Genomic DNA, 288,358 nt, shown 5'->3' on the forward strand with positions numbered 1-288,358 from the left:
TGCGGCCTGCTTTACTGCAACAATGCCTTCAGAGGTCAGAAAGCATTTCTTTTCTTCTGATCTAGTGAAAACCCAAGATGTAGAAAAATACTGAGGTAACCCTTTACTTTGCCACAAACTGCCACAAGCATGTTTGATGAAAAAGACAAAATACTGAACTTACTTATTACACCAAATATAATTTAATAGACTTAGACTTTGAGAGAGGCAGCGCTGTGTAAAAAGACACCAAAATCTTTTGTGTTTAATGATGTTTTTTAAGGTAATGAGATGCCGAAATAGACACAGTCATCAATCTTTTGAGACATGTCATCAGGTCATCAAGTTTAAAACCATTTTTTAGGGAATGGAACAGTGTTGAAACAGTGTTGAGTATGTTTTATGAGCTAGGAAAGAGTGAGGTTATGCTAATTACTGATGATCTGAAAGCACAATAAGTGTTGTTTAATTGTTAATTTATTACCATTGATAAATAGATTAGTATGCAATAGAAATACTTACTTTGTGTGCAGCTGGTGAGAGATGGAGAACAGACGAAAATCAGAACCCTACTGAAGATGCAGCTCAGCTGACCTTTGCAACGACACTGCAACAGAGACAACTGTGCTGTGACGTCGATGGTTCAGTCTTCAACACCGCAGAGGTAAGTGGAACAATTTGGTGCTCCTTTATCAATCACAAAAAAACAGATTTCAGCTGATGTGCTTGATGGCAAAAATGTAACTGTTGTTTCCCGTCAACGCCACTAGATGGAGCCAAAAGATCTTCATATTTTATCTTTTTATGCCTTGTGTTACAGAGGAAAAGTGGGTATTTACAGCTTATTTGAAACAGACTACTGTCTGGAACAGGGGTGTCAAACTCGTTTTACTTCATGGGCTACATACGGCCCAGTTTGATCTTAAGCCAGGCAGACCAGTAAAACCACTGCATAATAACCTAAAAATAACATCTCTGAATGTTTCCCTTTCTTTTAGTGTAAAGAAGTCCTTCTGAAAATGTTCATCCATTTACAAGGCAGATGATAAAAGCCTGAGTCATGACATGTGCGTTTTCCCATACATTTCCACCCCTGTGTAGTGATGCTGCCATCACCACATCAAACTAAAGTGAAAGCTACTGAGGAAGCAGATTAGGTTATACACTGCCTTACAAACCATTTACAAATCTGATGTCTTAACAATAGGGTTTCACCAATATTGTTTTAAGGTAGAAGTCTGATGCAGATTCTTTTGTTCTGAACTGCTGCTGACAATATTTTGCACCATGTTAAATATTAGTGGAAAAGCCTCTGTAGCAGCATTTTACAAGAAGTAGGCTACCGCTGTTTAACTTGCTCCTTAAAACTGGTACCTCTTAGTCTTCACAAGTGCATCAATATTGGATGTGTAGAGTCATCCAGTGGGCCGAATTGGAGCCTTTGGTGGGCTGGTTCCCTTTGACACCCCTGGTCTCATACATTCTCCTGAGAATATGTTTCAGCATTCATGACATTGTCAACAAAGTAAAAATTTTGTCTTATTTATGAAGCAGGCATCTAGACATCGAACACTTCCTCAATAATGTTCAATATTCATTAGCGCCATTGTTTCACATTCACATCCTGTTTCTCCCTCACCCGAAAGCTAACTACGCTTCAAAGGCAGCCAAACGCTGCTCTGTGATGCAATATTTTGAGATGTGCCGCAATCGTAGATGTGCAGCGTGTGTTCAGAGGTTCTTTTAACTAGAAGTGCTGGTTAATATCACATAGAAAGACAGTCCATGAGGACCAACCCCCCGCCCTCCCTCCCTCCTCCTCTTCCTCCTCCTTCTAAGTCGCTTTGCTTCCTCACATCACATGGCTGAGGTGTCTCAGCATACCATACCATATTGGGCAAACTGAGACGCTCTCTGCGTAGTCTTAGCCATGGATTCAGAGGGATTTACTTTCTTTTCCCTTTCACCCTCTAAACTGTTACTGTGCTCCCTCCACCTGTGTGCTGCATGTGAAATACTCAACCACATCACTAATCCTTCCTTCTGGCTGCAACCTGGCGATTCACTTGAGTTTCAGTGAGGATATTCTATTAATCTGTGTTTCTAAAAGGAAGATAGATAGCAGCGTGTACAGGAACAGAGCTGATAAGGATATAGATTATAGATGATATAGTTTCCCTGTGAGCTGACTCCAGGTCAGCGGTTCAGCTGTCCCCCATGGTGGAATCTGAAACAGAGATCTGTTGGTAACATGAGAGTCTCATAGCGTTACGGAGAAGACTATATCTGTCTGTGATAATCATACCGAGCAGCGAGGTTTCATCGGGAGCATGACAGGCTGCCCATCACCAGAGCCGACCTCTGCATGACTCCATGATGATCTGAGCAGATTTTCCACAGTGACTTTCAGCAACAGAGGGAAAGACAGGTGTAGAGCAAATCAGCTCAGAGATTCTGATTCTGCTGCTTTTAAGTCGGTGATGGTAGCGATTATAATGCGGGGAATTAACGAGAGATAGAGCGAGCATGACTATCTCTGCGGACAGTCTTTCGCCTACAACACCACTTATGGGACTCAGTAATTAGATCCTGGCTGGTAGAGCTTCCTGCTCTTCCACACTGACTCCAAAAATCAAGTAAACTCTTGTAGCAGATTCTGTGGCTCATTTTCTGTGTCCATGAAATAGACAAGAATAATATCCCATATGGAAAGTCCTGAAACTGAGGGTGAGGATCAGACTGGGGGAACTCCAGCTGGGATCCACTCTTAATAAAACTCTCCAACAACAGTGCCAGTGTAGTTCACTGCCACCAAGTCAAATTCTCTACAGATGGTCTGTCATGGAAGAACATGCATTACAAGTATACTGTATATACAAGCTGGTTACTGTTGCTAATTTAAGTCTTTGGGTCGTATCTCAAAGCATCTGGCACAAAAGCCCACACAGTGTACCCGCACTGATACAATACAGAATAAATTAAGAACCAAAGCTAAAAACAAACTTTTAAGAAGAGTTTAAAAGTCATGTAAAAGTACTTGGAGGTACATTAGCACCTCTGTGTTTATGTGCACATCACATCAACATCAGTCTGTTAAAAAAATCAAAACTTCTCACTTTCTTTCTCTTCTATATTCTCTACATTGTTCTATTTTCCTCCTCTTGTGTATTTGTGTCTTTATCTTTGCTTTTATCTATTCGCCCTGAGCAAGTATGAGGGAGTTTAGGAACAGAGAGGTGCTGCGAACTTCTCTATAAAAGGAAGACAGCAAGAGCCCACTTGTGCAAAAGACAATGGGAAGAAAGTAGGGGGGGTGGGAGGGGGTGGGGGTTGCAGGGTTGTTTAAAGGAACAGTTCAGTACCTGTTTGAGAAGATTGGGACCACTCTCTCATGTCTGTATGGTGAATATGAAATTACAGCCAGCTGTTGGTTAGGTTAGCTTAGCTTAGCTTAGCACAAAGACTTGGAAACAGGGAGAAACAGCCAGCCTGGCTTTGTCTAGGGCTGCACTGTATGAGGAAACTATGTGAATATCACAATAATAGTTACTGTATTAGAATAGATATTACAGCGTACTCCGTTTTTGACTCAGACTTGCACAGTGGCTGTGCTTGTGCCAGGTCATCTCTCTCCAAAATATTGCCAGGCGGCATTCACATTTTCACCTGCACTAATCAGAGCTACAGTGGTTAAACATTTAATCAATTAGCTGTCGACTATTAAATTAATTGTCAACTTATTTCATAATTGATTCATCGGTTTGAGTAATATTTTACAAATACAGAAATGTCAAAATTCTCTGATTGCAACTTCTTAAATGCGAATATTTTCAGGTTTCTTTACTCCTCTACGACAATATACAAAATATCTTTGTGCTGTGGATAAAATGAGACATTTGAGGATGTTATTTTGGGGTTTGAGAAACACTGATTGCCATTTTTCCCAAATTTTTGACATTTTATAAACCATAGCACTGATCGCTTTATCAAGAAATAACTGACAGATTAATCAGCAATGAAAATAATCATTAGCTGCAGCACTGAGCACTCAGCTTGTCACACTCTCCTTCAACCATGCAGAGCAGCGCGGCAGCGCTAGTCTAATTAACCTCACTTGCATGTGTTCAGATTCTGACCAGTCAGACAATGGCTAATGGCGAAGGGTCTGTCTGCCTGACCAGAGAGTTAACAGCATGGCACATATACCCATACATTTAATACTACAATAGTCAAAGTGCAACATTGCAGTCTTTCGTGATGAGTTTATCAAGCAGGTTCATGATGACAAATTAAAAAAAACAACTCTAAAGGTAACAAAATCTGCCTACCAGCACCTATAAGGCCAGAGAGAGACTTGCTTTTAACTACGTATTTGCATGCCCATGATGGCAGCCTCACACCAGGTTCACACTGGATGTGGAAGTGCCCAAAGCATGCTCAGTTTCTGTGGAGTGCTGCCTGCTTGCTTTGGTGCCCATGTTAAGCAATTGGGCTATACACACTGGACACAGTGTGCTGCTGAGCGGCACGTTTGGCGCACAACCTGCAGCAATAGTGTTGGTGCCTGGTTTATGTGTTATGTGAGCCGCAAGGGAATCTGGAAAGAAAACACTGAAAATGTATCATATACAATATAAAGTGTATATTACATATGATATAAATGATCTATGATAAATGATAGAACATATTTGTCAGTTGTGTCTGAACACACAAACACACACACCTCTACATGTGATTTAAACAGAGCATAGAAGCAGAATCATTTGCTGACTGGCGCAGAGAAGTGTGTCTCTGGTGTGAACAGCCAGGCGAAATCAGGCCATTTCTGCTTCTAGTGTGATCCCAGCATTGCGTATCCTGCATCTGACTGGACCATTGTTTGTGCATGTCCTCAGAAATTAATGCTACATGTCCGCAAGATGCAATAGGCACATGGGGCAGGGGCAGTGTGAGAAACTTACTCACCATTGTCACAAAGTGTTTTATTTAGGGGCCATGTTTATTGTGTACGTCACATTCTACACGGGTGAGGTCTCCGATGTGCCCTCTAGTGGAATCCTCCAGTAACACGTGTAGTACACAAGCAAGAATGTGAACAACTCTGTTCACGCTGCAGCCAGTTGTCTTCGTGTAAGTGTTTAAAAAGCTTATCTCCTTTTATCTCCGGCCTAAAGCTCACTAATTAACATGTTATATCTTGTCTGTTTAATTCAAAACTGTACAAGAAAAATCTCCCTTGATATTTGTACAAACCTCAAAAGGCCACAGGATGAAAATAATCATCAGGGCTGTGGGACAAAATTACCAATGCCTCGTTAATATGACAGGACTGAAATGTTAAATAGATTAGGCACATTTTGGTGCAAGGAAACGCAGCACAACTGCTCTGTGTTGACACTGTGTAACACACTCACACTAACAGCATCTCCTCTCCATCACACTGCGGGGTGCACCGAGTTACTTGACACTGTTGACACGGTTGTTGATGGCTCCTCAGGTAATACTGTGTGTTGACCTTCCAGGACACAAACTGCTGCTGCACCCCTCCAACTCTGGCTTTGTGCTCCACCTCTCCCTTATCCCCCATCCACATCAGTGGACAATTTTAGCCCTGAGTGCCGAGTCCGGCCATAGCAGAGCCTCTGGCAGACTGCCAAAGCTGGAGAGAGTGGGGAGGAGGAGGGGGCTGGGGGTAAGTGGGGGAGGGGGACTGGGAGGGCGACCAAGCAGTGAAAGGAGAAGAAGAGAGAGAAAGCAAAGGAGGGAGGGAGATGGAGAGAGTGTGTGTGTATAACTTTGGGAAACATAGGAAGAGGCAGCAAAGGGAACAAACTTTTCTCTCTTGGCTGCTTCCATTTGGACTTTTTCACATTTCATCAAAGACGTCAGTGTTGACAGAGCGGACACAAGGGAGGATCATTTGTTTGCTTTACTAGTTAAAGAGTTACTTTTCTGTTTTTATGACCAGCAGAAGTTATTTAGTTTTGTTGTTCTTTGCATTTTTATCTGATTATTGCTTCACTGTCTGAGCTTTGAAGAAGGCGTGACCACACATCTGAAATCCCTCCAAACTTAGCTGCAGCTCTCTCCAGCTCATGGGAGTGTGAAACTGGACTGAGACACACACACACACACACACACACACACTCATACACACATATACACACACACACACACACACACACACACACACACACACACCTGTTGTTGCTGAGGATTCCCCAAGAGCGCAGTCATGGGCATCTGCGTCACTATTGCTTGAGGGAATCTGTGCGTCCGTGCAGCTGTTATCTGGTGGTAGCCTCGGCGAATGTTACAGTAGAAGTTGACCTGCCAGTCCACAGAAGAGGGGGGAGATGTCATCCTACTACCCACGCACCAAGGACCTGACTCGCACCAGGAAGTCACTGACAGAGTCACCGCCGTCCTCTCCGTCCCCTACAGACAAAAACTACAGAGTAAGACCAGAAACTTTTCTAATAGATGTCACCAGTTTAGCAGCATAGATGTGTCTAATTTCCTATCTCTATATGTGGTATTTACTTTCAGGAAGCTGTGAAAAGTATTAATATTGGACATCTTAGTTTATTTACCCTCTATCCAGTGACTTGAAGACACTTGAACAAAGAACCTTATAACTTGTTTTCCTCACTGATTGATCCATAAACCATTTTTAACTACTAAAAAAACTACTACAAATTGTCAAGACACATGACAGCACAAACCCTGTGTAAAGTAGAGCCAAAACAATTAGGTGATTAATAAATGGAAAGAAAATGAACTGGCAGCAATTTTCAATGATTTATTAATCATTTTATTCATCTTTTTTAAAGCAAAAGTACCAAATAATCTGTGATTTCAGCCTCTGTAATTTGAGCAGTTGCTACTTTTCTTCATCATTTGATAGTTAAATGAATATATTTTAGTTTTTGACAGTTTGGGAGATAAGTCTGAGAAGATACGGCACACTGCTCTTGCTCATCATCACAATTTATTGGTTATACTAACATTTCAGTCCCTCTGGACTCCTGTTTGCTCTTCACAAAGGTCCAGAGGGACAGAAACATTAGTGCAACCAATAAACTGTGATGCTGAGAAAGAGCAGTGTGCGGGATCTTATCTGCTCAAGACTCAAGCGCTACTTTTCATCTGAGAAAGACGACAGATAAAACTAAAGACATCCTCTTGATCTTTGAAATTATACTGGGCATTTCTGACAATTTTCTGAAAGTTTTTTTTTTTTTTGGCAAAGCGATCACTACTAAACTAGCTGATTAACTGTTAATTGAAGTAATTATTAGTTACAGCCCTTGTAAAGTATTTATAGGTTTGGACATGTGCCGCTGTGAGCGTGTTCAGTTTAACAAATATTTCATTATTTAACTGACAGGGCTCCCGTGCTATCTAAAAACATACATTCAATGACTTTTCAAGGACATTCCAGGCCCAATTTCATAAAGTTCAAGGACCCAAGGCAGCAAAGTTTGAGACAAGGATCAAGGTTCATAAAATAGCTGAAGCTCTGTGTGTGAGGATGCTGCATATGTTATGTAGAGCAACCCTGTTTGATTTTTGGTGCTGTTGTAGTTGTCAGCATTGTTATAGTTATCTATTTATTTATCTAAAGATATGGTGCATGATAAATTTCCAAAAGGAGTAATATCCATCTAGCTATCTATCCATGGTTAGTTACTAGTACAAAACTGTATAATGAGAACTGGCAGGCTTTACTGAAGCTCACAGACAACAATTAAAAATTGCCCTCTTTATGACCCGTGTTCATTTTAAAAAACATTCAAAGCCTTGATATTTTCTCCTTGAATTCACATTCTTTCAAAGGATTTTAAGGACCCCTTTCAACCCTGTATTTCCTATTGTCTTTATGACTTTGTGCATTTGCATGAATAATCTGTCACTCCTGATTCAGTTTATTACAATAGAGAAATAAGTAGTGAACCACTCATCATCTCAGCTTATGAGATGGCCCATGAAAGAGAGGCGAGTATTTGCTCTCAAGAGTCTGACCACACATTTCTGGAAAAGACTTTTGGATTGAAACGTTCCTTCTGTAATTTCCTGTTATGTTTTTTTCAGTGTAAGTGGCTTATTCTCATGGGCGTTGATTGACTGTTGTGTTTATGTCAGTGCTCAGACTCTGTGACAGGCACATTTAAAGGGACAGGAAGAAATGCAAAAAAAAAAAAAAAGAAGCAACGTGATTCTGTCTGTTTAGAGATGCACACATTTGTCCATCTAATGTCACGCAACACTGCTACTCATTACGGCACAGTTGCTCACGGTGAATGCTGTGGATGCTGTCGTGTTCCTGCCTTCTTTTCAGAAACTGTCAGTCTGCCTGTGCTGTACCCATGGTGGGACTCAGGCAATCATTTTCCATGATGTCAGCCCAATCTGAATCGGGCTGAGTTTTCATGGGAGAGAAAATGCTATGCAGAGAGGGGGCTGGGATCAGGTTGATGCAGTATTTTTAGCACTTGCCACAATGTTTGGATGGAAATGTGGTCCTCTTTAGTAAAATACAATGTGTGTTACAGCTGGGAGCAACAGGAAGTGGGATAAACAGGAACACATTTGCATTATTGGATGACACTCATCATTTGGCAGATGTTCACAGCCGTGGGAGGTAACTAAGTATATTTACCAGAGTACTGTGATTTAGTACAACTACTCCTCCTTTTCATTTACTACACTTCATTTACACATTTTACGATTCTGCTTATTGATCCTGAATCTATTTGATTCTCAAATCCAATTCTTTGAGGACTTTTATTTTTCAAAACTTTTACACAATTCATATATTCATATTCACAGCTCACTTTATACAGTTCATGGGACCTGTTAAGTGTTTAATTTGGTTGCTATTATTAAATAATATGAGTAAGATATTAATCTGTTCTTTTTCTGTAACTGTAACACTGAAACCTGCTGAAATGACAACATAGTAACAGTCCAACAACCAATTAATTTACAGTTTAAGGAGCTGCAGCCATGTGGGTGTTGGTGACGAGAGAGAAGTAGGAACATCTGAGTGTGGTGCTTGGTGTACTTGCATAATTGCAACTGAACCAAATAATAAATATACAAAACTTTGGTCGGGACTAACAGTGTAAAAACTCTCTAAATCAGAAACAGCTCTTGTTGAGAAAAATAAGCCTATCTGACTTCTCAGGCAGTATCCCCGAGTGGAAGACTAGGAAAAGAGGAGGCCTGATGATTAAAAACAAACAAACAAAAACCAAATAAAGAAAGCTTGTCATTAAAAAAACATTCATTAAAAGCATAGATCGTGGTTAAGCCGAGGAACCTATTAAATATAATTTCATCTTGTACTTACATGCTTGTCTTCCTCACCCCTTCCTTATTCTCTTGGCTTGCCTCAGACTGCAGTATGACTCCACCATCTCCTCCATGATCATGCTCTGTTGACTATGAGAAACATAACTGCATTTAGACATTTTAATGACTGAGGAGGAGACAGTATATATTTGTACATGAATAACAATTTTCACCTGTTCAGAGTCAGTCAGTTTTCAAGCCAGTAACTCAGTCCAGTCCTGTGTCATCTATCTTTGTTTAAAGTGTGGGTCTAATGCAGTGGCCTCTTCAAGAAAGTTCCTGTTGTAATCCCTCTGTAAAACATATTGTTTAAACATAAGATTTAGTCACAGGAATAGAATTATTGGTAACACTTTACTTGAAGGTATCTACATAACTATTACGTGGCATGGTCATGAACCTGTCATGAACATTATGTACATGTCATAAATGTTTATGACTGCTGTCATTAAGTGTCATTTGGTTTTTGTAATGACAAGGTGACAGTGTTTGGGTTGTCTTGATTATGACAACTTGACATTAACCAGGATGACATTACCAGAAGATGTCTTTGTCATAACAACTTGACGTTAAGAGGAAATGCACCTCTTTATGTGTTTATGACAAGGTGACATAATGATTGATACAAAGATATCTTTTGGTAATGTCATCCTGGTTAATGTCAAGTTGTCATAATAAGGACATCCCAAACAAATTTATTGTCAACTTGTCATGACAAAGACAACTTCTGGTAATGTCACTTTGATTAATGTCAACTTGTCATGACAAAGACAACTTCTGGTAATGTCACTTTGATTAATGTCAAGTTGTCATCATCAAGACAACCCAAACAATGTCAACTTGTCATTACAAAAACCAAATGATACTTAATGACTGCAGTCATAAACATTTATGACATGTACATAATGTTTATGATGAGTTCATGACAGTGTCATGTCACCCATATGTAGATACCTTCAGGTAAAGTGTTACCGAATTATTTCATGTTTTCTTTATTCATTTCTTTCTTACTTCAATTACCTGGTATTACGTGGACAGGTTTGCCCAAACTACCTTCTTAAGGTTGGATACAAATACTCTGTCTCCCTCTTTAACAGCAAAATGCGTCTCAAGCTTTTGGTGAATCAGCAGCATCTCACCACATGCAGAGTTCATTTCAGTGGAAACCTAGAGCGTGGACGTGTATAAAACTCTCATCAGGTTCATGAAGCCGGACAAGTCTGTGTGAGAGGAATACATTTTCTAAGTTCAAAATATGGATCGTCTCTGCCAGTTCACAAATGAGCTGGTACTTTAAATTCATTACATAGTACAGCAAACTAATCTGAAAACTGATCCTTCTTATCAATCCCTCTACATGTGTTTTCTCTCTGGGGCTTATAGATTATATCTCTGCAAACACATAAACAAACTCAACATATACTGTTACTGTAGGTGAGGGGTGAGTGAGGAGCATGCTTCTGTAGGGCCGTAACCATGCATTTTTTGACGTCTCTCTGCTCCAGCACAAATGATTTAAATTTTAAATATGACCAGCTGCTTGGTAACTAGGTGATCATTTGAATCAGGTGTGTTGAAGCAGAGAGATATCTAAAGCATGCAGGGCTACAGCTCTCCAGGACCAGGGTTCAACACAGCACCACCCCTGCGGTAAATATCTCAAATATTTGAACATTTTCCCATCTTTACGCACATATTTTGCCTTAAAACACCCAAGTAGCAAAATGCAATGGTTGTGGAAAACTGTTTGGGTTTTTTTCTTTTTGTAAGAGGAAACAAATAAATGAATTAATAAATACAGAAAAATGTGTGAACCCTGTGACAGTCTGGAAACCTGTCCAGGGTGTACCCCGCCTCTTGTCCAATGTCAGCTGGGATAGGTTCCAGTCCCCCAACGACTGTTAGTTGCAATGCTGAGGGTTATGATATGTACCTTCAGCTGAAAATAGATTGAGTTATGCGTTTATAAGGTAGGGATTTTCACTTATTGCAGGCACTGTACACTAGCTCAGCCAGCTAACTCTGTTCTAATCAACTTCTTTCCCTTTGCTGCAAAAGTGAAGGCAGTGTCTTGCTTGTTAGTTAGAGCAGTAGACCTAAAAATATATAACAGTATTTGCACAAAATTCCCAGTCTTGCTGTTAAGAACAAGAATATCTAATTTTCACTTACCCGATAATGACGACGTGCTGGCTGTTGGCAGAGGGCTGACTGAGGAGGATGAGGCATGGTACAATACGTCTTACAGGGTACACTCATTACTGCTCATGCTGGAGAAGGTGCTTTGTCATATAAGTAGTGCATCCTCACTTGCAGGAAATAAGTATGGTACAGGTGGTGGTTACTGTGGTCCCTAATGAGCAGACGATGCAGGAAGGCAACTGGAAAGAAGAAGTTAACAGTAGTGAGTGTATAGGGTGTTTTTATCATTACAGCAACAGACAGATAGGGCACTGTCAAACACGAGTCCTCAGAGGAATCAAGGTTAAATACTGCCACCTACTGACATAAAAGAGCATAACAAGACAATACCAAAAAATACACGACGCCTGCCACGATGTAAGGCTAGTATGATTTACATACAATTAATGCACGTTATTTAATTACTGTTTTGTTAATATACTATTTATTATAGGCTATTTATTATTATTTCAACATTAACTGAGTACAAAATATTAAACTGAGGGTGCAAAGAATTCTTTTACTTTATGTTTCACATTAAAATTTTACATGACAGAAAACATTTGCTGAGCTTAAGAAATTTAAAACATTATAAAAGATTAAACAAATGGTACAAAGGGTACCTTTTTGGCTTGAGGCTTTATAAAAAGAGACAGCCTCTTTGAGTTCAGATGTCCATGAGTTGTTAACAGTCCCACCAAATAAATATTTCCCCTTTAAAACTTGTTAAATGGTTTAAATCAATTTACTGTTTGAGGCTCAATTTGATGAAATTAGCCAATATTTCCAAAGAAAGGCAAGAATTAGACAATAGTCAAAACGTGACTATACATTTGTGGAACAGAAATTGGGATTTTCTCCTTCTGTTGTACCTGTTAATCATTTCACAGCCCATAGTAACCTTTTGGAGAGGGGCCTGACTGACCCCTAGGTTAGGAACTAATTGACTAAACTAACTGCATATAAAGTAGTTAAAATGAGCTCCACCTCGAACACCTCAGGAAAATACTACTTAAACACTGATGCAGCAGAATAAATAATCTAGTAATGAACTATATTTATCAATAATTGGCATGTCTTCAGGAGAATGAGTAGGCCTACTTTTTTTATTCTAAATACTGTACAGGACTTTTTGTGTGTACCTGAGTATTTTTACATTGAGGTAGTAATAGTTTTACATACGTAAAGGATCTGAGTATGCTACTCTGTATGAGGCATTTTGAGTCAGTTCTCTGCAAAAACAAAAGGAGGAAGATGCTTTCAGTGGCCAGACAGACTCAGCTACTGTAAAGAGTTAATAGATGAGGAGGAGTGAAATGAGAAAAGGTGAGTGAATGTGGAAGAAACGTCTTTTATGGTTATGTGTGCAGTGTCAGTTCCAGTAGTGGGGGTAAAGGAGTGTGTGTGTGTGTGTGTGTGTGTGTGTGTGTGTGTGTAGCTCAGATTTTCCTACTGCAAAATCCAGTGAGCTCTGAAGGACTGATGCTGTGACAGAGCGAGGGGAAATGGTTAGAGGGAGGGTGAAGAGTCTCCTAATGATGATTTCATTGGCTCTTGCAAACATTATCGTTTATATACTGTAGCAGGGAGCGCATGGAGGCAGCCTACATCTGTGTACCCCCGACTCCCCCCCGGCGTGCATGATGTTGGTCCTGGCAAACCATAAAACTGGAGGCAGTTGTGTTTACAGAGCGCCCGCGGTTCATGCATGCACCCGTTTCCATCAGTCTGACACCCTGTTGTTTTTCTCCCCCCACAGTTGATTGTCTCCTCCTGCATCTGCTCTGCTGAGCCACATGTGCCACTTCTGACTCCCTCTGTTTTTCCTAACAAGGGAATCACATTGCTGCAGCTGCTATCAGACGCAGAATTTCAACTATTACTCAGTTTCTGGCTTTGGCTTTATTTTGTCAATGCGTTTTGTGATGCAGACACATATGTAAGAGCATGTTCTGCTCTAGGGATTTCCTCTTTTATTAAGAATCAGGTGCTGTGAACCCCACTGGGCTCACTTAAGATTTCACTGGAATTAAGTTTTAAAAAACTCATTTCACCAATTTGCTAATCCTTTAGTGTGAAATAGGTTTGCGTACAGGAACTCATAATCTTAAAAGAGTTTGGTGAAGGGCTGTGTAACAGTTCATATCCCCGAAAGCAGACTTCACGATGATTTATTCATAAAACCAGGGGGCCAATCATCCCGGTTGATTAACGATTGTACACCAGATCTGATCGAGGATCTCCTCAGCGCTGCATGAAGAGATGGGAGTGAGTGAGAGCTCTTCATGGCTCCATCCTTGGCCCTTTTTCATCAGAGGTCATGGAGGTCTGTTTTTTCCTGGATAGCTCTGCTTGAGCACATGACCACATAAGGACAGGCAGCGCTGGCTCAGTTATGTAAACACTTGCTGAGGAATAGCTCCTTTGACGCTGCATGAAATATCCCCCGACTCTGCAAATGTGTGCGCAGGAGTAACTGTGCACTCTGTTCCCTTTGACATGAATTGTCCTCCTATAAATTGTATGCTTTTTACTGCAGTCTACATCTGCTTCTTGTCTCAAACAGCTTGGACCACCACACAAGACGTTTATTGTTGTTTATTTCTAAACAGAGGTGTTTAAGGCCCTCTTTGCCTGGCAAGACAGCAGCTCCAAATCTTTGAATTTAAGAGTAAAGTTTACGAGATATTGTAAAGACATTGGGGATGAGTCTGGACTTATGTAAGGCCTCACTTTTCCAGTCTCTCTTTTCCAGTCTCGGACTGATAGTAAACATCTCCAGTCATCATCCTTTCATGTGCCACGTTTATCAGCTGATGGCAGTGAGTGAGTTATGTATTTGCTCAGTCTGGTTTGGAGCAGAAACAGGTCTGGCTGAGGTCTGATAGATATGAATTTTGATATTGGAGACCCCTCTGCACACAGCAAATATCATGGACATCAGCACAGGGAGGCAGTAGACAAATAAACTACACCCACCAGCTAATTAGATATGGGCACATCTTTGAGGTAATATGATTTCTGAAAACAGACCTGTGTGAATTCTAACTGGAGAAAAAAAAAGATATAAACAACTGTGAATGTAGCACAATACCCAGACTCCTTGGTGAAGTGGAAACAAATTCAGTATGTGATCACCACAGGCAACTTGGCAGCCATGTAGACTGGACTAGTCATAGCAAAACCCTGCCAGGACAGCCTGCTATCAGTCTGTTGTCTGAGGTCAGACGTCGACCCGTCACACAGTAGATACTTTGCTTCTGATGTCATGATGTCATCTTTATGCTGCAGGCATTTGCGTGGCAGCCGCCTGTTCTAAAAGATTAACCGGGGCTCACCGGGGAGGTTTGACCTGCATGAACCCTGTCAGTGCAGTGTTTGGGTGAATTATATCTCACCTCTGCATGCATTTCTTCCCTCTGGGACTTCAGGTCTCTGAACACGCTGTGATAATTCACTTGGAAGTTTTGTTTTTCTTCTCTGTTGTTTCAGAATGGAAATGGAAATGGGAAAAAAATATTTCACTGCCAAGCCTCTGTTTGGTCTTATCAAACAAATAAATCTGGATCTAACCCCGACAGAACATTTTTTACACTGTGTTGTTCCCATGCTGAACTGTTGAATGATCAAACTAACATGGCTTGTTCTTTGTCTTTCAGCATGACAGACTGTCAAGGTAAGGATTTAGCTTTTTTTTTTTTTTTAAATCTCCTGTAATATGGAACTGTAGTTCCTGAGAAAAATCAAAAATAAATGCCCTAAATAAAGTGGCATTGTGGACTGAATGTGTTACTTTTAGATATGACTCCAGTGGGGAGAGTGCGACAGACAAACCACTGGGCCGCACCAGCTCTTACACTCGGAGAGAGACAAGGCTGGCTGCTCTGAACAGACAGGAGCAAGACTCCACTACCAAAGACTATAAGAAGGTAGTAACTTTTCAATTTCAATAAGCACAATCCCTCCTGAATGATTCATGTGGTGCAGAAAGCTGTAAGATCACCAGGCAGATTTATCTATTTTAATAACAATACCATGAGGGCAGACAGATGGAGATTTAATTGGACTTTAAGATAATTAACAATGTCAGAATCTCTGGAATCTTTAAACAAAAATTTACACAGTATTTGTCTAAAATAGTGTCTATGTAATATGAGGCTTCTGCAACCCTATACACTTTGACCTTAAAGACAGATTAACATTATACTAGTTTTTTTTTTTTTCACATTATAGGTTTAATTTTTTTATTAAACTGATGAAGAGACACCTTGTCATATAGCCATACTGTACAGTAACATCAGTCTATCAATATTATGAATTTTGCTTATGATACATTTCATATGACATATGTCATATTAAATTATTGTTGATGTTGAAAGTCATACAAATAACCTCAGAAAGGGAAAATAGAATTTTTTTGGATAATATTCAAGATTATGATATTGCAGTTATTTCTTCATCATTTTATTTATTTGACACCCAAAATGTTCAAATTTCAATAAATAAATTGGAAGCTAAGTAAAAATGAAACCAGTGTACACTGAGTAAAATATGTCACTAAACCAATTCACTTTAACAAGGCTGCAGCTAGCCGGCTAACTGACGTTAGCTGGCTAACGGCAGTGCTAACGGCAGAAGCTAGCAAGTTTTGGTTGTTAACGTTAACTTACCTCTGTAGCGTTTTAATTCTGAAGGAAGTCCTCAGAGTAGGACACACGGCTCTGAGAAGAGCAGGCAGACCCTCAGTCTTCCTTGGACGCTATTGCCACTAACATTGGCTGAGCTAGCCGCTAGCTAATACTAACACTATCTAACAAGACCTCATCGCAGGTTGGCAGGCTAGCTAGTTAGCGCGCTAGCTGTCAAGCGGCTGTTGCTGTGTGTGCGCAGGCGCAGTCCCATTGGTTGACCTTTTTTTTAATATATAAATACAAAGAAATGTAAATTTCTCTTGGTCTGACCTAGATAGATATCAGTGTTTGTGGAAGTGTTTTACAGATGTCAGTTCCTAAAGTTAAGATCAGCTTGGGCAAAAAATAAAATCAAACTAGCTTAGCCTCTGCGTCAAGCTAGCTACCTAGCAGCTGGCTAACTGTCAAAATCTGAATGCATTGCCAGCAAGCACACATTGTTGGAAATATATATACATAAATAAATAAATAAAAAGATAAGTAAATTAATGTATGTATGTATGTATGTATGTATGTATATACTGATCAGTCATAACATTTAAACCACTGACAGGTAAGGTGAGTAAGATTATATTGTTACACTGTTCTGTTGGGAAACTTTGGGTCCTCGCATACATGTGGGTGCCACTTTACATGCACTACCCAGCCAAACACATTGCAGACCAAGTACCCCCCTCCCCATGGTAGCAGCACTGCCCAATGACAGTGGCCCCCAAGCAGGACAATGCACCATGCAACGCCACAGGTGTGCTCAGGAATAGCCAGAGGACAATGACAAAGGGCTCTTGGCATCAGTCTGGCCTCCAAATTCCCTGGATCCCAGTCCAATCGAGCATCCATAAGACATGGCGGTACCACACCTTGCAGCCTACAGGACTCAAAGAATCCACCTCCAACTCCTTGGTGATGCTACAGGACACACCCAGAGGTCCTATGTCCATGCCTCGACAGGCCAGAGCCAAGTCAGATCCATGTTGGGGCTTCAGACCTGTCGAGGCAAAGACACAGGATCTCTAGGATCCAGCCACCCACAGATGCTCCTTGTTACGTTCCTTGGACCATTCCTGTGCAGTTTCTGCAGTGTGGCATGGTGCAGTGTCTGCTGTGGTGTCCAGTGCCATTGGGGAGTGCTGTTGCCATGAGGGGATGTACTTGGTCTGCAATGGTGTTTGGGTGGATGATGCGTCTCAAGTGGCATCCACATAAATACCAAGGCACAAATATATAGCCTATGAATATATAAATCAATATATAATTTTCTTATATGTCCTTTTTGTTTATTTAATACAGAATACTTTGTAGTTCTATATGTTTACTTGCTATAAAAAAAGGATTTGATGCATTGAAAGTCCAGAATCTCATGAATAAAGCTTGTTCTTCATTTTGTCCACTTTCAGATGTATGCAGAAGCTTTGCATGAGAACGAGAAGCTAAAGTCCAGGTTGCAGGACAGCAAACATGAACTGGCCAAGATTCGGTCCCAGCTAGAGAAAGTCACCCAGGTACAAAAAACAGAAAGCTGAAAACAGACAGTTAAGTTGTCTTCTTGCTGTTGCACCATCATCCGTTTCCCACGGGTGTGCAGATGGAAGATCATGCCCGATTACTTTATGAAATCATGTTCAAAAATAAATATAATTCTCCAGAAAAAACTCACAATAACAGAGGCATCCTGTCTTTTAGAGGCACGACAGAATATCAGAGAGATCTTCAGTACTTGAGTCAGAGAAAAGGGTAAGTGTCTTGGCAACACTTTGGCATTTTATTTGTCATGCTCTTTTGCACTATCAAGATGAATGTCCATCTCTTTTCTTCACCATTTTCCTGTAATTTATCTGTCTGCTTTAATACTAGTCGAATGGCTTTTCTCTCAATTTAAATATATTTCAGTCGTTTCTTCTCCTTCTTTATTTGCAGGAAAAACAAGCTCTTGAGAAAAGAGTGTCAAACATGGAGGATGAGTTAAAGGTCAGTCCTTGCAAAAATAAATTTTGCACACTCACCCTGGGTTTAAATAGCATATTTTTTTCTCTTATACAAGTCATGCGTCATTTACCTCAGTGATTTTTTCCCCCCTCCAACATTATAATAACACTAACGGTACTTGAAGGTACACACCTCCAGCAGAGCCCCTCTCACCCATGCTAAATCAATCACGCCTACAAGCAAAGCAAAACACACACATATAGCACACTCCAGGGTTGCGGTTAGTCAGGTGGGTTTCAAGTCAAGGAGAGGGAAGGTTAATGCTTCAGGCTCATTACCCACAGTGTTCTGTTGGGCCACTTCCTGCCAGGCTAAGGAGGAGCCTGTGCTGCTGCTCCCCTGCTCCACTTATCCCACTGTTGGGGTGAACATGGTGACCTAGTTCCAGCTGAATACCAAACCCCGTCCAAGAGCAAAAGACCTGCTTTTGTGAGACATTCCTGCACTGCACTGTGTGTATTCTGCTTCACAAAGAGAGACGCGGCCGAGCAGCAGAGCGATTTCAGGCCTGAGTAGACATGGTCTGCGCTGTACGTGTGTGCAAGCAGTCACAAATGACACAGTAAGATTATAATTTGATTGTTATGGTAATGTTATATTCCTCAAGAGGCATAAAATCACAGCTCCGGTCTGAGAAAGTGTAATACGCAGACAGTGACGAGGACTTTATAAATAGGACAGTGTTGTATGTCAGCGGCAGATGTTTGACCCCCGTGTTGTCGTGGTTCCCTCAGCAGGACGCCCCACTGCGGTTCCGCTGTGGGTACCAGCCCTGAGAGCAGGTTGTCTCAGGGGAGGGGGGATGGTGAGTGGTCACTATGACGCAGAGTGATTGACACCTGCCTGTCACCTCACATAATTCTCTTCTGTCAGAGACTCGGGCATGTTTACACGTGTGAACACACATGTATGTCACATGATAAGCTGAAATAGTTAAAAACTTTAGGCAAAGTGAAATGATACAGCGGCACAGGCATGCGTTTCTATCTTCTTTAGATGCAGAGCACGCCAGTAAGCTGGCCATTCACTCACTCACTCACAAAGTCACTTGTTCACATTTAGCAAGCTACAGATTGCTGTTCAGTTGTAATCAGATTAGTGCCACCCACTGGAAAGGAAAGATAGCAGCAACACTCAACTATTGATGTAAGATTTTCCTAAAACATATGAACTCATATAGAAGTTATCCCTCTCAATCATCACGTATGACTTAATAGAAGTGTGTGGCGGTGTATCTATCAGCAGAGATTCTGTCCTCTGCCTGTTTTTCTCATTTTCTTCTTATGTTTCTATGTTTGGGACATCCCTGGGCACACTGTGCAGGTGAGGCTAAAAATGTAGCAACCAGGTGCCAGACTACAAGCAGCACACATCCAAGAGGAGCCTGCAAATATTTAGGACACATTACAGAAAAAAAACGCAAATATCATGAATCAAGGGCTGGCTTTCATTTTAACCGATGATACTGTTTACAGTATCACAATTCCAATTCCTACATAGTAAACCTTTAAGACGTGCAGATGCAGAAATGTCAGTGTTGTCTTCTCATAACAGCTGGTGTTATTTTAACACGTACACTACTGTGTGTGTGTGAGTGTTACAACTGCTGCTGCTGCTGTTTTATGTGTAGCTATTTTAAAAACTGCAGTTGTGGCACTCTGCAGGTGACAGAAGCTATGAAACTCCTTGCCTAGATGGTGCACATAAGCACATCTACAGTAGAGGGGCACAGGTGCTGAGATCTGAACAAGCGACAACCTTCCTGACTGATTAATGAACCCAATGCAGAAGTGCCAAAAACTGCAGCTCCTCTAACGGCCACTTGAGGCCAGCTCTAAAAGCAAGTCAGTCTTCACAGACTTACATTTTAATGTGCCCAAGTTTATGGCAGGAATAAACATGTGTACAGTCTAGTCCAAGAAACAGTTTTGATCTCTTGAGCTCATTTCCTCGTCATGACATTCATGGCATGGTGGTTAGGTTAAACCTAACCATGTGCTTTTGTTGTTGAAGGAAAATTCATGGTGTTGTACCAACATAGTGCAACGTAGTGAAAACAAAAGTGTATTTTGAAAGAAGACAATGCATGTAACAGGCAGAATATGACACAGTGTCCCAGAACATCAGCAACCAATTTACCCAGGGCACAGTGCATGTCATATGTCGACATGGAAAGTCCATGACCAAACACCAGTATGTGACAAGGTTGGAGTGAGAAAGTGTTACCACAGTGGCTATGTTCTTTTTTTTAAATATAGTCTATGTTTCAGACCTGCTGGCACTATGACTCTGTTAGTGACGAGTCCTGGTTTCAGGTGCTTCACATCAGACGCACTGTGTGTCCTTGTTTTCCCTTTTATGAAACAGTATCCATGTCTTCGTGCCTTATTCCTTTGTAGGGTCTTACATTTCATACAGAGCGGCTGAATTATTCTCGACAGCCTCCGAAACTTAATTAATAGCAACTATGTTGAATTATCTGCAGGACTTGAGAGTTTGGTCAGATCTAATTTAATATCAAAGAGCTCAGTATTAAGAGAGTGTAATAAAGGATACAGGTCATTATGCATTCTCGCCTCACTCTGTTCTTCTCTTCTCTCTTGCCAAGGGCACCTCTCCAGAAACTGCACCGTTTTATTCTAATACCGAGGGAACATTATATGCATGAACTGTTAGGTCCCAAACACAGGCTAGCTTCAAATTGCTTTAATAAATGTGTTTTGGAGTTGTAAGGAGCAGCTGGATGCCCTCCTTAAACCTCATTCTTGGCCATATTCACGTCTACACACTTGTGTTTGGGTCGCCTGAAACTCTACAAGTGCTCTGAGTGTGTGTGTCTGTGTGTGAGTGTGTGTGTGTTATGTGGTTTGCCCTCAGGAATCGCGTCAAACCACAGATGTTTCTGTCGAACCACATTGAGGTTCACCTCAAAAAGTCAGGCCAAGAAGGGAGGGAAGTGAATCGTTTCTTTTCCTCTGACGCATAACTGACGACTAGGCTCTTGCATAAAAGTGTGAAATGGTAGAATATTAGGTTATGTGAATTCTTATGAATATATTTTGCAAAGCTATGAATATAATAAAACTTTAGCATCTCACCACTCTCCACATACCGATAAGCACAACCCCCCAAGGAGAGCTGGCTTCATAATTTCCTTTGCTTATTGCAGCTTTTTCTATTTCTTCTCAGAATCTCCCTGTTGTGTAAATATTCTTTTATATAAGTTGCTGATGAGTCCCTCTGATCTGTTGTTCTTCTCCCCTGTCTGTGTAGGTGTGTGGGCGCATGCCTGTATGAGTGGATATGTATTCAGTCTCTGTATGAGTCTTTCTCTTTGCACACGGCCTGCCTCCCTGCATGCTTTCTCTGTCGGCCCCTCTCTGTATCTCTCTCCTCCTCTGTGCAGGCTTTCCCTGCTCTGGCTCAGGTCCAGAGCTTGCGGAGGGTGAACGAGTGTCTCCTGGCTGAGAATAGAGCCATGCTGCGCGTCCTCGCCCGCCTCTCTGAGACGGCCTCCATGCCGGAGACAGAGGACCTCTGATCCTCTGACATCATCTGTCCTCCTTTACCCCTCCTCCTCCTCCTCCTCCTCCTCCTCTCCCCTTCTCAGCCACATAACTTCTACGCTCCCCTGTCCTTCTGGTGCCTCCACAGCCCCCTCGTCCTCTGCTGTGTTCCTCTCAGGCAGGTCCTGCACCTTCCCGATGCTCACTCCCCCCCACACTGCAATGCATCCTCTGCACTCTTTTAACCTGATCTCTTTTATGGCCATCAGAGGGCAACCCTGCTGACCCCTCCCCCCCCGCAAACATTTCTCATAAGCCTCCTTTGAAGTGTATTTTTAGCTGCATTCATGTTGCATGGGGCTTCACATGACATGAACTCTGCACTGGGAGTATTTATTTATTAAACATTCAGCAGCAGTCTACACCATAAATGCATTATTGTGGTTATTGATTTTGCGACAGAAATATATGCGGGTCCTGTGTAATGTGCTGTGTAATCAATGCAAAGTTGTTTGCCAAGGAAATAGCCATTCTAGTCAATCTTCCAAAAAGGAAATGACACGTGAGATCATTAGACTTCAATATGAGCAAGTAGGTGAAACACTGGGTGTGTTTTGGTTCGTGTTCCCCCAAAATGTTTAACTATTCCTTTAATTGCATTAGAGCAGAGCATTACCATGATCATGGAATTTAAATATGTTATTTAATATGAAGAAATTAAAGTAGACAAGGGGCTCCAGACATATGATTCCCCACATGCCAGGGGCGTTTGCTCACTCACCAGTTTTCAGTAATATGTCACAGCTAGAGAGCAGCGGGTTATTGTTTGTCTCTTGTAGAGGGGAAATACTTTGGCAAAGAGGGTGGTTATTTTTAGTCATCGCTCCTCATGAGAGACATGACCTAGTTTTGGGAAATTGACCCTCTCTCCGTTTCTCTCTCTTTGACTTTATTCTCTTTCACTTTTCACATGCAGAAAATATTGTCAAAGTCACTCCTCACTTGCATGATTAAGTACTGCAGAGCATGTCTTCATGGTTTGGCCTCAAACTTTAAGTCCACTTGTTATATCATTGAAGATGTTGTCCCATTATAGTCGTGGTGAATTGTGTAGCTTTAAATGATTTAACATATATTTTTAAGTGATGATGTCATTTTCTAATATCATATTTTCCTTCTGCTGTCCCAGATCCTAACAGAGCTCAAGTCAGACAACCAGAGGCTCAAGGATGAGAACGGGGCTCTCATCCGAGTCATCAGCAAACTGTCCAAATGAAAAAGATGTCTGAAGCTCCTGTTCTGTGTCTGTGGACGCTCCAACCCTGATATGGCAGTTTAATTATCCATGATGTCCCAAGTTGTGACTCCTCTCTGAGTTATGGTGATGGCTGCTTTGCAGAAATAAATTCCAGTTGGGGACGTGTGAGGATCCAAAGAGAAGAGTCAAATTTCACTGTGTGCTATGATGGAAGTTACAACAAGTGTTGCTACATGATTAGTTATTGCTATTTTGTAATACCAGTATTTCACTTTAATCAAATAGGGACCAGTCGTACTGTTTTGAGCGACCTTTTTAAGGCCCACTTCAAACTGATCCAGGGGTTTGCATGAAGGTACTGTTCATAATATTATACCCACACATCACAATAAGTTTGTTGCTACATAATGCACTGCAGAAAAGTATTTTAATGTTTAATTCACTTTAGAATGGAGATATATTATGTTTTATGATTTCAATCAGAATTTATCACCACACAGGTTAAATGACGCCCAGCCAAGCGACAAACAGGCGGTCTGGTTCCAGAGGTAAACACTAGATATTGATATCAAGTAGGGCTGGGTAAGGGTATCAGCCGAAATAAGTCAGAACTACATAGTATTGTAAAGTTTCCAGTCAACCGATACATGCATTTGATCCTTTTCGTGCCAATGGTCTTATCCCGAACCAGTCTTGACTCCCTGCTGGATCAGCAAACTTTCTGTTGCTGCCATCTCCAGAGCCGCTCTCCTGCTAGCGAACAGTCAGTTGAATGTCTGCCAGGTTAGAATAAGCTAACACAGCAGCAGCGGCTTACAACCAATACCGAGCTGTTAAATGCCCCCACCAAACTCACTCCGAGACCGAAATGGCTTGACTCTATCATTAAACCCACTGATAACCGTGAGGTAACAATGCTAACAGTTAGCCCCATCACTGGTCCCCAGCAGCTACAACCCATACATCTGTGGTCTGGTGAAGTCGAGCACAGTGTATTTCATGGCGTTGGCAGTTCAGCGGGTCAAGATGACACGAAAATGTTTGAAAGTATGGCTATGCTGCTCAGAACTCTGTTGGTATCATTTTATGGTTTCTGGTATCATAATGTTTCAAACAATACCTACCCAGCCCTAATACGAATCCACCAAGGCACCTCAGTAGCAACAACCATCGAAGCCAGCACAGAAGTGCTGAAAGACGCACTTTTCTGACGGCAAATAGACTAAGAATGTATTGACATTAAAGAGAAACTTCTCTCATACATTTTTATATGAGCTGTGATGTAAAACGTATCATTTTGAACATTTTTACTCTATGATAAAGATATTAAGGCTCAATAAGACGCATGTTTTGGTTTGTGTTTGCCTCTCCCGGGTCACTTAACTGTGCCTGCTTACCTCCCTCAGTGCCTCTTAAATTTGATCAGTTCAAGTCCTGTTAACTTCCCTTTAGCAAACCTGCAACCCATTTCAAACTGCTAGAATACATTTTTTATGACATTTTGATAATTAGATTTTATGATAAACCCCACAGCATTTAGTATTTGAATGCGACCGTATTCTTGCCCTGACAGGCAAAGTACGGAGTATATGCACTTTGTATAGAGTGGATAGTGCTGATCTTTCATCACTAGCAGCACTTTATTATCTTCAGACTGGTTTCAGTTATTATGATAATGTAATTTAGTGTTTGCCAGATTATGTTCATTAGTTCTTTGTGTGGTTTCAGTAGCCATTTTTAATTGGTTTTTTTCCCTTTTATAGAGGATTTTTTATCCAGTGGCATCAAAACAGCAGATCGGCTACACAAAGACAGTCCAAGTGTGTGTGATAGAAAGTGTCCTATGTTCTGTAATAGAGATATATTTATTTATTTATGCATTTCTTAGTTCTAATCTTTATACGTTTGTTTACTATATGTTCTTTCAAAGGAATACACTGATTATTTTTGGTTGACCTCTGGGTCATCTTACTGTTTGGTGATGAAGATAAACACCAAAATAATCCTCTGGTAGATGTACTGTAAATCATTTCTGACATTCTAGCCTCCACAGTGTTGTATGACTTTAAAGGGACAGTTAACCACAACATGAAAAATACATGTTTTTAATTTTACCTTTAGTGCCATTCAGTCTAGACTGTTGGTATGAGTTGCTGAATGCTGGACATATCTCCTGAAGAGATGTCTGCCTCCTCTCGAATGGAACTAGATGGCACTCAGCTTGTGGTCCCCAAAACACCAAAAAATTTTGAGATACATTTGAGAAACTTGACAGCAATGTCTCTTTCCAGAAATTATGACCCGGAGAACTATTTTCTTGCTCCCGAACTACACTCGCCACCTGTATCAAAGTGCAGAAGGAAGAGTGCATCTACTGATAGCTCACCTAGCACCACTGAGCTAGCTAATGTTATAGCTCAGCTACAGAGGATGCCATTAATGTTTACATCTCGTTATGTCATGAGCACAAATGTCCGGGAGTCCGTCCTTCTGCACGGTGATACAGTTGGCAGGTGTAGCTCAGTAGAAAGGAAACGGTTTATTATGTACACCTGGCTACAGCTTACACAGTCCAATTCTACAGCCCTGTAAAAATCCTAACTTTATGAAGCTTTTGTTCTGGTAATTTTGGCCATATTTACTGGTGCTACTTCTGTTGCATGTTATTAACATTTTCTTTAATATTTGGGGTCTATAAAATGATTGATAAATATAGTGCTGCAGGTATGACATTTTTTTGGAGGCTGATGCAGAAGTTAGCGTTGCCCTGGTTCTCTCGTCAGAAAGCCTATCAGATTTTTCCATTGGATTTTTAGAATTGCACAAAATAAACCCTGTGGCAAACACATATTTATGCTACTTAAATATTTTGTTCAGCTAGATTATCTTCACAAATGAGCAAAGCGTTGGAGTGCTAACAGTGGATCTGTCTGTAGTCGCAGTACAGACCTGTGCACATTACGTCCAGAACTGAGCAAGGCACTATTTGATGGTGTAATCAATGTCTGTTCGGCGAAATATACCATAGCCCCGTGTTATTGCAATGGATAGTATTAAAGCATTAAAGTGTTTATTGAATCGTTGATGTCTTTAATCTCCATTAAAGCAGCAGCACATTTGATGAAGTGAAGGGTTTATAACTTCCTGTGGAATGCTGTTTATTTCTAAATAGAGTGAGACGCATTCACAGTAGCTACATGCATATCAAAGAGGGAATCGAACTAAAGGATGCAGGATACCATGACGACGCTCTGTAGTCTCATATAGCCACAACCACCTAATTTGCAACACATAAAAGCATCACAATTTACTGACATATTTTATGTCATAGAACAAAATGTTAAAGTCTCTTAAGCTTGTGTTAACCACAGACCTTATTTCAAGCATCTAAGCAAAGACCCATTGACTTTAAGACGAGGAAAGCGGGGGTGCTAAAATGCTAACTCATTTCCAGGGCTTAGGACTCATTCCTGCAGAAAGTCTACTACTTTACATGAGAAATATGAATAAAACCACCACAGAGGCTGCTGCCTTGTAGTGGTTCTTCTGAGACTACATGGTGTGCATCACCTTCACTATACTCCAAAGGAATACAGAGAAAAGGCAGATAAAGTCATCCCTGCTGCAAAACAGTGTGCTATTTATGTATCTTATCATATCTAATACAGACTCAGCCTCACATTTTCATTAATATTCCTCTACCTGTAGCGCGATGAATGATGCGTCTGAGACATGAATGATTTCGGTGTCTGTCTTCTCTTCACTTTAACAGATGAGTTGACCAAAGTCCCCAGTGTTTGATGTATTCCTTTAAAAACATGATGGTTTTGGCGTCCAACCAGGGCAGCGTGCTGTAACACCAGTGTTATCTTTGGTCACTTTTACTTTAAACTACAAATAAGATACAGCTGTTTCCATACTGGCTGTAGGTATATTGAACTATGCAGTGTATTGTATTGATGATGTTTGTAATGTGTTGATGATAGCTTAATATACGCACATTGGTTTACTCACTTTGCTTAATAAACTGTAAAGGAATGGAAATGTTTCCTGGTGTGACGTTAATATATTATGCATCACAGGCAGAGAGATTATTAGGAGCCAGCTGAGCTGAACGCTCTGCATATTAAACACAAACAAGTCATGGTAATTAAAAGGCCTTTATTTCCTATTTGACTTTTTTTTACAGAACTGGTAACACATATGATAAATTTGTAATAAGTTATTTGGTTCCCTTGATAACTTTATAAGGATCCCCAACGTTTGTCCACATAAGGGTCAAGAGGAGTTTGTGAGCAACGTTTGTGTCCAGTCAAGGGCTAAAGCATGCGATCCACAGTAGGCACAAGTACTGACATGAACACGCGCACCACGACACTAGACACGAAGAAACACAGCTAGAGGACACAACCTGACTGTCCTCCGACGCTTTAAAAGATGATGAAGAAGAGAAAGAGGTGGAAAAAAAGAAGAGTCTTGAGAGTACAGTTGCATCAGGGATGAGAGGTGGAGGACTAAGCGCTCAAGAGGTGGGGGGGGGGGGTTGGTACGGTCCTGCATGTTTGGCAGTATACGGTATGTCCATGTTGTAAACATGAAGGCCGGCATTCTTTACGCTCAGCAAAAGCAGATTCAGTGGAGGAAATCAACGAGCCTGCTTCCTATTCAGCATAATGACACTGATGGTACATAGCTGGTTACACGTAAACAGGACAAAGACACAAACAGAAAGCAAACGTGACTCTGGCATTGATTCAAACACAGTCCTACATTCTACATTAGAAGTACACATCACGAAAAACAAATAAAGACAGAAGGAGTGATTACACATGTGCACAAGAATACAAAGAAGAAATACAGCGAGTAATAGAGGAGACAAGACAGCATGTTTCAAAGTGGTGTCTTTACCCGCTGAGAGGCTTCTCAACACATTTTTGACAGGGTGGTAAATGATCTACTGAACTTTGGATGGTTTCCCTTTTTAAATCCCGGCGTTTGTTCACAGAAACAAACAAAAATAAAAACCCAACTGGTTGTGTGAACAAACGGTGCTCTAAAACTGTCTCTGCAGAGCTGAAAGCGCTCACAGTTTCAGACGCAGTTGTGCATAAGGTACATCTACACAGCTATCAACAGAACGGAATACTTAAAACTAGGATTGTTTGAGTATTACGGTCATATACACAGAAATGTACATTTAGGAATGAGTAATGTGTCCCATGCATGCAGACCTGTACTGTATATTGTATTTATATATTCTAGTGCTGTGGTTTTGCACCATGTCTGCTAAAGGGCCTACACTCCACCTGTTTATCCCACATACACAAGCACACACACAGCTCCCAGTCTCTGTCCCCCATAGAACTTAGATGTCGTGTGACCGTAGTGCGGCAGTAAAAAGGAAATAAATCTCCTAAATGTGCTATAAATTGACCCGTAATCACATTTGCCTCATCGTCTGATGTGTTCTGTTGGCCTCTGCGTGAATAGTTTTGGCTTTGTAGATTCAAACAGTGTTGACAAATGCAGGCAACTGTGATCAGGTCCTGGCAGTATTCTGTGATTTTTGTGTGTTTGAATTGTGCTCAGTGCATCATTTGGTCACAGTCAGTAGCATTAATGGGACAGCGGATAAATATAATATTGCATTAGACGATGTGCGGCGTCGCACAACACGTTGACGATTGTTGTCAGGATAGATAGATAGATAGATAGATAGATAAATAGATGGCAGTTTAGCGTTTACCTCAGAGAAAACTCAGCAACTGAGGTCAACTTAAGGGAATAGTTCAACATTTTTGTGAAATAAGCAAATTCACTTTCTTGGCAAGAGTTAGCTGAGATACCAGCCTTATGTGTCCTTTAAGCATGGAGCTGGAGCCAGGAGACGGTTAGCTTAGCTTAACACAAATACAGACAGAGCCAGGCTTGCTATTTCCCCACAGGACTCCCTAAAAATACAGACTGTGCATTCCAATACCCATTCGACCATATTATATAGGATGCCAGAGAAAGATTTAGAATGTCCCAATACATAGTCTGTCAAATGCAGTGTGCCAAAAATACCAGGATGTTCTGCTAAATCTGGTCGCATTTTGCAGTATGCAAGCCAGCATGCTTTTCTGGCTGTTCTGAAGCACAGTCCTCTGCACAGCAAAAGATGCATCATAGATGAGTGTGTGACAGCTCGCTGACAGCTGACTGACAGCTGTAAGAAGCTGCAACGACGGGTGACCGCGCATTCAAGTGACTGATGACCAGTCAAAGGGTAATACTAGGAATATTAATTCTTAACTTACCAACAACAAAAGGACATAACTATTAAGATAAAGAATAAGAAATGCATAATCTGACTATATGTGAGAATCTACAATGTATGCAGCTCTAATTTAGAGATTAAAACTACATACATTGCAAGGTCACAACAGCAGAGCTCTTGGGGTTACCTCTGTCCCTGACGAGCTTGATGAATGGGATGGTTTTTTTTATCACCATGGTAACGGATAAACGAGAAAGAGGGTCAAAGTTCAGGGCGTAATGTAAACCTATGAGAAAGTAGTATGTCCCAATTGTGTGCATACTGCATGCAACAGTTCCGAGTTTTTAAGGGCAGTGACTCAGAACGCACCTAGGGTTTCACCTGGGGGCGGTGTCTTATGTCCTGCATTAGACAGACATTTGTATGCCTGATGCGTACTCTCATCGGCTCGCATTGGGTTGTCTCGTCACTTGTTGGATAAACTAGCAAAACCATAACCAAAAAGATGTTTGTAACCTAATCTTTTTCCCAAGATTAAACCTACAGGAGACCTCGCACTTGTACAGCTGTAATTTGAAACTTAAGCATGGCTACAACTGCAACTAGATGACATCCCCACAGATTTTCAAATGACTTTTAGCTAACCACTGATAATTTCTCAAGTTGACCATCGTGAGGTTATACTGGGAAATATGTACAACTAAATAATGATGAAATATATTTCCGCATAGATGGACTAAATTATGTCCAACAACAAAAATGTACTCAGATGGGGGTCTTTATTTCTTTATCAATGTAGTATCTGGTCACAATGAGACCAAATATACCAAATATATGCATCTGTATGCCTTCCTACCTGATGTACATCAAATTATAGGTGCACACAGGCTGTCATATAAAGTATGAACATGTACTCAGAGCCAGTGCTGAGCAAGTCACGGAGCTTTCCGAGGTATGCACGGCTACATCCTGCAAAACCACGCCCATCTGAGCGGGTGTTATTAGTAAGTCTTTATGCTAAGCTAAGCTAACTGTCTTCAGGCTCCAGCTTCATATTTAGCACACACATAGAGTGGTATCCATCCTCTCATCTCTCTGCAAGGAACCAAATAAACGACTCCCCAAAAAGTTAGAACTACTCCTATAATGACATTATATATATTTCTATATTTTCATACACTTTTTTCTCCATGTGTTTGTGGAAATCATAACTTTATGCATAGTTCTATGGGAGGGATTCAGGCCTAAAACTTGGGTTCCACTGTTTTTAAGTTTCTCTTTTTGCTTTGATATTTTTGGATCATCTGTTGTTGTTGTTGTTTTGTCGCTGAGCGATACACTAAACGAGCCAACACAAACCAGTATTAGCAGTGTGTTATTGATTGTACGAGTACATTCTGCTGCAAAACCGGAGGAAGAGAAACTTGAAGAGTGACCCAGTTTGGTTCATAAATTGCACTCAGCCCAAGAAGAGAACACACTCTCATATATATCTATATATATATAGTATATATATAATTTTAGCAGTATTATTGAGAACCTATTGTGATATTGTTCCTATTATTTATACTATCAAAACAAGGCATATACGTTACTAATCACAATACTGTAAAATCAGCTACCTCTATGAAACAAGGACATCGACAGCTCTGAAAGTAGAAAAAGACACACTCACTCTACTAAACTCACAACTGTTCTCAAAGCTCACATATACAGAAAAGTGGATTTTGCCCTCTTGATGAACAAAGACCTCTGAACGGAATGTAAAAGAGAGAAACACTGGCCAAGGAAAATGAAGACATGTCAGATATTTTTTTTTCTTCATCATAAATAAACTCTAGCTACTCAGCTGAGCTCTAAAAGAGTTAGTGCTTGAGTTTTATGGCTTTAGTTTTATCTTATTCATTTATCTTGTATACACGTACACGTATTGTATAATAAACACAGTAAAAGAGACACAGCCGTGAAGGGTTTCAGGTCATTTAAATACTGTAGAAGTGAAAAATAAAAACTTCCAAGTAAAGAAAGAAAGGAGAAGAAGGGATTCCAAGTCGTTTTGTGTTCACTGGAATGGGAATTATTCATCTTTTGGCCCTTGGAAATGCGTTTCATACAAAGATATGATCCAACAGACTTCACTACTGGCACAAATAACAACTCCTACAATCCACCTACAGATTGCAGAATTATTCAGTCTTTTTCGAGTTATTTCAGAATAAAACTGTGCCAAATCTGTTATTAGAAAATAGTCATCTTACAGACTTGGAGACCCCGACATCCCAAACATTAAAAATTTAAAACATGTTTTTCTTTTGTTTAAAAAAAAAAAAAAAAAAAAAAGCAATAGCAACAAAATAAAGAAAGTCACACATTGGCCTTCAGATAAGTGCTTAAAAAACAAAACACATGGAAGATAAATGGTGTCAAATAAAAAAACTCTGATCACAAGGAATTATATAGCAAGCATGCGGCTACATTTTCATCCTACATGAACTCACACACAGTACTGGACGACACACTTGCTTAAGAATTTCAGGCGTGGAAAGGTTCTTATTAGTAATAGTACTCTAATATTTGTATGACATTCTCTCCAATGACCCTCATGGAAAATAAATACACATTTGTTTCATTTAGAAAATATACAGTGCATCTTTTTTTCCCCTTTCGTTTGTGTTATTAAAATGACAAATGACACCCATTTACGTACACGAGATATTTTTGCTTCGTCTCTAAAACATGCTCCTATGTACAGTATTTTGTATAAACATGCAGTATCAACGTGTATGAACTATGTATATAGGCAAAACTACACACCGATGGGTTGCTTGATTGCTTCCATGTTGCCTTTTCTTTAGTGCTGCTTCGTCAACGGAGGAAAAAAGATAATGTGGGATGATAAACGGAAATCTGAACATGGTATGTCGGTTATAAAAAAATAAAGACTTAAAAGTTTCCAACAGAGAAAGATACAAGAGCCAACATTCATTAAATTCCAAAAAAGGTGGTCTACATTTGATTTACATTGACTTTGCATGTTCTTGCACACGGTCAACGGGTAGTTTTTGCTTTTTTAATTCATAACTAGACCCAAACACAGGCGTACCTGGACCCAAGCACCCCGACGCATCTCAGGAATTTAATTAATAATCTGGCATTCTCCAATTTAATCAGGGCTAATGAGTTTTGGTCAATTTGGATTTTGTCACAATTTCTCTTCAACAGAATGTTAATTTGGAAAAATGTGCTGAACCAATTAGTTTCCGTGAAGGAGCCAGGGAGCAGCATTAGATTGTAATGTGTCTCTTTGCTTTATCAGAGGAGTCCGTTTCTTTTTTTTTCTTTTTCAGTTTTTTCTTTAAATATGAGGAGACCTGTCTGGCGTGCCACAGAAAAATTCAATCTCACAACATTTTATCATTAAAAAAAAAACTACACAGATCAAAGAACAGTGTCAAATTACCACAGAACAGAATAATACCCAGTAGTGCAATTAAATTCAACAGTTTGGTAAGCTGTGTATAAAATACACATGGATCAGTGCCTTCTTCCAGACCATATCCTTGCGATCAAGTGAGAAATGTAATATTCAAACAATCAAAGAAACACATACAGAAAAAAGCTGAGCCGAAACAAAGCAACAATAACAACTTAAAAAAAGTCCCTTGCTCTTTTTTTTCTTCTTAAAACCAGCAGTTATCATGAACATAAAAAATTAAAGCTCTGGTTTCTGAGGGTACTTGAACGCAACATTTGGATTTAAGGTGCTTGAGGAATAAAAGTGAAGTTAAATAAAATAAAACAAAGGAAACAAGAGATAGAAAAAATAAGGAAATGAAGAGAACAACACCGCTAACTGGAAGGCGTCCCTGGTAGTTGAAAATTGCTTATTTTGTTACTTTGAAGGCTTGTCTCCTTTATGACTGTAAGACGGTTATAGGGATTCCTTTGAAGTAAAACCCTTGTGTCAAGTCCATGACTAATGGCAGTAGCACTGAACAAGTGAGATACAGAATCAGAGGCGTTGGGAGGGGAGGTGGTAGACTGCAGGCAGTAATCGACACCTTGTAAATATCATGTCATTGGTGGTTGGAATCAGTCTCTGTTGTACCCACTCTGATTTTTCCTTGCTTTTTTTCTTATTTAAATGACAAACGCAGCCTTTTTGCACAGTTAAAAACAAAAAAATACACAAATACCCCTATTAACTGAAAAATCCACCACTCCCTCTTCCCTAACGTACCATTTCACGGACAAGCTAACACTAGTCGTGAGCCTTACGTCGCCGGGAAAATGAACAAGCGCTTGAATCCGACGTTTTATTCTCATCAAGTGGAGGAATAATAACAACCCGTTTAGAAAAAAAGGCATGGAGATTCAGTTTCCTCTCAGTTTTCCTGAGACGATGGGTGGAAGGTTAACTAATCAAAAAAGGCAGTGTGTTTGTGGGTAACCGGATATATGCCTATCCCTACGCGCTACCCAACTCTAGGAATGTACTTCAAACGAACAGAATCATCTAGTATGATAACTGGCAGGTGTGGAACATGGTGCACAATACACCTAAGGAATGGACCTGCTTGTGTTATTTCTCTATCATATGGCAGTATAAAGCATTTTATTATTAAGCACTATTCTAAGCAAACTGTGTCACTAAAGGGAAGGGGTGAGAAGTACAATATGAGTGAATGTATGTTTTATCCCCTCTATCACCAGATTCCCATATAGCACTCGTACTGTTCTTCGTAGTCTACTCTGTATTCTTATTAATGGAACCACAACCCCAATACAAAAATAGATCTAAAGGAAATCAACGGAGTATCTGTCCATCCTGTAACTTGTCTTCTTTTTTCAATGACATGATTTCATATAACATGATGCTTTTTTTTAAACTATATTTCCCATCATGTTGAATGGTATCTATGGATCTTTTGACAGGTGGCGGCAGAGGAAGAGGAGGAGGAGGAAGGGGAGGACGTGGGGTTTGGAGGGAGCAGATGTACAGTTGGGGTGTTCTTCTGGAATATACACAGATATGTGGGGCCTGGGGGGAAATGGTTGGGGGAAATGCACGGGTAAGGTAAGGTGGAGGTGGGGACGATGTGTTCAGGGGGGAGTTTACTTCTTGGCATTCAGGGCTGCGATGGCAGCATCCACCTCCTCCTCTGGCTGCAGTGGATGCCACTGGGCGATGGGGCGGCGGGGGTTGGCCAGCATGTCGGACCAGTGTTTCAGCCCGGCCCCCGTGCACTTGCTTCCCACCAAGATCTTCCCAATGGCATCGTTCTTGCCAATCTTGTCATAATCCAGCACTGTGATCACAGCTATGATTTTCTGGGAGAGAAAGCATTACAACAAGGTTCAGAATGCCACGAGTATTACACTGATGTGAGGGGTGCAGAGTTTTACTCAAATACTTTTAAAGAGGCTAGTGGTGCAGCTGATTGAGCATAATGCCCTGTTTTTGGCTGCCTACTGGTCCTATTGCGATGGCTCGTGTCAGCACAGGGGTTTCTCTGGTTGGGTGGAGGGGAATGGGACTTACCACCATTTATGTGGAATCCCAAAATGTTCAGCATCTAAACTGAAGCTGCTAGTTGACAATATTTTGCACAATGTTCAATATCTTTAAATATGACCACAGTACGTATTTATTGTTTTTTCAGACAACTATATTATGATCAGGGTGGAAAAGACACTAAAGCAGCATTTTACATGAAGTGGGCTCATTTAACTTTTGAAAGCTGCACCTCTTAGCCTTCACAACTGCTTCAGTATTAGGTGCGCAAAGTCATCTAGTGGGCCAGATCGGACCCTTTGGTAGGCCGCTTTTGGCCCTCAGGCCATATGTCTGACACCCCTTGTTTAAAGGAATATTTTGACATTTTGGGAAATACGCTTATTTGATTTCTTGCCGAGAGTTGATGAGAAGTTTGATACCACTCTCATGTCTGTACAGTCAGGTTCTACTGTACAGCAGTCAGTTAGTCAGGCCTTTAAAGCTCACTAAAAACATTATGTCTGGTTTGTTTGATGTAAACAAGTTTTGGTGAACAGGAGAACATGTGCCTGAATTTTTCTCTGCCAGGAGCAGTAACTTCCTACAGTCTCCGCTGGTTGCCTGGCAACCTCACAGTGATGGCAAGATGTCAAGACTTAAAGCTAAGCTAGCTGGCTGTAGCATTATATTTACCAGACATGAGAGTGGTAGCAATCTTCTGATCTAACTCTCTGCAGGACAGTGAATAACCATATTTCCCAATACGTCAAACTATTCCTTTAAAAGCTAAATATGGTGACAATAGTCCGCAAACTGTACACAGCACTTTCTGTCTTCCATTCCCTGACATTTACCACCATAAACTACTGATCATACAAGACAAAATACAGCTGTAGCCACAGACTGAATAAAAGAAGTGAATGTAACCACTGTGACGTCCTCCCACTGTTTTGATGCCTCCAGTTTGGCATTTTAGCTGTCACCATCTTGGTTGTTTGGAGCCAGAGGTGACCATAATTGGATGAGAGAGTGGAGCTTTGAGGAGTGAGGGGTGTTTATTACTGAGAACCTGAGGAAACTATGCACGAATACATATCCCAGCGACCTGGCTACAACTGGTTACGCCATGCAAAGTTGCATCATGAAAATTAACTGTAATGCTTTTGTTGCAAAAAAAGTCTTGTTTAGTGTTGCATGGGCTAAAGGACCCTCTTTTTTTTTTTAGGAATATAATATTAAATATAGTGTAGATTTTTCAATATGGTTTTAAGCATGTTTTTCGCTAGCAAAAATTAGCATTAGCATTAGTATTATCACAGTTAACCATGGCTGTAAATACAATGTGCTAACTAAGCAGCTAGCGTTAGCACTGTCTCCATCCTCTCATCCACTTCTGGTTACTTGTCAAGTTGGCAATGGCCAAAATGTCAAGCTCAAGGCTTCAAAATGGGAGTTAACAAACTAACGTGTGATGTCACAGCAACAACATCCATTATTTTACACAGCCTACACTTGAAGCTAGCAATTGAGACCATAAACTGGTTGGCTATATATTTATGGAGATAATCAATCAAGTGAGAATTAGGGTGATTTTCTCATTGACTTCTTTACAACCAGATGTCTGATTTGCAACCGGTGCGGTCGCCTCCTGCTGGCCATTAGGAAGACTGCAGATTTGGGGCGATTTACAGACCCTGAGGCTACAACCACCTCTTTTATACAACCCATGGCTGAAGCACTAAAACACAAGAGTGTATTTAACTGAGCCTTTTACTGCTAATGAATTCTCACATGCACTTTACCAGTTATTTAATTAGAAGATGATGAAATGACAATTCAACAGACAGTGTTCAAATATACAGGTGTGTTCCCATCTTCAGCATTATCTGAAAGACACCATCTGTGGCCTAAGTGTTATCAGACATGTTCACATAAAACAATATAGCAGACAGCAGGTACAGGTAATATCTGTGTCCATATAAATGCTTCCCAACAATAGATGTATTTTTCTCTGTCTGATGACAGATTGCTTGGTAGGGCTCATTGATACCAATCTAAGTAAACATTTATCTTTCTACTAGTTCTTCTAGTAACTATGTTTAATTGTATGCAGTGTTTTTTCACACCAGTACGTCCTTCAGAAAAGCACTTTTATCCCTGTCAGATTCTGTGGTCCTATCTCCACTCCTGATAGATCCTAAATGATTTTAATAAGAGAGTCTAAATCCTTACCTGCATTTGCTCAAGAGGAATCTCAAAGCTGAAGGACTCATTGTAGTACGGATTCAAAGTGTTCTTCTTCACCGTCGTCTTCTTCTTCTTCAGCCTCTTTCCGTTCTGCAGCAGGTTAATTTTCACGTAGGGATCTGAGAACAGGAAGAGGGCAAAATCGTGATTAAAAGAAAAAAAATGCCTTGCACATGCATGTTTGGGTTGCAGTGCTGTGATGCACCAACAGATGGGGCCAATGCTGAAGCCAGAGGGGGAGCGAGAGCTGGTGCATGGTAAGCACTGCAGCGTCAGCACGTGAGCAGAGCAGAACCGACCTAATGGCTGTGCTCACAGGCACGTTCCTGTATACGCTGCAGTCCCACTGCAAGCATCCATGTTTCACATTAAGATGATGTATTTTTAGTCAAATGTGTGATAATGTGATAATAAAACGCAACATCTGATGCTCAGTTCTGCTGATATACCTGACAGTCCACCCACGTCCATTTTCTTCAGGTTCTTGGCCTCCAGGATACAGATGGTAAGTTTGCCAGCAGTGGGGACGTAACGCAGAGAGATGCAAATGTCACCCAGCTTCTCTGGCTGTGAGGGGGAGGGAGGGGGAGAGAAAGTTAAAGCAGGGCTGACGCAGAATTTATGCCTTCTCCCTGATGCACGATACAACACACAAACACACAAACTCTCCCTTTGGAGTCACATTTTAAATTTACACTGTCAGTGCAAATAATTCCTGCTGCCATCGCTTCTGTTTTAGCAGCAGGAATTACTGTTTTTCTTAAGTACATCTCATTGGCCTTTTCAAAGTTAATAAAATATCTGAGACCGCAAGCAACTGCAGAGTGATTATTCCTTCTTAAGGTGGCTCTGGGGAGGGTTCACTGATTGATTTTCATATTCTGGTGCAGCTTAATGGTAAAAACACCACATTACTGGCTGCATGGCTACAGAGGATGCAGTGCTGTCGCTTTGGAAAACAAAAGTGTGTCCTTCAGCGTTCTGAATTGCACCAGACGAAGTTGCCACCTTGTGCCTGTGGTTATTTTTGTATTATGTCATCAGTTGAGTAAGCTGTTCAGGTTGCTCTGTATGAAATAAAGTGTTTTTGCTGAGAGTCTGAGAAAATGTATTTCAGTGTGTTTAAAACCTCTTTTACAAGTTGCATCATGATTACAGTTTGCAAAGAGACTTCTACTGGATAATATCGGCTGATATTCGCTTGTTATTTACACAGCTACACATCAACATTATCATTATTTTGGAGTCGTGTTTCCATCCACCCGGTCAATTTAAGTCCACCCTCTTCAAGCACTGTTGTGTGGTCTTGTCGTTTTCTCGTCTCATCAGCTCCTGGGGGAATCTTTAGCTGCAAAATGCTCCACTGTGTTCACCCGCTAGTCTGTGTCTGCCTGCTATTTGGTGCTCAGCAAGTAGTGCACATTACTTTTAAGAGCTACCTGCTGTTATGCAACACTATAAGAACAGTGAAAGTGAACCAGAACAGTAAACTTGTGGGCTGGGCAGCTCAATCATGAGCTGAAACTCACAATAGCGCAGATTCAGGTGATAATTCCCTGCTGGTTCATCACTCAAGTGACCTCTTTGACATTGAAAAATATGAATTATTGCCTCCTTTGAGTTACAATCTCCATGATCAGTCTCAGAGATCTCAGTCATATTCTTTTTGGCAGCACTGAAAGAAAAAATGGTAACCGCAGTTGCGTTTTTTGGATCTGCCTTCACAGTGATCCAAACAGTGTCACCTGTGTGACATCAGCTAGCTGGCAGTTGACACCTGGGCCACGCCACCGTCTTTGAGGTCACTAGTGCATATGAAAGCAAAAGGGGAATAACTGTTATATGTTACAGATGTCATGTAGTTATGTTTATTGGTCTTAGTGTTTGTTGTATTATGTCCTGTGTTTTATGTGTGCTAAATGTATGCACCCTTGTAGAGAAGAAATATTTTTGCAAGTTAGGCAGTGTGCGTGTGAGTCTTTTCTCCAAGTTTTGTTCTTCTCGTCTGATGTGCAAAGTATTACTTTGTTTTGAAATGTATGCATCCCCCTGCCGACAACCAATAACTCAACTGGGGACAAATAAAGTTAATGATTGTCTTCTGAGATTCTCTTCTTTGTTTGTTTGGCCATACTAAGTGTCTACTTGCAATGCTAGCGGAGGCCGGAAAAAAACAGTATGCAGCTTCACACAGTTGAAGAGCGAGTCTGTTGCGTTAGCGCCACCTTCCCTCTCTGATGGACTAACCCCTACTGCGTGATGAAAACAGTTGTGCAGTATGTAACAATGCAAAGGCAAGGGCTCGTATCAGTGGGCCATAAATTCAATCATCATTACGTTATCTCATTCAGCAACAGACAGTGAATTAACAGACATTTATTTAAAGGTCCAGTGAGTAGGATTTAAGGGGATGTAAAGGCAGGAATAGTATATAATATTCACAACTATGTTTTTGTCAACAACACTTAAAATCACCTGAAACTAAGGGCTGTTATTTTGTCCGTCACCTTAAAATGGTTTATATGCGAACTGTGTATATCTTCATACGGAGCAGGTCCTCGTTCACGGAGTCTGCCATGTTGTTCCAGTAGCCCAGAACAGACAAACCAAACACTAGCTATAGATAGATTGGCATTTTTGTGCTGTTCAGCGTAGTTCTCAGTTGGTTGCAATCTGTAACCTCACCACTAGATGCCACCGTATCCTCCATACTAGACCTTTAAGTGAAAATCTTAGTGATTACAAAATTCTTATTAGAATCGATATTGCCTTTAGAACATGCGTCTCTACGTCATACATCATTGGAAGTAATGGACATAAACAGCAGTGTAGTAAAACTAATACAACACTCTGCTACTTCATGACTCTTACCTCTTCTTGATCTGCGCTGTCCAGGTCTCTCCACTCCTCAATTGGCTTCGCCAGGTCAAGGGTGTTCATGGGTATTTTAATCTCTCCGATGACATCATGCTTAGAGAAGCGATCAAAGTCATACACTGACATTACCAGAGTCTTTCCTCCCATCTCTTGGAATGGAATCTAGAAGACAGAAGGTAATCCCATTCAATTTTAAAGGGTTTTTGGACACATCTCAGACTTACAGTGTGAGTCAGATCAGAACTACAGAGCATTACGGGTTGTGACTTTGGCCTGGAGCTCAAAATGGCCTGACTTAAAAACATGCAGCCTCAGCAGAACCCGTCTGACTTTGACAAGGAAAAGGTTTTGGAATTGTTTTCATAGAGCTGTGTCAGCAGCAGGTGAGGTGCACCAGAGGTGGCCCTCTCCTTTAATTTGATTCTGTGCCACATTCTCCTTGTCAGACACCTTCAATATGTCTGCTGCTTTTTTATCACTGCTGGCCAGAGGTGTATGAGAAAAAGAAATCAGATTCTAAGCAGCTGCTAAGCGGTCACCGACGCAGAGAAAGACAGGAGGAGAATTCCACCTTTACCAGGACCTGTCCACGAATCAAACAGCTTGGGGTTCATGTTGTTTTAATAAGTAATAAGTAAAGGGTGACCACGAGCTGTTTCAGCTTACCTTGAAGGTAAAGGTCTCATTGAAGACAGGATTGAGTGTTTTCTTGTGAACCTTTGTGTCAAACTTCTTCTTCTTATCAGGGAGGACGAAGACCTTGACGTAGGGGTCGGAGGTGCCACCGCTGTCCATGGAGAGGAGATCAGCCGCTTGCAGGATTCCCACAGTCAGCTGGGGAGGCAGGAGAGAGGAAGTATGTGATTAGAAGTCAGCGAGCATTTCCTCAGCTCACCTTGTCCTTGATGCTGTTTTTCTTTTTTGATAATCAACCGTGAAAAAACAGGCCAAAGGCTCCTCATTTGGACAAGAAAATGAAAAACAAACAACCGCTCGCCTTGTTCTCCTGGAAGTCATAATCAATGGAGTACTGCAGCTTCCCGAGCTTTTCTTTCTCCTTTACTTCCTCCTCTTTCTCGTCTCCAGTCAGTCCGGGTTCGACATCATCTTCTTCATCATCATCATCCTGTTGTTTCTGCACAGACAGAGAGGAAGGGGGGGCAGGCAGCAGAGGAAAGGAAGAGTGAGAGGGCGTTTCCGAGGTGGCGGCTGTGCTGAACACTAAACCTCGGGCATCAGCAGTCGGGTTAGCCACAGCACCTACCTGCCACTTACCCCCGCTCACCCCGGTGTTACTAGTGCAATCTGTTCATCGATGGCCACGGTTGCAACCTGACTTGATTTCACTATTTCTTGGGTGACACCATTTGCTGTTTTTTTTTTCTTTCAGGGGCATTACAGGTGTGTGAAAAACTGCTAAAATCAGATGTAGGGAGTTTCTCTCCGACTATAAAATGTTGTAGAAATGCCATTTCAATAGAGCTCTGTGTTATTGTGAAAAGAGTGGAGAGAGACAGAGAGAGAAACAGCAGGATAAAAACAGTCAATATACAGGGGGTGGACAGAAAAACAGGAACACCTTACAGTATGCCACAATCTAACACATCAGCCATGCAGAAACCTCTGGAAGTTCTCCCTTTTTCACTCTTAAAAACATGATTGTTAAGCCTTTCCAAATCAATATAAGTGACTTGTATAGCTGCCTGTAAATGTGATATTACAGGGGGTGGACAAAATAACTGGAACTCTGAGGCCCTCTGAAGGGAATGCCTCGCGGCTACACAGGCAGCTACACAAATTCTGAATATGACTCATACCTAATGAGTCACGTTAACTTGTTAAAAAAGTTAAAGAAATCGTGACTGTATATCCCACACAGCAGAAAGCTGTATCAGCAAAAATGAGACAAAGTCACAAGTAAGCAGACTGAAGGACATTATGGGATGTTTTCTTAAAAACACCACAAGGTTCACACTTTAAAAAAAAAAAAAAGCACAAATGATTCATTTAAGGTTATTTATGGGGGCCTATGAGTATAAAATGAGACTAGTTACTTTCTATAACTGTACTTTTTGTCCTATTATTGCTCCAGGGACATTTCTACACATGTTTTGGGACTAGCCTCTTGCAGCTACTATTTGGAAATGTGTTAATGATTCTTTATCAGATTTGAGCTAAGGTCCAAATCCATCTCTCTATCTTCTTGATGACAATTCATCCTTTATGCTTCACCAACATAGGCCACTGTTTGCAGACTTTCCCCTCAGCCTCTCTTCGTGGTCATATTGGATTCTGGCCTTCAATAAAATAGCTAACTTAATAGAACGTGCCTGAAACAATGTGGGCATGGATGGATTGGAGGTATTGGCTGGTATTCAACTCGTGGACTGCCACCGGTCTATCAGTAATAAGATAAAGTTTACAGATGACAGTGGCCGATGTTTTTCTGTTGTGTCGCGTTAATTTTCAGCGGGCTAAAAAGCAGAGTTCAAGACTAACCGTGTCCCATTCTGGGGACAATAAAAGACGTGTTTGGGATGAACCGAGATCTTCCTGAGACTTCTTCGGAACGAAAGGACACAGTAAACTCACTATCGACGCCTCAAAAAACGCACTCTATGGTTTCCCTCATCCGACATTGTACACAACAAATCTGTGTTGAAATCAGCAGGAGGAGAGCCAGTTACAGTTAGCTGTTTGCAGCCGATGGCCAGAACTACCAGCAGGTCATCCACTAATCTGAAGATCAGTGGTTCGATCCCTGGCTCCTCCAGTCCGCATGTCCAAGTATCCTTGAGCAAGATACTGAACCCAATATGGCTCCCGATGGCTGTTCCATCAGTGTGAGTGTGTTAAAGCTCTACAGCAGGTCGCACCTTGTACGGTAGTCTCGGCCACCATTATTTGAAGGTGTGTGTGAATGGGTGAATGTGGCTCTTTGTGTAAAAAGCGCTTTGAGTGGTCGGAAGACTAGAAAGGAGAGATACAAGTGCAAGTCCATTTACCATTTACAATTTACAAAGTTGCAATGAGTTACATTATGCTACGTTCAATTATATCAGTGTTAGGTGAAAAATATATCATGATGTGTTCAAATCTTGTAAAATTTGTTTTTTGGTGGGGAAACTTGAATAGATACAGCTGATTGAAGGAGAAATCCCTTGATGTTTTCTCAGTATTTTAAAATAGATATTAGAGGGAGAATTTTAAGTTTAAGTATAAGTTTTTCATGGTTAAGAAGGTTATATTAAAGGTTGTGTAATAAATTTGTATGATTAAAATTGTGCTCTTTTAAAGGTAGTGTTGTGAAGCACTGAATGACTTTTAGTTCAGTTACATTTTGTAATGAAGATTTCTTTGTTTCCCTGGCACAAAAAGGGGAATAAATAACAACAAAAACAATCAACTATCAGCCAAGTTGTTGATATAGTTTGTAGATGTTGTGCCTAAAACACAATTAACATTTGACCCCCTACCCCAAAAGAAAAGGCACCATAAAGATCAGTCTTCTTGAAACAAAAGTGAGCCCTTCAAACTAGTCTTTACTGCAGAGCTATTGCAGTGCATTGCACTATAGTGCAAGGCATTCTTGTTATATTGTCCACCCCGTGTACAGCATTTCAAACACAAGCTGTCACAAGAATCAGAGCATCCTTCCTGAGAGGAACTGAAGGACGGAGCTTTGAGGAAACGCTGTGATTTGATCAAACTCCTGACGCAGTGATTCCTGACACTCTTCCTCGAAAAGCTCTCAAACTTCAGGCGAATATCCTCAAACTGACGCCATAAGCTGTTCGACAAACAGGTTTATTTCCAGCCAGACAATGTTAACTGTGTGCCATTTATCGCCTCCTGACATCCCCAAGTTTCATTAATGTGTTTGCACTCGTATTGCTGATAGGATTTTGCTGCTGTTATTGTACTCTGGCCTGATTATTGTAGCTAACTGAATTGCTGTATTATTCCGCAATTTATTCCGAACAGAGTCCAGATTTTCCAGCTGATACTTCAATGTGAATTATTGTGACTCTTGATCATATGCTAGAACAAAAATCAGCACTTCACTGATACTTAATGGCTCCTGAGATGATTGATGAATAAGATAAATAAATCTTGCCTTTACATCACACCCAGTGCCTCCTCAGTTTCTCATCTCTTTAGAGGCGGTCGTGACTAATCGTGTTAAAGCAATATGCTCTGATATGCACATTACAGTAAAGTTTCTGATTCTGCGTGAAGCTGGATAATATCTCAGTATGGCCTACTGTCCTATGGCTGTCTTCTTGAAAAAACACTGATGTCTTCGCAAGACTGGAGGGTCCAGCTACTCACTGATGAGCTGGAAGAGGAACAGGGCACACACACAGATAATACACACACCATCACACTCACTACACACCATACTGTACCGTACACACACTCGCACACACGTTTGCTTACATGCAGGCTCTCATGCATGCTTAAACACTCTTCCTCCCTCTCTCACGCACATATTCTCACACAATATCCTTATATGTGGCATTCTCTGTCTTTATTGTGGTAAATGCTTTTCATTCAAGCATGCCAGGCCACACAATGCAGGATCCAAGTTTCTATTTGGCGGCAAATGTAAAATGGATTACCTCATCATTTCTGAAGATAAAAGTAATGCTTTAATTTTTCTAAAAACTACTTGTGCAGCAAATTTTTGTCAAACCCAAAAATTTCTCTTCATGTGTTCTGAGTGAAATGTACACATCCATGGAGGGATCATGCTACATTGAGAATTTCTAGTCGTTCTCAAACTTCCAGTGGGGGTTCAAAGACAAAGACATGGTTTGTCTGAATGTATGCCCTTTGGTGAACTCAGTGGGGTGAATCATGAGCCCAATATTAAGGTTTTCATTACGACAAATGTGCGTTAAAGCAGCCAGTTGATTGTTTAACTTTGGATGGACTAAAATCAAAGCCAAGTGAGGCGTGGGCAAACATTCTGGCCCACCATTTCTCCTCAGTGAGACCCGAGTGCTTCAGGGAGAGAGGAGGTCAATGACTTGTCACCGAGTATGTCAGCAGCATGGGTCATCCAGGAAAGTTACTCTCAAGTCAAGTTGTGGCCATTCAATGGTACCTACTGCAAGGGAATATGCTGGTCTTTGTCAAGAGATACAAACAGCTTTATCTGTCATGGAACTCGGAGCGTGTTTGCACGCAAGTGGGGGCGCAGCATGTTAATTTCAGACCCACGTCAGCGTAATTCTGGAGGTTTGTGATGTGTCCGTTTTTTTGGTCGTGTTGCACAATCGAGGCCTGTCACGGTGGAAACATGCTCAAAGCTCTCAGTTAGGTAAAGTTCCAGCTTATTATTTGACAAATATCCAGCTTACCCCTTGCACATGCATGTTAGTGATCTCTAGTGAGTTGCTGAGTGCACTCGTCATTCAAAGGCTCAACCATAGGATGAGTTTCATGTTCATTTCAAACCATGGACACTTAAACACGTCTCTGTTCTGTTGGGGTTTTTTTTGCCAAAATAATTGCAATCTCTGGGTATTCAAGACATAGCAGTTGGTGCGGCATATCAGTTCAGTGGATTTTGCGAAGCAGCTTAATCGCTCCCATAGATTCCTCAAGCACCCGCAGCACCTAAGCTTGCAAAAAACTAAGGAAGCCATAGCACTCATTGTCATCATCACTGCAATCCAACCCCTCCAAGCCCAAGCCCACCCAACCCCCCCACCACCGCTCCCCCCCTGCCCTGGTCTGCGCTTACTCAGAGCGGCCAGAGAGGGGCGCCGCGTGCTATCAGACCTACCGTAGGCAGAGAAGTCCACCACAGTCAAGATACACGGAGCACACATAAGACACAAAGCAGGAAGGAGGAGAGCAGAGACAAAGGAAGAGATTGAACTCACAGCAGACACCAAAGAAGTGTAATCACAGCAAATGTAGTCAGCTACACTGTGGGGAGCGAGGAAAATGACAGATAGAGAAGCCTCCTCATTAGCACAATCATATCTTGTGCAGCAGGGCCGTCGGGTTTTTAAAATAACTCCACATTTTTTGGGATATATTCATATTGTACTATGTCAAATCATCCATCACGTATGTGTGAAAAATAATAATTACAGGCCCCAAAACAACAGCATTGTGCTAACTACTAATTTTCATAATTACTCTTTAATGACTGGGGAAAACAATGGTTGGGCTGAATAGATATGAGTCCTGTCATTTTCCACTCAAATCCCAAAGCACAAGTGAGAGAAAGAGCAACAATAACATTAATGACAAATACATTAAATAACAAAAAAAAAAACAAAAAAGAAAGAAAGAGAAAAATGAAAAATAATCATGGTGGATAAAGAATGTAATTAACACCTGCGGAGAACACACTGACTGGGTTAGAAAGGCATTCAAGAGTTAAACAGCCTGTACAAATGATGTGTAATCTGATACTTCTTAAACAGGAAACTTGTTACTGGAATAAAATGTGCAACACAGGGCCCACTGTTATAGGATTAGCTGTGCCATGCTACATCAGTGTTTCCCCTCTATTCCAGTACAAAGCTACACTGTAGGCCCCACAGCTGTTACACAATCAGTCCCTTCAGGATTACGCGGGCTGTTTTTGACATTGTCGTGGCCTGAAATGCCTTATTTCGTGACAACTTTTCAAAAAAACTGCAATGTTTACAGGAAGTTTTTAGAATTAAACTGCGGGGGCAAGTGAAAATCGCAAAAATGGTTGTGACGCTGTCTCAGATTCAGAGCTTATTACTTTGAGTATTCAGTGTTTTCCACAAAATTAGAGTCTATTTGTGACGTTGGTCGTGGTGTCGGGGAGGCAGCAACACCTGATAGCTGACGATCAACGCAGTGCTGACGGACCGTCTCCATGAGCGGCTCTCCTACCGCTCTTTCTGCCTGGTAAGCAGGAGCTAAAACAGCACAACACGATCTCATCACTACTCATCATGTTTTGATGCTTGGGCTGAAGCGCCACCGCAGCGCTTAACATCCGACACCGAGCCGTTAATACCGACGTGGAAACAACCCGACTCTGTCCTTAAACTTATTAATAAACGTTTGGTAACATCATCATAAGTGCTATGTCGTAGAAGAAGAAGAAGAAGCTTCTTGGATGAGAGGTGAAACGTCTTCAAGAGACGCAAGCAAGTCCAGTTGCCTACGATATAGCACTTATGATTACCATGACCTGGATGACTAAGAATCTTCACCGACATGTTTGGTTAGTTCAATCAGAAGAGACTAATTTTTAGTGAGAAGAATTTGCGCATATGTATGAAAAATGTGATAAGTCTTTACCGATTAGACCCCATTAAGATGGTATATATATTAAAGGAGGGTGATGAATCCATAGTAGAACAGGAAATGCCCCTGGGTCTAGACCCTGGTGGTGGTAGAGGTGGTGAAGATAATATGAAGATGTGGAGAAGACAGAGAGGTGCTGATGATCTAGATGAGTAGAGAAACGGGCCTTTAGTGAACTCGTCCTGGACTCTGGATACGATAGCTAGACGTTAACGAGGTGGAGGAAGGCGCGACAGTTCTGCCTAAAATGACAGGTGACAGGAGCGCCTAGCAGCTCAGTAGGTAGGGCGGGCGCCCCATGTACAAAGACAGTGTCCTTGCTGCAGCAGCCGCTGATTCAATTTGCGCCCACGGCCCTTTGCTGCTTGTCGTCCCCTCTCTCTCCCACTTTCACACTTAAAAAAACCCTATTCTGTCATTAATGATGAAAAAGCCCCTAAAAATAATCTTTAAATGACGGCTGACGACAGCAGAGGAGAGATCAGATTTTAAATTTTGCAGTAACATCCTAATTGGCTGATGGAGATCGTGGCAAAGTTTGATTGGACACCTAGAAGAGTGAACACCTATAGTCAGCTGATTGGAGGAAGCAGTGGGAGTGAGATGGAGAGAACTGTGAACAGATGAGCACAAAGAAAGTCTTCCTGATTGAACTTGTGCTGAGCATCATTAGTGTGATGCTAACATTTAGCCCCGTCACTGTGTGTGTGTGTGTGTGTGTGTGTGTGTATGTGTGAGTCTCAGGCACAGAGCTCCGGTCCTGCAGCATCAGTCTCATAATAAACAGAGACAGATGGGGTCTGAGAGAATCAATACGCCGCACTCAGCTCTACAATGAAATGAGATTTTACTTGTTTTAAAAAGTCAAATTTGTGGTTAAATTGCTGTGATTGGACAGAATTGAAAGGTTGCGCAGAATTCACAGGGACTGGCTGAGTTTGTGTTAATTGTTACAATCGCAAAAACGCAACATCCTGGAGGGACTGCATAATAGGCTCATCAACAGGCTAAAGTTGTCTTTGGTGTGCGTCGCTTTGTTCACAATGTAGGCGGAAATCCCCTCAGCTGTGATGCGACCCCCTGCGGAACAACATACCTCTCCCCCTTTCAGGTTCTTCATTCCCATGTCCCCCTTCCCCTTCTTGCCCTTCTTGTTCTTCTTCTTCTTGCAACAGCATTTCTTGATGATGCAGAAGCAGCATGTTAGAATGAGTAAAGCAGCGACCACGGCAATGGCAATGATGGCCCAGGACGGCACTGAGGGAAACATACAGACCAATGTATAGAATGGCACATCCATACCGAAAGAGAAGAGAAAGAGAAGAAAAAAAGGCAAAATACTTTGACATTTGACCAACCAATCATTTAGCCTACTCCATGTCATGTCCTGGGCCAAATATATTTAGTAAGAGGTGCTAGGTTAGCAATTAGATTGGGTGAAAATTAGATTTCTCTGCCATTAGGAAGGGCAGCCAGTGATCAATACTGAATAAAGACATTATGAGGCTGCCGATGCCTGCAGCTAAACAGAAAATCTAATTCTAAAATCATTGCTTAGAGCCACATCAATACAGGTTGGTTGATCGCAACAGGTTTGGATTTCGTCTGGCACTCACGTGGAATCTTGTCGATTTCATTTAGGAACTTGTTTTTGATCTCGTCGAAGGCATCGTTCTTGTTGACCGGCTCTGTGGCGTTGTCGGCAGAGACTGATGCGACGGGGGCTGGAGTCACAGTCAAGGCACTGGCCCCCGTTGGCTTAGCAGCGACCATGGGCGTTGTCTGATGCCGGAACAAGTTCCACTTCGTCATTTAAGCTGCACACACAGTCCCTGAAAAACAGCATGAAAACGCTGTCATTAAGGAAGAGGCCAGAGTATCCTGCCATCTTTATATTCCACTTGCGTGTCAAATTATTCACACGCAGACACTGACGGGTGCTCAGCGAAGGTTTGAGACAAGGTTTTGGGACCATTTGAAAAAGAAAAATCACACAGAGGATTCAGGTTTGTTGTGCAAATACACATATTGTGGCCTTTAAGGAAAAAAAAGGTGATGACACACAGGTTCTGTAGTTCATAATAATGCATTAAGCCACCAGAAAACAATCAAAATGGGGAATTAATAATCATCTATTTCCAAAATACCACCTGTCATGGTTTGTTTAATTTAACTGCCTAAGTGGATGCATGAGGTTTAGTAACTTACACGTTAATAGAGCTGTGAAAATAATGAAAAAGGATCAAAAGGTTCCTGTAACTCAGGTGGTAGAGAGCTGTTATGAGACTGGTGGTTTGATCCGTGGCAAAACACTGAACCCCAAATTACAACTTATAAAACGGAGAGTTCCAGTTCTTGATTGGCCGAGTCGCATTCGAAACCACTGTAAAATACTTCCTCAACACACAGCTGTGTCCGCCTCACAATTTCAGTACTGCTGCCCCAGTTTGTCACCTATTGTTATATAGGAGGCAGAGCTAAAGAGGGCAAACTGCTAACTGAGCCTGAATCATTTATCATCCACCCGGACGAGGACGGTCAGGAGAACTCAACGCTGACATTTGATGAATGCACAAAGATGCCTCAAAAGAAACTGCTTCCTGCCACTTCATTGGAAAAATACTTGTCATTACTGCTACCCAAACCAGGGCCTTTTACCTCCACCCAGAGTGGACAAACTACACCAATGATCTATGGTAAGTTAAAGATATACTCCGAGGATTTTCCTAAAAAGACAATGTATAGACTCATACAGAAGTAATCCCTCTCAATCATCGCTTACGACCAACTAGAAGTGTGTGGCAGTGTATTTTTCTGCAAAGACTCTGCCCTCTGCCTGTACTTTCTTATTTCCTTCTTATTTTCTGTGTTTGTAATGTTTATGGGCGTGTACCCCCACAGTGAGCAGGATCCATACTAAAAATACTTGTACGGACAAAAGCCAAAAGAATATTCGACAGTTTCTACAATCAGGCTTCCACCTTACCATCTGGTTGCCAATTTCCTGTCTCCACAATCTTCATAACCATGGGTCAAAGCTTTTATAGATAACAACTTTTCCGTGGGAAGTTGCGTACGGCTCTTTTAGGCCTCATTTTATGTGTACACAATGTTTATAAATGAGACCCCAGGTGCCAGACTGTTAACAGCAGTCATCCAAGAGTCATGGCGCCGATAAAACGTAAATATAGTGAGGCAAAACACCAAATCAGAGTAAATCTGGAATTGGCTTTTACCTTTATTTTCACTGGTCATTGTGTTTACAAACAGTAACCGACAATCCTGCATAGTATACTTTGAACGATGTAACTTTAGCTAGCTTGTGTATTATTATCTGTAGCCTATGGTGCTCACTTTTCTCTAGCTTTGTTGTCAAATGTTAGCAATATCATTTTTGTCAGTGTATCCCGGTTACTCAGCAGGTAATGGGGCTACAAGTCACCGGGCTACATTGTAACAACAGCTCGGGTAAAGAGAACGTAAGTTGCCAATGGTCAATACATTGTTTTTTACTTGACTCCATGGGGCTGAACTTCTTTGCCTCCATGTTGCCACAGATTTGTAAAGCAGCCAGCACTTTCCGCTGTGTCTTGGCGTTGCTTGGCAACTATTATACTAAATGTTGCTGAAGAACTACAATGCTTAAGGGAAGTATGGCTGTTATCAATAAATTGTTGCATATTTTGCAGCTGTATTTATTTTCTGAAACATTGTCAGGTGTGTGTAGTAATCATTTTATAACAGCAATAAGCAGCGAGAGGCTGTGATTTAAACTGTTCTAAAATCAGTCTAAACCCCAGCCTCTTGTAGCTTATTGCATAATTATAAGTGTGCAAGAGTAAAACTGGAGAAACTTGGCAAAAAGTGCCAAATAAATGTAGTGTGATGTAATTCAGGAGCACTGGCAATAACACATAGATATATCAATTATATCTAGGGCGTCTGCTGATGGTACTGAGCGAATATATATTCAAAAGGTCCCCACCTGTAACACTAATCCTTTCCTCTACATCTGCCACAAGAGCAAACACAACCAGACCAGCAAACTAAAACTGGTTTTGCTGGATTTGTCACTGGTGTGTCTCCAGTTCCATGGATGCAAATGCTTCTTTTTTATATTTGTACTGGTGTTACGTAGTTCACCATTCTTTTTATAAGATAGATCTGGGAGCAAATTAGAAGTAAACAATATCACAAAAGGACAATTAATTCTCATAAAGCAGTCATCACACAATAATTAAAATATTCAAAACCAGTGTAAAAAATATAAACAAGCAGAACGTGTTTACACTTGAGTCCCCCAGAGAAATGAATGTCTGTAACTTTAGTTTGTTCTGCAGTTCGTTCCAGTAGTGAGGTGCATGGTATGAAAGAAATAAAAACAGGTTGTTGTTTTACTGTTGTAACAGAATGTTTCCATGATGGTGCCATTCAGTTCTTGTTAGCTGAATAATTACAGTAGGACTAAAAGAACGTATTGCCTAATAAATCCAGATCAAATTATGATCAAAGTGAAATAATCTATTTCTTTGCCAGAGGCCTCTCTTGTCCACCAGCACGTATCTGTGTCAAAAACAGAGCAACAACAAAGACAGCTGGAGGCACATAGCTTAGAAAAAAAAAAGATGACATCATCTACTGAAGCTTCTGAGTGGCACCCATCACCCTTAAGCACACATTAAACATGCACGGTGTACTGTAGCAAAATATGAACAGAAGTGGCTCTGATATAAGATGCAGAAAGACAAATTGCATCTTCGTACTTAATAAAAATACACACATTTTATGTTCTATGCAAAACTCGTAACGCTCAAACTGAGAGGTCTTATTTGCAAGCAGGATGAAACAGAATTAGACTTCTTAAATAACAATATATCAGTGACGATGGATGCAATGAATGTAACGAATGAACCCAGTGCACCCAAGTCAGTTGATGCATTGGATATATGGCAGCATGAGTATAAATAGTGACATATAGTGCAGTGTCTGTACAAAATGTGCCCGTTTGTAACGAGCCGATTGCTTTGCATGTGATGGTGCTGCTTGCAGCTTTCTCGAGAACCGTTCATCCCAACAACACACCCGAGGCTGCGCTTCCTTGGGTCCTGAGCAATATACCTGCCATGACATAGTTGCATCCCCTGGCAGTGGCAGAGTATGCTCGCATAAAGCTCACACGAATATTTTATGGGCTGAATGAAGTCAAAGCCAGGCTATTACTGGAAACAGAGGCATGCATTTCAAAAAGGTGCTTTGCTGATGCTTAGATAGCTAAAAAAGGAACATCTATAGTCTTGCTCTATCTGTTCTCTGCCAAGCCCCCAGGTGAAGCCAGTTTGACCTGGAATTACAGCATTCAGGTCCGTCAGATGATGCTAGGGATTTCCAAAAGACTTACATTGTGAAAAAGATGCCTGAAAATCAGCATTTAATTTGTTTTTAGGTACATCACATACGTCACTTATGTCTTAAAAGTTGTAAAATTCACTAATAGTCGAATACAGAGGTATTTTCCTACTGTCATTAATGTGAGTAACCCTAGGACAGAGTAGTTGGGAGGCCCAGTTCCCATAGATTGGGAAGATCTGGATAATTTTATACCTGGAAATTGAACGTTTTGGTCCTTTGTGCCACTGAGCAACTACTCCAGTCTGTAGTAATGACTACTAATAAGTTTGCCCTGTAGATCTCAAGAGCTTGCACTTCACATTGCACTTTGTGTCCTCAGCAACACAATCGCCAAGTGTGAAGTCGATAGAATGAACTGTTGTCGAGAAAATCCAAGGATGACCAGACAGAGACTCATTCCATTTAATTAGATAAGAGTTTCACATGCCTGTCTTTATACACAACAAAAGCGTAATTTAATCTCTACTCTCGGACTCTTATCAAATCATCAGATACATTACCATAACTGCTTTACGCCATGTCTGTATCTCTGTCCATTATGTCTGTCCTATCTATGTTCTACGTATATATGTCACTTCTTTTGTCATGTTATTTCACCAACATAGGTGAAAAAAATACACAACAATACAAGAAGTGCGAAACAGCTGCGATAAACTTTTGGAAACATTTGTTTTTTATGACTCAGCCAAGGTCTAAACCTTTCAGTTTGTACATTCAATCCATTCCCACCGAGGAGGTGCACAAGAATCCATTTCATAAAATGATTGATTATGGCAGTCCACACCACAGTCTGCCACTTTACAGTGTTTCCAACATATTTCACAGCATTGCAAGGGTCACGGACGATGATTTGAGAACAGATCTGACAGTATTTACGAGAAATAACTATCAATTCTCAATTTATCGCACCTTTGTTTTGTCTGGACGCTGCCCTGTGCTCAGGCCAACAGTGCCTGACCGGCGGAGGTGTTTAACCGTAGAAACAAACAAAATGAACAACTACAAGCCGTCCTCCGCTGGTGTTTCCACAGGCCAAACAAATGTTCAATCAGAGCTCTTATCGGTTCCAGAAATCACAGTGTGACAAGTGCAGCTGAAAGCAGCCTGCCGACAGAGTGATGAGTGATCGGGCGAGACCTCCATTCAGAAAGCAGAGAAAGATGACAAGCATAACAAGAGGAGACTTCTGCTGTTGATTTTATTAAAGTCGTGGCAATATGGGTAAAAAACGGAGAGGAATTTCCTATTTCTCAAGTGCCAATTCTCCAAGTTGGTGCCAGAGCCTCTATTTATTGCCACATATAAATTATTTAAATTGAGACTGACAGCGGGAAGGATGAGCTTGTATTATTCAGGGGCCAGAACCGGGTTTATACATCTTAAAATATATGTCTCTAAAATGAGTGCTGTTACGTGGGCTGATGTTACGAACATCCAACATCTTGTTGTGATATCCTGAAATGGAAACTGAGCTAATATACGTACAAGGTTTAGCGTTATTGAGAAAATTGAAAAAATGACTCAGAATCACTTAAACCCATCACACATTTAAAAAATGAGTGTGTTCTCTAATACTGTAGATATTGTGACATGTTAAAAGCGTCCACTTACACCTGAGGTTTATGTGCATTTTATCCTGTTTGTCCCTCACATCAGGCCAAGCCAGACCAATTAAATTAACATTCATGGATATGTGCTCCAGCATTTTATCTCCTCCGCTCTGAGGGCGACAGTGAGGACGGACAGAGAGGACACAGACTTACGCTATTGTTTTATGACAGCCATTAGTCCTGCTTCACTGCCAGCTCTCAGTGCTCACTCCAGACAAATCAACTACATAAACCGCCTTTTCTTTGAGGAAGGAAGTCTTTTACCTTCTGTGGTCCTTTTTTTTGGGAGGAATTATTATTATCTGTTGACTGAGGCTGCCAAAATGCACAGGATGTCTAGATCATCAAACTTAACCTACTTAAAAACAAACAGGTACAGTAGTTCAGAATAGCTCAATCCTGAAATCTCCATATAAACAGAAACAAACATACATAATAGGAAATCTAGCTGTTTTAATAATTTAAATTCAACAGACTCAAGACTAAATTTTGCTAAGCTTTATTAGACTGCATGTAGGAAGAGTAGTGACTCGAGCCAAAGGCTAATGTAAGCATGCTAACATGCTCATAATGACAATGCTAACATGCTGATGTTTAACAGGGATATTGTATACCATCTTGGTTTAGTGTGCTTGCATGCTAATTAGCAGTTACAACACAACCCAATCACCCAAATAAATCTTGGTATTATACGTTTCCGCAAACCACAGATAAGTTACATTTGTGCGTTATTATGTACCGGATTATTATGGATATGTACTACCTAACCCTGTGGTTAGGTTTAGGCACAAAATGACTGAGTTATGTTAGGACAAGACCATGTTTTGTCTTAAAATACCCAGTTTTTGTGACACAATCCAGACTGGAAACAATAGCATTTTGTGGCACTATTACCACTGGAAAACAGCAACTGGTTGCTAAAAAACAACCGCGTTTGGTGACTAAAAGGCAGCCGAAAATGCAGCAGTCACTCTCTAAAAACTGCCAGTTTTGTTGTTTATAGGTCTCAAACATATATCTGCAGTGGTCTGCAGCTTGGCAGGTGCTTCACGTAGGTGTCACATCATCCATGCATCATTACTTTAGAACTGTTAATATGATACATATGAAAAGTACAAAGTTTTGAGTCTGTGGTTTGCAGAAACGTACAGTGCCAACATAAGCACCTGATGGTGGTGGCAGATGAAAAGATGAGGGAACCCTAAAGTCGGAGAGGTCACATGATAAATCATGTGGGAACCAGGAATTTCTGTACGTCATTTTGTGCCAAATTAATTGTCTAGATGTTGAGATATTTCAGTGGATAAGTTAAGGTAGTCACCTACTGGTTACGCTAGAAGAAAAGTCAGGGATCAACAAAGTCATTAGGATTCATCCTCTGACAAGAACTTTGTTTGTTTGTTTGTGGAGCCCCTATATGGACTTATTGGAAACACATAATTTTGAATAATTCGAAGCTTTTTGCAAATTATGCACTGCACTTCATTTATTTTTTTCCTTGCCAGTTGGGTTGGGGATATTATACTTATTTTCTATGTAAAAATGTTACTGTTTACGTAAAATGTTTAAAAACTCAATAAAAGGGTAAAAAAGATGAATGTCTGTGCCACATTTTCAGGGCAATCCATCATAGTTGTTATGAAATGTCATTCTGGACCAAAGCAGTGGACCAGTTGACAGATATTGTCATCGCTATCAAGTTAGCAGTGTGGCTAAAAATCAGAAATAACAAGATATACAAAAGATACATGCAAGAGTTTCCATACTTGCATACAGCTTGTATTAAGTTGTAATATGGGAGGTTGGTGGTTCAATACCTGAACCGACAAATCTTGGAAAGGACGTAATAGAGCCCTGCTTGCCACTTGCATGTTACCACCACTGAAATGCCCTTGAGCAAGGTTCTCAACCTCCATCTTCTATAGTGAAGCTGCACAGTGACCAGTTCAGACTGTCCAGGTCCAGGTGTAAATGTGTGTGACAGTGTTGTGTGTGGGGCGGGGTGATCCTGACGCAATAGCATCAATGCTCAGGAAACATTCCCTGTGACGAACACAAGTTAAAAATAGACCTCTTATCCAATATGCAATTCATATAATACTCAATTACCGAAATCTGTGGGAGTTTTGAGCCTCATCTCCCAACGTGCGTCTCATTTCGTTAGCGTTTGAGTCATCAGAATTAGTTAAAACAAAATGGCTCGGCTCCCCGGCCCAGAGCAGCGCAGCCATGGGCATGATCCGGCCCTTATCACTAAACACACTGCTCTGAGTTGGATGGGGATCAAGCACTTTTATCTTCGGTGCACAAACAAACAGGGTGTAGCAACCACACGTACTAACACAGCAGTTTAACTGAGAAATTAACTGTGATACATAAAGGTTTAACGTGTCTCTTAAAGTCTATCAGCTGAGACACATGAAGGTGAAAGCAGATGGCTTCAATATCTGTAAAAAAAAAAAATAGAGACTACTTTGAGGAGGCATCAGTGGAAACTGGGAGAGGCTGTGTTGTGTGCTTCTTTCATTTCAAAAGACCTCAACTCATTGTTTTTAAGAACACGTCCAACTTTGAATGGATTAAAAAACTACTTGTGCTTTTGTGGTGGGAATAAACAAACATTACATTCGTGCTGTTCCAAAAGAAAACACAGAATTTATATAACAAGAATCAGGAATACTTTCTCCATCACAAGGCAATGGAAATTTGTCTTTGAAATGGCTCACGTGGTACACCTAGAGTAAAGACTTGCTTAACTATAGCTCATATTAAGGACTTCTTCTTGAAACAGCCAAATAATTCTCTAACGTCGCTACCTGCACCTTCTCCTATAAGATTTTTGACAAAGATGTAATAACATAAATGCAAAAGAGCTGATGACGTCTACCTTGAGTCTTACTCTTACAGTGCATGATAACAGGTCAGGGTTTCATGGGATTCTTCGTAATTCATCTGTACTTTAAAAACAAAACAAACCAAAAGTCAACCGAAAATGAAAAAATAGAAAACAGAGCCATTTTTCCTTTTTCGTCTGGAGATGAAAAAAAAGTCACATAGTCTATTTGTTGTTTGTTGCCAGACAAAAAACGAAAAATAAAATGTCCATTTTTGTTTTTGCAGATTCCTTTTTGCCATTTCTAATTTGGAACAAACACAGTGGACAGACAAGGAATTCAAAATTAAAGTTTTTTTTTTTAATTATATATTGCGCAGTCAAAAGGGCACGTCATGTGACATTATGAATACAGATTACAGTATTAAGAAGGCCTCTGTAACGTGTTGTTAGCAGGGTTATTATAGTTCCGAGAAAGCCCATGGTGTCTTTTGTCTTGCAGCTTAAGTATTTCTATACTTCTGGTATTTTTGTGCCTTTATTACTGACAGTGGAGAGATGGCAGGAAATGAATGACACAAGCTGGATTCAAATCAGGGAATAGGGCTGGGTATTGGTACATTATACCCTTTATGGCAGTGCTTCCCATCTGGTGGGTTGTGGTCCAAAAATGGGTCATGGGTCCATTCTGAATGGACCTCAACTTTAAGTCCAGTGAATTTACATTAGTGCCATTTCCTGCTGTAGAGTGAGCAACTAATGGACAGCAAACTAGCTTGATGACGTGGCCAAATGCAAGTATGGCGCTGCATGTATCAAACTGCGTGAACTACTGACTAAGGAAAAATCTAGCCACCGTGGCTGGACTAATTGGGAACCACTGCTTTAAGGTGTCAACCGCACCAGAATAAGGTAGTGCCAAGTAGTATCAAAACTTCTCCAGTCCAGCGATACCTGCATTCGACCCCTTTAGTACCAAGGTCTAGAAAACATCTATTTGTATGGTTTTGCTTGCATCCAATGACTGCAAGTGTTCTTTGATTTCAGGTGACATGTGATTGGCCCCCTACGTCAGTAGCTATAACCCATACAGTCTGTGGTGTGGTGAAGTCGAGGGCGGTGTATTAAACAAAGTTGGAAGTTCAACGTGTCAAGATGCCGCCAAAACATTACAAAGTATGGCAAAACTACACGCCACTCTATTTAAATAATGGGTATCAAATAATGTACTCTACTGGTCTCTGTATCACTTTCACTATCATGGCTACTGGTATCGTAATTTTTTAAATGAAACCCAGTTAATCAGGGATGTTGTGGTTTGTGGTCAGCGTCTAAACCCATACGCTTCAGAGGATGCACTTTGCAGTATATTCATTGGGCTCAACTGCATATGTTTAATGCAATAAATAAGAGTATAAGAGATAAATAAGATTAGTAGGAGATATTTTAATCACACTCATGCACACTAATGGATTATCACATCATATGTTGTCTTCATCATCATTAGAGAAAAATATGAGTCACTTAGAAACGCTGAGATATGCCTACAGGCTAACTGCTCTTACTTAATTGCCTCCCACCTGTCAAACTCTAATGATAATAACTACATCTCCTTGCTCTCAAACACATGACTAAGAGATGCTGCTGCCTTATCTGAAGTCATGCGTTTGATGACCCACTGACCACAGAGTGTGACATCCTCCCCAGTGACAGGAAACCCCAGCCGCAGATAAGCCAGCGCCACGTGAGACGGGGGCGAATTGTGTTTACTGAGGGCTTATTAGCACCCAGGTCAGATACAAGAGAAAACAACCTAAGGAGAGGGAGCTAAAAGTCATGCAGCTGTTTCATTACACGACAACAAGTACCCCGAACAGCAATTAATTAACAATCTACAGCCAGACAGCAAAGTCCTTTTGTTTTCCCCCAGCCTTTACAACTTGCCTGTAAATCACTTCACACTGCTGTCTGCCAGTGGCCAATCTATATGTGTTTAAGTCTAAACTTAAATTTGGTGCTTTTGTGATGAAATGCAGCACATAGTTGTGTTGTGTATGTCTTTCAAAATGGCTTCTGTAAAAGGAGAGAAAACTGGTCATGGGGTCATGCAACTGCAGCTCGGGGCAACAGTCAGGAGCAGTGGGGCGGCAAATTAAGTATTGAATATTAGTCACTGTGAAAAGGTTGCTGTCGTCAAAGAGAAACAACAGCAGAAATGGCTGCTGCGTTGTTACAGGCCACCAGACGACTGGGGTCCTCAAGAGGTAGAAAGTAATCTTTATAATGTGACCCCAATGAAATCATTCAGCCTCCACTGAGGCCCCTGCCATCTGTGACATTACGGGTTATGCGTGGGTGGGCGGCGTGCTTGGCCTCCAGCTGTAGTAGCTGCGCATCCTGTGCGGCTTCATTTCCTTCAAGTCTCACTAATATGATTGCTTCAGTAAACTGGGTTGGATTATTTAAAAATGTACAAGAAGTCACTAACTTTTTCCAAGTACTAGAGAGAGACTCTTAATTTGATAATTTCAGATTTACGCAAATGCTACTTTTATGCAAAGTGGTATGTCTTTCACAGCGGGGGAGATTATCTCTTTCTGGGAAGTTGCATGTGTGTGTGTGTGTGTGTGTGTGTGTGTGTGTGTGTGTGTGTGTGTGTATGTGTGCTCTGACTTTGTATTTGCTATGCTGAGTGACTCTTTCATCTGAATCCCACTGAGCTATTTTAGGTGCGAGCCAAGTTGTGCAAGATTTCGAGGATATCATTTAAATAGGTATTGGTTCAAAGACGTCACACGCATCTTGAATTTATGATAAACACACTTGAAGCAAACGGGAGGAGAATACTGGCTCGGCTACCGCTGAGTCACAGCTGACCTCTGATCCGTCTGGACTCGATTTCAGCTGAAAATGTGTACTGGAACATTTAGAGAACAGGGGGGCATAGTATTTTATTAGATCCATCAGACAGAGCATTACTGTAGTCGGAAAAGCCGGGCTGAGATGGTGGAGTTCTTTCAATTAGAGATAATGTGCAGCTTTGTTCCTGAACTCTTGCTACTCTATGGTAATTCACCCCTGCTGAAATGGACTTGGGGCTCCCACAGTCATAATGGTCTCATTTTGGCCAAGTTTTAATAGGATTACAGGGGGGATACTGATGGCTGCTTTGCTTGTTATTTACCACTGAAGGATGAGATAGTGTGTGTAACTTGGCCTGAGCCGAATCTAAGAGTATATCCAGTTGTATAAGGAGAAAAATTCATTATAATTATAGAATCGTAGCAACTGCCATTTCTACTATTGCTCATTAACTGAACTCATTACTGATAAAACTTGGACAGAATTCTCTGCTTTTTTTTAATTTTTTTTTTTTTACCTTAAATCAATTGAGCTGAGACGTGCTACTTACTCTACCACATCATTAATGGTTCTGTATATAACTTTTTACATGTATTTATGATTTTTTTTATTGCCAATTGCTGAATAGGATGTAAAATAACTGAAAAACTGAGACGTTAGCCAGTGGTGTAATGCAAGGTATACATGGGTAGACTATACAGGTTATACCTGCCTCTAAATCTGGCTGTTTACACTATACCCACCAATCAGTCAAAGAGCCATTGGAATATATAGGAAAATATACCTATTTTCTCCTCTGTAACCTACCTATCTTCCTTGTAGTACACCAACCTCATCAACTAACACTACGCCACTGCCTCTAGCAGCCTGTGGACTGACTTCTATGTAAACGACTCGGGCTGAATTTGCAGGAAATCCAAAGGATGTGACGTTATGCGCATTCCTGAGTGTCTTGCCTCTCTTCCACTCTGCTACAGAGCTAACAGTATTGAACAGTAGATAATGTTAGCTTAAAGTCAGGACCCTTTTCATCCCTATAAAAATTGTTCAGTGGTGCATAAAGACAAAAAAGTTCTATTTCCATAATTTGAAATTACCCTGATGATCGGCACTGCTTCCACATCGTTGGGCCCATAGAGGAAGTGCACAAGAGACAGATGAGCTGGGTACTTCTGGTTTAGCTCTCCGCTAACTTCAACAGTGATAAAATTATTTCATATTGTGGCTTTTCAAATGTTATCAGAATGGACGCATCAAATCCTAATAGTAAAACAGGTCATTTCAAGGGGGCTGTGACGCTCAAAAAACTGTATCCACTGATTGACAGACATCTCTTTCCAAATGCAAGTCTTTAGGAAAAAAAAGGCTCTTTGTGCCCAGTGACATCAAGTGACAGAGTCAAGAGTTTTAAATCCATTGTCTGGCCACTACAAAAATTGTTTAGCCTGGCGCACTTCGTGGGGGCCTGTGTCATCCCTGGGGCTGGGGTTTGCACTGGCTGAATTGGAGTTGCTACAGCGGCTAAGGCCTTGGCTGCCCCGTCCGCTCTTTTCCAGTGAAAATAGTATCCTAGGGGTGGGGAGTGAGGCGGTGGGACTGCGGGCCGTGCTACCTCGCTAGCTGTTGTCTTATTTGTGGTCTAATAAACAGTAAATCCATCAAAGTCAGTGCCTTATATCATTATTTCAGTGGCTAACATGTAATATATTGTGACACTGAGGTTTTGACTGGCCAGTGTTAGCTAACGTTGGCATTGTTGCTATCACTGACAAACAGCTTGCTAGGTAATGTAGCTAAATACTGCCTTGAATATTTAACATCATGTTATTCATTCAGACTCCTGGGCTTGTCTGGCTGTTAAATTTGCTATTTTGCAGTTGGCAAATGACTTAATCAGCTAATGTTACGAAGCAACCTATGCGTGATCAATGCAGCGTATCTCAAATACAGCTAGCTAGCCCCCTTAGCTTGCCTTTCCGATAATGTTATCACTAGTAAAACACTATCTGAGCAGATATGTTACCAGCTTGCTAAATTATTTTCCCAGCAAAGGTGACACATCATACTAACACAATGTATTATGACACTCGGTGTCAATTTAGCCAACAATAAATCACATATAGTACAAAATGAGACAACGAGGTTAGCCAGCTAGCTGTAACTTAATTATTCTCGATGGATCACCACTGGCTGCTCTAATGTCAGCTGATAATGTAAATTGCAAATGGCAAGCTGGTAACGTTATTCTAAATATGATTTAAATTTATTTTCCAGCCTTCATCAACATGATGACGGTCAATCACAGTCAGTCTTGTATTTGTCACTGTTTTGGCCAATGCCTAGGTGTTCGCCCACAGCTTTGGAGGGCGAGTGATAAGATGCTGACTGCAGTTCACTTAACAGCTTCAGAGAGAGGTGTCACTAATAACTAGGATTTTCTTACAGTTACATACAGAACCTTTAACACTGTCATCTTTATAGCTGCTGCTATCTGCCGCATAAAGATATCTCTTCTCCATCTATCATGCACATAATGTCAGTGTACAGTCCTGAAGAGATCTCAGCTGGCATGCACAGTCAGATAAACGCCAAGTGTGTGGCAGAGACAGATTCCTGCAAGGTAACCTACTGTAGTTGCAAAACACTCCCTCTTTTGTTCATGGTAGCGAGCCAAGAGACTGACAAAAGCTCTGGCAAATCCAAAAACGAAGCACACGGTGTACAACATGTGCCAGAGCCAAATTCTTGACCAAGAGTGTTTAAGACCTCTGCCACAATACATAGATGTAGTGCCAAGACATAGGTGAAGTGCCAAGCATCTGTCCGGATGCTTTAATGTGACTTAACAGTAATTAAGCCATTAAACTCAGCTAACAAGGAGCTGTCTTCAGTGATCAGCAAAATCCTGCCAGCCATCTCTCTTTTAATGTGTCTGTGTACCCTAATTTGGGTTTATGTGGGACATATAGCCCACAGTTAATGGTGGCATTAATGTTGAAACAGCTTCGACAAATCTTGACAATTTTAAAGGCTTATTTTGCTGGTGCCAACCTTTGTTTTTTGCTCCTAAGATGAACTGTAGTATTTTAGGCCAACACTGTAGCAATAAACTTTTTAGTAATCTCTGTGCCAACAAACAACAAACTGAATGACATTTACACATTCACTCAGCACCCGATCTGCATCACAGTCAGCAGAACTGCTTACGCAGCCGTCCAGGACAGGACATTTACAGAGGCATTAGCCCCCTGTGTTTAGCCTCAGGGCTGCACAAATGCTCAGAATGCAAACATATACACAATACAAGCATCCACAAGAAAAGACCGTGACCATCCATCACAGATGTCAACGTGGCAATTACACCTTTACGTCAACAAAATGCGAGCGCGTCAGGAAGTCCCGCTGGTGCCACAGCTGATCTGAGGGCAGCGGCCGAGATAAGGATGTCAAAAAGGTGCCGTGCACATCATCTCACTGAAGAGAATTAGAGAAAGCCTCTCCCTCATATATCTCATTGTGTGCTGACCCAAAGGGCGGTCCAGAGAGGCTCATTTACAAACCTGCTTGTGTAGATAAAACAATGCTTATTCTCACCTGCAGCTGAATGTGACTCAGCTATTATCAGGAGAGATCCTTGAAAAGGAGGTGGGAGGCGCCAGGGTTTGAATGCTGAGTGAGGAGCTGCAGGGATCATTTACAGCCAGTTGCCATACATCCTCCCTCTCCCCCACAGCACAACCCCTTTCCCCGTCCCCTGATAGGTCGATTAATCATTCTGTCACACAGATAGTGACCCAATCTGCATGTAAGGCTGTGAGGAGAAACTGTAAAAGAGGAGAGGGCTTCTGCGGCACTGCAGATAGGCCACATCGACTGACAGTCTTGTTCTGAGAGGGAAAATATGTAGACAGCGAGACTGAAAGTACCAAATCTCTTTTCAAGTTAAAGGAACAGTTTTGGGAAATATGCTTATTCCTTTTCTAGTGGACAGTTAGATGAGAAGATCGACTTTCATGTCTGTCCATTACATGTAAAGCCACAAACGGCAACCAGTTAGCTTAGCTTAGCATAATCACTGTAAAGGGAGGGAAACAGCTAGCCTCTAATGCTCACTAATTAACACGTTAAATCTTGTTGGCTTCAATCCTTATAAGAAAAGCGTAAAATTGACAATTCACCATGTCACTGAGGGTTGTGTACCGGACTATTTTTTTGACTATGAGCAGTTGCCAGGCAACCGGCAGATACTCCGGGAAGTTGCTAGTCCCAGGCAAAGGAACTATAAAAGAAGGAAGGTCATTACTTCAGTAACAGCAGTCGCATTTCTAACTGATGCCAGACATTGCCACAATGGGGTGGGCATGACGAGTCCCACTATAACTCATCATATCTGTGCTGTTTCACTTTTAACTGAAAATTGCTTCCACATGAGAAAAAAACACACATTACGTGATGTTGACTGGCACTCTTTAGCAAAATGTGCACACATGTTTTCCTTGTTATTGGTCTATAAACAAATCATGGCTTTGGCCAGCAACTGCATAAATCGCGAGGTCACCCAAGCCTGTTTGGTCCAGTATATCATGATACATGACCAAACAGGGTAATCCGACCTATTATCACTGACCAGACTTCAGTTACCCAGATCGCAGATTGCCATTGTCACTGTCTATTGTGTACCTTTAAATTGTTAATAATGTTATGTAATATTTAGCAGGGCTAACTTTAGCCAGCTCTCACCACAGTGTTTACTATGGTTGTCAGAAGGTGGCACTAATTGCCAAATTATCACAACTCTGGACCTTTATAAATGGCTGATACTTCTTACTTTGTTCGTCAACGGACTAAGTTAGGTGACGTTAGCCAGCAATAACTCTGTTGAGGTGCCCTGCATTCATTTGGAGATAAAACCATTAATGTCAGTTAGAAATAATCCTTGTGAAAGTGTAAAAGAAACAGACAGGAAGCTGCACTGTTGGTGAGTGATAGCTAATGTTACAGCCTTTCAAGCTGAATCACTGTCATGATGTGTGTGCTAGCTAATATAGGCTAGACCACTAAATCACTGAGGCAAACTGTAAGGCGTTGTAGCACTATGGTGAGTGATAACAGGTCCAACCTGTCCTGTTTGGTCATGGATCATGATGTATTGGACCAAATGGGCTTGAGTTGAGTTATATGCAACTGCTGGACAGAGTCTGATCTGTTTGGAGACCAATAACAAGGAAAACGAACATACATTTAGAGAAAAAACATCAGTCAACATCATGTAATGTGAAACAGCACAGATATGATTGGTTATAGCAGGGCTTGTCACGCCTGCCCCATTAATATCAATAGAGGTGGCTCCAAAGTCTGGCACCTATACAAATTTCGATTGCAGTCACTGAAATCATGTCCTCTCCTTCTATTATAGTTTTCTTGGTTCAAGCCAGGAAATACTCTGGCACATAAACTTTAATCATCTTTTGACCGGTTGACAAAACAAGATAAAACATGTGGACTGTGAGCCTTAATGGTGGTGGAAGGTTACCCTTGAACAGAGGCAGGCTAACTGATGTCCCAAGCTTCCAGTCTTTGTGCTCAGCTAAGCTAAGCTAAACTCACTGGCTGCTGGCTGTGCAGAAACAATAATGGTACAAGTGTTCTCAATTAACTCTCCCCAAGAAAGCAGATAAACGTATTTCCAAAAACAATTCTTTTACACTAACTACTGAATATGTGTGCAACTTTTGACACAGAAGATCTCTGCATAAACTCAAAGCTTTTGCTGTGACATGGTGGGCGTTACACAAAACATCTCCAGTATGATGAAACACACTGAAAATATTTTCCACTCATTCTCTACAGCAAAGTGTTACCCTGCTCTGTAGTACGCTCTCTCTGACCATCACAAACCCTCTCCTCCAAGAGGCTAGATGGTGAGAGGGAAAAAAAACCCTGCTAGAGGTCTCACAACAAAAAAAATTGGCATGTTTTTCCTCCCTCTGAAGATTAAAGAGTGGTGAAAATGCCCCGTCAGCGCAGCAGGATGCTGTGACTGGTGACAGCGTCTGACCATTTAACACTAAAGCTCTCTGCCATCGTCTGCCAGCAACACAACATCAAATGGGCTGGGGCCAGGACTGGGAAGGCTCAGCTCTCACCTGGTGTGAGAAGCTGACAGCGGCTGAGCAATCTCAATGATAGTTGTGCTAATGTGTCAGAGAGAAAATCACTGACTCATTCTCAGAGTCCAATGCGGGGGGGCTTTGTCACTTTGAACATACCTCTGCTTGCAGATACTTTAAAATATGACCAGATGAAGAAATAATGAAGCAGCAGGAAGTAGGAAAACAAGGGCGATGTGGGTGCAAGAGGGCACACCCACTCGAGCATGACACTCTGGGAGGCTGCACAGTTAGAATAAGCCTCTTTTATTTCTCCTCTTCTTTGAGCAGTTCTCAGAGAACGGGCACCAGCTGCCTTCTTGGAGGGAGCCAAGAGGAAAAAAGAAATAAGACTGGTGAACTTCAAAGCATCCTCTCATTTTTCTGGTTATGTATGAGAGACTGGGAGAGTATTTCTCAGTGTGAGAGCCAATGGGAGCGGCAGCCTGAGGTACGGACTTAATGAGCCTGCCTGAATGTTTTAGAGCCTGACAAAAAAAGAACCTTCAGAGCATGCTCAGTATCAAATAGTCTCCTGCACACCGGATATTGGAGTAAACATGTATGCAGGTATAGTATATACCCAGCCGCAGATACATATAATATGATCCCTCACATCCTCCACAGTGTGTTTGTTTACCATACTCCTGAAACCTGAGTGATCATGTGACCGCTCTGAATACAAGCTATTGACTTTATCTGATAATTACAACACCAAAGACCCTCAGGAAAGAACGAACCTGGGTTATATTTCAAGATGTTAATTCAGGACACTAAGCAATGATGAATAATTCTCTTTGTGCATAATGTGAGAATTGAAATTTGTCTTGAGGTTCACATCAGGCTAACAATCTCAGTCTCTCAGCAACACTTAAAAAATAATACCCTACCTATTCATAGCCGTCTTGTTTTAATGAATTTAAATCTGATTTCATTAAAACTCGGTTGTGCTAATGATGAGCCTGATGCAGACCTGCAAGAGTCAGCGTTAGGTGCTAAGGGGTATGGCAGCCCAAGATAGGTTTTGTCCTTGGTACTGTCACCTCAGTGCTGCCTGTGCTATATGTCCCATGAGAGACAGCAGAAAAAAAGAGCATCCTGCAGCACTTTAAAAAAAAATCCCCACCCCTCTACTCTCTATAGTCCTCAGCACAACTGTCAGCCTTTTTTTTATGTCTGGCTACTCACTCTCAGAAGATACAGAGCACCGTGGCTTGTGTCTGTTCCGTTACATTGTGGATATAATACAGTAGACATGTGTTTTAATGTAGTGTGCCTTTTTTTTTGGCTCCAGTTGTTTGTTTCCGTGCGTTCGGGGAGGTCGTGAAAGATGCCGATGTGGCTACAGGGGTAAGCAGAGCATCTGTCAGCAGGGCAGCCTCCTGGACACTCTCCAGGAAAGAGGTACTACACCCGCCAGGCAAGCTAAATGAGGCATGATCAATGAGAATAATCTAGATCCAGAGCTACATCGACACCCCCCTTCTTCTAAAAACAGAGCCTGATGTGGTATCTTGACGGATTACACACAAAATGGGTGAAGACAGGGTCCAGAGCTGGATCGTGGTGCAGATCAGGACCCAGAGGATGTTCAGTATTCCCTTCACAAGGCTCATGAATTAGCTCTGAGTAAAGTTTGGACCACATGCACCAGGAAGTAACATGCACACAGCACCTGCATTATGAAAATCAACAGAAACGAAATGCCAAGTCAGACACTGCCTGCAAAAACTACAGCAGCAACCCCCAGCCTTTTAACTCCAGATTCCTCAAAGGAAGTGTTCAAGCAATGCTGAGAAGAGAGTTGAAATACGCCCTTACCAGCACTACCGTAATTCCGTAATCCTGTTCTCCACAAAAAGGCTAACCCATTCACCAAGGAGGCACTTAGGGTTAATGTTACAATGCCTTAATAACGTCCCTCGACCGCACTCCCATCAGCACCAGAAACTGCAGTCCTCTTCGCACTGTTTCCACTGCAGCACTACTTGCTCTCCCATACACACACACACGTACACACACACACGCTCACTCATTCTCTCGGTGACTACCCCCACCTCTGTTTCTCTCAATCCCCTCCTCCTCTCCCTCGCTCCACTCTTTCTATCTCTGTCACTGAAAGGATCCCCCTCCCCTCCCCTTTTCCCCCCTCTCTCCCGCTTTCTCTCCATCTTCCATCTCTTTCCTCCACTCCAGCTCTCACTACCTGGCCGGCTGATTTGTGATGCCGCTCACAAGGTGCTGTATGCAGCAATCTGTGCCCCGGTCCAATGCATAAGGGCACTCCAAAAGCATCCATATGCTCTACTGTCCGACTGGCACCCACACCCTCGTTCATACAGCGCAGCTGCTCGGGAGCACCACGGGGCTCAGACATGTTCCTGAGCTGCAGCTGCATGAGAAAACAGTGGATGTAAATAAGTAAACGGGGAGGGAAAAAATCCCATACTGTAGATGAGACCTCTAGATAATAAGACAAGAAGAAGCCCGTCATTTGCTGTGTGCTTACCGCAGCAGTAGTCTGCTGCTGAGTCTCTTTCTCTCTTGCCATCTCTATCCATTTATCTGAATTATGTCTTTGGACTTGCACCACTCCCACTGTCATCAAGGAAGATTTTAATCCTACGACAGCGGTGCAAAGACTTGCAGGGTATGGTGTATGTAAGCGTATGAGTCTTTGGTATGATTTAAAAACCATTTGCTAACTCCACGCTGCCTATTTAAGCATCTCAAGCTCAGTAATGAGGATTTCGAGTATGATCCTGTGATAATAATTGCAAAAAAGGCTTAAAAAGATGAATAAATCATAGTATACTTAAATTGCAAAATGGTCAGCAATGCCACCCAGACCCCTTTAGCTCAGACTGCTTCTTCTCATTACAGGGGGCACATTACTGTGTAAATCTGCTTGTTTAATGACAATACGTGACGCACTCTTTCGCTTAACACCAATGCTGAACCAGACAGTTTGGAGCCCTTCGGGTATTACTGTGTGTCACCGAGAATTATCATCGTCATCTAAGTGAATCACCCTCCTTACTGGCCAGCAATGAGCACTTGAACAAGAAATCAATAAAGTCTCAATCAGAGAAAATGGAAGGTGGAGAGAGAGCGGGAGATGACTTTTTGTAATTTCAAAACATACAACTGGACAGAGAGAGAGAGGAATGTAATTTGTTTCCTGTCGGGGGCGAGACCATCTCTCAGCACTGGGTCCAGGTTGCAATGCATGGATGGTGGTTTTGAATTAGAAGTGATTTGGTGATTATAGGGAAGGTGAAGGTGTCCCAATAAAACCAACCTGAAGAAAAATGAGAGCTCTCAACATCTTGATATCTTCACCTTTGATTGAAGCGGTAAAGCTGGCATTATTCTAAATCTTTCACTTATTGTCTCAAATCCCATGATAACATCAAATCTACTTAGGTACAGAGTTGATTTGCTCCCACTGAAGATATAAATCTTTAAAAGTCTACTGTGCATGTTTTTCCCAAAAAAAAAAAAAAAAAAACAACGTATAGACTCAGACAAAGTAATCTCTCGCAATCATCACTTATGACCTTCTAGAGGTGTCAATCTGTGCATTTATCTGCAGAGACTCTGCCCTCTGCCTGTATTTTCTTATTCATTCATTTTCCATAACTGTTTATCTTGTTGGGGTTTGCAAAGAGGCTGGAGCCTATCTCAGCTGACATTGGGTGAGAGGCGGGGTACACCTTGGACAGGTCACCAGACTATCACAGGGCTGACACATAGAGACAGACAACCATTCATGCTCATATGCACACTTATGGCCAATATACCTGTACCGATTAATCTGACCTCAATGTCTTTGGATGGTGAGAAGGAAGCCGGAGTACCAGCAGAAAAACCACGCTGACACGGGGAGAACATGCAAACTCCGCATAGAAGGAGTGACCCCTCTTGCTATCAGGTGACATTGCTAACCACACCATGCCGCCTGCATTTTCTTGTTTTCTACTGGGTTCAGCACGTAAATGAGGACTTTATTAAAAGCGACCAGGTGCGAGACCATAAACAGCACACATCCATGTGTAAGTTACAAAAACAAAAATGCAAATATAGTGAACAAGAGTGAATCTGGTGTCAGCTTTCACTTTCTCTGGCTATACTGTTGACAAACAGCAGAAGTGTGAGCTTGAGTCACATGACTTGAACTTGAGTCAGACTTGAGTAACAAATTTGATGACATTTAACTTGACAAAATCAAAACAGAGTTGCAACTCGACTTGGACTTTAACACTACTGTACTGTGACTTAACCTGGACCGGCACCTTATAAACTAAAACTACTTGTTACCTCCCCCACAAGCCAAATCTGGAAGCGAAAGTAAGAGGCATTTTTTCAATTTGAGATAAGTTAAATACAACAAGACAAAACAGAAACATACAAAATTCTCTCTGGTGGTAGGCTACTAGTTAACAGTGCTGTATGCTCTAAGAGTGCAATGTCAGCATTCCTATTGTTATGATTAAGTTCAGCTGCACTTGTTCTAACAAACTTGTTTTAACAAATACACACAGTATTTAAAAAGCATTCATTAATTTGGGAAATTTAATATATAATTAATTTGTTAAAATGGCCTTACAATTGGTGAAGAGTGCATTATGACTTCTTTAGGACTCAAAACATAACATTTAGGACTTGGGACTTAACTTGAGTTTTGCCTATCTTGATGTGGGACTTGAATTGGGAATTGAGTGCAAAGACTTGATACCTACTTGTGACTTGCAAAACAGTGACATGGTCCCACCTCTGTCACCTCTGACAAACAGTATCACACACACTGCACACTATACCCTGAAAAAATGGTCATAAATATATAGTTTCAGTTTTAAAAACGTTCAATCATTTCTAAAAAAGCTGGGCTTTGTAGTTTTTGGTAAACGCCACTCAAACTGGAGTAAACAGTGCATTTATTGGGGACTAATTTCAGCTGTGGATTGACACACATTTGGATACAGTATGTATTCACCTGCACCAGGAAGGATGGTGTATGTAGGACTGACTCAAAATAACAGTGCCCATGTTCATTTATAATGAAGGACCATATCACCTGGTGCAACAGTGTCACTCACTGTTGTGTTTTAAATTGTTTTTGGCCAAAAACGGAGCTCTACAGCAAAGAGGAATGAGCTAAATCAGGCTGGTTACACAGACAATACTCGTTAGAAGGATCTAGTCACTGTTGGTTTTAGTCTACAAGTACAACCAAAACTGAAGTGTGGCTGCCTCAGCTCCTCCTGCATCTCTCCACCTCCATATTGTTTCGTGAAAGGTGGAAGTAAAATGGCAGCCTTCACAATGCGACTTGCACTAAATAAAGCCCAATAGTTTGTATTCCCTCCTTATCATCAATGTGCTATGACATTTAAGCCTCGCTATTGGATCTATGAGAGCTAGTCAAGCCTGTATTCCTTTGTGCACGGTGAGAGATATCTTACAGCCCAGTGCCCTGAAACCCAGGCAGGTCTGATTCAGTGTCTGAGTGGGAACAGGATATTGATCCACCCAAGATTCATAGCATGCTGGGTAAACCCTTGGTGAGCAACACTGGCACCTGCCCCATGAGACATGAAACACAGAAGCGTGGTGATTTGTAGTGACAGACGACAAATACAAATGCTCTCATCATGGTTTTATACTGCTGACTGCTGATGCTGCTGCTGCTGCTGCTGCTGCTACACTAGACACCAAAATACCCTAATAATCTAGTAATTTCATTGAGTAAGAGAAAAAAACTCCATCAGACCTTACTTTGAACTAAACAGGCCAAGTCTCCAGAGAGATTCGGCGCAACTTACAATACATATTTAATAAGGCGTGCGTGTTGTGGAAACTAACGGCATGGAGCTTGCAGCCATGTATTAAAGCCATTCAGTCAATGACTATGGGAAGCCATTAAGATGCATCGCCCTACCCAGTCTTTTCTACAAAATCACATGTAATGCCATGTGTTCTCCAAGCAATGAGTAAAGGCACATGGCTGTGCTTTAACAAGGTGACAGTGGAGATATCCAACAAAACCTCGACGGGGAAAGACAAAAATAGAAATGTAGAAAGGATGATGAAGAGAAAAGACTTATGTTTCTTTTTTTACACAGGTGATACAAGAACAGAGAAAGCAACAACAAAAAGATGTGTCCCGATACTGCATATACAGCTCACATGCACACACACGATCGCATCTTGGGATTCTTTTTATCATGTGAAGTGTTATGATTTATGTCTGCAGTTGCTCTAAACATGAAGCAGTGAAGTATTGCTGCCGCTCCCCCCGATCTTCAAATCTCTTTAGCGAATGCTGCCGTCATGTATGTGTGGTAAATGTAACACGCTCTGGCTGGCAGTCAGGGATTAGATCTGGTTCTGTGTCTGTGCTGCGATGTGGTGCTGCAGATGTGAGGAGGTGCAACAATACAGTACTGTGTGTTTCATTGTGTTGGCCCATTTTAGATCTGGCAGAGTGAGAGGGAAACCCCTCTGCTGGAGCCATGTTTCCATTATGTGTTTCCACACTGCTGTTCAGAAACGGCTGCTACAATGTGTGTTATTGCAACTGAAAATTGAGGAGGATAGTGCAGGTGAAAATGCTATTTCAGGGACTAAATTTAGCACCAAATCGATACTCACAACCTCTCATACTCTACAATATATCACCAGGTGCGTGCATGGAATAGTTTATTTTAGCAACATTTTTTTAAATGATAAATATTCTCTTTCCTTTTAGACTTATTTGTTAATATTTATTTATTTACTGGAGTCCACCTCAGTATCATAAAAAATACCTGCTTTGTATTCTTGTATGCCTGAAAATGATATATGTATGCCATGTGCCGAGCCTTTCAAACCAATAAAAACTTTAATTATAAAAAGATAGATGGGTGTGTACAGCTGGAAGAATAAATTATTTAATCAACACAATATTAGCTGTTAATCCATTAATCATTTCTGTCATTTTTCAAGCATAAATGTCAAACGTTAGCTTGTTTCAGCTTCTAAAATGTGACAATTTGCATTTCCAACATGCATTACAGAGAAGTGAATTTCTTTGAGTTTTAAACTGTTAGTCAGGCCAAAGAAAAGCAGTTGGAAGGTGTTGCCTTGTACTCCAAGAAATTCTGATTTTTCACCATTTTTTCAATGTTCGTGAACAAAATAATTAATCCAGTAAATACCTGGCTGATTAAACGTGTAATTAATGGCCCTAGTGTGAGGAAATATTTTTCTTTTTACTCTACTAGTGTATGAAGCCATTTCACATATTTTTTAATAGCTGATAGTTTACATTTTTCTGATTTTTTTTAATTTAAAATCTTCTGTGATATTATTTTAGAATATTTTAATACTCAAATCCAGAGAAATTAAAATGTTCAAGTATCAAATATAGAGCATGGAGTCAATGATTTATTTAAAAAAAAAAAAAAAAAAAAAACCCTTTTAATATCATTATTTATTCATTTAACTGAAATTCAAATTTAATCAACTGATTTGGTGCTATTTTAAATTTTTTTTTAAATATTCTATAACAAATTAATAAATAAACATTCATTTTATGTGCACATTCCTGGGACACATCTGAAAACTGCACTGCTCTTCTGCTTTAATTCAGATACAGTACATATATATTATTTAATAATATTTTAATAATTTATCTATTATAACAATATTCTGTTATATATTTATATTTCTTGCTTTGATTTCTAATTTCATTTTCTCTTATAATGTTCATTTTATGCACCAATACACCAAAGCAAATTCCTTGTATGTGAAAACCTTCTTGGCAATAAACCATTCCCATTAACAATGGCCAACTGAAAAGGGTTGCTCATGGTGAAGAACCCCTCAGGGAATTAATAACTGACTCTGCAGTCCCACTCAGCTCTGCAGAGCGTCTTTAAACTAACAGTTTTGGTTCACTCTTCCTGCTCATATCATCAGTTTTGTCCGCAGCAGGCAGCTGTTTTCAGCTGTTTATTAAAATCCCACTGTACACAACCTGCTCAGCACCAAACAGCAGACAGACACAGTTAGAGACTGGCTGGTGAACATAGTGGAGCATTTAGCAGCTTAAGAGCCACATATTTCCCTCAGGTGGTGGTGGAGTCCAAAACCAGAGCTAAAATAAGGGTGACTGTTTCATTTGGTGGCTGGAAACATGACTGCAAATGAATAATGCTGCTGCCGTTGTGTTTCAGCTGCCTCCCTAGGGGCCAAACAATCAGTTGATGAGGTTTAAAAAGTTATAATATTAAAATCTTTCTGTTATGTGTTATGTAAAGTTTCATCCTGATAAGACAGACAGATTGTGTTTTTCTTATTCAGCTGTGGTGCCTCATTCAAAACAAAAGATAAGGATGAATTTATGTGCTTTTCTCATTATGCATGTAGTAAAAGCTACAACCTCTAATGGTGCTGCATATTCAAACAACTAATTCTGCACCAGCAGTCCCCGGGGTATGAATTCTCATTCAGCTGATGTTGAGCTGATCAATCGTAATAACAACGAGGCTGACACAGGGCAGCGAGAGCTGAATAATGGCAGATGGCCATAGTAACAGAGTCGGTATAAAAGCAGTGGCCAGTAACCGTCCTTCAAGGCGTGGCTGTTGTCCACTGGGGATTATTAGCTTTCTGTAGCCTCTGAGGCAATGGAGCTTCCATCACTCATGGAAATGACTCTTATTAATCAGCTGAGTGCTGTAGTGTGCTGGGTATGCTGGAGACCCGACCAATCCGACAGTAAATCATGCTTGTTCACAGTGGGCTGCACCTTCATCCTCACTACGCCTTCCCTGCTCACTGCACGCTGCAGTGGGCTCCCTCCTCCCTGGCACATGCAGAGCTTTTCCAAGAACAGATGGAAGAGTGGGGAAAACCCAACACACAGTGTTTCATGCTGACATCTAGTGGAGTCCAAAACATGTGATTACACAACTCTATTTACATACATCGTAGCACTGTGCTGATTTCATTACTGGATTCAATGTTCAGCCCAAAATATTCTACTGAAATAATTGGATAGGAAGTATAAATAACTCCATGCCACAGCTCATCAGAGTGTTATATTACTGGACAGTTTGAGAGAGCATCCAACCATAGACAGTCCACCATCTGGGCCATGTCTTCAGTGGACAGTAAAGAGACAGAGGCAAGCTGGATTTCTCACAGGACATAGGAATGGATGATATTTCTGAGAGGGGAGCTGCAGAGGATGGAGGCATCTAACAATGTGCAGTGATCTGTCTCCTCTAAAAGAGGACGGTCGCAGCAATGACACTGGACTGATCTGATGGAGTGGAGAGTCTCCTCCTCCCTCCTTTTCTCATCCATCTCACAACCTTTAAGTTCACAGCAGTGGCTCAGAGCCTCGACTCGTGCCACACGTAACATCTCTGCTGGTGGGATACTCACAGCCAAATCCTGATTTCGTGAAAAGCGACCGGAGGAAATCACAGTGAGAGTGCTGTCAGTCAGAAATCCTGGAAGAGAAAGAGAGTTTAATCTCAGAGAGGCACAGCTCGCTCTTTGACTCAAAGAAACAGCTGTATTGCATTTCTTGGAGAAATTTCTCAAAGCTGATTTCAAAATTCTGCTAAAGGTCAATCCTCTCTGATTATATAAATATACAGTGTTTGATTTAAAGGCGGTTAAACAACCCAATTGCCAGAGAAAGTGTTGGTATTAAACATTTCTGCATTTCTGCAAACCACAGATACAGATTACTTTTTTGGGGATTCTGAAAATTTACATTTCAACAACTTTGTGGTTAATGTGTGGTTAGGTTTAGGCACAAACACCACTTGGGTATGGTTAGGAAAAGCTCATGCTTTGGATTAAAATACCTAGTGTAGGGGGCACGATCCTGGCAGGAGAAGCAATGATATCTTGATAGAAAATAAGTGTTTTTTGGGCAACAATCCTGGCAGGAAAAGCAGTGACATCTAAATAAGAAGCAACCACTTTCCGAACGACTATCCCATGAGGAAAAGCAGCAGTTTCTCAGTAAAAAAAAAATTTTTTTTTCATGAAACAATCCTGGCAGGAAAAGCAGCAATGTCTCTGGAAAAAACAACAGCATTTCTAGCCACTATCCCAGGAGGGAAAGCAAGGATGTTGTGGTAGACAACAAACTTTTTTTGAGCAACAATCCTGGTAGGAAAAGCAGTGATATCTCAGTAAAAAACAACCATTTTTTGAACCACTATCCCTTGAGGAAGAGCAGCAATGTCTCAGTAAAAAACAACCATTTTTCGGGCCACAATCCCAGCAGGAAAAGCAGTGATGCCTTGGTAAGAAAAGCAACTGGTTTCGGGCCTTAAAAGCTGCTGGAAAAACAGTGACAGGTTGCTACAAAACACCCGAATCTGGTGCCTCAAAAGACTCGCTAAATCACACTACACAACAGTGGTCTGCAGCTTGACAAGTGTCACACCTAGGTGACACGCCATCCACCATCGCCTCCACCTCCTGATGACAAAGTCAGCTTTACATATTTGTGGTTTGCAGAGACAATACCAACTTTTTTTCGTGGCGACTGGGCTGGGTTAAACTGGTGTGTGCATCTTCAAAAGATAATCCATGACATTAAACCACTTTCTATGAAAACCTAGTGTGATTAGCATTTCTTGAATAAAACCATGAAAAATGAAACTTTCAATTTGCACACTACAGAACCTTATTACAGCAAAAATCGTTTTTGAGCCAAGACAAGAATATTGATAGCTGTCTCCCTCTCTCATAAACAAGCTGATATATGGCTGAAGCCAAGCATTGTTGATCCACAAAGCTGCAGGACAAATGAATTATGACTGAAAGCTATCCGTTGCACATTACGGCACACCAGTTATTGAATCAATTCATTGCCATAACCATAATACCGCTCTAATGACAGTCCTTTGGAAACTGGCTGTGAATTAACGTGCTTTACATAAAACAACTTTCTGAACGAAAACACAACGTTCAGATCTGAGTTAAAAGAGCTCTGACTTCACAAAATTTTTTAAATATGATTGATTTTTTTTCTCTTATTTTAAAACCTTCCATTACCAATATGTCTCCACAGCGACGTTTAGAGTGTTATCCTCTAAAGATTAATTTATCAGCCATTTGTTAATATTTCATAACATATTGTTTTATTGACAAATACAACAGACAGGTGTTGACAAATGAACAACATCACCACACTAATGGTTGTGTTAGACAAACGCCTGAATCTAATCAAAGCAACACATTTCCCAGTTTCAGGAGAACAAAATCACCTTTGGTAAATTAAGACTTGCTTGTTTCCTCTAATGACAAGATATTAGATACAATACTCAACAGACTAATTTCAGAGCATGTCTGATTATTATTTACTTATGAGAGAACCAAGTCAGACAAGCCTGCCTGTCCAATCATCCATTGTAAAATAAAACCCACTCAATTGTTGAAGGAATAGCTTGTTTATTTGATCTTTTGCTGAGAGTTAAATAAAAAAATAGATGCAGCATCATGTCTCTATAATAGAAATGAAGATACAGTCATGAGATGGTTAGCTTAGCTTAGCATAAAGACTGGAAACAGAGAAAAACATCCTGTCCAAAGGTAACAAAATCTGCCTGTCAACACAGCTAAAGCTCATGAATTAAGATGTTATCTTATTTGTTTAACCCATAAAAACCAATATGCACTTCCTGGAGTCTTGTAGTCACCTAAAGGTTGCTGGGGAAATAGGGGTGGGAAAAGGTTGATTCACTTAGATATTGGGATTTTTCTTCAGTGCCAGAATCGGTATAATTCAAATGTGTTGGTGGAAATAAGTTGCTGCATTTATCCTGATAATCTAGGAGTAACATGATGCCATATCTGTCAAGAAAACAAAGCTAAATTTAGAAAGCAGGAAATGGGGGGCGATCCGAAGACATGGACCTTCATCAACTCAAATTCTGCCAGCCCAGCGTTAACTCCCTACTGGATCCGCAAACTGTCTTTTGACCCAGCCTGCTATGAACCTCAGCGTGTATTGTAGATGACTGACATGACTTCAGTCAGATGACTTGACATGACGTTGACCAAACTTGGTTATGTGAGAAGAGGCAATTGTTCACAGAACTGATTATCTGAATAACAAGAAACAGCAGCTTAAGTGACGGGAAGTACCTACAGCACCAACAAAATGGTCAAGATGTACCAATTCTTTGGTTGTCTCTTGAGATTAAAAGATCCTTAAATGTGCACCTCTAGGTCTGAGCCTTTCCTATTTTAAGTTTCGTCTATGCTACAACAGGCGCTGGGGTTTGCACTGGCTGAATTTGTTGCTACAGCCACTACTGAGTCTGTCTCAAGAGCTTCTGCACCTCTCCTCCTGGCGAATAGTGTTCTAGTTGCAGGGAGTGAGGCAGAGAGACCATGGGTGCACGAGGTCGCTAATTCGTCTCATTTGAGGTATGATAGAGAGAAAGAGAGGGTGGGTGAGGGCTCTACAATGGAATAAGATTTAGCCTATTTTCAATACTAATAAATAGAATATCAATAAATGCTGGTCAATGTAGATATTTTGGCTGACTAGCATGAGATAAGCATTGTTTTTGTTATGCCTCATGATGTACTTTTACAGTGTATGATTAAACAGTTTCCCATGGTCTAGCGTTAAAAAAGTAGACGAAAATTGCAAGAAATGGCTCTACCGAATCGCAATACATTTCAAAATAAGCACCCAAGTATCGTGATAGTATTGAATTGGGAGGTAAGCATATTTTCCCAGCCCTCCAGGGAAAGAGGAAATAGGATGTGTTAATTAGTGAGCTTTACAGGTGCTAGTATAGGCTTTAGGTCAGCTAATCCCCCTGCTCAAAGTGTTTATGCTAAGCTAACCTTCTCCTGGTGGTAGCTTCATATTAACTGTACAGTAACTGTTCCCTTCAGGTAACCCACAACAGCCAGATCTAAGCCACTGTATTAGCAGCATGACCAGAGACTATCTACTGTACCCCTTAATATGCTTGCAAACCACAAAGTGCTGACGATAAGATAAAAGAACTTTTATGATCAGTCGAATTCTGTCCGTTCTTATACAGACCTTTGAGGATATTCTATTTGTGGCCCAATTTCCTACTCCTATTTTGGCAAAACAATCAATTTCATGATTCACTGGACTTAATTGCTTTATTGTAATTGTATCATGAAAGACATCCACAGGGAGAGATAACCAACTTCAATTTGCGCACTTCAGTGAAGGAAAACAGTTCAAAGAATTTCAGCGTCACCAGCATTTTTCTTCTGTGAATTATATAGATAATATAAGGATTTTATTTTTCTACACATAATCAAAACAGTTCATTTTCCGTATTTAAATTGCTGTTTAATGAAGTAACACCCCTGAGATCAATCCATCGTTATGATCTGCTGATGCCATTAAATCTATAATGAAAACGAACACTGTTAAACTGCTCAAAGAAATTGTTTTCTATACCTCAAGCTTGTGACCTTTTTAAGTCTACCACGTGACTCAAAGCACTTCTAGACAACAAGACGGCTGATGAGGAATATCAGTGCACTGAGGGCAATTTCATGGTGCATGGAGAAGAATATAGACTGGGGGCTCTTTATGTTCCTGCACAGCGACATACCGGCAGTCCTCATAGAAACACTATGAAACTATCAAAGTGAGTTGTTTGCAGCTTGCTGAGGGGCCACAGTGACAGGGAGGAAAAAAGCAACGCTTCAACACTGCTTCGCACTGCAGCACTCCAAAAATACAAGTGGCATTTTATTTCAAACCAAAAGGTCAAACGACAAGGACTGAATTCGAAATTAAAAAAAAAAACAAAAACACTCAATCCAACCTGATTAGAATCTCGAACAAAAAAAGTTCTTGCCTGCTCAACACTTAGATAATAACATGATCTCACAGCAGAAATTAATACTATCCTGTGAGGACAAATTTAAGGTCAAATCTCATTTGAAATAAAGGGAACAATTTCTCGAATGATCATAAATTGGCGAGCTGACGGGAGCGACAGGCCCTGATGTGCAGATTCTCAGATACAATCACGTTAAAGGGAATTGCCTCTTGGTGAACATAATTGGATCTTTCCCACACCTATTTATGTCCCCGAGGGAACAAACTATACAGAGGAAGAAGGAAAGGGAATTTAATGAAGACTCTGTCCTTCGGTTTTCATTACAAATCCACATCAGTGAATCATTGTGGCGGTGGAGTCATATCCAAATGTGCATTGATACGCCAAATCATCCAAAGTCAGGATGTAGATGTCACCAGACTTTTAGAAAGATTTTTTCACGACTACAGTAGATCTAACAAGTCCTAATTATTTAAAGCCCCACTACATTTCATTTCCTGGCAACGCTGATTGGCCACACTGTTCGCCAAATAATTTTTGACTGATAATTTTGTGCTCAAAGTTGTTGCTGAATCAGGAAGATGATGTATGACTGTGGTAGAAGCTGCAAGTCATGCATCATCCTCCAAGCTGGCACAGGTGACTATGTGTCTGAGCTGCAAACTGATAAACATCACTGTGAGCTAGCTATTCAACTTATCTTGTATTCTGGCCACCTCGAAGACATAACAGATGAGGGATGTTTGTGAAGCGGATGTACCGCCGAATGTATCTTAATACTGGCTCCACCTGCAGTGCACATATGCCGCAGGGTTGTGTGAGTCACAGATAAAACAAGATGAGCTTTTGTTTTGGGATTGTGTGGGATTGTTTCATCATTCTTTGGATCCAGCTCAGTGCTTTCAAACTTTGACTTTTTATCTGAGTTTGTTTAATATCGGTAAGTTAACATCCATAAACTAAAATAGGCTGTGTGTTAGGGACAAAGTTAAAGTTAAGTTAAAACTTCAATAAAAGCCTAGTCCCAATTAAACACCCTGTCCCTTTTACTGGCCAGGCGTGGCTACACATTTTGACAAATAAAGGCCTGTCCCAATTCGACGCCGCGTCTGGTCGCCGAGAGGTTCATTTTTTTTTTAGAAGTTCTTTGGCTGTATAACACTGGATTGTTTACTACCCAAAGCTAACGTTACTTACTTGTTTAGATGGCACATACAAATATAAATGTCAATATGTTCTTGCTACACATTGTTAGCTTGGTCCAATTCATTTTACCGAAACCATGAGCACCAAAGAATACCATAAGTCATTCAAATGTACTGGCATGACGAAAAAACAAGTGGTGACTCCCTTTCTCTGAAGCTGTCATAAAGTCAGAGTATGTGTCCATTCCTCGATTACCCAGTAAGTTATTCATATTCCTTTCATCCGTAAGAGTCCACCAATCAAAACAATCAAAATAACAATTAATCCAAGTCATGAGCATCATTTTAACCGGGTAAAGTTGTATTGTGTTGATATGCTGGGTGCCATAACCCTCAAGTGTCGTGAAATGAGTACCATAACACATAATAATTCTATTATCTGAAGCCAAATTTTTATACAATAATATTCATACTGGTTCAAATAAATAATTTGATTGTATTTCCTGATCTTTGCTGAGCAACAGCTTTATGTGAAAGGAATTAAAGGCCTGTCCCAAATATAGGCCTGTTGAGTTCAGTTATTTAAGCAAATAATAGCTTGGGCCACTAATAGAAGTTTTACGGTAAATTGACAGGAAATATTGGTTTAAATTGGGGCATTTCATTAACGTGTTGTTGGTGTTACAGAAACAAGCAAACAAACTGCAAGTACTTGCCCTTATCAACTGTCAGGGAAGTTGTTAATTGAGGCGGTCTTCATTTAGAAATGACTGAATTCCAGCTAACATTAGATTAATACGTCCTCAAAAAAATCCTCCACCTCTTCACTTATGATGGAATGACCAATGTCACGATCGATGTTAATATTCAGGCTATCGCTCTTACAACACGACACTTACAATAGAACGGCAGTCTGGTTGTCGTGGTAATGGATTATATCCCACTCCATTCTCTGTTTGTAAAAGAACATTGACCAAAAACAGGAAGTAATACTGACATGAGTGAGGCTTAGTCACTCGAAAACTTGCGTCTGAATATGCTGCAGCAATTCATCAGCACATGAGCCTGGACCTTGTTTAGGTTGTTGACTTTGGAGAAACACTGACACAATATGGTGCCATATGTGATGAGATATTTGCATATTTTTAAGCAAATTCTTTACAAAATCATTTTGCATTTTTACTTGTAGTAAGTAACACTGTGATATCCAGCAGTTTAAATTGTCTCTTAATGGTTTTGCAACGCCCTGAAAAGCTATTCATTCAGAATGAAACCTTATCTATCCAATATGAAAAGAATACTCTCTGCCAGAGTTAGAAATTTTGGTTATTTCACAAAAAATATTTCTGTATATTTTACTTTTTCTGAACTCTTCTTACTGGTTTGAGGTGGGTGGGGCTCAGTTGGAAACAGGTGATGTCATGGACTTTCGTGCCCCAATCAGGATGCAGCAACACTTGGATCAGAATCTGTTGTCTGCTGGTGGAAAATGTTTGGTCAATTATATATATATATATATATATATATATAATATTAAATTCTTTACATCACATCTTAGCACTGATTGCTGCTTATTCGGTTATAAATATATGATGTTATTAAGAAATAATTAAGATTTCAGGGACTTCAAGGCTGCATTACAGTTAAGTTAGGCAATTTCCTTATCTTATCGGCCAACACAACCGCTGTTCGAAATCACATACTATTTTTATGTCTATGTAGTGTGTTCACACTACACAACAAGTATGTGGATTCTGTGTCCATGAGAAATGCCGGATGTATACTAGCAAGTATGAGACCAGAGCTTACTGTACGTGCTCAGCTGCCCCACAATGCATTGCGTCTACACCAGTAATCATAGTTGCTTGAATTCCTTGCGTGTTAATATCTTCTGAACCCATTAACACAACACCATAAACACACCGTTGTAATCAAATTTCTCATCTTTTTTATTTTCTAAACAGCTCCAGCTTTTGCTCTTCAACGTTTTTTTTGTGAAATGACTCCCGCAGCTCTGTTTTAGCTGTCTGTGCTGGCTCTCAGCTTTATTGACTCTGTCCACGGCTGTGAGCTTGTCTCATTGATTAAACAAGTCCACACTCAGAGACTTGAAACAAAGCTTTCTTCATATATTCCCAGTTACTTAAATCACACTGCTGTCCAAGAGAAAGAACATTCTCTGATTTATGTTCCCTCTTATTCCCCAATTGATCTGTGTTTGATGAAGAGGACCATGTAGTCCAAACAACTGGAAAAGTCACTCAGCACCAAACTACAGAGCCGTGCCGTTCTTTAACAAGATTACTGTGCAGCTTCGCAGACAGCACTTGAATTGCAGAGCCCCCGAGGATCCCATGTTTTCCTTTTCTCTCTCAGTCTCTCATTCTCTCTGTCTGTGTCTGTCTCCAAGACACGTGGCTCTCCATGACTGTTGCTCCCACTCAGACAAGGAAGGAGGGAGGAGGTGGGGGAGAATTCATGTGGGGCAAAGGGAGCCTACAGGAGACTTTTGGGGGCTCTCAGCTGCCCTGCGCTCTCTGGAGCGTAGCATATGAACACTGGAAGAGATGTGCATGTGTGAGCGAGGAGCTTTCCACGCAGGAGGGATCTGGCCCAAATTTAATCTCTCTATTGTGAGGATGGAGGGTGAGAGAAAAAAAAAGGGCCGTGCCTGCTGAAATCCCACTGGCAGTGCTGCAATGCAGGGGTTTAACATAGAGCCAGAAGGCAGGCGAACACATTAAGGAACCGGCCCTCCGATTACGCACAATACACACATTTTAACACAAGTACACACAGATAGACGAATGCCTGCGCGCACATCCGCAAAGCCCATTTGATCTGTGATACCTGCATAAAGAGATTTCAACGTCATGAAATGCTGTGACGCCCACATAGAGTTTGATACAGCAGCTCTTCTTTAAGCTTGGTCACGTGTAACATCTCAGCACCCAGGTAAGTCAGGGATTTGCAGCACTGTGAAGGACAGTCGTCACAACTTAGATACCAAATAAAAAGAGTAGGAGGATTTTAAAAAAGGGCAAAAAAAGAAGTCAGAATTGGAGTTGGTTAGTTTGCTTATTCATTAAGCCCCTGAAAACTTAGCCTTAGGTATAAAGTCTTAAGCTTTTATCTATAGATTTGATCGACAGTGGCCAAGCAACCAGTCATTTTGATTAACATGTTTCTGAATCCTGTTTTGTGCATGGAGGTATGTGACCTCACCTTTTTCATACTTCACCAAATCCACTTCAAAACAGTGAGAAGAGTATAAAGAAAAAAAGAAACACAGAAACTGAATTGAAATAACTACAACTGTTGGTAAAAAATATCATGTTTGCATACTCATAGTGAGAAATTATTTGAGGAAATAGCTTTTTTGGTGCCTTTAAATTTTCATCCGTGAGCACACTGCACCATTTGTCTGAATATAAATCGAGGCGGAGGCTGCCGTGGGCTTCACTGTTTACCGTCCATACAGTTCCTCTTACAGTGTGAGAGGTGAAGAGCGTGATGGGTGGTTGCTTACATGACAGATTGCTGACTGTGGGAGTCTTTTACAGTCAGCAGAAACAAGCAATTGATGACACTTTGGCTTCTTCACGCTCTGATACCGCCAGTACAGAGACAACAGAGTGAAACAGCGCTGTCCATCAAACATTTTCGAACTCTAAGTGCTTCATTTGAATTTGAATCTGAAAGTCAACAATAGCGTCTGTTAATATAAAGGTTTCAGAACATTTCATAATATTCATCAACAGTGTCTGGTGAATGATTAACTTCACATTTCTGTTTGCAACTAATAAACGTGAGCATCATTCACTCTCGCAACAGTTAACGATGATGCACTGTGTTTTTCTTTGGCAGTCAAGGATTTACAGCACACAACGTGCCGACGCTGTATCGTAGACGGTTTCCCAGTCAATATGCAAAACCTTATCCTTAACCCTGATCATGGAGGGGTCGCCACTTGTTTTAACAGGAAGGAAACTATTCGACAGGGGAACAGACTTGGACAGAACACCAGCTACCTGTAGTGGTGAAGCAAGTCCATATGAATATTTGAAGTAGTTTTATGAACAAATCAGTGCAGATTCTGGCAGAAAAAATCTCACATTTTTATGCAAATCGTACACGCAGGATCTGAAAAAACAAGTCTCAATGTTAGCAATATCAGTAACGAATTTGAAACGACACATTGAGCAGAAATGGACATAAACTGGTTAATTTTTTGGGACTGTGACCTCAGTTCAAAATTCAAGATTGTAAACTATGAACATGAACTACTTAATCTAATTTGTGTGAAGTGAACTTTGAGCTAGCTCTGTGAGGTGTGAACTTGCACAACACTGTTCATTAGAAAATGTGCAAGATTTGTGAATTTGTCCCAGTCGATACTGTTTGTTCTTATTTGTGATGATTAATTAAAATCTCTTGAAAGAATAACTTATCCTAAGGGCAGAGCCTCTGAAACAATGTGCCCGTCGCTGCTTTATCTGCGCACCAACATCATGCTGTCATAATGTCGCCCCACAAAGAATGTTAGTGATTAAAAATGGCGTCCACGACTGTTCTGCCAGCAGCAGTAGGTTTCAGTTGAATACTCTTTGGCTAGTAGCAAACCCTATTGGCAGATTTCCATGGCAACTGAAAATGTCTGCCACTTTATCAGATCTGCATCCAAGAATATACTGCCAGGCATTTTTATCTGTAGGTACTGATTTCATTACAGCTGTTTAGTGACTGTTGAGTTTAAATTTAGTAGAATTTTGTTTTGTATGATGAGTTAACTGCTAACAAAGCTAGCTCCTATACTCACTAGATGAAGCTAATGTGTCGCTAATACAGTATTGTAAGTAGCTGTTGAATTACCAAAGTCGACGTCACATCATGCGCCCATCGCCATCTTTGTTTGGCGGGAAGAGGATGTGTAGCTTATTCTGTGATCTGTACACTGCAAAATGTTGAACGAGCTTCATGCTTTCTGGTTAATTTCACGACCTTGAATTACATTTGATTTCAGAATATTAAGGCAAACATGGCATTCGATATTTTGGAGTTTTTTTCTGGTGATTCTAAGAAAAGATATCAGAGAAAGCTTGCCCCGATCGTCCGTCAATCATGCCTTAGCTTATTAGTCAAGTACTTTAAACTATGGCCCAGGCTTCGGCTCGTAGTATTGTGATTAAACCATTATATGACGAGTATCGCATTTGTTTGCAATTCTCAAGTGTCGTGAAATGGGTAGAGCAGACATCAAGTATAATTTGACTTGGGGGTTAGAGTCAGCTTTGGTTAACACTGCCGTTGATGTTTAATGTTACACAAGCCCTCTTCATGGCGACTAGCCACTTTTTCCTTCATGATTTCTAGGTTTATATATTATATAAAACTGGAGACTTGGGTTTTTGGTCTTGTTAGTTATACAACTAGTCACAAAGCAGCTCTTTGGCGTGTTGGCGTGTTGAATCCAATGAAGAGAGCGGACTTAATTTGCCATTTTTCCAAGCAGTTCTCTGCAAACTGTACCAGTAGTGATCTTTCCCCCACGCCATAGTTACTTTTACCCCTGTACACTTCATGTATACCAGATTATTGTCTGTGTTGTAGGCTATGAGAACTTAATGTTGATATATCACTGATGATTCTTAGTCTCTTCCTGACATCAAGCACAAGGCAACTAATTTGACAATATATTTACTGTATATTTGTTTTAATTATCGTTTAAGGAAACTAATCGTTCTGCAGTCACTATAATTTAATTTAATCCAGTAAATGTCTTCAGTTTCACAGTTGCTTCCAGTAAAAACCTCAAAGCCCATCCTGTCTTCAAACTTTACTGTTTAGCTCGCTGTGCCCCTCACAGTACACACAGAGTGAGGGCAGACGAAGGATCCAACAGCCTGTAGCAGAGATCTAACCCTGATGATTTGGAACTATCTTGCATTGAGCCCCACAGAGATCCTATTTAATTTAGGAGCACAGGTTAAAAACAACTGTGCTGTGCCACAGATCTATCAGCTAAATTTAAAATGGCTGCGTCAAATCAATTTCAGCGTCCTGCCTGGCAGCAGTTAAAAAGTAATTGCTCCATCAGCTTCATGACACAGCATAAACACCAACAAGAAAGATTTAGCCTTTGCGTCATTTTTTTTCCTTTCCCTTCAGTCTTCACAGCTTTTACGAAACGATGATCTTACTTCACTTGTTGGGAGCAAGTGCTATTTTTCACAAAGCTACTGTCCATAAATCCTAGTGGAGAGCGCCTACTTCCCTCCAGCTACCTGTTTCACTGAGAGACAAGACCTGTGTTTATGTGAAGAAATAAGGCAATTCATCATCCAGTCCCAGAGAAATGGTCAACAGCAGGGACAAACCAGCACACTATGCCAGATTAATTGCTTCCCTCCTTGCTTGCACAATGAATGAAACATAACACTACAAACCACACCAGACAGGGACGGAGATTAAATATTAAGAAAATAATGAAATGTATCAGTTTATTTCATGCTCTTAAACATTAACAATGCACACATCTAAATGACTGACAGATGCAATTGTCCTTATTACACCTTATTATCTTAGCAGAAATGATTGGTTAACTGTAATGGGAGAGGACGATCTGTGCAAAAGACAAATGGAAGGGGGGAGAAATACTCAGAAGCCTCCAGACCTCAGTGTCTCTGAATTACATGCTTCCTGAGAGCAGTGTGGCTCTAGAAAAACAACAAACTCCCCAGGGGACCAACAAACTCTTATAAATGTCAAATAGGTTTTAGTGATGTGCTCTGAGAGCAGCTGTTTCTTTAGGACAGGGCCTCTCAATGTGATAAACCATATTACCTTTCAAGCTATCAGCACAGTGGCCAGGGGATAACGTTGTACATTTCTGCAAACCATGGATATGTTTGTACATTTCAAATGTATCATATCAACTGTTTCTAAAGTGATGTAATTCTGATTACATGTAGATGACATGACTGACATTGGATGGTGGATGGCATGACACTGAGACAGTGTTGGGGAGTACTTAACAACAGGAAATTAAACTAGCAGTTAAATTTAATGATATTTCAACTATATTCATATTTGCATAGTTATTTAAATAGTTAAATTACTGTTATGACATATTTTTGTGTAGTTAGCTACATAGCTACTGAAACAAACAATGTTGGGCCATAGAAGGACAGGGATGATTTTTTTATTCATTCATTCATTCATTTCTGTAACCACTTATCCTATTGGTGGACGCGGGGCGGCTGGAGCCTATCCCAGCTGACACTGGGTGAGAAGCAGGGTACACCCTGGACAGGTCACCAGACTATCACAGGGCTGACACATAGAGACAGACAACCATTCACACTCACATTCACACCTACGGTCAATTAAGAGTCACCAATTTACCTGCATGTCTTTGCACTGTGGGAGGAAGCTGGAGTACCTGGAGAAAACCCACGCTGACACGGGAAGAACATGCAAACTCCACACAGAAGGATGGATTTTTTATTCTCTACTGTAATTGACTGCCCTTTGACCACCCATCGCTGTGAGGGCATGCCCAGGCAATGCATTTGTCGGACAACTTAGACCATTTAGATATCTTAGGTGTCAGTAAGTCAGAGGTATTATTGCTATTGATTAACAGATTTTCAGACAAAGTGTTGGATGCTATTTTGTAATTAACTGGCAAACTGAGTAATCCTACTTGGTGCAATACCCCCACCCACATTTTTTTACTCACTTACCATGAATAGTTGAGTATTTCTTTATTTTTGTGGGAGTTAATGTATGACCTGTGAACACGTGGGTACTTTTTGCAATTAAATAAATTGAGTGAAGGCATGGTGATGTAGTGGTTAGCACTGTGGCCTCACAGCAAGAGGGCTCCTAGTTCGGATCCCAGGGTGTGGGAGCCCTTCTGTGTGGAGTTTGCATGTTCTCCCTGTGTCAGTGTTAGTTTTCTCCAGGTACTCCAGCTTCCTCCCACAGTCCAAAGACATGCAGGTTAATTGGTGACTCTAAATTGTCCGTAGGTGTGAATGTGAGTGTGAATGGTTGTCTGTCTCTATGTGTCAGCCCTGTGATAGTCTGGTGACCTGTCCAGGGTGTACCCTGCCTCTCACCCAGTGTCAGCTGGGATAGGCTCCAGCCCCCCCTGCGACCCTCAACAGGATGAGTGGTTACGGAAAATGAATGAATGAATAAATTGAGTGACTTTTTTGTATTATATTTTGTTATAATACTGTATCACATGTACAATGTTAATTTGATCAGCACTTAAAAAATAGTTTGAACTAATTATTCTAAGTAGCTTTAGTTAACCAAACTACATTCCTTGCTAGGGTAGCTTTGCTGCAGTTCAGCTTTTTCCAGTGTGAGGTCATAGCTTCCCCAACACTGCAACGAGGTGAGACAGCTGAAAAGCTGCACACCACTGTACGAGACCAACAAACAACAAAACCGGCTGGTTTTGTGCCACCAAGAACAGGTATTTTGAGCAAAACATGATCTTTTCCTAACCATAAGCAAGTGGTTTTAGTGCTTAAACATAACCACATGTTAACTACAGCACTGTTGAAATATGAAGTTTCAACATATATGCTACTTTAGACGTTACATATCTGTGGTTTGCAGAAACATACAATACCAACATTTAATCTGGGGATTGGTTTGCAGCACTTTAGGGAACGATCAATTCTCATACTGTTTAGTGAGTGCTCCATATCTGATCAAAATCAATGCAACAATTCATCTTTTATATGATACAGCCTTTATGTTCTGATTATATTTTTATATTTTGGGGGGATGACAACAAAGAGTGCAGACTTGTTATGAAACTATAGACGTGATAAACTTGTCAGAGGTGGGTGGATGTTCTTTTTCGCTCCTTGTAATGCGGTCAAAGGTATTGTAGGACAAGCGATAGACAAGCCGCAAGTGGCAAACAGAGTGGCTGCTCATGGGGATCATTCACCTTCACATCGTCAGTGAACTCTATTACAAGGCAGGCCCAAATCTTGGAAACCACTGCGCCATTAGTCAAACACAGATTGGCTGTGACAGCTAACCTCTCATGATGATCTCCTTGCACCACATAAAAACTGACTCTTGTTGCTGCATAATCATGTGCTCAAATCAGTCTCACTACGCAGTTACAGCCCATAGAACAAAGCAGTTATTTTTTCATGAGGAATAACAGAACATTTTAATCATCAAATAAACTAAATTGACAACAAAAAACTGTCAAATGAAGAAAATGAAAAACAGTCTGTCCTCTGTGACTGAAACATACAGTCAATAAGGAACAGTTCCCTTTTACATTATGCATACAGCTAATCCACAATGTGCTGAATTTAATTATAAATACTTCTAATAGGCTCACAGCAGCTTGTTGCGTCGCTTTAATGTACATGTCTTTAATCTACAGCTCTTTCAAGAATGAAAAATTGCTGCTGTTTTATCAGTTCAATGCATCCTAGCCCTCTTCTGACAACTTACTCAACTGTGTATAACACAGTAGTGTTACTTACTTCTTTAAAATTAATGGCATTGCCTTTTAGCTCATCTCTCATGTGTTCAAAAAAAGTCAGTCTCCAGTTGAACGATGGAAAGATGTGACCTGAGAACATTACGATATTTAACTGAGATCTTCTGTAAAGTAGACGGAGAGTCGCTTTCAATTAAGCGCTCATTAAAATCTAAATTAGGTACTGACCCTTGAAACATACTAGCACAGGGAAGAGCAGAGGAAGGTAGACATGTACTGTAACACATCCATCTCTGAGTAATGAGAAGCTTCAATGTTGTGTTTCAAGTGTCTGTAATATTACAGTCTATTAGAAAAATGCCTCCAAACAACAAGCAAGTCTTAAAGGGATAGTTCAGTTTGTTTGAAGTGGGGTTACATGGGGTATGTATCCATAATCAGTGTATTATAGACAGTAGATGTCTGTAAGTACACTCCCAGTTTGGAGAAGCAGGCTGAAGTCCGACACGGAAACTAAGTAATGTACTGCTGTGGATGGAGGTCAACAACAAAATATATTTTAGCCACCTAAAAAAAGTCCCACCTAACAAATCAATGTATGCTATATTGTGAGTATTTGCAATGCTTTACCTTTCTGTCAGACAGCCCGCTTCAACAGCTTCAGTTCCCCATCTATGCTCTCGTCAAAGCCACCAGACTCCATTGAGGAAAAACGGTAATTTTAGCTCGCTGAACACAGGAGCTGCTGGTCTACTGCTGCTTCGATTAATTAGTTAGTTTGTCTTATTGTGTGACTTTGGTGAATCTAAACTAACCCTTTAAAATGCCAAAGTCACACAATAGCACAAACAAACTAACTAATTAAGGCAGCGGTAGACCAGCAGCTCCTGTGTTCAGCAATGTTAAATCACTATTTTTCTCAATGGAGTCTGGCTTTGAAGAGAGTGATAAAACGGCTTCATTTTCCTGCTAGATATCACTGTGTGAGATGAAGACAAATGAGTCTTAACATAGCGTAGACTTAAACTGATACAGATTTTTTTTGGGTGGCTAAAATACGTTTTGTTGCCGACCCCTCCACAGCAGTACTTGCTTAGCTTCCATGTCGAACATGGACATTTACTGTATGTAATGCACTGTCAGTGGAAAAGTACCACATACAACCCCACTTAGAAAATCCCTTTAATTACATCAGGGCTTTCTGAGATATAATTTTAATTGTCACCAACTGTGTGTAGCAAAATATCTACATTTTATTTTCCTTTTTAAATGTGCATGCTGGCATTGAGACTGCATAAATGTCTAGTGGTTAACAATCAAATCAAGTGTTCTCAGCTGAGACGTGCTCCTAAATATCTGAAGTGATCAGCTGCACAGTTGCTAATATTCATAAATAGCTGCTTATACTTGCTTTCATTCATGATGGATTAATGTTTCTGAATAAATCTACAAAAAAAAACATAAAAAGGCTGTTGACTTTCACAAACACAGACACAATCAGAAAGACAGGACGACGTACATTAGGGATGCTCCTGCAGCCAGACAGTAGAGTATTATCACCTGCCCTCACATAGCCTTGTAATCTGAGAGCGGCATCAACAATCAATTGAAGGAGGGAAAGAGAAGACAAGACCAATCGATGCCTGTTAGAAACACTACGGTAATTGTGCACTTATCAGTTTGGAGCAGCTATACCTGCTGTGAACTTGAAGGAGCCTTAACTGGACGACCATCTCTGAGATTACACTTGAATTCATATTCAAAATAGCCACAAATTTCACAACAGCTTTGTGCAGTCTAAGCGTTTTATACTCTGTTGGTATAAACGCTAAATCTAATTTATTGTGAGGCATTAAGTGAGATTTGATTTTTGTGGTCAACAGCTGTTTCCCAAAACTCTCACAGAAATAATTCCCACTCCTTTTTGTGTAGAAGAAGGTATAGCATTCAGTGTAACATGAGCAGTCAAAGGAATATGACAATTAAATGATCATTATTGTAGGGGTCAACTGAATCAATATCAACACAGATCTATACACAAACACTTGACCCATTAACCAAGTAAACCTACACACATATGAGCTTTCCATGTACTGTAACTGAAGTTTAATAGAAACACAGGAAAGCTCATTAACAGGTTAAAAAAAAGAATTTCAGTGCTGCGTGATTAAAACTTACTTCCGCTGTAGAAAATGTAACAAAAAATAATTAAATAAAAAAAACAAAAACCAAACTGGCTTTTGTACAGATAGAACATTTTGTTCCCAAGGTAACAATAAAGGTTGGCGGCCATGCTGGTGGCTCAGTGAGGCGATATTTATGTATATCAGAGTCACAATAAGCTTTAATACCCAAGTCTGTGTATCCATCAAGTGGCAGCGTCCGAGGCTGAAAAATTAAGCCAAAATGCCCAATGTTACAGCAGAAATAAACATGTTTACAGCCTGGTACAAAAACACTTTAGGTCTCTGCAGCTAATTTCAACATTCATCACAAAGGTATGGGGGGTACATTTTTATATAACTCATCTGTTAACATTTTATTTAGCCTCAAAGTTATGCATAACTAAGGGCTGGGCCTGCTTGAATGACAGGCTGTCTGAGAGGCGCAGCTACAGTCTTTGAGTCAGATCCACCTCTTTACTGATTCAAAGCTCCACCCCCTTGTCCAAATATGGTCACTTCTGGCTCCAAAAAACCAAGATGTCGAATACCATCTTGGTTTTTGGTGAACAAGGGAAATGTTGAACGAGAGGCCTTAAAACGAGAGTCCACAAACCAATGCTTCACATACAAGGAATCTGACTCCAGTGTTGCCAGCAGGCTGATGTTTAGCAGGTGTGTTTACTATATTCCACAACTTTAGTTTAGCGTGTTAGCATGCCAACGTTTGCTGATTAACACTGAGTTCTAGGGCTGCACTTTGAATCGTCAGTTGGAGACCTCTCAGTCGACTGAGATAGCTTCAACTGGAGCTTTTTTTTTTCCGCTAGTCATTGTACTGTGCAGTGTACTTCAGAGGACATTTTGGTCCCCAGGTTTTTGCTGTGGAGTGAGCACTCTTGACTTTCATGCTACTCTTTGGTACAGACAGTTGCAGACGTGATGCAGCAGAGGAGGAGAAACTTTACACCATAAGGCTCTAGGATAACATTATCTTCTCTCTTCTGCTTGGAAGTGGTGAATTTGCAGCTCACAGACACTTAATACAACACAGTCTCTGGCTTCTACTTGATATCTAGTGTCAGCAAAAAAATGTTTGTGCACATTTTCGATCCGGTAGCTTGTTTACTATATTACATGAATTCTGCTGTCAAACTGAATGTCCCACCAGGTCCTGTTCAGACTTTATAACTATCTCGACTGATGTAATTCTGAGGTCAGATACAGCCCTACTAAACTCTCAGTACAGCAGAAGCTGATCGGAATGTCATTAGATTTGTGAAAATTTGTTTTTATAAGACAAACTCAATTGTGACTTAATGATAGATGAAAAGCCTGAAGATCACAGATGTTATATCAGTTCATCTTGACCATAAATGTCTGTACTACATTTTATGAAAATACATCCAATAGCTATGAAGACATTTCACTAAAGGACAGAAATCTGCTGGTGGCTCAAGAGGAAAACTCAGCAGTCTTCAGGCTTCATCCTCTGGGGACCATGAATGGCCATAACAGGTCCAAACATTGCCCTCCACAGAGCCTCGCTGCTAGCATGGCTAAAAACACAAACATAAAACAGCCTTTGTACACGGTGGCAAAAAGTAACTGAAAGAGTTGGACAACAGGTACCCAAAAACTGTGCTACATTGGAGCCATCAGACATTGCTGGCAGTCAGTGTCAGCTGGCGAGAACACACAGACAGTTTTGCGGCCTGGCTGGTAAATGTTACCACAACTTGCTTTACTTTTTGGCCAAAATTCATTCTGAATTGTCCAAGAGGGCCACACTGTCTAACATGGGTCTGTTTTATGAGCCCATCAAAATCAAATGATCCCAGCAGGATGTTGCACTGGTAATAGGAAGGAACAGTAGCAAGTTTTATGGGAGGGCAGAGGGGGGCAGCTGACCTGGGGCACAAACTCACAAACTCACCAACTCATCAAGGTTTCTTTTTCTTTTTTTTTTTTTTTACCTTAAATGTCATTTTAAAACACTCACTGCTGTATTCTGTACGTAGAGCTAGGTAATATGAGAAAATCAAATATCACAATATGTCGGACATTTATGCTCCGCCATTTCTCCTCTAATCATCACGCTGTAACCTGTGACAGGCTGTTATGATACCACAACTATCACACATTCACATATATATGTAGTTTTTTGTCAAGCCGCAAGCGTCGTAGGTTTACATTACCAAAGGTTTATGACAAAATTAAATGACGACACCGACACTGTGTGCGCACGCCGAGAGAGGAGAGGGAGAGACCTTGTGCTGATGCCAGAGGACCTGCTGAATGAGTTCCCTCCGAGCGGTAAGTTGCTAAAAGAATCTGAGAAGAGTCGGTGAGAATTTTGCTTTCAGCCATGTTTGTTGTTGCCATGGGTAACAGTATGACGTATGACTAAAGTGTTGTCTGTGTGGTACCCCTTGAAAGGGCCCATGACCTTCGTTTTACTTTGCTATTTTGTTGAAAATAGCAGTGTTTTCTTCTTCTTTTTTATTGTAATGAATGTTTTATTCACTGTTTCAAAAATGCTTACTTTTATAGTTAACTTAGTTTGGCATGAATGAGTCCCTTAATGAGTCACAGTGGTGAACTAGTAGCCAAGGTTAGTCACAGCAGGCTGGGTTTGGTGATTGTAATGTGTTTTATGAATATTCCGCCATCCCTGTTAGGCTGTCACCCAGTTCCCTTTAAACAACTTAACTCTTGTATTTTTCCATCCTTTTTATTACTGCTAAACAATCCCAAGTTTACGGGGAGCCGTAGGATTACTACATTGCATTAAATCAGGTTTCACCATAAAAGTAACCATCATTTCCACCTCTCCCTGCATCCCAACAGATGCAAGTTAATGCCCTGACAATTAAAAATCAGAAAGCCTTGAAGAAACACATAACGCGCCAAATCTTTCCACTCAATTGACAATATGTGAAATCCTACACAGCCAACTGACAGGATTCCATCAATTATTCAGGAGGAGAAGGGCTCGCAAAAAAAGTACTGCACCCCCGGCTATGCAGCAGTAAATCACTGTATAGCACACCATCTGCTGCTTGTCAGAGCCAACGGTTGCTGTGTGCACAGGAGTGCTGAACAACATTGATCCTTAAGTCTGGGTTGATTTCCATTGTGAATCATAGCTCACACAGAGCAGGGGAAACTATGTCTGGGTCAAAATGTAGAAACGTGCATTATATCCAAACATCTATACCTCACATTTTTAAAGTGAATTTACACTGTGCATGCTGTGAGTAGTGTCACATCTCTATCCACCCTGTGTGTGATTCACCTGAGTTGAAGGATGTTACTGTAAAAAGAGTATTAAAAAAAAAAAGCCTTCATTAAATATTGAGCCTCCACATGATGGGATGTGAGGATGATTCTCCCCCTCATCTTTGGGTCCTTCACCCTCGTTGGTGTTTCAAAGCGTGACCTCCTCCAGAGACAAAATGTCCCGTATTCAGACTTCAATAATGCAACGCCTTCTTTCTCAGGGCTGAGGGCAGGCTCGCCTGACATCTGACTAATCGCTGACAAAGCCATGGATTCAGTTAGCAGACTTACTGCGCACTGGCTATTTCTGGGGGAATAAACAACAGGATTCTCCACAATATTCAGCAGCATCAGTTAAAACATCTGGCAACCATTTTATAACTCCAACAGTGAATATGATTTAATTCAAACTGAACCTTTTAATTTCTGCAGACTCCTGTTTTGTGACAGTTTTGACTAACTGGCTGTCTTTTAACAACATTTACCAAAATTAGCATTTGTTATCTGTCAAAGGACTAATGGCATATTCCAATTGTCCGTTTAAAAACTCACTTGGTGTTTGAAAATATGCAATCGTCGACAGCGGCATTCAGGAAACTGCATAATGTTCCAAACTGTAGATATGTCAGGAGAACAAAGTCACTGTGGGTTCTCATTATGTTGTTGATTATCAGTTATTCCGCACGTCAAACTCAATATTGTGTCCTGTCAGTCACCCAGTCACAGAATGACCCGTCTAATTATTTGCTGTGTTTACATTTCCTGATGTCTCTGTGTGAGACACTTTGGCTGAATGTCACACCCTCTCTCTCCCCTGTGAAATGTTAAATGAAGCAAAAATGTCCTAATAAGTGTCTAAACACAGCGTTATATGACTAAACATGTTTCAAATAGATCACAGTTGTACACAACGCTGTTTTTAGTCTTAGTCTGACCCTCCTTTAGTCAGATTAATTGATCAGTGTCTTTATTTCTCTTTGGTTGCTCAGATCAATGGAATAATGTCACTCTTAGGAGCCAGGGTGTAGGTTTTGTTTCAACACTGGGGGGGTCACATATGAAGCAGGGGATCTAGGGGTCCTCCGCCTGAAAATTTTAAGCGTCAAACACTGAATTTCCTGCATTCTCGCAAGTTTTATGCACCAATTTGTGCATTTTTGGCATCGTCATTATGGTAAAATTGTGTTTAATTTTTGTAAAAATAAAAGGCCTCTGATGCTTAATACTTTCATTTGGGGTATTCATATATTCTATCTTTAAGGGGACGTGTTCCCTGTATCCCCCCGAACAGCACTTCCCCTTTAACCCTTTTAAAACCTGAGCAAATTAGCTTCATTTCTTAAAAAAAAAAAATGGGAATAAGGCAATGAGCAATGACCCAAAACATTAACAAGAAATTAGTAAAAAGGAGAAAATTAAAAACAAGAAATTAAGTGGGGAAAAAAGAAAGTTAAAAACAAACAAACAAGGAAATTACCTGGAAATAGTGCTTAAAATTATAATAATTACAACATAATTTAATTATAATAGTTTGATTTATAATTTAAAATATTTCATGGTTATAATTTAATTTAATTAAAACATAATAACATAATTTTAAAAGGTAATAATAATAATATATTAATAAATACATTTTTTTCTAGCTTTTTTCCCTATTTCTTACCAAGTTGCCAATACCTGCGAAAGGCGTCTGACAGCAGCACAAGAAAAGTGATGTCGCTCCAGGTTTCAAAGGGTTAAAAGAGCACTGTGCCTCCAAACAGCAGCACTTGATTATTAGCTGCACCAAATTTAAAACGTTGCATCATTAAACCAGCACCCCTGGCTCTGGCGGGCTTTAATGTCAGCCAATATTGTCATTAAATAAATACTGACATATCTGTGAAGGGTTTTAGCTTCACACAGTTGGAGGAGAAATAATCCCAGCCAGTACACACTCTGTGTTTCATAACTGCTGGAGTTGTGGGTGGTGCTGCCCGAGCCTAAAGGGAACAACAGCAGCCATTTTAAAAAGCTCGATTAAAAGGGATTTTTGGTAAAAACAAACAAACATAAAAGAGCCATACTGAACTGCAGTCTGAATCTGTCATTTTGTAGAAATTATGCAAACTCTATACAATGCAAATGCTTCATAAAGCAGAGGCTCCATTTGCATATACTAAAAGCTCCAACATTATGTCAAGAAAAACCTCAGCTGGCAGCACAAGCAGTTTCAAATGTGCACCAACACATAATGCACAGTTGGTTTAACTTCTTTTGCAGCTTAACTTTCCAATTTGGATTCATTTCTTCTTTTCAAAATATGAAAATGGTGAGGCTGCAAAAATGAAAAGAACGTTTGTAAAGAGATTCTTAAACTTTTCAGCTGCATGCTGGGAACTAGATAAGGAGAAAATGTCAATTTCAATGTATGTATAAATGACTCCCTAATGGCACTACGCAATTTCACTGTGCTTTCAGAGTTGGGACAGCACAATCAGCGAGTCCCCATAAAGTCCATTCATTTCTCATGGAGCCGAGGCACCAGGGAAACCCAGCCAACGTGGTGTCGGACAACAAGCTTGCGAGCTGAGATAGAGCCAAGCTGACAAGTCGTCCCCTTTTCGCAAACAACATTCAGATTTCCACAGTTCCTTGTTTTCCAACCTATTTCTTTTCATTTTATAAATAATAGCTCTATCTGGAAAGTGCACAACAGAGGAGAAGTTACTCACAGCAGGTTCAAAGAGTCCCATCTTACAACTTTAATGTGAAAGTAATGTGAATGTGACAGTAGTAAATGATGCAGTGACATCCCCTGAAGGAGGTCATGTTAGGCTTCAATTTTTCCCTTTAATTGATTCTTAAAAAACAAACTAATAAGTCTAATGGGAAATTGATGATGCTAATTAGCATGTTAACATTTTAACTGCCCTTTAATCGCAAAATATTCTCATTTATTTAAGAGTTGTTTTGGTATGCTACTGTCGGAAACTCTCATATATGAAAGACTACTAATTTAATTTAATCTTTTGATTGCGTAGATTGCACAAAACAATCTTTTCAGTCCTGTCAGATTCAAAAACAATGTCCACTGATCACAGCACGGGGTTGCATCACACGCTCAAACTCATCTCAAGGGTAAAAACTTCATAGTGCAAATCCATATTGCAACTGATGCATGCAGAGCGATCAAAGGGAAGGACAAATCGATAGAGAAAATGAAGTTGGATGTTAGAAAGATATCAATATACCAAGGGCACAATTCTGTACAAAACTTTTCAAGGAAATGTGATGAGGACAGCTACAGTGAGTCCCATCGGTCTTATCTTTATCCTTACACATGCCAATCAAACACGGGCAGCAGTTTAACTACCAGTGATAATATCGTAGTGTTCACTCCATGACATTTATAAGATGGATTTAGCTACCAATTCATTTATAGAACATTACTATACGTAAAAAAAAAAACTTGGGCAGTGACTTCTGCATCAGACTCTGACGAAAAAAGCCGTCCTTTCATGTCAGCATGATGAACAGCCAGGCAGCGTCAGTGTATAACGTCAGGGGTGAACGCGGCCGGACAACAACATCATTTAAGGGGGTGAAAAGTCTGAGTATGGTGGGTGAAATGGGTGGTGGATTGCTCCAACCATCACCGATACTTTCACCCAGAAGATCGGCATTCACTTCCTGTATGAATGTAAAGCCAAACCCAGATATTTAAACATCAAATCACGGTGTTGTACTGACGTAGTATGTGCATTTCCTGTAGAAAAGGAAGCGTGTTTTCAAAAGACACAATGCATGTAACAGGCTGAAGTTGACACGGCATCCCAGAAGGTCAACAACAGACTCGCCCATGCTACTGTGCACATCATATGTCGACAAGGAAAGTCCATAACCAAGTGGCTATATGTGATGAGGTCGGAATATGAATGTGTTGATGCCTTCCTGATATCAGTGGAAACCACTGTATGAGTGCAGTGCAGAGCGGTGGCAATTAGCTAGCCAGAGGAATACACTCAGGACTCACATGCACCGTCGACCACAACAATGACCATTAAAGCTCAGATTACAACACACACACACAAGTAGCATTGCTCCACTATGTCATTACAAAGCAAGCAGTGGTTTGCTGCTTTATCAGCATCACTCCAGCTTCCTCTCACAGTCCAAAGACATGCAGGTTAATTAGTGACTCTAAATTGTCCGTAGGTGTTAATGTAAGTGTGAATGGTTGTCTGTCTCTATGTGTCAGCCCTGTGATAGTCTGGTGACCTGTCCAGGGTGTACCCCGCCTCTCACCCAATGTCAGCTGGGATAGACTCCGGCCCCTCCGCAACTATCAACATCAAGAGAATGATCGCTTCTAATAAATAAAATAAAAACTCCCCTTTTTTTTCTCCCCATTTTGGAATAGTTGGTTGATAATAATAATTAATTCCCCACACTCTGTGGTCACTGTCAATACTCCACTGTATTGACAGTGATGTGCCTCCTCCATGACGCACGGTGTAACACACTCAAAGGTCAATGGTATCCTCCAGATCCCACCACTCTCAAAGCAGGCACCCAAACTAATAGGGCTGAACTGAATACTCAGATGACACGAGAATCTGGTAGAGATGATGCACTTTTACAAGCACGAGCATAATCCAAGTAAAATGTGTCAGTTTATTTCCTCGTGATGATGGAAAATCCTCATTTGGGTAAAAAGTTCTTTAACTCTAGTGATTAAAAATGATCTGAAGCTCAATTCTGAGGCTGTTATGTAAATAGTTTTCAAGTAAATAACAAATATAGTAACTTCTGATCAATTTCAGGCTAAAATATGAAGCCACACCCACTCCCTGTCAAGGTTAGGGTTAAACCCCGCCCACTCTGAGTGTTGCTACAGGGTACAGACAAATGAGTTGGTTGAACAGATACAGATGTACTCTAACCAGTAGGAGGACATCCCCCACTAGCTTCCCACCCACCGACATAACCAATTGTGTTTACTGGAACACATGACGAAGCTGTAGCTGCACACAGCTCTCTGCAGTGGTAGGTGAGTGTTCTGCCCCTGCACCACCCGTTAATTTCTTAAGGCAGGACAGATAATTGAGTTATTGCCCACTGTGTGAAGGACAGTTTCGTAAGAAAGTCTGAGCGAGAGAAAAAAGGCAACTCAACATCAAGCTCACTGTCACAGCCCCTTTGACGCATTTCAATGAGGGGGCACAAACCAGCCATGCCCTAGATAAACGGTACCCTGCACTGCACTGAAACACAGCAGTCAGGTTTTACATAACAGCAGACAATACACGGGGATGCACATCACTTCCACAGCGCCATATGAGAAAATACAGGCTAAAATACTGCCTGTCGGTCAGGTTAAAAACCACGGAGGATTTTCCCCCTGGGTTTAAAGATTTAAAGATGACGCACAACAACACATTAGGAAACATTTAGTAGAATAGGCGTCATGGATTGGTGTATTTTAATTAGCTGGTGGGGGCAATGATGTTGTAATTAATTTCTGAGTTGCCTCCCAGAGGAGATCAGGTGAGACACAAAACGTGATTTGATACATCCTTAAATAGCATATAAAAACTTTCTATTAGTTAGATGATCAGGATTGGCAATGGTTTGTGAATTTATAAGAAGAACATTTATGAGTCCTGTTTCCTTCTTATGAATAGTGCCATGTGCAGACTGTTGGCTAAAGCTGTTTAGTTCTGCGTGTCCCCCCCAATGTCAGAGCCATTTAAGTACAAAATGTCTGTGCTGGTGTGACATATTATACAGATTGTGTTATTATAAGTTCACACAAGAATTTCTTTATAATTGTAAAAGTGTATAGGAGTGGACTCTGCTACTTCTGACTTCTGTGTTAGAATACATACCTCACATTTATGTGTAGTGCCATGAGGCTGTTTAGTACACATGAGAAAAAGAGATTAGAACAACACTGTGCCCAACAGATTCAGATTTAGATTCGGATTCAGACAACTTCATTAACTCCACCAGGGGCGACTGGTATGAACGGCTTGCCCTGCACTCATACTATAACATAACAAACAGTAACATGTAGCCACATAAATAAATATGTAAGGAAAATAAAAAAAGTTATTTGCCAAGAAACAAAAATATGCCAAGGAGTTCAGTGGAATAACGGAATCCATAAGTAATAAAAGTTTATAGACAGATTATCATTAAAGAGATACAAAAAAAAAAATAAAATGATAAAAACAAAAATTTAGAGAGAATGTAAAAGACAAATAGCAGAGGTCTTACGAGCCTGGAAAGACGACGTGACGTCTGCGTATGTTCGGATCCTAATGTGTTTTTTGACCATGTTATGCAGTGTTATAGTGTGTAATAATGTGTAATATGTGAGTACATATGGAGCAATGCAGGGATGATGTATTTTGAAGGCCGACACGGACGTTAACGTGTCAGCTTTGGGATTTTTGCATTGGATTTTGGATTACTGCAGAAAATACAAACGTTTGTATTACTTTTACGTTTTGTCCAGCAAAATAACATTCACAAATAAACACTACTTTTATGATTTTCGAAGTGCAAATGCGTAAAAAAGACGTAAAGCCGTGTTCAGCATGATGAGGTTCTGTATTCTCATTAAGCCACTTTTTAGCAACCACCTTTTTTAAGACACTGAAAAGCTTCAAAATTACTGAGGGGGGTATTTACTGATATATTTTATGTGCTAGAACAAAACTTAAAAGTCTTATGCTTGTGTTAACCACACTGTCTTTCAGGCATCTAAGCAAAACCCTAGCTAGCATTAGCTTATGCATAGTTGATGGCTCACACAAAACACATGACTGAACTACAAGCTCTTTCACCCATATAGATCAGTACTACCACACCCACACTCTTACTGACCCAGGTTCACTGCTAACTGACGTAGTTACACAGCCACTGACTCTGAGATGAGGGGACCAGAAATGCAAAAATGCTAACTCATATCCTGGTTTCAGGATTCATTCCAGCAGCACTCTATCGTGGCCCAGATGAGATTTGATTTAGAAAGACTTAACCTCCTGTTTTTGTAATCTCAAATAAACCTTGCTCAGGCTTTTCCCTGCCTCATGCAAGTACTTCATGTCCTCACAAAAAGGAACTGGAACACGAGTCAAACTGGGATACCTTGTAGACTAAGCGGCCTGGGAACTGGGGTATGTTAAAGCGCCACAACACCCAGTGCTGGGCTGGCTAAAGAATCGGGTATGACAGACCACTGCTTGTACCTAGCAGACACAAGAGAAGGATCTGAGAGAGGGTAAAGCCTAAAATGCGAGAGAAAATAAACATTGTGGAGACCAGTGACAGCAGGGAATAAAGGCGAACACTCAATTGACCTTTCACAGATGATGACTGACAAAGGATTCTTGAGTGACATAGAGGTTGTGTTTCCTGATTGGCAGATTGCTAACCAGATTTCAATAATCATTGCCAGTAAAGTCTACAAACAGCATCAACTGTTTTTGACAGCAAGGAGGAAATTCAGTGATTAAAGGCAAAGTAATGCATAAATCAAAATGCAAAGAATGCACTTTGTTGACTCACTAAAACAACAAAGAGAGCAAAATTAGACTCTGCAACAGTCGTGATTCACCAATGCTTCAAATTAGTGCACGGTTCCCTCCAGCATAGTGCAGGGTACAAGACCACTACAGCAACATCTTGATATTTTCCCCCTTTTGTTTACCTATTTCTCCTCCTGAGCAGTCAGATATTATACAGCCATTCTCATGCAAGCTCTTGGCGATTAACACAGCCGTGCTACAATTCAACAAGCATTCTTATTTAACGAAAAGACACACAGTGGATCTCTGTATCATGAGGCTTGGCGTAATGATTCAGGAAAACTCTTCAGATGGGAACGGAGATTGCGAAAAATGCAGCTCTCCAGATAACAATGCTGTGAGTGGGTTTATATAACTGGACAAAAGCATGGGAGCAATTATTTTGATCAATGAATGGCGTGTCCTTCTTGCTAGTCCCAACTATTACCAGCCTTATCATGGCAGGAAATAGATTTTGCAATCCTCCATCATGCTCTTGACGCCAACCAATTTGCTGTCACGTCAATAATCTCCTTGGGAGAGATCGAATCTGCAAGATTTGTCTAAGTTGGCTGGAGCACACTGCCAAAGCACAAAACAAAAACATTCAGACATTATACTTTGCTCTTTAAATCCAGGAGAAGTTAGATTGGTAGACGTTTGTTTCTTTTTGTTGCTGACACTTCTTTGCAATGCAGTCTGACTCGAAACAGGTTTGCTGAATACAAATTAAACCTTTATTCTGGGGATGGCAGCAGCACAATGGTCTGAGTAGAGAATGACTGAAGAGGATGGCTCAACACTCAGTGGAGCACCTTTAGCTCTACAAAAGCACCATAAGTGACCTGCCACTCACACAACTTGAGTTGTTCATTCAAGTAGCAAAAACACTGTGGTGCCACATGGAAGGTCAAACCTTTGTGATGAATCTAACTCCAACAGACGTGGTTTGTTAGTACTAAGCAGAGGTGGGGGACTCCAGTCACATGACTTAATATACAATACACAATACTGATGTTAACTGTTAACCATGAATCCATATGCAATCGTGTTGGCTAGCGAGCGCTAAATTACTGTGCGGCACCTGTCTGCAACAGCGACTTGAACTAGTTAGCTAATAGTTACGTTCAATTATTGGAATGGCAGTGGTTAGCACTTCCAAATTAAGGGACTTCACCAACCACTTGACTTTGACTTGGTATTCGTGACTTGAGACCAAGCGTCAACCTCTGAGGTTGAAAAATGAAGTGCTAAAAACTGCAGTTCCTCTAATGGCCACTGGAGGCTGGTTCCAAGAGTAAATAAATCCCCACAGACACTTAAAATAAAATGCCTAAATTTACAGCAGAAATAAACAAGATTACAGTGTACAGGGTGGTGAATTTTAACATTACTCACACATTACAAGGTTATTAAGGCTTAAAGTTGCGCATAATTTAGGGAAGGCTGCTTTGAGTGACAAGCAGTTGCCATCTGTTTTCAGGTCACTACCATGGCGACAATGTTAAGTAACCTAACCATGGTGTAACCAAAGATTCACAGAATATTGACGTAGTTGTAGCTGTTGCTATTTCTGTATGTTTTCAGTTCATAAAAGTTAATTGTAATGTTTTGGTCCACCCAAAAGGTGAGTCTTTGCTTGTATTAAAAGGCCATCATAGGATTGGGATGTTTAGTTTTTCTGGAAAGTAGCCTACATTTTGTTTTAATGGTTTTAAGCCTGTTTTTTCTACCAAAAATTAGCATCAGCATTGTCACAGTTAACAACAACTGTAAATGCACTGTGCTCAACAAGTTGGCAGCTAGCGTTAGGGTTAGCTTCACCCTCTTGTCCAAATATGGTCACTTCTGGCTCCAAATATCCACGACAGCAAACATGTTAAATTCAAGGCTTCAAAACCATAGATGTACAAACAGAAGTGGATACAGCGTTAGAGTGAAGGCCCCATTCACTGCTATGAAAGTTGCTCAGTGGTGCATGATGCCAAAAAATTACCCAGATCTTCCACATTGTGGGACTCGTAGAGCTAGCACACTTAAAACTTACGGCAGCCAAGTGGCTAAGTGATTTAGCCCTCTAACTTGAATGGTCTTTGAATTGACTTTGAAAATGTATTGGACCACATGGATCAAATCCTGATAGTCAAACAAGTCACTTCCCAGGCTTTGTCACACTCAAAAAATGTATCCACAGATTTCTCTTACACAATGTAACTCTATGGCAAAAAGTCTTTCTCGGCCCCATGACATGATGTTACGGATCTAGAAGTTGTAATTCCACATTTGGCCACTTTGTCAAATTGGCCTTAAAGCCAAGCACTGATCCTGGGGGGTTCACAAACCAATTAGTGATGTCACGGTGGCTATGTCCATTATTTCATACAGTCTATGCTTGAGACTTGACTTTGACTTGAGACAGATGACTAAAGACTTCAAGACTTCAAAAGACACACTTAAACTTTGCATTTTCACCTACTTTCTAGAGTCTATTAACAGTCTGTAAGTGACATGGGAGCTTAAACTGAATCAGAGTGATTTCTCTTGGTCAGTATGGACTAACTGAATCTCCTCCTGCAGCCTAGATCCTCAAAACTGACTAACTTTCGCTTGGAGGAGTTTTTTATTGACCTTGGAAATTAGAATTTCTGACTGAAAACTGTGGGAATGTGTACCATTCATACCATATTGGAAAGTTAGATTTTTTACTTGACTTTTTTAATGTAATATTGTGATTTTTGATATTGTGAGGTTACTTTTTGTTTTTGAAACATGATCGGGTGATTTCTAGTGCAATGCACACAAACCTGGCAGCCTACTAGGATGCAGCAGACCAGCAGACATCATGGAGGGGGCTAGTCCAAAAATAATAAAACTTGGATTTTGTTGTCGATAACAAGAGTAAGATGAGAACAGCAATATTCAAGATCTGTGGCTCAACGTCCAACTTCATCCATCACTGCAAAACCAATAAAGAAAGGTACGTGAATATGTCTTTTTAGCTAACCGCTACACTTATTATCTTATTGGAGGGTAATGTTTCACCAGATCCTAAGCGTTTCATATGATTGATCTGTCTTGCTTAAAGTAGCAGGGACTCGACTTGACTTGCTCGGTTCTCACCACAGTAACTTGGGACTTGCATGTGTGACTAACTCCCACCTCTAACACTGAGTCATTGTTTTTCCATTCAGCATTCAAAACAAAACTATGTTGATAAAAAGCTGCACTTGTTACCCAGAGATCAACTGTAAATTATATGTCAAAGATACAAACACTAAAAAATGCTCTACGACAAGTAAATTGCATATTTAAATGTATCCAGGCCTGTCAGCACAACATAATTCAGCATTTCATGAATAAAACATGTTTTTTCTTCCCATTTACTTTGATTCTTTTATTCTTTCTTATCTCTCAGTCCTACCACAGGTAACACTACTGTTCGAACTCACAGGGATTTTTTCATTCTGTATGCTGCGTCCTTCGCCTGCCTCGAAAAACTCAAAGAGAAAAGAAGCAGCCTTCATGCAGAGCACCTACTCACACAGCTGAAGTATTCTCCTTCCTTCTCCCTTTGCCTTTGCCTTGTTCCTCTCTCTGGCTGATATTACATTGCACAGTGTTCTCCTCTAATGAAAAACATAAATCCTTGTATACCTCTGATTTATAAACAAACAGAAAAAAAAAGGCTCAGATCACAGAAGCTCGCAGGTTGCACGGAAAAAACAAAATTATGAAATACCTTACAACAGCAGCCTGCAGTTTAAACTAATTTCAAGACGTTTTATAGTACGACACAAACTCAGAACAATTTCAAAGCCCGGGTTTATTTTAAAGCAGAAAAACCTCTTTTTTTTCCTCCAAGGTTTTCTGTTGATGTTTGCACCGCTCCAAGCGTTCTGAATGTCAGATGGGCAGATTCTCACTTGGCAACGCTAAGAAATGGCAACTCAGCTCTCCCACTGCAAAACCCCGTGGGACTGGAGAGAGAAAGAAAACAGAAAATGTCTCCTCATTTCTAAGATTTCAGGGGACAGAAAAAATATATTTAATGAGGTCCTGTGCTGTTTCTCTGAGCAGGAAAAAAACTTCACATTCTGCTGCCAGATGCCTTTTGGGAAAGGCGAGGAAGAGAAAAAATACAGAGAGGAGAATACATACAAAACCTTTGAACTACATTTTAAACACACTGAGACCCTGAAGGCGTTTTTCTTAAGACAGCTGTTGGCAGGCTATCATAAAGTTCACTGTCGTTATTTAGACAGATTAAATCACTGCTCCTAAACAAGCTTGATATTACAGCCACAGGATGCACCTTGCACTTCTGTGGGGCCTCTATCTTCAAAGTTCAATTGTATCCGTCTCCACTTGCACCTGATGATGTCGAGGTTGTAATTTAAGTGTGATTTTGTGGCTCTTAGGGGACTGGAATGAAACTGCCGTCATTACCGGCGTCCTCGCAGTGTGTGTGGAGAGGCTTGGAGCCGACACAGGGTGCATTTCAAATGCCTCTGTGCGATCTCTCAGCCCTTCTGACAAGACCGGATCCCCACAGTGGCTTTGGGCGGACACTTCTCTACAAAGACAGGTGCTGCTTTGAGTTAAGAATAAGATGTAAATAAAACATACACAATACAACATATGGAAGACACTTTCACAGGCATGCAAGGCTTTCACTGTAAAAAGCAGCGAGGGCATGAAGGCTGGGCATGTTGCAGCAGAATGGATGTCAAGAACTCAGAGCAGCTACAGTGATGATGAGGTTAGGTGACAGGGGTGCAAGCGGTGCAGCGTGATAGAGATGTGATCACCGGCCAGGGCAATATCGCCCTGGAGACAGAGGAGCTAAACAGGTTCCTGAGCTGTGACAGCACCAAAGACCGACACGTTCATACATACTAAAGCCTTTATGCGTTTAATACATGCTTCTGTAAACATTTATTCACATCCAAGTTAATCCCTGCATGCCTAAACATTGATCAGGTTGCTTGCATGTGTTAGCTCATAGGTGTAGATTTCAGAGGGAGTGCACGTGCATATTTGTCTCCTCCAAAGACATGAAAGTAGCATTTACACCATAAATTGATGCAGAAAAATTCACCAGGATGCAGGAACTTAAGTGTTTGATGCTCTAATGTTCTGGCATTCCATATGTGTCCCCCCCAATGTCGAAACAAAACCTACGCCCTTGTGTAATCTGAACGAACGACTGAACAGGCGACGCTTCCAATGCAGGGAAACTGTGCTTAAAAATAAAACTGAGGGAAGAAGAATAGAGATTGTCTCCGAACACAAAGCGCCTAAAAACAGCAGGTCTCCTCCTGAAAGAATGTGCGCCCTTTCATAAGCACTCAGCACAATCTCACCATGAAGACAACACTGAACAACAACCTAGAATCTGTAAAAAGGAGATGACTAAAAATATAACACCATCCCGCAGATTAAAGCCACTCCTCCTCCTCCTCCTTCTTCTCCTTCCTTATGGTCCAATTCAGACAGACCAGATGAGAGTTACACCAGATGTGTCATATAGGAAGCTGCTTTGCTACAAATTGGATGATTAACAGAGCCGTGCAGCCAGCATTGAGGCATTTGGCTGTGGCGCGCGGCTCAGTGGAGAGTGATTGGCTTTGAGGGCCGAGGGAGCAGATGGGACGGGGACACGGAGCTGGACCAAGAGTGTGCCTCCTTGGTTTTGCATCAAAATATCACTTCTATACTCGCCTGTGCTCAGGAGTGCTTCAACAACACACACACAAATACAGGTAGCTCTGTTTATAACAGTGTTGCAGCGTCTTGTTCTTCATGGCAAGTTATCTCCGCCTTTCGCTCCACCCCCTTAACATTAATTATGCAGCTCAATGCAGCACTCCGAATCCCCACTGCAGCTCACCCACACCACAATACTCTGCCGCTTTCTCCCACTCTCTCTGTCTCTGTCACACAAACCAGAGTGTTTCTCTCTTTTTCCCGTCATGACTACATTCTCAACTATCCGTAGTCAAAGGCAGCATCCTCCTCCACGCGTCACCTTGTGAATAGAGAGCTGTTGCAAGGACTAAAGACATGACTGTACCTATTCTTCCCGTCTATTATCAATAGGTTTTGAAGGTTAGATGGCCTCACACTTTTTTACTTTAGGAAAAAAAAATCACCGCAAACACACGTAGAAATCTGTTTCATAACCTTCAATCAAATGCACAAAATATGCCCCATGTTTTCTGACAACATTACAAACACATTCATTCAGAACATCAGATACATTTGATGTGAATGAATACAATAATTACAAGTTGGATTACTATCTTTGGCTGCAGCGTGACTCACTACCCGCTATATTTTTTTTTTTGCCTTATCATTTCCAAAGCCTGCTGCTGATTTTTGTGCAAATCAGAAGCAAACACAGTCTGATGTGCCGAGGCAAACACACTTAACAGCTCAAACACCTGCCTGGCAAGGTGTAATTGACTCAACTACTCCTGAACACAGCGAGAGACACAATCAGACCTTGTCACAGGAAGCAGAGAGAGAGAAAGAGAGAGAAAGAGTCCACGCTACGCAATGGGAATCGGCTACATCAGCAGAGTAGAGGGGAAGGACATACAAAGAGGGAAACTCTCACGCTTCAGCCGTCCACCCCCTGGGCAGGCAGTGGGACGGAAACGTAGCAACTGTTTATGGAAGCAGAAACAGGCTTCTCCTTCGTTTCCTAGAGCTTTCACGTGATTAAGATTCGTTTCACATCTGCATGCATGCGTTTGTGCTTTGCGTGTATGTGTGTGTGTGTGAGAATATAGCTCGCCGGGCCAAGAGCTGTATAATTAATCCAACTTAAGTGTGAGGCTACCCTGTGTGAGTCATTGATGCATACTGTGCACTGCCTGACTTCAAACTGAATTAATGGTGTTTTTCTTTAAAGGTCCAGTGTGTAGGATTCAGAGGCATTGGTACTATTGGTAGAGATGGTATATAATATTCATAACTACATTTTTATTAGTTGGTAATCACCTGAAAATAAGAACTGTTTTGTTTTCACTACCTTAAATTGAGCCGTTTATATCTACATACGGAGCAGGTCCTCTTCCACAGAGTCTGCCATGTTGTTTCGATAGTAGCCCAGAAAGGACAAACCTAACACTGGCTCTAGATAGGGCCATTTGCATTTTCGTGTCAGCCACATTAGTTTTCCTACACGCTTGGCACGTGGAAGAAGTTTCAGTTCTGCAACCTCACTGCTAGATGCCACTAAATCCTACAAGCTAATATCTATATCAGCCATAGAGATGCCTTCTCTTTAATATAATTGGACTAGACGGCACTCAGCTTGTGGTGCTCAAAGCATTAAAAAAATCCATTTGACAAGTAAACAGCAATGTCTCTTTCCAGAAATCACGATCCAGTTACTCAAGATAATCCACAGACCTTGTTGTGAGCAGCTTCATGTAGGAACTATTTTCTGTCTTCTTAACTACACTCGCCAAATGTACGCCTCCTTCTGGGTGTGCATCTACCGCTAGCTCACCTAGCACCACTGAGTTAGCTAACGTTACAGCTCAGCTGAGGAGGACGCCATTACTGTTTACATCTCACGCTGTCATGAGCACAGGCCTCACTTCCATTATTAGATGCACATTCCTTCTGCACAGTGATACGGGTGGTGGTTATAGTTTGGTAGAAAGAAAATAGTTCCTACAAATGTATATTTTTGACACTTTGAGCACCACAAGCTGAGTGCCATCTAGTTTCATATTGGAGAAAAGGCAGACATCTCCAACACTCAGCTACTCACACCAAAACAATAAAGATTGATAAATAGCTCTAGAAGTATGAGGAAATATCTGTATGTTTGATTTTGGGTGGTGAACTGTCTCTTTTAGAGAGATGAGATCCCACATCAGCTGAGGGTCTTGGCAGTCATTCACGGGATCATTACTTGTTATTCGTCACACAAGGCATCATCAACAAAATGTCAAACGGCAGGCACATGAGCTATTTAAGGGTACATGTTGTTTGTCCTTCTATTGTTGCCATTTCAATAAGTTCAATAAAGTGTCTGTGTGTGTTTGCAAAGATGCTACCTCTGGAACAAAAGCAAACAGTGAGGCAGATGTTCCTAATGAGGAAAACATGGCCAGGGAAGACGGGATCATTCAGCTGGTATCGGGTGAAGTGAATGTGTTATACGCTTACATAATCCAGGGGGGGGGAGCGTGAATTGACTACTCCCTCTCTACATGACAATGCGCTGGCAGGCGCAGGTCGGCTGTTTGCTCATGAACACCGTGTCTCCAGCGCCCCTTGAAAAAATCTGTGCGTCTTCAGATGTCCAGAATGCACAACGGCGGGTCAAAAGCTCTTTGTGAGGTTGCTGTTCATCAGCAGGCAGCCTTCTGCGCCGTGCAGCTCTGCTGCTGCAGGGGTCTTTTCAGTGCATGGAACCGGATGGTGAGCAGAGAACACAGCGGGGGCTGGGCACTGCAATGTACTGCAGTGCTCGTAGCTCTGCTATGCACACCCACTCTCTTCCATTCTTGCTCTGCCTCTGACAATCTCTCAATCTCTCGCTCTATCTCTCGCCCTCTCTTGCCCATACTTGGTTCGTTTATCTTATTTTCCTCTCTTCACTTTCTCCTCAGTCCTTTTCATACTTGTTTTCCCCACACTTTGAAAGCTGTCTGTATTCTATCTGTGCAACACAACCTCTATACTCATTCATTACCCTGCCCTCTGTCACTCACATACACACTTACAAACACACTTACACAAATCCATGCATAACCACATCCTGTAACCTTTCCCTGGAGTATGATAAAGTGCCCTTTTCCTGGTTATGGAGAAGACACACACACACTATCCCTCTGACACTTTATTTATCACAGTGTCATTGTAGTGTCACCAAAAGGGTCTGCTCGCCTTACACCTCTGCAACATTTCATCTGCACAACCTTAACGACACAGGTGTGACACTATTTCTGCTTGTTGGAGGACTTTTTACAGTACCGCTTGTCATCAATAATATGGAGAGTTTGGGAATTGTTGCTAACTGTAGCATGCCACAGTGACAGCCGTTGTTGCTCCGCTATGTTGCCTGCATCATCATTTACAGGGGCACACTAAACGCCAATGTCGCACAGACTGGGACAGAGGGCGTCATACACGCAGGATGAGCAATGACAAGCCGAACAGCTGCTCCGTTCCTCCAAAAAACCCCACCAATCTTCGAAAGAGTTACAGTACGACACTTATAAATATACCTAAGAACAAACAAAAGACAAAGGGATTATCCCAACAGCTATCCGTATCCAGCGTGAAGTAAATTCTCGCACATGGCCAGGATTGTTTATGTTGTGATGCTGAATCCCCCGATTCTTTATGCTGCTACAACACTAATTTAGATTTAGCTAAATCACAGGATCCAGGTCCGTGTGTTTAAAGCAGCCTCTCTATCTAATTAGAAGTGGTTAAATCTCCTCCATCTCTGACACTTGCTTCTATCTTAAAGAGCGTTACTGGCTAATTCTTGGGAACAGTGAGGGGTCTCATTTCCGTTTGCCATTAAAGAGCTGAGGTTTCTAATCATTGTCATTGGAATGAGTTTCTCAGTATGCTGGCTGCGTCCTGCAGAGACACTTTCCCAGTGGCTCTCAACCATGATATGAAACAAAGCTCTGTATGACAGCAGGTGTCAGGACTGTAAGGGCTGCAGCCGTTAAATGCTTTATATTTTCTACATAACACTGCTGTCTTTTAACAGCTCCTTAATTGTTTTTCTGTGAAACACAATTAGTTGCTGGCCACTATGACTATCATGTATAATCTCTCCTCTTTTAATAACATCTTCTTTTTGATTTTGTGTCATTACCTGAATAGACCCACGCAATACACTGATGTCAAACCTGAATGATTCTGCTGCTGCAGCTCATCCCACAGTTTGATGTGTCACTCTGAGCGTTGCAGTGAAAAGGAAGGTAGCACAAAACCCACAACACTGACACTCCCACCTGGAGCTTACAGTGATAATACAGGTAGACAAGGACAGGAAGGACGAGGAAACAGCCAGGGACGGACATTTCAGCACCTCTGCAAAAACATAGATCTCTTTAAGATGGTCTAGAAAAGGAGAGGTGCATGAATAATGAAAGTGTTTTCACCTGGAGAAGCAAAAGAACAGATGTGCACAGCAGACTGCTACATCAAATAGAGACTTGGGAATGTGTAAAGCCAGGTCATCTAAACACAGATAGTTAGACGAATTAGCTTTAAACTATAATCCAACTCTCATCACTAAACCCTGGTTTGCTTCAAACAATTCGAGGGAAGCACTTATCAAAGGTCTTCGCTCTGAGCTCTGTCCATGGTGCTGAAATGAGTTACATTTCCTCCCTGGCTCTCTCCTTATCCCCTCATATAACTCAGTGCTGAATAATTTAAACATCATTTAAAACCAGAAACTGGGATCAGCGAGTGCGGTCAGGTTCACGACTGCCTTGCGCTTCTATCGACTGTCTGAGGCTGAAAGGTATTACTTCTAAGTGATATGAAAACATCGGTACATACTGTACTCTTCATCCTGTCTAACGACGCTCTCCAGCGTGCCCACACAAGACACACTAAGTCCATTTATTATTTCCTCCCATTCTGCAGCAGGCCAGTGCTCACAGACATTTCTCCTACAGAGAAAACACACACTGCCCACTGCTGGACGGTATCATATCTTCATTCACAAATGATGAAGGTCAGACTTCCAAAAAAAGACGGTGGGATGTAATAAATTAACTGTGAATGTGTTCAAAGAAAAAGCTGATGATGAATGCATGATAAAAAAAACAACAACAAATATAGTGTGAATCATCTTTCTTTCGCTGTAAACAAACAAAGCTTCACATCTTTTGTTTGAGCTCATTTCACATTAATGACAAACCCTATCTTCAGTGTATAAACACTCCCAAGATATAGTAATTTTTCCGCTTCTTTGGTACACTGTAGTCAGTGTACCCAGCTCACCCAATCAGAGAGCTCACTTTTGCTGCAGGCTCAGACTGAAGGAAGTCCCAGAACACCGGATAAACAAAACAAAAACTCATCACCGGGCTCAAACACTATCAGAGCCAATTCAATCTGTTATCTAAGCAGCCCAAAATGATACTCAGAATACACAATGAGAGCGTGCACGACACAGCGGGCTGCAGCAGCCTCCCTGGCACACTCAGCTTATCGGTGTGTGTGCACTGAATTTACAGTATAAGGGGGGCAAAACTTTACTCTCATCCCATCCAGGGATAACAAAGAAGTGAATGTGGTGGGAGTCATTTTTAGAAGGGATGTAGCTGGTTTGAGTCATTCTGCCTCACACTGGCTGGATGCTGAGGCAGCTCCGCTCAGGGATGTAATGGGATACTGCAGCACTAGAGAACCGTGTGCACAGAAACTTGCCTAGAAGCATCAGGGAGTCCCGCACTAACCTTCCCCCTCCCTCTGCATCCCCCTCTGCTTCTCTGTCAAGTGCTTCTGATGTGCAAAAAATCATTAAAGTATTATGTATATATCTAACTGCAATCACACATGAAATAGGGCAGATATGCCAGAGCACACACTGATAAAGAACACAAAAAAGCAACTTCAGAAGTGTAAGAACCCAGCATGCCTGCAGAGGAAGGAGGATGCAGCTGCTTACCTTTTGTGCAGGATGCTCTCCTCTGGACACCGAGCTCTTCCCCCTTCTCCACAGGCTCCGAGACACTTTGAGATAGAGAGAGAAATAATCAATCTTCTCTTACTTTCTCTTATTTCCAGTTTCAGCATGAAACAAGTCTAACACAGCCCTCTGGACACACCTTTACACTGTCCTCCTGTAAACTCTGCCACATATACACACACAGACACCCATTCAAATGCAGCCCAAGACTGGAGTACACAAACTGATAAAGATCTGCTCAGGGGAGGGATAAAAAAACTACACACACTCACACACACTGCAGTTTTTTTCCCCTTCCTCTTGCCCACTCGCTCTGCTGCTTTTTTTTTTTTTTCCTCGTGCTGCCTTTGCCTGCACTGCCTCCTGATTGGCTAAGCTGCTCTTCAATAACATAAGCTCTCTTCTTTAATTGGAAGGGGGCCAGTTGTGTGGTGCACCAGAAACCCTCCCGCCCAGCTCATCTCTCTTCTTTTTTATTTTTTCTCCCCCCCCCCCCCTCCTGCTAAGTGCCTGTGGAGAAGAATGCTGAGCTCTGCAATTTCATACGCATCGACCAAAGGAGGAGGAAAAAAAGGGAATGGAGGACAGAGGAGAAGAGAGGAGGGGGTGGGGGAGGACAAGGGAGTGAGAGTGGGAATGGGGGAGAGCGTCGGCGGCGAATCAGTGGACCGCAGTGGGACAGGCAGAAGCTGCATGGGGTTGGGAAGGGGACAAAAGACAGAGAGGGGCTATGAGGGCAGATTTGGATGCACACGGTCCGTCAGCCGCAGCATGCTGAGGTGAAACAGCAGGTCAGATGGAGGGAGATTTCCCTGCACTCACTGCAGCGCGGCTAGGTGGCTCTGCTGCAGTGTGGAGTCTAATTGCCAGGCAAGAAGGGGGATGGGAAGGGAGGAGGAGGATGAGGAGGAGGAGGGGGGGGTGGTTGCAGTTATGCTGAAGTACAGTCTTCCAGCCGACCATGGTTATATGGGGGGAAATGGGCAGGCAGCCGCAGTGTACAGCGGTTAATGCCTCTTTCCTCATGAATTATTGAAGGTGCCCCAAAGGAGAGTGGGAGGGTCACAGACTGCAAACTCCTGAGCCTGCTCAGACACTCACTGCCACTGAGGTTTATCATAATTACTCACACCTGAAGTCGTCACATTATTAAACAGAGCCCCCTTCAGTCAGATTATTTAATCCCACTGATGTAATAGCCTGCTTTTAAATGGAGATTGTGTGCTCTCTGCTTCCCACTCTCCAATCCTGGAGAAAACAGATGTGTGGGATTGAATCTGTGGTGTCAGGTTCCCTGCCACTCTTTCTTTGACTACCACCAACATGTCCCAGCTGCATTACAGGACAATACCCACACAGATCAATAATGGATCACGCAATACCTCGACCATCTGCAGAGGCTACAATAGGCACTCTACAAGTTATATGATCACCACAGAGATGCATTGTTTGCTCAATCAACAACGTAATTGCCTGGTGGATGAATGCACAGGCAAAGAGATGCCTGAGTTAAATACCACATGACCAGAAAGGGCAGGTGGACAAATCCCAGTATCATCTGGATTCATCTTGTCACACAGCTGAAAACTGGTGACGGCAGACTGTAGATATAAATAATAGACGAGTAGAGATGTGTCTCCTACTTGCAGAAGTTCACAAGAGTTCAGTTGAGTTTAATGTGCAAAAAGAACATTTATTTCCAAGTTATCTTTACATTTGTTTCCCCAGTGAAAAAGATCACCACTGTGGAGATATTACAGACAGGTGCATCAACTTATAATCACAATAAACAGACATTTACATTGGTCTTTTGCGCTTGTTTTCCCGCATCACTGTGGTCTCTGCTCTCTCAGGGAGGCTGTAGACTGTGATGGAGATGTCCGTGCGTTTGAAGACCTGTTTCAGAATGTCCGACACTCTGGGCCACTGCAGTCCATCCAGGCCACAACCAATACTGTCGGAAAGTGAGAGAGAGAAACAGACTGTTTAAGTGTAACAGATAATACAAATCTTGCCATGAAGACAAAGGAGTAGAAGCGCTGCTGGGTCTTAGTTGCAGTCACATACGGGTGCTCTTTGGATACTTCAGGTGTACTGTGTTTATTCTAAAAAAAGACCAACGCTACAGCTGCTACAGCAGACGATGACCCTGATAAAGACCTGTGAGTCACAACGCCTTGGTCATTTTAATCTATCTTGCCATGTAAAAATAAGCACAAACCCTACAGTGTGCCTTGGATTGTTTTTTAAGGAGACTTGATTTTTTTAAGATGGACTAAATACAAATTTTGCCACATTTAAACTGAATAAATGAGTATTTCTCTCTTCAACCTGGTTCGATTACGTCTCACTAAATAATCGTGGTACAAACCGAGGCATTGATATCCTCGTTACTCCGTTCTTTTCACAGTGTGACTTCATGTCCTCCAGGCTTTGTTTCAGGCTGCCATAGGTCGGTTTTTCCCTCGCTTTTTTCTTGGTGATCTGCAATATAGCAACAGGAAAGCGACAATAACAACACTTACTACAATGATAATGTTAGAATGAAAATTTGCATAGGGAACAGTTATAATTAAGTGCTTCATATTTACCAGATAGTAGACAAAACGTTTGTCTCTTCTCAGTACAGCACACTGTCCTGTCAGCTTTTCTGTTTGGAGAGAAGAAAGATAATATCCACGTCAGAATAAGACACAACACAATGCCCAGGCGTGATTTTTTTTAAACCCTTAAACTGGTAAAGCGCTGATGAACAAGTCATTATAAATTCATGCAGTGCAGCAAAAAAATATTCCAACCCACCGATTTAAATGCTTGAAATGTAGTGGTGATGCTTAAGTTAGCTTGCTGATAGCTGTTTTAGAGTTAGCATTAAATATTACTACACAAAACACAATATAAAATGTTGGTTTTCTTATTATTTGTGCATTTAAAGGAAATATGAGCTGTTTGGAAATGACAGCCAGTAAATGTATTTTGGATTTAACAAACATTTACCTTGATTTCTTCTTACTCAGTTCCCTTCAACATCGAAGTGCTCTCCTGTCACATGACTACTACTGTGGTCACCACGTATATAAACTCTGAGAAAAACTTCACTTAATTTACATTTTGTACAGTGTGGTGGAAATGACAGAAACCCTAAGGAAATTTTATGGTTTTTTCTTTCTTTTTATTTAATGAAAAAGTCATAAAATACTAATATATGTTACCACACATGATATATTTCATTAAATTGGTATTTGTGGGTCATCTGTATTTGAAGGTATTTAATTTTAAAATGACGTAGGGTTAAATGTTTGAAATCTGACTCAGGGACAAAGAATATATATTGCAAAAACCACACATAAATATGGCCACTTTTTCTGTATTAAAAATAATTACTGATCTATTATTTAATTTTTATATGTTCCTTTTGGTGTTAAGTAAGTGTGACAAAAGTAATAAATGCTGGAAAATAAGGAAAAAAATACGGAGAGCTGCACTGGGTTAAGGCTATGTGTAGTTAGCTGTAAAATAATAACAACAATAATAATAATAATAATAATAATAATGACAAATGTTAAAAAACAAAATCACACATCTTTGTGATGTTGTGTAGAATTGAATGGAGGATTTTTATTAGACCTCTGCTGTAAACAAAACCATGTTTCTCCATACTCTCAGTGCTCCCAAAATAAGTCATATTAACCCCTGATGATTTTTTTGACATCATAAAATGGGCTTACTCACTCTGTTCCTTTAACTCCTCTACCCCCTGGAACTTCTTCTTGAACATCACAGCTATGCCTGCCCCCATGCGGCAGTCCTCACTGATGCAGTGGGCCAGAGCCTCGTCCTCGGGGCAGGAGAACAGGTCCCCAGTGACATAACTCAGACTCCAGCTGTCTTCTGCGGGCTGGCCAGGAGGGGGCAGCATTGCACCGTGAGAGGAGGCATAATGACAGAACAAGACATGAACACTGGTGTGACTGAGGCGGTAAACCGTGACATAAACACCCCTTTTAGCGCGAACACATACAGAAAAAATACTCCTATAAGCTTTACCTTAAATTTGACAGTGTCGACTGGTTTCTCAACCTCAGACGACATTGACACCAGTTAGCAGCGTACTTGAGCGGTGACTTGACTCGGTGTGTGACGTTACAGTCTTGAACACACGTTAACACAACAGCTAGCAAACTTGCTCGTTAGCTTATCATGCGACGGTTATTTTTCTCTCTCTTAACTTACAAACAGTTGACTGCAGGCGGCCGTTATAATGTAAAACAGCCTCAGAGTAATTTCAGGATGCTCTATTTGCTCAGCAGACTGGACACTGCTTAAGTGCAGCAGGACAGGAAGCAGCCACGGTAGTAGCATATCCTCTCGCGAGAGAACACGAGACTTTGTGTTAAATCCTCGCCGGCTGAATTTATTCTGCACAAAATTAACACCAAAGTACCAGAGTTTTATAATAACAAAATACATACTTTGACAACCCGTTTGTACAGCTTTTTTCTAAGGATATTATCAAAAACTTAAACCTTCCACCAACATTTATTTTTGGTTGAAAACCGAGAAAATAATCTTGATATTTGTCATTATTTTCATGTCATTTTCAGATTAATAATAACAATAATACTAATACTAATACTACTACTACTACTACTAATAATAATAATAATAATAGACATGGTCAAGACGACCTGCTGAAGTTCAAACTGAGCATCAGAATGGGGAAGAAGGTGATTTAAGTGACTTTGAACGTGGCATGGCTGTTGGTGCTGGTCTGAGTATTTCAGAAACTGCTGATCTACTGTACTTTTCACACATCACCATCTCTAGGGTTTACAGAGGATGGTCCCAAAAAGAGAAAACATCCAGTGAGCAGCAGTTCTCTGGGTGGAAATGCCTTGTTGATGCCAGAGGTCAGAGGAGAATGGCCAGACTGGTTCAAGATGATAGAAAGGCAACAGTAACTCAAATAACCACTGGTTACAACCAAGGTCTGCAGAAGACCATCTCTGAACCAACAACACGTCCAACCTTGAAGCAGATGGGCTACAGCAGCAGAAGACCACACCAGGTGCCACTCCTGTCAGCTAACAACAGGAAACTGAGGCTACAAGAATGTTGCCTGGTCTGATGAGTCTGGATTTCTGCTGCCACATTCAGATGGTAGGGTCAGAATTTGGTGTAAACAACATGAAAGCATGGATCCATCCTGCCTTGTATCAACGGTTCAGGCTGCTGCTGGTGGTGTAATGGCACACTTTGGGCCCCTTAGTACCAACTGAGCATGGTTTAAACACCACAGCCTACCTGAGTATTGTTCCTGACCGTGTCCATCCCTTTATGACCACAGTGTACCCATCTTCTGATGGCTACTTCCAGCAGGATAACGCACCATGTCACAAAGCTCAAATCATCTCAAACTGGTTTCCTGAACATGACAATGAGTTCACTGTATTCCAGTGGCCTCCACAGTCACCAGATCTCAATCCAATAGAGCACCTTTGGGATATACATATATATATATATATATATATATATATATATATATATATATATATATATATATGAACCCTGAAAACCCTCACAAGTGTGTTTATTTTCTTAGTTCTATTAGATCTCTCTACAAGTTCAAGTTGGGCCAAGCCATCATGGGCTTTTTGTGCAGGGTTTGCATGTTCTCTCCATGTCAGCGTGGGTTTTCTCCAGGTACTCCAGCTTCCTCCCACAGTCCAAAGACATGCAGGTTAATTGGTGACTCTAAATTGGCCGTAGGTGTGAATGTATGTGAGCATGAATGGTTGTCTGTCTCTATGTGTCAGCCCTGTGATAGTCTGGCCCCAGCTCCCCCCACAACCCTGTACCATGACTAAATAACAGGTGCAACAAAACCATGAGTGAATGAAAAACTTGTCAGTCAGCCTCAGTCCTTTAATTATTTTTATTGAATCACAGTCAGTGGCACAAAGGAAAAAAAAGAAAGTAAGTAAGCACCTTATGTCTGCAGCATCTATGAAATACAGACATAATAACAGACCTACAAGACTGTAGTGCCTATAAGTCAAAACTACTGTTGAGTGTTGAACCTAATGCAGACAGACCAACGACAGGAGACTATGGTGTTGTCTTTTATATACATAGAAACTGCAATACAAAATCAGAACATGATTGGCCACACATGAAGAATGTGTGTACGTGACAGATTGGCAGTCCGTGTTGGAGCCTTAGGAGTCAGAGCTGCGTCTTCGCTCGTTGATCCAGTCCCCAGGATTGACGTCCATGTGCAGCATCTTCATCACCCACTTGTCCCTCCGTGCTCCGTCAATGAACTCATCCAGTGAGAGCTCCCCTAAGTGACGAGGGGCAGCCATCATTTTACCACACATTTCTCCAATCCTGTATTCAACATTTTGATAAAGAGCGGACCTTTTTGCAGCTGAGTCACACCTTCCCTTTTTAACATGCACACGCAACAACACACACATGTACACTTCTACATTAGCACCCCACACAGCCATTACAGCAGCCTGACACAGACCTCTTGAATCATTCATGAAGCATTTTAAGCTGTCAGAAAGCTGTGACAAACACTCACCATCTCCATTCTCATCAACCAGCTCAAATATCCGGTCGACCACTTGGTCTGGGGTCAGCAGATGGCATTCTTCATCCAGCTCTCCGTGGCAGGCTTTCTTCAGTCGATAAATAGACTGGAAGAGAGTGACAGGAAAGTAAGTTAACAACGACTCCTACACTGACTACATCTCATTACGGCCCACTGATTTATCTCGAAACGTTCTCTAAAATGTTCGTAAGACTTTACAAATCGATTCTCGCACATCATCGTAAATATTACCTCCACGATTTCAAGAAGCTCAGTTTTATCGATGCATCCGCTTCCATCTTTATCATACATTTTGAATGTCCATTTAAGCTTATGCTCCAGTTTGCCCCTCAGGACTAAGTTCAAGGCTGCCACGTACTCCAGGAAATCAATGGTGTTGTCCTGTGTGCATGAAGAGAGAGTTAAGATACTGTGAAGCAAAATGTTTGTTTATTCTGACAGAAAAAAGATGACAAAGAAAAAATGTGTCAGGCTGCAACTAAGGGATATTTTCAGTACTAATTTATCTGACAATTATCTTCTCAATTAATTGTTTTGACCACTGGTTCCCAATCTTGGGGTTCTGACCCCTACTATGGGTCACCAAAGCTTCACAGGGGGGTCGCAAGGCCTTCTTGATTTAAAGGGGTGAAAGAAAAGTTTAAATATATATACACATACAGTAGGCCTTTATTTCAGCACTTCATTCAGTTATATGAAGAAACAAGATTATTATTCAACATTTAAACTTAACTTTCTTATAAAGTATACTCAGAGTCCTCACTCTCTGCTTAACAGCCTTGTCCTGCATCAGAAAAGTACAGAATTAATTGGGACGGATTTAGTCTGTTCATTTGTCACTTAGGAAAAATACCTGAAACTGTCCCACACAAAGATAAGTATTCATTAAAGATACGTTTGGCAAGTAGCAGGAAAGCCATAACTTGCAAATGGTTGCAAGTTGATCCTCCAATACTGTCTCAGTGGCTGGGGATTATAAATGAAATATACAGTATGGAAAGACTTTTATTTTGAGACTTGAGATGGAAAAATGTACAAAATACTGGGAGAAATGGATTGTGTATAAATGCCATTGAAAAAGGTGTGACACTGTATGCCTGTAAGTGAAAAATGTACAGGGATTTGACCTTGTAACACCATGAGGACCTCATGTTTTTTGTTTCTTAAATAAAAAGAAAAGTTACTGGAAATGTACGAATTAAGACAATGAGTTAACAGAATAATGGTTGTCAGGGAGAAGAAAAAACTGACTTTATAAAAACAGAAGATTACAATCTATGTATGTGTGATTGTTAAATAATACATAATAGAGAGAGAACTGTATAAAAATAATATCAGGAAAACTCATAGATCAATACTGACAGGAAATAATCTGCTCAAAATTAGTTACTGCGTTCACTCTTTGGGTTGATGTGCAGTTTATTACTAGCTCTGTACTGTTATTGTTATGCATTTAATATGAAATAATTATTAAATATGTCACTTAGTCAGGGGTCGTTAGTTTACTCAATAATATTAAAGGGGTCCTTTAAGAAAAAAGGTTGGGAACCATTGGTTGAGACTACAGTGTGCTAGAAAATGTTGCAAAATGACCATTTTAATTTCCAATTTCCTGGCAAAAAACTGACATATTCAAATAGCCTTTTTTGTGATGATATTCAGATAAGATATTCTGTATAATTTCATAGAGGAAAATCCAGCAATATTCACATTTCAGAAGCTGAAACCTTTACATTTACGGCCTGTGCGGCATGATCGAAAATACTACCTCCACAATTTCAAGAAGCTCTGTTTTATCAATGAATCCGCTCCCATTATCATGAATGTCCATTTAAGCTAGTGTTCCAGTTAGCCCCTCAGGACTAAGCTCAAGGCTGCCACGTACTCCAGAGAATGAATGGTTGTAGCCTTTCTTACCCAATTAATCAACCATCAAAATTGTTACAGATTAATTTTCTGTAGATCAGCTAATTCTTGTCGATCTAAATATACAACAACAGCAGCTGTCACAAATACTTCCAATCACAAAAATCCTCACAATTACTGTGGCAAGGCTAGTGTCAATACTAAAATGAGACAAATGACACAACAGAAGTTATCACTTACTCCGTTCTTGTCAAAGGCTCGAAACATGTTCTCAATGTAATCCGCGGCCTCCTTGTTTTCAGTAACGCCGAAAAACCCCTTGAACTCGTGCATGAAGAGAGTTCCACTGGGACACTCCACCACAAATTTTTTGTACCATTCCTGCAGCTCTGCCACATCAATTTCCTTGTCTGGGTCGCAGTCCTCACTCAGGCGTTGACCCATCGTGGAAAATCCTTCTTTAACTTAGTAAAGACTAAAATTATTTCTTACATTACATGAAACTATTTGACCTTAGTGACTCTCTACATTACAGAATTCAGAATTCAATCAATCCTTGGTTATCGAACCAGTTGCTGTGACAAAATTTGTGCAAATTAGCAAAAATCAAATCGATTAAAATGGCATAAAGGTCCATACAGGCTGGATTGTAATTGTGCTCTCTATTGTGGCAAATCTCATCTGAGAGTCGGGATGAGACAAAGGCTGTTATGGATCACATGATAAGGGATTAGAAATGGACACTTGTCAAAATCAATTAGCTCACCAACAGATTGTGAGAGGATTTCCTTGTAGTCCTGCCTCTACCTATCCTAGAAAGTACATCTGTATGTTCGCTTTGAAGGAACACACTCCCTACTAACAGGTTTAAAGTGCCTCTAATTGACTTTCTATTAACAATGTAAGAAAGTGTGTGCAAAGGTAAAATATACTCAGGTAAACTCAGGATTGAGGTCTGTTTGCCATATGACAATGTCAAATGAGAAGTGTCCAGTTAAGTGATTACAAAGTTACAATCAGGGAGGGTCTAATGCTATTAGTTGCATTGTGGGAAATGTAGGATTCAGCATTTCCAGAACAGTCTCGCCCATTCTATCCAATAAAAATCAGGATATCTCAGGCACTGCTGCTCAGATTTTGACACTTGTTCGTCAGTCCGTTCCTTCCGAGTCCTCAAACTTCATGCAAGTGGAAAGCTAAATCGCTGGTGTGCTCCTTTAAGTAATCTTTCCCTGGAAGTTCCTAACCAGTCTGATGATTCACACAGGCAAAGTGTTTAGTTATCCCTGGCAGCTCTGACCTTCCGAAGCCATGTTATTTACTGCCACCCTGATTACTGTTTACATGCCTGCTTCAGTCTCTCTGAAGCCTATAATAAATGTGTTGCGGCTAAATTCACTAATGATGGACATTACAGCTTCAGACGGCAATGAAAATATTTTTGGTAAATGGGTGGAAACATATAGCAAGCTTCTGGTCTTGTTTGAGTATCAGGCTGCAGAGTGGTTGAAGGAAATTTGGAAATAACTGCTTGTGTTTTTTAGCAGAATTAGAGTGTGGCCGTTGGTGGTAAACCGTAGCTGTCGTTTACAGGTGAATGCTTGGCTTGGCCCAATACCTCCCGGTGCTGATGACAGGGATAGTGATAATCATAGCTTAGAAATGTCAAGGCCAGGGTCAAGGTGTCACTGGATGTTATCCTCACGATTAGAATGATTCACTCCTCCTGTTCCTGTACAAGACATATTTAAATCCCACCCACATTTTCCTTCATCCAGTCGTCTTACGTAAGTTGTATTCCTGTGCCCAGGGCGGTTCTAGTCAAGACCTACCAGTTCTGTGCCCATGACTACCTTGCATTGGCAGGACGGGTCTCAAGTAATGTCACTCAGGTGTCATCTCTATATCACCATTACTTCCTGTACTATTTTGGCTCAGTAAAATCTTCGGTGTACAGCCGAGTGTTGTTCACCAGCCACGTTGGTTTAGCCTGTTCGCATGCAGACATTGTCACTTAGCACCAAATATTAAAGGGACAGTTCACCCCAAAATCAAAAGATCATATTTTTCCTCTTATCTGTAGTGCTGTTTATCAGTCTAGATTGTTTTGGTGTGAATTGCTGAATGTTGGCGATATCGCTCGTAGAGATGTCTGCCTTCTCTCCAATATAATGGAACTAGATGGCACTCAGCTTGTGGCGCTTAAAAAACTCCATTTCAAACACTCAATATCTCTAACACTTGGCAACTCACACCAAAACAATCTAGACTGATAAATAGCACTACAGGTAAGAGGAAAAATATGTCATTTTTATTTTGGAGTGAACTGTCCCTTTAAGTTCAACTGAGGATGATGGGAACGTCATGAATTTTGGTTAATTTGATTTGGTCATCATGGCACTAGATGATTATTCAGGGAGATCAAGGTTATTACAATTCATCCTGTATGGACCATTAATGTGTGCACATAAGCATCTTAGCTTGCTAAAGGTTAATATAAAGTGGCTCAATGCAGCATGTTTGGCTAATGTTGCTATGTTAACATGTGAAAGTTATGGTGTGCAAGGCAAGGCTCACTCCGACCTTGTCACATACTGATGTTTGGTCATGGACTTTCCACGTCCAGATACAACGTGAAAGGTACCCTGCGCGTGTTGGTTGTTGATGTTCTGGGACACTGTGTCAAGTTCTGCCTGTTACATGCATTGTCTTCTTTCAATATACACTTCCCGTTTTCACAGGAAATTTAACGTTTATATGCAGTCTCTTTAATAATAAAGGCACTAAGTCGGTACAACACTGTGAATTGATGTTTTTTTGTCCAGGGTTTGGCTTTAGAATCTTACGGGACGTGAACACTGCTTTCTCAGGTGAAAGTTGGTCAGGTACCGTTTAACTATAATGGCAACCAGTTGCATATCGTACCAACGTTAAAGGACACCTTTTTTCGTTGGTTTCTGATGCCACAAGTCACTGCCCAAACGCTGGATTTCAATGACTTTAGAGTGAGACCAGGCTTTACAATAAGCGTGTTAGCATATTACAGCAGCATTAAAGTCAAAGAACAGCTGAAGACAAAAATCTGGTCTTTAGTTTTAGAGGTGTACTGTCATGAACTTAGGTTCTAGACATGAGGCAGCCTATTAACCACAAGAAAATGTTGGCATGGTGCATTTATGCAAACCACAGATGCATTACAGTTAGACGTTTCATATGTATCATATCAACATTTCTAAAGAAGCATAGTTTTGATCACATGTGTATGAGCTGATTGTGTCATCAGGAGGTGAAGGGGTTGGTGGATGCTGTGGGATATTGGCAAGATGACTGCAAAGCTGCAAACCTCCTTTTAAGACCAACAAACAACAAAACCATTTGTTTTGTAACTAAACATAACTACACCTCAACCAGAGTGTTGTAAGAACGTAAAGTTTCAGCGTATCCACTATGTAGTAAGATACAAATGTACATTACCAACATTTATTCTGGTGATTCAGAAACTTTTGTGGGGTGTGGAATCACCCATATAGCTATTAATGGGTGACACCTTCAGTCCCCATCAGTCTGTGGCCCTCATTGTTGTGCAGATATGAAACACACTTTGAGTTTTAGCATTTATTGCTTTCCATGAATACTATGATACAAGCTCAAGCATTCAACTTCCAGCGATCAGTTTTACGAAGGCAGTGGACGAGTATTACAAGTCTACAAAAACTGATTTACAGATACGTACTGTAAAAATCCAAGCTATCAAAAGGGACATTTTTTACAACTCAGGTATGACATACAGAAAGTGTAAAAGTACCTTGTGTTCTGTTGACAGATTTTGATGCAGAAATGGCTTCAAACCAAATTCTAAACAAGCTCCTGGCAATACTGTGTGTTTATATTGGCTTCATACAGTGACAAAGCAAAACACATCCTTCAAGGGGTAAATGCAAATAAGTGCAATATCATGTTAATAAGAAATACATTTTGTGCTATGTGCTTAATTGAAAACACAAACAGACGTCTGTGAAGTGCTGCTTCACATTCTTAATGGCGTGTCCAACTGGAGAGATGCACATTCATCAGAAAACTAGGCCAAAACACAACTCAAACTGTGAAATGTCTGTGAAATTATCTTTTGGAAATACATGCCAAATGACATAAGGATAATGAAATTACTGAATACATCAGTTATCAAGGTTAAATGTAACACTCAGATATAAAAATCAGGGAAAAAAGATCAGAAAAAGTTTTAGTCAACAGTGAAAAAGTACAGTCTCCATAATCTTTAAATCATTTCCTTCCAGTTTAAAGACCGGCTGATGTGTGGACTTGAGTACTTAAAACTGAAGAGGACAAAAAGATCCTCCAGTGAGGATTCTTGAGGTTCACATCGCTTCTGGTCCTGAAGTCCAGAGGTCCACAGTGCTACAGATATACCCTTGGTGTGGTATCATACAGTGTAAAAAAACATCAGTTGGCAGGCTGGGCTTCAAGTTAGTCATGTTTCCCTGGTTCTGTTTCAGTCTTAGTGCTGTCTGAGTTGTCAGTGTTGCCCTCTGTTGACAAGTCAGGTGAACTACTAGAAGAGGGGACCTGCTTCTCGCTGGGTGGGCCTTCTCCATCGCTGCTGCTGCTGCTGCTGCTGCTGCTGCTGTTGCTCTCCCCATTTTCCTGCTCAAAGCTTGTACTCTTCTCTGATGGCGCAGGCTGCTCAGGTTGATCCACAGCGGCGTCCTTCTCCAGACTCGGGACATCCTCCCTCTCAGATGAGTCTTCTTCCCTTTCAGGTGGTTCTGTCTGAGTGCTGCTGGGCTCTGAGAACCAAAGTGGACAACATCAGGGCTGCAACTAATCATCATCTTCATTATCAATTAATATGTCATTTATTTTTGTGAAAAACACGATTCGTCATTTGTTTATAAAATGTCAGAAGTTAGTGAAAAATGCTGATCACGTGTATGGGCTGCCGTGACAACCCCAGTATTGCAACAGAATAATACTGACAAGTCAACCGCAGGCGATGGCAAGCAACCACCCCTACTGCTGTTGTTCATTCCTTTTCTTTTTTTATGGACTCAGCTACAAATGCCAGCAGCATGTTGAGGCACTGAGCTTCTATTCTGCGCTGAGCACTGCACATTTGCCTTTTTTTCTGGCTACCAAGAGTTAAAAAATATTCAACTTTGGATAAAATGCTGCATCCACTCATCATTGTCACTTTCTAACCAGCCATCCAATCACAGTGGAGGAGGGACGCATACCACAATATTGACATCACATTGCTGAACAACGACGAACAGCAGGTCTGTTCTCTCTTCCTGCGTGCTTCAGCCTTCCCTTGACTTAGAGCGAGGGCCAGAGCAAGTAGGTGCTCTACCTTGTTCTGACAAATTTACTTCGACAGATATTTTGTACCATGGCAACCAGACGCAACCAAAGCATCGAAGCTGAAAAAACGCTGCAATCCTTAGGCCCTGATCACACAGAAATCGTTTTGCCTTTGTTTAAGTCAATGCAACTAGTGAAAAAAAAATAACTCTTGCTGCGCCTTTTTATTGTTGCCAGGCAACCACAGACTCACCTCCTTATTCTAACCTTCCTAGAATGTAATGAATCTACCGTTTATTTATTTGACAGTAATTAGTATCTAGTTCCTAAAATGTTGAGGCAGAGGGTACTTGCTGTAGCTCTGGTTGAGGGTGAGAAACTGTCAGTAAATAGTTTGTTGGTCACAGGGGAACAGAGATCTGTGTGGGTACATGAGACCCTAAAAAAGAGAGTGGATCACGGGGAGCATCACCAGTTGGTCCAGGAGCTTCGCCTCCATGATGGCCGTTTCCAGGCATATTTTAGGATGACTCAGGGGGCAGTTTAGCTCTGGGTATCCAGCAACTGCTACCACCAGTTTCTCCTCCATTAGACCCGCCTGTCAAATCATCTGATTGGACAGTGGGAAAAAAAGATGACGAAAAAAAGAGATGATGTGGGGCGTTTTTCTGCTTTGAGTTGAAGTCTTTTCAACTCTCGGAGTTCAGAGTGCTCCGGGAAAAACGCCAGGCAACTAGAGCGCATAAACACGAGGCGTGTCACAATGCAAAAACATGCATGCAAAAGGCTTCATTCCCATTAAAATCAATAAAAAAGGCCCCTTTAGCTGCTAAAACCTGTCCTATGTGATGAGGGCCTTATTGTGCCTCATTGCCCTTCTGTGCTCTGCATTCAACACTGAACAAGTATTTAATCTTTGTCATTGGCAACAATATACCTACTAATAGCCTAATAATAAAGCATATTTATTAAGCACTAAAATCGGGATAAATGAAGCAATTTGCAAAAACGACAAAAAACAATGGTAAAACTACAAATCATGCTGTCGAGCCACCCTTAATAAACCACAGGGGAAATTTCTTCACAGAGACAGCCTTAATCTCAAATTCCCAAAGCCCACAGTGACTTCTTTAAATGTTTTGCCCAACCAACAATCCAAAACCTAAATATATTCAGTTTACTATCATAGAAGACCGGGGAAACTAAAAACAGAGATAAGTGGGAGGATGGAACCACAGAAATTTGGCATTCTTCAAAATGATTTATCGACTACCAAAATAGCTGAATAGATAAATTGAGACATCAGGGTTATGGAATGAGGAAAAAAAAACTTGTTAACGAGCATCTATATCAGTATGAGGGAATTAGTCATGATTTTAAACACTATATATTTTACTCTGGTAGTCCAACATTAAACTCTGAGACATCTGAAGCAATGTGAGTTTAAGATAAACATCAGAATAAAAACCTTGACACTTTGGGTCACAGTTACATGCACTGAGTGTGACTTAAACACAAGCTACTGCATGGCGACACTTACCATGATCCTCTGAAATAGGAGGTGTGTCACAAGATGTTCCACTTGTGTACTCTTGACCACAGGATTCTTTTGAAGACTCTGGTGTCTCTGGCGAGCTCTCTGACCCTTTACAACAAGATGACTCCTTTTCTTCACTTTCTGTCTCGTCCTCGTCCTTTTCGTCGAACTTGAGCCTCTTGACCTCGTGCTGGTCAGCATCAGAGCTCTCCTCTTCTTCCTCCTCGGGGTGTTTGTTCTTTATTCCGCTGTTTGGTGTAAGTTCACCCTCTGATGGCGAGGAAGCGCTGCAGTAACGACAGAAACACAGATTCAATTTATCAAATTACATATTACAGATTACAGCAATAAGTAGCTCTCATATATTCCTTTTAAAGATGGGGTATTGAGAAGATCTGCTCCTGTGGGAAATGTCAAGGCTTGACAGATATCATCACTGTCCTTCATTTTAAATAAGAAATACTGAGTAGACTTTCTCAGTGTGCTACACACCCACTCACAGTGCCACATACAGTATGTACCATACGTATTCCAATTACCCGATGTGGTGCTCCGCCACCTCCTCTGTGGTTGGCTCTGGCTCTTTACTGACTGTGCAGTCGGGGAGCCCGTTGGTGGAAAGCGAAGCCGACAATGACAGCTTTGGTCTGGTGAGCGGTTTTGGTGTGTCTGGTCCGTTTACATTTCTACTGCAGAAAAAGAGAAAATGACCACTTCTTACGCAAGATGCATCACATGATGGCACATCAGCAGAACTACCAAGACCCAAACTGACAGGCAAGATGTAACAGCTCCTGCTATAGCCTTGTTGGCTTTTAGATATTTGACTTTTGAACTAGTTTGATTTTCTTCTTGCTGGTGTATGAGGCAATTTTAGATTTGTGGAAGTCAATCACTGACAAGTATGTGGCTCCCACCTGTCTGAATATAGAGAAGAGTTACCAGGATACATCACTCCATTCATTCTGTTTACACTGGATGCCCCATTTTTCCTTCGGAAGAAGTAGAAAGGCACAAAAACAACTGGCTGTTAATTGTAACTTTGTACGTGTGACTGAATAAGCAAATTCAAGGGAGCTTTCAATGTGCATTAGAAGCAGCTTAAAGGGACAGTCCACCCCAAAATACATATTTTTTTCCTCTTACCTGTAGTGCTATTTATTAATCTGGATTGTTTTGGTGTGAGTTGCTGAGTGTTGGAGATATCAGCTGTACAGATGTCTACCTTCTGTCAAATACAATAGAACTAGATGGCACTCAGCTTGTGGTGCTCAAAGCGCCAAAAAATCTCAACTCAACAGCAATGTCTCTTTCCAGAAATCTCGACCCAGTCAATCAAGATAATCCACAGACCTTGTTGCGAGCAATTTCATGTATGAACTATTTTCTTTCTACTAAACTACAATCGCCAACCACGCCACTGCACAGAAGGAAGCGTGCATCTACTCACGGACATGAGGCTCATGCTGGTGATAACGCTAGATGTAAACACTGCTGTTGAGTTTTTAAATGTCTTTTTTGGGTACTCTTTCCAGAAATCATGACCCTGTTACTCAAGCTAGTCCACTCACCTTGTTGTAAGCATGCTCATGTTTTCTTTCTATTGAACTACACCCGCCAACTGTACCACTGCACAGAAGGAAGTGTGCATCTACTGCTAGCTCACCTAACACCAGTGACCTAATGTTTCAGCTCAGCCGAGCAGGACACCATTAATGTTTACATCTTGCGCTATCACCAGCACGAGCCTCTCGTCCATGAGTAGATGCACGCTTCCTCCTGCACAGTGGCATGGTTGGCGATTGTAGTTTGGCAGAAAGAAAATTGTGCATACATGAATCTCCTCACTGAAAAGAGACACTGCTGTTGAATTTTTCAAATGTCTTTTTTTGGTGCTTTGAGCACCACAAGGCTGGTGCCATCTAGTTCCATTACATTTGAGAGAAGGTCGACAACTCAACAGCCGATATCTTCAACACTCTGCAACTCACACCACAACAATCTATAATGATAAATACCACTACAGGTGAGAGGAAAAATATGCATTCTTATTTTGGTGTGAATTCTCCCTTTAATAGAAATAATGCAGAAACAGCTGATGTACTTACTCTGATGTGGGGTATATACAGCTGACCACCATTACATTCTGCAATTCATGAACAATAATATATATTAGAATTCAATTTAAAGCCATGGAAAATTTCAAACAATATTCATCAATCTTGTTTATCTTGAGTGAAAACACTTAACATGACAGTTTTTACACGTATACACAAGAGTGCAGTGTAGTTCTCACCTTCTCTAAACCCATGAGAAACTTGTCTGTTCCTGAATAGTTGCGCTTGGGGTCTGTGAGGAGTTCACACAGACGCTGAATGGTGAACGGGATTCTGGAAAAGTTACCGAGAGATATATTTAGGATTAGCCACACATAGCTGACTCACAGTCAGGCATCATCAACACCTGCCAAACCTGGCAGCGCCGCGGCTGAATGAGAAAACATTGGATCAATCTGGACAGAGCTGGCCAATTTTAGTCACGGCTGGCCCCAAATGCGGACATGAATTATTGATCATGAGTGTTTATACAATGGAAAAAGTTTGCACAGTATTGTTTTGTTAATGTTCAAACACTAAGTTAAGATTTGAGTGATGCACCAAGAAAATGTCATTTGTTAATTTATTTATTTGTTTTGTTTACTTTGGCTATGAAAGATTTATGAAAATGTTTTTTTTTTTTTAGGAAGAAGTGTCACAAGAAAAATGTGAAGTTGAGTTACTCTATGTTTTATCAATGGAAAATGAATGGAGGAAGTTACACAACTTTGGCAGAAAGAAATGAATGAATTACAGCACACATTGGGCAAGATCTGATTCCAGCTGATTAATTTTGATTTAAATGCCTATACATTTCAGTTTTTTCTACATATCTAGTGCACATCTAAATATCTCTCCTACTTGGTGGTTATGTTTTCACTAAGTTGATAACATGAAAGAAGACAAACTAATAATATCACAGACAAGCACTGATGGATAGGCCTACATGTCACTTCGTTTAAGTCTCTCTTGAAAACGTACTTCTATTGGAAAGCATATCCTGACTTTATCTGAGCTGGCTGTCTATTTTATTGCTATCATTGATTTTAATGCTCATTTCTTATCTTGATTTTAGCTTTGGCCTTATTTTATCTTTTACTAGATGACATCTTATAACTTGTTATGTCTTCTTCTTCTTTGTTTTAATTGTGTTTAGTTTTTTTGCACAGCACTTTGTAACTGTGTTTTAAAAAGTGCTATATAAATAAAGTTTTTTATTATTACATTTACATTTAGTTTTGTATATGGTGTTGTTTGCAGTTAAGTGACTAATTCTTAGCTTTACTCACCCATTGTAACCTTCCACTATTTTTAGGATCCTTGTCTTCATCTCTTCAAAGGGAACATAATCTACATTGGGATTATGTGGTGCTCTCTGCTCCGGCGACGAAGCGTGGAAATCATCCATGACTTTTTCCAACTTGAACACGAAGTATGTTTTGAACTGTGACCATGAGATCCTGGAAGATAATGGAAATGCAAGGCTGCATGTCATGCACACGAAAGATTGAAATGTCTTCGGACACTTTATTACAAAAAGCATGATAAGAGAAACATAAATGTTCACCAAGCAGGTGTCTTCATTGTGCGTGAAGATCTGTAGCAGGTGTAATGTTTTTAATGTCTTGAGGAGTACTCACATTGGCTGTCCCGTCTTGGCAACATGACACAAGAATTGCTCTAGTTCAGGACTGGTCTCTTTCTTGCCTTTCTTCTCAAAATCTGTAAATGCCCACATTAAAAGCAGAAAAATGTGTTTATTCATATTTACTTACATTTATCCAAACAGCACACATACTGTCAGACCCAAACAATGTTGTACCTGCATCACCTAGAGGCATATAACCATTAGAGAAATGATGTATTCTGTTAATCATACTGGAAAGCTGGCAAGATAATACATGTAGTTTCGTTTCAGGCTACTTATGGCACACTAACTATACGCTAGCAATGATGAAATGATTTAAAAGTGTCATTTATCAGCTGTGTCAAGTGAAAACATGGAAATAAAACATGTTAAACACCACATTATAAAACCAATTTTGGTTAACTCGCTGGAAAGTTCTTGCAAAAGTTCCTATGTTAGCATGTTTATTGTGATGCTACACAGCTAGCTGTTTACATAATCTCCCAGTGCGAGTAAGTGGGTCAAAAATAAAAAATGTGACGAACTTCTTTCTAGCAGAGGATAAACACTGAACCACATAGGCCAAGCAGGGACAGAGCAGACTGTCCCTTGGTACCTCTTCTAAACGCTAATCGTTGTTAGTAAGCTAAGTTAAGGTAACGCACGTAACGTAACGTTAGTTAGCAAACATTGCAGATTTTTTCTGGAGGCTTCTACACACATGCCATCATCATTAACTCATAACAAATCACGTATTTGAATAACTGTAAATATTGCCTTGAAACGCCTCCAACAACGCGTCGATGTCCATAGCTGTGTCCAGTCACAGGCAGGAAATACTTGCTAGTTAGCAGTTAGCATGTAGCAACCCAACAAAGCTGGTGGCGGCGACGACTGCGCATGTCTGAAATTACGTATTCGCATTTGCGGAAGATGCGTTCCAGTTCAACTTGGGATCAACAAAGCATTTGAACCCCCTCGCAGCGGCGAAATACGCAGCAGTAAATTGTATTTAATTTGTTGTTGTGGCGCAAATAAGCGAAACTATAATTGAAGTATGCGCAGACTTCAGTGACAGAAACTTCTGGATCGCTCCGGCGCGCTGTAGATGCCGCAAGCAGTCAGCGGGCGTCATCGTTTCTCTGTTGTTGTGACGGCGCAAACCGGCGAAGCGGCCAATGAGTCAGCAGCTGATCGGGGTTAATTTTACCTAACCGACCTATAAATATAACGATAACAACCTCCAGTGCGAACATCTGGACTACAGACCTGCTAGCTGTCATAAGAAGACCTTCGCCTTTTCCAGAGGTAACAATGGCAGTCCCTGTAGCTGCGTTACAGCTGAGCACATCATCCAGCCCGGGTCTGCTGGAGCACAACATTCACATCAGCGACAGAGATTTGGGAAGGATTTCAAGTGACAATGAAAACGACATTCTGCCTTTACATTCTCCCTGGACTTTCTGGCTCGATAGGTAAGACACTGCTTAACTATCCAACCCGTCCATTGTTGTATTATCAATCTCCAGCTGGTGTCAAGTGGGTGAACTCTGTGGAGCTGACCTTTTAATGAGAACAAAGAAGGGAGATGACGAATCTCTCTGGCCTGCTTTATCAGCCTTTGCAGCCCAGATAACACTATATATGTGCGTTTAACAGCGACAAAGGGCTTGTCTGTCTTTATTTATTACAGAAAAATGACATTACAGCAAACACAGCCTGCTAGTGGTGTTGGTGCAGCTTTCCTGCCAACTTGTTTTCTCCCTGACCTACATACGCAGGTCCTGTGCTTGGTAAGGTCTTAAAATAAACAAAAGGGCGTAATAAGTGGCTAAACACTGTAACTCCACTTCAGACAAGGTCAGTTTGAGTTCAGTCTCAGCTTTTACTCGTATTTTTTATGAGCATGGGGGAAAAACTTGTGCCACTCCTCACGTGTCTGCAGCCTTTGTTCAGTGGAGCACTTTTATTCTGTTGTATAAAAACTTATGTAGCTCAGATTTGCCATTTCTTTAAGCAGAATGTTGGCTGTGATGTCAAAGTGATTTCAGGAGCAATCATAATTGAGTTGAACACAGTTGATAGACAGTTACACAAGCCTCATCATCCACAGAGTAGTCAAATCAGGGTGCTGTGTTCAAATGGGGTCAGTGTTGTTTACTGTTTACTGGCTTATTTGTCATCTGATCACCTCCCCCCCACCCCCACCCCTCCAACCTGTCTGCTCAGAGGCCAGCTCACTCAAACATGTCCGAGTAATGTAACACTGCAATAAATGGATCCATTACATGACATGTTGCAGGACCTGGGCAAGCTTTTGGTTTTCGAAGAAGGAAATAAAATAAATGTTCATGTGTCTGTTTTTGTGCCAGATCCCTACCAGGAACAACAGCAGCTGAATGCGAGTCAAACCTGAAGAAAATCTACACTGTGGAGACCGTCCAGGTAAGATGCTTTATGGTTGTCATGCAAGAATAGCACAGCTACAGCAGGCACACTCTGCCACACTAGGAGTTGATGTGATGACGCACTTCAAGAGCAAGTTTCCGAATCAAAACAAGATATGCTGATTTATTTCCACATCGCATTTCACCCAAGACCCCAGCCAGACTTTAATTAAGATGTCTGTCAGGAGCCTGTCTTTGTACTTGAGAGTAAACAGCATACAGGATTTAGAAGTAGCAGTAACAGCAGTAGCATCCTTACACGTGTTGTTTCAGGTCAAACCACATCATCAGCCTGAGGTTTAGTAGCTTTACACATTTTTCTCATGATCTGCCAGCATTAATAACTGTCATTAAGTGCTATAACTTACTAATAAATACTTTGAAGTGAATTAGTTGACGTGGAAACACCTGCTAATCAACATGTTAATCTGTGTAATAACTGATTACTGATCTAAACATCATCGCAGGGTTATTTTTAATGCATCACTGTGATTGTGGCAGGATGTTAAAGAGCTTAAGTACCACTTTACGAATCACGAACCACAACTGTGCTGGATAAGGGTTCATGAGTGCGTGCGTGTGGTTAAGAGCAATGAGGAAAAGACCTTTGGCAGCGATTTTCTACATTGTGACAAATGTGAAATATTAACAAGGTCAGCTGTCTGCACTCCCTGTGCTGGTAAATGGTGCAGTAAAATAACCTGTTTCCTCTCTTCACCTCGGCACTGGAGTAGAACTTTTGGAGAGTTTACAACAACATACCCGGCGTCTCCAGCCTGCCATTGAGATGTAGCTATCATCTGATGAGAGGAGAAAGAAAGCCACTCTGGTACGCTTGAACATAAGATAAATGCATGAATGTGTTCGTAGTATTTGAAGCTGGTTGTGTAACATTGCCTGCTGGTTTGCACACAGGGAGGAGGAAAGCAATGCTAAAGGTGGTGTTTGGAAGATGAAAGTCCCTAAAGAATGCACTGTAAGTGACATAATTAGTATATTAATGTACTACTTGCTCATTAATTTTTTTCTATTTAACAAATTTGTCTTCATATTTACAGTCTGCTGTGTGGAAGGAGCTGCTATTGGCTACTATTGGAGAGCAGTTCAGTGATTATTGTGCCTCAGGTACATTTCCTACTCGTGCTTTTGGATCTGGCGAATGAATAATTGCATTATATTTACAGAATTTTGCAAGTCTCAAATGTATTCATCTCAGTCTCTGCTGCCGTTCTTGCAGACGATGAAGTAGTCGGGGTCAGCGTCAGCGTGAGAGACAGAGAAGACGTGTTTCAGGTTTGGAACGGAAACGCCTCCTGTGCTAACGAGTCGAAAATCTTAGGGAGGATCAACGAGCTGCTTCCACAGATCCCTTTCAAAGCAGTGTTTTACAAACGTGAGTATTTTCTTGGAATATTAATAATCACATATTTCCTTTAACACCATAAAATGTGAGTAATTGCTTCTTTTGCTTTTATTTCAGCACATGAGGAGCACCACGCTTTTGAAGGAGGACGAAGACAATAGGGTATTTTGCACAGGAGTCCTTGAGGCATACATGTTTTTTGCTTATGATCATGTTTTGGATAATATTTGGGCACATTTTGAGGCAATTTAGTTGCTTAATGTATCATTTTAATTACCTCAAAATGTAGCCAGTGTATAATGATTCTTAATTGATGGAATTTCTCATTGTCTGAGCGCTACTGTCAGTCAGAATAATATCCAAAATACTTTAATTTTACTTTGATTTTATCTGTTGCGGTGTTTCTGTGTTTTTATACTTCAAATTTTGCAAAAACCAAAACAGCAGGTCATGTACACGTACATGTCAGATTTTTTTAGATGTATTTTGTGCAGTTTCCTGAGCACAGACAAAGCTAGGTCTTTGAATTAAATCTCATTTTTTGATCTAATGAAAGGCCCAGTTCCACAAAGCAAACCTTTTATCTTAACAAAACATTACAAAAGCTTTTCTAGTCAGCTCTTTTCTCTGTTTTGTATGTTACAGCCAAAATACTGTTGCCTAACATGAACGTTTAGTACGCTGTAATGCTAATATACAAGCAAAAAATTGCACATTCTTTTTTATGTTTCTTTTTTAGGATTTGAGCGGATTGTAAAAAGGAATATGTTCTTGTTACAATAAAAACGACCTCAGTACACACATCATCACGAGTAGATGCTGAGAAATATATGCAATCATTTCTATTCTGTGGAATTTGCCGCAAATTTGCAGTGTTGTGGTTGTCATTTTGTTTTAAGCATCCGCCCCGATTCAAGCACTTTGTTTCTTACTGTGTGTGTGCGCGTCCAGATTTAGATGGAGTTTTGATAACTGAGACCAAACCTACTTTGGTTTTGTGTTACCTTTTCTGATTCAAGTGTCCATTTTGTTATGGATTTCTTTTCTTTTTCTGCTTTTAATTGTAACAGAGATGTGTAGATGACATCCTTTAATTTACTTGTTTTTTATGTATTCATATGACCTGTGTTAAAAGTGAATCTGTGAAGCCTTCCCTTTTGTAGATATTATAGCCCCAGGAAAAATGGACGAACACATGACACACAGGAATCTGTCACAGAGTGGGACAGCAGAGAAACGCTCTAAATCTTTTCCTCGGGGGACTGCTCGAGGTCTATTTCAGTCTATTTGTACAAAATTGCGGGTGTTTGGTGAAGTGACGCAATCACTGCAGCAGGGTCAGATCAGTATGAAACAAGTTAATCAGAGATTGTTTACTTCTGCTGCACTAGAACAAATTTCAGTGTCACTCAGATCTAGAGGTTTAAACATTTTCTTTTCTGTGATGATGTAAAAAACTGTGTAGTATTAAGAAGCATAATCATCTTAGGGAAATGTAATTTAGAAACATCTCACCAAAGGCACCTTTCCTGTGTGTTTGTGTACGACGGAGTCAGACTGACTATTCTTGGCTGCATAGACCAATTGAGGTTATTTCTATGTAGCTATGGAATATGCATTGAAACCCACATAGGGAGACTGCTGCTATGATTTCTCAAACAAATCAAATGTTTAAATATGTATTATGCTGGTGTCTTGGCTCGGATTCTCTGCTCAAGAATATTCACAGGAGGAGTTGGTTTTCCGACCGTCGACTTTGCCAAACTATTTTCCCTTTATTCTTCTGTCGTCCGTGTAATATAAGCACATGCTGTCGGAAAAGAGAATACTGTACCCTTGCACATTTACAGTCGACCGCTCACTTCAGGTCTCAGACTTTGTAACTGATTGTTGATCTTGGATGGTGCCTTGTGTTTACCAGCAGTTTAGAATGTCATCTTTGTTCAGCATGTAAATAGTCATGTTTCTCTGTTAGTTTTACACGTGTTTGAGAAATAAAGACGCCTAAACTTCCACCTTTTTGCTGTCTGGAGTACTTATTGTATGTGATGAGCATATATGTAGGCTGTTAAATTGAAAACAGCATCTTTTATATTGGACCTTTTAAACTAGATTTTCTAGTAAAGATTGTCAGGTGTTTGTCTTCAAGTTACTTATTAGCAGAAAATCCTTTAAGGTCTGCTGTTAGATCCAAGATGTGTGCATGAATTTAGGATTTTTTTCATTTGCATTAGGTGTATTTTTGCAGTGAATCAACTATAAGATACAATAAAAACATATTCATCCCAAGGAAAGTTGTAGTGCATCACATATTAGACATATCTCTATAAATGAAAGTATTTATTGCCCATGGGGACAACACTCACTGTGGTTTTTAAACTGAGGCACTATCATGCCCCTACTTTACCTCAGAAATAGGAGGCCACCATTTCATGATGACCAGAAGGAAAATATCTCCCTCTTGTGGCTGCATCAATGCATGGAAATAAAACAGAGACACAAGGATTTCATCTCCATGTGAAGGCAGTCCTGTCCTCTCAATGACTGCAGTTGCATGTAGGAACATAATAAGATAAAGATGAGTGGGTCTAATTATTGCAGTGACCATCATAATATGCTGCACCAATGTGCCATGAATCTAGCTGTACACTCTGATTAGCCTGCCTCTATATGCTACACATGTTCACAGTACCAAGCAGGATGCTTGCTTGTGTTGATCTATATTTAGGTTGCACAAACTATGCATGAAATGTCTTTTTATGGCTAAGACTGTGCTCGATGAGTGATGTAGGGAGACACTGTTTTGCACATCTGTTTTTGCAATGAACTGAGAAGCCGTATGCATGCATCGGGTTACTGGATGAAGCTTTTTGGGATGATACATGCCACATCTTCTAGGAGGATGGTGTTAGTTGTTTCTCTTTCCCAAAACAGAAAGATTTCACACAGTGTTTTCAGATAATTGGGGGTATGAGGAGTTTTCCAGGTTGAACTGAACTAAAACCTCATTAAATTATTTTTCAGTTGTTGATGGAACTTTGTAAATATCTTTGTTAATTTTTAATACTGTGACATTTTGTCTTTAAGCATTCATTTTTCTCAGGAGCAAATGAATAATTTGATTTTTTCCCCTCTGCCTGTTGATGCCATGTGCCTTTGATGTAATAAAGGGCCTTTACAAGATCCACGCAGAAATTGGCAATTTCATTTTGGCCGTCATTCAATGTTCTCAGTTCAATCTTCTTCTTCTTCTTCTTCTTCTTCTTCAAAACACTTATAACAAAGAGGTTTACAACAGTTGTCATTCAGGGAAAACATCATGCCAGAAGTAGTAAAAGACCATTCATATTTAGTCCTTTCAGAGTCCTTTAAAATATTGAACGTCTTTTTTGTTCTGCATATCTTCTATCTTCTAGGTGCCTACTGCGTGAGCAGGGTTTGGAGTCAGATCATTTGGATTTGTGGATGTGGAATTTAACAAGAATGACCAGAAGCTGAATAAAATAAGTAATATTGCTGTTCATCCCATAGAACACAAAGTATAACATCATACGTTAATCTGTATATTAGTGCCCATTTTCCATTTACAAAGTCTTGCATATCTGTCCAAAATAAAGTTGAATGATCAAAGTGAAGGAATAAATGAAATTACAAAGAGCACATGTGTAATCTAAATTACATCTTTAGTCTAGAATTCTTATTCAATTATACAGTCTTTGTTTTTATCTTAATATTTGTATGTGTGATTTTTGTTATTTAATAGGGGAGGTATCTTCATGAACCATTTTTGGCTTCTAACATCTACTGCACAATGTTTTAACGTTTGATTAATTTTTCCTGTATTTTTCATGTATGTGCAAGTGAACTGAACTAAACTAAACTAAACTAAACTAAACTACACTACACTACACTACACTACACTCAACTCAACTCAACCAGACTAAATTAAACTACACTACACTAAACTAAACTAAACTCAACCAGACTAAACTAAACTAAACTAAACTAAACCAGACCAAACTAAACTAAACTAAACTAAACTAAGCTAAGCTAAACTGAACTGAACTAAACCAGACTAAATTCAACTACACTAAACTAAACTAAACTCAACCAGACTAAACTAAACTAATCTAAACTACACTAAACTAAACTAAACCAGACCAAACTAAACTAAACTAAACTAAACTAAACTAAACTAAACCAGACTAAATTTAGTTTAAATCTTTCCAGCACTACTTTAGCTGGGCAAATTGGATGATGTAAAATTATGAAGGACACTTCTTTCACTTTATTATTGATACAACAGGCTATTTGTTTAAACTGGAACAAGCTTTTTTATCACTGCAAATCACCCATGTTAGAAGACGAATAGAACTTGGCTGCAGGAGGTGTAACACAATCCAGAGAAATTCTCATGTGTCTGATACTACACGGTTTATTCAGAATAGCAAAATTCCCAATAAAAATATGCAAAGAGCTAATAGTGTTCATTTCAGTAACACCACATTTCTCTTAAAAATTGAGGAGAACATGTGGGGACAGCATGAAAAATAATAGCATGTGCTTTTGGTGTTACTGGTTGCTTAAACTTCTGAAGAAACTCTGATTATAACATTGTTAAAGTCCATTGCTACAGTGATTTATATTATATTATATAGAATATCCTCATTATTCCACATAAAGTATTCATGGGGACTGAAACTGTGCTTATTAAGTAATTCCCTGGCTAAAAGAGTTTGCCTGTGAAAGGTAGCGGATTTAAATAGGTTATTATCAACAGATAAAACCACATTTTAACCATAGACTGATTTTAACCGAGCGCTTCTTTGGCTATGCGCCATCCAGTCTCGCGCATGACGTCACCAATGTTTACTTTTACCTAAGCCACGCCCTCTGTTAGCAACTTGTGGCTAGCTCGCTACCAAGGAAGGCAGTGCTCCGATGCTGCGAGGTCTGTTTCCCAGACACCACCCCGAGTCAAAGACTGTCCTCCCCTACTCAATTCGGTGAGTAAACGTTGATTTAACAGCGCGCGGACACTCGCGGAATAAACGTTGAATTAAACGTCAGGTTAATTGTGATATTACCGGCTGTCAAAACGAAGAGGAGCGAGAAACGTTTCTCACAAGCTAGCGTTTGAACGGGCTGCTAGCTTTTGTTGTGCTGTTGAACGCCTCGCGCACGGTTGGTCGAAAACAGTTTCCCAGTGTTGCTAACAGAGGTTATTAAAGGCAGCGGATATACAGCGCTGGGCTGTTGATATAGCTTAACATACCAACTTTTAAACCTCATTTCACCCCTGTATTAATCTCTAGTTAAAGGCTCGAGTCCGTAACGCAGAGCTCAGATAGCAGAGGTTGGTGTTAACGGATATCGACTCCATTCATATCGAGCTAACACAATGATAAACCGCACTGTCTTATCATCAAAGCTAACGTTGGATCAGATAACGTTCAGTCAGGATTACACGTATAACGTGTAATGTGTTGGTTGCCGGATGAAAAGGTGTTGTGGAGATAGGTAGGACAATATGAGCCCTGCTTCTATAAACGTGATCATACAATTGAGACCGAATTGAACAGAGATTATAACTTTTTATAGTATCATTAATGTTATTAAATCAACACAAAATTGGGAATGATCGATGATCAGTGGGGGCTGAAATCTACCTGTTTGAATGCAGGTAAAATAAGTAAAATAAGTAAATATCGATTATCAATGAAGGGGCTCTTGTATGGAAAGTTGTAGTTATCAGTAGGTTAATATATTTTGCTATCCATGGCTTGATAATGGGAACATTTGTGTAACAGTGGTGATATTTTTATGGTCTCTGGTCTGTCCTTAAGGCTGATATATTGTGTTGTTGTAAAATTATGTATGTAGGCTAATTGATTATCAGACATAATTTGTCTTTGATAAAAATGGGTTTTCTACAGTTATAGCAAATGTTAACTTGCCAGAACATTGAGTTATTTCCTATATCATGGTATTCTTTATCAAATACCTTGATATCGACATCACAGTGATATTGTAGGGTTGACTGTTTGTACTTTCACTAATATTTAATCAATAAAGCTTTTGGTAATAAATCATTACTAATGGAGACATAGTGACAAAGTGGGTAAAGGCAAATGATAGAACAGCTAAAATAGCCTGGTGAGTTCAGAAAATGACATCACCTTACTGTAATACAGCCTCTAACACCAGGAAGAGACAATGATCATGATAATATAATGTCCAAAATATAAGACAGTATCTAGTCTTTGACATATCAGTATATTTTTCAGCCTCAGCTCAGATAAAACTGTGGAGAATCTTGTGGATTTGTCAGTATCGATCATATTCAACTTGTCTACACACACTGAAACATCAGCGCTTTAAAAGTATATTATTTTGCTTTCTTTTCAAGGGGACTTTATAATATAACCATAGCCATTTTGATAATACCAGCTCATGTGTGAAAGCAGTTGACAGAAAACTATAATCTAAGGAAAGGGGGTGTAAATTGTTTACTTGTCCTTAAGGAAAGGCCTGTTTGCAGTATTTCCTTTACATTCTTTGAAGAGTGTTGGCCCCCACTGCTGGAGAGTTGCCCCTGTGGTGAGAACACTTTAAATAAAAGAAAAATTCATCATGGACTTAGCACACTGTCCACCCCGAAAACAGCTGCACTGCAGCATGACTGTTCAGTTATCAAACAGCATCTAGATAATATCTGTTTTTAAAATAATACATACTGGAACTAATGTGGAATGGTCCCAGTTGTCATCCTGGTTCTTGCCACCAAAATCACCCCTGACGTCTTCAAAAAAAAGAAAAAAAATAACCCAACAGGAAACACTGCCCTTTGTCTTCAGAGCTAATCCTGGTCCTGAAAGCAAAAGTAAACAGAGTGGAAACCTCACCAACAACTGCCTGTTTTGATTAGATGGGTTTCAGGTTTATGTTGCAGAAATTACCTCGATTTTTCACCATGTAAGTCATGACGCATTGCTGCAGCTGGACATAACTTACTATTCTGTAGTCATCTATTAGTCATTGTCAAATGCAGGAAACACTGTGTGTAGCGAACTGCTGGTACAGTTTTGGTCGTAAGTACATCTGAGTGGAAGTCTAATCAGATCATGTGTCAAATCCTGCCTGAATGTTGATGTTGGCTCCAGAGGTGCCCAACTGATTAACTGATTAACAGACTGATTTCAGTAGTGAATTTAATAGTTGAGCAACCCCTAAGATTATGACTATCTACCCTTGAGGCTATGTGGTCTGTTTCATTTGAGGCTCTCTGTGTAGGTTTCCATCTGCTCACATTATTTGTTTGCCCACTTTATTTACCTTTGTTTATGCTGCTTAGCTTCTGACTCAAACACGCCCAAGCTGTATACATAAAAGCCTACTTGTGCATTGTACTACCTGCCACAGCCGTTTATCGCACCACCTGGTTAATGGTAAATTGTTCCAGAAGGAAGATATGTTTGCACATAAACACAGACCCAGGGCCCCTGTGTTTACAGTAGTCATGGCAGCACTCGGTTATTCAACAAATAGACCTAGCATGTTCCTCTCTTACTTGTAGAGGAGAATGTTTGTCTTGGTGGGTAGAGCTATAACTGTGGAGTTCTTAACTTTTAGTGCCTTTTACCTTCAACACAGGTTTCTTTGTCACGGTGAATGACTTCATTATTGGGTCATTTCAGAGACGATCACATGCAACCTTAACAACTTGTGAAGTAAAAGGCTAATCAAACACATCCAGGAAGTTGGTGTCTGTTTGTCAGCTCCCTGTTTGTCATTATATTACACAGCTTTACACAGTTGTTTTCATTTATTTGTGTTTCCTTTCTCAGGTCAGTGAAGTCCAGATGCATGAGTCTGGGTCAGAACCAACAAGCCACATCATTCCAGCAAGTCAGACAGAGAACGGGAATAACAGTGAGAATGAGAGTCGACTGAGGAGCGGCCAGACTCCTCCCCCAGAGGCACCAAGGGTCAGTCATCCCCAGCTGCATCCACATCAGCATTAGTGTTTGAATTGTTGTTTTTACAAATGTTGTAATGTGTAGTGCTTAGTCTTTGCATATTCAACCAACATATGACACGATGATGATGCTGTATATAGCTCTGTATGAGCTAAAATGGTTTGTTAGTAGTTCAACAGAAAATTAAAGGGACATTTCATCCCAAAATCAAACACATATTTTTTTTTCCTCTTACCTGTGGTGCTGTTTATCAGTCTAGATTGTTTGGTGTGAGTTACTGTGTTGGCGATATCGGGCATAGAGATGTCTGCCTTCTCTCTAATATAATGGAACTAGGAAAATAGTTCCTACATGAAACTGCTCACAACAAAGCTTGTGGTTTATCTTGAGTAACCGGGTCATGATTTCTGGAAAGAGTCATTTCTGCTTAGCCTGTCAAATGTATATGTTTTTTTGGCGCTTTGCACACCACAAGCTGAGTGCCATCTAGTTCCATTATATTGGAGAGAAGGCAGACATCTCTACGGCAGAGATATCGCCAACACTTGGCAACTCACACCAAAGCAATCTAGACTGATAATTAGCTCTACAGGCAAAATATGAATTTTTGAATTTGGTGTGAACTGTCTCTTTAAGCTACAGCTACTTTGAATGTTGTTAGTTGATTGAGTTCTCTATGGAGCCCAAATGGCAAACATTTCCTAGCTTTAACTTTACAAATGTGAACATTTGCTGCTCTTTTATGTCTTACATGATAATAAACACGATATCTGCACTTATACAAGTAAATACAAGTAATTTGAAGAAGCCATGTAGGACTTTGTGATCGGCTTTTTTAACTATTCTCTCACATATTATTGACAAGATGAATGATTGTTAGATTGAGAACACAACCTGCTGATTAATCAAACATATCTTACTTGCAAACATATCTGTTTTTGGGGTGTCACTGCTCTCAATGTAGTAGGATCTATGACATTATTGCTGCATATTGCTGATATTATTATCAGAAACATTTGCTCAAAACAGTCAAGATTCTAACAGATGTGTGATGTCATTGAAAACAAGGATTACAGGTGTGCGTAGTCAAGATCTTGATTTTAAAACTTAGACGGTGTGAGTCATTCAAGACAACCAGCTTCTAATTTGTGAGGATTTACTGCTTTTCTTGCTCTATGTGAGAGTAAACTGCATGTCTCGGGTTTTTTGACTGTTGGTGGACAAAACAAGCAATTTTAAGACGCCGTAGGAAATCATGTCGGACTTTTTATAGAGCAGTCTATTAATCAAATGATTGGCTGATTCATACATAATGAATAGTTGGCCGCAGCCCCGAGGCAAATGATGTTGTGTCCAAAAAAGCTTTTTTTGCGGGAGTGGAGTTCTTTTGCTTTGTTACAACACTATACAGCTGTAGATGTTTGTGCTCAACATTAAAAATATGTGTTGCAACTTATGGAGCTGCTTTTACCTCACTAAAGTGTGAATTAGGGGTAGGGAGTATGGCAAAAATTTTATATTACTGTAAATGTAATTTTATATCACAGTAACAGCATATATGACGACATCGTAACTGTTCTGTAAATTCAATCAATAAAGGGTTAAGAATAGCCGTTTTGTCCCAATATCACATTTGATTCTTCTTTCATTTTGAAATTATATACAACAAAAAAGCAGCTGCTTCACACGACACCACACTTGAGTCAAAAACAAAAAGACGCCTGAGAACAGTGATTTCAAGTGTGACAGGTTTCTGGATTTACAACCTCGCTTTCCTTTTCCTTGTCTGACCAAAACACGTCACCTTGCAAGGCAGCTGGATTCACGAGAATTATGAGATCATGCAAGAATCATGTTCGAATCCCTCTGCAGTAGAAACAATATTGCACACTATACTATATCAAAACATCAGCCAACCCTAGTGTGAATTACAGTTTGTTAAGCTACATTTAAATTTAATTTATGTACAGCTGCTCTGGTAACCCAACATTGTATTATTTCTTGTCGGTATTTTTACACACAGGGCAGACAGCATACTGTTGTATGAGAATGTGGGGTACTTTGTTTTGTTATTTCACATTTAAAGGTGTCCCAGAACATCTCACTTTGAATGTCTCAGTTTCTTCAAACTGCAGTGTTTTATATTTTTGCTGAAGGGGAGCACAGGGATGGGGGGAGGTTGTGCCGAGGTTGAGAAGGGGAGGGAGAGCCGAGCTCCTGCTGGGCGGACGGATCAGTGTTATAGTTTTGTTTATGCTCACATCATGTAGGTTAGTGAAGCTCTGTTAGATTGTCAGGCAGAGTGTTACTGCTGAGCAGCATTTGTTTTTTCAGCAGCAAGGCAGAGTTTTCAATGGAGACTATCAGGTTTGTCCAACTCGCTCTGTGTTTTTTTTTATGAGGTTATAATAGCAGGGTATTTTTAATCAGGTTTTCTTAATTAAAATGTGTCTGTCTGTGAAAATGATGTCACATTTCTGTGGTTGTTATAATGTGTAATATTATGTTTTTAGTTCTTCTCCTATTCAGGCTTCAGTGGAGTTATCACCAATATGTGTGTTTTTGTAAATGTCACCCTTTCTCGGGCCACACCCATTAATATATTAGTAAATATTAAATCTCATAAAAGAAGGCAGATTGTGTTTGTTTTTCAGCGAGTTTTCAGCGTTCCTATTTGCTGTCAGTCATCTCAGAGTTCACAAGACCAGTCTTGCGGGAACAGATCCGTGTTTACACTCAGTTGCTCACTGGTATGACTTTCAACAATAACAACAACAGAAGATGTTTGGACTTGCTGGCTACCATGGCAACAGGGATTAGGCAAAGGCTGTTGTTGTGTTGATGGTGTCCACAGAAAAATAGAGGGGCCAACTGGCTCTGTTTGTGGGATAGACCTGTTTTCGTTGCTTTGGTGGCCACCTCTGGAGCATTGAATTTCATAAGAAAGGACAAAGTAGGAGGCAGTCATCTGTTATTGTTAGCCCAAAGCCTGTGTGAAATTCACTGTCAGTTTGTTTACCCGATTCAAAACAGACTCTGCCTTGGAGAGAAATGTTTGTTTGTGGTTCAGACCTTAATTAAAATACGAATCTCAAGTTCTGTTTTCATAAACAGGCTCTGTGTGCTTTCTTATTCATTATTTATATGTCTGTGCAATTTTGATTACTCTGTTTATGTTTACTGTAAACATCCCTTGAGCTGTGAGGCTTGACAGTGAGGGGGATGGTGTGGTAATTGCTGCATGCCTCGCAGAGGATGTTGTTGTTGTTTTTGTGGTGCTGGTTGTTGTTGTTTTGATGGAGTTTTAATTCCCCCAAGACATCCAATGTTGTTGTTGTTGTTTTTGTTTGGTTCATTTTTAGCTGCAGTGGCAGTAGAGCTAAGTTCAGCCCTGCAAGACTGACCAATGAACTGAGAATTATAAATAAGGAGTACTGGGAGTAACTATAAGTCATCTTTTGACTTTTAGCAGGAGGCAAAGTTGCAGGAATTAGTCTATTCATTGACCAACAGAAAATTAAGCGGCACTGTTTTTTGGTAGTTGAATAATTGTTTTTGCATTTTTTCAACCCAGAAGCTTTTTAAATTTGAGGATTTGATGTTTTCTTTTTTTCATCTTTGGATTTGTGACATCTGAAGATTCCACCTTGGGTTGTGGGAAATAATAACAGGCATTTTTTTTCACTGTTTTTTTGATAATGTAGAGGAATTGAATCAGATAGTCGAGAAAATAATTATCTGATTAATCGATAATGAAAATAATCGCTTTAGCTGCAGCCCTATGCAGGACTAGGTTTGGCAGTTTGAGATTACATGTATATGTGCTGTAGTCTATAGTATACTCATTACATGTACATCAATGCAATTACAAGGAAAAATGAGAGGAAATCGGATAACACATTGGCACGCACAGATATAACCAGATTACTGCAAATCTTTTGCGCAACAAACACTGCATTTGTTCTTCCATTTGCTATTTTCATTCTTGTTTTATGTTCATAAAGGGTGTTTACTGTGTAATCTAAGTAAACAACCTTCATCCCCTGCCTTTAGTACCACCATATTAACTGAGGCTGGTGCATATTCAGGGTAAAATATTTGTTGCTGCATCCTGAAGAGGAAGAGTTTTATCCTTTGACATCAGAGCTCTTGGGTCGACAGTGCTGTTGAGTGAGAGAACAGACTAATGACAGAACACATGACTTGTTTTTTTTTCCTGTGTGTGTTTATGAGTTTAAATTTTACAAATAACCTACTGTTCAGCAGTGTAGACTTAGACTGCTTTGTTTTAGTTTGAGTTGAACTTTGGATTTTATTATTTTGGATACAAAGATGCTCCACTACAAGTGTTTGTTTTTTATCCCGCCACACTGCTGTCACAGTGAAACTTTTCCTTTCTGAAGTCTGTCCTGCATGCGTTCTTGTTAAAGTCCCTGTAAGAAACTCTGTTTAACGTATATATACGTGACCGAGAAATCAGGTTACTCCAGTATAAAGGTATCTGTGTTTCCTGTTTGATAATCCTTTACCCTGATTAGAGGCAGGGTTTATTGTTTACATGTAAACGCTCTGATTGTGTGCACTAGATTGCATGCCAAATAGATTAAATGGAAGTAGCTTGCATGCACGTAAGGGGTATAATAATATAAAGAAGCCTCCGTTGGGTTCATACCTGGCTTAGGTGTCACTTTTCGGTGTGCATTCAGTACAGTGGGAAAACAGTGCATAAGGATGTATTTCTGTTTGTTACTTGAACAGACAGTAGTGCAAGTCCTAACAATGGACACAACCCTCTTGTGGGCCCACTTGCAGGTAAACTATTTTCATTATAAGAATAAGGAACATTTAAAACATTGCTGTATTACACTGTATAAACGTTGAACAAACACTTTCCCAAAATGCAACAGGTCACAACAGGCTACAAAACTGAAAAGCATCTTTTATACTTTGAAATTGAAAATACAAAATATGAATTGTTTTTTCCTTGTCCTGGTGATTGAAACATCTAGGCGATACTGTCAAATGTGCATTAGCATGTTTGTGTTTCACATCCCCGTCATCGGTGGTGTAACATCATCACACAGTCCTCGTCGTATGCACAACTCTCTCTGGTGCTGTTGTAGCTGACCAGGAATCTGCAGGTGGGACTTCAAGCTCGGCATTTCATTTGCTGACTGACTCACCTCAGCACCTGTTGCTAACAACATACAGCTAATAGTTTCTGTCAGAACAGCCTACCCATGTTGAATATGTTTGTGTCTATTTAATTTCCCTTCTAAACTGCTCATGTGTGGATTTTAATCTACCACTCTGTTATGTTATGTTCTTCAATGATGCAGGTTCCAGTGTCATTATCAATGATGACCCCACCAGCAGAGGCCCCACAGCAGTTGCAACAGACATCACAGCAGCAGGTCCTCAGTCCTCAGCAGCTTCAAGCGCTGCTCCAGCAGCAGAAAGCACTCATGTTACACCAGGTAATGTATGCTTAGAAAGGTTGTTTGTCATAGTGTCATAGCCCACATAGAACACAATGGCTTGAATTCTCGTAACTCAAATGTCATCAACTTTTCTGCAGCAACAAATTCAAGAGGTCTTCAAGAATCAGCAAGAGCAGTTAAATATCCAGCTGCTGCAACAGAAGAACGCTGGGATTGTCAGTCAAGAGGTAACTTTTATTCATTATAGCATTATTTTTATATCAGTGTTAGTTTTAGTATCAGTATTATCAGGATTATTTTGTCATTGTGGCAATATTTATCATGCAACAAGGGTAATTTATTCCTTAATTAGGGGCAAGCCTGATTCACTTCAGTTGTGCTAAAGGTTAAATGATGGCGTACTTAACACTAAAATTACAGTAATTATTATAACCAGACAGTTACTCATATGGCACGGCCTGAAATATCACTTTCAAATTGTCTGATTGACAAAAAGGAGCAAGAAGTCTGTGGCTTAATATAGTGTGTATTCCAAAAAATAGCTCTTAATGGTGAAGCTGTTAACGTCTAATTAATTTAAAGGCAGTTACCCATAGTTGGAGTTCTATAGACTTGAATACAGCAAATGTGTGTGTGTCATGTGTAGGGAAAAAAGCCAGATTTACAGCTAACTCGCACATCAGCTTGTGTGCATGCATTTGTGCGACAGCCTGACCTCATCAGTTAACGGAAACTCATAACACATAGCAGGCACTTGGCGGACTGCGCGAGGCAGCAGGTGTTGCAGAGAAGGAAAATAATTTGATGTGCTTTAAGCAGAAATGTGCTCTACATAGTTTTTATCCAATTAGACGAAAACAAAAGAGAGCACCGCTTCCAGTGGGTCTGTTCGACACAATCAAAATCAGCAGTGTTTGTTTATGCTTCAAATGTTTGATGATGGTTCATTTTATTTATAGATGCCTTTCAAAGCACTCAAGGACACGCTTAAAAAAACAAGCAGCGATGTATTCCTCGATCATAAAGTCAAGCATTTCAGTGATATACAATAATGAGTTAATAAAATAACTACACAAAAATCGTAATTCTAAAAATGAGATCATCATAAAATCATTATCAGTGCAAGTCTCCATATGTGTGTCACCATTAAATATGCCCGAATATGCCAGTGTCAAAAGGGTGTGTTGCCTTCTGTCTTTAAAAAGCTAATGACGTTAGCTGATTTCATCATCATCATTCTTTAGGCTGAGCTTTGTGTGTGTCAGTGTTTCAGCTCTACAAAATAAATCCTTTGTGGTGTCAAGTTCCTACATGTTCTATATCATACTGTTATAGACTTGATTGATTACTTAGATAAAGATTTCTATCCTGAATCAAACTGTAGACAGATCCCAGAACACGCTGTACTCAGTATCAAGTATGAGGAAGGCATTTACTGATGAGTGTCGTGTCATCTCTCTGTCTCAGCTGACAGCCCAGCAGATTGCAATCCAGCAGCAGCTCCTTCAGGTGCAGCAGCAACATCTCCTCAACCTGCAGAGACAAGGCCTGCTGTCTGTGCTCCCCACCAGCCCCATCGCAATCCCAGGTATGCTGTGTTACCGTCCCTACTGCATTTCTGTTTGAGGACTTAAACATTTGCATAAAACACTTTCAGGTACAGTAGATGCTGTACTGTGCTTGACAGTCGTGTCAGTTTGAAGTTAACCCCGAGGCAAGGCTCGTGTTCACTGTGATTTTTTTTACCGATGACACAGAGGAGTAAACATGAAGTTCAGCTCAGTTTTGACAGTTGTCATCCTGCATCATCAGAACCAATGTTGGGAAATCAGATTCTGGTGACAGGCAGAAGTTTACGCAGCACTTTAAAGTTTCTGATGTATAAAGTTATGTTCTTTGGTGTCACAAAGAGCTCACAAAGAAATAACTGATTGGAAGCATTATCATTATTAGACTTATTATTACTTTGGAGTCGCTGTTACACACTTTTTTACGGCCTTAATGAACTTACAGAGTACATGGAGTCAGACACAAGCACAGCAGGTTTAACAGCTCGTGTCCTATTAATCAGGGGAAATGCCTGCACTGATGTGCATTGGTGTTGCCCTGGTTACCAACTGACATGGCCTTACACAGATAAATTACAAGGTTAATTCCTGAACAGTTTTTTTACAACCAGCAGATGAATTTATTAGTAGTGTAGCTTTAAGATTCAAACTAAAATCAAATATCTGTTATCATAAAATCATGTGGTTGACTTGTTTGCTTTCACAACACAACCCACTGGAGTCCATCCCAGACCAGCCTTTTACATCAGCCCAAACGAACCATACTAACCGGCCAAATGCACCTGAGTTTGTTTGAACCGAATCAAATAGGTCAGGTGTGAAAGCACAATTAGGGCGCATCCACACCAGGGTAGTCCAGGGGACTCGGTTCGATTGGGCGTGGAATGCCAAACAATGTCACACCTTCATTTGGTTTGGTTCACTTTCACACTGCACTTTTAAAGCAGACCAAAGCACCTGCAGTTACAACAGCTGCTCGTTTGGGGGCGGTATTGCCTGAAACGACCACTGACCAGGAAGAAAAAAAGCATGAGGAAGAAGAAAACCTCGCTCCTTGATTGGCCAGGACCAAAAAGGGAAATCCATCCCCTTCAGCCGGCTTGGTCACCACCTAACACCAAAATGCACTGCGCTCTACGTCACTTCCTCTCTTTGGTTCGCTGGATAGTCCGTTTGCATTTCCCAATGTAAGCAAACCGCACCAGGGTTCACTTGCAAGTGAACTGAGACCCCCAGTTTTCAAGCGGACTAGGGTTCGCTCGCTTGGTCTGCACCAGAGCTTTCACGACACTCCAAACGAACTGAGCTATCTGTAGAAGCAGACCAGGGTTCATTTAAAGCGGACCAAATAGCGCCAGTGTGAATGCGTCCTTAACTGTAAGTTAAGTGTGTACTCAAATTTTGACTTCATGATCTTAAGCTTATTTGGGTTATTGTTAGTGTATTGTAATACAGTTTATTTACAGTGTGTATATATGCAATTTCAGGCTGTGAGAATGGTAGCGTCCTGTCCAGCGGTGGAGACACCAGAGAGTCTTCCAGTCAACAATCCACCACCAACGGCCATCACGCTCTTCTGAAGAGGAAAGAAAGGTACGTTAGTAATGTTTACTGTCCTGTCAGAGCTTCAGTTTCTTTATGTCCTGTTTTTATCATGTTTGAGCTGTACTTATATGTTGACTCTGAGATGTACCATTAATGTTGGACTTCTGTACTTGCTGCAGTGGGTCACAGGATGAAAACACACAGAACAGCCACGCACTGTATGGGAACGGCATGTGTAAATGGCCTGGCTGCGAGACTGTCTTTGGAGACTTTCAGGCATTTCTCAAGTGAGTGTGGAAACTGTGCATACCTCTAAAGCTGGCGTAATGTTTATTCACATCTCTCATGATGTAGTACATATCAGATAAAGCAAATATATGGGAAATAATGTATGTTCTGTATTTTATAAATAAACACAGGAGCTATAAATGTCCACTCTCAGCATCTCATACATTATGTTTTTTAAGTTGAAATGAAATTGTCCTTGAGGTCTAATTATTTTGCATATTTGGCTCTCAGCCTGTACAGCCCATGGTTTCCCTCAAGCATACCATGACTTTGAATTTGTTTGTCTGCAGACATTTGAACAGTGAACACATACTGGATGACAAGAGCACAGCGCAGTGTCGTGTGCAGATGCAAGTGGTTCAGCAGTTGGAGCTGCAGGTACATAGTCTTTTAACTAAACCTTTTGTATTTCTTTTTTAAAACCAACCATTTATGATTTATTAACAGCAGTTTACCTTAACAAATATATCTTAACCATTGCTTGATATGGAGGTATCCAGTTTGTTTAAACTATTGAAAGCCTTCTATAAAACTCAGTAAATACATGACAAATGTTGGCAGCGTTGGGGTTTTTTCACATCAGGCCTGGAAACAGAGGTGATGTCTCGAGATAATTGCACTTCTCTGGATGCCAGAAGCAGACACTGAATATCATTTGGTCTTTAAGAAGAGCTGTGAATTCACAAACTTTCAATTTCTATTTCGGTCTTCCCATCTAACACAGTTGAAAAAGGACAAAGAGCGACTGCAAGCTATGATGGCTCATCTGAAGTCCTCTGAACCCAAACCCGCAGCACAGCCTGTAAGTAGTACTTGCTATGACCTGCTTTGTTTCCTTCAATTAAAATAAATATTGTTTTGCTTGTCGTTGCACTGACGTTTTTCCTGACTCAACGGCTTTGTTTTTTTTTCAGGTGAATCTGGTGTCTAATGTGTCCTTCTCCCAGGCAACATTGCCCAAAGGCCCTCCTCCTATGAGTTTGTCTCAGAGTGCCACAGCACCATCCACACCCTTGACGCCGCTCTCTGAATCCCCTTCAGTCCTCACTCCCAATAGCATGTTCACTGGAACGCCTGTACGGAGGCGGTACAGCCGCTCTGTGAGCCAAGGTAACGGTGAGGTCATGATTTAGAGCCTTATTAATGTCTTTTGTGTTGATTTCGGTCTGAAAGTTGCTTCTGCTAAGACACACATAAAGATCATTTTATAGGAATATAAAGAAGGGCTTTGTTTTTTATGAACAGTTATTTGTATTTCCTTATGTAGTGTATATTACTTTGTTTTTTCATAATTGTTCCTTCTTCCTTTCCCATTTATTCTGCATATGCTTACATCTTGCTTGTTAATGTCTTTCCACAGATATAGTTGATAATAAGGAGTTCTACCTGAGCACAGAAGTCAGACCTCCATTTACATATGCGTCTCTCATAAGACAGGTAACGTTTACCTCATTTCACACAGTCACAGAAATATTTAAAAACTAGAGTGCTCTTAACAGGATGTTAGGGGGCTACCACCAGTTGCTGGAAACAGTATCAGCCAGTACTGATCACAGGACCTATCTGAAGCCTTCTATTAACCCCATGGCATTATTTATTTATATGACTACTCTTCACAATGTTATATATTAAATATTAAATTGAAGAGATAATAAAGTATCATGAATTGCTAACTGTTTATTTATAAGCAGACATCATGCACAATATATTCCATTCTCTCTCTTAGAGACACAACATAAACCATAGCAGTCTTAACAGCATTAGTGCTTAACACATATATAGTTTTCCTGTGGAATAAAATCAATAAAAGTTCATGAAATAAAATAGAATAAAAGCTAAATGTGCACAACACACCTAGTTAGAACAATATGTTTTACTGAGGCAACAAGTGCTAATTTATTTTTTAAAACAAGGTAAAAAAGCATCCCCACACATATACCTGACACCTGCGACACCAACGGACACACACACATTACAGTGTATAACCAACAGTTGTGTTTGCAGACGTTCTGTCATTATTTTGTATGATTTAATTGGCTCTTCTGACCAGCTTTTATAGAGACCACCAATCTCACTATTAAGAATTATCTGCATATAATGATCAGTGGCAAATCAGTTGGAGCACCCTTAGAAAACACTTTAAAATAAAAGGGAATTCATATTTTTGCATGACAATATTAGATTTGCAAACCAAAATGAACCTGATTCACATTCTTCATTGTTTCATTTCCAGTGTATCTTTCATGCTCTTGATCTTTTTCAGGCTATATTTGAATCACCTCGCAATCAGCTGACATTAAATGAAATCTACAACTGGTTCACAAGGAACTTTGCATATTTCAGGCGCAATGCAGCTACTTGGAAGGTATGAACTCTATTACATATTAAATGTCTTTGAATATTAATATATAAAACAGGAGAAGTCTATGGAAACATTTAGTTTTAATGAAATACATTCAAGTTCAATATTTCAGGTATTTTTTTTTTTGTCTTTAATCCTCCAGAATGCCGTCAGACATAATCTCAGCCTCCATAAATGCTTTGTACGTTTGGAAAATGTGAAGGGAGCTGTGTGGACAGTAGACGAGATTGAGTTCCACAGGAGAAGGCCCCAGAAGACGGCTGGTAACGGGTAAGTGTTGCACATGAAGCCAGAACCCTGTGTGTTGTCAGGTATAACTAGAAGCCAGATAAGCCTGGCGTTTTCAACCTTCTCGCTCCACCTAATAAGCACACACAATATTTAGTGTAAGCAAGCTTTCTAAGGAGTTTCAAAGGCAAAGTCTAAGTGTGCTACATACAAACAGTTTCGACAGGTTCGCACAAGCACATGGACACCTCAGCGAACAAAGTGAAATTTCACACAACCGCAATCACTGTGAAACGCTGCTGTCAGCAGCTGGTCAAAAATGCCACGTGATCTTTTCATTTTGCTTGTCATGTCTTGCCACGGTGACTCAAACTCTTAACTCTTAACTATGTGGATTTTATTAAACAAACAGACCTGGAAGAACAGTGTGTGTATGTTGGCAGATGCTCATAGTGCCAGCAGTTGGAGGATATCCGGCTAAGCCTCGCCCCCCTTTAGTTTCTGTTGCCATGCCAGTCAAGTTTCCCATTTTAGCACTGCACAGTTTATAATAACAGTGGCAGGTTTACCTCTTGAAATTCTCAGACATGTTTGAAACAATAGGTCCCTGATGTCAGCCGGAGGTAGACAAAAGCAGGTTTTTTTGTTTCTGCCAGTGACTAAGCATTTTGTTAGCTGATATGACAACTGTCACTGGCAGATTTTTTCCAGTTGTAGTAGTTGTAGTTCAGCTAATATTACGTGTAGCTCCATGAGTTGGTTAAAATGCATTAGACCTGCAACTGACCTGTTGTAAAATGAGAACCCTGTAAAAGGGATTTTAAATATACACTCAATGGCAACATGCAGGATATTTTTTCCACCATTTTTGTTAATTTTTGGTAACCCTTGTACTTATCGTACTCTTATTGTTACTCTATAAGCCACTGGTTTTTGCTCCTTGAAAACACTTTTTGTATATTTGTAAACTGGGCCCAGTGAGTGACCCTGACCTGGGGCTACATATAAACAACTTACCTTTATACATACCTGCAATGCTTAAATTAAAAAAAAAAAGTGGTTTCCAAAAATGTGTCTTAAATTTTCTTAAAAAGTATGTTGAAAAAGTCTTACAAAGCAACATATTTAAGAGTCTGATCATCTGTAGACACCATGTAGAAATGAAAACAGTGTTCTTGTACAGTGGTTGTATTATGATAAGTACAAATGTAAGATCATTCTCATTTTATACGCCAACAAATCCTGTTTGTCTGCTTAGCTTACAAGCACAAGCAGGACAAAGGTTAGATATATGTGCATCATGTATTTATTCTGTGTAATCGTTAAGGTTACAACAAAAAGGCCTACCTGTGTGGCTGTGGTTGCGTCACTGTAAGCCGGGCATGGCAATGTTTGCAGCTTATCTTAGAGAAGATAAACACACTGTGTAATCCATATCTCACACTTTTACTTTTACTAAAACCAAACAATGCCAGCACCCTCCAAATTCGCCAGATCCTGAGTATCACTATTTATACTGAGTAGTTATTAGACCCAGATATACAGTTCTTCAACATGTGAAGAAATCCCAAGCTTGACACGCCCAACATGTCTGGTTATGGTTACTAAGCTATCATTCTGTTATTGGACAATCACTGTTCAGGGAAGGGTGAATTGCAAGTACATTAAATGTTGTTTTTACACAACATATGTTTTTTTTTTTTTTTATCATCATTGTGATGTCATTTGTGCAATAAGCACTGTGAAATTGCACTCAGGTAGTTTTCAAGTTAGTAGAGTATCAGTACAAAATTGCACTTGAGGGTGCCACATATATGTGTCCCCTATGTCCTGTATATGAAGGCAATGTCCTAGCCACAGTGGCCATGGGTTCAATTCCAGCCTGCTGCCCTTTGCTGCATGTCAAAGGGGAGGGGGGGGTGCTTGACTGTCATGACATGTCAGCTTCTTTAAATGCATAGCTGCAAATTACAGCAACAATAGATGTAAAAACACAGAGAGACAATACATCTGTGATCAGTTCCCTTTTTTAATTTTAACAGTTTTTTCAATCTTTTCCTCTTTTCCAATTTCTCGTTTTATTTTATGGAAGTGACCAATGTAAGTGCGACTGTCCTTTAAACTCAATAAAAAAGTAAAAGCTAACAAAATAAAAGATGCCTGGTACATTCGTTACAGCCGTATCAGTTTGTAGAATAGTTTGCAACAGTTAGAACAAGAGGCTGCACTGCAACGTGCACATCGTTCTTTCTCGTGGCTACCTGCGCTTTCCCTGTCCTCGCGGCCGTAACTTGCGCTCTCATCATCTACTTCATCGCCACTGCTGTACACAATTTAAAAAGTACAACACCCATAATTCATGTAGGAACTGCTGCAGCCAATGTGCAGCCGGCGGGAGCTGCAGGACGACTCAGCCACCATGATCAGTTTTTAATGTTTTATCGGGCAATAACTACTCCAGACTCCGCTCTAGTGTAATTTTCAGGACAATTAGGGCAGGATTCGGGATTCAGGACAACTGCTTGGATTTTGGGGCTGCCTCAAATTTTTCTGGGTATTGTTACTAAATAAAATGTAACTTTATGTTGCATCTCTTTACTAACAGATCTCTGCTGAAGAACTCACAGAACCATCAGAGCTCGGCTGGTTCAGTTTCTCAGGTAAAAGACGTCTGAGATTTTGAGCTATTTGTAGTGTATTATGAATTAAGATGATGTATAAGACATGAGACCACTGTAGTGTACAAACAAAGCTGAAAAGTGGTGTCATACTGCCTTTTGTCCCCATATTATAGGTAGCAGTAGTCTGAGAATTGTTGATGCAGTATTATGAATATTAAAGCCGAGCCTGTTACATTTTTCAGAGTGGTGGTCCGGATGGCAGCAGCTCTCTCTTCAACCCAGCCTCGATGGGCAGCATCCCATTTCACTCCCTGCCTCATGTTCTCCAAGAGCAGATGAACGGAGCCCTTGCTAATGGATCTGGATACCAAAGTGACAGCAGTGCAACACAGTCCCCTCCACAAGCTTTGTAAGTGTCAGCCTCAGACCTCTTGAGTGCATTGACTGCTGTGAGTTAATGTGGTTATAAGATCACAACTTTCAATGACATCATTATTTTCTGTTTATCAAACCAGCATCAAAGAGGAGCAGGAGGATGAGGAGATATGTGAAGGTTACCCCTACGAGTCCCCAGAGAGTACAGACGAGCACGGCCACAGCCCAGAGATGAACCACGATGAAGACAACGGCAGCCCGGAGAGGCCCAATCTTCATTTCGATCGCGTGCCTTCTCTCTGACTATGAGGTCCAAACTCTCCACTGCAAGGCCACCTCACTCACAGCCCGCGTGACTTTGTATCCAAAAGTTTCCAAAAAAAAAAAACCACAACAGCTTCATCTACGTAACCAAACACTCTCCTTGGGGAAATTTTTATCAGCATTTCTTACGTTTTTGTTTTTAATCTAGCATTGAATTCTTTCTGTACAGTACAGTGAGATCACATCTGTCTGTTCATGATTTTTGTCTTTATTTTATACATGTGTACACAAAAAGGACCACGATGAGCAGAGAAGCCAAAGGAAAGGGAACACTGATAGTTAGCACTTCACAATGAAATGTTTCCCCCCTCTGTATAGCTACTTTATGCTACTCTGGGGCCACACTACCTGATTTTATTTTAGTAGTCATAATATATTAAGATTTGTAGAGGAAGTAAAAAAAAAAGTTGCTTTAAAGATGAAAATGTTCACTGCCAACATGATCTGATATATTTGTATTTAAGGTATAATCAATTGATGAAAAGTATACGTAGCTTCTTTATACTTGTTGGTCTTTTTCACCCCTTCCACAAACATTGCTAAAACAGCTCTAATTGAGCTTGTAATAGTAGATGATATAGATTTACCATTATTGTAAACCAATGCATCTCTATGGATAATAAATCCCTCATGAAAAATGTGCATATTGTTTGTGTCTTTCATCTAGTTATGCCTCTGCGCCAGCGATAGCTGTAGTCTGAGTATTATTTCTGTAATACTGTGATACTGTGAAACCATGATATTATCTGAGACAGTTATTGTACCGTGAAAATTTCATGACATTGCAACCCTATCTGAGGGATATAGGTCAAAGGTCACTGTGACCTTGTCTGTCTCATTCTTGTAAACGCAATGTCTTGAGGGAATTTTTTTTTTCAGATTTGGTACAAACGCTTTAGAATTTGGTGGTCAAAGGTCAAGGTCACTGTGACCCTGCGTCCATCTCATTCTTGTGCATGCGATATCTCAAGAAAGCCTTGAGGGACTTCCTCAAATTTAGCACAAATGTCCACTTGTACCTAAGAATGAGCTGATTTGATTTTGTTGGTCAAAGGTCAAGGTCACTGTGACCCTGCGTCCCTCCTATTCTTGTGCATGTATCTCAAGGGAGCTTCAGGGAATTTCTTCTAATTTGGCACAAACATCCACCTGAACTTAAGAATGAACTGATTTGATATTGTTGGTCAAAGGTTAATGTCACTGAAACATGATATTGGCCATAACACAAGAACTCAAATGCTAATTACATTAAAATTTCACACATATGTCTAATAGGATAAAATGATGAAGTGATGACATTTTATATCCAAAAGGTCAAAGGTCAGCTTCACAGTGACATCATAATGTTCTGCATAAAACACTTTTCTGGTCATTATACAACTTCATAACTCAGGAACAGAAGACAGGAGACATTTGGTCAGATACTGAACTAGTGACAGGTATTTTGAAGCTGTGCTGATTGTATAGATCTTCCATGCTGCCGAGGGGGAAGCTGCGTGTGAAGGATTCATGTCTTCGCAAACATAAATGTAACCTGTAACTGCAAATTGACTGGTTCATGGAGGCACACGGCAGTGAGGCGGTAATTCTAGTTTCATGATATGCCTTGGTGGCAAGCGGTGTTTCACATAATGAAATTATGGCTGGATGCAGTTTTGACCTGATAACAGCTCCGCTTCTCTCAGAGAACGGTAATGACCTCATAATGGAAGGTAATGGAAGAAAAAAGATGCTCTGGCTCGCAATGTTTCCACTGTGGTATTGTGGTATGTCTGATTTTCTAATTTAGATTCACCTATGTGCTGTCAGCAGATGCGATATAGCAAGTGGTCAACAAACCATTGTGGTTTTTCGAAGTACTACTTGCGGCAAAGTAATAAGTTACGGTGAGGTAATTTTATGTAAATGTTATTGAATTGTTATTATTATCTGTCATTACTTGCCTTGTCCAGGTGTTTGATAAGTGGCTTGGTTTGACTTCCTATCGACATAATGTCGTAATTGAATGCATCTTCCATGCATTATGTATCGCAGATTTGTAGGTGTGCTTCCTGATTGGCGAGTATTGATCGATGTGGAGTGTGCTCACAATGTGGGTGTGTGCACAATGATGGGAGGTGCTCCAGCTCACAAGGGGTTCACAGTTGCAGATGCTGCGGATGATGCTGTTGGAGATTTAACCAGTGCAGACAGGTAATCTCAAGAGTTAATTATTTGGCAGAATTAATTAAGGAACGTGTGTTTTGTTCATTTTAAAGTTCAGTTTGGACAACATTTCCAGCATGGTTCTTTAACTTTACATGAGAACAGGATGTTGCAAACTTAAGTTATTGCTGTCTGTGATACGTTTAAGTTACTTAAATTATCATGACACCAATATTCAAGCAGTGTTTTGCATGTGTGCCTCACTTTGTGTGTATTCTCTCCTCTTTGTTCTGCATAAGATGACAGCTCCTTTAAAGCTTCCTGTGAATAATCAGGATGGTTTCGAGCTTGAGGAAATACAGGACCATGTGTCTGATGGTAGGTTGTTGTTGTTTACTTCATGTCTAATCAGGCTAAATACTTCTTGGATCAAGGTATTGTTAGTCACAACTAGAATGTGACTGACAGATGTGCTGCATGCCAAATGTTAGTGGAGGAGTATATTTTCACACAGTGTATATTTTCCTCCTGCCCAGTTCAATCCAGGAAACTAGATCCAAATAAAAGCTTTCAAATCAATAATCTCTCCTTGCTGAAGTTTTATTGATCAAGCCTCCTCCATTATACACTTCAAGTCTCACCTCCCTGACATACTGCATGTTAATGGTGCTCTGAATTATTAAAACTGCCTCATAGAGGATCTAACTTATCTAACAGTTGGGACTGGGTGAAGAACTAGCACTGAATTTTTATGATTTTGTTCCAAAATCATTTCTCTTTCAAAGACAGCACCCCAAAACCAGTGATGGACAATCCACCCAGAAAGATGCCAGGCAAGTCACCTAGTGGGGTCTGTAGACTGAGCACCATCTCAGAGCAAGACCCAGATAAGCCGGACACTGATCCCAGTTCCCATGATCCCCCAGGTGGCAGTGAATGGCGTGGATCCAGCTTCTCCACGTGTTCTGACAAGATCAGGAACAGCAGCAGTCGTTTTTCCTCTGATGACTCATATCAGCCCGAAGGTGGAGGTATTGTTAAACTCCTTAAGCACAACAGTTGATGAAATTAAGAGGCCCTGAAACTGTCAAGTGTTATTAACAAGATTATGAATGGTATAGTTGTGTATCTGATCAGAAGTGCACCCCGAAATCAAAAATACATATTTTTCCTCTTACCTGTAGTGCTATTTATCAGTTTGTTTCGAGTCAGTTACAGAGTGTTGGAGATATCAGACATAGAGATGTCTGCCTTCTCTCCAATATAAGGGAACTAGATGTCACTCAGCTTGTGGCGCCAAAAAAATACAATAGTAGCAATGTCTCTCTCCAGAAATCATGACCCGGTTACTCAAGATAATCCACAGACCTTGCTGTGAGCAGTTTCATGTAGGAACTATTTTCTTTTTACGGAACTACACCACCTTATCCTAACCCTAGGTCTATATCAGCCTAACTAGGGGCTGGTCCAAGGCAAGCCTGAGCCAGCCCCAACTATATGCTTCAAATACTGCTTTTCCACACAAAAAAAGCGCAACGCAGTATTTTGTATCAGAGCATTATTGCATTTTGCTGGTTAAAGGGTCTTAAATTAGCATGTTCACCCAGATTTTTTTCCCTCCATCAATGCCGATCAGAGCTGGAGGCGATAAATATCCATGACTACTGCAAAGTCATTTGACCGGGGTGTGAATGCATATTAAAACCCTTTTTAATTAAATTAAAAAGCAAGGTGTTAGCTGGTGTCAGGGTTTTTTTGTGCAGTGGAGAAGCACCTAAAGAGGAAAGTCTAAGGTCTACTCTTAAATGTAGAGACGGTGTAGCAGTAAATGGATGCACAGTGATACAGTTGGCAGGTGTAGTTTGGTAGAAAGAAAATAGTTCCTACATGAAACTGCTCACAACAAGGTCTGTGGATTATCTTGATAAGATGCCTTTATGAATAACTGGGTCATGAATTCTGGAAAGAGACATTGCTGCTGTATGATGTATTTTTTGGCGTTTTGAGCACCACAAGCTGAGTGACATCGAGCTCCATTATACTATTTTGGGGTGAACTGTCCCTTTAAGTACAATTGCTGATGAAAGTTAGAGGCCCTGAAACTGTGTAGCTGTAGTGTAATTAATAAGATTTTAACTGGTGTAGTTGTGTATCTGTTCAGAGGAGTGTTAAGTAGAAACTTTAAGAGGGTGTAATGTGTTACCTGGCAACTTTTGGATAAGCATTTGTCATTCATATTTCCTCTGTGATTCTTCTCTATTCTACCTTGTCACTGCCACCAGATGACTGCGCAGGTCTTCTTCTCGCCTGTCTGCATTGTCGTTTCCACGAGTTGATGGTCCTCCTACCAGATACGTGTGAAAGAGCTGTGAGCCGCTGTTTTCCCTCATACAATTACATCACGGCTTCCAGTGAGCCAGAGCAGCAGGGGAAGGACTGCTGCAACTACAAGCTGGAGCTGGACTGTAACTGCTGTGGCTCCTGTCAGGATGCAGGAGAACTTATAGAGCTGGCCATGGAGATATCAGAGGTCTGCTATCGCTGAGAAACTCCTTCTCTGCCTTCCACCTCAAAAACAAACTTCAAACAAAATCACAAACATTATAAACTTGAATGCTCGACAAACAGAAATACTATTTCATCTTATTCACATTTATGTATGTAAAATAAATTGCCTGCTTTTGCCTGTTTTGATATTCACCTCATGGAAATTCACATGATCTTTAGTTTGTGTGCCTCAACATTATTCAAGACTGCCCCCCTTCAAAACTCTGTAGAGCTCATTGTTATAATAAAAGACAAGAATAGCTCATTTGTTGTTACAGCCACATTCGCGCCACCAGGCAAAGTAACCAAATACCAACATCCTGAGTGCAGGAGTGTGTATATTGAGCCATGACCACGTCCTCTTCCCTGGCATCCTGTACATTTCCTCTCATACAGCATGACAGAGTGGGTGAAGACATTTAGGACAGCAGGGATCTGTGAGCATGCTTTCAAATAACAACTGCAGCTATTAACAACAAACTGAGTTCATTTTTTTCCAACTGAAAGAAATATGGATCGGACAGAGTGAGCGGTGTCGGCTTGCAGAGGGAAAGTTATCGCATGCTGAAGTGTAAAATGGAAATGGATTGATATCATGCATTAAAAGGATTCGTTTGTAATTGATTGTCATGAATTATTCGGCAGTATGTAATATTAATGGGTTTATTTGTTCAATGCCATCACAAATACATTTAATTAGGTTGTTATATATATAAATCAAATAACATATACAGTAGAGTAGTGTCCTGCCTCTTTAGAAATTCATTGGTCAAACTGTATGTTTACTATATACACTCCTTGGTTATATGTCCATCAGTTTGCCCTGTTCTCTGGGGGACCTGAAATACCTTTCTATTTCAGGCAGTGGTCACTCATGTGTGAAACATTTATAGCAGTGGTGGAGCAAGTATTCAGATCCTATACTAAAGGTATACTGTGCAAGATTTTCCTAAAAAACTATATGTAGACTTATACAAATGCAATGCAATCCCTCTCACACATCACTTATGACTCACTATAAGTGTGTGGCAGAGTGTTCATCTGTAGATACTCACTCATCTGTATTTACTTACTTTCTGCTATGTTTGAGACATTCCTGGGCACAGTGCGCAAGTGAGGTTGGGACTTTGAAAAAAGGCACTATCCAGGTGTCAGACCATCAGCACCAAGCATCCAAAAGAAAGCTACAGGACAAAGCACCATTAAATGCTTTCACTTTTGCTGGTGATATTGTTTACAAACTGTGGTAGGCAATTCCTACCGAGTATACCTTTAAAGGAACAGTGTGCAAGATTTAGGGGGATATAGTGGCATCTAGTGGTGAGGATTCCAAATTGCAACCAGCTGAAACTTCTCCTGGTTTAAATTCCCTCAGTGTTATTATTTAGGAGGTTTTTACAGGGAGACAAATAATCAAAAATGGTAGCTTCCTCTCTAAAACAAACAGCAAGATGATTTAAACCAGTAAAAACATTGAAAAAAGCAGTTTCACATTACATATTAGAGTTACTCCGATGCTCATTGGCATGTTGGAGATGTGAGCTCACCTTTTTTCTCTGATAACTGAAGATTCAGACATTCAGGAGGTTTTTCACTGAGAGCCAAATTATCCACAGAGGTCTCCCCTTCTCCAAAATAAATGCACCCGCTGATTTTAAATGAATAAATAAATAAATGAATAAAGCAGTTTCACATTTAAAAAATGTCCCCTTAAATCCTACACACTGAATCTTTAAGTAAAAGTAAGTAAAAAAGTAAGTAGTAATTTTATTACAAGTAAAACTCATTGCACTCCTATAGCATTGTTGGACTCATCAGGGACTGTTTTTTTTTTAAAAAAAACAAAAAACTATAAACACTGATGCAGCAGAACCAGTGATGTCGTCTTTTGTATTCCATACATTCCTCTTCTTTGTCAAAAAATTGACGCCTACATTACCCACGATGCATCACAGCCTGACAACAGTTAAGTTGAAGATTCAAGTGTGTTATGCTAGTGGTGGCTAATGTCACCTTGCCCTGCTAACCTCAAGTAGAGATGAGGACTGTGTACTTGATCCTAGGGTGTTGTTGTAGCTTTTCCCCGTTTTATTTTCAGAGTCACTCCTCGTGTGTAAAGTCTTCTTTTTCTGCCTTCCTTTGCCCTCTTGCGCTTCTTCTTCTTGGGACCGCTTTTGTCTTTTTCCCACCTGTTTTCTGTCACACCTGTGTTTCATTAGTTGATTAGGCCCTTGTGTGTTTAGTCTGTGTGCTTTCCCTCCACCAGTTGTCAGGTTGTGACTTGTGTTCCTTGTCAGATTCCCTGCCTGTGTTCCTCATGACATAATAATTTGTTCTCAGTTCAGTTTTGGGGTTTTTCCTTTGTACTTTGATTAACCTCGGCCTGCTCCTTCACTTTTTGTTGCTTGCCTGTTTTATAACTTTTGGAATCAGCCTTGTGTTGTCAGGGCTCATACGTAACAGAGTGGGCTACAGAAATCAGGTAAGCTCACCTCTTTTTAACTCCACACCCCCAGAATTTTGTTGTGATGTAGTATTTAAGCTGCGTTCCATTTACCTCAGAGGGTGGAGCTGGGTAGGAGGCACAGCCGACAAGTCAGAAAACCAAGTTCAAGCCAGGTTAGCCGTTGCTAGCTGCTGTTAGCAATACAGGTTGAAAATGACACATAATGTAGTCTTTTGTGTAAACAAACACAAGAGTAACATGTTGGACAGGACTGTATGTACGACTGATCTAATGAGACACAAATACTAATAAACAGTATATTACCACTGTTGATGTGTGGAGCAGCCATCTTGGATTTTAAAGTCAGTTCTTCCAACTTTCTAAGTCCCAAATCCTAAATGAGGGGGCATTTCAGCTGAAATTTTCATCTGGAAACTTGGACATTTTGACTTTCCAGTTAAAAGGAACACACCATCAGCCTCGACCAATGCTGACGTCACTCGAGGCAATTTATTAGATTTTAAGTAGCTCCCTTGGGAGCCACAAAAGTCATTATACAACTTCTTTTTCACATGTAATAGTAGTCCCCCAAGACCTGTAAACAAACTTGATGTGTAAGATCAGTGGAGTTCCCCTTTAAGTAAAATAACTGAAGTCTTATCAGAAAAATATACTTAAAGTATAAAAGGTACTCTCTAATGGGATGGCAGAGATGTTAAAGGTGCTCATTACTGCGTGATTGTCTATCAAGAAAGTCAAGGTCTTGTATGTGGTCGCCAGTAAACAACAGGTTTCCTGATGTTTTTTTGGCAGGAATATTGTAGGTTGCATTTCCCTCTGGTATGGAAGAAAAATTAAAGTGCTGAGACTAGAATTATGTTATTGTAAATGGTAATTTTATTTCAAACAGAAACCAATTTTCTCCTTAGTGCTATTTGACAGGTTAAAAGCCTTGCACTGACAGGCAACGTTGTCAAGAAATTAAAAACACAAAAGACAATCAAACAGAAATAATCAGCAGACAATGTGAATGTGGTTCTTTCTTTCCCCTGTTGAATACTGATTAGCTAGTACACAAGATAATAATTTGTGTGCCAAAGCTGTTATGTGTTTAAAAAATAGGACTGCAGGAGCTCCTGGAGTTTCCCCACAAGCACGTGAATGCACCAGCAATAAAGACCATATTCCTTCCTACAAGTTTATTAAAACATTGATAAGAAATAGAGGATAACCTCTCCTCAACAAGTCTCTTGAAGCTGATTTTCATATTGTGCTGAGCAGGCTTCAGCTCTGTGCAACAAAGGCTAATTACAGCTAATTGCATTAGCATATTTCTGAGGACATATTTTCATTGATTTTGCAGTTTGGACAATTTTAGCATCCTTGATTAACAATGCAAATGAGTCTTGTTGTTAAAACATCTAGGGTAATTACCCAACAAACAGTGTATTAGAAGTGAGCATGCATGTTGTGACAAAAACACTTGTTTGCTAAAGGTCACCTGGGTCGACTCTTTTCTAGATATATAATAGTAATAATAATAATCATAGTTACAAAGTGCTTTACAAAACTGAATAAAAGCCAAAGCAATAAAACAGAATACACATAACAGCGTAAACATCTAATTATAAAGCAGTTAAAATTACCGAAAGTCAATTCTAACAAGTAGGTTTTCAGAAGTGATTTAATAGACGAGACCGAGTTTGCAGCCCAGATCTCCTCAGGCAGGTCACTCCAAAGTCAAGGAGCTCTGACTGCAAATGCTCTGTCACCTTTGTGAATTAATCTAGACCTCAGAACAACAAGAAAAGATGCATATGAAGGTATCAGGGTGCAAGAAGGAACACAGGGCAATAAAAGATCTGTTATATAAGTTGGAGCAAGGCCTCTCAGGGCTTTGTGAGTAATCAATAAAATCTTAAAATCAGTCCTGCAAGCAACAGGTAACCAGTGTAGGGAAGCCAGGATTGGTGGGATGAAGATTCTGGCAGCAGAGATTTGGATGAGCTGGAGGCGCGAGAGAGATTGCAATAATCTAAACGACAATTATATGAATTTCTAAAGATGTTTTCCAGAGTGGAGAGCCCCCAAACTTCCCTATAAGACTTGCAAGCTGTGCAATAGCTTCTTAGTAGATTTATAATCATGTATAAGCACAGCGAACACTTATTAATGATTCTTGTCCCCATAAGAATTGTATAACCATCATATATTTCCATCTTTTCTGACTGCACAGAGGACATTATTATCATTGCTTCATGGGAGGCGGTCAAAATCAACATGTCCCTCATGGTGTATGTTGCCCACCAGAGGGAGCTGCTGACAGCACACAAGAAGAACTGCATCATCCAGGGCTGGAGCTGAAGCTGCCTGGCACTCGTGCAGAAATCCTTCACAGACCGTCTGGTTCTCTGAGGATGCCTCTCCCTACAAGACTGGGACATGCAGGTATAATGACAGACCAAAAAATCTGTCTGTAAACAATCTTTTGCCCTTTTGAGCTCGGTAAAAAATAGGTCAAACAGATTCTCTGTTAAAATGAAATTAAACTTTGCTCAATATTTTTCTGTTTTTTACATTAAGTCCCCCTGTTTCCTGTTTATAAGCAGTATATAAACACTTATGTGTTCATAACACACTACAATGTAGTTGTTGTAAACAGATACACTCACTGGCCACTTTATTAGGTACACCTGTTCAACTGCTCGTTAAAAGGAAATGGCTTCTCAGCCAATCACGTGGCAGCAACTCAATACATTTAGGTATGTAGACATGGTCAAGACGACCTGCTGAAGTTCAAACTGAGCATCAGAGTGGGGAAGAAAGGTGATTTAAGTGACTTTGAACGTGGCATGGCTGTTGATCTACTGGGATTTTCACACACAACCATCTCTAGGGTTTACAGAGGATGGTCCCAAGAAGAGAAAATATCCAGTGAGCAGCAGTTCTCTGGGTGAAAATGTCTTGTTGATGCCAGAGGTCAGAGGAGAATGGCCAGACTGGTTCAAGATGATAGAAAGGCAACTTGCAGAAGACCATCTCTGAACCAACCACCCTTAGTACCAACTGAGCATGGTTTAAATACCACAGCCTACCTGAGTATTGCTGCTGTTTCCATCCCTTTATAACCACAGTGTACCCATCTTCTGATGGCTACTTCCAGTCGGATAACGCACCATGTCACAAAGCTCACATCATCTCAAACTGGTTTCTTGAACATGACAATGAGTTCACTGTACTCCAGTAGCCTCCACAGTCACCAGATCTCAATCCAATAGAGTACCTTTGGGATGTGGTGGAACAGGAGATTCTCATCATGGATGTGCAGCTGACAAATCTGCAGCAACTGTGTGATGCTATCAATCAATCAATCAATCAATCAATCAATTTTATTTATAAAACCCAATATCACAAATCACAGTTTGCGTCACAGGGCTTTACAGCATACGACATCCCTTTGTGCTTAGGACCCTCACAGCGGATAAGGAAAAACTCTGGTAGAATATGAACCAAAATCTCTGAGGAATGTTTCTAGCCCCAGCAATTTATACCACAAAGAATTAAGGCAGTTCTGAGGGCAAAAGGGCGTCCAACCTGGTACTAGCAACGTGTACCTAATGAAGTGGCGGGTGAGGGTATAGCTTCTTTTGTGGGCACTTATTAGTGAAGGCTGTGGTATAAAAACATTATGAATGACAATATAGTAAAACAGAGTTGTTATAAAATATGTTTTCAAAGTAAACCTTAAAATAACTGGATCATTACAAAAAAGGAAGAAAAACACAAGCACTGCAAACATTCAAATAAAACTTTTAATATTTCTCATAAGATAGTTTCCACATTGAGTACCAATGAGTTTGAGTTCACTAATCTGAAACCAGTGCGTACAGTAACTATTGCTACATTCATCTCATATAAACTGTAACAATAAGAACAGTAGCAACATCAGCAGAGTTTAACGTTGTCTGTGTGAACCACAGGAATGAGAGTGAGCAGAGGAGGTCTAAATCGAGCTAACGTGGTTATTCATTAGTGGTTTACCCATAATGTGCCATAATAATTAACAGCTGGGAGATTCATTATGAGAAATCTGTCGTAGTGATGGCTTTTAAATTAAGTGCTGCCACCATCACCTGTGATGCTGATGTTCATTGTAACCTGTCACATCTCAGTTTGGATGATTTATGTATTTATTACATAAAAAAAAAAAGCTGATCTAGTTTCAGTCAAAGGGACTGTGTATTGCACTAATGGTGTCACCATAAAGGCCATTTTGCAGTCCTCTGAAGCCATAACAAAAAAAAAAAAAAAATCAACTTAAGGTCCACTTACTGGCTTTTTCTGGGCTTTCAACAACATCTCATGGTCTTCAACAGAAGTTCCATATAACTTCACTGTCACGTGACTACAGCTGAGCTATCTCCATCTGCTGATGACGACTGTGAGATGTAGTTGAAAGTTCTAGAAAATATATTATTAAGAAGATCTTAAGTTATTTTACTGTTTTCCAGGTACATGACTGAACTTTCACCTGTAGTTTACTGATGGCCTGACTGCCATTACATCTTGAGTATTGCTTGTAACTGCAGAAGATAAACACCACTATCAGGTGCTTTAGCTGAGCTGTTAAAAAATGCTATTTATATAAACTTACTGTGTATTTAATTTTAGCAACACATTTTGGCAGTCATCACTTTGAACTACATTCATACTAGTCTTGAAAGGATGCTGAATATTCAGTACAACTGTGGAAACACTGCCTTCAGGGAAGAATTTGACCTTAAAAAAGATAAAACAAAATGAGCAGCCACCCCAACATGTTCTATATTAAATAAATAAGACATAATGAAATAAAGTAAAATAAGTAAAATATTACAAGATTAAGAGTCAAGAGCCATCTTCTGAAAGGCACAAAACATTTCACTAACAGCCAAAACTGTTAACCAGCTGGCTCCTTTTGGCTACAGCAACCAAATATTTATGTTCTATTTATCTTTCTGTAAATAATAACTTGAAAGTCACAACACTGAATCAATGAGTTAGCCACTACTGTTCACACTGGCTCTACATATTCTGAGTTTACAAGGCAACCTAGCTAGTTAGCTTCCTAGCCAGGTAGCGTTTGCAGCCATTTTGTGCTATTGTGTTAAAACGGAACTTGTTAGCTTGTGCTTAGGATATGAGAAGTCATGTACACCAAAAGGGCTGTGTTCATATGGGCTGTTCTCATTAACACCGTAAACATGGCCCCAACTGAACGCAACTAAAGTAAGCTCAGTTTACAAGACAACCTAGCTAGTTAGCGTGCTAGCCAGGTAGCATTTGTAGCCATGTTCTGCTGAATAAATGAGTTAGTTATGTTTGGTTGCTATAGCAACCTATCTGCTAGCAGATAGTCAGCATTAACTTTGGTATTGTCGTTGCTCTAGCTAACGGGAGCTGCTGGCTAAATTTTGTGGCTGTTGCTAAATAAGTTTAGAGATGAGACATTGTCAAGAAAACTCTACATGAATGAGTTAGCTGCTAATGTTAACAGTAGTTCTATAACCCAAGTTTACAAGCCAACCTAGCTTGTTAGCTTGCTAGCCAGGTAGCATTTGTAGCCATTTTGGGCTAAATAAACTAGCGGTTAGTTACTGTGTTTGATTGATGTAGCAGGTAGTCAGTATTAGTTCTGGCACTGTTGTAGCTCTAACTAACAGCAGCCACTGTTCAATTTTGTGGCTGTTGTTCAATAAATTTAGAGACACAACATTACAAAGATAACTTTGAATTAATGAGTTAGCTGCTACCGACACTGCCTTTATAATCAAAGTTTATTTGCCAACCTAGCTTGTTAGCTTGCTAGCCAGGAAGCACTTGTTGCCATGTTGTGTTAAATAAAAGTAGTGGGTAGTAAATGTTTGGAAGCTGAAGTTAGTATTAGCTTTGGTACTGTCGTTGATCCAGCTAATGGGAGCTGCTGACTAAATTTTGTGGCTGTTGTTGAATAACTTTAGAGACACATTACTAGGACAACACTGAATTAGATGCTACCAACACCGGCTCTATATAATCCAAGTTCACTTGCCAACCTAGCTGGTCAGCTTGCTAGCCAGGTAGCATTTGTCGCCATGTTCTGCCTAATAAAGGTAGTGGCTAGTTACTGTGTTTGGTTTCTGTGCAGGTAGTCAGTATTAGTTTTGACATTGTTGTTGCGCTAGCTATCAGTAGCTGCTGGCAAAATTTTATGGCTGTTGTTAAGCTTATGGGCTGGATTAAGTGATAACCTAAGTGGTAAATGGGTGGTAATAATTTTGAAATAGAGGTTTCAATAGGAAAAATACTATTAGGTAAAACAGAACTTTGAAAAAGGGCACTTTGAACTGAAAAAAATCTGTGCAATAATAAATGCTAACTAAATAAAACACTGTAATATGAATTTAATGATGAAATACCATTAATAAATGATAATGGGTTTTAATAATTTATTATTTCCAAATTCATTGTTTTACTTTTATATGTTACTCTATTCATTTTTATGATATTCATTTCATAATGCCGTATTTATTCAGTAATGAACACTTTGGGGCTCCATCATGACAAACTATTTTTGCATTTGTTGAGTCTGAGAGGCTTATAGTGTTATGTTGTACTGACAAACAGCCCTTTCCTACTGCTTTCTAACGTACTTTGGCACTCTTCAGTTACTTCATTAAGCACCAAATACCAGTATAAACATCAACAAAATTTTGCATCACTGTCTACAACTCCTCTTACATCACCAGGGTAACTGAAACGACTGTAAGGCACTTAAATCAATTAAAAAGATAATTACTTTGACACTGTTTAGACTAAGTCATAAGGAGATCACATTGTCGAGACACGATGCTGCTCTGCAGGTACAACTTCAACCATTGCATAGTTTAACAAAATGGAGGCTGTGCTGTAACAGGGCTCTCAATGTATGGCAGGTAGATATTAACAAAGGCATACTTATGCTATGTGCTACAACTGTTGAAAATAAGCTGCTGAAATATACAACAACCGTACACCATAAAGAATCTACAATCTCATACAATATTCTGTATGCATTTGAAAAGCCAAATACAATAGTTAGTTTATGCTTAGATAAAAAAAAAAAAAAGGCGAACAAACCACATTTCAAATTACAGAGGTCATTCCAGTGTTTTGACAATGTCATGCATTTCATACAAAATCCCAAAGCAGTCTCCTTATACTCCTTGGCAATATAAATGTTCACATAATGGAAAAAAAAAATCCTGAATTTGAAATGTCACCACAGTGGTGTAAAAAAAACAATAATTTAGGAAATGGATGGACAATTATAAAAACTCAGCATTGTATCAACACATGTCTGAAGTAGTACACTGTATGTGATAGATAGGAGCAGGTTTACCAGTTTTGTCTGAACACTAGAGACAAGAATACATTAAAAACTGATTCATCTTCATCTTGCGTTAATCATCTATCAAAGATTTATAGAATTATGTAACAATCAGATCTACCATCAGCTTCTTGTGCGTGTGTCAGAGCTATAACAGGCTTTTTGATTTTGATTTGTGCTAAGATTCTACTGGTTTTCTGACTGCATTATTAAAAAAAAATCTTAATTATTTTGGTTAAATTTAAGTATTTTGGTGGTTTTGGCAGTGAGGAATGTTTATTGGTAATATATCTGGTACACACTGCTGAGCAGTCAGCACTGGGTGGTTACAGGATGCATCAGGGTGGTGAAACTTTTCTCTTGTTGCTGGATTGTTGTGCTGCATCTTGCTCATTATCGAAGCTGATTTTGTTCATTTTAATTATCTCGAAGGAGACATTTTAGCTTCCTATTTTTAATGTGCGTTCATTTATTTATTATTTTTATTACTTTAAAAAGGCTCTTTTAAATGCCTTGTTTTAAATACATTTTTAGGGAAATGTGTACATAAAGTCCTGTTTACATAGAAACATAAATAAGATCAAATCTACAAATGATTAATATTTGTCAAGGAAGAAATTTCAACTGGAAGACTGACAAAGACTCAGATAACAGCCAAAAAATGTGCATAGCAATACAACATTGATGTATACACATCTTAATAAGGCATTGGCACATTCAGGTTCAATCTAAGACACAAGGAGTGTAAAGCACTATAGTAATAAATAGATTTTTTTTGTCCTATTATTGCTAGTGATTTAGCAGTGTTCATCTCAACACAAAATATCTACATTTCTGACCATGATTTATAACTTCCCTAGATTCTTTGGAATCAATAGAAATAAGCATAATCTAGCCTCTATTCAAAGATGAATGCATATTTTTTTTAAATATAAAAACATCTATTTTTGTAACTCATTGTCATCAAAGTATTGATTAAAGCAAACTTTTTAATCAGTCCTTGTAATCAAGGTTGAGGGCTTGAAAACATGATATCACAAATAAACTAACAAAAAAAACATGACTGGAAAAGATTCAATACATGTAAACGTGGGCAGGGGAGAAAAAAAACAACACAACAAACAAATGACACAAACGGGAGGAAGCCTCTCCAGCAGCTGGGAGTGTGTTAGCTGCTGACAGGAACACTTGTAGCAGGATGGAGACGGTTGGAGATGCAGGTGAGGGGTCTTCCAGTAGGGGGTGCTAACAGCCCTGCTCATCTCCATCCATGCTTACACTGCTCTTGCGACTGCTGTCCTTTGAGGTGTCTGGGGAGACTGACGAGAGCAAAGGGTCCCCCCCTCTCACCGGTGATAAGTTATCTTCCATGAGGATGTCGTTGAGTTTGGAGCCCGGCTTGCCGTGAACACTGTAGTGGCCCTCGGGGAAGTTAGAGTGGCCTTCGTTTAGCTCCAGGGCGCTGGGTGGTTCTGGAGTGCAGGCCGGGTGGTGTTGGTGATGGGGGTGGAGCGTGTACAGGTCCTGGCGGCAATCCTCCAGGGAAGGCTCCTGTTTAATGGACCGGGCCGCAAGTTCACTAGCGCAGAGTGCTGAGGAGGTGATGACCAGACCGTGAGCCCGCGCCTGCATCTCTAACTCCTGACAACCACAGAGAAACATACACACACAGGTTAGACAGTGACAAGATTCACTCTGCCATATTATCTGTCACAATCACAGTCTTCTATTCTGGTGTCAACATGAGTCTTACACCACTATACTGTTTTACTTGCTTTATGGTTGGTCAAGAATAAAAGTACAAAATACTGATCCAGAGTTTCCCCCATGAAATTGGTTAGCGGCAGTAGTAGCATGTAACTAAGTACCGTACTTAAAGGGATACTTCCTCCCTGGAATAACCATTCGTATATTAATTACTCATCCTGTGTTAACACTGAATTTGTGAGGAAGATTTTTATTTTTTTTTGCATGACTTCAAGGTGATGAAGAATCCAAAAGCAGAGAAAATTCTTGATGAATTGAAGTCATAGGGGTCCACGTTTAACAACAGCAAAAATTTATCAGAATATCAGTTCACAAATTCTCTCAAGTCTCATTTATCCAGTCATATGCTCATTACGTCCCAAACAGACAGCCCTTTCTGATGGGGAACTGAACTAAAAGTGAAATTTATTTTTCTCTCTTCAGTGCCAAACTCCATTGACAAAAATGGTAATTTTACATCACTGGATATGTGTGCTGCTGGTCTACCACTGCCTCAGTCGGTTAGTTTGTTTGTGTTATTATGTGATTTTGGTGAATCTGAACTAACCTTTCAAAACACCAAAGTCACAGAATAACACAAACAAGCTACCAGACTGACGCAGTGGTAGACCAGCAGCTCACATATTCAGCAGTGTAAAAACGGTTGTTTTTGTCAATGGAGTCTGGCTTTGAAGAGAGTATTGGTAAGTTTAACTTTTAGTTCAGCTCCTTGATGGAAAGGTCTGTCTGTTTGGGAAATACTGAGCATACGACAGGATAAATGAGACTTGGATTATACTGCACAAGTTGTATTAGAGTTTGTAAACGGATGTTTTGATATAGCTTAGAATTTTCTCAATTTTTGGATTTTTCATTCACTGGAGGCATGTGAGAAATTCCATGCATTTTTCCCCAATTCAATGCAACACAGGTTGTGTAATGATACACAGAGGTCATTTAGGGGAGTAATGTTTCCTTTAAAGTACACTTTTTAGGTACTTCCTTGATTATTTCCATTTTATGCTACTTTATACTTCTACTTCGCAACATTTTGGAGACAAAAATTTTTCTTTTTACTGCACTACCTTCTTTGACAGCTTTAGTTACTTTTCATATTCACATAATTAATACAAAATATAAATCAACTAATACATTATGATATATTATACTGAATAAGCTCCCCAGCAGTCTACAGTGTACCTAAAATGAGGCCCACCTTTACCAACTAAACAATAAAGCCATGCATACATGAATGCATTAATAATTACAACTCAGTTATATAATGAATATAATTCTGAAATGGATCATTCTGCACAAAGACATTGATATTTTTGTATTGTTCTTCCGGAAGGAGTTTGAATGCCATACTTTTCCTTGTAACAGGGTATTTCTACACTGCAGTATTGCTACTTTTACATTTTTAAAAGATCTGAATACTTGCTGGTGACTTTTTTTTTGTTTTAAATCCCGACCTGACTGTGACTGACTGACTGACTGAACCAAAGTCATTATCTTTTCTGCTCTAAATAATTACTAAGACACATGATGTGATCAATCAATTGATGTCGACTGAGCCGAATCACACAGACCCTGATGCCTCTTGTCTTGTGATCAATTAGTTACAAGATGTCACAGTCTTTGCCGTGCAAATTAGTGGCTCTGCTCATTTCCCCTGAAGCCTGACGTATTTCATGAAAGTCTCTCGTCATCACTGACAATCCCCTCTCTTTCCACTGCGTACACATGACACATCATAAATATAAAAGCAGTTCCACAACTCTGTGACCCTTCTGTCCAATCAGTGGAAGTCATGAAAGTTTTACCTGTATCCGTAACATCAGATGTCGATTGGCATGCTCTAGCTTCTTCTGGCGATTCTCCAGCTCTTTGGCCCTCTGCTGCTCCCGCTGTAGTTTCCTGATGTAGTCCACTGAAGCCTTCAGGATGGTGCCTTTGTTCCAGCGCATGTCCCTGATAATCACAGTGGAGCCATTATTTGTACGTTTTACAACAAGAGAGATCCTATAGTTTTGATATTAGACAGTTAGCCATCTGATGATAGGTTTTCATTAGACGTAGGGTGCTGTGTTTCTGTTGCTATTACTTTGAGAAATTAAGTCAGTATTTTGAGAAACTTTCTCTGAGTCATTATTTTGAGAACAAAGACAGTTTCTCGTTACAATGACTTAGAGGATTTTTTTTTTTTAAATCACACAAATGGAAATGGGCTTCAATATTGTTCAGTAAGAAAAACACGAGAATATTAAGACAGAGCGAGGAGCAGAGCTGCTCCAGAGGTCACAGAGGTGACCAGCAGTTAAAAGTCTGAGTTCCTTGCAGAACTGAATGCTGCATCGTAAATGTGTGCAGGACGGGGTCACTGAGATCACAAGCAGTCATAAGAATGACCCCGAGCTCCCTGAAGAATTAAAGGTTACAATGAAAGTTTTACAGGGGCAAAATTGATCTTTATGAGAGTAACCGTGGAAAATCTGCATTATAGATCCAGCAATTATGCTGAGTGGCGTTTTAGTATTTGTTTTAAAGTGGTCAGAGGCCATGAGGACAGATACACGTTTTTGTTTATAATTAAAAGTAATGGGTGACTACTGGTATTGAAGATTACTCATGCTAACATGCACATGTACCACATGTTTTCTTATTCAGTATGTGTAAGCAATAATAACAGCAACTATGTTAATCCAGGTCTGTTTGTAAAAGGCAGTCTCTGAGTTTGTGTGTATGTAGTGTTGTGTGTGGGTGGAGCACCCAGTTGGGGTTTAGCAAAACAACCATGGGTGGATAGACATAACAAAAGGGGTTGCTGGGTTCTTCCCAGAGCCACAGGCAAGGTCAAAGGGCAGCGGAAAAAACAAGATTGAGCCTACAGGAATACTTAACCCACAAACTGACCATTTGTGTATCATTTACTCAACTGGTGTTGCGCTGAATCTCTGGAGAAAAAGTTTCTCACATGCATCTGGTGAATGAAAAAAATCCCATAACGGAGAAAATACTTGATGAACAGAAGTTATAAGGGTCCATGTTATCAAAATATCTGTTTACAAACTGTCACATAACTCGTGCAGTATAATCCAAGTCTCATTTATCCCGTTGTATGCTCAGTGCTTTCCAGACAGACAGCCCTATCCCATGGGGAACTGATGCTGGTGTTTTAAAAGGTTAGTTTGGATTCACCAAAGTCAGACAATGACACAAACAAACAAACAAACAAACAAACTGATGGAGGCAATGTTAGACCAGCAGCTCCCATGTTCAGCAAGGTAAAATTACTGTTTTTGTCTATGGAGTCAGGCTTGAAGAAAGCAGAGATATGTTTTACTTTCACTTCCACATTAGACACATACGACTGGATAAATGAGACTTGGGTTATACTGCATGATTTGTGTAAGAGTTTGAGAACAGATGTATTGATAAAATTTGACTTCAATTCATCAAGACTATGTTTTTGTATCCTTCATTCACCATGGAACAATGTGAATTCAGCATAACATAGCGTGAGTAATTGGTATACTAATGGTCATTTCCGAGATTAGGTATTCCTTTAAAGTAGTAGTTCCCAATTGATGGGTCACGGTCCAAAGGTGGGTCGCGGGTCCATCCTGAATGGACCGCAAGTGACTCGCAAATGTGTCAAGTTTGTAAAAAACACTCTACTATTTTTTAAGTACAGTGAATTTACAGCACAAAGCTGCATTTTTGAGGTGTCCATTCCTGCTGTCAAGTGAGTGACTAATGGACAGCTACGGTACTTGTGCAGACACAGTCAGCTAGCTTGGCCAAACAGAAGTATGACGTTGAATGTATCAAACTGTGTGGACCTTGAACTAATGACAAAGGAGAAATCTGGACCCTGTGGCTGGACCAGTTGGGATCCACCGCTTTAAAGTGGTGCTAATAATCTTTACGTTTTAGTACATACAGAAATTATGATAAATATAACCAAAATGTGACCAATCAAATTATCATAATCATGTTTGTAATTTCTATTGTGTGTATCAGAGCTTATTCCTTTAACATTTTTCTGACTAACACAACACCTCCTTAACACCAACAGATCTGTGTAGCCAAATACAGTAGGTCATTGATTAAAGGATAGGTTGACATTCTTTTTAAATACACACATGCGATATGCAAGAGATGGGGAATAAAATCTGACATTGGGATTTAACAGTGAGGTAAATAACTTTCAGTGTTTATAGTCTTTCTGGTCCAAACAGTTTCCTCTTTGTGTTTCCACAGTGTTTCCTTGATTAGCTGCAGTGGAGGGGATTTTGTCCTAAAACAAGGGCAACTTTGGAAGATCAGAATCAGAAATACTTTATTGATCCCCGAGGGGAAATTACTAGATACTGATTTTATTGGTCTAACTCAAACTACTGAAACCTCATATTAACTTCAGAACAGATTTTTGCACAGAGCAGGGTCTGTGTGTTACATTAAAATCGCATTAGGAGGGATCTGTTTGTGGAGGAATGATGACAGAGACAAGCAGCTCTTTCAATGTGAGCATAGTTTCAAGACTGACATGAAAAAATGTGAATCATTATACACACATTCAATTCTTGCACACTATTCATCCTATGTTAAATCAATGGCTAGACTGGGTGTTCAAAGTAGCCAGCCATCTGTGTATTTTTTATTGTTATATGTAATTTAATTTTTCCTGCCCTTTTCTTATAATATTTTACATTGAAGGCAGAATTTATACTTCTGTATCGAATCGATGACATACCCTACACCATAGCCTGACGTGCACCTCCCCAGAAATCTAACTATGCATCGCGGCAACACAGACCCCCTGTCTGTTTTTGTAAGCTGAAACCATTTCCCTCAGTGGAAATGAAGCTTTTATTTACTTTCATTTCACAGAGAAGAAACAGTAAATTGTGAAACAAAAACGCGTCCACAAAATAGTATTTTAAGTCTTGTGTGTGATTTATCCTGGCTTCATATGAGCAGAGGAAATCTTTGCTAGTTGCTAGGCTAATTTATACAATGTAAAATGGCACAGGCGTATGCTAATAACGTTAGCATGTTGTATTTGTTTGGAAAACGTGTTTAGTATAAGACAGTTGTTTTGTCAGTGAACCTTGTGAGTTGTAATGGAGTCGAATTTCGTTATGTTACCTTTGTTAAATGTTGCTGTTGTCCCTGCATCATATGAGTAGAGAGAAGTCCGCTATGCTAATTTATACAATGTAAAATGCCATGGGCTTGTGCTAATAACATTAGCATGCTGTATTTGTGGAGAAAATGTGTTTAGGTAAAGACAAGTGTTTGTCTGTTAATGCTGTGAGTTATAGTGAAGCTGATTTATGTACTTGTGTTTGACATTGTCTCTATAATAAGCTATATTTAATGTGTGTTTTGGGTGTGTTTCCAATCAACTAAACTTCACAGCACTTCACAGAAACCTCCGCTGCCAAATAGTGTTTTCGAGGTCTAACTGCAGAGTGACACAGACACCACCGCACAAGTATAATTGCTCACAACAGCGGACATTACTTATTATGTTTTGCAAATCTGTCTTTAATAAGAAAAACATTTTTTAAAAAATGGAGATTGAATGAAGTAAGTGACTTACGGGTCATTGGATTTAGGAATTAAAGTGCCCAATTCCTTGATTCGATCGTTGATGTTAAACCGTCGTCTTCTCTCAACTACAGAACAAAAACATAAGAGAACAATCCATGATTAGCTGATGAAACCCTAGCTGAAAACTTGTTTTCATTATTCTTATAGTGTAACTCAGAAGACACACCTCACCACACCTAAGTAGTTTCAAACAGTCACATTTACAGAAGCATATCTCTATAATTAAGAGCAATTAAAGCACAATTAAAACTCACTCAGATTATGGTTGTCCTTCTTCTGTCTCTCCTTTGCCATTGCTCTTACCTCAGCTTCTGGGGGAAACATTTTGACTGATCAATATAATCAATAGTGCAATGCATGTATCAAAAATGTTCTTGAGGCTTATTAAACATACGTACCAACAGGGAACCCTTCAGGCCTCTGATAGTTGTCAAATTTGCCGCAGGATCCAGACTTATCCAGCATATGCATGATGGCAGGGGATTGTGAAACTGTGTGATAAAAAATGTTGTTTTCAGTATCAAACTGCGCAGACCGGACACAAATACACTGAAGAAGCTGTCAGTCACACACAGCCAACGTCCCCACGCAGAGGAGGATTACAAGACTATTTATAAAACACTACATTATGGGCTGCACAAAGCCCCGCAGAGTAAAGCTTCATATGTATTATAAGAGCCCTGATGTTTTCCATGCAATAGAGAAGCTGAATGGATATTACTGTTTATTTTCACAGCTGACAGATCTGTAAACATCTGATATATCTACTGTAGATGACAGAAGCCAGGCGTGTAAACGTGTATGTTTCTGGCTGTGACAGTGAGTGTGCTGCTTACCAGAGTATTCCCTTTTGATGTTGGGCAGGTTGGCAGGGCAGGAGTTGCTGATGGGCAGACCCTGCTGGGGCATACCCTGATTACCATACATGTCCATGAGGTTAGCATTCACGGGGATCTGAGGGGGATTCAGCACAGACATTAAGCAGACATTAAGACGTTATGCTAATCAGCATCACAAGATGAGCATGATGGGAAGTATGGTGACATAAAACAGGCCTATTATAAGAGAGTGAGAAAACAGATGTCATATAATGCAAACTATAACAACTGTATGATTATTTGTTTTCTTGCTCAGAGTCAGATAAAGAGATTGATACCACTTTCAGGTCTGTATGTTAAATATGGAGATGCAACAAACAGCTGGCTAGCTTAGCATAAAGACTGTAAACAAGGGGAAACAGCCAAAGGTAAAATTCTGCCTGCCAGCACCTCTAAAGCTCACTACTTAACACCTTATGTTTGTTTAATCCATAGAAAAAACAATCAGCACTGTGTCTGAACAACAAGTAGTTTTTGGAAAAACAAAAACAACAATGTCCTCATATGGGGACATTGGGTTTATTTTGCTGTGTAAGACAATAAAGTCGTCAGTGTGTAGCAAAATATACAACTGTTTATTCCAGTGCATGCAAAATTGACAACAATGCAACATCTGTTGAACACTACTGTATGAATTTTTCTTGCTCTGTGCAGTGTGTGACATGTAACGTGTTCTTATGCTTGCAAACTGGACACAGCTGTTATGCACCATTTAACACAGGCCAAAGGTGTGACATCCTGTTCCTACAGACGAAAACGACATTGCTAATATGGAGTATGGAGCAAGGAAAATTCATACAGTGTTACAAAACAAACAGATCACGAGTGTGTTGATCATGTGTTGCATTGTTTGCAATTTTGTTTTTGCACAGTCGTGTTCAGGCAGTGAGATAAACAGTTTAACACTTCAAAAAATATCTTACACTTAGCGCAAAGCGGCGCACAGTGCAGTGCAACTGTCTTTGCTAGTTTCTGACTGACACATTTGTCATTTTTAAGACCAGCTCTCACATTGTATAGGTAGCAATTGTACTGGCACCCATCTGTGTGCCCATGGGGGTGCAGGTCTTAAAATGGGGTGTGGTCAGGCGCAGTGTTAGCATATCACTACTTTGAGGCAGCAGAGAGTGATTTCAGGAGGCTTCCACTGTCGCCTCACAGCAAGAGGGTTCAGGGATGGGATCCACCTGCTTGCTTGGGCCCCTCTGTGTGGAGTTTGCATGTTCTCCCTGTGTCTCTTACAGTCCAAAGACATGTAGGTGATATTAACTGGAGACTCTAAATTGCCTGTAGGTGTGAATGTCAGTGTGAAGGGTTCTCTGTGATAGCCTGGGGACCTGTCCAGGGTGTACCCCAGCTCTTGCCCAATGTCAGCTGGGATAGGCTCTTGCTGCCTGCGATCATGTACCAGGGTAAGCGTTTATAGAAAATGAACAACTGAATCAGAAATCAATCAAGCCATTGACAAACAAAAACAACATTTAAAATCAGTGGCACCGTATTTTCCTATTATTAAGATAGTAAGTACAATGCGCAGGTAGGTAGCAGAAATAATACATCAGTAATGAGGAAAATATTAATCACATTCTCTAAGATGTGAACATAGCAGAGAGCAGAGCAGAGCTGCTGTCAGCTGTCAAACCGCCCCTTTCTCCAATTTACCGAATCTGCCATGTAAATAGCAGTGCACCAGATACAGACGCACCTTGCTTTTAAAGGGAATGGGAGATGACACCTTGATAAGTTTAATTCATGTAACGCCCAAAACACACCTATGATTAATTTAGGGACCAAATATCACCTTGTTGCCTCTTGCTGCTTACTTTGCACCCAGATTATGCACCACTTAACTCACAAAAGTGGAGTTGGACACACTCTTAATGCTCTTTAGACTATGTGCTATTGATTGTTAAATAAGGCACTAACAGTGACAGTGAACAATGAACAGTTTCATACATTGTTACACACTGGTGATTTCGATATGCTATGTGTTGCTATGCTTACCAACCTTAAAATGACTTAGCTAAGACCTCTCTTTCTTTTTACACTGATTAGTGTATTGTGCTTTTGTTGCCACTAGATGGCACAATAAGTGTCCACGAAGGAGGACAACCCAAAACATAATGTCACCATATGAGGACGCAGGGTCGCAGGAGGTTAAAGGGGGCCATGTGTGGGACTATTTCTTGGCTGGATGCAGTGATTTCAGGAGGACTTCGGGAAGTATTCTCCAAAATCTGTGACTATTTCTTTTAATCTGGTCAAACCGTCTTTCTGGTGGTACAGATTGAGATTTCGCCTTTTCAAAAGCATCATTGAATTTATTTGGATGTTTTTACACCAAAACACACCAAATAAGACGCCCTCTTGTGGTGACCCTTTGAAAAGTGAGGTGCCTGTGTGAAGTGTAACCACACACACATACCGTGTTAGCCATCTGAAGTCCTGGGTCCATCAGGCCGAGGATATCATCACTGTAACTGGACTCCAGACTAATAATGTCATCAATGACATCATCCATCTGAAACAAGACAACATAAAGGGCAAAGATAAGTCGGCTTTCAGGAGCTTAAGATCACAAAAAGGAGTTTTCTGTGTGTTATTGTAAGAAACACAAGTCCCAAGCTGTCACCTCTTTCTCGCAGTTAGAGTTCAGGGTCAGTAAGGCCATAGGGCTGTTGGGGGCGCTGTTGCCCGGCCCTGGCGGCATGCCCCCGTGGTCAGAGGACTGGTTGTGGCAGGGCAAGCTCAACACCTGAGAGCCAAGCTTTCCCAGGTACCGCTTCACCTGCTGCTGCTGAGAGCGCTGGATGTGGTACTTGGTTGGGTTCTCCAGGTGTGTCTGGACCTGTCGGTGGGGGGAGAGGAGGAAGAAGGATATGAGATGACAAGGCAGGATGGATACTGGGATGCGTCAGTTGTTACCAGTGCAACATGGGAAATGTTGCTTGTATAGAAATAAATCACACATTATTATTTTTGTGGTCACGTTTTGCCTGTTTTGGCTATGTTCTGTTGTGCTCTATTAGATTAAAAAGACTCTAAATATATATGGATATATAAAAAAAACCTCAAAGCCTGTCTCTAGTTTTGCACAGTACTTACTAGAATATTAAAATAAACCTGACAGTTCAAATCCTGCGATGCATTATGCATTTTTCTTTTGAGATGCTGTCAAGTGTCGTTATCTCAGAGAGTCTCTGCAGGAAACTATTTCTACATATCTTTCTACTACGTTCTGCTTCTCTGCATTTATAGTCCACATATTTTAAGTAGCAAAAATTACACGCACACCCGTCTCTGCACTCCCCGGTTATGGATACATTTTATTTCTGTGGATCATTAATCCTCACGCAGCATTAATGATCCAGAAAAGCTACTGCAGGCACATAAACAAACTTCAGAGGCAGCGTTTGTCAGGCTGTAACTCATTTTAAATGGAGCACTGCTGCTGCATTCCAGCTCACATTTGGAGTCTATATTTAAACCTTCTATCGGTCTATTGCCTGAATTTTTTTTTGACAGATTCTGTGGTTTATGAAATGACGACACAACAGGGAGTTCATTGCTAAAGCCATTATATAAAACATGCATCAGCGCTGTTGTAGGTAATTACACGACCGGAGAATTAAGTCTCATACTGTCATGTGTAATTTAAAAAACTCCAAAAAAGAAAACTTTAATTTGAAACATACCTCATACGGCTGGTATCCAAGCAGCTTCAGCATCATTTACAGTTTAGTGATCCGCCCAATTTAAAAACTAAAAAACTTAAGTGTTAACTTCTGTCCAAACTAACAAGTACTGCTTCCCTCTTGCTTGCACCAGAAGACTGAGCCTGCTGAGGACAAACACATCCAGCTCATCTTTTAAAGGCCAAGAAAAGTAATTAGTTATGCACATCAGGGCAGCACAATGAGCTTTTTCAAATTTGTGTTGTTTTATGTAAAATCTGAATTTATCACTTGATGTCAGGATGTGCTGCAGACAGTCACTGCCTTTGTTTGCAAGGCCACCTCTTTTACTGAAACTTGCCTGGGGCTGTTGCTTTGCTGCATCCACTTTTTTTTAACCCTGTGGATGCTCTGCGTAATTTCCCAGTTCAGCACAGCACAAAGAATAAAGTCTCTCACATCCTTGTGTGTCTGCAGCTTGCCTCTCCTCGTGTCTCATAATGACATTTTTAATCGAGCGACAGCAGGCACGACCAACGGACAACGGCCTCGGCTGCTTTCATTTTTACACATTTATGTATTTGTTCTGCTTAAGCTCGGCGGATTTGGCTTCATTAACAGAGCTGAGGAGGTCACAGGCTCTAGACAAACACTAAGCTACTGCTGACATTTCCTCTGCTTCTGTGAGAACCCCTGTAGTCTGCACACTGTGCTCGACAGTCAAGATGATATGGTTATTACAACACGTGGAGCCTGGGAAAGAGAAAGAAATGCATTGACATGTTTTATTGAAGAGCATGGATACTAAATTATCTGTGGGGGCTGACTAATAAAACACAGCAGTGACTAAAATATCATGATGTGGCTCAACACAACAAGTCCACTTGTGTCCTTTTGGAGCAGGGAAACTCAACTTGTTTGGCCTGGGGGCCACTTTTGCAAAATAACAGGCGACCAGGGGCCCGTTAATAAACATACATTAATAATATTTATCAGTATTTATAATTAACGAATTGCCTGTTTTCAACCTTTCTGCGTCTGAAACTCTCATCTCTTTTTGCTGAGAGGCAAATCCAGCCGCAGCAGCCTCACAGTTTTGTTTCTACTATTTTAAGGACATTCTGGGCTTGGGTCAGATCCCTGTCAGGGTTGTCCAGGGGATCTTCTCTCTATTTTGATGTCTTTATGCGCTCTGGCACCTTATTTACATTCAAAGTACAAAAGAGTTCCCAGTGTGAATCACTGTATTTTTATTGTGAGTTACAAAATAGTCGGCAGGCCATCTGGCAACCTATCACGGTCCAGTTTTGGCCCACATGCTGTAAGCTAAGTTTCACTAATACAGTAAGGGGCCTAGTTTTCATCTCTTTGAATGGACTTCATATAAACAGTATTAAGGTATTAAAACCAGTTGGGTCTCAGGGTTGTGCCATGTCATCTTGTTCAAGATAATACCGGTATAATTTTTAATACAATATGACAAATTCGTCTCGTTGACATATTGACGTCATACTGTTAACCCAGTGCAACGACTAGCATGGCGGAGAGCGAAACTATTACAGACTCCGCAATGGTTCCAAAAAGAGGAGCAGCTTCAGTAGTGTGGAATAAACTGTGGTGTCCTGAATGTTTTATGAACAGCCCCGGACTTCTCAGACTCTTTTAGCGACTTAACGCTCAGCACAGCATCTGCTTCCTAATGTAAATCCATGTGACGCTTGTGGAATATCGTTATTGCAAAAATACCCTGAAATATCGTGATATTATTTTAGGGCCACATCGCCCACTCCTAGTCAGGTCACATCAGGTTATCTGACCAGAACAGAGAGTCTTTCAGACAGTATCACTGTCCTGCAGGGGGACACTCATGTGACAGCTAAATTAACACTCATCAAGCAGGTATTATGTCATTACAGGGTTGTAAACCTGACAGCACTGGGGGGTGTAGGGGGGACATAATTACAGCACGTCAATTACTCATTAGAGCCATGTTACCCTTTGGGCTAAAGTGCAAAACAATGAGACTCATTAATGTAGGTCACTACTATCTATCCTTCAGTCTTTACTGTGTTCTCAGTGTGGTGTTTAAGTGCAGTATCGTTAGTGATGCTATCATGAGGATCATTTACACTGTTATCAGATCATCAATAGTAGATAAATGCCTCTGCAAAGCCGCAGTCACCATCAACACGCAGGCAGGATTTTATCAAAAATGATATGCTTTATACGTTACATTATACCACAGTGACGTTGATCCTGGAAATAGATTGAACACATGGGCCGCAGAGTGTTTACAAACCTGATCCAGATGGATGATACATATATGAGCAATCCAGTTATTTGCACTCACATGCGTAAATGACGGCTAAACAAAGCGTGTTTACGACAGTTAGCACAATACCCTGAGTGTCATAAATCCCTTAACATGTTTTTTATTTTCTCTCTTTCTCTTAAAATTCAGATTTTTCTCTCATATCTCTGTGTTTTAGGTCTGCTGATTAAAAAAAATGTATCTGTTGATTATATTTTTAAAATAATGATTAATCATTTGACCATGAGAGGTCAAAAAATAGTAAAAGCTGGCACGTTCAAATTGCTTGTTTCATCTGACCCACAGTCCAAACCCCAAAGATATTAAAAATATTAAGATTATATCAAGGAAGAGAAAATGAAAGGAGCAAATATTCTATTATATGAGAAGCTGGAAGCAGATAATATTTTAGCATTTCAATTGAAAAAATAAGTGATTAACTGATAATTAAAATAGTTATTAAGCTATTAAGTTACATATCAGCAAATGAAATATAGAAAAGCATCCAGATAGTAGCGAAATAATAAATCAGCAATCTATAAAGAGTCTTTAATCAGCAATTTAAATGTCTAAATCTTTGCGAGTTAGTTCTTAAATATTTAAGACATTCAATATTTTGCTGAAAGCCACTTAAAGTCTAGACTAAATATAAAAAATGCATATTATGTAACTGAATTGTGTATTCATTGTGCTACAAATGAAATGTTTTGAATGTTATTACATTTCTTTATTCTAACAAAAATATCTTAAGTCAAAGTAGCATCTTTTAATTTGCAGTCAGTCAGCTGCGGTCAAACCGAAACTTCATATTCAGGTTTTTTGGAGCACGTAAACAAGACAACAGTGAATCCTGTCTGTCTCAATAATTGGTTTCTTCCATTGTTCCAACACTTTATGTGTTTCCACTGATCCCCGGGGTTACTGAGTGTGCTGTCTCTCTCTGTGAGGGAACAACTGTTATTCTATTGTCACAAAAGAGTGACTAGATCTGCCTAGCAACGGGGCTTTAGTTATTAAGGCAGAAAAGTACAATTATTGTGTACTAAAGAACAGTATGGTGTCAGCTTCTGGCTGTTTTATTTGTTTTTGACTTCAAACCCACAACTCGCTTCATGTCCTGCCTCTTAATGAATAAGTGAGATGATTATAAGAAATTAATTGATGAATTCATAATAATAAAAATGTGCTTGCAGAGATCTTCCTCTAAATTCAGAGTTATATCTCCTTGGTTCTTTTAGTTGCAGTTTTGTTGAATTCTGGTCAATTTTCTGTAGGTCACAGGAGTTAATCCACCCAGCCTGCACTGAGGCTGTGAAAATATAAACTATATATTTTAATGTAAGCTTTTTTCCCCTCTGCACTGTGTTGCTCTGCTGTGTATCGTGTCACAACCCCTCGCATTTATCTTATGACCCCTTGGGAAGTTCAGACCACCAGGTTAGAAACCACTGCTATATGCATACAGCAAGATTTTTCTTACAGAGACTTCTGGCTCTGTCTGTCTTTGTCTGCACGCATCCTCATCAAGTTCACACATCCACAGAAGTGATAACTGTTACTGGCTAAAAAAAGAAACAACCACACTGTACACAGGATTACTGTAGGAGCTCCATACAACTGTCCCCCCCCCCCACCCCCTTCTCTCTGCCTCGCACTAAGAATAGAAACAACAAGGACATTAAGGGCATTATGTTCACAAGTCAAAGTGAAAGGTGCCCTGATTTCTATAAAAAAAAAAAAAAAATCCCAGTATGATGATATGAACCTAGTGTGTCAGTGGATGCAACAGTTCGGCTTTAGTCTGTAAAGTCTTGACTCTTTATAATCGGTCAAACAATAGATGAGTCTAATGACAGAAAATTAATCTGTGATTCTTTTGATGGCCAATCATGTAAGTCATGAAGGGGGTTCAGTTTTCTCACATTTCCAACGCTGAGCAATTAATGGATAAGTCAAGAGAACAGTCAGCAGATTCATCGATGATGAAAGTTGTGGGTTACGGCCCTGAATTCATTAATCGATGAAGTATTTGTGTTGCTGATTTTAGCTCCTCAGTGTGAGGATTTGCTGCTTTTCCAACAAAACAAGCAGCCTACAAACATTGTTGGGTTCTTTGCACATTGCATTCTTCTCTATTTTCTGACTCCACATAGTCCGATTGATTAATCAGTAAGTTGAGAAAATAATAAGCAGATCAATCAATTATAAAAAATATAAATAACCATTAATCACAGCCCTGAGATCTGCACAATAAACCTCTTACATTTACTTAACCAGCTGGAGCTGTTAGTTTTCTCTTTACGTTTAACTGAGCATTAGTGGTTTGTCGAGCTTGTTTGTGTCCCGAGGGATTTCCTAAATTATCACACATACTTTAATGATCTCACTGCGCCGAGTTCAGTGGAGCCCCCTGGGGGGGCCACAGACCTCAGGGGTGGAACATCTCGGCCTTGTCGATACATACTGTAGCTTTTGTTGGGATGAAATGGAGGAGAGGGTAAAAGTTTATCCGTTGTTAGGGATCAAAAAAGGCTTTTTAATGGTGTTTTTACATCAACACAGACTGAACTTCTACAGCGTCTTTGTCACTCTACATAGACTACTTATAAGGAGTCTGGTCTTTAGTCTCCAGGTTTGAGAGCTATAAAAGTTCTGCACACACATCTAATACTAATAATTCACTTGGCCAGCTTGTGTAGGAGCCAGTGGGCACAACAATGGATTATAGAGATCTCAGAGCCAGCAGGACTTGAACTTTTCTTTGCCCAACTTCACTTAATGTGCTATTTACAAAACACAGTTTGGAAATGTGACGTCAACTGCTAATTCAACGCATCTGCAACTACAGCAAACAAGACAGCTTGTTGTTTATCAGCTCGGTTTGAGCCTTCACCAGCCCCGAGGGCATCGGAAAACATAACCCTCAAAGAGTCAGAAACACTGCAGAAACACGCACAAAGCACTCCGCTGTACTGAGAGAGGACGCAGGGTAAGAGCTGACAAACACTGATCTGTATTTTTTTTTTTTTTTTACTTGCATGCTTTGGGCATTCCATGACGGTCCTACCAGGATACATTAACAAGAATGCCCCCATTTGCTATGCAGGCGAGAAGAATAGGCCACTTTGTCTCACAGTTAAGCAGCTAATGTGCTCTGTGGAACCTGCAGACGACAACTGTGATGCTAATGTGAGCAGCTACATCACAGCAACCTGTGGGCTTCTCCACCTCTCGTGTGTTGTCATGCTGTTGTGCAAAAAGATGGCATAAACACTGTGTCCTTAAATGATTAATGTTGTCTTAAAAATGACCATAAAAGCTTAGTTCAAAGTTTTTCAACAATGTGGTTTGCTGTGTTACACAGTAAAAAAGTACATCTGTGATAATTAAAAAAGCTAATAATAAACTACTGTGACTAAATCTACTTTGTAAATGTGCCATATGTACAACTTTATGAAGTGACTGCACTGTATAATTAAATACAATTTAAATTAAATATTACAGAATGTGCATTTCTCTCAGAAGTCCTGTCGCGTTAACTCACAAATTGCCCAAAAGGAGACATCTGTGTGGCATCTTTGTGTACGTCCTGATGGTCACGAGCTACCCTGACTGAATAATCCAAAAGAAACGTACATTTTGTACAGGGGCGAAGAGTACTTTGTTCTTTCCATGGCACCATAAATCCTTTGAAAAAGAAATCATTTTTTAACCCTTTTAGGAAGTTATCCTACATAAATTTCAAAGCAGTGTTTTTTTCCCTCTTAAATATGCCGTGGAATGAAGGCAGTGGGGGCTAATTATGAGCATTCTTCACTGAATTAGCGTTTGGTGTGTGGTAAGGCTGTGCTCGCCTTTGTCTTGATCCCTAAACTGATCCCTTACTTATTCCCTGCAAGGTCAAAGGGTCACTTGGTTAATTAAGGGCCCAATCAGTCTTTAGATAAACTCATCTGAGCTTAATGTTTGCACTTTTTGAGGTCCAGCAGCTCTGCCTGGTACCCCTGAGCTTTTTGTGGACTCTTGCTAATCTACACACAGACAGGGGAGTGGGTTAACCCAGCTCAACAGCGCCAAGCTGGAACGGCCTTTTCATTTGAGGACTTCAGTCAATGAAGAATGTCTGTAAGCTCTCGCCAAAGCGGAGAAATTACTCTAACTTGATGTATTGTACACAGGGGCGAGGGTTCGGGGGTGGCGGGGGCGGGGGTGCCCTAAACCTCTCAAAGAGCTGCAGATTATGGAGAGTAAGTAATGTTTATGCTGCATGAGGAGGGCAATGTTTTCAATGGATATACTGTATTTGTCCTTCGCTGCTGGCCCATGCCACACACATCCAGGGTGATGAAAGTGTGGCTGAGCAAGTAACCATGAAATCTCCGGCTGTGTTGTGGATGGATTTAGATCAACAAAGATTACCCTATTGCCCGCAGTTTATCAGTGCTTCTACTACACCTAGTGTGAGGTTATACAATTTAAACGATCCCTTAAATAAAGCTCTTTTTGTTTGCTGGGGCATCTAAACAACTTACGATCACGAACAGCTATGTCTGAGATAACTTACTCCCCATGGAAGCGGCTTTTAGGTGACTAGAAGCTATTTGATATTCAATAAAAGTCAGATTTTTTGGCACCAAAAGAGCAGCTATATTATCATCTATATGCAATATTTTATAACACCAATGCCTGAGATAATAATACTCTCCATGGAAACCGTTGTGACATGACTAGAAGCGATTTGATGTTTCATAAAAGTCAGATTTTTTGACACTAAAGGATCATAAATCTGTAGATATCATCATCTTGGAAAGTCAAATGCACAAACAAGATTATGTATTTGATTTCCTTAAGTGTTGCACACATTTTTAAAGTGAAAAGACTTGCATCTATGACTGCGTAGCCTTTCAAAAATCAATGTATTGTGATAAACAAATGGAAATTGATGACAAAACCAAAAGCTTAATTTGCTTCTTTTGTTGATAAATGGAAAATGCAAAACTCAAGGAGAGGTAAATACATGCACACAAGAACATTCAGACACACAAACATTCCTATCGCCTTCACAATGATGTGAAAACTTAAAAAAAAAGTACAAACAACAACTGAAACTGAGGCGACTCACTAAACTGCTTTGTCAGAAACACCTTAAAAAAGTCCTTAAAGTCTATAGATCATGCAAATCTCTCTCAATCACAATCACACATCTCATTTCTTAAACTGTTACTCACTGAAATATATGAAATGTGCCAAAAAAAATCAACAGACGTGACCACAAAATGGAAATAACTCTGATACACATGTTCACCACCACACAACTCAGCAAAACACATTTCTATCGCTATGTTCTAAAAAAGATTACAAACTCTCGCAGAAGACAAACAGTAAAACTTACTTACTTTATCTGCTTGTTAAAATGATCCCTCAAACAAAAATGATCTCTGCTCATACAGAAACAGTCTCCTGTCCCTCAGACTGCCAGGGAATCAAAGCTTGAAAAGATGTGAATCTAGCTGAGCAAATAGGATTAAAGATGGCTAAATCCAAATGGCTGGAAGCACAGCATGCATTAAAGAGGAATTCTCTCAGGAAAGATAATCCCCATATACGCATTTTAACACACTTCACTCACTCCTGTGTTTTTTTACACACAGTCATAGTAAAACCACGATTGCCTGACTGTCCACACGAGTCAATATAATCTATAAATACAGCACTGCCTGCACCATTCAGACTGCAACCGTGACACATGCAACTTCTAATTCCAGAGGTGGAAACTTTATACATACACTGTAATAACTTTGACAGCCTGCCAATCACACATGCTGCCATTTAACCCTCCTCTCCTCCTTCTGTCATGAGCTAGAGCCGTGTTTATTTACCTTGAGCACCTCCATTGGCACCTGGGCAGCAGGAGGCAAACTGGCGGGGACACTGACATTGATGGCGGGGCTCTGAGCTGCTGTGGTTTGTGGGTACTGGGAGGCCTGTTGTCTCTGCTGCTCCCGCCGCTCCTGCTCCTGAAGCTGCTCCCGCATCAGCTGCTGCCGCAGTAGGATGCGTGATGTCATGGCCGAGGAGCTCAGCGGGGGCTTGGAGGAGCCGTGCTGGTCCGACGGGCTGCTGCAGAGGGGAGAAAGATGCCAGATGAATGAGCAGAGATGGCGAGAGATGTGAGGATAGCGAGGGAAAGCAAAGGGGGGATTGTAAAGATGAGGCGAAAAGACAGAGAGTGATAACAGAGAGAGGGTAGAGAGGGGTCAGATGAGGAAGGAGAGGTCAAGCAAAAGAGACGAGAGAGGAGGAAGATTAGAGAGCAGTAGAAGAAGATGAAGGGAGAACAGGTGGAGTAAAAGGTTAATATGAGGGTGACTGAGGGGGCAGAGATCAAAAGGAAAATCTTAACTGTACAGCTGCAACAATTAGATGATTAATTGATTCAAAGAAAATTAATTGATGTCTATTTAGGTAATCTGTTATTCATTTCAGTCATTTGTGTGGTTTAAGCAAACATCTGCAGGCTCAAGTCTCAAGTCTCTAAAATGTCATTTAAATTCCCACTAGGGTTGCAATGGAAATATGTATAAAAAGAGGAGATTCAACGCCCAGTTGCATTTTTTTCCCCCAATATCGTAGATAAGCAAATGTACACTGTCTGGTAACTGTCAACTTTTACATCATGGTATACCTTAAAACCGGTACGTCACTGCAACCCTAACCCAAGTAACTTGTTCCCACATACATCATGTTCCCACAAGATTTTTTTCCCCCATATGATAAAGAATTTGTTCCCACAAGATAATAACTTGTTCCCACACGATAAGTATCTTGTGTGCACAAGTTTGTTCCCACACGCATCTTTGTGCACTATTATTTTGTGCCCACAAGATAAAAAAATTGTTCCCATAAGAGCGCACAAGATAAATAAGTAATTTTTTCCCCACATGATAAAGAATTTGTTCCCACAAAATTGAAACTTGTTCCCACATATATCTTGTTCCCACAAGACCCCCCCCCCACACACATGATAAAGAATTTGTTCCCGCAACATAATTATCTTGTGTACAAGAGAAATAAGTTGTTCCCACAAAATAATAACTTGTAATTTACCACATAATAACTATTTTGTGTGCACAAGATAATTATTTTGTTCCCACAAATGAAATAAATTGTTCCCACAGGATAACGTCTTCCTACAAGATTATTATCATGTGCGCACAAGTTAAAAAAAGTTGCTCCCACGAGATAGTAGCTTGTTCCCTTGTGTATCTTGCTCTGAAAAGATTTTTTCCCCCACATGATAAAAAATTTGTTCCCACAACATAATTGTCTTTTTTGCACAAGAGAAAAAAGTTGTTCCCAAAAGATAATTACTTGTAACTTACCGCAGAATAACTATTTTGTGCACACAAGATAATTTTTTTTGTTCCCACAAATTAAAGAATTTGGTGAATACATTGTGTGCAGAAGATAAAAAATTTCACCTTTCAGGACTTTAGGGTCTCAGTAAGTTTTGGACTGGTTTGACAAATAAGCTATCCGAAGATGTCACTTTCAAGGAAATTGTAAAAGCATTTTTATTTATTTTTTATTTTAGTCCACAGATTAATCAAGAAAATAACTGCCAAATGAAAATAATTTTTAGTTGCAGCTCTACTTTGATGCAATTAGTTTTTCATTTTTTAGAAAGACAAAACTCCAAATGAAACCACTTCAGTGTCAAAGCAACAATCAAAATGCATTTTCAAAAACAATCTGATTATGATAATTTTGGGAAGCACAAAGCTCCCAGCAGCTCTCACAAAGCTTTTAACTTTAACAGAATTACACACAACAGAAAAGAGGAACAGGTTTCGTAAAAGGTTGCTTCAGTTTTCCCACTCTCTTAAATTTAGATGGCTACTCCCCAGACAGAGCCCTGCGGTCCTAAAATAGAGAGACTCTGCTGAAGCAGAAGTTGTCAGGATGAAGCCCTCATCCAGTGAGTGATCCTTTTGACAAAACTCAGTAAAACGTCTGGCCAATCCAGCTGTGCAGTAATCGCACTAATTAGCCAGCGGAGTCAAACACAGCTTTGGTCGACAGCGTATTCAGTGGGTGTTGAGCCCTCAACATACCATAATTCTCCCCCCAGTACTGCATATAATCTCATTGTCTGATACCACACCCACTGAGCACTGAGCACAAGGGCAAAAATGGGCTACAGTTTAATATAAAACCACGTTTTCTGACCATTATTAATAAGATTACACCCAACGCTTTAACATGAACTGTCTCATTCATGTCTGAAGACAATGCTGATGCAGATTAAACTGATAATTGATCCAGAATAAATCAATTAACAAGTAGATTAAATGACTGAATTACAGCAGAACAAAGAATGTAGTTTGTTTTTTACTGCAGCAGTTTGGGTCTCTCAATCTGACAGCATGTTTCTTTGTACTTCACCCAGGACATAGAATCAGGTTTAGTGTTCATATACATAATTCCTTTGTCTGTGTGACTCTGGGCGATTGTGTTTCCTTTCATCCCTTAAGTTTCAAACAAAAGTCAATGGATCTAATGTTAAAACACTGCCAGAGCTAAACTCCTTTGATTTCTTTCTTTCTGTAATCTGCTTCACTGTTGGAATGTTTGAATTTCAAGACAACGGACGTTTTATTTCCTTTTCCCTGTCGTTTCCAGTTAGAATGAACATAAACAGCAAATTCCTTTCAAAATGTAAAATTTAAAGAATGCAGATGACATTACTGTGAAATTATTTAAATACATTCCAATCAGCTTTACAATCTTTACCAAATTGCTTCTTAAATAGTGGCTACAGTAATGCAAATGTTTTTCAAATTTAATATACTGGAAAATGTACTGGATACTGACTTCACATTGTCTTTTGATGCCACTGTAACACACACACACACCACAAACTACACTCACATACACACTGTGCATTAAGTAGTAGCAGTGGTGGAAAGTAACTAAGTACATTTAATCAAGTATTAGTTTGGAGGGGCTTGTACTTTACTTAAGTATTTCCATTTCGTGCTACTTTATACTTCTAGTCTACTTAATACTGAAGTACAGCTTCTTTGCAGATTTATATTATTAAAGGGTTAACTTTGCTATTTTTCAACCTGGACCCTGTTTTCCCATGTTTGTGTCTGAGCGACTAATGGAAACAACAATTTTTTGAAATTAGTTCAGTATTGAATGAGAGGGCTGCAGTCGGCAGCAGTGAAACAGGCTGCAATGTAACCACTTGGGGCAATTGCACACCCTCAATTTATGTCCTTTAAAAGTGCTTGTTTTTGCCACAGATAGGCTCAGATTATTATTTTAAGTGTCCAACAACAATATGGAGAGGATTCTTACAGAGATAGACCTTTGACTTAAAGAGTAAGATCATTTTTGTTTGACCTGAAACAGCCCTGAAGTTGCTGTCACCAAACCCACCAGACTCCTTTTAAATACACAGTAATTTAAGCCTGTATAGGGGCAGCATATTTTCACATCTACCTGGGTGAATAAGGTTTTATTTAAACCAAAGCAGATTTGGTGATTGTTGGAACAGTGGAAAGATGAACCAAAATGGCTTTTGTGAGTTTTATTTTGTTTTTGTGGACTTTGAATGAAGTGTGTTTCACAATGATAAAGTTAATGCTCATTTAAATGGAGTCTGGAGGCCTTAGCAATGGCAATTTTCAAGGTTGCTTCTGTAAAACAAAAAGGATCTTACTCTTCAACACAAAGATCTATCTCTTTAAGGATCCTTTCCATTATGTTGTCACACACTCATGTTGTGTTCACACCTAACACGATGCGAATTTCCGTTTAGTTTAAATGCTAGAATATTTTGTGATGACTCGCTTCATTACACTCGAATAACTCACATCATATCAGAATCAGCTTTATTCGCCAAGTACGTGTGTACATACAAGGAATTTGACTCCGGTAGACTTGCTCTCAATGTACCAGAAATGACATAAGTACACAGATATGTGTGTGAAATCGCTGAATCGATGAATGAACTTCCGCCGGCACGTCCTTGGTGTCATATGTCCCCAGAGAATCTCAATGCTGATTGGCTATAGTGGCGCAAACTGGTCACTGAAGTTCAGATTTTCTCTCACGAATAAGCATGTGACTTAATTAGCGTATTTTGCGTCGTGTCCATGGTGTCCATTGTGCCCACTGTGCTGCCCAGCAGGAATTTGAATTTAATCGCACCTTTACATTGATTTTACATGTAATTCACTCGCACAAATTGTTTTATTTGCACCCGGTGTGAACACAGCATCAACAATGTGAGCCTGTCAGTGGCAAAAACAAGCACTTTTAGTGGATGTAAACTGATGATGCACAATTGCCCCCAGTGAATACATTGCAGCCTGTTTCACTGCTGCCAGCTGCAGTGCTCTCACTGGATTCTGGACTAGTTTTAAAAATGTTGCTGCCATCAGTCATTTGGATCCAGAAACATGAGAAAATTGGGTCCAGGTTGAATAATATCAAAGTTGCCCTTTAATACTTTAACCCTTTAAAACAAATACATTTTATTATAACAGAATATAAATTAGGTTTTAGGTTTATGAATTTGGTAGATAAAACACCACCAGCTGCAAAATTATGATGCTTACACATCCAATAATGACATTATTCTGAAAAAATGTGTACTTTTACTTTTAGGTAATTGAAATATAATTTCAATTGGCATTACGTATGTGTTGAGTAAAAAATTCAATATATCTGCTCTGAAAATGTTTGTGAGGAAGGAAATGCATTGAATATGTTTGACCTCAAGGACACACACACTATGTGTTTTGGTGAGACAAACTGATCGTAAACATCACTTTTGTTTGTTTACAATAAAACTCCACGGGGCATCTTTAAGTCGGAACAAACCCCGCAGCCTGCATCTGTCCTCTGTTTGCACTTCAGGATGTGTCCCTATAATCGAGGTTGATAAAAGTGTCATAAAAATATCAAAATGCAGTGTTTACACAGCTCACTGACAGACCATGCCCCTCAGTCTTTAAGATTCTCTTTTAACAGTCTTCACACCCTCACAGGCAGTCTGAACAAAAACACCCTGTCCGTCACCTCAAACACAAAAACAACAACAACCTGGAGGCGTCGCAGCGCTTCAGGCACAAGAGAGGACACACCAGTTTCTGTTTCCACAGACACACACCTGTTGTTGTTCACCACATGGACCCCAGGGTCTCCAGTGAAATCCTTTAGTTAAAGCTAGAAAATCAGACAAAACTGATTTCCACACTGCCTCACAAAATTACAAATACTGTACATATAACACACAAAATCTGCTTATCCAATGTCTCATGGACGTTGTACTGAGTTCAACGTTCAACGAGCATTTTACTACCTGCGTCTTGTCCTGTGCATCATTTTATACACACTTCTCTTGACATTTTCTTGACATTAACTCGCAAAATATTTGATTTTTACATTTTGAGAGTTAAAGAGAATACATTTAAAAAGAACTGGGAAAAATGTAACATTTATATGAGACATGACACAGACTAAAAGAAAGCCTAACTTAAAGATACTTATTTTAATACTGAAACCATCCCAGACAACCATATATTGTCACTATGTGTGTGTTTTATTTGGTTTGTGTATCGCATTGTATTATTTTTGTGTTACTGCGTTTGTACTGTTGATATATCTGTGAAAACCACAAAGTGGAAAAAAATCCTCAATTTTTAGGACAGACACTGATATTTACAGAAGTTAAAGCCTAACTTTCTGTAATGTTAATAATGCTGGCAGCTCTGTGAGGCTGTATTGGTGCACAACGTTTGGCCTGCTGACCATTTTCTAATTTACAATAAAAACAAACTGATTCACTCTGGAAAATTTTCAAGTGCCAGGTGATGATCTGGGACCCCCTGCCAGAGGTCTAGACTAATTATTCATATATTAATTATTACTGTTTGCTTATAAACTGGTCTCTCTTCTTCTGTCATTTTGCATAGTGGCCCCAGACAAAGCAGGCTGAGTGTCCCTGTATTAGCTGGTTTTGAGCTAAATGCTAACATTAGCATTCTCACTGGTTGTCTGTCTCTATGTGTCAGCCCTGAGACAGTCTGGCGACCTGTCCAGGGTGTATCCTGCCTCTCGCCCAATGTCACCTGGGATAGGCCCCAGCCCCGCCGTGACCCCTAACAGGATAAGCGGTTACAGAAAATGAACGAATGAATGAACAATGGCAATATTAACATGCTGATGTTTAGCAGTTATGTAAGTGACGTGGGTGTGTAACTTTAGTGACAGCCATTACACCTGCTCAATCCCCCTCCAAGCTCCATTCTCTTTCTCATTTTTCCCAACTACAAGAACTCCCAGCTGCCTGAACAGCGCTGACTAGTGGAGATACCTGATACCAGAACATCTTAACATTACTATAAACACTATGTAAACAAGATGGGTGGCAGTGGCTCAGAGGTAGAGCGGGGTATCCACCAATCAAAAGATCAGCGGTTCGATCCTGGGCTTCTCCAGGCTGCATGTCAACGTATCCTTGAGCAAGATACTGAACCTCAAATTGCTCCCGATGGCTTTTCCATCGGTGTGTGAGTGTGTTAAAACTGAGTAGCAGGTGGCACCTTGTATGGTTGCCTCAGCCACCAGTGTATGAATGTGTGTGTGAATGGGTGAATGTGACTCGTAGTGTAAAAAGTGCTTTGAGTGGTCACTAGGTGACTAGAAAGGCGCTATACAAATGCAGGTCCATTTACATATAAATTAAATAGTATACTGAACCTAAGTTCTACTATTATATTTACATCACATAATTTCACTCTAATGTTTACCATATTTACCATTTGAGGTTAGCCTGATAGCATGCTAACATTTGCTAACTAGCACCAAACTAAAAGTGCATCTAAAGGGAATGTTGTTAGCTTTGGATTTAATTGGTAACAAACCAAAGTATTGGTAAATAATTTTGACCTGCTGGTGGCGCTAGAGGAAAAGTCAGGGGATCATCAAAGTTATTGGGACTTATGGTGTGGAAACCATGGATGTCTGTACCGTAATTCATGGTGTGGCATGATATATACTGAGCGGGACATTTTACAGTGGTGATATAAACTTGCTAGTGGTCTCTGGTGGACAAAATATGTAACGACACCACTGTTTAAATTACCTCAAGCAATGTTTTTTTTTGTGCTGGAATTTCTTGTTACTTATCAGTGTCAATATATCAGTGATAAACCAATTAAATCAGCCATAAAGACGGATTGTTATTTTCTAAAATAAATGTCATACAATTTACAAACTAAACTCTGTTAAGTGTCTGAGGAGTTTAACTACACTTGAGTGATTACAGGAAGTTAATCTCATGATGTTTCCCAATAGAGGAGGAGGGTTTAATAGCAGAGATCTATTAGGAGTTGTAGCACCTCATGATTTTCTTTAATACATTCCTGATTATTAGTTTGATTCATGTGTGTTTGTGTGTGTGAGTGTGTGCATGAATGACCAGAAGCCTTCCTCCAAAGCAAAGCTCCTCTCTCTTTCTCTCTCTGTGTTTCTTCCTTTCCACTGTTTGGTGGCTTTTTGCCAAACGGACCACTGAAACACATAAAAAGCTCTTTTGTCCTTTTTAACTTTTTCACTCTTGTGTGTGTGCACACACACCTCCTCTCATGTTTGTGTGTATCTCAAAGAAAAAAAAAACACAATGGCTGTACAGTGCTGAAGAGCCCCACCCACCCAACTCATGATTCCTCTGATTCTGCACGACGCTGCTCCATCACTCCATTATTAGTCAAACAGTCAGAGCTGAGGCTTTGATGCAGGTTTTAATGACACACAGGAAACAGGGAAATTAAGTTGCACCCAGAGAGAATAGAGGGAAAGCGGCAATGATGGTCTGATCAGTCACAACACTGAGCTGTAAAAGGAAAATAATGTGCAGAGCAGACACACTGCAGCATAATATTACTGCTGGTAATTAACAGGAGCTAATAGCTCTGCCTAATGGACACCAATGGTATAACAACAACCTCATCTATAAACTAATGGCATTACATTCAGATTTTTTTTTACTGTAACAAACATCTAAACTCCTTTTGTGATTATCTGTTTAAAAAGGTGAGTGTTATTTGTGAAAATCTTTATAGCTGCTCACTTCTGCTCAAACTAATAAAGTGCTTTCATGCCTGACAAACTAATTATTATGCTGATTATTAACCAGAACTAGTTTAAGATTAAACTGTTAAACACCCTGCACAGGGAGAAATCTGCTACAGCTCTGATGGTATACTTTCCACACACAGCCCTGTACACACTGTCCTTCATGTGTACACACAGGCCTAGCGTTGTACACACACAACAACAAACTCCAAAATCCTGCCTTCACACATGCCGGCATGCTCAGGCGCCATACTCACAAACTGTCAAATAAGCAGGGTCTGCACACTTGCACTCCTACGGCCTCCATATTTGTTTGTTTTTTCCTGAAGGTGCACCACCCGCCCTTGGAGAGCAATGAAAGTCATGCTAGTGGTGCAGCGCTGAAAGTGTGTCAGAGGGGGGAGGCTCCGGGGCCCGGCCTGGAATCTCCAATCGCCACACAGAGTCCCAGGCAGAGGACCAGCCCCGTTCAGAGGAGAGGGCAAGCGCCCACTGTGAACACGCTGCCCATCAACACGCTGCCTAAAAACCACACAGATACTGTTTCACTTGGAGACATGCGTTGTCACTGCCCAGTGGACGTCCTGTAACCAACCTTAGTCACTGCATGTGCCTCCAAAATGTCAACATCTCATGAGCTAAGAAAAACAGGCCTGTTTTCATCTGTGTGAGGATACACTGCTCAGATAATCTAATTGGTTTTCAAATGGTTTACCCACTGAAAAATATGTTTTGCTTTTTGTTACTTCACCTGGATGTTTGAGCTTCACTGTGCAGACTGATGTACGTGCAGTATGAGATTTTGTATCTGCTGAGGAGGGGGACGTTTCTCTGAGCTCACCTTAAATCTTACGTTAAAGACATGTAAGTATGATTTGTGATCATGGGCCGGGGTGCAACTTACACAGATGTGATGTGGAGCAAAAATACTTACAACAGACTTTCATTGTGCTTGTGTCTCGCAGTTACACTTATAAAATGAGAAGTATTTGCATATTAATAGATTCTGGATTTTTCTATGACTAAGAAGAAGTAGATCTTTTTGTGGAAAAACCATATCAGACATAAATTATTATTCAGTATTCTTGTGTCATAAAAAGATCTGGAGGGGATCTTAAATAGGGATGGGAATTAGTAAGATTTCATGGATAACAATGTCCCTATTGATTCTGCTTATTGACCCTGATTCTTTATTGTTTCCCTCATTGATTCTGATCTATTTTTCCGTGCGGGAAAAAGTAGACCCACTGTCCACAGCTTTTCAGCATCAATGCAGCTGTTGTATTATCTCTCTGAGTCTGAACACTGTGTAAAAGAAATGAGAGAATATTTGTACAGGGTTAGTTTTCGTTCTGGTTTTCTTAGTCAAAGAAAAAAATTGCAAAGTCTGCCTGTGTGACGTTATTATAACAGGATATTTGCCCTCAGTAACGGACGTGCTGCACGGTTGGGATGCAGTGGCACATTCCTTGAATTTTTTTTTTGTTGCAAAGAACACAGGTGTTTCCACCTTACTTGAAAGGATCATTTTACAGATATTACAAGCAGCCTTTACTACCAAAAAAATCTGTCTGGAGCCTGATCTGTCTAACCCTAACCCTAACACTAACCAATACATATTTGTGCCTTGTAGTGATTTAATCTACATTAGCCTATAAACATTCCTATTAGGTCTGAATGAGCATTCATTGTTTTGTTTTACATCCAAGTAGCTCTCTGCAGTGGGCTTTTTATGATTATCTGGTACATAAACTTTGCAGCATTAGTGGTGAAAGCAAACAAATCTCTCCACTCACAGTGAAATTCTGTTTTCCTCCGAGACGTTTCCTTTTTTGGATTTGGAATCAATAGCTAGCCTCACTAAGGAGACTCAAGACCATTGTCTTTGAGACCATTGTTATTGAGATTTGGCAAATTTTAGGAAAAGTCTTCAGGCTGTATATAGGCATGACGCACATAGTTGACGAGATGTTAAAACATTTTTTTTATTCTGTGTGTAGGCTACACATTTATACAACTGGAAAATGTAAGAATCACTTCAGAGCTACATCGGCGAACTTCAAACCTGAAATATCACCTCAACGCAAAGCATTTAGCAGTGAACCCGGAGGTTCGAGCTAGCACAGCCTCTGATGCTAACGCTAGCAGCCAGCTTTGTCGAGCCACACTCGATCAGGCGTTCGTCTACGTGTGACCGACTGACTAACTCCCTTGCAAAATGGATTACAACTGGTTGGTTTCGGTGGTAGAGAACAGAGGGACAATTGTGTCCAGCAGCATATTCAGCAGCTTTACTACAACACATCTGCCAAAATTCATTTGAATTGCATTTTTTAAATACTCTCACAGTAAAAATTGATGTACGCAATTAATGTAGAGTAATTAATCACAGAGCATGTAATTAATTAGATAATTTATTTTATTGCTTGACAGGCTGAGGTAAAAATAAAAAATAAAGAGCCGCCGCAGGTTTCTTACCCCTGCTTTAGACCGTTTCTTCCTCTCCACCATGACTCCATGACTCTCGTCTTGTTGGGTTAGGGTTAGGGTTAGTTAACAGCAGTGTAGATGCTGGGACTGTCATCATCAACTGTCAGAAACATGCCGGTACTGATAAAAGGAATTGATAAGCTTGGAAGCGTACGATTACAATAGATCGGACAACTTGGAAGTTTTTCTCAAGTGAAACTGTTCCCATCCTATATCTTAATTAAAGACTTTTTCTCAGCCTGTTAAGAAACTGTAAATTCTTCAGTATATTTGAAAAGTTAACAATCAACTGCATGACTTTCACTGGACAGCAATGTTTTGCCCATTATAATATTGAAACTGCTATCTATAAGTATGTCACATTCCTCCGCAGGTAGAGAAAATACTTTAACTTTTGGGAAAAATCAAAACTCAAACATGCACTTTCAAACAGTTACAGTAACATGCTCACTTTTAGATTAATGGTTAAAACACAACTTAAACACACTTTGTGCAAACTCTTATTGATTTAAATACCTACACATTAAGAATCTATCCAGAAAAATTATACCCCAAATCACAACCACTGAGATCCACACACATAAAAGGTAATTTCAGTCCTCATCCATTCTCCCACCAGGGGATGCTCTTTCATCAATTAGCTCAGAGCACTTTATCTGACTCTGATACCTCTGTAATTGCGCATGGTGAAAACAAAGTGGGACCACACGGTGACTTATGAATATCACAGAGCTATTAACGGAGTGAGAAAGGTCTAACTAGCGAGATTTCACGTCAGACTGAAGCCAAGAAACAGCGCTGCAAAAACACCATCCTGCAACAAGCTGCTCGTGACGATCCTTTTGTTTGTCTCCATCAGACTGCAGGTGTCTCGTTCACTGAGCACATCAGGCCCTTCTGGCAGACTCCACGACCTCTCAGCTGGAACACAGCTCGGTGATTATGACCCTACATGACAGTACATTGATCCACTCACACTCCCCTGCTGATCACAACACCCCAGCGTGCTGCAGCTGGCGTCACTCCCCAGGAGACAGTTACTAGCAAGGAAATCAGTGATAATGGGAAGCATCTGGATGCAAGGGTGAAGTCTAGACTATCAGTTATGTCGGCTTTACAACCAGGAAGACAGGAAAACAACTGAACAAACAACTACAACTAGCTGAACTGAGTAAACTATTCCGGGTAGACGCTCTGGATTTACATATGTGAGATCTGCATAAACAAACCAACACAGCATATTATCAAAATAAAAAAACGCACAACGCTAAACCTTGTATCTAGAGTTGATTAATCAAGTAGTTGACTGACAGAAAATCAATTTCGCTATTTTTTTTTTTTCATTATTTATTAAATTCAGTAAGTATTTTGGGGATTTTGACCGGATGTCTTTATCAAAATGTGGTCCACGTTTTTCACAAAATGTCACATTTTATACAGTAGTAGATAGTACAGTAGTAGTTGTTATGCATCATTTTGTGCCTCCTTGTCGTCACTCTCTGAGGTAATTTTGTGTCTTTTTTAGTCATGTTTTGTCTCATAGTAGATGTTATTTGTCTCTTTTGTTTGTTTTGTGTCTGTAGTCGATTTGTCTCTCTTTATGGTTGTTTTTCATCTATTTGAGGCCATTCTGTGTCTCTTTGAGGTCAGTTTGTCTTTGGGTGTTTCACTGTGGTTGTTTTGTGTCACCTTGTAGTTATGTGTCTCTTTGTGGGTTTTTTTTTTTTTTTTTTATGTTTTTTGTCCTCTGAAGACTTTTTCTTCTTTTTTGTAGTCATACTTTTTTCCCTGTGGTTTTGTGTCTCTTTGTGTTTTTTTTTTTAATGTTTTTTGTCCTTTGAAGACCTTTTCTTCTTTTTGCAGTCAAACTTTTTTCCTGTGGTTTTGTGTCTCTTTGTAGTCTTTCGTGTCTCTGAAGTATTTTTTGTCTCTTTGTGGTTGTTTTTCATCTGTTTGAGGTCAGTCTGTCTTTCTTTGAGGTAATTATGGGTCTTTTTGGTCATTCTGTGTTTCATTGTGGTTGTTTTATGTCTCTTTGTCATTGTTTATGTCTATGAGGTAGTTCATTGTCCTCTGAAGACTTTTTCTTATTTTTTGTAGTCATACTTTTTTCCCTGTGGTTTTGTGTCTCTTTGTAGTCGATTTGTCCCTGTAGACAGTCTGTGTCTCCTTGTGGTTGATCGGTGTCTCTTTGTGTTCGTTTTGTCTCTTTGTAGTTGTTTATGTCTCTAAAGTAATTTTTTTCAGTGTCTCTTGGTAGTTGTTTTGTATCACCTTAGAGTCGTTATGCATCTCTTTGTGGTTGTTGTTTGTCTCTTTGTAGTTGTTTATGTCTCTGAGGTAATTTTTTTGTTCTTTATAGACATTGTGCTTCTATTTGTCGTCATTCCTTCTTTTCCATATGGTTGTTTCTCTTTGTCATCGATTTGTTTCTCTTCATAGACATTCTGTGTCTCCTTGTGTTTGTTTTGTCTCTTTGTAGTTGGTTTGTGTTTGTTTGTATGGTCATTTTGTGTCTCTTGAGGTTGTTTTGTGTCACCATGAGGTCGTTTTATGTCTCTTGTAGTTGTTTATGTCTGAAGTTTTTGACCTTTCGAGTCACGTTGTGTCTCTCTGAAGTCGACTGGTGTGTCTTTGTGGTCATTTCATGTTTCTCTGCAGTTTGCATCTCTGTGTGGTCTTTTAGTGTCTCTTTGTGGTTGTTTTTAATCTCTCTTTGGTCGGTGTGTGTTGAATTTGAAACTCTGAGCCCCTGGGCTTGTGCTCGGTAGGCCCGTTCAGTAATTCATCCATGCCTTACTATGCTGCTTATCCATAATCCACTTTTGCTATGTTGTCAAACAGGAACCTTTAAAACATTCAACCTTTTCATTTAAAAACCGTTAATAAATGTCAAAAATGAAACTGGTATAAACTCTAACTGGTGTAAACCCTGTCTCTTGCAAACACTGCTGCCATGAGATTCACAGCCTCAGATGCAAGAGCTAAACAAAACAGGGTACGCTGTTAAAGCATCCCAAGAGATAATCAGGTTCTTTCCAGGAAGCAAGGACCAGTTGGGATAATTTGAACTTGCCGGGTCCTATTTCTGTAATCACGTTCCATGACCTTCATAATTCCCTGTTCATCAGGACGGCCCGCTCTCGCTCCCCTCTCCTCTCCTCTCCTCCCTCTGTGCTTCAACATGGAGCATCTGAGGACAGTGAGGAGGAGGATTTCATACAGCACATACGTTCCTACAGCAGGGTGAGTGAGTCCATAACGTTTTCAGGTTTATGCAAATGAGGACGTTGTACAAACATAATCATGCAGCTTTTTCCTGTCACACTGAAGGCTGATTTGTCCTCAATTTCCCTTGGAGGTTACAATAACAATCAACACATCCTCATACTGTAAAGGAGAACAGTCACAGCTGAAAAACATCACTCAGCCCCGATTTTAACACACAATAACCATGAGAAAATGACCAAAGTTCATCTGAAAGGGTTTTATAGAGCTGTGACGCCGCCAACAGGGTCAGCGGAAAAGTATTTATATGTAACTGAATTGTTAAAAACTAAACCCTTCCTCGTTCGTATCATTGTCACCCATGCTTTTACTTGTGTAGCTTCCTGTAGCTAACAGTGGTCAGGTGGTCTGTTGGATCACAGGTGTGAGGGGGCGTGGCCTGGAGCACAAAGGACAGAGAAATGTTTGGGGTGGAAAGAAGGGCTTTTGGAGGTAGACAGAGGAGTTATGAAAGATCCTGGCAGCTGAGAGGGAGATGGAAGAGGACACTCAACTTTTTTTATGGTGGTATCTTATCCAAGGAATTCTGTGAGATGTGAGGACCATAACAACTGAGCACAGGACTGCAGAGCAACTCTAGGCCGGACTACTTATTCCCAGTCCTGTGTGTGGTGAGTTTGATTCTTTTGAGGGGTATTTGCAATGTGTTGCTGTTTCAATTTATATTTTTTGCATTTTGAAGGAAGGACATATATTCCATTTTTGGTTTTTGGACATTTTGGTTGGACTATACAGACTCTATATGGAGGATTTTTCTGAGTTGGACTAAACTTGTGGACGTTGCAGTTATTCATGGCGGTTGTTTTCATTTAGTGCCGAGTATTGATTTTTTTTTAAATCATATAAATTATTTATATGATAAATACAAATTAAACTTGTTAGCTTACTACATTTTTCAGTCCACTAAATACAATTTGCTGCTACAAAAAATGGCTGAAGTGAGATGAACAGACTGAAAACTTTATCTTATTAGATAAAACAGATTTTTACACAATTTACAGTTGAAAAGGGTAATATACATTGCAATATTTCTTAATGCAATTTAGAATCGCAATAATATTGTATCTTGATTGAAGTATCTTGATTCCTACCCCTATTTACACACATTAAGTAGGTTCCTTTGTCACTGCAGGAGGACTTTAAAGGTGCCAGATTTTAATAAATGGATCACAGTAACTCTCAAACTGGAACTAGGCCTAAAACTTTAGCTGACTGTTCCAGAGCTGTTGACTAATATTGTTATTTTTTAACTGCTGAACAGTGGAGGATGTGCAAGCTGTCTTTTCATGCAGAAAGCAATGGCCCATGTACTCATACAGTCACAATATTTAAGAGATGACCGCAAGACGGTTCCAGGTTTGAGTCCGCCAGCCAGCGGAGGCCCTTCTGTGTGGAGTCTGTATGTTGTCCCTGTGTCAGCGTGGGTTTTCTCTGGGGTCTTTGGCTTCCTCCCACAGTCTAAACACACGCAAGTTATTGGACTCTAAATTGCCCGTAGGTGTGAATGTGAGTGTGAATGCTTGTCCGCTTCTTATGTAAGCCCTGTGATAGTCTGGCGACCTGTCCAGGGTGTACCCTGATTCTTTCCAAGTGTCAGCTGGGATAGACTCCAGCCCCCCACCCGCCGACCCCCATGACCGTGTAGCAGGATAAGCTATTACGGAGAATGAATGAATATTTAAATCATTTTTTAAAGCAAAAATGACACAAATGAGCTGGCCTCAGCTGTCAAATAAGATAAGATTGATCTTTATTGTCTCTCAAGAGAAATTTATCCTGGGCATATCAAAAAAAAGTACCGGCGTCTCACATCAGTGTGTCTGGAGCTGCTGCTTTTCTTTATCATACATGAAACTAACTGAGTGTCTTTGAGGTTCTGGTGGTCAAAACAAGCTACCTGCCAAAAAAGAAGTGCTGTTTTAAGTGTTGTGGCAGTCTCCACTGGTCACCAACAGAGGCTGACAAAGATCACATTTTCCTAATATTAATACTCCTGACGCAAGATAAAAAAAATCCAAAGTTTGTGAGAATTTCCAAGTGCAGAAATGCAAAGCCTATACATGTGCTTTAAAAAGCCACAGAGGAGGTTACGATGCAGCAAAGCGATCATGTCTGCAGAACAAGTTGTTAACTGCAGCCACGACACCTGTCTGTGTCATTAAGCTCTTCGGTCCGTCTTAAGATCATGGACGAAACCCTTCGGCCTCTCAGGCATCTCTGTCTGGGATTCCCCACGGGAACAAGCTGCTCCCAGTACCAACTTTCATAACTGTCCACCTCTGACTCCGCCTCCTGTCACAGGCAGATTTAAATGTACCGGTAATTATATTCTTTTCATAACAAACAAATCTTGACACAGGTTTACAGCCAATCTGCAACACTCTTTAAAGATACACTAACAATGTATTTGATGTGCAATAAGTTCAACACTTTATATAAGTGGTGTTTCACCTCAATACTCTCTAAATACAGGCTGTATATACTGTATGTGTAGCAAGCAACCTAAAGTTTTCACCTCACTACCATCACTTTCATTGCTGTATGGACCAGTTTGTTTGTGATTTTAGCCTAAAGCTACAGTGGGTAACTTGACCCAAGAAAGATAATTTGTGAAATAATCAGGCTCCTCTGGCTCCTCCTAATGCTCCTAATGGCATCTGCAAGAATCCACTGCGCCTGAATAAAAACAACCAATCACACCCAGGAGGAGTCTCTAACGCAGCATTTTCACTGCTGGTTGCTGTTGCTCAGCCAGTGTTTTTGCAAAGTTCCTCCTGAAGCCATGCACTGAAGATACTGAGCTTGGCTGAGAGCACACTCCTCCTGACTCTAATTGGTTGTTTTGTTCAGGCACGGGGATACTTCAAATGTCATTAACAGCACGAGGAGGAAGAGGAACATGATTTTTCCACAGAGTGTTCGTCTCATTTTCATATGAAGACTTCTCAGTAAGATGACCTATTCATGTTGATTTCCTTTGGTTGCATGATCATGAAAATGTTTTGTTTTGTTTCAGAAAGGAACCTTTTTTAATGGCTGAATTTCTTTGCCAGGCCTGGGATAGAAGGCAGAGTATTCTGTTTCCACACTGAGAAGTTAGATAACATGTACTTTGGGTTGTTACTGCAGCCTGCTTGTAATGGTGTCTTGTAAACCCATGAGGGTTGGGCACATGTAAGTGTGCATGACACAAATAAAAAATCAACCAACCAATCAACTGATGCACTACAGTCAGGATATAGTGATAGTTTTAGCAAATATGACAAAATGTTTTTTATTATAAGAGTTACCTCCTGTAGCTTTGACTGATTGAACTATCAAACCAAGCTGAGATACTGTGACGTGATATACTCTCTGCCACAGCATGATAAAATAACATTATTACTCTCTGTCCGACCCCAAACACACTGAGTCTGCCCCACAAAGTAAAGCCGGTTATATCCAACAAAGTAAAAAGTCACAGGTTTGATTCCGGCCTTGGGACCTTGTTGTATGTCACAGTCACACCAACCCATTCTCATTCCTAACATGTCAAATACCAGCGCTTTGTCAGTGATCTCAGCGTCAGATACTGACACACAGAGGTACCTTTTGCCGCAGTATGATACGCACCAGGTGGCGGCAGTTGCTGACCCAGTGCACATGTCAAATACTGCTGTTTTATCAGTGGACATCCGCATGAGATACTGACCCATAAAAACACAGCATTATAAAACACTGTGTGGCGGTAATTTGTAATACCCCTGGAAACTACATAGTATAAAGAGTGAGAATTTCTATATAGGGTGGATGGGTCTAATAAAAATCTAGGTTCTCACCCAGGAAGCCCGCTGTTTATTTCCTGTGAGAAACCGAAAGTCAGTGGAATTATTTCAATAACAACGTGATGTATGTCACATGATGTCACATGACCCTAGTTACAGCTGTAGTTATTTTAAGCCATACAATGATGTTTTTTTCTGAACCTAATTACCTACTTTTGTTGCCTAAATCTGAGGAAATAAGTGCTTTATATACACTGTACGTTTATTTAATTTGAACAGACACAATGCATGTAACAAAGGCAAATTGCAGCTCCGGAGGTGCATGCAGCTTTTTAGACCCTCTCCAGTGGCTCCCTGTGGCTGTCACATAAATTTATCTGGAAATGAATAATAGTTATTTTTCAACATCCAGATTTTCATTTGTCATGGCTGTAGACCTAAAGTGATTATTGCATTGTACAACTGTAAAAATGTGCAGCCTATATGTTGTGCATCATACGTCTACAACCTGGTGCCTTTTCCTCTAAATTTTACTGAACTTCAGTAGTGGCAGTCTCTCCTACAAGGCTAGCTGTGGATTCCAAATCCAAAAAAGGAAAACGTCTTGAAGGAAACTAGAGGATTTAATAGCATGTGGACAGATTCATTTGCTTTCACCACCAATGCTGCAAAGTTAAAGTGCTAAATAATCATAAATAGCCCATTAAATGCCATAAAAAAAACCCCTCTAAGATAATATCTGGATTTATATGGACATTTTGAAAAATATCCAGCTTCTGTCACAGTTAGACCTGCACTTTAGAGAGCACAACTAAGACTTCAGCTTCAGTTTGACTCTGCATGCCAAGTACGGCTGCAAATAATGATCCCCCAACTCTCAGTTTCAGATATAACACATCCACTGCTAAATTTATACCGCTTATTTACACTGCATAGAAGACAAGTTTCACCGTCTGTCTCACGTCTATGTTAGGAACAAAAAGTCTGGCACATCGTCTGCAGCCGTCTGAGCGCTCTGTCAAATGGATAAGACAGCAAGAAAACAAAATAATCTTTTGAAAGCTAAAATGACATTTTGTCACACTTAATATTTTAAATTTAGAAACAGCGGGGGTGGACATCATACACCTCAATAATCAATCAAAGTTAATTATATCCATTTTGCGCAACCAACGTCTCACAGCACAGTCATCATGACTATTATTATACTGGATCATCCTCATGTGATGGGAAGAGGAAGTGGGATACCTTCAATCGAAACAACTGTTCAGACAACTTCACATATTCCAAAGGAAATGACATGAAATAATCTGTGATACTTCACATCTGCTGAGGCCAACCGTCACTGCTGCTCCGCCAGCAGCAGCAACACAACAGCTCAGATTCAGCCCTTGTATGTGTAACAGTATAATGACATTTCGCTAATGAAGAAATGAGTTTAAAAAATGCAGAAGTGGGTTAAAGGTTAGGACGGAGCAAGATGACAGTTTTTTCTCCCTCAACTGGTGTTTTGGCTGAATTCAGAAAAGGAGATAAACTCCCAATCTGCAACAAAATGTCCAGAGGGGGAAAAAAATAACAGGAGTCGACCCAACGTCTGCAATAAGAGCTCTGTCTGAGCACAGTGGTGTACTGTCCTCTGTATGTCTCAGCCTGACAATGAAGCCATGTATAACTACCGCTGAACAACATAACGGAGACGCGTAGACACAAAATACAGATAATGAGACACCATTCTGTTAATAGCTGTATTGTCGTCATCATCGCCGTCATCGTGATCATCACAGAGGCAAAGTGAGTTTCACAACTTCCCAGTTGGATCACAGCTGTAGAGTGTTTCATAACGTATAAATCACCAGAACAGGGACTCATGTTTTTTCATCATAACTAAAAATAAACCTAGTAATATTATGCATCAGAAAATATTCTGATACTCTATATTCAGCACACATTTCAACTCAGGTCAAACCCACTAAACGACATCATTAAAGGACTAATTTGACATTTTGGGTTGCTTTTTTGAGTTTGATGAGAAGATCGATACCACTCACAAGTCTCTCCATTAAACATGAAGCTGCAGATGGTTAGCTTAGCATAAGCACCAGAAACAGGGTTAACTGGCTAGCTGGCTCTGTCTAAATCTAAAAAAAAATCCTCCTTCCGACACCTCCGCAGCTCTCTAATTAACACGCCACATCTTGTTTGTTTAATTCATACTGAAACCAAAGTGTTAAAATGACAAGTTGTGGTTTTTATGGGAGTCTTGTCAACACTGGGAGATGCCGGAAGGTTTGTTTTGTTAACTGTGTACAGAGCTAGGCTCGCCGTTTCCCCCTGTTTTCAGTCTTTAAGGTAAATTGCCTCCTGGCTCCAGCTTCATACTCGACAGACATGAGAGTGGTATCGATCTTCTCATTTACCTCTCTGCAAGAAAGCAAATAAGCGTATTTCCCAAAATGTGAAGCTGTTGAGCTGGGCGATATAAAGAAAATCAAGTATCACAGCATTTTTGACTGTTGGAGCTTTCACACAAATAATCTTCAGTAATGTTGATATAATGACTAAATGGATGAAGGCAAATAATAGAACAACAAGAACAGTTTATAGTAAGTTCAGAATATTACATCAGGGGTGGGGGAATAATTGATACAGCATAGTATCATGATATTCTTGTGTGGCAATATCACACAGTGCCAAGTATCAATTTTTTTTTACATCCTCCCGAGACCTGAACTTTTGTTTGGTTTACTTTTTTAATTTCTCCCAGCTATTTGGGATCAGTGGGACCAGATAAATATAAAAAATGAAACGCTGTCAACAACAGTTAAGTCCCAGTATCCTCTAACAAGATGATAATAAAGTCCTAATGTCTTCAAACGAGTGACAGTGTCTTAGCTTGTTACTGTTGATAAAATTGGAAACATTTGTTGCCATACCAAACTATGAACATGATCAATCATAAATAAACAAGTTTCAACCATAAAATGTGATCAGGTTTTGTACTTTGGCCACTTTGGTTTCGGGATCAGCTGCAGATTGACTTGGCAGAGATGGCTGCCATCTTGTTTTTTCATGGATTAGTGTATTGTGCTCTTACTACAACAAGGTGGCACAAAAAGTGTCCACGAATAAGGACAACAGGTCGCAGTTAAGCAGAATAAAGTACTGTATTAGGTAGAGTAAACCCAAAATTTAATGTCCTCATGAGGACACAGGGTCTCAGGGTCTCAGGATATGCTGCAAAAAGTGGCTTAAGTGAGATGAACAGAACTCAGCACATTGCAACATATTTAAAATTACAATAATATTGTATTGTGACTTAAGTATCATGGATCTCCTGGTGATTCCCACCTCTAATGTCTGCCCTGAAATACTTGGGATTAATGATAATATTGTCTTTTTAAGATCATTTTACAGCACTGATATAATGATTATATAATAGCATAAAAATGCAAGTACACCTTTCAAAGAGCAATGAACTTTTAATCCAAACAAAAATTAAAGTAAAACATGTCTCAGTGCAGTTTTTTCTGTTCGTAAGGCTGACGAATGGTGGTCTTAGAATGGTGGGGAAAACTGTTTATCCTCCCCTGAGACCCTGTGTCCTCATGAGGACATTTTAGATTTACTGGACCTTATCCGTCAATTTGCTTAACTTAGACCTGTTGTCCTCGTTAGTGGACACTTTTTTGTGCCATGTAGTGGTAGTAAGAGCATAATATACTAATCCATGTAAAAATAAGATGGCAGTCAGTCTGCAGACGATCCCGACACAAAAGTGGACAAGGTACAAAACCTGATCACACTTTATGGTTGACACTTGTTAATTTATGATTAATATCGTTTCTAGTTAAATATTGTGTAAAAATTTAACCAAATTTAGCAACAGTAACAAACTAAGACACTGTTAATCAGGAAGTACTCATTTGAAGACATAAGGAATCTTCATAAGCTCGTTGAAGGACACTGGGACTTAATGATCGTCTCGTTTGAGGATATTGGGACTTTATTTATTTTGTTGTTTTTATACTTATCAGGTCCCACTAATCTCCAATAGCTAGGAGAAATTAAAAATGCATACCAAAGAAAAGTTCCAGTCTCAGGAGGATATTCTAGCATTTTGTTGGCAAGAATTTAGGTTACATTTTTATGTAAACAGACGCATGTAAACACAAGGGCATTATCATACAATATACATGTATGCACATGACCTTGATCATTTTTGCTGACTTTGATAAGTCAATAACCTTTGAAACCAGCAAAAGACAGTATATTCAATATTACGATATCCAAAATCTAAGACGACATCCAGTCTCACATCCTGTTATCAATATAATATTGGTACACTGTCCAGCCCTGTGTTGCTTCAACGTATTCCTAAAATCCCTGGAGAGATTATTAGTAATTTGGCAGCACTAATGTAAATATGACATCATACAGACACACTGGACAGCACACCTGCTGTGCAGCACTTCCAGAAAAAGGGTGAAAGGTCACATCAGACCACAGAGACCTGACTCAGCTCAATCCTGACTGTGTGGAGAGGCCTCGACGTGCCTAAGCTGAAAATAGCTTCCTGATAAGTCAGTGTTTGTGTTCACATCCTGAGACCCCAGAGGAACTTTTAATGTGTGCAACACTTATTCTATGAAGGAGGTTTGTTTTGTCAGGATTTGGTGCACTTTGTCCAACGATGACATGCAGAATTTATTTGTCAGCGCACACACAGAAGCAGACACTTGATTCAAAAGCAAATTTTGATTCTGCTACTGGAGTAGTTAACATTATCTGTAAACTTTTTGCAGTGTTTTTCAGAAAAGCTCCACTACAAAAAGCATCTGTCACTCTATCTGTAGAAATATTTTAGGTATTTAACTACCACAATTTACTTAAATAAAGCAACATTATATGACTAATCAGACCTGATATTGTTATCCTGCAGGATGCATTTTTCCATGCACACTGCCGTGCAGAGACACAGCCTATGTATTTCAGCAGAGTCCCATGTAAACGGCAACACACCCATCAGCTTTATCAGCACGTCGACCATCAACACAAGTGAGACTGAGCGGTAGCATCTCATCAGACTGACCTGTCTGCTCCTCTGCGAGCTAATATTTGAAGTTGATGTTGACAAGACAACACCCAAGTGTTGCATAACTTCATGCCAGCAGGATAACCATAAGGAACGAGAGGCAAGTTGACTCCCAGTCCGGAGCTCAGCCTCGGTAACATCAGTGGAGAAAGCCTCACACATGCACCGAGCCCTGGACAACATTTCCCAAAGTCCACAGCCTAATTATCACCCAAACACCAAACCCCCGCTCCAGCGTGGGAAATAACTGTCCACACAACTGACCTGTTTTTCAAGGGTTGACTCTTCAATTCGTAATACGTTTTAGGCTCCTCTTGAAACTCCTCTCCGACCTCGAAGTCGGGAACTATCCCCGATTCGGACTGCATACTTGCAGAGGTCAACTTTTGGAAACGTTAAACCCCTTAACAAAAAAAAAAAAAGCAAAGCAAACCCAGACGGGCGATATTTGTGCCGCCGTACTTCGCTCAGTACCAACCGCTGTCAACGCAAGCCGCCTCTGTGCAGACACCCGGAGCTGTGTAGTCCTGCACAGCCGCCAGCACAGCGCTGCTGACCGGCTGCAGGAGACCAGCCGACTACCACTACCAGCATGCACCTCGGCTGTCAGTGTCAGCATGGTTTTCATTGGCTGCAGCATCCGAGGGGATTTTACACAGCCTTATCTGCTCACACAGTGAAACTCGAGCGTCACAAAGTTTAACTTCCTTCAATAATAATTACTAATCATGTGAACAGCTGGTTATCGATATGATGGGTTTTATTGATTAACTATAAACTCTGCTGCTGTAATAATGCTTTATAACCTTTTTAGAGACAATGACCTCACATAACACCTGACTCTACTGCAGGCATGTACATTTGTAATAATAACAGGTTGGAAACCTGTGCTGTGTGAATTTAGGTAAATTAATCTCCATTAGGGGAGAGTGGGGTTGGTTGGAACATTTCTGTCAGTTGGGACACCTTGTTCTGGGCTAATGAGTGATGATTAGATGATTTAAAAAAAAAGCAGTCTAAAGCTGAACACCTTATATTTACGATACATTTGTTTATACAGAGAAAAAGATCACATCTGGAAACTCATTTTATTTTAATAAATTACTGAGATAGAATGTGGCTGTCTTTTGAGTCGTCATTTCAATGGCAGTATCCGCTCATGGTCACCATAGGCCAGTGGTTCCCAACTGGTCCAGCCACAGGGTGCAGATTTCTCCTCAGTCAGTAGTTAAAGGTCCACACAGTTTAATATATTCAGCGTTATACTTGCTTTTGGTCATGTTGTCGAGCTAGTTTGCCGTCTCTGTTAAGTAGCTGTTTGTTATTCTCTCATTCTACAGCAGAAAACAGCGCTTTAGAATTAAAGCTCTGTGCTGGAATTTCACTGTACTTCAAAATAAAGTGTGTTTTTTACAAGCTTGACATGTTCACGAGTCACTTGCGGACCATTCAGAATGGACTGGCAACCCACTTTTGGACTGGGGCCCACCAGTTGGGAATCACTGCCATAGGCTACATGTTGTCTATAGGTTCATGTATGAAGAAATACAAGTCAATAACAATAACTTGAGAGCTGAAAAACATTAACAGTTGAACCCTGCACATTCAAAATATGCTAGGGACTTGAAATTTAGGCCTTTATGCAGGAAATATTACTCCGTAACTTAAAAGTGTGTCTTATTCAATTTGGAAAAGCCATTGTCTTGTTTTGTCTAGTTTTTGTTCATTTATAACAAGGTAGGAACCATAATATTATTCAAAACATTCTCACTCTGACCTCATCACATATTGACATTTGGTCATGGACCTTCCACGTCCAGATATAACGTGCAAGGTACCCTGGGTGCATTGGTTGTTGATGTTCTGGGACACTGTGTCAACCTCAGCCTGTTACATGCATTGTCTTCTTTCAAAATACACTTCTGTTTTCACAGGAAATTTAACGTTTACATACAGTCTCTTTCAAAATAAAAGCACTGCGTCAGTACAACACTGCAATTTGATGTTTTTTTTTTTTTTCTTCAAAAACTTACACACTTGGTTTGGTTTAGGCAACAAAAACACGTGGTTAGGTTTAGGACAAAAGAACAGGATTTGGCTTTATAATCTTACGGGACGTGACCACCGGCCTCCCAAGTGAAAGACAGTGTTTGCTGGACACATCCACCTCTGCTTCCACCTGCTCTACTTGGACCTTCACATCCTTAACATTCGTCCTTGTCCTGCTGCATTTCCCCCTGACGCTGCCAAGCACTGTTAAACTAGAACGGTGACCAGCCGCATATCATGTTGACATTAAAGGACAGTGTCTGATGCCTCAAGTCACTGCCCAAGCGCCAGATTTTAATGACTCTGGAGTGAGATCAGGTTGTATTATCCCAACCACTTCTGGATAACTGTCCCAACTATTCCAGGGAGTGCAGGCACACTCTGGACTCCTGTGCTGGCTACCAACAAAAATCAAGACAGCTAAAATTAGCGCAAGCTGATAGGCCAGAAAATCAGCTTTCCTGTGATATGTTCTTTGTATGTTGCATAACTAAAAACAGTAGGCCTATAGTGGAAGAAAAATAACAAAAGAGCGTTTGCTTACATGCTGCAGATTACAAAACTGTGAATAAAATGTAGTTCACAGTCCCACTGTTCCAACCGACCCCGCTCTCCCCTATATCCCTGCAGAATTTAACAAAAATGGCGATAAATCACAGTTAATGTTGCATGACAGAATAAAATCAATAAATGGTCACTTATTATAATTATGCCCAGGGGTCAAACTCCCTGTATATGTATTAGATCGAACTTTAAATCCCACTGATGCCGATTAATCATAACAAGAATTTCCATTAGACTATATTGCAAAGCTGTCTTACTTAAATAAAAGTGCATTTTACACCATAACAACACAACATCACACCTGAGCAGCACTCAGTACCTTGTTAGTAATTTATAGCCTCAGTCTTACATTTATCTAATCCTCTCCTCACTTCAATCATGCAGGTATTTGCTCCCAAATCATAACAAACCTGGACACTCTGTCGACCCTCATGTCTCTGTTTCCTTCCGTCTCCTGTGCAGACACACAGACCGACCTGCCTGTGCTGCTCGTCTCCTCCTCAGCTACTCACTCTGCTGTCTGCTCACCGAGTTTCCTCTCCTCACTGGACTCCCATCAGCCACTTGGGGGCAGTATATAGCCAGAGAAGTGGGTGTTGTGGGCTCACTGGGGGCACTTTCTTTCTATTACAAAATGGAAATTCAAGTTCAATATTTGCATTCGCCTCATCCTGCTGAACTGGTTGAAGTCTGCATTTTACTAATGCAAATATTATGCAAATGCGCTCCTGCTGGAAAGCACAGACTTAAAAAAACTAAAAATAACGCCTTAAATGACACGATGATAATTGGAGACAGACACAACTAGAATAGAAAAACAGAGCTTGGCAGTATTTACGAGACATTTTATTCACCACAAAATCTCAGACATGTGAAAAGCAAGTTACATTCAGAGCAGGAGACGTGATGCAGGACCTGCATAGCTTTACATTCTGTCACAGAGCACAGGGGCACACACACAATGGACTAGACAACATATTATTCTGGGTGTTGTTATGGGGTGAATAGCGTCACTGATTACTGAGGGCCTCCAGCTGAGGGAGGCCCCCAGAGTTTGTAGACTACAATGCCCTTTGTAATTCTTCAAGTGGGTACAGTGCATAAATATTTGATACCTCAGTTCAAATTGTTCTGTCTTTGAAGCAGGATTTGGTTGAAACCTATAAAAATATCCCCCTCCTTTTAAACTTGTGACCTGTTACAATAAACTTTAGCTACTTAAAGGAATATTTCACACACAAAATGACCATTTGTATATCAATAAGTCATCACATGTTATGATTTTATGAAGAAAATGGTGAACATATTGATTTACTGAGTGAATGTGGACCAAGTTTAACAACAGTAAAACTGCAAACTCTTACGTAACACACATACACAAGTCTCATTTCTCCAGTCATATGCTCAGTACTTCCCAAACAAATGTATTTTTACTCAAACTTTACTTCTTAAAACTGAACTGAAAGTGAAACATACACATACTCTCTTCAAAGCCAGACTTCAGTAGTAAAGATTTTAGTAAAATCACACACCTGATTAAATGAGACTTGGATTATACAGCACGAGTTTGTAAACAGATGTTTTAATATACTGTAGTTTTGCTGTTGTTAGACATGTTCCCCAATCAATATGTTTGCTGTGGATACATGAAAAAACAAAGCATTGTGCAAGAATTCAAAGTAACACAGCATGACTAATTGATATACAAATGGTCATTTTGTAGGTCAAGTATTCCTTTAAAATTTGCACATCGCTGTTTGTTATGGATTGTTTATATTATATATGTCTTCTGCAGGTTTGATGTCATATGCACACTGTTTTCTACAACAAACAAAAACAAAAAAAATCAGTTTAAGGTGAAACTTGAGCTTGTTATGTTTAATACTGGGTCAAAATAACCATTCTGTTGTTTGGGTAATATTAAAAGATATATAACACTGAATCAAAACAATCTCATTCTCTTGGGTTTAACTGGGAATCCATTTGTTTCCTAACCACGAGGATGTGAGTAAATTAACCCAGTATTGTGTTGATTCAGTTTAGGACTAGATGCTATAATCCCTTGATGCATCTTCTTGAGACTATGAGTGGGAGTAATAGTGTGATCTGGGGTTTCTGAGGCAGAGCCAAAGGGTTAAGGTTAGGTGGATAGGAAAGTAAGAAGGAGCATAGGGAAGGCAGAGCCAAGGAGAGATGCTGTGCGGACTCTCACCTGCCGGACCAGGCCGCACACTTTACCCCCCCCACTCCCTAATTTTGATGAGGGAAGAGAGAAGAAACTAACAGGAGAAGAACTTCCCTAACTTAAATCAAGGTGGAGTTTAAGCAGGTCAGTTGTTGTTGCACACTTGTGATTGTGAGTGACAGTTAGAGCCATGCTGGGTGAGGAGGTGGGGGTTCAAGGAGGGTACAAGCTTCATTGGGGTCATCAGGTGGGTACCCTCCACCACTGGTGTTTAGATGATAGGCCCACAACACCTCCAGAGGGCTCTTCGGCAACACCTGGTGCCCCAGGTGCTGTTTGGATAAATAACAAATCAGGGATATACAAAAATAACACTGGATCAAAACAACCCATTCTCTTGGGTTTGGTTGGAAACCCAGTTATTCCCAACCCATAACTAACTTTGGTAACCTAGTATCAGTAGCCGATGCTATATTGACCCAAATTGGATTTAATAACAGCATGGAGAAAAAAAAAATCTGACCTAGATTCATACTCTGAACAGGGGGCTTCTCATTTACCTCAGAATGAGCCGCTGATATCTACATATGGCGCAGGTCCTGGTCTATAGAGATTGCCACGTTCCACTGCCATGTTTCTACAGTAGCCCAGAACCGACAAACCAGAGACTGGCTCTGGATAGGGAAATTTGCACTCTTCACAGCCTCCATAGTTCGTAGCCCTTTTGCAATGCTTTATTATTGTTAATGTGAAACTGCTTTATTCAGTGCTTTTACCGATTTTAAATCACCAGGTCACTTGTTTGAGAGGAAGGGGCCTCCTGCACAAAAAAAGATGCCTGCTATATGCCACTAAATTTCACACACTGTTCCTTTAAACATGTACCTGTGACAGCCAAAACGTACAATGTCAAACCACTGAAATTCAACAGGTTACATATGTGAGAACAGATCGGTCCCCTCATGTGCATCATCTCCACCCCTTCACCCCGCTCCTGCTTACACATTCAACACTGCCATTACAACATGTGCACAAAGGCTGTCGCAGACAAATGCTGCGGTGGAGACTGACAGCGACACATTGGCCATGTGCCACGAGATAACTGAACACATGGACATAATTACAAAGACTAATACATCATCGTTTACACAGTGTCGTGCAGATTTAATAAGCAGTGGCAGACTGTGCAAACACTGCTGGCTAATAACATGGACCATGACCTGAGAGGGATCATCACTGTAATATTCTGAAAAAATATAATTTCCTCGATTTTGATAACTTCTTATTTCACTCTGATACATGTCTGATGTTTAAAATGATTCATATTCTCACACCTCCTCTTCTTAGAGGATCCTGGCAGTGTTAATAGGAGTAGAGCATCTATTTGGGGTGACTGGGTGCTGCAGTTCAGATTTATAGCCTTTGGTCATTTTGCTTTCTCAGTTAAAAATCTAAAGTACACTCTTCCGTATTGTGCTGCTCTGTTGTGTTTTTGTCTTCCTGCCAAGGGACGACAGATGCAAATTGGCTATCAGCTATCGTCGGCGCAATTACTTTTAAAATAATTAAATAAATGAATAAAATACTTAAATGTAGGCCAATAGCAGAGAAAGTCCTCTAGCTATTTCTTTGTTTAATTTTCACTCGTGGCTCTTTCATTGGAGGCAGCTGGCAGCCAATCATCAGTGACAGAGCACTTCTTGGATGCTGCAGTCAAAACAAGATCCTGGAATATCAGCCAAAGGTGTCCGGGTGCTCCAGGACGTGTGAAGTTTTGATGTTGTCTACTGATCAGTTTGTCCCGAAAATAAAGCTTGTTTCTCTTGCAGAAGTTTGAATATTTATGTTTAAACTGATCTTCACAAACCTAAATAATGATGCTTTGTGTGATATTAAAGGAAAGTTAAACCTTTACTTCCTTCCTACACATCTCACTCACAATATGCAACATTTAACCAAGACACATTTGTTGAGGTCTTTCTGGTGGGTATCGTTGCCCAATGACGCCTCCTTTCTTCCACTGTTTGCTTACAAAGACTTGCCCAAGTTTCCAAAACTTTCTCATCACAAGATTATTTTTCCATTCATTGCTCAAATTGGTTTTAGAATCTTTGTACACAACATTTGCCGCACTCTAAAGTATTTATACGAGACCACAGATTTAGTCATTGCTTCATGTTGTTGTTCAGCTTCTTCAGTTTCCATTGTTATGTGAGGTGTGGGTGCATTCGTGTAAAGCATCTGCCAAGAAACATTTGCTTCAATGGAGACGGAAAAGTGATTGCATGCATAGTCAGTCATGCATAAAACAAATACGTGCACATGGTTAATGTTGCATGCAGTGGTTATGAAGTAGATTTTTGCATCTTGATTTGTGCCAAATGATGAAGACCGATGATAAGCTGCACACAGACTGGCAAAATTTTATGAACGCCATACTTCAGTATACTAGAGAGTTTAAGTAAAATGGCGTACACATGCAAAGCAGCCTACAGTGTTACATGTACAGACTTTAAGCTTGTATTGTAAAATGTAAAGTGAGAGTTTTACACGCCAGTTACAACAAAAACAGACTCATGTCTTCCCTGAATATATTAAAAATACAGCTTGCCAGTGATGACAGAATTTAATTCCTAATGAAGGAAACAAGACTAACGAGGGAATCCTCATCTGTGTTTTCCTGTAAGGAGGAGACTCACTGAACAGATGGTTTTGGGGGATCTTAATGAGATACTTATTCATGTCTGATGTCAGAAATCCACGGACAGAGAGGGGGGTGGGGAAGCCTCGCTCTGCTGACAGGCTGCAGCATCTACTGTAGACTGTGAGGACCTACAGTAACGGCAGTGCAGTTCATCTTCATTTATCAGGCGTCTGAATTCCAAAATGCAGTTAGTCAGTGTATCCGTGATGTACTAACTCAGGGTTTATTTGTGTAACTGAATTAAACTTCTGTTTTTGGTGACTTTAACAAAGCTGCCGTGCGAGCTTCTTTGGAAAATTACCAGCGGAGTGAAGAGTAAAGACAGTAATGAATATTTTAGAGGCACCGTCACTCCTGAGCTGAAATGAATATCACACGTGAAACGCACACCAACGCCCCGGTTCAGCAGAGTTGTATCTTTTGTATTGCTCGTGTCAAAGATGTTAAATGATGTGTAAAGCGACATGAACTTATGAGTTGACTTGAGGCTATTGGTGACATTTTAGAAAACGGATAACTGATTGAATCTGTTTTTTGCTGTTGAACATGTAAACTTTCCTCTGTAAATAGTGCTGATTGTGAGTCTGACCCACATTTCAATTTAGGTCAACTTGTGGTAAGCTGTAAATTCCCTTTTTAAAAGTAGCACAGTTTTTCTGCCATTGAATATGCTAATAGAAATAAACCTCTGGCTCAAGGACATTCATCAAATGATATCATTGTCCCTTGAATCGTCATTTGTAGCTGCTGGTGTTGTCGTTCACACACACTGTAATAAAATCAAAGATGTTTGTACTGCCACTGGTTCCTGTGTTTTGTCAGTTATCTCACATGCTAAATACATCCTCCTCAGCACCTCGTGTTTTTATCACGTAGATCCTGTTTTATTGCTGCAGGTCAAAGGAAGTCAGGGGGAAAAATCCTTTGTGCAAACACAGTGCATCCAAGCAGACTAAAACATACATAAAAAACCTGTTAGCTGCACTGCCAGGAATCCCCTTCAGTCATTTTACTAAAAGACAGAAACCTCTTAATAAATATTTAAAAGGAAAGGTGTCACAATACCACAGTTGTACTGTAAAGCATACTATTATTTTCTGAAAGTGCCCAGAGTTATTGGACACGGCAGGTGAGGAGACATCACATTATGATATCATGGGTGGATTATAGGACAACAGGCACGGGTATGCAAAAGGCCCAAACACCTCTGTTACATACAGTAGGAGCAAAACACACAGACTTTGTGGCGGGTTTGCCTCTTTTGTTCGGTGTTTTGTGTCTCTTTGTAGTTGTTATGCATCTTTTTGTGGTTTTGTGTCTCTGTGAGCTCATGTTGTTTCTCCTTGAGTTAATTTTGTGTCTCCTTGTGGCTGTTTTCGGTCTCCTTGTAGTCATTTTGTGCCCCATTGAGATCATCTTGTGTATCCTTGTAGTTATTTCTGGCTCTTTGTAGTGTTTAAGCATCTTTCTGTGTTTTATGTCTCTTTGAGGTCATTAAGTGACTCTTTCTAGTCATTATGTGTCTCCTTGTAGTCATTTTGTGTCTCTTTGAGGTGATTTAGTGTCTCTTTGTGGTCATTATGTGTCTCTGTGGTCATTTTGGGTCTCTTTGAGGTCATTTTTTGTCTCTCTGAGTTCATTTTGTGTTTCTTTGAGGTCATTTTTTGTCTCTCTGAGTTCATTTTGTGTTTCTTTGTGGTCATTTTGTGTCTCTTTGTGGTCATTATGCGTCTCTTTGTGGTCATTATGTGTCTCTTTGTGGCCATTTAGTGTCTCTTTGTGATCATTTTGTGTCTCTTTGAGGTCATTTTGTGTCTCTTTGAGGTCATTTAGTGTCTCTTTGTGGCCATTATGTGTCTCTTTGAGGTCATTTTGTGTTTCTTTGAGGTCATTTTGTGTCTCTTTGAGGTCATTTTTTGTCTCTTTGTGGTCATTATGTGTCTCTTTGAGGTCATTTTGTGTTTCTTTGAGGTCATTTTGTGTCTCTTTGTGGTCATTATGTGTCTCTTTGTGATCATTTTCTGTCTCTTTGAGGTCATTTAGTGTCTCTTTGTGGCCATTATGTGTCTCTTTGAGGTCATTTTGTGTCTCTTTGAGGTCATTTTTTTGTCTCTTTGTGGTCATTATGTGTCTCTTTGAGGTCATTTTGTGTTTCTTTGAGGTCATTTTGTGTCTCTTTGTGTCATTTTGTGTCTCTTTGAGGCCATTTAGTGTGTCTTTGTGATCATTTTGTGTCTCTTTGAGGTCATTTTTTGTCTCTCTGAGTTCATTTCGTGTTTCTTTGAGGTCATTTAGTATCTCTTTGAGGTCATTTTTTGTCTCTCTGAGTTCATTTCGTGTTTCTTTGAGGTCATTTAGTATCTCTTTGAGGTCATTTTTTGTTTCTCTGAGTTCATTATGTGTCTCTTTGTGGTCATTTTGTGTTTCTTTGTGGTCATTATGTGTCTCTTTGTGGTCATTTTGTGTCTCTTTGAGGTCATTTAGTGTCTCTTTGTGGCCATTTAGTGTCTCTTTGAGGTCATTTTGTCTCTCTGAGGTCATTTTGTGTCTCTTTGAGGTAATTTTTTGTCTTGTTGAGGACATTTTTTTGTCTCCTTGTAGTCTTTTTGTTCCCCTTTCTAGTCATTTCGTGTCTCTTTGTGGTCATTATGTGTCTCTTTGAGGTCATTTTGTGTTTCTTTGAGGTCATTTTGTGTCTCGTTGGAGTCATTTAGTGTCTCTTTGTGGTCATTTTGTGTCTCTGAGGTCATTTTTTGTCTTGTTGAGGCCATGTATGGTAGTTCAGCCAAAGACTAATGCAGTGAAAAACAGCAGGGTAAAAAAACATTTAGGACCTAGAGCTATACATTTTTAATGGCTAGTACATATTGAATAATTACAAGGTACAAACAAGGTCTGTGATTTAAAAGAAGACAAAGTAGATACTGCAATTAAACTCAGCTGTAGGCCTGTTTTTAAAACACATAACTTAACTTATGAAAGAAAATGTTACATGCAGTTTCCCAAAATCATTTTGTAATATCATATTATTGCAATATTATTATTAATCATATTATCATTCTGAAAAAGGTAAATAATAATTATATATATTGATATTGATATTTCATTCAGTATAAACACTGTTAGCACATTGTTCCTGCCTTGACAAACTGTAATAATACTACCCTGTAATTATTAAATAGATAATCAGAAATTTAAAAGATACGGACAATGTCAGTAATATCTTGGTCCTTCTTAAACACAAAGTTTTTACCTCCTTCTTACCAAACCCTGACCTCTTTTTTTGTACTTACAGTGATTACAGGTACCTGATAAGTATTTTATTGACCCTGTATACACTTAATAATTACCTACACAGTGGTTTACAGACTGTCATCTAAAGCTTTACCTAATTTATCATTGATATTTAATTACTGACATGTTTTCTATTTGTTTGTCATGGCCCATATTTGTTTTTGATAGGCCTAATTTGATTGGGTTGGGTGTAATGTGATCATTTGTTGATTATACAGTGATAACTGTAAATGAACCCAGGACGAGGGAATAGTTGTTGTCATGGAAACAACTAATGAGCATATTAATAAACAATAAACTGATGTTATATGGTACAATAAGGACTCCAGAAATGTAATACTGAGTGCAACAGACATAATGTGCTCCTGCATGAATATTGTAAGAATTTTGGTGATATTGCCACAGACTAAAATTAAATAACTTAAAGGGGAACTACACCCATTTTAAAAATCCAAACATGTTACCTCTATGATCTAAGAAAGTCTGAAAATACATGTAAACATGAGCAACTCTCTCCTAAATCAAAAAACTAGAGTGTGAAGACTCAAATTTGTGGTGTCACAGGGTGTAAAAACTGGAGCTGCTCCATAGACAATGAATGGTGAAAGATGTTACAGATGACACTGAGAGCACAAAGGAGAATGTTCTGAATATATGGGTACACTTACTGTTACACAACTGACAACACCACAATATAATGAGCTTATCTGGGTGTAAAAAAAAAAACAAAACAGCAAAACTTGCTGTGGATCCACAAAATCATTCTCCCATTTATTGTCTATGGAGAGGCTCTAGACTTTTGGTGCGTTCCATTTGTACCAGGAAGTCCTATTTTTTTGTGGGTAACCTGTGAGTGTGTGACATGTGCTTGGTAGTATGTGGAGGGAAGCAGCTCTCTCTCTCGGGTGTGTCATGATGAAGACCTCATGTGGCAAGAGTGATGATAGCAGTAGAAGTAAGTGTCTAGATAAGCTCGGGGTTACTGTTCAGCCTCATGAGAAGGCCATGTTTATTGTTTTGTGGTGAGCACTGTAATAAAGCCATTGTTGTTTAACTGCACCTGAACTCCTCGCTATCCTTCCTTCTGCAGAGTGAGAGGCTAGAGACTAGTTACCAGCTAATAACGAGCCAAGCTAAATTAATGCAAATAAGCCAGCGTGTTCCCAGCTACGGTTTGGGGCCTGTAAGCTGTCACTGAGGTGCATTCAGACCTAGAGTTGTCTTGCTTTGGGACTAATTTTGTGACAAAGTTGTATAATTGCCTAGAGTTGGTTCGTGTTCTCACTGCAGCATTTACAAGTGGACCAGATCAAATGTCTTGCGCAAGAAAGCTGCTCTTGATTGGTCAGAATTTCCATGCGTGAAAAATCCAGGAAGTAAACAAAACGATAAAGAAAAAAGATAGAAAAAAAAGATAAATGTGACACTTTCTAATGTCACAATGGAGGGACAACTACGCAGGTTGATTTTAGCGCTGGTCATCGTGGACTATATTGCTGTTATTGTTCATTTTAGTCAAACCATACAGTTTGAAAACGAGGCACAGCTCCAACTAGAAAACAATGTTTTGATGCATTGGATGTGCTGAATGTGCATATTAAGGCAGTACAGGAGGAGGTGCACATTAATAATCCTCCAGGACTGTAACATGCTCATGTTTAACCCAAACAATGTGTCATGTGACTGCAGTTGGTTCAGATCCAGGTCGGAACTGCACCACAGTTTGTTTGTAACCGGACTGAGACCACCTCTTCAAGAAGGTCTCGGTCCGGTTGTTTTGGTGCGCAGTGTGAGTGTGATTGCTGTGTTCACACCTGCCCAAACGAACCGCACTTAGAGTGCAAACGGACTTGAGTTTGGCTGAACCGAACCAAGCAGGGCAGGTGTGAAAGCACCCTGAGAGAGGTAACAGTGATGTTATCAACTGGTATGGCTAACAACATCTTTATTTTCTGACTTGTTCCACTGTAATGCAATCAGCTTGGGTGTGACATCATTCCCACCTCCGACCTCTGACTTCTAAGGTAAACTGAATGCATCATCCTATCCTATGACATCACAAGTTTTAGACTTATTTCTCCAACACATTCTCACTCTGACCTCATCACATATTGACTTTTGGTCATGGACTTTCCATGTCCAGGTAGGGCGTGCAAGGCACCCTCGGTTTGTTGGCTGTTGGGTGAAAGTCATTGTTTGTTAGCCCCATCCACCGCCCCTCCCGCCTGCCCCAATCAGACTTTTGCCGCTTTAACTTTTGTCCTTGTCCCATGGCGTTCCCCCCTGATGCCGCTGGGTGTTGGACTATAACAGCAACCTGCCGCGTATAATGCTGACGTTAAAGGATGGCTTTTTTCATTGGTTTCTGTCGCTGCAAGTCACTAGCCTGTCCCTCAAAGTGCCCCTTCACGCAATTGGAAAGACGGAAAACCAATCACAGTAAACGAAACGTGTGACGTAGGCTAGCACAATGCCACAGTAAACAGACCAGCAAGCTGCAGCAGAGATGAGCTGTGATGATGTCTGGGAAAGATTGTTGTCGTCATTGCGGGTTTCCTCCTCACTGTGGACTCCGAGTTGCATGGCTGTGATTTCCAGCTAGGTCGCTTCCCTGACCTGCTCCTCCATGAGAGCAACTAGTGGAGAAACAACAACGGCCACTGGGTTTTCACTGAGTCCCATCTTTTTCCCGATCAACGGAGCCAGTTGGTAAATTAAACTTTTACCAAACCCCATAGGAAGGACTGCAAACACATCCTTTTTTTTTAATAAAAGCTTTCAGTGCAGCGGTTTGTTCTGCTTTTAAAGAAAATGTACATTCCAGTTCGTTCAACACATTTACCATAGCAGTTTCAAAATCAATAGCCATGTTGGTCGACTTCGAAGTGAGACAGGGCTCGTGTGACCTCATTCCCAGCTCTGACCTCTGACTTCTGGTAAATGAAGTGTACCGTCCTACCCTATGACATCACAAGGTTGAGACTCACTTTTCCTGTTTCTGGCTTTGAGGTAGAGTAGCACATGTTCACAAATACTGATTAAACTTTCCTAGGCCATGGAAGTAACATATTGGAATTCTTATTTTAGGCGGTGCTCCCCTTTAAGGTCATTACTGGTCAGAATAAACGGGGATTAAATACTTTGCTTTAAGGCTTCTCATAAGGCGAATGAAAATTCATAGATGCAGTAATATGTAGGCTACATATGAAGTTTAATATTATACAGACATAGGGATGCGACACTCAGAAACCCAGCCTTCAGGCCATCACACCTCATTATTATGAGGATTGAGTGTGAATGAGGCCGGCCGGCAGCTGCTGGATGAGAGGCAGAGGGAGGGAGGGAGCGAGGCAAGGAGGGAAGGAGGGAGGGGATGCGGGGCTTGTTCACATAATAGCCGGCGGGTGAAGGCGTGGTGAGTGTGGCTCAATACGAGGCGAGTGTGTGAGCTACAGTAGTACCGAAGGATGAACATGGACAGCGGCTACACGGCGGCTCCACTCCCCGGCAAAGGCAGCTGGGGAGAAAGCTGAGCGATCAATATGCAGGGGAAGCTATACCTTATCGATACCGAAGAGGGGATATAAGGAGCGCAAAGGTAAGGCGATACATGATGGGATGGAGCAGATTCAGTGAATGAGTGAGCTGTGAGGAGACAAAGTAGACCCGAGTCATGGGCGCATGTGATCCGGGGAGAGGGAGCATCAATGAGAATTACACCAGCATGGGTTTGGCTCTGTGCTGCGGCTGTTTCATGAGTAAAACAAGGAGGAGTGTGGTTTTTATTTGACACATCTGTCTTAGTCATGGGGCTCAGGTGGTAACCACCCATATACAGTACAGTAGCCCACAGTAGCACATTCATTGTTCTCCCTGCACAGTGGAAACTGGCCCTGAGGTGGGCTGGTCTCATGATAGGATGCTGTGTGGACAATACTACTGTGTGTAGTGGACATAGGGTGCTAATATCAGATTGAGTAAAATAAAAAGTAGTTTATGAGCTATGTGACTGGATTGATTGTCTAACATGGAGAGGCAAGGCTGTACATTGATTTAGGTTTGTGTGACTTGGTGAATATTAAAAAAAAAGCTGGATGAATCATCATTTTACCCTTCTGCAGCACTGTGAATCATGCCTGTCCAAAGCATTGATTATCATTCCACATTTTTATGTTTTTTTTGTGTGCATAATTAGCATTTTCATTTAGAAGCATGTGTGATTTGTGACCATGGTAACGATTAGGCATATTTACCCATGTCCTACAAGGACATTAGTTATAGTTTTGGTGCAGACGGGCCTCATGTCACCTCATTTTACTTTTAAATTCATTGTTCTCAGTGTCTATTCTTACTCCACTGGTAAAAACAAGGATGAGCCCCGCTAAGGTCGACACTGACCTGCTGATGTTATCTCAGAGTTGAAGGAAGAGACGTGTGTACGTGTGTATTTAAAGCCTCAGGCGCTGTAAACAGGAATTGTTGCTGTCTGTATGACACACTTGTCCAGCGTGAAACTTTGCCGCTCTTCCTATTTGTTGGAGAGGATGTCCTGTGTCTTAAATCACACCTGTCAGCGATGTGGGGTCAGTATCTGACAGACTCTTTTAAAGGGTCAATGAAGTTCTGGTTTACTCCTTTAAAGGTCCAGTGTGTAGGATTTAGGGGGAATATTTTGGCAAAAATGGAATATAATATTATCAGTATGTTTTCTATAGTGTGTAATCACCTGAAAATAAGAATCATTGTGTTTTCATTACCTTAGAATGAGCCGCTTATATCTATATAGGAAGCAGGTCCTCATCTATGGAGTCTGCCATGTTGCACTGCCATGTTTCTACAGTAGCCCAGAACAGAAAAACCAAACACAGCCCCTCCCCATCGCAAGCAACAGAAATACACTGACTTTTTTGATGTGAAATTCCTTTATTCAGTGTTTTTACCGGTTTAAATAACCAAAAGAGTTTGTTTTCGGCTCCCGGTAAGAACCTCCAAATTGTCTGGATCTAAAGTTATCAGAGAAAACAAAGGCCAGCACACATTAGCAGGTGTTAGGCTAGTGGCCTGTCTCTGACATGCCAAACAGCATTGAATAAACACAGATTTGACACATGAAACTGCTTTATTCAGTGTTTTTACCTGTTTAAATCACCAAATCAGTTTGTGTTGGAGAGAAGGAGACCTCTGCAGATAATTTGGCTCCCGATAAAAACCTCCTGAATGTATGGATCATAAGTTATCAGAGAAAAAAGGCAAGCACGGATTAGCAGGTGCTAGGCTAGTCTCTGAGATGCCAAACAGCATCGTATAAACACTGATTTGTAACGTGAAACTGCTTTCTTCAGTGTTTTTGCCGACTTTAATCACCAAATCTATTTGTTTTGGAGAGAAGGAGACCTCTGTGGGTAATTCGGCTCCTGGTAAAAACCTCCAGAACGTCTGGATCAGACATAAGGTGAGCACTCATTAGCAGGTGCCGGGCTACTAGACAGTCTTCAACATGCCAAAAGCATCAGAGAAACACTGATTTGTAATGTGAAGCTGCTTAATTCAATGTTTTTACCAGTTTTACTCACTTGATCTGTTTGTTTTGGAGAGGAAGAGACCTCTATAGATAATTCGGCTCCTGGTAAAAACCTCCTGAACAATGAACACTGACGGAATCCTAACCAGAAGTTTCAGCTGGCTGCAATCTGCAGTCCTCGCTGCTAGATGCCACTAAACCCCCCTAAATCTTTCATACTGTTCCTTTAATTTACGAAACAGAACCAGTCAGAACTAAGCACACAGCTTTTGATATTTGTTTCATGAACCTCCTCTGTTGTTTGTCAGTTTAAAGAGGCTGAGATGCTCCTCTCTTCTCCACTTGATGCTGCTGAGAAATGTCTCAGCACTCAGCTGGCAACCGTTCATTTAGGAATCAAAGCCTCCTGAGACTTTCTGAGAAACGTGCTAAAGACAGAGAGAGAGATCTATTTTTGGACAGGCAAGTAATCTTGTATTCATACACTTCCCACAGAGGGAATAAATCTGATATATATAATAAGATGAGAGCTGAGCAGTATCTCTGAGGTGAAACAGACTGCCAGGTGAGGATTTTGGGATTACAACTTTCAACATGTCCGCTGATCAGTTAAGCCAAAGATATAACTTGATTATACCCCTCAGTATTGCTATTATATGATTATTTTCAGTGGGCTGCGGACACTCTGGGTCTTCGTCCAGATCTTGAAATTTGGTCATGTTCCATTTTCTCCACCCATTCGCATTCGTGCCTCAGTGCCTCGTCCCTGAGCGCTGCAGAAAGTCACTGCAGTTCTCTGTAATGAAACTCTGCAGTTTGTGATTTCAGGAGTGTCAGCGGGGACAGAAGGAAGGCAACTGGTGGAAAAGCTCTCATGATTGCTTTTAGACTTGTCTGTGTGTTTTGAATCCTCTACTCTGTTGTGTGCTTTTATTCAATCTGCACTGAGATGCCACAGTATGACAGGTTGGAGCTTTTAGAGTATCTGCAGCACAAGCATCTTAAACTGCAAGAAGTCTGATCAATGAATGAATCAGTCTGTTCCTATAGACTGTTTAAAGAAACACATGTATCTTGGATCTAGGAATAAATATATAAACACAACAGATGGGCAGCGCAGTGGTTAGCATTGTCGCCTCATAGCAAGGGGGTTCTGGGTTCAAACCCGCCAGCCATTTGGGGCCCTTATGTGTGGAGTTGCATGTTTTCCCTGTGTCACTGTGGGCTTTTGCAACCCATTCTTATTCTGCCGTCATCAAGTACCGCCGCTTGGTCAGTGATTTCGGCGTCAGACACCAACAAAAAAAGGCATCCTTTTGCAGTGGTATGATATGGCGGTGTCAGTTTGAAATGCCGCTTGATAATAATGTAGTTTAAGAAGCTGAAAAGTCCCTAAGAGGCAGGTCCAACAAACACTGGACTTTCACCCAGGAGCCTAGCATTCACTTCCTGTATCAATGTTGAGCCAAACCATGATAATTTATAAACCTAAATACGAGGTGTTGACATGCCGTCTAGGAATGTCAACAACAGACGCACCCAGGACACCTAGCGCATCATATGCAGACATGACAGTCCGCTGACCAAACAGCGATATTTGACAAGTTGGGAGATTTGCATGCACTTAGAATTTTTTTTGTCTCTCTCTATGAGTCAGCCCTGTTATCGTCTGGCGACCCGTCCACGGCATACCCTGCCTGTTGTCCAAAGTCAGCTGGGATAGGCTACAGTTCCCCCTGTGAGCCTGAATAGAATAGGTGGTTACAGAAAATGAATGGATTGATAATGTCAGTTAAATTCAAAATGTTGGATCCTTTTGTCTCTAAAATGTTTCTAAATGTTAGATCCTTTGGTTTAAACCCAAGATAACCCAACAAACACATTCACGTTCCCCAGATGATGAACCCCTTGAGCTACTTTTGGAAATCTCATGAGCTTTTCACCTTCAGACCAAAGTCTAGACTTTGCATACAGAATAACAGTAACACAACTGGCAGATTCGCATGAATTGCTGAGCACATTCAGCTCCTTAACTCCTTTTGATGAGATCTATCTCTTGCTCCTGCGGAGTTTTGACTCAGCTGTTGTAAGTGGCTTTGGGCAAACACTAAATGACATTCTCATCAGCTTCAGGTACACTTTGTTTTGCTAACATGCTAAACTGAGGTGGTGAACATGGTAAACATTATACCTGCCAAACGAGAATATGTTGTCACTGTGAGCATGTTAGCTTTCTGATGTAAGCAGCACTGTGTCTAAGTACAGCCTCAGACATGTTAGCATGGCTTTTGTTCTTTAGAAAACTTAAAGAGAAACTTTGTTCTGGTGTTTTGATCTGGGTCACATGAACATTTTAAATTTCTTTGCCTATATTATTATAGGTTTATTGGGTTTTAACAGACCCTGAACAGTGTTCAAGTCATGTTTTATCAGCATAAATGAAAAGCAAACACCTTTTCCCCTCTCTTTGATTATGTTGCTTTTTTTAAAACACAGTCACAAACGCTCAAGGTCAGTTCTTACGACAGCAGCTGAAACTGTGTCTTTAAGCATTAAGCAGCTCTGGAGAAAACACAGGATGATGGAAACTTTAATCTTATAATATATGTTGTACATCTATACATGAATATTTTTATTTTTATTAAGTTTTTCTGCTGCTAGCATTACGATCCTACAGAGACTGACGCAAGCAGATTTGACCGCTACTGTCACTGAAGCTTCTAATAAAATAAAGTGCTCCATGTTGCTACTTGCAGTTGTAGGACAGACATTAGAAAATATATCACAACGTCCTACTGCTTTTCTAGACGTCCTCTTCGGGGTGAGAATAGGAGCTTGCTCTGACTGCATGATGATGTCATTTACATGAATCACTCTGCTGTGATGCAGCCCACCCTTCTTGTATTACAGGGATACAGTGTTATAAAAAAAAAAAAAAAATTTATATTTTTCCCAGGTTCTAATTTCTCCATAATATCCTGAGCCTCATTGTGTTCTTGAATTTCCCGGATATCACAAACAGCCAGACTGGTTCTCTTTGGGAGATGATGCTAGACAGATACCTTTTGACCGCTGACAACATGAGTCATGATGAGCTATCAGATGAGGTTTCAGATAATCCTGTGCTGTTTCCTTCAGCTCACAGCTCCTGTAGCCAGGGCTGTGTGCTCAGACTGTGCAGAGTAGTGCTGGCTTTGGTGTTTTATTTATTATTATTGCACTGCCAATACGCCTACTAATAAGCCATCTTGTCAGTGGGATTTCTGAAGGAGAGCTCGGACTTTCTTGCCATAATTTAAGACCAAAAACAAAATGCTGATATCACTTATTTCACAATAAGATATGATAAAAAAAATACATTCAGTGTAGTGAAGCAACCCAGTCGGCAGAATATTGTTGGCACTGGATAATTTTGCAAACCACAGTTATGTAAAGCTTGTTTTATATGAACAGAAATGTTTCCTTATCTTTCAGTTTTTTAACTTCATGTTGTGATAGCGCTGTGGTTAATGTGTGCTTATGGTTAGGTGCAAAGAACACTTGTTTAGGGTTAGGAAAACATCATGTTTTAGCTTAAAATACCCAGTTTTGCAGCCACAAACAGCCACAATCTCATTAAAAATACCTAGTTCTGTCACCTCAAACATGGCTGCAAATATTGCGTTGTCTCGATAAAATTGCCAATTTTTGTTGGCACAAACGTGGCTGAAAATGTCCTGACATTTTATAAAAAATACCTAGTTTTGTCACCTCAAACATGACTGGAAATGTCCCAGCGTTAAGGTAAATATCATGGTTTTGTTGTGACAAACACGGCTAAAAATGCCCCAACATCATCTTAAAAATACCAGCTGTTGTAGCTACAAACATGGCTGGAAATGTCCCAAAGTCTACTTAAGAAAGACCAGATATGGTCTATGCAAACACAGCCAGAAATGTCCCAATTTCTTGTTAAAAATGCCTCTTTTGGTCACCACAAACAAGGCTGGAAATTTCTTGACATCTCATTAAAAATACCTAGTTCTGTCACCAAAAACACGGCTGCAAATATTGTGACGTCTCGTTAAAATTGCCCAGTTTTGTTGCCACAGACATGGTTGAAAATGTCCCAACATATGTTAAAAAATACCTAGTTTTGTTGCCTCAAACATGGCTGGAAATGTCACAGCGTCAAGGTAAATATCATGGTTTTGTTGCCACAAAGAAGGCTGGAAATGTCCCAAAGCCTAGTTACAAAATACCAGATATGGTCTATGCGAACATGGCTGGAAATATCACAACATCATGTTAAAAATCATGTTTTGCTGCCACAAACACGGCTAAAAATGTCCCGACATCATCTTAAAAATACCAGCTGTTGTAGCCACAAACATAGCTGGAAATGTCTCATTAAAAAGAACTGGATATTGTCGATGCATAGCAAACATGACTGGAAGTGTCCAGATGTCCTGTTAAAAATCACCTGCTGGGGTGTCGGTAGTGTAGTGGATAGTGCCGGCACCCCATGTACAGAAGCATCGCCTCGCTGCAGCGGCTGCGGGTTCGAATCCGGCTCGCGGCCCTTTGCTGCATGTCAGTCCCCACTCTCTCTTTGTCTCCCCATTTCACTCTCTGTCCTGTCAATAAAGGCAAAAAGCCCATAAAAAATAATCTTTAAAAATCACCTGTTTATTAAACACAAACACGCCTGAAAATGTCCCAATATCTCGTTAAAAATACCATGTTTCATTGCCACAAACATGTCTGGAAATGTCCTGACGTCCTTTTAAAAATATCAGGTTTTATCACCACAAACACGACTGTAAATGTCACAGGTCTCGAACAGTGGCACGCAGCTTGGCAGCCATCTCACCTAGGTCCCAAGCCATCCACCATCCCTTCCTCCTCCTGATAAGAAACTCCGCTCATATACATGTAAACTGAAATACGTCTCTTGAGAAATGTTGATATGAACCATATGAAATCTACTAATGAAACATTCATGGTTTGCAGAAACATACAATTTTATTCATACATTTTATTCTGGCGACTGGGCTGAGTGAAGTCATCATTCATCATGAGGGTCTCTGTGTTACCAGTCAGAGTCAGAGGTCAGCTACAGCTATTGTTATAACAATACAGAGGAACAAATCTCATGTAATTAAAGCACAGAAATTAATGTGGTTACCTTTACCACCAGTGCATTCAGTCTGTTTGTAGCATCTCAAATTCACAGGTTTCATTTTGATGTCCTTTGGCTTCTTGTCTTTGTCTTAACGGGTGAATCCAGTCACAAGATACTCTACTGTTGTTCAAGTTTTCTCAAGAAATGTAAAGTAAAATCGTTCGGGAAGGTATAAGCGATGATCACTTCCAGCTTTGTCTGATTGCAGTGGGCGTCTTCAAAAGAGCATGTAAGCATCGAGAGCAGACACTGACTTGTGTGTGTGTGATACCAGCCTTCATCAATAATGCATGAAAACGGGAAACTGAGATAAGACAGGCTGCAGTCTGGACATGACATTTAACCAGCGTGATGTTTTAAACACTGACAGCCAGTTTACTCAGCAGACAGCGGAATTCTCCCATTAGCTTATCGTGCAACTTTCAAGCTCTATTTGGTGTTAATTTATAAAATGAAAATTAACAGTGGTAATTTTTTCACATGGATTTACATCTCTACATTTCACCAGGTCGTGTCTTATTGTAATGAACATGGTTCTGCCTTGTTTCTTTGTAAAGGAGGCCACATCTGTATCTTCTCCAAGTCTCCACTGGGAAATTTCACTGTAGCACGCTGCATAACAAGCTGTCTATATGCCAACCTCAGGCCACAGCCAAACCCGCACCCTGCAGCGTCTCCGGAGAGACAAACACAAAGACTGACAGATCTTTCATCTCCTCCCTCCGTGTCTTTTTTACATGAAGGTTCGATGCTCGTCTTCACCCCACAGGGTCCAGGGCTGGCCTTTTATTGAGGCTGAATAGGTCCTGTCTGGTTGATAAAGCGGAGCTGTCTGCTGCAGCGTGAACATCATGACATGACAGATGAAGGTTTAGATTTTTAGAAGTTGTAAGATAAACTAGTTGATTAACTACTGACAGTTTTAAAGCCAATGCACTGTATATTTTCTGCTTCCAGGTTCTCTAATGTGAGGATTGGCTGTTGTTATTTGTCTTACACTTGAGTGTAAACTTGTTATTTTTTAGTTTTGGACCAGGCAAGCTATTTAAAGATATCAAATTGGGTCTCCAGCATATTGTCATAAAGATTTTCACGATATTGTGACGTTTGGTTTGTGATTAAAAGTTGCAGCTTCGGCTGAGCAAGCCGCAACCTCCGGGGCTGAAAAATGAAGCCAATGCAAAGTGCCAAATCCTGCAGTTCCTTTAATGGCCACTTGAGGCTGGCTCCAAAACCAAGTCAGTCCCCATAGACCTTCATATTAAAATGCCAGACTTAACAGCAAAAATAAAGAGCACAAACTTCTTGTGTTTTATTTGAACAGCCTGGTACAAAAACAGTTTTCGTCTCTATAGATAATTTTCCACTTCATGACAACTGTACGGGGGGATGAATTTATTTTAAAACTCACCCTTTTACATTTTATTAAGGCTTAAAGTTACGCATCATTGAGTGCATCACTGCTTTGAGTGGAAACAGTCTATGAGTCAGATTCAAATATGGTCACCTCTGGCAGCAAAAAAAAGTGGCCAAAATGCTGACTATGTGAAATCAGAGTAGCTACATCCATTGTTTTATACAGTCTATGGGGCTGAGTGATATGGAAAAAATTAGGGCTCCTCGTGGGGGACCCTGAGGCGTTCCCAGGCCAGATGAGATATATAATTGCACCAGCGTGTTCTGGGTCTGCTCTTTCGATGCAAAGGAGCAGCAGCTCTACTCCGAGCTCCCACTGGGTGTCTGAGTTCCTTACCCTATCTCTAAGGCTGAGCCCAGCCACAACGGAGGAAACTCATTTCGACTGCTTCTATCCATGATCTCATTCTTTCAGTCACTACCAAGAAAATAGATAAATACAAATAAATGAAGTCTGTTATTATCATTATTATTATTTTAGGGTGACTGCTGTTCTAGTATGTAAGTTAAGAAAGTTACTTTACTGTAACACAGCATTTAAAACCAGGAGAAGACAACACATACAATATAAAGATATAAAAGATGTAAGATGATTCCTAGTCTCTTGTGATATGTAACACTGATATAGCACCCAGCCACATAGTTGCAGCCCTGGTTGCCAGTGTGCACTGGTGATTACCCACCAGTTTGAAATCACAGCCTGTGCGGTGACTTCTGTGCGTTGTCACAGAGAAACTGCTGGTTTAGTCAGTGCTGCCGGGCTGCTCCGTCAGATATAAATAGCAGGTCTTGTAGTGATTATAGCTTTCAGATGATTAATAGTGTTGATTCCTAAAAATCATGACTCCTCCTCCCACTCTCTTCATCTATATTGTATCAGTCATCCCAGCTGAATTTGACTCTGCTGAGCTAATAACTGCTTATGAATATTCCTCAGTGGCACATGCATGTTCCAGAGGCCATTTTCCTCCAAATGAACTTCTTCTCCACATATAAATATAATCATCCCTGCACCATCTAGTGGCCGGTGCCTTTACTGTACTGTACCAGGCTGGACTCATGTCATCCTTTGTACAGAGACACATTGTGTGACACCACCATGATGCAGTCAAAACTAAATCAAACTCAGATCAATGTAGTAATAATAATCCTCCTGGTGACAAGTAGCCCCACTCCACATTAATTGAATTTATCGAATTTGCACCTTAATTTAGATCATGAGAGAGAATTTACGACTGTGAAGAAAGAAAGACGCATTATTCAGAGACTGTAATTGATAAAGTGCTCGTTAAAAACATTACACATGGTGTAATTTAAAGAAGTGACCGGGTGTGTCCCGTCCCATTCAGGAAGCAGGGCTATTTGTTTAATCATTTATTAGTGTAGTGAAAGAAGTAAATAAATAAGAGGAAGAGTGTTTGTAAAGTAAAGCCTCTTTGACTTGCTTCAATCATTTTAGTGCCTCTGTTATTAAATCACTCAGTTAAAACGTACAGGAAATGGAATTAAGAGACACCTGATATCCAGATTTAAACCATCTCAGCCACAGAAAAGCACACAAGTGAAGTAAGCATCTAAAATGTGTCATTTAATTTGGCAGATGATGCAGACACGCTTAACAACCTCATAATGGCCCCTTGTGTTTCCTGTCTGACCCCAGTTGTTCATATTAAGAGGCTGTAAACCCCAAAGTGTGGTCAGGAGTCTGACCCAGCCTGCCCTCGTTCAGTCAGCTGTTGATTTCTGGCTCTAAGCCGCCACCGCTGCTGCTGCTCATAGCGAAGGCCTTGCTGCTCAGTCAATAACCTGGATGGAACAAGTTGCCGGTTAATCCTGATCGTCTGCTGCTGCTGCTGCTGTTGCTAAGCTAACAATTTCATGGTCTGGGTCCAAAGAGGAGACTCTTGTTAAAGGATGAAGTCCAGTCAGGGATGCATCCATGCCTGCACTCTCCCCGGAGAGCTTTACCAGGTACAGCAGCTGCTGGGTTCACTCACAGTGTTACAAGTTTGTGATCAGCCTCATTCTGTCACATGAGGAGGATGTTGGATCTATCGGAAGCATTTCTCTTTTTTTGCAGTTTGTGAGCAGGTTTTGTTGTGAAGCTGGTTAACCTCAATCTGTCAATTTTTTTTACTGGCTTTTTGATTTATCGAGCAAACAGTGCTTTCAGTGTCTCTTGGCTGATTCTGCGATGAGAAGCGCTGTCTGAAGGGCATTGTGGTCAAAGTGATCTCGCACGAGCAAACGCGATTTGCTTCTTATCTTGTGGGTACGAGTACCAGAGAACTGGATTTAATGGATGGATGCAGAGTTTAGTCAGAATCTGATATGAGCTTGTGGTTTACTGCTGTGAACGGTTGTATGCTGGCTGGAGCTTGATGCAAAAACGTTTTACTGAACAGGGTAAAAAGTTTGACACCATGAAGATATTATCAGTGTTTGAAGATGTTCTCAGATCTTTTACTTCGGTAAAAATAACAAATCAACAGTGTAAAATGCGTCATTTCAAGTTAAAGTCCTGTTTTCAAGATTTTACTGGTGTAAATGTACCTAAGTTTGACAAAACGTACTTGAAGTATCAAAAGTAAATGCCGTCATTATGCAGGAAATAGCCGCCTGTTGATGTTATATCACAACATATTATATCCTTTGCTTGCATTCGTGTCTGAACAGCATGTTAATGTTGTAGTGGGTGGAGGTGACACTAATTTAAATAACTTTCCATATTGTGAAGTCATTCAATCTGTAGAAAAGCATCATATTTTATGTACTGTTCATATATTCTGTATGTGAAATCCTAATCTGCAGCTCTCAAATGAATGTAGTGGAGTACTTCCCACTGAACTGTAAGGAGTAGTAGTAGAAGTACAGTACGTGAGTAAATGTACTTGGTTACACTCCACCGCTGCATATTTCTTTACTCAAACAGTCTGTGTGCAGGCTGAGAGAATGAAAGAGTAAAAGTTAAAAGGTTCCAAGTGAAACTTCAAATCCGTCCACTGGTTGCCATGGCAACAAATCCTTTGGACAATGGTTTCATTGTCATTAATGACGTCAGTGTTTTTTCAGTCAGTGCTTAACACCAAGGCCTCCGCTCAGGTTGGTTATTGAAACTGTTCAGATTGGACCTTCTGAGATATTTGATCAAAAGCAAATGTAGGATTTTTTTTAACCTTATAACCTGAGGACATGTTGGACCTGCAATAAAACAGCTCAGGGATTTTTGTTTTTGTCTCAGTATATCCAGATATCTGTACATATATCTGATTGTACATATTTTTTCAACATACAATGCACATGACTGTATATATTTTCTACTCTTATTCTATTCATGTTTTATTCTGTTGATTTATAAATTGTGGTTAAATTTTCACACTTACAGCCCAAAGTGATCCTTAGAGATAAAGGAAACTCACTTCGGCCGCTTGTATCCACGACCTCATTCTTTCAGTCACTACACAAAGGTTATGACCATAGGTGAGGGTTGGCACGTAGATGGACCAGTAAATCGAAAGCTTCACCTTCCACCTCAGCTCTGTCTTCACCACGATGGTCCGGCACAGTGTCCGCATCATGTCGTGCCAAACCGCCAATCCATCTCATGCTCCACTCTACCCTCACTCGTGAACAAGACCCTGATAAATCATGCTGTTTTAACCAAAATATGTTTCTTTTTATTTGATTAGCACATTTGCCATTAGTAGGCATTTATTCAATATTATTTAGACTGTTTAAAAATATAAAAATTGCAATTGTTTATTTTACTTCATGCTAATAACTACACTTGAATTAGTGTCTTTAGTGGCTGAAAACATCATTGAGGATTTATATATACTGCCTTGTTTTTCCCTTTAAATGATGGGGACCCCAACAGATTTGATGGAGTAAATATGATAACTGTTTAATAAAGGATTGTTTCAACTCTTCTTCTTCAGCAGTTTTGAGATATTTTAGAGTTACTAGACCTTTCAGGCTTCGTGTTTACTGTACTGTATGGCCATACTTGTAAACATAGTTGCAAACATTCCCATTACAAGACCTGACGTCACTGTGTCTTGTGATGATGAACAACATGCAATCTGTGTCACAAGCTTTGAACTTCCTCTTTTCTCTCCCCTGCAGATGACCGAGGGCAGGCTGTGCCAAGTGCAGCTGCTGGATGACAGGAAGCTGGAGCTGCTGGTTCAGGTATGAATCCTCCCGACAGCTGTAATCAATGTTTTTATCATACTGTAACAAATGATCCAATGGCGTGCAGATGTGTAATGTGAACGGGGCTGCTGGTAATTATGAACCCACAAAGAATCATCACCTGACTCTGCAGTTCCCCTCAGCTTGAGCGAGTGTCTTTCAGCTCAGTGTACGTTTTTCTGGCAGCAGCTTGACTGTTTTGGTTCACTCTGTGTCCTCAGAGCGTCGTTTATTGTCAATTTCATCGTGATAAGCTTCCAAAAAATAACATTACACTACCTGCTCAGCACTGAAATAGACAGGGAGTAACGTAATGGTGAACATAGAGAAGGAATTGGCAGCTTAAGAGACAGATATTTCCCTCCAGAGCTGGTAGATGTGTAAATAAGCAACTGTTTTACTAAGGAGTTCGCCAACTTAAATGGTTATGTCAGTGTTGTTTGCGCCCGAGTGGCAAAAAAAAGGCTACAGGCAAATAAAGTAAAACTTTTACTGTAACTAATAAAAATCTAATTAAATATGCACCAATTGGCATAAAATTACACAACAAAATTAAATCGGATCATTTAATAAAACCAGGTCCATTCTGTTGCTGTTAATTCACTTGCAATACCAGATTATTATCATCAGTCTATGTTGACTCTGTATATTTATTATATTCATGTGTGTTAAGTATTTAGTGGTGTTCATTTGTTTGTATGTGCAGGCCAGTCTTGTTGTTTTTTTGTGAGTTCAGAGTGTATATGCTCCGTGTTTCTTGGTTGTTCTAAAAACCATTATAACTAACTGTAATAATAATAAGGGCCAAAGGTTTTTACATAGGGAATTTGTATTATATCCTTTTGTCACCCCATTAATCAGAAAATACTATTAACAGCCTTTAAAAAAAAACAAATTTTGCCATGTTTTTATGAATAAAATATTATAATTCAAGCTATTAATGATATATGAACATATCTTTGGAATAGACAGGCATAAAACTGGAAAGTTTGGTGTAAGTGCTACTGAAGTGGACATTTCTGGCTCTGAGTATGAGAAGATATGTGTTGTAAAAATCCCTTCATTTAAAATAAGACACTGTAGCTGAATAGGCAAAAAAAAATTACACTAATAGATATCACCATAGATCTTCTCCAGCTGATGACTTACATTCATACATTTATTTTTGGTATGACAAGTTTTCAGAAATTGAATGTTTAAATATGCAAATTAGAGATTATCTATTAAATTTTTTTTTTTTTTGCATGTATTTCTAGAACAGAAATATTTTTGGACATTTTCCATCCTTTAGCCTGAAAGAAGACTTTTTTTTTTTTTTTTTAAGCAAAACAGTCACAATCTCAGAATTTACCAGAGCATGGATAAACACTTTTTACCTGTAGTGCATCCCCTAAAAATGATGATGTCATAGAGATGTTTCTGTAATGTAATGCTGTGAGATGTGGGAAGCCAACTCAACTCAACTTCATTTATACATACAAACATAGAGCCCAAAGTGCTTCACATGGCAAAATGGGAGTGACACAGATACAAGACAATAAAATATTAAAAAAGCAAACCTATCAAAACAGCATGAATAAGATGATTAAATCTACATAGAATAAAAACAGTAAATAAATAAATAAAATAGAATACAAACAAACAGAAGAGATTAAAAAAAAAGTCAAAACCAATGGTTTAAACTTACAACTCTGCATTTAAGACAGATTATAAAGATAGGTCTTTAATTTACATTTAAAAAATACAGAGAGAGCTCGCTATTCTTGAGTTGTGAATTCCACAGCTTAGGAACGTATTAAAAACTTTGTAAAGAGTTGGAAGACAGGTTTGTTTCCTCCATCACATTTCTCCTAAATATATGATCAGGCAATATGTTAAGATAGTGAGTAGGAAGACCGTCCTGCAGCAATAGATGAATTAATTTCCTCCAAGTATCAATGACTGATTTATCAATTATTTAATTAGAGTTGTGTACCTAAATCTAAGTCTGAGTCTAAATCTAAATCTTCTCCCGCAGCCTAAGCTTCTGTCGTACGAACTCCTTGACTTGGTTTCCTCCCACTTCAACCTCAAAGAGAAGGAATTCTTTGGACTTGCATTCTTCGATGACAAGTATGTAAACTGTTAAATTTATTCTTTCTTAAGTCGTCTGAATATTTACAGATGTCCATACATGCATGTGTGTGCAAAATGCAGCTTTCTCATGCTTTGATGTGTTTGCTCTCGCAGTGGTCAGCGTAAGTGGTTGCAGATGGACCGCAGAGTCCTTGAACATGACTTTTTGAAGAAGCCCGGGCCCATCGCCCTCAACTTCCTGGTCAGGTAATAATTCATTTTTCTCATGCAAATCACACGATCTCCAGCAGGGAGCACTACTTTGTTGACACACAGAGTAGAGCTGTTAGCTGTCAACAACATATCCAGGGTAGTTCCTGTCCTGATTGCCTCTGATATCTATAAATGCCTCCAACTGGTGGCTGAAAAGCTTTTGTGTGAGAATGTGTTATCGGTGGTTTTCAGCCGTTTACAAATGACCATAAACTGTCACTCTCATCCACTCCTCACACTGACAACAGTATATTTACCAGGCAGAGAAAAGTGCAAATTGGGGACCTTAAAAGCAGCAATAAAAGTTATTTCAGTTTAACCTTTAAATTGTTGTGTGTGCATCTGCTTTTATCCTTCACAGGTTTTATGTAGAAAACATAACACAGCTTAAGGACATCATTACAGTGGAGTTATTCTTCCTGAATGCAAAATCTGCTGTCTACAACGTAAGTGTTTTCCCCTTGTTTTTGAAGCAATGAAAAATTATGCGGCTGGTTGTTTTTGTTCTCGGCAGCTCGAGGATGATTCACTGTCTCTGGACCCTCGCAGCTCCGCAGACAATGGCTGCAGGGTACAGTTTTCTCACTCTGCTGGCTGGAATGTAAAGTAGACAGTCTAAGAAAAAAGAAGAAAAACACAAAAGGGTTCACTCTGAGAATAAGCAGAGGTTATTGTAGGTCAACATAGAGAAGCTTCTATGTTTGGATCTAGAAAGGTTTCTCTCTACATGGACCACACATTCTGCTTCCTGCTCATTTTTCCCTCCATCGATCTATTTTGTCTCCCAGGGGATTATAGAAGTGGAAAGTGAGAACGTCTTCAAATTAGCCGCAAATGCTTTGCAGGTTAGTGCTTTTAATTGCCTCATATACATACAGTAATTGCTGCATCTGAAATCCCTTTAAAGCATTTAATCTGATAAGAGTTTTTTTCCTAATCACTAGGAGGCAAAGGGAGACTACACAAGGTAAGTGCGTATTATCAGCTGAGTAAGAAGTATTTAACAGCAGCAGGACAAATTAATAGTGAGCTTTCAGCGGACGCATTCAATAGGTCACAACAAAAATCAATGACAGTGTTATGTGAGGTTTACCACAGACTGCCGAGAAGGTTGCACTAGGAAACTAATGAGTCTCATAGTGCTGATAGAAGCCAGAGCAGAGACACCTTTACATTACAGAGAGCAGCTGTTAGCTGTGTTTAAGAGAACTGCCCTCTGATATTATATGTGTTGTGTTCAAAGGGAATTCTGCAGGTCTTTGTGCAGGTCCTCACCTGGCTTTGACCAGCTGAAGTAAGGTGGTGTCGTAATACAGACATCTGAGTTCATATGAGTAAATTCTGTATTATGGTGGCTGTGACTAGGACACACCAAGGTCATGTCCTACACATTGCATGGGGGTGCAGTGGTTAGCATTGTCACCTCACAGCAAGAGGGTTCCTGGTTCAAACATTGGGGTGGGGGAGCCCTTCTGTGTGGAGTGTTCTCCCCGTGTCAGCGTGGGTTGTCTCCAGGTACTCCAGCTTCCTCCCACACTCCAAAGACATGCAGGTTAACTGGTGACTCTAAATTGTCCGTAGGTGTGAATGTGAGTGTGAATGGTTGTCTGTCTCTATGTGTCAGCCGTGTGATAGTCTGGTGACCTGTCCAGGGTGTACCCTGCCTCTCGCCCAATGTCAGCTGGGATAGGCCAGCGACCCCATCACAGCGAAGGAAAAACTCCCCCAAAAAAACCCTTTAACAAGAAAAAAAATGGTAGAAACCTCAAAATGTAAATGACAGCAGTGGGAGAAGGATTTAGATTCTTTACGCAAATCAAAGTTTCAGTATCACATTGTAAAAATACACCATTACAAGCAAAAATAAGTACAGTATCAAAATGTGCTGCTTATGCAGAACAGGCCTCTTTGGTGTAAGTGCAGCTGTTCCATGATGCTAATTTTAACAACTTTATTTGCTGTTGGGCTGCTATTTTTAGCACTTCATATTATTCAAAGTAATGTCAGCTGTTAGGTGAATGCACTGAAGGCAAAAGTCCAAACCTGGCTTCTGAAATATGGAGGAGTAGAAGTATACCATACAAAGGTGATGTCCTTGCTGCAGCAGCCGTGGATTTGGTTCTGGCCTGTGGCCCTTTAGCACATGTCATCCCCTCTCTCCCCTCCTCACAAGCAATACTGTCTTATCTAATGAAGGCAAAAACCATAGGGATAATCTTAAAAAATGCTCACGTAAAGGGCAGGTATCATGAGTAAATGTACGAGGTTACATTCCACCACTAGTAAAACTTTCACTCCCCAAATCCAACAGAGGCAGTTCAGTAAATTATAGAGTCAATGCATATCGTGTCTCTAAACTGTCTCTAAAAACATATGCCACTAGAATTCAAAAACTGTCATCACAACTGTTTGTCTTTCTATTTCAGTGATGAAAACACAAGAGCTGAGTTGAAGAAACTCCCAACTCTTCCCACCAAAGTCCTCAAGGAACACCCATCACTTGCATACTGGTACGTTTACAGGAAAAGCTTATTTAAAGTCATGCCTTCACTAAAGTCTTAAAAACATTCACAGTGTTTGGTAAGTTTTAACATGCAGTTAGAAATAAATTAAAGGTCCAGTGTGTTGGATTTAGGGGGATATTTTGGCAGAAATGGAATATAATAAAATAAGTATGTTTTTTTTTTAAAGTGTATAGTTACCTAAATAGAAGAATCATTGTGTTTTCATTACCTTAGAATGAGCTGTTTATATCTACATACGGAGTGGGTACTCGTCCACAGAGATTGCCATGGTGCACCGCCATGTTTCTACAGTAGCCCAGAAAGGACAAACCAAACACTGGCTCTAGAAAGGGCTATTTAAATTTTCGTTTTTTGCAGCCCCTCTGCGATTAGCAGTGTCACAAAGACTGTTTTTTCAGTGATTTTACTGGTTTAAATTACTGAGTCTATTTTGTTTTAGAGAGGAACAGACCCCTGCGGGTAATTTGGCTTGCGGCACAAAGATCATCTGGATCTTAAGTTGTGAGAGAAAAAAGGCGAACACACATTAGCAGGTGCTGGAGTAGTGGCCCGTCTGCAATGAGTAGAAAAGTATTGGAAAACCGTCCGTTTATTTTAGGGAGGAAAAGACCTCTGTGGACAATCGGCTCCTGGTAAAAACCTCCCGAACAATGAACACTGAAGGAATTCTAACCAGGAGAAGTTTCAGGTGGTTGCAAGCTGCAATCCTGTTAACTAGATGCCACTAAATCTTTAACTCTTGAGATGGTTGTCAGCTCAAATCCCTGTACAGACACAGCATAGAGCGTTGATTGGTAGCTGGAGAAGTGCCAATTCACCTTCTGGGCATGCTGATGTGACCTTGAGCAAGGCACTGAACTCCCAACTGCTCAGGGCGCCTGTCCAACACAGCCCCTTCACTCTGACATCTCTCTATTTAATGCCTGTATCGATCCTGTTTGTGCATGTGTATATATTTCAGGCCTGTGTGTATAAAACAGAGTGTAAAAATTGAATTTCCTGTCTGGGATTAATGAAGTGTTTCTTCTTCTTCTTCTTCTTCTTCTTCTTCTTCTTCTTCTTCTTCTTCTTCTTCATACTGGACCTTGAAGTTTCTATTTATTTAATCAACAGATTGGCAGTGAAGGAAAGAATAAAATAAAAAGGGTTTTGTTTTTTGTAACAAACTGTCTGGAGGTTAAAGGAAAAAAATATTTATTGGTGTATTCAGTTATACGTCTGACAACCTTTTACCACACATTGTCACTTATGTGGCACATACACTATATAAAATGGCTCATCTGATAATGTTCATCTGTTTAAAGCGAATTATGAATGTGTCTTCTCTGTGACATTGCAGTGAGGATCGAGTTATTGAACATTACAAACAGCTGAAAGGAGTCTCCCGAGGACAGGCCATTGTGCAGTGAGTACTGAAGAAAAATGTGCATTTGCTGAAATTGGTTCAACACTAGTAATTAGACAATGAATGCTATTAAGCTTTAAGTTCATTAATCTTCCTCTCACCTCTATTAGCCCCCCCCTTCTCTCCCCGTCTCTCTCCGGCACTCCTTTTCTCATCATCTGATAGAAATCAATAGCTCCTCTTCAGTTGCAGTCCAGTGAATCACACTGATTCAGTGGACCGAGCTCAAATTCCCCTTTCAGTCTTTCCACATCTCCAAGGTAAACCACATGCAGATGTTGAAAAAGCAGCCGGTGGTTTTAATAGAAAAATGTTTTTTGTTCTAGGTATTTGACACTGGTGGAATCCTTGCCCACGTATGGCGTGCATTATTACGAAGTAAAGGTAGGTCTTCGGCTGTGATTAATGGGAAATGACAGCTGTTGAGCTTGAAACTGAGTCAACCTCCAAGCTGTGCTCTTGCCTCACAGGATAAACAAGGGATCCCGTGGTGGCTTGGAATCAGCTATAAGGGCATCGGCCAGTATGACCTGCAGGATAAATTAAAGCCCCGAAAGGTAAACACTTCCTGCTGCTGCGCTTCTAAAATGGCTGCTGCTATTTCTCCGCTTCACTAATCCGACTGTGGACATGATAGCACATGGGTTGCTGCTGTTGCACATAGCGTGGTGATTCACCAGCTCAGATTCATGCATCATCTGGTTCACCCCAACAAAGGCTGTGCCTCAGCTGCTGCAGAGGACGAGGCCAGACTTGAAAAAATTGGAGCAAATCTCAGTCCAGAGAGCTCTGGCAGTTAATGATGCCAGTGAGTTCTGAATAAAGTCTGTGAGAACACTCAGTATGAACCTGCTTTTCTTGTTTCATTGATGTTGTTTTAGCATTAAATAGGAGAAACACCCATGTGACTGATCTGTCAGCTATGCTGTCCAGTCTGGTGCCTCCAGTATCTGCAGGGTGCAGACATGCAGTGCAAGTTCTGTTTTATAGGAAAGGAAAGCTATAAAACAACGCACATTAATTTACTGGCACTGTCTCCCTGTTCAACCTGGTAATCACTCGACGTGGTGCAATCAGTCTTTGTCAGCTGCGTTCCAAAAATTGTGCAAGCAGCAGCCGGCTGTGTGCAGGGAGCAGCGGTGTGTTTGGAGAGGAGAAGAGGGAGTGAGCTGGTGATGTCAAAGGGAAAGGGGGCTGGATTTGGGGCGTTATTGTGCATGTTCTGAGAATACCTGAGGAGACAAGTCAGGAGCTGACAGGAGAAGGAGCAAAGTGTGCGTTAGTGTTGACAGCGGAGGATTTAATAAGTCGAGAAACAGGACTTGTGAACATCTCATTAGACTGGTAAGCGTGGATACAACACTTTTATGTCTGCTGAATTAACACTGCAAGTAAACCCAGCTTTTGTTCTTTAAACAACATTTATAATGTGTATGTTGATTAAAATATTGACTCAACAATCAGTCTTTAAAAAAAGTAGCTGTTCTGGATGTTTGCCTCCGTACTCGTGACTGACTGTTAACCACGTAGCAGCATTGTGCCACAAAATACAACCACATGTATTGTTTTCTGTGTTGTCTGCTCAAGATCGTGTCTCATTCGAGTTTAGTCCAGACACACAGTGACTCACCGAGCCTAATGGATTGTTCATATCAGGCTGTTGTCAGTTGAGCACCTGGGTGATAGAGGGATGGACGTGATGAGCCATGGAAAGTGTTGTAGACGGCGATGACTCTTTGTGTAATGTCCCCTTGTGGCATTCTTAGCTTTCTAACACCTGCATTATTGCAGACTTGGCATGCCCGATTATAATGACGGTTCACGTTACAGTCTGGCTTTTTTAATGACTGTGGCTGAAACAGGGAGCCAAAACACCTGCACTGCTAATCTTTATTTTTAATAGTTTATGTGATGTCAGTCATCAGGTTTGTGGCTGTAATACTATGGATGTTCACCAGGACTAAAGGTACAAATGATCATGTTTTAAAGCCGCTATTCCTGGCTTTACACTGCTGCTTACCTTTCTGTATTTTCAGGTTGTGAATTCAGGGTTCCTACACATTTAATGGACAAAAATTCAGAACTTTTCCAGCACTTTTCAAGGACCCATAATTTTTTTTTCTTGTCATACTTGCTTTGTGTTTTACTAACATATCAGATTCAAACTTTATTCAAACATAGTGTCAGTTAGCTGGCGAACATGGAAGGAGAGACGAAACCAGGGAGAAAATGAAGAAACATATGTGACGTAAACTAAATGCTGTCACAGATCCATGCATTTTACAGCTACGTTATGTCAACAGCTTCAGAAAACAAATGTGCTGTTGTGTAAATGTACGTGGAAGCAGGGGTGTAAACATAGATGATGCAGGCATTGCGTAGAAACGGGGGCCTGATTTTCGTTTCTTTTCTTCTCTTTTCTTTTTTGTTTTTGGTAAAATAGTCAGTAGCAATCTACAACAAAATGATATGCTTATTCTACATGAACTAGAAAAACCATGATGAACTATATACATAAAAAACATTCAATTAGAAAAATAGTTTCTTATTTTCTTTAATATTTTTGTCATATACAGGTATGCAATGACTGTTGGGTAAATTGTATGTTGACGTTGCCTAATGTCAAGTTTCTGTTTGATCATGGGATGAGACGATACGATACAGCAGCTCGTTTAGGTGCAGTATCTGTGAAGACTGACAAGCTGAGCACGTCTACAAGTGGGGAGGAGGAAGAAGTATTAAACCTCCCTATATTTGATTTTGGCTTTTTTATAAACAGTTGCCAGAGGTGTGTGTGTGTGTGCGCCTAATAACTAGTGACTAGCACGCACTGGGCCCGTGGACAGTTATCCACAGGAGGTTACTGCAACAAATTCCATGACTTCTCCAAATGAAAATGGGATTTTGAAATTTCATGACTTTCCCAGTTTTTACCTGTGAATTACAGAGAGTGTTATCCATTTCTCTAATCAGTTATTTCTTATTTGTTACCCCCCAGCTTTATCAGTGGAAGCAGCTGGAGAACTTGTACTTCAGGGAGAAGAAATTTGCAGTGGAAGTTAATGATCCACACAGGTGAGCAGCAGCAGAGATTCTTCTTTGTAAACTGTCTGTTTGTACAAGTTGATTATTTTTAGTTTTTCTTGTACTTATGGTTGATTAGCCTCTAGTTGAGTTTCTCTAGCCAGCCAGCCCATAATGAGTTGGTCTCTCCTGTCAGGGGAAGCACTACAGGTGGAAACTGTTTTTTCATGCACGGGTCAATTTTGAGATTTTGGGCTATTTTGTTCTCATCAGACAAGTGGAAAGAAAACATTCAAAATGCAAGTTTAGCTGTTTGTTTAACTTCAGTTTTCTGTTCTGGGAATGCATGCAATAGTGCATATTTATTTAGATAATGCCTCCTCTGCATATTTTAACATAAAATTTCAGAAAACTTTTGTTACAAAAAAATAATTGTATTAATGTAAATAATCACTGGGGAAGACCTATGATGATATTGATTACTGAAAATGTTTAACCCATTCACCTGTAGTGTCTTATTTTGGTCTAAATACTTATGGAATTTTACAGTACATATCTTACACAATACAATACATACATTTTCTCAAAATTATTTTTTTTCACACAGCCGAAAAAATCTCCATGTCAGTAACACTTACAAACACCAAAATATAATAACTGCTGTAATTAACCGGGAAAGTTCCTTTTTTTCCCACTTCAATCTTTATTAACACAATTTTTGTGACATTGACGTGTCAGCTACAACAGCATACTAAAATAATAAAATAACTGAAAAATAATTAGAGCCAGTGAAACACAACTGCTTGGGTAAATACACATTTTATAGCCTGGAGGATTAGTGCATCTACTGATTATTATTCCAGTCCAGTATCGTCTTTTTGAGTCTTTTAAATTGTCTGTTTTCCCCATTTCTTTCTAGCTGTGCTTCTTGAAGTCTCAGTGTACGTGTCAGTTTCTCCATTAAAAAGATTTCTTCCACAACTGTTAGCCATTTTCCACCTGGGGAAGTTTCGTGGTGATATCTATTAGTTAAATGTTTTGCCCTCTTGACCTGCTGTGTCTCCCCTTCAGCATTTATGTAAAGAGATCATTCATATCAGTGTTACAACCACAACCTCTGATTTCTTGCAACAGGAGAGCAGTAACCAAACGCACCTTCGGGCAGACGGGCTTACTCATCCACACGTGGTATGCCAGCCATTCTTTGATCAAAACCATTTGGGTTATGGCTATTAGCCAGCACCAGTTCTACTTGGACAGGAAGCAAAGCAAAGTAAGTGTCAGTTATCTGTCGCAACAACATTACTTTAAATACTTTTAATAAAATCAGCTAATCTTTGTTGTGCTTTATTCTTTTAGTCTAAATTAGGAACAGCGAGAAGTGTGGAGGAAATTGCCATGGATCTCACAGAGCACGGAGGAGCAAAAATAAGCAGACTGGGAGACGCAGGCCTGAAGAATAACTTAATAACAGCCAGCAACGGCAGCCTGGTGTCTACAGGTTGGTTATAATTACTTCTGTTCATGAGGCAAGTGTCTATTAAGTTCATGTTTTCACAACAAAAAACCATCACTTCAGATCATAGCTGTGCTCCAGGTGTCTCTGACTGAGCTGTGAAGGGTAAACACTGAGCTGTTTGTGAATTAATAAGCAAAGGGGACATGTTGAAGAATCGGCTCACGCTATCACGACATGGATGTTATTTTTAGACATATGCTATGTTGGCAAGAAACGTCAGAATGTACTGTTTTCACAGGTTCTGCAGACTCTGAAATGAGTGAAGAACAGAAGAGGGAGAAACTCGCTGAACTGAGAAAAAAGGAGCAGGAGATCCAAGATATTTTGGCCAAGAAGACAAAAGAGCTGAAGAAGATTTGCCTGAGAGAAGCGGTGAGAAATAGTTCTGTATTACATTTCTGCACTGGTAGGACATTTTGCAAGGCGCATTCAGTCAGCTGAGCTCCCATTATTAAGACTGATGGTTCCTGCTGCTGTGCTGAGTTCATGTAGGTATTTAGGGGACTTGTTGTTTTGTGTTTTCAGGAGCTCACTGGAAAGCTGCCAAAAGAGTATCCCCTCTCATCAGGTGAAAGACCGCCACATGTCAGACGGCGAGTTGGAACTGCCTTCAAGTTAGATGACCTTTTTCCCTACAATGAGGTCTGTGTTTAACTGTCTTACTGTTCATATATTTCACTTTTTGGGTTTACAGGATGTGTTGGGCGACATTTTATTTTTCTTTTGTTATCAACAAATCCCACAAAACGATCAAAGCCGACAATAAATTGATCAAAATTTTACAATCCTACCTGATATATTTTATTCTTCTGCGCCACTGTTGTCGAAAAACTGTTAAAACTCCAACAAAAAGCCACACTGCTGCACTGGGTGACATGTTCCTTCATTATGATGAACATGGCCACTGCTTATTTTGGGTTGATCCCACTTACACTGTTCTAAAGCCTCAAATATTTGCAAGCGCACCAAATCTGCTGCTGAAAATAGTCCCCAACAAATGCACCAGTTACTCCTGTTACTCCTCAGTACATTTGCTGAAGAGTTCATTACCCATCTATTTAAGGAAATGTCTGACCTTTTAAAAAAATCAAACTATGTTACATTTTGAAAGATTGTCAACTTAACTGGCATGACACTGAGTGCAACAGTGTAGGGAAGTCAGAAAATAGAGGAACTAGGAAAAACACGTGACAGCTGTAGTTATTATCTGATTAAATTATGTTTTTGTTACTCATTGTTATCTCTCGGGATCATCTGCTCGTGTTTTGCTGCAGGATCCTTTTCTGAGGAACCTGGAGAGCAGATTTGCCCTGCAGCAAAAGATTGTGGAGGCGGCCAAGAAGCTCGCCAATGAGCCAGAACTGTGCAAAACAGTGAAGAAGAAGAGGAGGAGAAACTGTCTGGATGCCATGCATAAACTCCAGCAGATCGAGGATGAGATGAACCAGTACAGAATCAAAAAGGGAAAGAAACCCACACAGCGGGCCTCAGTGATCATTGCAGGTAGGGTGCTAGTCAAAGTGGAAACAGACAATTTTTAAACGTTTCCCCCTCTAGCGCCTCATAGTGGTAAGCCTATTACTGTTGGCTCCATGGTTGTACAGACAACTAGATCGCTTTCTGTTTTCCTGAGAGTTGAGAAACTACCAACAACACAGGGCACACTGCATTTTGTTTTCCACGGGTATTCCTGTTGTTCCAATGTCCCCCATGTCCACTGCTGGGGGTAGTAACTACGAAGACCTTACATTGATATGCTTTGGTTAAAATTCTGGACATACCTACTGTTGTTTTGTGGGTTCCCGTTTTGAAGCCTTGAGTTTGGCATTTTGGCCGTCACCATCTTGGATTTTTGGAGCCAGAAGTGGCACTATGTGGACGAAGAGTGGAATTAACCTTAACGCTAGCTGCTAGCTTAGTTAGCACCGTGCATTTAGAGTTATAGTTAACTGTTATGATGCTAATGGATAATGTTTGCTAGCACATAACACGTTTTAAACCATTAAAACAAAATGTACTTACTGGAAAACTGAACAACACACTCCTTAGAGGGTTTTGAAGTGCAACCAAATGCTTAACAAGACATTTTTTGGCGAACAAAATGTTACCATTAACATTTGTGAACCGAAAAACACACTGAAATAGCAACGGCTATGGCTACACCAATGCTCTGTAAATCTGGGGTTACATCATGGTTATGTTACCTAACCAACATTGTCACTGAGGTAAAATGTAAAATTAAAATGTACCCCCCTGTACAGCTGTCATAAAGGGTGAAATAAGCTATAGCCACCAAAACTGTTTTTGTACCAGAGTGTAAACATGTTTATTACTGCTGTTAAGTTTTAACACTGGGGTCTATGGGGAATGACCTTCTCTTGGAGTCAGCCTCAAGCAGCCATTCCAAGAACTGCAGTCTTTTGCACTTTCACGTTGTCTTTATTTTCAGCCCTGGACGTTGCTGCTTGTAGCTACCAGGGACATAAGAAGTGTTGTTCTCTTCCTGCTTTGGTTGCACAATGGTTGACGCACTTCCTGGTTACTCAGAATTAAATATTGTCAGTGTGGCTTGGAGGGAACCAATCTCAATGCCAGTGGTGTCATTATTCTATAGACATTATATTGAGCAATCAACAATTACTTCATAATGATTATTTAGAGCAAAAAATGTGTCTGTTTCCACTTTAATCTGTGTTACTGCATTATCACTGCTGTGCACAAACGATATTATATATTCATAATAAATATCTTCTCCTCCCTCAGATGAACTTGTCCGTTCAGACTGCAGCTCTCTGTCTAGTCTCCCGCTGGATGATGGTGAGTCAGACAAACACATTCTGCTGCATTAAAGTCCACCTTCCTGTTATAACAATTATCATCATGACTTATTGTACAAGAGTGAGTGCCAATATTGTTACCGTGGGTTGCATTTGTATTCAGATGACTCAGACAGTGTCAGTCAGCGACCACGGTCACGGTCGGTCCAAGGTTCCCCTCAGCTCAGTCCGATGCGATCGCTGGGAGCAGAGTTTGATGTGGACAGACAGGGATCTCCGAGGGAAAACCATCATAACAAGAACCACAGCAGGTGGGGAAACACACTTCCTCCCGGAATCTAATTACCTAAAGTTTCGTGTGATGTGTAACTCAAGTTTCACAACTTCATTTTATTGATGTTGGAATGAAGCAATTGTATCATGTTTTGGCAGAGTCTGTGATATTTGCCGTGTCATGTTTGCGGCCTCATTCCTTTCCCCACATCATCCCGGTTTTTGTTTCCTTTTTTTTGATCCTCTTCTTACACCATACCCTTTTAGATTAGCTTTTGAAGGCCAGGAGGCTTCCCACTACTACCAGAATCCAAGAGAGGTCTCCTCCAACCACAGTAGTCCCTATAAAACCCTTCCCAGACCTCCTAGAGATCCACGCAGCATGCCGCCCACCCCGGTTATGACCCGCAATGCCTACAGCAGCAGCCAGCTCAGGTGTGATCTCTGCTCTGCTGCATTGCCAACCCAATGTCTTTCTTTCTCCTCAACTATAACTTCAACCTTACCCCCACTCTTCTTAACCTACTCCTACCCCACTTAACCAAACCTGTCATACAAATCCCTAACTTTTATTTTAACTAATAAATTCAGAAATAAAACTGATCTTGTTCTTTTAGGAGACACTTTAAAAGTTGTGTCCTTCCACCAGGTCCGAGGGGTCTCCTCATTGCTTCAGGCATCGCAGCGGAAGTCTGGAGTCGCAACCCCGGCTAAGAAAAGACACAGATTCAGAGAAACCCGTCTTTATCTTGTCACCAGCCCACCACAGCAACAGCACAGAGGTGTTAGAGGATTGCTCGTCCTACACCAGCCAGTCTAGTCTGGACTACTGCGGAGCGGCCAACTCCCACTACAGTACCCTGGACTCCCGAACCTCAACCATGCATCGTCTCCACAGGAAGGTGGAAGTGTATGGAAACACTGGGAGTATGCCCAACTTGGTCCAGCACCATTCTGGCTGTAGTTATTCATGTGAGACCTCAGCACACTATGCACCCAGTGCCTACTATGTCGCGGGTTACCCCTGCCCGGACATGGAGCCTTATGCTAACGGTGCCTACGTGTATGAGAATGAAGTTGAAGGCCACTACAATGTCAACCCTTCTTACCAAATAAATGGCTATCATGGACACGACAGATTCAGGAATTACAGCAGTGACCGGGCAGATGGTCTTTCCCAGAATCCCTACGCGACAGTGAGGCCCCCACGGAACAGAGAGGGGCCCAGAAATGAGCTGCTGGCCAAAAACATGCATAAGGCTCTGGTGGCGGAGCATCTGAAAGGCTGGTACCACCGAAGCAAAGGCCACAGGGAGGGAGGGAGGGGGATGCTGGCAGGATATGACTTTGACAGCGGCTCTCAGCTTAGCCTGGGCTACCAGACCATGCCAGCGGCCTTCAGCCACTCCAGCAGAGCCACCTCCTTTTCATCAGGTGAGACAAGTCCCAAAGCAGTTTTTAAAGATTAAGTCTGAGGATTTAGGGAGATATATTGGCAGGAATTTAACATAATATAATAAGCATCTTTTCTTTAGTACATAATCACCTGAAAATAAGAACTGATGTGTTTTCAATACCTTAGAATGAGGTGTTTATATCTACATAGGGAGCGAGTGCTTGCTCATGGAGACCGCCATGTTGCGTCGCCATGTTTCTACAGTAGCCCAGAACAGACAAACCAAACACTGGCTCTAGATAGGGTCATTTATGGTTTCATGTTGGCCACCGTATTTTGCAGCCCCTTTACGACGAAAGCGTCAGTAAAACACTGATTTTTCCGAAAGTGAAACTGCTTTATTCTGTGTTTTCACCGGTTTAAATCACCTTCGGTCTCTTTTATAAATATTGCATACGCACAAAACAAGGCCTGAAAGTGGTGTACACCATTTCCCATGCAAAAGTTGTGATCTATAAAAACAGACTTGGTGGCAGAAACTTTGACCCATGCTTCCGAACATTTTAGAAACAGGAAATTGGCAACTCAGATGATGAGGTGGAAGCCTGATTGTAGAAATTGTCGAATATTTTTTGGCACATGCCATTTTTGGCTTTTGTCTATACTTACATTTCTAGTATGGATCCTACGCACTGTTTAATAAATGAGATCCCTGCTTTGTTTGTTTTGGAAAGAAGGAGACCTCTGCAAATAATTTGGCTCTGGTAAAAAAAACTCTTAAACGTCTGGATGTTAAGTTATCAGAGAAAAAAGATGAGCACACGTTAGCAGGTGCTTGGCTAGCGGCCCGTCCGTGACATATCAAACAGCCTGGGAGAAACACTGATGAGAAACACTGATTTGTATCGTGAAACTGTTTATTCAGTGTTTTTACTGGTTTTAATCTCCTGGTCTGTTTGAGGAGAGGAGGAGATGTCTGCAGATGCTTCGGCTCTTTGTAAAAATGTACTGAACAATGAACACCGATGGAATTCTAACCAGGAGAAATTTCATCTGGCTGCAATCTGCAATCCTCGCTGCTAGATTCCATTAAATCCCCCTAAATCTTACATATTGTTCCTTTAATGGCGTATGAAGAATAATCTCTAAGAGAAAATGTTATTAAAACCAGATTTTGTCTTCCTCTAAATTAGGAATAGATGTATTTGCATATACATACAGGCCGCGTATATCTGCCGTGGTTTGTATATCACATTGCTGGTGCTTTGCTCTCTGTAAGCTTGCTATCTTGTCTGCTAGCAAGAGATGCTATTTTATTTCCCTATCACTCACTCAGTCTGAATTCCTCCACCAAGCCTTCAAGAGCTGCTAAGCCACCCAAGACAATAATATTTAGATGGGTTTCAGTGCAGAGTTTCACTCACTGTGTCCAAAGCTTTTCGAGCCTGCTAAGAATAGAAGTCAGGGAGAAAATTATCCCCACTTTGTGCCTCTAATGTATTAATATTACATTCACATGGTCACAGTCAGTCATTACAGGAACAGAGCAAAGCATCTGTGTTTTCTGAGAGGTAAAGACTAGGTGTTTGACTTATTGCTGATATGAAGGTATTTCCAGAATATCCAAAGACTACTTTATCCACCTGAATTTAAAAAAAATGGAATTTTAACTCATTCCCCAAGTTGTGACACTATTTTCTAGATTAGGTAGCTAGAAATTACATATCTCCTTCCTCATTTTAAGATCAAGTTAGACAAATTTAACCAACATCATCATATTGTACAAATTCAGTAAAGACAGATGCAATTCTGGCTATATTTGTTAGGATTTGAAAATTGAGCCACAGCATAGTAAAAGGGGTTAAAAGTCTTTCTGATTAAATGTAATAGTGATACATGTGTTCTATTAAAATGGCATTAAAAGGTATAATTACATTTTCAGGTATTGGTCTAAACAAAGAGAAGTGGTTTTGGAAGTGTAGATCACATCTTAAAATATGAAGTTTCCATGTAAAGTGTCAGAAACAGTGCTGTAATAACACACTGCTGGGTCATGTGAAGGGTAATTGTTTGTTTTGCACAAGTGACATTAAGCTGGACTTACAGGTGTTTCCAATAACAACAATTACTACTGAGTTCCACTCCAACATTAGCTGTGTGTTGTTGTCTTTGTCTTGTTCGCAGTGTCCTCAGTGGAAAGCACAGGAAACTGGCGCAACCAGCTGGCAGTCGGCCTGACAGAGTACGACACACCCGACACACCTCAGTACCCACACCCTGGAGCTCCTGCTTCTCCGTACAACCGCAGTCCCTCACACAGCAGGTGAGTGCTGCAATTCAATCCACACTGAGCTGTGGACGCAACAGGAAGTGAGTCAGTCATAGACAATTGGGGGTTTTACTTTCAGTTTAATTATTAGTAGAATGTTAGAAAAAATGCTCATTGTAATCTTAAGCTTTTGAAACCTGGAGCGACATCACTTTGCTTGTGCTGCTTTTAGAAGCCTTTCACAAGTATTTAAACCTTTGAACCCTGTGTAAACTGGTGCCATTTCTTTCAAAAACATGGGGAAAAAGGCAATGAGCAACTTGGTAAGAAATGTCCCACTAATTGCAAAAAAAATGTAACTGATTCAGAAAATTATTATTTTATTTATTATTTATTATTATAATTTTAAAAACTAGGAGAAAAAGAAAAAAGCAAGGGAAAAACTGTAATAATAATAATAATAACAATAATAATAATCACATTTTAAAATTATTTAATTATGTTACAGAATTATAATAATTTTTAAGCACTCTTTTCAGGTCATTTTCTTGTTTTTAACTTTCTTTCTTATCTTTTTTCTTTTAATTTTTTTTTTTTCTTTTCTTTTTTTTTTTTTTTTTTTTTTTTTTTACAAATTTTCTTGTTTTTATTTTCTCTTTTTTACTAATTTTTTGCTATTTTTTTGAGTAATTTATTCTTTAATTGCTCTTTGCCTTCTTCCCATGTTTTTTAAAAGAAATCACGCCAGTTTGCTCGTGTTTTAAAGGATTAAAGGGACAGTTCAACCGAAAATAAAATAATACAGATTTCTCCTCTTACCTGTAGAGCTATTTATCAGCGTAGATTGTTTTGGTGTGAGTTGCCGAGTTGCCTGGTTCTCGGCTTGTGGTGCTTGTACACCAATAAAGTGCATTTGGAAAAACTCAGCAGCAATGTGGAACTATTTTCTTTCTACTAAACAATGTAGAAGGAAGTGTGCATCTACTGCGAGCTTACCTAGCACCACTGAGCGTTACAGCTCAGCCAAGGAGGACATCATTAAAGTTTACATCTCATGCTGTCACAAGCACAAGCCTCTCATCCATGATGCACACCTCCTTCTGTGCAGTGATATGGTTGGTGGGTGTAGTTCAGTAGAAAGAAAATAGTTCCTACATGAAACTGCTCACAACAAGGTCTGTGGATTATCTTGAGTGAACTGGTCGTGATGTCTGAAAGAGACATTGCTGTTGAGTTTTTCAAATGTATTTTTTGAGCACCACAACCCGAGTGCCATCTAGTTCCTTTATATTTAAGAGAAAGCAGACATCCCTATGGTGGATATCTCTAACACTTGGCAACTCACACCAAAACAATCTAGACTGGAAAAAAAAGGATTTGGGGTAAACTTTGGGAATGCATTAATTAGCCTGCTAATGAATCTCATCAATGCTCAGCAGCAGGTACAGATGTCACTGCCACTCCTGTTTCCTGAATGCATGTTGCAGTTTAAGGCCTTTGTTGTGTGTGCTTCTCCGCCTCTGGATTAAACATTGCATTGTATTTCTCTGCCGTTGTAAGAAATAGGGTTTTATCTTGTATTACGCCTGTGTGACCTGAAACTATTGTTTCCACGAGGACCTTCTCTCTTTCTTCCTGCCTTTCCTCCTTCCTTTCTTGATTTGTGATTAATGCTCATGTGTGCAGATTTTCTCCAGAAAACAAAGTGTCTGACACAATGCCTAAAAAATCTGAGTCAGTTGAGGTGGTTGGCTCTGAGGCCACTAGTACAGATGAACCATCAGACAACCATTCTAGCACTTAAGGGTGAGACCAAACACAGCGGGCTGCTTTGTGTCGTGTTGCCAGTCACCTCCATGTTGACATCCCATCCTCATTCGTGTGTTACTCTTGTGTAGCTTATTTATTCAAATCATCCACATTTTCTTATTGTGGTCTGTTTTTTTTTTTAGTTTCTTCAGGCGCAGCATTGCATTTGTATTTTCACAAAAACGTTTCACTCATTATCGTGATAATCTTGCACCTGACATACACCGAGGCAAAGATGTACCTGAGAGTCTTTTATCACATGATTAGAAAGTAACAGAACTAAGAGTCTACACCCTGGCCAGCAGGTCTGTGAGGCTGTACATAGGCAGAGCAGTGCTTTGAGCTAAATGCTAACAGCAGCATGTGAACATGCTCTCAATGATAATGTTAACACGCTGATGTTTAGCAGGTATACTGTTTACTGTGATTGCCATCTTAGCTAAGGATGTTCCTATGCTAACAGTTGCTCATTAGCACTAAACACAAAGTAAACTAATAACAGAACATTTCCAACCCAGTGTCCAGAAAAAAGTTGGTATTGTAAATTTCTGCAAACCACAGACACGTTACAATTGTATGTTATTATGTAACAGACAGGCTCACAATCGGGGGGGTCAAACAGTACAGATGGCCCTGGCCCAAGACCACAGGGGGTCCATAAAAAGGTCTATGGTCGACCTTTAAATTGGATCACGTACATTTACTTTCTGACTTATATCATTGACAATAGAATTTATATGTATTTACATCATAAATAAATGTATTTTTATCATCAAAACACATTTCAACATGCCATCTGATGCTTCCTAACGGCTGTCCTGGAAACAGATTTGTTAAAACTTTATGTTTCAATGACACTGGTAATGTGTGGTTCGGTTTCGGCACAAAAAAACACTTGGTTATGGCTTGTTAGTCCTGTTATGACACCATCCTGGCTGAAAACGCGGCAATGTCTCAGTTAAAAACAATTGCTTTTTGTGGCACTATCCCCCCTTGAAACACGGCGACAGGTGCTAAAAAACACTCACTTTTGGTGACTAAAAAGCCTGACTAAAGTGTCGTGCTAAAAAAACAACTAGATTTGTTGTTTGTTGCTCTCAAACAGTGATCTTCAGGCATATCGCATCGACCATCCCCTCCACTTTCAAATGAGAAAGTCAGCTCATTTACTACGTCACTTTAGAAACATTGATATGATACATATAAAGTGTGCAAATGAAATTGTTTTGTGGTTAGCAGAAACATACAATGCCAACATTTTCATCTGGCGAATGAACTGAAATTTCACCTGAAAACTCGGGACAATAAATGTCTGAATCAAATTTTATGGAAATCCATCCTATAGGCTAGTTGAGATATTTCAGTCTGGACCAAGGTGGTGGACCGCCCAAACAACACTGCGATCTTGCAGCCAGTGTTTCTAAAAAGTAATATAAGTTTCCATTTACTCCATGAAGCCAAAATCATGTTGCATGCCTTCACAAAGTCGTGGACTTGTTTATTGCATTTCCATTTCCATTCCTCAGTTTATTTCACAAGGTTCAGTCATGTGTTCCTTGTTCTCAAACAGCTGATCCACAGTCGATTTGACATCCCTTTGTCTTGCTACCTGTGCAGATTTCACCTGGACGGAAGCTACATGAGCATCCACTGAAGAGGACCAAACCAAACTTTGGCACAAACAAAGCCATGGCCAGCAGCAGCACATGAAGGGGATGAAGTTGAAACATTGGCTGTACACAGACTTTTGGTTGCTGCCATAACTCTGTCTTGAGGGATATTCTGTCTTTTAGGGTTTGTGGCAGAGTCTACGTGTACGCTGTCCTCATGTTAAAGTAACCTCTGAACACAGTGATGACACTCTTGAATGACTTTCCCATGTGCCTTGGATTGGATGAATTGTACAGGCAGATGAGAATGTGTCAAGGAACTTTAAGATGTTGCACAACCACACTGGATTCAAACCATATTGTGTTTTAAAGATGAGAAAAAAAAGAGGCAATGTGTGTTTTTACCAAATTCAACTTCATGTATTTTAACAGGAACTAGCTACTGCCTTATTAAAAAAAACAGTAGGTTATAGAAGAAAATGTTTTTCACTACGTTCATCTCAGTAAAGTATGATTAAAACTAGTCTTGAATAGAGCATCCAAACTGAAAACAAAGCTTGAACATGTCCACGATGTGACAGTACAAGAAATGAACTGATCATTCATTAGAGCAGACTGTGTATTTCCATTTCCTCCTTTCGTTAAACTTTTAATCAAAATGTATCATGTCAATATTGTTTATAGACCCATTTGTCTTTGTTGGTGGCGTAATGTGTTTTAAAATGCATGGTAAGATTATCATTTTTTTAATAACTTCTTTTTATATTAACAGAAGACCACTGCCGAAAAAAAATACATATTCATATCTTGTTGTTTTCTCACATATTTGTACAGTCAGTGTGTAGTTATATGTGATTAGATGTTGTCATAAAATATTTTCCACTGGGAACAAGGATGTGAATAAATACATGTGTGACATAAACGGCTGTTGTCACTGTCTGTGAGAGGCTTGCATGGCTGGTAAACAACCGGTTCAGGTTCTGTTATTCAGTACGTGAGTAAGCCTTAAAGGAATAGATGAACTTTTTGGTATTCAGAAGAAGAGTTAGATGAGAGGAATCGACACCACTCTCATATCTAGTGGTGTCGTTAAGAGTACACGCAGATGTACTGGGTATACCCATCTCTTTTTCTGGCTGTTAACTACACCCATCTATCAGCCAAAAAGCCATTGGAATAACTCCTCCGTTCCCTACCCATCTACTTGGTAGTACACCCAGCTCATCAGTTACCACAACATCACAGCTCATATCTGACCATTCAAAATGGAGACGGTTAGTTTAGCGTAGTATAGCGACTGGAAAAAGGAGGAGCACCTAGCCTGGCTCTGTCTAAAGGTAAGCATGTTTTCCAAAATGTCAGACTATTCCTATAAGGTTTTTTATTTCTTCTATAAATAAAACCTGAATTCCCGCTAGCCGTGTATCAAACTGTGCTTTGAGTAATGATCTAAAAAAGACTCAGACAGAGGAAATGTCCTCTCGAAGACCGTATCCATTTCCCCAATAACAAATTGCCTCTTAATTACCTCTTCCAGCTCGTTCTCGTGTTTGTTGTGCAGCATTTCAGAGGTGATGAGCTCAGACTGGGAGGAGCTCTGTGCGCAGTCGAGACTTTCCACGCCCACTCCACCGCCAGCCCTGTGAAAATGGTCCACCTGCTGCTGTCAGTCCCACACTTTACTTTGCCTGAACCAGCTGTCATCCCAAAGATCCTGATGGCCGGGCCAGCTGAGCAGGGGCTGAAAGAAGAATGTTAGCATGTCTCCCTTGCTTGTACCTTAAATATCTTCCATGCAGTTCACAGGGTTTAATTTTAGACTCCACATGCAGTAGGAGCACACGGTGCCTAGCTGAACTCAAAGTTAGAGGCTACTCAGTTTGATCTGACCTGAGTCGTAGATAGATTGGGCACAAGTTACTCTTCCTTTTGATAACGGCAGACGAAAGAAGCGCCGCAAATATGTCAGACACTAAAGATCTTGAGGATATCAATGAGGAGGATATTGACGAGGATGAGCTCCTTGCTATGCTTTCACCTGAGGAGCTTAAGGAGCTCCAGAGTGAGATGGATGTTATCATTGCCCCAGATGAGACAGTACCGGTGGGACAGAGACAGAAGGACCAGACGGAGAAGCTTCCGACAGGGACATTCGACCACAGATCCCTGGTTGGTTACCTCTACTGGGAGAAAGAGTCCAAACGTATGCTTGAGGAGGAAAGAGTGCCTGCTACTCTGCTGCCCAGTGAGGTAAGAGATCAAACTCCCAAATGTTTGGGTACAGATCCATTAACAATATTCATTTTTCTTTACACTCGGCTTGTGAAATAGAAGTAAAGTTAAGTGTTTGGAATAATTCTAATGTTGGTCTGATGTTGTTTTCAAAAGAAAACTTTGAGAGACGAAACTGAAAAGAAAAATGAAGAAGAAGACGTGGAATATGAAGTGATAGAGGAAGTCATTGAGGAAGAAGCTGTAGATGGTGTAGATGGAGAGGAAATTATAGAGGAAATCATTGAAGAAATCGTTGAAGAGGTTGATGAAAAGGATGAAAAGGACGAAAAGGACAAAGGGGTGGATGTGAAAGATAAGGAAGAGGTGAAGTCACCTGTAAACACAGACGAACATGCTGATCCTCCTGACACTAAAACAGAAAAAGTACCAGAAAACAAAACAGATAACGAACAGCCCATTTCAGACAAAAAGGAAACGAGTCAGAGCTCAGCCCCAAAACACAGCCCATCACAAGTGGAAGAGAAAGAGGAAATTAAAACTACAGACTCATCACTTCCTGAAGAGGAGCCAGAGATAAAGGAAATCAATGATAAGCTCCCGCCGAAAGAAGAGAAAAAAATTAACAAATTAAATATTCCGAAGCTGGCGCTCAATAATATAAAGATGACATCAAGACCCTCAGGAAATGAGACAAACCTGGAGACAACACTGGACAAAATCCGCAACAACAACCCGTCTGTCACGGAGATAAACCTCAACAACATCGAAAACATTCCCAAAGAGATGCTTCTGGACTACGTCAACGCCCTGAAGAAGAACAAACATGTGAAAACCTTCAGTTTAGCCAACACCGGCGCTGATGAAAACACAGCTTTCAACCTGGCCAACATGTTACGAGAGAATCGCAGCATCACGACTTTGAATATAGAGTCCAACTTCATAACCGGAAAGGGCATCGTCGCCATCATTCGCTGCCTCCAATTCAACGAGACTCTCACAGAGCTGCGTTTTCACAACCAGAGGCACATGTTGGGTCACCATGCAGAGATGGAGATCTCACGCCTGCTTAAGGCCAACAACACCCTCCTGAAGATGGGCTACCACTTTGAGCAGCCGGGGCCCAGGATGGTGGTGACCAACCTTTTAACCAGGAATCTTGACCGCCAGAGGCAGCTGAGGAAGGAGGAACAGAAGCAGCAGCAGGCAAAGGAGCAGAGAGAGCTGATGCAGATGTATGAGAACAGTCTAAACCTGCCTCCTGGTTTACTTCAGATGCTCGGGTACATACCACCTCTAGAGGTCCTGCAGGAGCATGGGCTCATCCCCCCCTCGTCAGATCTGAGCACCGTACCTCAAACGCACCACCAGCCAGAACAACCAGAGCCTCAGAAGAAGCTCAAACACAAAAGCACTGCCAAACAACCCAGCGCTGAACCAGCAAATGCACTGAAGGGCGTCCAGCTCAAGAGGACTCCCAAGAAACGCGACCCTTTTCTGGACCTAGACCCAAGGGATAACAAGGCACCAGAGAGGCCAAGTTTCCAACTGAGGAAGACTCCAAAAGTGAAGCATGGAGGCAGTGGAGAGGTGACAGATGAAAAACCAAACCTGAGTGCCCTGATTAAGACTTTGAAGCCCGTCCCTCGCAGACGAGAGCCACCTAAGGTTGACCTCACACCCCGTGATCAACTCCTGAGTGACATCAAGAAGAGCAATGTGGCCTATCTCAAATCTGTGAGTATCCAAGGATGAAGTTGGGATCCTGTGTATAGGAGCAAGCCTATACACAGTTTGACAAGTTTTTTTTAAAGGAAGAGTATGTAAGATCTAGGGGCGTTTAGTGACACCTAGTGGAGAGGATTGCAGATTGCAACCAGCTGAAACTAAATAAAATTGTCTTTGATAATTTAGCAGCTCCTGAAGGCTTGGTGAAGGAATTCAGGGTAAGGAAGAGTTACAGAGACTCCAGCAGCTTATGTGACATATAAACCCACAGCAGATATATGTAGCCTGAATGTATATGTGAACACATCTATCCCTAATTTAGAAGAAGACAAAACAGGTTTCATTAACTTATATTTTCTTCATTTTACTTTCATACACCATTAAAGGTTCAGTGTGTGAGATTTAGGGTGATTCTGTGGTATTTAGCAGTGAGGATTGCAGACTGCAACCAGCTCAAACTTCTCCTGATTAGAATTCCTTCATCATTTATTGTCTGCAGAGGTCTCTTCCTCTCCAAAACAATAGACTTGGTGATTTGAACCAGTAAAAACACTCAATAAAGTGCAGTTTCACATCTGAAAAAATATGTTTGCAATATGAAAACTTGTAAATGTGAACAGATCTATTAAGAGCAGTAGTTCCCAACTGGTGGGTCTCGGTCCAAAAGTGGGTTGTGGGTCCATTCTGAATGGACCGCAAGTGACCTACAAATGTGTCAAGTTTGTAAAAAACACACTTTATTTTTAAGTACAGTGAATTTCTGGCATAGAGCTTTTATTTTGAAGTGCTGCTTCCTGCTGTACAGTGAGGACACTGACAGCTACATGACAGAGACAGCAAACTAGCTTGAGGACATGGCCAAACACAAGTATGACACTAAATATATTAAACTGTGTGGACCTTGAACTAATGACTAAGAAGAAATCTGGACCCCATGGCTGGACCAGTTGGGAACCACTGCTCTAGTGCCAGTGTTTGGTTTGTCTGTTCAGGGCTCCTGCAGAAACATGGTGGTTCAACATGATGATCTCCTTGGAGAGACTCCCTATGTATATTTAAACGGCTCATTCTAAAGTATTTAAAACACAACAGTTCTTATTTCCAGACAAATATACACCAAGAAAAACATATTTATTGTATTTCTGTAATTCAGTGTAGCCCCCTAACACCCAGCCATTGCCATTGTAATTGTCCACCATTATAAAAGAGATGTCTGTTAAACTGTTGACAGGACACCCTGAACTGCAAACAAGGTCCATTATGACTCTTTCTGTTCTGAGTTTGTGAGCCATGGTGGTTGTATATTGGTAAAACTTTCCTCAAACTGAGAAGAGAAAAAGAAATCAGTGCTGTCATCACAATGTAAAGTCTATGACCCAAGGCAGAACTCGTGGACTGGGCCGACGGGAGAACTATAGAGAACTATATTCTCAGAGCAACTCCATTGGAAAGAATAGGTGCCATCTTGGCAACTGGTATCTAGTTATCATTAAAATCTATGGGAATCTGACAGAAATGGTGTCGCAGGGCTCTTATTTTGAAACAGAAACAGGAAAGGGTGACGAAAAAAGGAAGAGATTGTTTTGCATCTGTGATAAAGACATTGAAACTGTAGTAAAATGTGGTACGATGTCAATATGATTATCAAAAGACTATTTTCAGTGTTTTTGCTGAAGTTGTGCACATTATGTGGAAAAAATGGGCAAGACTGCTGTTCTCTAGCTGTTCCGCAGCTCAGCAGCATGAGGGCAGTGTGGCTGCTCGAACCATGTAACATTCATCGAAAAATACAAGATGTTCCGCAACACTCACGTTGCACACACAGGCAGTGTGACTCAGGCCTGAATCTCACACACTGGACCTTTAATTGATAAAAAGGGTTACAGTTGATGGTGTTAAAACTCTTAAAACAGACGAACATTTGCGACATGTGAATGTGTTAAATTATCATAATTTGTTTTACAGCTTACTATCTGTTATCTATAATTACTGTCCACCACTCTCTAAGTCATCTTTTTGTTCTGTCCTTTGTTGCTGCTTGCAGGTGCCGCTCCCTAAAGTCCTGGAATCAAGCGAAACGAGTCTCCTCTGAGGCGGCAACTTCAGCTGTTTGTTCTCTTCACCATACTGTATGTTTATTTAACACGTATTCTCAAATGAACTGTGCAAATAAGAGTGAACCATACTTTCATTACACATTGAAAATTTTGCCTGGTTGTTGTTCCACTCTTATGTTATCACACTCCTTGGGAACATGCAACAGTAAAGGTATAAACACTAACTCAAAACACCCTACAGTATATTTAATTTACATTAAAGTGTATGGTATTATGTATTTCATCATTCGCTATAGCCAGTGCTCACATATTTCTTAATGCTAGAAAAAGAAAAATGTAAGTAGGTTTGTTTGATTAAATGCTAGCTGATTTATTTCAGAGCAAACTTGTTCAATGTATTTGCATTTTGCTATAAAAAAAATCTTCCACAATTTGCCCGGGGATTCTTCTTCCTTTTTCTTTTTTTTTTTAAAATTAAAATGAAATAACTGTGTAAAACTTTCAGTATCATTGCAGTAACCCTCCTTTTGTGATTCTTCAAGGTGCCGATATGAAAAAAAAAAAATACTTCAAGGGAGATGAGTCATGATCCTGATAAACTGATGCAATGCAGGTAGTTAGTCAAACTGAATAAAACAACAGTGTGTACAGTCCTGGAGGGATATTCATTACTTTACTATTCAGTAGTGTTATAAATAAGCTTAACATTTGTTTCATGAGTGGTCTACATTTACACTTCTCTGTTTCACATAAATATTTAACCCCAAAAATGATAAGAACTTGACTTTGTGATGTCGACATAGTCACACGGAGACTCATTTGGGAAAAGACTGCAACATAATTCAGGTTATCTTTATTTTTATGGAGGACAGCCATGTTTCACTTCCAGTTCTGTGATTTAATCACTTTCCAAGAATGAAAAAGTCACATAAAAACAGAGAATATATCATGTCGCATCCACTAACATAAACAATCTTTGTGAACTGCCGTTTGTGAAGGTAGCATGCACAAACTGCAGTTAGTGCACGTGTGGAGACGTAGCAGGAAACAACTGCTCTTTCTATCAGGAGTGACGGTATCAAATGAACATTTAACATTACAGATGATAAATATAATTTAGATTTTTTATTTTATTATTATAATTTTTTTTTTTACAAGGAATGTGGATTTAAACGGGGAAAACAACCTGGGTAAGTTAATTAATTTAATCAAAAATTAGTGTCACTGCCAAAATTCTGTACTTATCCTGTAGTCATTTTATACATTTGCTGCATGCTATATTATGAAAATAAAGACGCATCAGAAATAACAACAAACATGTACATATCATGACATAATATTCAAACAATAAAGCTGCACTTGCCATTCATTTTTCAATATTGCATAGCTGTGATCAGAGGGGAAACACTCAGGCCAGCCTGGACGGTCAGAGACTGTGTGCACACATTTTTTTGAGAACAGGAATATTTAAACTCTTATTAGTCAGGCCATATAACCAGGTCTACACAAGAAGTAAACTGGTCTCAAACCAGTACTCATACAGGTCCAGGATGGGAGTTATTGCTGTTCAGTAAGCAGTTAACAGTTCACTGGGTGTTGGGTAAATCAACCATGCTTGTACTGAGGTAGCAAACTGAAAGATTCTGATTCCTACTTTAGAACAAACACAACAGCGTTAGATATTGTGTCGAGACATTCTGCTTCATTTTGCTGAAATAAATACTCAGTCGTCATGGGGAACAAAGTGCGACAAATGATTTGTTTTTGGAACACTCTTTGACACAGGAATGACCTTTGGTAACCTTTGGTGCCCATTGCCTTTCAACATCCAATCCACGCTGCGATTGTGCAAATCTCATTCTAATGTTACAACCCATCTGTGAGTACAGTTGCACAAAAGATAGGTAAGTAAAATGGGTATAAAGTATGGGAATGCAAACATCAGTAACTTTACGTGTATAAGGGGGATAAAACTTGACACATGGTACTATGCTATGGAAATTTTAATCCATACTGTATGACACTGAACTCCCCTTGGCACACGTTTGGCTAGCTTCTTATTCCTTCAGTTTGCCTTCGATGAAATCCTGAATCTTGTTTATTTTCTCCTCCTGCTGATCCAGGAGGTCCATGATGACACCCATGGGGGTCCTCTTCAGCCCCACACCCTCAATCTTGTTCTCCAGTCTGTTCTTCATGTTGCGCAGTCTCAGAGAGGCATGGATCAGAATTACTACAAGAAAAACAAAGAAAATAAGAACATAAATTCTCAGACTTGACAGATGATTTTCTCTGAAACACACCCTGAGTAAACTAAATGTGATACTGTTGCAACGCAGACATTAAAGCAGGTGTAAGGATCGGCGTGTCTTTTATTCCCATGGCAGGCAGATACTGAATGCATGACATCAGCCAGTAAATGTAGTTCTGTCCAAATCAACAACCCATAGCAACCCTTCAACACAGGCGGCAGTGGGCAGGCCTCCTGGGAAGCGATCAAACTGCCTCATCTGTCCGCCATGATGTTAGCGCTGCTACAGTTGCTTTACCGATCCAACCCATCAATTATCCAAACCACTCTGCCAACAGCCTGACTCACGAGGTATTTAAGGAACTGTAGAAAATCCCAAACTATACATCTGAACTACAACACAGCTCGCTCTGTAACACTGACTTTATTTTACAATCTGTGTCATGAGTGAATGCATGTCAGTTACACCGTACACGCTGTTCAATCCCTACAGTGAGTCAGAGTGAGAGAGCGTTTGGAAAAAACTTGTTCACCCACAGAGCAACCTCAGCTATCCATCCCTGTGTGACTCACCAGCCCCTTTAACTGTTTATCGTATAACATTAGTCAGTGAGAGTCTGCAGTATACTGTAGGGAACACAAGTTAAAATACTCATAAGACTGGGCCAAGCACTACATCTATGGGTACTTGAACTTCAGGTAGTTTCTAGACACAATATCTTTGTTACATCTGTTAAATGTGACTGTTGTGAAGCTAAATACAAGTAAGAATTTACCCACGAGCTTACGTGATGTCTCAAATGTTTTGCATTTTTGTTTCAAATTCACAGTACTGCAGAAGACACAGACAGAGAGAAAGGACTGTGTATGTGATTCCTCAAAATTAAATTTAATTTTACAAGGGCCAAGCCCTTAAATTACAAGTGGGAGTGTGTGGGAACCCGAAGAGTACAATTAAAAATGACTGACAGCTCAGTTTTTCCATGTTCTATTATTACAGGGTTCCTGCAGCTTCACGCAAGTTAGATTTAAGACTTTTTAAAACCACTACAAAGGAAATTTAAGGCCAATTTTATGAAAAACCAAAATTGAAGAAAAAATAAGTACTTAGGGGAAATTTTGCCTGAATGTTTATTTAAAAATGGAACATTGCTTTTTTTGTTGTTGTGCTCTTTTTTTCCCCAATCATTTCTTAAAAAAACCTACAAAATCAGTTTTTGCCTGGCATTTGTTGGCGGGTTTCTTTTGCCATGATTCCTATCGCGCTGACTTGTTTGGGAAATGCCTGGTGTTTGCTGGCACATTTCCTTTGCCATGACTCCTGTCCTGCTGAGTTTGAACCTGTACCAGTTTCAGCCGTGCTGCACAGCCTTGGTTAGATGCCAGTTTCCCTTGAATTTGCTCTACCCCATGTCGTCCAGAGTACAGCAGACAGTGGATCCTCTGTTGAGCATCCCGGTTCTGCTAATCTGATCTGTGCGATGTTAATGAAAGAGACATTTGTTTTTTTTTTTTAAATATACATATAGAGGATGGAGAGAATTACATTTAAAGTAAAAACCCAAATTGATACTTTTAATAAATATTGGTCAAAGTGGCTTACACATGTATCAATTATAATTCCTGATTTTGTATAGGAGTAATATGTAATAGGCATGTTTCTTAAGCTAAAATAATTTCCTTTTCCTCTCAGTGTAGAATCAGGTTGACTAGAATGTGTATGTATATGGAAGAGTGCGTTAATGTGTGTGTGTGTATGTGTATGTATATGGATATATGTAGTTTTTACTTTCTATTTAAAAAGGATCCTCTCCGAGATTTTGTTTTCTTTAATTTTAATTCACTTTAAGTGTGTTTTCGTGTGCAGCTGACAAAATGTAAAGCCTAATAAAAAGTAAATAACAAAACATAAATAATAATCATTAAAAATGTTACCACTTGTTTCATAATACTACAATGCAACATTAGAAAAACAATTATAAAATCCTACTTCCCATGTTTTAGCATATTTAAGACATTTTAATACCACTTAAGGCCCTTTAAAAAAAAAGACTTAAATGCCTTTTAAGACTTATATGATGATGTAAGTTATGTGTATTTTAAATTCACCAGGTCAAGCACCTGGTGATGTCATGGTAAGCTTGGTTAACTAAAACATAAACGTAAAAAGGACAGAGTCAGACTTGAATGTTCATTATTGATGTTGGAAACAGCAGCTTAGTGTTGTCATATGACTGAAATTCCATATGCATGTGGTAACAATTAAAAACCATCTCCATGACAACTAAGCAAACTCCAGTTTGCACATGCCATGAACTATTCTTCATTCTATTGGGGGAATGTTTTAGGGAGCTATAAAGTGCGTAATAGTCAATAAAATTGGGGGACAGTAAATGTAGTGCACTATGTGGCATATAAGGAGTGATATCATATTATAATTCTCCATTCCCTTTTTGACAGCAAACCCAAAACCCTGTGACTTACACAGCAAAGGGAAGGTGATTCCAAAGATGAAGACCATGACGCCCCCACACAGTGACAGCAGAAAGTAACTGGTCACCATCACCCCGATGACAAACAGCGTGGGGTTCTTCCTTTTGAAGTTCTTGACCATGGCCTTGTTCTCTCCTGCCCACACTGAACCCATGAAGACCAGAGTCACCACGGCTCCTCCCAGGAACATGCCAAATGGGTTCATGAAGCTGAATATTGGGACATGAAAAGTGACAATAATGTGCATGTGCCCCAGTGGGTGTGAGCATTGTTTTAAATAGCACAACCTGGTGGTAACAGGAACAATAGCTTACACCCTGGCCAGAGGGCAAATGCCTGCAGTAAGGCCTATACTCATGACTTCATCATGCTCTATTCAAAGAAACTATCAATGCAGCCTGATGTATGTAAAATCAAGACCAACTGGCAGCAGTGATATGTGACTGTAGGAGCTCCTGATCTTATCAGTGATTCTCAAAAACACTCAACATCCGGGTAAGTGACGTTTATTTTAAATAAAGAGACTGTGGTTAGCCGTTTGCGTTGACAGTATAGTACTGGCACATACATTTAAGCTAGCTACAGTGTTGTTATTACTGATGGTTGATACTAACGTTACTGAACACGAATAAATATGTAACTAAGTGCTGCAGGCAAACACAGGAAGCTAAATGTGTAAATGTCAGAGGCTACCAAGAGTTACAGAGCTTTAACTGTTGGCACAACACCAAAGGTTACGGAAATAGCCTGTGTGGTCATGATGGGTGTGGATGAAGAGGTATGCAGGCTAATTAAGCAGAGGGGCAGAGATGCTAGCTGAGATGCTAGCATGATGTTAGGACTCACCCCACGATGAGGAAAACCACCACGGCCACGGCGAAGTAATTGGTCTGGTAGTACAGTAAATTACTGATGACTCTGTTGTTCCACTTCGTTAAATCTCCAAACTCGGGTTTGGCGAACCGGTCCATCCCGGGGAAGAAGTCATCCCACGGTCTAAGGGGCGCGAGCTCCATTTTGGCTGCCATGTCTTCAACGTGTAGTGCAGCGACACACGAACACAAACATAACCACACGCGCTGCGTAATATTTTGACAGGCCAGCTGATCGCCGTCTGAGCGTGAAGGGAGGACCATCAGACAAGCCGTACTCTCGCGTAGGATCTCGCGATACTTGGGATCTCGAAGAGGTCTTTTGAGTGTGAGTTTGCGTTGTGGATGCGCAGCAGCAGCAGCACCACCAACGTGAGGATTCAAGGGAATACCAAGGTGCACCTTAATTGAATAAAAATGAACGTAGTTTATTAGATTTAAAAATGTACAAATTATTAAGGAATGTTCTCACCTCGGTTTGTTTCCCATCACCCTCAAAGCGAGGACATTATGCGCCAAGAATACAGCAGTAATATGACAGTTTAAACATGAACCAGAAACCTCTCTGTCTCTCCCAGTTCCACCCAAGGCTAAAGAAGTTCACTTTAAAATATTAAATGAGATTTTCACATATAATGACTTCTTTTACCAAATGTTTTGATTATGATTTAAATATTTGTACTTGTTGCAATGTAATTACCTTATTTCATACACAACAATATTTGTAATTTAACACAAACATTGAAACCTTAGAACATGTTTTCTTCTCTTGTAATTTAACTAGGGCATTTTGGGATTTCTTTTTCGATATTGGTTGACTTAAAATGCTCAGAATATTATGATTCTAAATTATGAAAAATATAAAGGTTGGTGTGCAAATGGAGGACAAGAAAGTAGTAGTTTGGGACAATAATTATTTTGGCTAAATATTATATTCACAAATATAGTTTTTTTTTCTTTTAAATTAGCCCAATATTTCCAGCATTTCCAAATGAGATAATTCTATAAAAATAAATAAATAAATAAAAACAAATAAAAAATAAATGGAATGCTGTAAAGTTGGCCAGGCCCTTTGTCTTTACGTATATCTGTGTACATTAATTCCTGAATGGCCACAATTATTTTGTTTGTCTTTCATTATTATTCATTTCTGTTTTGCAGTTCGGTCAGTTATATTATATCAATATTGTAATCTGTATTCAAAGTAAAATAAAACATATGAAAGAAATTAATAGCTCATGAAAGTTATTAAAACAAAGATGTAGACATTAAAATAAATAAGCACTGGGGTGTTGATTAAGATGGTTGAAAGAAACTATTAATTTTACATACAGATATGTATTTAGTCATTTTGTTAAAAGAGAATCAGGAGTTTGAATTCCTTTTAGGAAAATTGTTTTGATAATTGTCTTTAAATGTGTATTTAAATATGTGTAAATTGTGAAATAGGCCACAGACAGCGCATTATTTTAATACAGACCCTGTTTTAAAAAATGTCATGAAATAAACTTCTATTTTTTTTATATTTCTTAAATGAATAACTAATTAAATAAATAAAAATATTATCGATAATAAATACAATAGAGTGTGCACATTATCTTGTAAAAAAAAAAAAAAAAAAAGTAGTACACTTCCTGTCATGCTGCTTTGGTGGATATAATTTTCAAATAATCTGATATGACACTTATATGCTATTCATAGCCAAACTTTAATGGCTGATGTAAGCTTACAGTTTGGTTTGTTGAGAAGCAGCAGGGTTGTTTCTGGTCTTTGTGGCTGTATGCAGCCGCTGGGTGCAGCTTTGACACTCGGAAACACATGAGATACAATCGGGGACATGGGACCGTGAAAGTATGGCGGATGCCGAGGAGCCGTAAGTCTCAATGGACGAAAAATAAGATTTTACCGTAGTTAAACTCGAGCCTTTGGTCGCTAAGCCGACATGCTTGAACCCTGTTTTACTTTGTTGTTGCAGGGAGAAGAAAAGAAGGCGAATAGAGGACCTGACTGAGAAGTTAGTGACGAATGCTAAATAAAGGTCTCTGTTTGACTGGCAGCAGGTTTGCGTTGCACTGTGAGCAGCGACTCCTGGGCCAGGAGACATGGAAATAATAATTTTAGCAAGGGACAACGATAATAACCCAGTTAGCTGTTTGTACTGTTCATTCATTTACACAGTGTGTCCATTCATAGTGTCAAGACATGATGCCGAAACCCTGCACTGCACCAATCACGTAGCCTCCTTAAAAGACACATCCGGAATGACCAGCACATTAAAGCTGTGGACCATTTCCATACCACATACTAACCCTTATAAGGATGTAACTTAGTGCTTTGGAAATTGACACAAGTCAGAAATGTATTAAAAAAAACCCACTTGGCTCATAAGTGTACATTTGTGTCCCACAATGCAATGCACAAAAAAGACACAGAAAACTTACAGCTGAAAAACATAATAATGGTGAAACAGTTTCATGGAGACAGTTTAATTGACAGTGGTAATCTAAATTTGCAGGCGATGTGTGTCGTGGTGTACTGTTCAATTTATTGTATAATATTCTGTAGGTATATTACAGTAAATTAAACTGTCTCTTTTATTCTAGCTGCAAAAACAATGCACTACACTGTTTAGTATCTAGAATTGGGACACAACATATGTTTATTAAGATTCTCGGCCACCCTAGATATAAGTCTTGTTTCCTATAAATTTCCTGCGCTGTCATCGGTTGCATCTGTTAGTGTCTGTTTGTACGGTGGTTCCCAGCTTCTTCTTTCTTTCTTTGCCTGTGACCCATCAATAGAGAGTAACTTTTGCTGTGTGTCGACTGATAGCAAGTCTCTGAGATGTGAGATGTTAAACCATAGACTGTAAAATGTCGTGCCCTTCACTGTAGCCTGACATGCACCTTCCCAGAAATGTAACTGCATGTTGTGGTGAGGCAGACTTCTGTTTTTGAAAGCGGAAACCACTTCCCTCAGTGGAAATGAACCTAATATTTACTTTAATTTAACAGATAAGAAACAATACATTGTGAAGCCAATAAAGCCTCCTCAAATATAGCATTTTAATAGCAAAATAGCATTTTTGTGTGTGATTTATCCTGGCTTCATATGAGTACAGGAAATCTCCGCTAGTCGCTAGGCTAATTTATACAGTGTTAAATTCCACAGGCTTGTGCTAATAACGTTACCATGTTGTATTTGTTTGGGAAAACATGTTTAGTATAAAACAGTTGTTTTGTCAGTGAACCTTGTGAGCTGTAATGGAGCCGAATTTTTTAACGTTACCTTTGTTATATGTTGCTGTTGTCCCTGGCTTCATATGAGTAGAGGAAAAGTCTGCTAGCCACTAGGCTAATTTAAACAATGTAAAATGCCATAGGCTTGTGCTAAAAACATTAGCATGTTGTGTTTATGGGAAAAATGTGTCCAGATAAAGACAAATGCTTTGTCTGTGAATGCTGCGAGTTATAGTGAAGCTGATTTGTGTACTTGCGTTTTGGAGGTGTAACTGCAGAGTGACGCTAACATACCACCATAAAAGTATAAATGTTTACACAGTGTAGGCTATGTGCATAGGCTATGGTGTAGACCCTGCCTAGAGCTGATGCACAAGCATAAATCTTGCTTAAAGAGTGGGTTTTTTTCTGTAACAGTGTTTTGACTGCAAAACGATTGCATAAAAGTCAGAAAGAAATCATTTTGTGTAGCCGAATTAATTTTTCATTATTTCCTACGTAGAATCATTTTGTGACCATCTGTTAACCCCTTGTTGGGGTCCTGACTCTCAGGTCGGGAGCCACTGTCCCAGCAATCAGTCAGAGACAACAAGTGCAACCCTAAGGGGTTAATAGAGATGTGCCATTACAGCCAAATAACAAGATTTCACAGTGAGTTCTGGTGATGTTAGCTCATATGACCAACCTGGGGAGGTTGCAGGTTGCTGGGTTACCGTAACTCATTGATCAATAGCAGTTTAAGTCTCTAGTTTATTTGCAGTCATTTTGCACGGCAGATGAAATCCAGAATGGTGGCCAGAATGGTTTTTTCTCTGTAAGGTCCTGTATTTATTAATACACCAAAGTGCTTTCTTTTTACTGCCTTCAGGAAATGTCTTCCTTGAAAATAAAAGCTGCATGTAATAAGGGATACATGGCCTAATTTATTTGTAGTGCAAATTCAGTGTATCTTGATGTGTTGTTGTCCAGAATGGCTGTAGATGGCGGACACAGGGACGGCGGTTGTGACTGGGATGGCCGGTGGAATCATGTCAAGAAGTTTTTAGAGAGACCCGGCCCGTTCACCCATCCTGACTTTGAGCCAAGCACTGAGGTGACTTTGTGTGATTAAAGCTTGTAGCATCATACTGTCCGGTGATACTGATGTTTTCAACCACAGCGCAGTTTTATTCTTTAAACATTGCGGTGTTTGTTTCTTCTCAGTCATTACAGTTCTTGTTGGAGACATGCAAGATTCTGGTCATTGGTGCAGGAGGACTTGGATGTGAACTCCTCAAAAATCTGGTAGGAAATGATAATGTTATATTGAAGTGTTTAGTGAAATACAAGTTGAGCCAACAAACTATCTTGTTTAGATAAGTTCTTACTTGGTCTTTTTGTGCATTAGGCCTTGTCTGGATTTCGCGTCATTCATGTGGTTGACATGGACACAATTGATGTGTCCAACCTCAACAGGCAGTTTCTTTTCAGGTAGGTTTCACTGTTGTTTTTTCACCTCCTTATAGCAGGGTTCTTTCGCAGCATGGAAAAATAAAGAATTTGATTTTAGTCATTTCCAGGTCTGGGTATGGTTGGAAAAAATAAAAGAGAGTGTGGATAATTATTTGTGTTTCCAAACTATTGTGTGTACTGTATTCTAAAATACAACATCATAATTTCTAAAAACAAATCATACAAGAAGAGTGTTTTTCATGGTGTTTGGAGCAGGCAGTGTGCCCAGCTAAAATGTTCACCACTGTGTGAGAGTGCAGGCCAGAGTGAGCTTGAAGTCATGGAAAGCACGGCAAGAAGTATGACGCGCGACTGAGCACGCATTCCTACACAGAGCTGCCTCTACACCTGCACATCACAGCCTGCAAAACATGACAGATGAAGACAGTCCACTTTGCTTTAGTTTCAGCTTCAAAATACTGACCAGTGACATTTCTGTGTGCATATGATTATTCTTTAGGTCTCATCAGAAAATTGTTGGAATGCAGCATCTCCTGTCGTTGCTATGGTCGTTGCCATGGACGCTGCTGTCGCTGAAACCTCATAGCTTTGGATTTTTGAATCATTATGCATTGTGCAGTGCATTGTATCTGAAATGTTTTGTTATTGTATGCTACTGTTGGATGTTATTTTAATTAAAGAAACGTTGACTTAGAGTAAGGGTTGCCACGGTAATGAAATTCCCTGGAAAATTAAAAAACTTAGGAATTAGAAAAACTGTTTTCCAGGCCTGGGCAATTATGCAGCTTTGTGACAAAATTAGTTTGTGATTCAGACCAAAGCAAGCGAACTCTAGGTCTGAAAGCATCCTTAGTCTTTTTAGCCTCTGTTCAACAGTGTGATAAATTCAGATTACATTCAGCGTCTCATTTGTCCTGTAAGTAACTGTTACATGCATCCATTTAGGCCCAAAGATGTTGGACGACCAAAGGCAGAAGTGGCTGCCGACTTCGTCAACAGTCGTATCCCTGGATGTAAAGTCGTTCCGTATCCTTTGCAGCAACAGTTGTAAAAATACGCAGGTTTGGTTCTCACTTCATAAAATATCCTGACCATGATTTTTATTCCTTATCAATAACATGCAGTCACTTTAAAAAGATCCAAGACTTTGATGAGTCGTTCTACAGGCGTAAGTCTTTTTCTCACAGTTTCTATGCCTCAGCGGAGCTTAACTGAAAAAGCTCCTTAGAGGTTTAAAACCTTCATCTCTTTGCAGAGTTCCACATCATCGTCTGCGGACTGGACTCCATCATTGCCAGACGCTGGATGAACGGGATGCTGGTAGGAAAGGGAGATCTGAGAGTTGTGTTCACTTGATAAACCTTTGCATATTAGGAGTGTAGTATGAGTGTAATCTGTGGGAGTTGTGATTGCTGTCTGTAGATATCCCTGCTCAGCTATGAAGACGGAGTCCTGGACCCCAGCTCCATCATCCCCCTCATTGATGGAGGAACGGAGGGCTTTAAAGGCAACGCTCGTGTCATCCTGCCCGGCATGACTGCGTGCATTGACTGCACACTGGAGCTGTACCCGCCACAGGTCAGTTTTCAACAGCAATTTATCCTCTAATTTCACTTCACAAGATTCATTTACACACAGCAAAACAGTTCCTTTGTTATTAATGAATAAATGATATGACAGAATAGTTAATCAGCCTATTAACTTTTTACAAAAGTGTCACATCTGCTTGTCTTCTTGCTGAGAGAAAGCATCTGTGGTGCACAGGAGGTGATGTTTCACATTTCCATCTGCAACAGCAGCTGTTTGCTTGGGGAAAAAAAGAGAAGAAAAAAAGATTTGGTTCATAAACATAAGCAGTAATAACTACCAGACTGAACAGGAAAAGAAACAGTGCCAGAAAAATGTGACGATAATGTGTTACATGCAGACGGACGTGTAAAACCAGCACAGCAGTGACTGTTTTACACCAAAACACACAGTAAAGAAGGTTCTGTGTGTAACTTTGTTCATGTATTACTCACTTTTTGTTGTGAGTGGGTGACGGGTTGTAATGTAAATTAAAAAAATGACACTTTCCCAGACTGTCTGGGTTGCCTGTAACAGCCTGTGGACTGATTTCTGTGTGAAGAACTCGGGATGAATTTTCGTAGGAAAATCTAGAGGATGCGATTTCACACTTCCGAGTGCCTTAGCTCTTTTCAGCTCTGCTACAGAGCTAACAGTGTGCAACAGTAATTAATGTTAGCTTAGTAACGGAGACTGCTAATGTCAGAAAATAACTGGCATCCACACAGAGTCCACACATGCTGTGTTTCTGTTATATAGATTTGCAGTGGCGGCTTGGAGAATGCACTTTGACTCACCACCTTTGTTTTCTCTGGCTGATATCATGGAGCCAGTATTTCAAATAAAATATCTGAACATTATCCTCCTGTGACCCTGAGTCCTCATATGAGGACATTATATTTTGGGTTTCCTGCACCTATTCTTTCTGCTTAACTCAGACCTGTTGTACTCGTTTGTGGACACTTTATTTTGTGCCATCTAGTGGTAGTAAGAGCACAATACACTAATGCATGTAAAAACAAGATGGCAGCCGTCTCTGCCAAGTCAGTCTGCAGCTGATCCCAACACAAAAATGGACAAGGTGCAAAACCTGATCACATTTTATGTTTGAAACTTGTTTATTTATGATTAATAAAGTTTGCAGTTTGATATGCCAACAAATTTTACCAATTTTAGTAATGGTAACAAGCTAAGACACTGGTAATTAGAAACTACTTATTTGAAGACACAGAGACTTCATTATCGTTGGCAATGTTTAGTTTTTTATACTTATCAGGTCCTACTGATCCCAAATAGCTAGGGGACATTAAAAATGCATACCAAACAAAAGTTCAGGTCTCAGGAGGTTATAGATAGTGATGTCACTTAAATGTTATTTATTTTATTTTCTGCCATTCTATCAAGGATGTTGATCAATTACATTCAGTCTCATGTTTGTCACTGTTTTAGCCGATGCCCATGTGCTCGCCCGCGCCTACGGAGTGTGAGCACGAGCAAAAGGATACTGACTGCAGTTCACTTTTTTTGCTTCAGAGCGAGGTGTTACTAATAGCACAGATTTTCTGAAACTTACATATAGATGCTTTAAGTAAGAATCTGAGGATTCAGCTCTTTCATGAACAGTTTCAAGCACTTCTTTTATTGTTTTGATATTGAAGCTGTGGCCGTCACTGTGCAGTAGAAGAAAAAGGGCTTCTAGTGCCCTTTTAAATGTATTTATGCTTGACCTTAATGTTCCCATCCACAGATTAACTTCCCCATGTGCACCATTGCGTCAATGCCAAGGCTGCCAGAACACTGCATTGAATATGCCAGAATCTTACAGTGGCCCAAAGAAAAGCCATTTGGAGGTAAGCTTTTTTTTTTTTGTAACACATCTTATCACATTAGCTAACCTTGTGCCTGTGGATATTATTACAATGAAAGCTAACTGAAAGGTTCCTTTTCTCAACCAGAAACCAGCTTAGATGGAGACAATCCTGAGCACATCCAGTGGGTGTTTGACAGATCCCAGGAAAGAGCTGCAGAGTTCAACATTACAGGGGTGACATACCGACTCACTCAAGGTGAACTTGTGAATTAAAGACAGTAATTTATTCAATGCTAATGTCAGGTTTGTTTTTTTTTCCCAGAAAACTTTCTTATTATAATTGACAGCTCTCAAGTTCATAAATTTTGTAATACTGTGCTGGAAATAAACTCTTGCCTGTGTTTTTTGCTGTAGGAGTTGTGAAGAGGATCATTCCTGCTGTGGCATCAACTAATGCTGTTATTGCTGGTATGACACCCAAAAGTTTTTGACACAGTAGCTGTTTCTTTTCAGTGTGGAGGCTCTTAGGGGACATGGGTGGGAAAAAAAAATAGATGGGTGGGAAAAAAAAGACAAATACGTAAGTGTTCTTCTGAGAAACTTTTGTGTGCTTTTGCCAAAGTTTTGTTTTCTCCTGTGACAAAACCAGGCTGCAGCGCAATGAGATGCTTTGAGCATCAGTCCTATCGAAGACATTTCTTGACACAGAAACCCGGAAACATCCTTGATAATCCAGCAGTACGATAGGTTAATGTTATGGCCATCAGTCTCAATAATTTCTCCTTTTGAATCTGATAAATAAAGATTTTTTTGTCCGTTTTGGATAATGGAAGGCTCTACATTATCCATAACCATCCGCCACTGTTGCTATGGAGACGAAGACAGTCCGCTTTGCTTTAGTTTCAGTCTCAAAGTGCTGATGATAATAACATGTCTCCTCAGAAATGTGTCTATGAAGATTCTTTAGGTCTTGCAAAACATTATTGGAATGCAGCATTTTCTGTCATTGCTATGGTGGTTGCTGTAGACTATGGATATGCTACCAAGCCTAACAATATTCATTGTTTGAGATATTCTCTGAAATATGTTCATAAAAATCGCAAAACATGTCTAAAGTTACATGAAACAATTTCCCTATATTAATAGTTAAAAAGCTAGTTCTGTGCTGCATGACTGTTGAAACGTCACTAGTATTTTGTGATACACATTGCTGTTTGGAGCTTGTGTGTGGCGGGAATGTCTAGCCAGGGAGTAGAGTTAGCAAGCGCTAGCAGTTTGCTTATCTGCAAACTTCTAAGAAGTGCATGTTTAATATTATTTGGCTTTCGATGACATAATACATGGCTCAAGAGAGAGGCAAACCCCTGCTGTGCTTGCTGTAAGCCCTTTACCAAAATGTCTGACGCTAGCAACACAGGGAAAGCGGCTCCGGTCAGCCATGCTAGAGGAAAAAAAGCATCAAGACAATTGCAAGGCCGCTCAAAAGACTGTAAGCGACTGTGCGTATTTCAATCCTGCTGTAGCCAGTCCAGATAACGTTAGCTCTGTTACCAGTATGGCTGCAAAACAACTTAAGCCAACACTCAGCTAATCTATTGCCACATCCAATGATCTGCCGACCTGTTTTAAACTATTTAAATAAAGTCATGGATATGATAAAGGTTTGGAAAAGTTTTGATGATTCATTGGTAAAAACGTGTGGGAACCTGGTCGAGTGCCCCAGGAGTTACTAATTTTTTCTGCTTTGGATGTCCAACTGCTGCCAGCCTCTGGTGAACTTTTCTTGTCACCCATCTATCTATTTTTCTCCCCTATGTCTCCTAATTGGCTCCATAGATAAGAGATGTTGACGGAAAGGAAATATATGAAAACATCTATGTCATATCTTTGCTAAAATATCAAAAGAAAGAACCCCTTGGCTAAGCTCCTGTCAAACCAACTGTTCTCACTTAGCACATATTCATACAACGATGATATTGACAGGTTTACAATTTGAAAATTTGTTATAATTTTTAAACTATGGATCTTCAATTTTATGTAGAAGTAAACAAAAGCGGGCCTCTTACATCCAGCCAACAACCATTGATTTTCCCAACAGATGACAACAGATTTTATCAGCTACAACTAGCTAGCTAGTTCATGCTTATTTTGTTAGCTGGTTGAAAACTTTGTCTCCAATTGAGATTTTATTGTTTCTAACTGACTCTTTGGGAAACAGTAACCATGGAAAAGTGTCTGACATATGCACGTGATTGGACTGGATTGCATAATCGCTGCGTGGA

At 40.3% G+C, this 288,358-nt stretch overlaps 13 protein-coding genes and 1 long non-coding RNA gene across 31 annotated transcripts in view; 7 read left to right on the top strand and 7 right to left on the bottom strand.

The window, feature by feature from the left end:
* Positions 1–5,751: 5,751 nt before the first annotated feature.
* On the top strand, positions 5,752–27,004 carry LOC125891416 (protein phosphatase 1 regulatory subunit 12B-like). Of its 4 annotated transcripts, none has more exons than XM_049580703.1 (8): positions 5,755–6,437; positions 15,177–15,193; positions 15,317–15,446; positions 17,606–17,710; positions 17,892–17,942; positions 18,126–18,176; positions 18,932–18,999; positions 22,890–27,004. In XM_049580703.1, exons 1-7 carry the CDS (start codon positions 6,336–6,338, stop codon positions 18,968–18,970), a joined length of 495 nt encoding a protein of 164 aa, XP_049436660.1. In that variant the 5' UTR covers positions 5,755–6,335; the 3' UTR covers positions 18,971–18,999; positions 22,890–27,004. The 4 variants fall into 4 exon arrangements, with proteins under 4 accessions (XP_049436657.1, XP_049436660.1, XP_049436659.1 ...); XM_049580702.1 differs by having other exon boundaries at positions 5,756–6,437; positions 18,929–18,999; XM_049580700.1 differs by lacking the exons at positions 18,932–18,999; positions 22,890–27,004 and adding an exon at positions 21,601–21,874 and having other exon boundaries at positions 5,752–6,437.
* On the bottom strand, positions 8,103–17,180 carry LOC125891423 (uncharacterized). 4 transcript variants are annotated; one of them, XR_007449631.1, is made up of 5 exons: positions 16,188–17,180; positions 11,509–11,717; positions 10,357–10,556; positions 9,510–9,629; positions 8,103–9,426 (listed from the first exon to the last, which is right to left on the bottom strand). It is a non-coding gene; the product is annotated as an uncharacterized LOC125891423 (long non-coding RNA). The 4 variants fall into 4 exon arrangements; XR_007449630.1 differs by lacking the exon at positions 10,357–10,556 and adding an exon at positions 14,916–14,997; XR_007449633.1 differs by lacking the exon at positions 16,188–17,180 and adding an exon at positions 14,916–15,163.
* A 227-nt stretch (positions 27,005–27,231) lies between the features above and the next one.
* On the bottom strand, positions 27,232–115,515 carry LOC125891410 (synaptotagmin-2-like). 5 transcript variants are annotated; one of them, XM_049580691.1, is made up of 11 exons: positions 115,341–115,515; positions 115,181–115,245; positions 75,448–75,515; positions 48,766–48,981; positions 48,246–48,406; positions 40,836–40,964; positions 40,505–40,672; positions 39,833–40,000; positions 37,411–37,528; positions 36,947–37,080; positions 27,232–34,548 (listed from the first exon to the last, which is right to left on the bottom strand). In XM_049580691.1, exons 4-11 carry the CDS (start codon positions 48,959–48,961, stop codon positions 34,333–34,335), a joined length of 1,290 nt encoding a protein of 429 aa, XP_049436648.1. In that variant the 5' UTR covers positions 48,962–48,981; positions 75,448–75,515; positions 115,181–115,245; positions 115,341–115,515; the 3' UTR covers positions 27,232–34,332. The 5 variants fall into 5 exon arrangements, with proteins under 5 accessions (XP_049436648.1, XP_049436645.1, XP_049436644.1 ...); XM_049580688.1 differs by having other exon boundaries at positions 40,836–40,973; positions 115,474–115,514; XM_049580687.1 differs by having other exon boundaries at positions 40,836–40,973; positions 115,341–115,514.
* A 1,353-nt stretch (positions 115,516–116,868) lies between these two features.
* On the bottom strand, positions 116,869–119,572 carry oard1 (O-acyl-ADP-ribose deacylase 1). Its single transcript, XM_049580705.1, has 5 exons — positions 119,249–119,572; positions 118,934–119,099; positions 117,793–117,851; positions 117,573–117,685; positions 116,869–117,155 (listed from the first exon to the last, which is right to left on the bottom strand). The coding sequence occupies exons 1-5, from the start codon at positions 119,291–119,293 to the stop codon at positions 116,999–117,001; spliced, it is 540 nt and encodes a 179-aa protein (XP_049436662.1). The 5' UTR covers positions 119,294–119,572; the 3' UTR covers positions 116,869–116,998.
* A 1,549-nt stretch (positions 119,573–121,121) lies between these two features.
* Positions 121,122–124,607, bottom strand: guca1b (guanylate cyclase activator 1B). Its single transcript, XM_049580699.1, has 4 exons — positions 123,927–124,607; positions 122,052–122,201; positions 121,791–121,905; positions 121,122–121,544 (listed from the first exon to the last, which is right to left on the bottom strand). Exons 1-4 carry the CDS (start codon positions 124,128–124,130, stop codon positions 121,420–121,422), a joined length of 594 nt encoding a protein of 197 aa, XP_049436656.1. The 5' UTR covers positions 124,131–124,607; the 3' UTR covers positions 121,122–121,419.
* Positions 124,608–127,273: 2,666 nt separating this feature from the next.
* On the bottom strand, positions 127,274–135,907 carry LOC125891412 (serine/threonine-protein phosphatase 4 regulatory subunit 2-A-like). Of its 4 annotated transcripts, none has more exons than XM_049580696.1 (9): positions 135,829–135,907; positions 134,279–134,360; positions 133,928–134,098; positions 132,839–132,932; positions 132,651–132,688; positions 131,460–131,534; positions 131,082–131,231; positions 130,546–130,829; positions 127,274–128,491 (listed from the first exon to the last, which is right to left on the bottom strand). In XM_049580696.1, coding segments are annotated over exons 2-9 (1,134 nt in total). In that variant the 5' UTR covers positions 134,281–134,360; positions 135,829–135,907; the 3' UTR covers positions 127,274–128,171. The 4 variants fall into 4 exon arrangements, with proteins under 4 accessions (XP_049436653.1, XP_049436650.1, XP_049436649.1 ...); XM_049580693.1 differs by lacking the exon at positions 135,829–135,907 and adding an exon at positions 135,043–135,228 and having other exon boundaries at positions 127,275–128,491; positions 131,082–131,228; XM_049580692.1 differs by lacking the exon at positions 135,829–135,907 and adding an exon at positions 135,043–135,228 and having other exon boundaries at positions 127,275–128,491.
* LOC125891414 (eukaryotic translation initiation factor 4E type 3-like) lies at positions 135,291–140,090 on the top strand. The gene is made up of 7 exons (XM_049580698.1): positions 135,291–135,740; positions 136,638–136,710; positions 137,447–137,541; positions 137,628–137,688; positions 137,771–137,837; positions 137,950–138,105; positions 138,193–140,090. Exons 1-7 carry the CDS (start codon positions 135,580–135,582, stop codon positions 138,234–138,236), a joined length of 657 nt encoding a protein of 218 aa, XP_049436655.1. The 5' UTR covers positions 135,291–135,579; the 3' UTR covers positions 138,237–140,090.
* A 2,891-nt stretch (positions 140,091–142,981) lies between these two features.
* LOC125891406 (forkhead box protein P1-B-like) lies at positions 142,982–161,446 on the top strand. Of its 2 annotated transcripts, none has more exons than XM_049580677.1 (16): positions 142,982–143,081; positions 145,923–146,063; positions 151,394–151,531; positions 151,633–151,722; positions 152,963–153,083; positions 154,551–154,656; positions 154,788–154,895; positions 155,187–155,274; positions 155,621–155,698; positions 155,811–156,012; positions 156,257–156,333; positions 157,160–157,261; positions 157,401–157,528; positions 160,092–160,146; positions 160,350–160,516; positions 160,623–161,446. In XM_049580677.1, the coding sequence occupies exons 2-16, from the start codon at positions 145,938–145,940 to the stop codon at positions 160,783–160,785; spliced, it is 1,749 nt and encodes a 582-aa protein (XP_049436634.1). In that variant the 5' UTR covers positions 142,982–143,081; positions 145,923–145,937; the 3' UTR covers positions 160,786–161,446. The 2 variants fall into 2 exon arrangements, with proteins under 2 accessions (XP_049436634.1, XP_049436635.1); XM_049580678.1 differs by having other exon boundaries at positions 155,811–156,006.
* A 1,463-nt stretch (positions 161,447–162,909) lies between these two features.
* LOC125891418 (myoD family inhibitor domain-containing protein 2-like) lies at positions 162,910–165,496 on the top strand. The gene is made up of 4 exons (XM_049580704.1): positions 162,910–162,999; positions 163,251–163,333; positions 163,741–163,982; positions 165,234–165,496. Exons 2-4 carry the CDS (start codon positions 163,251–163,253, stop codon positions 165,494–165,496), a joined length of 588 nt encoding a protein of 195 aa, XP_049436661.1. The 5' UTR covers positions 162,910–162,999.
* Positions 165,497–171,742: 6,246 nt separating this feature from the next.
* Positions 171,743–219,030, bottom strand: LOC125891407 (microphthalmia-associated transcription factor-like). 2 transcript variants are annotated; one of them, XM_049580679.1, is made up of 10 exons: positions 218,615–219,030; positions 195,439–195,679; positions 186,207–186,422; positions 186,000–186,095; positions 183,533–183,650; positions 183,095–183,187; positions 182,951–183,007; positions 182,686–182,761; positions 178,901–179,048; positions 171,743–176,972 (listed from the first exon to the last, which is right to left on the bottom strand). In XM_049580679.1, the coding sequence occupies exons 1-10, from the start codon at positions 218,716–218,718 to the stop codon at positions 176,577–176,579; spliced, it is 1,545 nt and encodes a 514-aa protein (XP_049436636.1). In that variant the 5' UTR covers positions 218,719–219,030; the 3' UTR covers positions 171,743–176,576. The 2 variants fall into 2 exon arrangements, with proteins under 2 accessions (XP_049436636.1, XP_049436637.1); XM_049580680.1 differs by having other exon boundaries at positions 182,951–183,004; positions 218,615–219,029.
* Positions 219,031–232,505: 13,475 nt separating this feature from the next.
* On the top strand, positions 232,506–267,298 carry frmd4bb (FERM domain containing 4Bb). The gene is made up of 24 exons (XM_049580675.1): positions 232,506–232,744; positions 245,373–245,438; positions 247,459–247,553; positions 247,671–247,763; positions 248,131–248,215; positions 248,558–248,614; positions 248,714–248,736; positions 250,196–250,279; positions 251,634–251,699; positions 252,026–252,083; positions 252,170–252,256; positions 254,698–254,774; positions 255,858–255,996; positions 256,083–256,224; positions 256,481–256,614; positions 256,768–256,884; positions 257,517–257,745; positions 259,006–259,059; positions 259,183–259,330; positions 259,560–259,727; positions 259,942–260,726; positions 262,873–263,011; positions 264,644–264,763; positions 266,384–267,298. The coding sequence occupies exons 2-23, from the start codon at positions 245,373–245,375 to the stop codon at positions 264,759–264,761; spliced, it is 2,964 nt and encodes a 987-aa protein (XP_049436632.1). The 5' UTR covers positions 232,506–232,744; the 3' UTR covers positions 264,762–264,763; positions 266,384–267,298.
* A 918-nt stretch (positions 267,299–268,216) lies between these two features.
* lmod3 (leiomodin 3 (fetal)) lies at positions 268,217–272,828 on the top strand. The gene is made up of 3 exons (XM_049580676.1): positions 268,217–268,626; positions 268,765–270,345; positions 272,381–272,828. The coding sequence occupies exons 1-3, from the start codon at positions 268,339–268,341 to the stop codon at positions 272,426–272,428; spliced, it is 1,917 nt and encodes a 638-aa protein (XP_049436633.1). The 5' UTR covers positions 268,217–268,338; the 3' UTR covers positions 272,429–272,828.
* Positions 272,829–273,211: 383 nt separating this feature from the next.
* Positions 273,212–278,266, bottom strand: LOC125891413 (PRA1 family protein 3-like). Its single transcript, XM_049580697.1, has 3 exons — positions 277,984–278,266; positions 277,129–277,346; positions 273,212–274,626 (listed from the first exon to the last, which is right to left on the bottom strand). Exons 1-3 carry the CDS (start codon positions 278,163–278,165, stop codon positions 274,451–274,453), a joined length of 576 nt encoding a protein of 191 aa, XP_049436654.1. The 5' UTR covers positions 278,166–278,266; the 3' UTR covers positions 273,212–274,450.
* The window catches only part of LOC125891409 (NEDD8-activating enzyme E1 catalytic subunit-like), a 12,363-nt gene continuing 1,452 nt past the window's right edge, over positions 277,448–288,358 (top strand). Inside the window, exons 1-12 of one of the 3 annotated variants that reach the window (XM_049580684.1) lie at positions 279,803–279,882; positions 279,985–280,023; positions 282,218–282,341; positions 282,452–282,532; positions 282,636–282,718; positions 283,646–283,726; positions 283,825–283,868; positions 283,956–284,020; positions 284,123–284,278; positions 286,014–286,116; positions 286,222–286,332; positions 286,491–286,544. In XM_049580684.1, the coding sequence (XP_049436641.1) occupies positions 279,863–279,882; positions 279,985–280,023; positions 282,218–282,341; positions 282,452–282,532; positions 282,636–282,718; positions 283,646–283,726; positions 283,825–283,868; positions 283,956–284,020; positions 284,123–284,278; positions 286,014–286,116; positions 286,222–286,332; positions 286,491–286,544 (961 nt within the window). In that variant the 5' untranslated portion in view covers positions 279,803–279,862. Of the gene's footprint in view, positions 277,633–279,802; positions 279,883–279,984; positions 280,048–282,217; positions 282,342–282,451; positions 282,533–282,635; positions 282,719–283,645; positions 283,727–283,824; positions 283,869–283,955; positions 284,021–284,122; positions 284,279–286,013; positions 286,117–286,221; positions 286,333–286,490; positions 286,545–288,358 lie in introns of those variants that run through there. The other 2 variants (XM_049580686.1, XM_049580685.1) reach the window with 2 other exon arrangements.

This window comes from Epinephelus fuscoguttatus, linkage group LG7 (genome assembly GCF_011397635.1).
Source record: "Epinephelus fuscoguttatus linkage group LG7, E.fuscoguttatus.final_Chr_v1".
NCBI classification, from domain to species: domain Eukaryota; kingdom Metazoa; phylum Chordata; class Actinopteri; order Perciformes; family Serranidae; genus Epinephelus; species Epinephelus fuscoguttatus.

Bases quoted from the DNA above. Each gene is read 5' to 3' on its own strand.
- LOC125891414 (XM_049580698.1), top strand. From the start codon at position 135,580: ATGGCAGTCCCTGTAGCTGCGTTACAGCTGAGCACATCATCCAGCCCG. The intron at 135,741-136,637 runs GTAAGACACTGC...TTTTTGTGCCAG, and splicing joins TGGACTTTCTGGCTCGATAG to ATCCCTACCAGGAACAACAG. The intron at 137,838-137,949 runs GTACATTTCCTA...CCGTTCTTGCAG, and splicing joins CAGTGATTATTGTGCCTCAG to ACGATGAAGTAGTCGGGGTC.
- LOC125891416 (XM_049580700.1), top strand. From the start codon at position 6,336: ATGTCATCCTACTACCCACGCACCAAGGACCTGACTCGCACCAGGAAG. The intron at 17,711-17,891 runs GTACAAAAAACA...CCTGTCTTTTAG, and splicing joins AGCTAGAGAAAGTCACCCAG to AGGCACGACAGAATATCAGA. The intron at 18,177-21,600 runs GTCAGTCCTTGC...TCCTCTGTGCAG, and splicing joins ACATGGAGGATGAGTTAAAG to GCTTTCCCTGCTCTGGCTCA.
- lmod3 (XM_049580676.1), top strand. From the start codon at position 268,339: ATGTCAGACACTAAAGATCTTGAGGATATCAATGAGGAGGATATTGAC. The intron at 268,627-268,764 runs GTAAGAGATCAA...TGTTTTCAAAAG, and splicing joins CTACTCTGCTGCCCAGTGAG to AAAACTTTGAGAGACGAAAC. The intron at 270,346-272,380 runs GTGAGTATCCAA...TGCTGCTTGCAG, and splicing joins ATGTGGCCTATCTCAAATCT to GTGCCGCTCCCTAAAGTCCT.
- guca1b (XM_049580699.1), bottom strand. From the start codon at position 124,130: ATGGGTCAACGCCTGAGTGAGGACTGCGACCCAGACAAGGAAATTGAT. The intron at 122,202-123,926 runs GTAAGTGATAAC...TCATGCACACAG, and splicing joins GAGCCTTTGACAAGAACGGA to GACAACACCATTGATTTCCT. The intron at 121,906-122,051 runs GTAATATTTACG...ACTCTCTTCCAG, and splicing joins AGCTTCTTGAAATCGTGGAG to TCTATTTATCGACTGAAGAA.
- LOC125891418 (XM_049580704.1), top strand. From the start codon at position 163,251: ATGACAGCTCCTTTAAAGCTTCCTGTGAATAATCAGGATGGTTTCGAG. The intron at 163,334-163,740 runs GTTGTTGTTGTT...TTTCAAAGACAG, and splicing joins GACCATGTGTCTGATGGTAG to CACCCCAAAACCAGTGATGG. The intron at 163,983-165,233 runs GTATTGTTAAAC...CACTGCCACCAG, and splicing joins ATATCAGCCCGAAGGTGGAG to ATGACTGCGCAGGTCTTCTT.
- LOC125891412 (XM_049580692.1), bottom strand. From the start codon at position 135,076: ATGGACATCGACGCGTTGTTGGAGGCGTTTCAAG. The intron at 132,689-132,838 runs GTGAGAACTACA...CATGAATTGCAG, and splicing joins TTCTCATGGGTTTAGAGAAG to AATGTAATGGTGGTCAGCTG. The intron at 131,232-131,459 runs GTGGGAGCCACA...CTTTTTCTGCAG, and splicing joins TCTTCTCTATATTCAGACAG to TAGAAATGTAAACGGACCAG.
- LOC125891406 (XM_049580677.1), top strand. From the start codon at position 145,938: ATGCATGAGTCTGGGTCAGAACCAACAAGCCACATCATTCCAGCAAGT. The intron at 151,723-152,962 runs GTAACTTTTATT...TCTCTGTCTCAG, and splicing joins CTGGGATTGTCAGTCAAGAG to CTGACAGCCCAGCAGATTGC. The intron at 157,262-157,400 runs GTATGAACTCTA...TTAATCCTCCAG, and splicing joins GCAATGCAGCTACTTGGAAG to AATGCCGTCAGACATAATCT.
- LOC125891413 (XM_049580697.1), bottom strand. From the start codon at position 278,165: ATGGCAGCCAAAATGGAGCTCGCGCCCCTTAGACCGTGGGATGACTTC. The intron at 277,347-277,983 runs GTGAGTCCTAAC...CCCAATATTCAG, and splicing joins GTGGTTTTCCTCATCGTGGG to CTTCATGAACCCATTTGGCA. The intron at 274,627-277,128 runs GTAAGTCACAGG...TTTTTCTTGTAG, and splicing joins AATCACCTTCCCTTTGCTGT to TAATTCTGATCCATGCCTCT.
- frmd4bb (XM_049580675.1), top strand. From the start codon at position 245,373: ATGACCGAGGGCAGGCTGTGCCAAGTGCAGCTGCTGGATGACAGGAAG. The intron at 255,997-256,082 runs GTAAGTGTCAGT...TTATTCTTTTAG, and splicing joins TGGACAGGAAGCAAAGCAAA to TCTAAATTAGGAACAGCGAG. The intron at 256,225-256,480 runs GTTGGTTATAAT...CTGTTTTCACAG, and splicing joins CGGCAGCCTGGTGTCTACAG to GTTCTGCAGACTCTGAAATG.
- oard1 (XM_049580705.1), bottom strand. From the start codon at position 119,293: ATGTCGTCTGAGGTTGAGAAACCAGTCGACACTGTCAAATTTAAG. The intron at 119,100-119,248 runs GTAAAGCTTATA...CCTCCTGGCCAG, and splicing joins TCGACACTGTCAAATTTAAG to CCCGCAGAAGACAGCTGGAG. The intron at 117,852-118,933 runs GTGAGTAAGCCC...CTCTCCAAACAG, and splicing joins AGAGGAGTTAAAGGAACAGA to AAAAGCTGACAGGACAGTGT.
- LOC125891410 (XM_049580690.1), bottom strand. From the start codon at position 48,961: ATGACGAAGTGGAACTTGTTCCGGCATCAGACAACGCCCATGGTCGCT. The intron at 48,407-48,765 runs GTGAGTGCCAGA...TGTTTCCCTCAG, and splicing joins TGAAATCGACAAGATTCCAC to TGCCGTCCTGGGCCATCATT. The intron at 37,081-37,410 runs GTATATCAGCAG...TCCTGTTCTCAG, and splicing joins GGACGTGGGTGGACTGTCAG to ATCCCTACGTGAAAATTAAC.
- LOC125891407 (XM_049580679.1), bottom strand. From the start codon at position 218,718: ATGCAGTCCGAATCGGGGATAGTTCCCGACTTCGAGGTCGGAGAGGAG. The intron at 186,423-195,438 runs GTAAATAAACAC...CCCCACCGACAG, and splicing joins TGCCAATGGAGGTGCTCAAG to GTCCAGACACACCTGGAGAA. The intron at 183,188-183,532 runs GTAAGCAGCACA...TTTATCACACAG, and splicing joins CATCAAAAGGGAATACTCTG to TTTCACAATCCCCTGCCATC.